Here is a 212,523-nt window from a genome sequence, read left to right as displayed (position 1 = left end):
GGTAGAAGCAACAGAATTTATTTCCTCAAGGTTCACAGAGGTGTGAGACCAAGAGGAGTCAGGGAGACTCCCAGGTTTGGCCCAAGCAGCCAGAGAGGTTGCTGTCCAGGGTGGGGAGACTGTGACGGAAGGGGGTTTGGGGTGGGGGTGACGGGCAGTTCCGTTCTGGCCCAGCTCAAGCTTGAGTTGAGAAAGGGGGCTTTAGAGCAGGCAGGGTGTTCGAGTCTGGTGCTCGGGGAGAGGGTTGGCCCGAGATGGACGCAGGAGCCAGCGGTTGGTGGACGCTGCAGAAAGTGGCCAGGCCCCAAGGGATCAGCAGACAGGAGTACAGACCCCAGAAAAGCGGGCCTGAGGCTGCCTGCCCACGTTCCGGGCGCTGAGAGGAGAGAGTATGTGGTGGGGGAGCCAGGGCTCCTGGAAGCCAGGTGGGAAGTGTGTGAAAGGGGAGGGAGTGTCAGCTGGGACCCATGCTGCCAATGAGGACCGAGAATCACCACTGGCTATGCAACGTGGAGGCCGTTAGTGAGCCTGAGAGAGCAGCTTGGGTTGAGAGGTAGGGCCCTCACCTGACTGGGGCAGGCTGAAGGGAGGGCGGGAGGAGAGGATTTGGGACCAGCAAGCACTGACGACTCCATCAAAGCAGTCTTGCTGGCAAAGGGAGCGGAAAAATAGGATGGTAGGTGGAGGGAACAGGGGCCAAGAGAATTTTCCTTTTTAAAAAAATATTTATTTATTTATTTTTAGAGAGAGGGGAAGGGAGGGAGGAAGAGAGGGAGGGAAACATCAAATGTGTGGTTGCCTCTCACATGCCGCCAACCAGGGTCCTGGCCCACAGCCTAGGCATGGGCCCTCACTGGGAACCGAACCAGCAACCCTTTGGTTCACAGGCCAGCGCTCAATCCACTGAACCACACCAGCCAGGGCTCATTCTTCTTTAAAAGAAGATTTTGTTTATTTTTAGAGAGAGGGGTATGAGAGAAACACTGACCGGTTGTCCCTCACAAATCCGCAGCCGGACACCTGGCACCCTTTTGGTCTTCAGAATGGTGCCCAGCCCGCTGAGCTACACCAGTCAGGGCCATTCCCACCCTTTGTTCATGGCTTTATATTATTCCCATTCTGTGAAATACTGCATGTATTTTTACCCAGTGCCCCAGTGGTGGACAGTCCTGTGAGGTTGGATCTGATAGTATCTCTGTTTTATAGAGAAGCCGCTGAGGTGCTGGCAGTTCATCGGCTTCCCTGGCGGCTCAGCTAGCAGGCTGCAGCGGGAACTCCACGCCCTGCACCGCGCACGGCTCTCTCCTCTGCCTCCTGGATTAGTTTCCAACCCTTACTTCTCCCTCGCTTCTACACTTGTAGCAATTATTTTACCACCCTTTTGTTTGTGCAAATACCACATATTTACAAGCCTTGACCATGTGCCAGGCACAGGGCAAGGCCCAGAGGAGGTGAAGGACACGACAGGGAAGTCCTCTGCTACACAGGAGTGTGCAGACCAAGTCTCTGTGTGTTTTGTAAGCCACCTCCAGTCTTCCGTGAATGACACAGAGAATAAAGAAGCCTGGTCCCTGTTTTTCACTAATGAGGAAACCATCTGTGCCAACGAATGACTGACAGTCCTGTGAGCCGAACACCATTAAAGAAGCCTGGGAACCCAAAACACTGAACTCTGCAATGCTGGCCCCCTTCCCGCCTCCCCCCCCCCAGCTCCCCACCACCGCCTGGCCCTCCTCCAATTTCCCATCTCTGTGAAAGGCCCACCACCCAGCCAGTGGCTAAAACATTCAGGGATTGGCCCCTCCCACTTCCGATCTCAGGTCATCCACCCTGTCCTGAGACACTCCCCCCCACCCAGGCCCCCCACCCCTACTGCCAGGGGTACTAACCACTGCCAGGGGCCTTCTCTTAAAGGAGTCACCGAGTAACTTCCTCCCTGGTCTTGTCTCCACGCCAGCCCCTTCCCATCCGCTGTCCATCTAGCTGATGTGTCACTGTGTCATTTCCTTGTTCTAACCCTCTAAGGCTTCCCTTTGCTGTCCTAGGACTAAGGTCCTGGAGAAAGAGTCCGCTCTGGGGCCTGAATCCCACCTCTGCAACTAATCAGTTGTGAGACCTTGAGGGACCTGCTTAACCTCTCTGATGAGGCAAAATTTGAGATACTGTAATGGCATAAAGAAGAATGATGATAGGCCTGGCTGGTGTGGCTCGGTGGACTGAGCACTGGCTTGGGAATCATCAGGTTGCTGGTTCAGTTCCTGGGCAGGGCACGTGCCTGGGTTGCAGGCCAGGTCCCCAGGGGAGAGCATGCAGGAGGCAGCCACACATTGAGATTTCTCTTCCTCTCTTTCTCCCTTCCTTCCCCTCTAAAAATAAATACATAAATAATCTTTAAAAAAAGAATGATAAATAATAATGAGCTACATTAGATAATGATAGTTACCACCCCTACCTTTTATAGCTGCTGCAAGGATTAAGTTAATGAGGCCCACTCCCCTCCCAGGTGTGCAAACCCTAAACCCTGAGGGTCCCCAGGAGACTTGCAACCAAGGGAGCAACAGGGGGAAAAAGCTTGTTCTGGGCTAACCCCTGAACCTGGCTCCAAGGCCCCCTTTTCTCTGACCTGAACCTGACTCCAAGGCCTTTTCTCCAAGGCCCCCTTTCCAAAGCAGCCCTGCCTAAGCTTGTTTCTTTCCTATAGCATTTCTAGAGTTGAAGAAGCCCCACCTAGGCTCTCTCCTGTTGCTCCTTCTATCCTAGGCCCTTCCTTATTTCACTGCCCCCAGTTTTAATAAACATACTCTCAAAATCAAAAAAGGTCATGAATATTATAATGTGGCCCTGTGCTCTGGATCACGTCTAGGTCTACAACCTCACCAGTTCTCATCTCCTGTATATACTCGCTGAAACACTTTTGATTTTCTGAAAGCATCAAATTCTCTCTCACTCTGTCCTGTCTCCGACCCCTCTGAGTTGAATCCAGGGGCCTAGTTCTATTCCATCATATCTCCAACAGCTAGACACACAAAATGTTGAAAAAAATGAATGAATGAGAAAGGCCCCTTGTATTGTGTTCTAATGGATGTGAATTGCAGTTTTCCAGGTAAAGGAGGGATGGAGGCAGGGCTATGAAAACTCGTTCCACCCTTGGGGCTGGAGGCTCCCAACGCCTGGAGAACAGAAGGAACATCTTAGATGAGAACAGCTGAAGGCTGGAGAGGAGGGCTGAGTTCAATCCAGACTTTTCTGTGTGGACAAAGGATATTCATGAGGGAAGGCTTTTGTGACAGTGGCAGTTGCTTGCAGGAGAGACTGAGGCTGGGAGCTGGTAAGTGGCTAAGCTCCAGGGGAACAGTGAAGAGGTCTGACCCAGGGCAGTAGCTGTAGGACTAGAATGAAGAAGGAAGATTTAAGAGCAAAAATATAATTTCCTGAGCACTTTTCCTGAATGCCTTCTAGGAAAGATGTTAGGGTGTTAAGGGAATAAAGAGCAGAAGTAGCATTTCCCCCTGTTTTCAAGTAGCTCAAATTCTAGGAAACGCAGACAGACCTATAAATAAAAATATGGATGCAAGGAAGGTCAAATTCAGTACCACTGCAGCCAGTCTCATAGAAGGATCTCTGTACGTGTAAAATCAGCAAATTAAAGCATCATCCACTTTTTGAATCCTCTGTCACCTACCCCAAGGCCCTTTTTAAGTTCTCAAATTATTAAAACACACTTCAGTATATTTTCACAACCCACCAACTTTTAGAGGCAGTGTAGACTTAGACTTAGCAGCCCCTGGTCTTGGACAAGTTAGCGAATTCTCTTAGCCTAAGCCCACATTTGCTATCATATCAAGATGAATGAGGTGGGAATGTGGTGGGGGTGAGGGAGGACAGATAATGTGGAGGTGTGGGTCTGGGGCAAGATCCTGCAGGGCCTTGTGAGCTGCCAGAAAAGTTTTGAGCTTTATGCCCTGGCTGGTGCAGCTCGGTGAATTGAATGCCAGCCTGAGAACCAAAGGGTCACAAGTTCGATTCCCAGTCAGGGCACATGCCTAGGTTGCAGGCCAGATCCCCAGTAGGGGGCTTGTGAGAGGCAACCACACATTGTTTCTCTCCCTCTCTTTCTTCCTTCCTTTTCTTCTCTTAAATAAAAAATAAAATCTTTTTAAAAAAGCTTTGGACTTTATTAGTCCTCTGGGAAGCTACTGAGGTGGTTTATTTGTCACAACTTATTACTACTTTCTAACTGAGATGTACTCTGTCCATTATAAATGCAAAGATCCTAAGTGTTGAGTTCCATGAATTTTGAGAATTGTATGCATCTGTGACATTTCTATCACCCCACAAAGGTCCTGCCTGTCCCTTTACAGTCAGTTCTCCCGTGTCGAAAATACTGAAGGGTCTAAGTACAACACTGTGTTTGCGTTTTGAGGGATCACTCTGGCTGAGGCGAGCGCAGAGGACAGCCTGAAAGCGGCAAGGACAGATAGTCCTAGACGAGGTCGCCTAGTAACTAGAAAGCGTCGTCCAAGGGTTGACAGCTCCTCCAATAGGGAAGGCCCTTCAGGCCCCGCCCCGCCCCATCCAGGCCCCGCCTCGCCCCCTTCCGCAAAGGAACCAGTAGGCAGCGTCGACTCGCGTCGTGGGGCAGGCCCAGTCTCCTTATTGGTCAGTTCTCCGGAAGCAATAGGATTCGGAACCTCGCCCTGAGTCTTGAGACCGTCGGCTCCTGTGGGTGCGCGGTGGGTGGTGGCTGTGCATGATGTGGGGGCGGCGGGCGGGTCCGCGTGGCGCGGGCGTGCTCGCCTCACGCTGGACTGAGATACTCTAGCGCTGAGCCTCAGTTTCCTCCGTTTGCAGTAGCGGAACATGTCCCGCACGGGGCACCTCAGGTCCTACCGCGCAGCCACACTGCCGGCCAGAAGGTTGTCTCAGCAATTGGGAGGGGACGAAGGGAGCCCGGGAATCCTCAGAGCTCCAGTCCCCGGTGCCTGACTGACCCTCCCGTTCCCAGAGCCCCCAGCCCAGGCCAGGATGTTCGTCTTGGTGGAGATGGTGGACACTGTGCGGATACCCCCGTGGCAGTTTGAGCGGAAACTCAACGACTCCATTGCCGAGGAGCTGAATAAGAAGTTGGCCAACAAGGTACCCCATGGGTCCAGGGGGTCGCGGGAAAGCCTTGGCACGGTAGGGCCCAGCACTGCCCACCCGCATGGTGCAGCCCTGGCTTGGTCATGCCAAGCCTTGGCCTTGGGCAGGTAGCTTATCTCAGAGCTCGGCTTCCTCACCTGTACGTGGTAACCCTTATCCCACGAGGATGCTGGAGGGAATCAAAAGGGAAACAGGGTTTGAGAAGAGCCCTTGTAATTGTGCAGGGCTAGATTCCACACTTCCAAATTGCTTTGCAGTCTTAGGTGGCCATTTACCGACTCAGCCGCAGTTCCCATTTGTAAAGTAGAAACAGTCATTGCTGTCCAACCAGATGCTGTCTTTGTGAAGACGGACATCCGTTCATTGGAGGCTTACCCACTCATTCCTGCAGGAAAAGTGTATGAGCGCATTCTGTATGCCAGGCCTGTGTGCCTGGTGCCAGATCGCCAGAGGTCTTCCACCGCCTTTTCTGTAGTGACCCTCCCTCCTTGGTTAGTCTGTGTCATATCCCTCTTTCCTTCCCAGCACTTCACTTACCGTTTTGTTTTCTTATTGGTTTCCTGGGTTAGTGTTTTTTTTCTTTCCGTCTCCATAAGGGCAGGGACCTTGCCCATATTCGGCAAAGCCAGGCACAGAGTCGCTGTCCCATGATGGTCTGCTGATTGAATGAGGGACACAGAAGGTTTCTCCCTGGAGTGTGGTGGGAAAAGCAGATATGAATGAGAGGCTCCTGCAGTTGAGTGTGATGACAATTGAGGTAAAGGCTTTGAAGGACAGGAGTTCACAAGCCCGTGGAAGAAAGGAACTTCACCTACAATGAAGGAAACAAGCTGCTTTGTGAGGGCCAGGAGGAGCTAGCTAGGGTATTAGTTTTTTTGTGGTGGGAGAGATTGGGCTGTGCAGGCAGAGGACACAGCATTTGCAAAGGCCCTGTGGCCTTTCGGAGAGAATATTGCACCTTCATGGCCTGGAGTAGGCTGGTATGGCCTCACAGGCCGAAAAGGTGGCGGGGACCAGGCCACCCAGAGCCGTAAGACTTCATGAGGCGTTGGTCTGCATCCTTAGAACAGCAGGAAGTGGTAAGTGGGGCAGAGCCGGCCAGGGGAAGATTGGCTGGCTTTAGACAGGAGGTGAGTCCCTCCCATAGAGGCCAAGCTTGCAGAAGCGGATGTGCAGATCTGGGGAGTCGGTGGCGGTGGAGAGCACTCCTGGAGTCCTTGGTAGAGGGGTTCTGGTTACTTCGTGATGTAGAAAGCCAGCGGGTCTGCGCGGGGGATGAAATGTGATCCTTATGGAGGGAGAACAAGTGCAAAGTCCAAGAAAGGAGTGCAGCCCCTTTGTGGCATGGGTCCTTCAGGGACCTGTCAAGACAAGTCTTTCCGTATTGGAATCGTTGAGTCTTTTGAGAGGAGGCCGCACAGAGAGGTCCACGGTCCGGCAAAGGGCACAGAGCTTATGCCAGACTTTGCCTCACCATCATGAGGTCCGGCCAGGAGGCTGAGTTCTCTGAGCTTCTTGCTAATCCTTGAACAGCCCTACACGGTCCCTAATGGGGAGGTGATGACGCTAGTGGCAGATTAGCAAACACCAAGCAAGCGACCAATTGTTTGGAGCCCCATGGGTAGGGGGTGGGGCATGGGATGTTCTCTGCCCAGTGTTGGGACTTTGGCCATGTGACACCCTGCCAGCCTCAGTCCCTGTGGCCATGTCTGTGCGTTTGAGACTGTGAGCAGAAGGGAGATTATTTATGGTTCTGATGTTCACTGAGCTGTGAGCTCTAGCATGGGCCTGGGGACCTTGGAAAGTGTAGGTTTAACCAGCGGCTCCCCTACCACTGATCCTTACTAGTAATAATAATGATCTTTCCCTGATCATCATCATAATTTCCAGCATGTGAGCCAGGTACTGGGATCACAGCTTCCCATCCATCCATTCTCTCTCTATTTAACAACATTGCGGCCTGGTATGTCTGTTTTGTGGATAGGGAAGCTGAGGCTCAGAGAGGTGACCTTGGAGGTCACACAGCAAATGGCAGAGCTGGCATTGTAACCTGGATTTGCCTTGTCATCAAAGGCCCAGTTCTTTCCAGAGCTCTGCCTCTTCCGAGGTTCTTCACCTGTGGTTCCTTCAGGCCATGCCCCCAACTCATTTCCCACCATGAAGTGGGGTGATCACCCCTGCCCTGAGGTGGTAGGTCTCAAGAGAGACTGCCCGGGAGCTGGGCCTCGGGGTCACCGTGTGTGTGCATGCTGATTCGCACAGGTCGTGTACAACGTGGGACTCTGCATCTGTCTGTTTGACATCACCAGGCTGGAGGACTCCTATGTGTTTCCCGGGGACGGCGCGTCGCACACCAAAGGTGGGTGCCCTCTCCTCCTGGGGCATCAGACTTTTGAGGCTCAGTTTTCAGTGATGAGAACCCTGTTCTGGGGACTGGGAGACCTGGGGCCTAGTCTCAACTCTGCCAGTGACTGACTCGGTGACAAAGGGCAGCATCTTCTCTCTGGGCCTTAGTTTCCTCACCTATACGAGATGGCAGGTGGCCCTGGCCTGGTAGTTCAGTTGGTTAGTACGTGATCCCAGATGCCAAGGTTGCAGGTTCAGTCCCCAGGCAGGGCATATACAAGAATTAACAAGTGAATGCATAAGTAAGTGAAACAAGTCAGTTTCTATCTCTCTTTCCCTCCTTCCCCTCTCTCTCTCTCAAACCAAAAAATAGGTTTTTTAAAAATTTTATTTATTTATCTTTAGAGGGGAAGGGAAGGAGAGAAGGAGAGAAATATCAGTGTATGGTTGCCTCTCATGAGTCCCCTGCTGGGAACTGGCCTGCAACCCAGGCATGTGCCCTGACTGGGAATCGAACCGCGATCATGTGGTTCGCAGGCCTGAGCTCAATCCACTGAGCTACACCAGCCAGGGCCCAATAAATAAAATTTTTTAAAGAAAGAAATGGGAGGTGGACAGGTCCTCTCCAGCCCTGAGATTGCAGCTCTGTGTCCATGGCCCCTTGGTCTCACCTGCCCCTGAGCCCTGCTCTGTGCCTGGCCTTCAGGCTGTTCCGTCAGGGACAGTGGCAGGGCGGAGGGAGGGAGCAGGCGAGACCGCTTAAGACACCTGGAGAGGTCAAAGGTGTGGAGAGCAGAGGGGAGCGCAGCTGCCCCCCCGCCAAGGCTGGCTGGGGACCGGGGATTTTGAGGGGCACTAGGGTATAACGACTAACAGTGTGGCCTCTGGGTTCGAATCCCAACTCTGCCACTTCTTCACTGTATGTCTCCAAGCCTCATTTCCTCACCTGTAAAATGCAGTTAACAGTAGTTTTGCTATTACAGGACTGTTGTGAGGATGACTGTAGTAACGGATGGAAAGCTCTCAGGACAGGACTTGTGTACAGAGTGAACTTCCCCCCCCCAAATCTGTGGGTAAAGATTTTATTTATTCTTAGAGAGAGGGGAAAGGAGGGAGAAAGAGGGAGAGAAACACCGATGTTACAGAGAAACACTGATACCTCTGTTCTACATGGTCTCCCCTTTTAGTAGGCGGGACTTGGCTGAGAGCCCCTGCCTATTATCCCATTGGCCAAAGCAGGTCACATGGCTAAAGATAGCTTCTAGGGATGGAGAAGTAGGCTGCACCTCTCCGTGCTGTCCCATTGCAAAGGGTTATGCACTGGGGATGGGAAGGAGTTGCAGAGGAAGGATCCCCTTGGGAAGCGCTCTCCTGCCTGGGCCCAGCCAAGTCAGAAGCAGAGGGCAAAGGGGGGCGTTTAGGTGGTTCAGGGCTGGCCGGAGTCTGGGCAGGAGACCTGCTGTGTCTGCCCCAGGCCTGTGGAATCACAGTGTCTCGGGGTGGAGCCCGCAGACTGTTCTAACCAGGGACCGGGTGGTTCTCATGTGGGGCCACTTTTGAGGAGCCCTGCCCTCGCCCACGCTGCTAAGCCTCCAGGCTCAGGCAGAGAGATGTGAAGCATTTCAGAGCCAGAGGCTGCCTGGCATCCGTGTCGGAGGATGCGGGAACTTCATTAGCTCTCGTGCATGCCACCATGGTCTGCTGTTTGAAGGGACTTGGGGCAGTTTCGTTAGCAGAAAAACAAGACGGAGCCCCTGTCTACAGAGAAGGGTGCTGTCCTGATGAGCCCGGGCTCTGCCTTTGGGTGGGGCCTTGGTTGTCCAGGGGACAAGTAATAAGAGGCAGCAGAAAAACTGGGAGAAAAAAGTTAAATTTGAAAAAATCCTCTCTGTTCATTTGGTCGTTTCTGCCACTGCCACCAGGTGTGAGATTTCACTTGGTTTTCTCATCGCCCCTCCAGTCACTTGGTCCCACGTTTTCTTGGGAGTGAGGTGTGAGAAGCAGAGCGCTGGGCTGGGCCCCTCATGGGCCTAGATTTGAATTCGGGCTCTGGCCCCCTGGGTGGAGCCCTTGGGCAAGTAACTCCGCCTCTCAGCCTCAGTTTCCTCATCTGTGAAATGGGGCTACACTGGCAGCTGTAAAGCTCCTCATGGCCCCTTGAGTACCGTGCAGGGTGGGTTGTTGATTTGTGGTGGGGATTAATCGCCCTGCTTCTGTGCTGACCCTCCAGCGGGCCCCCTTCCCCTATGGCCCATTCTGTCCCAGGACTGTGGCTGAGAATGTGCTGGGGGCGCCCGGCACCGTGGCTCTGCCTTTGCCTGGAAGGTTCATTTGCCAGTTGTTTCCATTCCTTCCGCTTCTGCCCAGGCCAGGTCGCTTTACCTCTCTAACACTTGGGTTCCACATCTAGAAAAATAATATAATAATAGTAGTAGTAATACTACCCATCTCCTAAAATGAGTGTGAAGAGTAAATGGGAAAAACTGTGTGGCCCTTGGCACAGAGGAAGTACTCACAAGATGCCGGCCATTGTGATTGGTGGCAGTGACCGATTGGCCAGCCTTCCGTCTTGTCACTTAGGGTATTTTCGCTTGGCACTGGCCCGTGTCCCTGGAAGCACCTGGCCGCCCCTGGGAAGCCCCTCCTGACCTGCTCCAACACCCCGCCCAGGCTGGGTCGGGGCCTGTTCAGGGCTCCCCAGCAGCCTGTTGTCTTTGTGCCTGCCGTTTGCTTTGTCCTTTTTTATTTGAAGTTGTGATAAAATATATATAACATGAAACTTATCACTTTAAGCACCATCAAGTGTGCAGTTCGGTGATGGTGAGTACGCATGTGCGGCTGTGCCACCGCCGTCATCCAGCCCCAGGGCTTTTTTGTCACCATGAACAGAAACCACCCACTACACAACTCCTTGACCCCACCCCCGGCCCCAGCAGCCTCCACCCAACTTTCTGTCCGTGCGTTTGGCTCCTGGGAGTGGAGTCATGTGGCACTTGTCCTTTGTAGAAACTTGGTCATCCCGACGCGGCTCTCCTCTCCTGAACAAATTTTACCCAAGCCCACAACTGAGAACAGGTCTTCCTACCCTTAGTGGCACTTCAGACCCATCCTTCTCGACTTTCCACACTTCCCGCCTGCACGCTGTGCACCCCAGAGCCCCACACAGCCCCACACGGCTCTGTCCTCGCCGGCTCTCCAGCTGGTCTGTGGCCTCCTTTTTGTGTTTGAACGAGATACAATTCACGTACCATCAAATTCACCCTTTTAAAGTGAACTTTTTAAAGTTCACCCTCCCAGTGACTTTCAGTGTATTCACAGAGCTGTGCAACCATCTCCGTTAATTCCAGAACATTCTCATTGCTCCCAGAAGAAACCCTGTGTTCATTTAGTTCGCCCAGCCCCTGGAGTCACTAATCTACTTCAGTCCCGGATTTGTCCATCCTGGGCATTCACAGAGGCAGAGTCACACACTCAGTGGCCTTTGTAAGTGGTTTCCATCACATAGCACAGTGTCCTCCACATGGGAGGACTTCTGTCCCTGGAGGCAGAACACTGTCCCGTCGCACGGATAGACTGTCGTGTTCACAGGCCACCCATTGGGCCCTGGGTGGCTCTCCGTGTGCTTCTGGGTGTGCCGTGGCTGCTCCGGACAGGTGCGTCCCGGGCACAGTGCCTGTTGTCCTGCCCCCTCCCCGGAAGTCCAGTGCTGAGGTCCGCCTGGCACAGACTTGGTAGAGGCTCTGTGTGGGTTTGCTACACTGAATTGATGTTGTGTCACGTGGCGGGTAGGGACTTTCTGTCCTGTGGGTGGGTGACCCTTGGCTGCCCTCGTCTGCTTGCTCTCCTTGAGGTCAGACGAGGACCTGCCATCTTCATGATGGCTGAGATGGCTCTCCTCCTCCCTCAACTCCCTGCCCGGTGGGGGCACGAGGCGGCAGCCTGGCAGGGTGCTGGGGGCCATGTGGGCCTGCTGTCCCTTGGCAGACCAGGCGGCTGAGGGTGCTGGTGGCAGAAGCCTGTGTGGGGAGTGAGCCTGTCTGAGGAAGGCAGATTCAGCCCCATGGCCCTGTCTGGTGGTCCAGAAAGACGCGGCACCTCCCCGTGGCAGACCAGTATGACTGTGAGTAGGTGACCCAGTGTCCCTGTGCAGCAGTGGCGTGACAGCTGACATGGTTAGACCGAGATAGTCACTCGGTGTCCAGCAGGGGGCAGCGTCACTCTTTAGCCCTGGCAGTATTCGGGCCAGCGGTGGACCTCCTTCCCCAGCTCAGTGCTTTAAGCAAGGGACAGGAGTGATGAGGAGATGACTTCTAACAGGCCCTGGGGTCAGAGTCTGTGGTGTGGGCAGAGACCTCACCTGATATTTTCTGTGGAGTCCAGCAAATAGGGGCTCCCTAGGGCAAGGCCCAAGAACCCACAGAAGCATTTTTAAAAATATTTTTATTGATTTTTTTTTTAGAGGGGAGAAAGGGAAGGAGACACGGAGAGAGACATCAGTGTGTGGTTGCTGCTCATGTGCCCCCTACTGGGGGCCTGACCTGGCCCAAACCCAGGCATGTGCCCTGACTGGGAATCAAACCAGCAGCCCTTTGGTTCACAGGCCAGCACTCAATCCACTGAGCCACAGCAGCCAGGGCTGCAGAACATTTTGCTAGGTGATCAGCTCTGTCCTCCTTAACGTCAGGGCGTTAAGGGCATTTTTAGCATTGCATTCCAGGTCAGAGCTATGCCTGGGGCAAACTGCACCCAATCGGTGGGAGCCTTTGCCAGGCCCTGCCACCCTTTTTAGAAGGAGAGCCTGGAGGAAGATTGGACGTGACTCTGGGCTCATTGATGGCCCAGAATATGGACTCAGGTGTGACTTCTCTGATGGATTTGGGAGCCAGCCCCCAGTTCTGGGGCATTGCTGCTGGCCTCCCATGAGGGCCAAGCTGTGGCCTTGCAGGGAACAGCGTGAAGGTCCCTCTGGCTCCACTGCTGTGTCCTGGAGCAGCCATGGGCCCTCTGGGTCAGTGTGCTGGCGAGTGAGCGCCGCCCTGGTGGACGCACTCCTTCCTCACATGCTTGCTCATCATTGACGTGCTTTCTCCGTTTCCAGTCCATTTTCGCTACGTGGTGTTCCATCCGTTCCTGGACGAGATTCTGATTGGGAAGATCAAAGGCTGCAGCCCCGAGGGAGTGCACGGTAATGGTGGCGGGACTCCTGAGACGGGACCTGGGAGCACAGTGGTACCAGTGGCTAGGGCCGTGGCCAGGCCAGCCAGCCTCCCTTTAGCTTCTGTGCTGGGCCACATGGTCAGGGGAGCAGTCAGATACAGAAACAGAACGTCACCATGGTGTCAGAAAAGCTTGTTGGTGAGAACACACAGCCCCTTCCTGTGTTCCTGTAACAGGGAGGACCTCGGTGGGCTGTGAGGCTTCGCCATGAGGCCGAACATCAGGGTGGGCCCTGGGGCTGGTCAAGGTGACTCAGGGGCGTTGGCATCCACTGGCCCGTGCTGTGTGCGGTGTCCACCTGAGGTTTTGGGTGGCTGCTCAAGGTGTGTGAGTGGCAGAGGCAGAGGCCCGTGTGGCACTCCAAGGGTGGGGCAGGGCCTAGGTTTCCCTGGTGAAATCTGCCCCCTAGGCAGCACATGGTAAGGGGCTTGCCTCTTCAGTATCCAGACCCCTTGATGTTGAACCGTCCACTGTGAGCCCCGGTCCTATGCTGTCACTGTCTTCAGTCTCTCTAGGGTTCTTCGACGACATTCTCATCCCCCCGGAATCGCTGCAGCAGCCCGCCAAGTTGTATCCTCCCAAGGTTAAAGTGGGTCGCAGTAGGGCCCAGGCCGCTCTGAAGGCTGGTCCTCACCCCCGAGGGTGGCCCTGGATCCTGTGATCTGATGCTGCTGGCCTCTGTGCCCACCCTGCCTGGGCTTCCCTACTGCCTGTGGTGCGCACACGCCTGTTGTCTCTCTGGGCTGTGGGGCCCGGCGGTGTGTAGGTTGTACACTGCAGGCAGGGTGCTGTTTGCGTCCTGCCCCCTTTGCCTCGGTTGTCCCTGCAGGAATCGTCTCAAAGGTGACTTCCCTCGAGAGTTGCCCCAAATGGCTCCCCTCCCCTCCTCTCCTTCCTGGGCTGCAAATGGAAGTAGCATGAAGCATTTGAGGGCTTGGCTGTGAGGGTCCTAGGTGGGGTTGGCGCCAGCTACTCATTTTCCCCACTGTCCTTGTCTCAGCCCTTCACTTGCTGCACTGAAGTTGTCCGTTTCAGTGCTTCCTCACCGAGACTGCTCACTGGGAGGTCCCCCCAACCTGTCATGACTGTACCCACGGTGCCCACTGAAGGACTGGGCACAGGGGAGGCAGGACCCAGGGCTGCCACTAGAGGGCAGCACTGGCTCCTCAGTGTGGGCTCTGTAGGGCAACCAGGGGCTACCCTGCCAGTATGGCACACAGCCCCGGCTGGGCCTGTGCAGGGCCAGGGCCAAGGTCTATGTGAGTCCAGAATTTGTCAGAAAACCTGACCCAGCCCTGCCAGTCCTTCTGCCAGCTGTGGGCCCTCAGGCATGTGACCTTCCATCCCACCGCCGGCCCCTTGAACTCTAGAGTTGAAGTCTTCGTGCTGCCCAGTCAGTGTCACGAGGCGCAGATGGAAAGGGATGTGGAAGTGCACTGTGCACAGAAGCAGCTAGCTTTAGCTAAACTGGGAGGGCCAATCGGGGCGCCTTCCATTTGTCCTCCTCACCATGACCTTGCAAGGGGGACCTTGCCACACAGCCCGTTTTTAGACATGGAGACCCTGAGCCACTGAGAGGTTGGGCCTGACCCCAGGTCACAGCTGGCAGGTTGTGGAGCCGATTCTGCACTTGGCATTTGGCCTCAGAGAGGACCCATGGGCGGAGTCAGACTGGGCAGGGAGGGGACCCCAGGCAGCAACAGGCCTGTCATTCCCATCGTGAAAGGCTAATTTGAGCTCTGCTCTTGAGCCTCCTTCCTGCTTTTGTGACCTGCGGGTGCTTGGCAGGGGCCCCTGTGTTCCCAGTCTGGATCCTGGCCCCCAGCAGCTCTCGCTCCTTTCTGGGGGGCCTGGACCTAGCCCCGCCTCACCCCTGGCACGTGGGTCTGCTTTCCCTGTGACTTCCCAGCCAAAGGGAGGGTTGGGTGCTGGGGGAGGAAGCCCCAACCCTCAGGGGCTCCCCCATGGCTTGATAGTTGCCTTGACCTGGGCCTCACCCAGCGACGAGGCAGAGCAGATGTGGGTGTGGGAGTACGAGACGGAGGAAGGTGCGCACGACCTGTACATGGACATCGGGGAGGAGATCCGCTTCCGGGTGGTGGATGAGAGCTTTGTGGACACGTCCCCCACCGGGCCCAGTTCTGCCGAGGCCACCTCTACCAGTGAGGAGCTGCCAAAGAAGGAGGCCCCGTACACACTCGTGGTGAGATACCCTGATGCGCTGCCGAAACCCTGGGGACCATGTGGTGCTGCAGAGTGGGGGGGGAGCCGCTTCCCTGTGTGGTGACTTGGGTCTCGGTCCTAGAACCCCCTCTCCCAGCAGGTCAGGGTGCAGGTCCTTGTGTGGTCTTGGGCAGTCACTGCGCCCTGGGCAGCCTCAGTTTCGGAGGGCCGGGGCAGCAATCCTCAAGGTGAGGTGATAAAGTGGTCCGGAGCCAAAGCCCCAAGAGGAGGGATGAGGGTGACCCTCAGGGCTGCTCCCCAGCCAGATTTGACTTGGGTTCGGTTTGCCTTTTATTTTCACGAACTCAGACAGTGACACATGGCAAAAGTGGGATTTCGGGGTCCTCCTCATAGGGCTTCTGGTGTAATGTGGACACTGGGTTATTCCTTTTGGTGGCAGCTATCTTTGCCAAGAATCCAGGTAGCCCAGGGCATCCCCTCTCTTATGTATTTGGCGGCGGGGCCTTTCGGGCAGGAAGAACACGGGGCTTGGGAGGGCATGCTCATGACTGGCCTGAGGGTGCCCAGGTTTGGACAGGCCTGAGGACAAAAAAGGGGACCTGACGCCGAGGCCTTGAGGCTTGAGGCCGGGGCCGTGTCTTTAGTAAACCAGTACTTCCCTTAGAGGCCTCAGAAGCTGGGGCAGGAGAGGGGAGGCCAGCTGTGCGCTCACACGCACCAGCTGTGAACGCTGGGCCTGCCCCCTGCCCAGACAAAGGGCCCCTTCTGCCTCCAGTCACAGTTGGCTCAAGCCTTGAAGGTAGATGAAATGCACCTATTCTCTCTCCCCTCTTGGCAGGGATCCATTAGTGAGCCGGGCCTCGGCCTCCTCTCCTGGTGGACTAGCAGCTAGCCCTGGGGCTTGGCCGTGGACCAGCCCATGTCTGAAGACCCCAGCCCTGGGAAGGACCCGAGCACCGAAGCTGCCTCACAGATGCCAAGGAACTGAGTCTGTGCAATGTGGAGACACAGGGCAGGGCAGCCAGCCTGTCCCCTCCTCTGCCACCAGGGTTTGTTCCTCCTTCTGGAAGCCCACCTCTCAGTGACAGCAAAGACATTTAATAAACAGTGGTGACGTCCATTGAAGAGCCACCAGTTTCCCTGGCTGTCGTCATGACCTGAGGTCATCGAGTTGCCACAGCTGGGACAGCATGCCCTTCCTCTCTTGAACTCACTTGTGGAGATGGCCCCACACATAGCAGGAGGTGGGGGCTGGGAGACCCAGGCTGCCTCAGGCCAGGCTTCGGGCTGGTTGAGCTCGGTGGCTCCCTGAGGTGATACAGGGAGCAAAAGGCTGGCCCTGGGTGGCTGCCTGGGCCCATAGAAGAGCCTGGGGGTAAAGGACAAGCACCTTCCTTCCCACCAGCTTGTGGAAGGTGGATGCTGTGGGCTCTGCTGGCCCATGGTAAGGGCAAGTGACCAGCTGTGTCACCCCCTCAGTAGAGCAGGACGCCTGGGGACTGCTGTCACTCTCAGACCACAGCCACATCAGGAACACCCACCCTGTGGGCAGCACCCCGGCACTTCTTCACTGGAATGGCTCTGCCAAGCTCCTCCGGCCCTTCCGCTCAGTTCTGCCAGGACCAGGACACCGATTTTGTAGTTAAGTCTCGTTTCGGAAAAGGGGCCCCCTTGTCCTGGCCTCTTTGGCCCACACTTGGCATGGGAGCATGGGTAGTGCCGGGGAGCAGTGTACACCATGGACTGGCTGTGACCTTGGACAGGGCGGCCTGTGTGGAAGATGGGGGCTGTGCCCACTTGAGTTTGGAGACTGGACGCCCAGGGAAGGGGAGGCGGTGGTACTGGAGTCCTGGCAGAGCGGCATCTGGGCCTGGTTTTAGCCGCACAGGAAGGGAAGGCTCCCCTGGGACCCTCCACCAGGCCCCCCCCCCGGGATGGAGGGAGGGGAGGCTGCCCTACAGACAGAAGTGGGTTAGGGCAGGGAGAGGGGCCAGGAAGTGGGGAGCCTGCCAGCTCCCGTCTCCACTGCAGTGTTGGGTCCAGCTGCGTTGTGGTTACTGGGCCTCCACCAACCCCGGTGAAAAGACCCCCGCAAACCCTGGAGTTGACAATGCCACCACCACTCACACAGGAGCGATCGCTGAGTGTGAATTCTTATTTTCCTTGCAAGACCAAAAGGTTCTTTAAAATCCTTCAGCCACCAGTGAAATGATCAGACAGGAGAAAAACTTTAGATGGGAGTCTTGTCATCAAAAATAAATAGAGTTGGTTCAAGTTCTGAACCAACTGAGAACAGGAAGGCAGATTAAGAACCCTGCAACCACGGGGCACTCCGTGGGCTGAGACGGGAAGGTGGGAGGCCTGGCCACACCACCTCAGTGCAGGAAGCCGCGGCCAGGTCGATCAGGTGTGGTTCTGACGGCGTGCTGAACTGTACCTGCACCACCAAAGCCGAGTCCGAGGAGCAGGGCGGGGCCAGAAAGTGGGGAGCCTGCCAGCTCCCGTCTGGCGGGAGCAGGACGGGACCTTACTGCTGCTGCAGCTCCTTCATTCTGTTGAGTGCACTGCCGGCGCGGAACCACTCGATCTGGGTCTCGTTGAAGGTGTGGTTCAGGAGGATGGTCTCCTGGGTCCCGTTGGGGTGCTTGATGACGCACTTCAGGGGCTGCGAGAGAGGAAGTGGGTGTGGGCGGAACAGCCCTTAGGAACATGGCCCTGGGTTCCACTGGAGGGTCAGGAAGGCAGGGCACCACTCTGGGGCCTTGGGGGCCAGTGAACCAAGTTCTAGGCCAGGTCTGGGCCCAGGTGGCAGTGGTAAGACCTGACTAGCGTAATTCCTGAGGCCATGGGCATCCCTCTGGGTACGAGCTGTTGGCCTCTCAGTGCCAAGCCTGAGCTAACAAGTGCACAGTAGGAGGGCCTGAGGTGGCCCCACCCTCACCTCTGGGAAGGCACTTCCCTCCCCCTCTGGGGGCTGCCTGGAGAGTTGTAAGGGCCCTTCTAGCTGAAACAGAGGCTCATGGGAAGAGGTGCAGGTGGGGCCAGGTGTAGAAGGGGAAGCAAGGTGGCTGCCCCCTGTACTCTCCCCTCAAGAGGGCCCTTGGGGAGATGGCATGGCCAGCCTGCTCTCCTTCCCTGGCCCTGACCTTGCCAGGGGCAAAGTCCTTCAGGCCTTGGATGGTCAGCTTGTCCACGGGATGAATCTTGTTGTAGTCAGCTGGGTCAGAGAAGGTGAGGGGCAGCAGGCCCTGCTTCTTCAGGTTGGTTTCTGGAAGGCAGAGGCACACTCAGTCCATGGTGGGCAGGGCCCCACCACCCCTCTGTGCAGAACCTCACCAGCTGGAGAGCTTCCTTTCCTAGGCTGTTAGGGCTCTGGACACACCCTCGTCCTACCACCGGGACAGATCTGGGGCTAGGGCCCTACACTAGCATGCGGGGGTGCCTGCATCTCTGTGAAGCCTTCCTGACAGACACCAGCAGAAAAAACCCCTTTGACCATGAGCCCTAGATTTCCACTGTTTAGGTCCACAAGTTTGGAAGGAAGATTGGTGCTTGCCAGAGGTGGGAAGCTATGGGCGTCAGACTCACAGAGGTCTGAAGGGGTGGAGGCTGGTGGGTGTGGAAGAAGGAGCTGCGAGAAAGGCCTGGGAGCCAGGCACAAGGCCCAAATAAGCCACTGGCAGCTGGACGACCTTGGGCTGCCAGGGAGCGGGTAGGGTTGGGCTGGGGCTCCGGCTCACCGTGGATCCTAGCGAAGCTCTTGGTGATGATGGCCCGACCCCCGAGGTGGCGGGGCTCCAGTGCTGCATGCTCCCGGCTCGAGCCCTCACCGTAGTTCTCATCTCCGATCACCACCCACTGGATGCCGTGTTTCTATCAGGCGTGGGAGTGATGAGGTATGAGGGAGGAGGGCCTGTGCCCCTGGGCTTCCTGAGGTTCACAGGACAAGGGGCTACAGAGTCCCTTTGTCACCTTCTCCCCAAGGACAGGTGAAGGCAGAGGTGAATCAGGTCCAAACGAGGCCCTGAGCACACAGGTGAGGAGACATGGGCCCTGTCTGTCATGGGCAAGGGAACATGCACTGCCCCCCACCCCCTTCAGAACAGAAGCTGGCTGGGTGGAGGGCCCCAGGGCAGGCATGGAACCTGGAGCAGTGGGTATACAGTGGAGGGGACACATACAGGACTGCTCCATGGCACTGGCCATCGTTCAAGTGCAGAGCTTCAGGTGTGGGCTCCTGGATGGTGAGCACCCCTTCCCTGGTCCACCCACTCTGTCCCACCCAGTTACCAGGAGGTGCCGGAGGACCCCACCCCTTGTCCCTATTAAGTCTGACCCACCTTGTAATAGCGGGCAGTGTCTGGGACAGGACCAAACTCCTGGGTGATGGCATTGCGCACAGAGTTGGCCTTGCCGTTTTCAATGTTGATGGCGCCAATGAGCAGGTTGTTGGAGATGTTGTCCAGGTGGCCTCGGAACTTGAGCCAGGGGCCAGCAGCTGAGATGTGGTCAGTGGTACACTTCCCTTTGACCTTGGATGGGTGGGCAGAGGAGACAGAGGTTGGGGTGTGGACCTTCACTGGTGGCTGAGAGGAGAAGCCCTCCAGAGGCAGGCAGCAGACCAGTCCCCTTCTGGGGACCCAGGAGGGGTGACAAGATAAGCAGGTGCAAGATACAAAGTCTACAGTCCTGGCATTGTCGTCGCTAGCCAAAATGGCCCAGACAAGGCCATCACACCCCTCTCAAAGGCCATGGGAGCGAGAGTGTCAGAAAAGGACACTCAAAGGGGGCAATGGCGAGACAGGCCGGACAGATGCGTCTGCCCACTCAGCCTTCAGGCCTCGGCCCTCGGTAAGAGATGCCCAGGCCAGAGGCCAGGTACAGGCTTCATGATGGACTCAGACAGCGGAGCAAGGGGGTGTGTCTGGGTCCTGGCAGGCCATCCATCAGTTCCGTCTACCCTGTGGGTTTAACACTGGTGGTGCCACTACTTGGAGACCCCTTAGTCAACAGCAGACATTCATGGCCTGCACATTTGGCCTCATCACAAAGGCTGTGTCAGCTCAGGCACCAAACACAGGCCACACCCGCCGACGGCCGACTGCGGGAACGGCAACTGATGACTTCTGGGGCCTGTTCGGTCAAACCCGGGGGGTGGAGATCTGCTGTGCGGGATCGTAGGTGCCTTTCGTGCCCTTCTTGTGTTGCTCTCACTGTCCACGCCCACTGGAGGTGGCACTACCCAGTCACAGCCGGATGGCTGAGAGCCCCAGACAGCAGCTGGCGTGGGCTGCCAAGAAGGGGACTATAGACACCCTAGCCCCTCTACAACCAAACCTCCCTCCCTGCCCCCACCTTAACCAGGCCCCGCTGCTTCCCATGCCTAGGAGGGCACGTGGTCTCGAGGCCGGCCTCCCTGGTGATCTGGGAAGGGGGCCCTGGCAGACGGGGGCTGTGCCCCCTCATCCTCACGTTACTGACCTTGATGAGGATCTGCAGGTCCTCTAGGTCTTTGCCATCCCATTTGTCAAAAGGCTCAAGAAGCTGCAGGCGTTGGCTGGTGGGGCTCACATCCACTCGCTGCCCACTGCGGTCCTTGGGAGGGTGCTGGTAGGTGTCCTGCCCAGGGTCAAACTCCTGTAGGGGAACAGAGACGTGCTGGGTATGGCAGAGTCCTCAGGCCCCTCTCGCACAGAAGACAAGCCTCCGTGCCTGAAGCAAATACAGCTCTCATAAAAGGTGTCACCCATGCCGGCCCAAGACGGGCAGCGGCCTGAGGAACCCAGGCCGAGGCAGGTCTGCCGTGCTAAGAGCAGGGGCACAGAGCTGCTCACCGTGCGGGGTAGCTCATCTGCGTCCGGAGCCTCTAGCTTGAACTTCTTGCCATCCTTGCCTGTCAGGAAGTCAGTCTCTGGGTTAAACTTGAGGGTGCCAGCGATGGCCAGGGCTGTGACAATCTGGAAAGGAGGTGGCCAGTTTGTTGGTCAGCACCAAACACCACTCCCATACCCCAACCCCAGCCAAAGCCGAAATCAGAACAGGGAGTGAAGCCCAGGAAATTTCCAAGTTCTCTGCAGAGGCGGGAGCTGGTCTGCAGACTCATTAACCGAGGGCAATAAGGCCTCGCCCACACCCTGCTGGGGCCTGGACCTCAGCACCCCACAGGGCAGGGCCAGCACGGCTGGGTATACTCCCCTCTCCTACAGGCGTGCCTCCCTGGACTGGGAGAGGCCCGGGCACAGAAACACTACTGGGAGGAGAATGTCCCTACGTGGGTAGCATACTGGAAACATGAAAGACCATCATGTCACTCACTTTTAGCAAACAAGTGTTTCTGAAACACTCATTTAAAAAAACAAGTCAAGCCCTGGCTGGTGTGGCTCAGTGGATTGAGCACTGGCCTACAGACCGAAGGGTTCGATTCCCAGTCTAGGGCACATGCCTAGGTTGTGGGCCAGGTCCCCAGTTGGGGGTGCATGAGGCACAACCACACATTGATGTCTCTCTCTCTCCTTCCCTCCCTTCTCCTCGCTAAAATAAATAAATAAAATCTTAAAACTGAACCCCCAATTTAACCTGGGACTTCCACCAATATGGAGGCATAGGTGGAAACACTGTGCCTCCTTGCACAACCAAGTTTAAAGTCAACAAAGTTTCAGTAACAAAAACACAGCCAAAACACAAAAAATTGAACTATATGGAAGTCCGACAAGAACGAACCATTGAGCCAGATGGGTAAGACGGGTGAAGCCAGCAGCGGAGTGGGGGGTTGGGCAGGAAAGATCTCCCGACCCAGGTGCACAGGCAGCCGTGGGTGGATCCCAGGTGTGGGGTAGCAACAGGCAGACCCAGTGAGGGCGCAAGGCGGCAGGCTGACCGCGGTCACACATTCGTGCGCAGATAAACCAGTGAAGGAACGAGCAGTGAGACAGACCGCACAGGCCCCAGCAGTGGGAAGCAGCAGAGGGGACCGCCATTGCCCCTCTTGGACCCCGTCCCACATACAGGGTCACAACCCAGCCACTGAGTTGCCCCACCCTGGTAAACACCTAGGGCTCTCTGTCCCTCACACGTAACAGGCGGGAACAGACCAAAAGATGGCTCAAGAAGAATTCAAATTCCCTGAGCTGATAACTCTAAGTGACCTAGAAATAGCCAACCTATCAGATGCACAGTTCAAAACACTGGTGATCAGGATGCTCACAGAACTGGTCGATTTTAGTCACAAATTAGAGGAACAAATGAAGGCTAAACTAATTGAAATGAAGGGAAATGCACAGGAAACCAATAGTGATGGAAAGGAAACTGGGACTCAAATCAAGGGAGTGGACCAGAAGGAAGAAAAAAATGACCCAACAGAAAAATATGAAGAAACAAGAATTCAAAAAAATGAGGACAGGCTTAGGAACCTCCAGGACATCTTTAAATGCTCCAACATCCGAATTATAGGGGTATCAGAGGGGGAAGAGAAAGAACAAGTGGAAAAGTTATTTGAACAAATAATAAAGGAGAACTTCCCCAATCTGGCAAAGGAAATAGACTTCCAGGAAGTCCAGGAAGCTCAGAGAGTCCCAAAGAAGTTGGACCCAAGGAGGAATACACCAAGGCACATCATAATTACATTAGCCAAGATTAAAATGAAGGAGAGCATCCTAGAAGCAGCAAGAGATAAGGGGACAGTCACCTACAAAGGAGTTCCCATCAGACTCTCAGCTGATTTCTCAAGAGACCTTACAGGCAAGAAGGGGCTGGAAAGAAGTATTCCAAGTCATGAAATCCAAAGACCTACAGCCAAGATTGCTCCATCCAGCAAAGCTTTCATTTAGAATGGAAGGGCAGATAAAATGCTTCTCAGATAAGATCAAATTCAAGGAGTTCATCATCACCAAGCCCTTATTATACAAAATGCTAAAGGGACTTATCTAAGAAAAAGAAGATGAAAAAATGAACAGTGAAAGGACGGCAAACACACAGTTATTAACAACCACACCTAAAACAAAAGCAAACCAAGAGGACAGCTAGATCAGGAGTGGAACCATAGAAATGAAGATCACATGGAGGGTTAGCAACAGGGGAGTGGGAGGAGAATGGGGGAGAAGTTACAGAAAATAAGTAGCACAGACGGTAGATAGAAAATAGGCGGGGGGGAGGGCAAGAATAGTAGGGGAAATATAGAATCTAAAGAACTTGAGACACGAGGTCATAAACTAAAGGGGGGAATGATGGGGGAGGGGTGTGCAGGGTGGAGGGGAGTGAAGGGGGGAATTAGAGTAACTGTAATGGCATAATCAATAAAATATATATTAAAAAAACTGAACCCCCCTTAAGTGACCGGAGCCCTGGGCTCAGACCTTGCCCATTAAAATGAGGACTCCGAGTGGCTTGGAGACAGTGCCAGGACTTTCTGCACTGGCCACATAATCCCGACAGGGTCCCGAGGCACAGAAAAGAGTGGCGCAGCCAAGCCCTCGGGGCCGCACAGAGGTCGGGCTGGTGTTTGTCTCGGGTGCTAATTCCGAAGCTCCTGTGACCACGGAGTAAACAAGCACCTCCTCCGGCTGGGACTCATTGGGGCCAGGCAGGGGCGTGCAGAGAGCACGACGCTTGATGCTGACTAGGCCAGTGGCTCCTGGTTTCTGTGCCCACAGCCCCTTGCCCCGCAATGGCAACCCTCCCAGAGCAGACTCAGGGGTCAGGTGCCCTGGCCCCAAGGCCCATCTGTCCCTACCGCCCTTGATTGGCTGCGGGCGGGGCCCCCCCCAAGGCAGTCCCAGGCTACGGCATCTCACCTCTGGGGATGTGACAAAGGCATGGGTCTCTGGGTTCGCGTCATTTCGACCCGTGAAGTTCCTGTTGTAGGAGGTGACAATTGTGTTCTTCTCCCCCTTCTTGATGTCCTTTCTGCCAGGTCAGAGGACAGGGTTAGGAATGTCTGGCCTTGTCACCTGGCCCATTCTGCCTACCTCTCTAGAGAAGGGGTAATGGAAAGACCCCAAGATGGGCCTCCACTGTGGGGACTCCCACAGAGAGAATAGGAAGGAACCCTGCAGATCACTGAGGTTCCCCCAAGACCACAGATAAGGCAGAGGCAGAGCCCAGACCAAGGCCTGACTGTGCTGACCTGGGCCACCGCTCCCGACGGCTGTGAGAGCCCCTGCTGTGTCCATTAGGGTGAGGCCTCCTTGCCTTCCTCCCAGCAGCCAGGGTTTTGGCCAGGTGGCTGCTCAGTCCTGCAGGGCTCTCCCGCTTCTCTTCAGCCCAACTTTCCAATCCTGCCTGAAGCCCGAGTCTCTTCAGTCCACCCCCAAAACGTTTCCCTTCAACATCTGGGGTCCCATACTCAAGGGACTGTCCTACCAAAGACGTGCCTCTCACCTGTCCCACTGGCCAATGCAGGGGCCACAGGCATTGGCCAGGACGATGCCGCCTACATCCCTCAGGACCTGTGCCTGCAGGGAGAAAGGGGGACAGAGAACTGTCGGGCAGGGAAGGGTGGTTCTGCTGCTTGGGGGATGAAGAGCTGTATTGGAAGAAGCCTGGGGCAGCTGCCAGGCCCTGCCCAAGCCCTAGCCAACAAGGTTCTGGCGCACCCTGTCCTGAAGCCACATTCCTCAGCACACCAGGGGTGGAGGCACATGGACACTCACGTATCCATCCCGCTCAATGGTGGCACGGATCTGCTCAGAGCCTGGTGTAATGGTGAACTGGGACTTGCACTTGAGTCCATGAGCCAGAGCCTGCTTGGCCACAGCTGCCGAACGTCCCATGTCCTCATAGCTGGAGTTGGTGCAGCTGCCGATCAGACCTGGTGCATTGTGGGGGGAGAGGGCCAGGAGTCAAGAGGAGACAGTGTCCAGAGGTCTCCACCTGACCTCAAACTATCCAGATCTGGTCAAGTGTTCACCCTTTGTGCTGGGCCAGGGGCCATTCTTAACGGAGACAAATCAGAAGCAACCTAACTGTCCAACAGTGAAGAACAGGCTACTAGTGACCCCGCCATTACGGGAAGGCAGTGTGGCCACCAAACACGCCATTGCTCTTACACTCACAGAACCACCGTGTGTGTGCGCACATTAGTGGGCTCACTGAAACATGGACGGACCACCGCTGGGTGAGGGCTTACAAGGGCCACTGATCTTCTTCTTCTTCTTCTTAATTAATTAATTTATTTTTAGAGAGAGGAAAAGGGAAGGAGAAAGAGAGGGAGAGAATCATCAGTGTGTGTTTGCCTCTTGCGCACCACTTACTGGGGACCCAGCCTGCAACCCAGGCACGTGCCCCGATGGGGAATCGAACCAGCGACCCTTTGGTTCATAGGCCAGCACTCAATCTACTGAGCCACACCAGCCAAGACTGATTTTCTTCTTTTAGACTTTCTAAAATTCTCTGCCTTTTTAAAGTTGGCTTATAATGGGGGGAGGGGGGAGTTCTTTTTAAAAAGTCTATCAATTATTAAGAAAGTCAATAAAGATTGGATGATATCGTGCTACCTACAGATATTGAGGTGGATCTTCTTACCGATTCAGCTGTTTATGTTCTGACTGTTAAACCACCCAACACTGTGTGCGCTTCAACTAACAGGGGCAACACGTTACAGCGCACTTGTGCCCTGCACTGTGGAGGCTGTTTTCACAGTTAATCACCATTCCCCCCAAGAACTTCAATGGCGAAGCACGATCATCACCCCCACTTTACAGACAGGGAACCAGGAGGTGAAGTTACTTGCTCACGGTCACCCAACTATGAAGTGGCAAAGGCAGGTTCGGACCCAGGCCACCTGGCTCCAGGTCCATGCTCTTCATAGCCACACTGCACTGTGACAACAGCAGGTGCCAGTGGTACTGACGCGACAGTGTGTCTGTATACATGAAGTGAGACCAGGCACCCCGGGCAGCACGACGAAACGTTTGTCAGACAGACACACACCTCACTGGGTATGTGGGCACAGACACGGCGTACCTCTCGGAGAGCTCCTAGAGCTGGTTTCTGGTCGGGGCTGAGATTAGGGGTGTTTTACAATGATCGTATATCTTTTATATCCAGAAAAAGAAGTTTCTCTAAGAAGCCATAAAGAAAACCAAACCATTTCAGAAGGTGCCTGGTACACTGAGGAAGCGCCCGCAGTAAGCATAGGCAGTTGTCCACAGCCCTGGGCAGACCCGCTGGCCCTGAGGCCCGTGACCCCGACAGAGCGCGAGGTGCTCACCCACTCTGATGTCCACAGGCCATCCTTCCTTCTCTGCCACAGCGCCCACCTCTGCCACAGGGTGCGCCAGGTCGGGGGTGAAAGGCCCATTGATGTGCGGCTTCAGCTGGAGAGAGGAAGCCATGAGAAGCAGAGAGAACAGCCCTCGGAGTGCAGACAGCCCTCTTCTTCAGAGCTTGTCTGGCTCCTGCTCAGCAAGCCCTACAGCGGGCCAGGGAAGCCAACCACTGTTCTTAGGTTCAAAACTCCTCCCAGGCACAGCTCCTGGGATCCTTCCGGCCCAGCCAGGTTCATGGGACCAGTCTCAATGGTGCCTTGCTTAAGGTCACATAACTAGGAGACGGCAGAGGCATGGAATGAATCAAGGCTGGCAGCCTCCTAAGTCCATTATCTCCTATACTACAGTGCTTTGGGGGTCTTATGACAAATGGACTTGAAGCCAGATGCTTTATGAGCGATAATACTCATCAACAAACATGGAGCACTGAGCAAGGTGCCTGGCACTCAGAAAGCACTCAGTACATGTTGGCAATTGATATGACGTGAATGAGCTCATTCATGCCCACGGCCGCCTTAGATTTTACACAGGACAGAGTGAGGTCTGCAGAGGTTGACTGACTTGTCCGGGGTCACAGGCTTAAGTGGCAGGGCCAGGATTTGAACTCCTACAGACTGGCTTCGGGGCCAAAACCCTTGACCACTCTCCTTTGCTGTTTCCGTTCCCGCAGCCCACCCGCCCTCTGGCCTGGTCTGCAGGTCTCAGGGTGCCACACCTGCTCAGGACTAGGGATCTCAGGCCTTGACCTCTGAGCTCTGATAGTGAAGCAAACTCCAGGATGTAATCTTGGCTTTTGCTCAAGCTGAGGTAGGGCAAACTGGACCAGTTTCTGAATCACCGGGCCCAAAGAGCCCTGCTAGAGCATAGGCCAGAGCACCCCCGACCTCCTCAGGGCACACCAAATGGGGCCTGAACTCCCCACCCTCAGAAACCCCTCAGACATAATGCCCTCCCTTACCTCGGTGAGGTTAATTTCAATCAATTGGTCATAATGGCATCCGGGGTCAGGTACCAAGTGCTCCTTGAATTCCTCAGCTAGGTTGGCAATGTCTGAAATCAACAAGGAAGGGAGACCGAAGCATGTGAGACAGAGATCGGTTACAAGACCTCATCCATCCATCCAACCATCTATCCATCCAAGCCAGAGAGACCCAGCACCTGCCAAACACCAGGCCCTGGGCGCTGATGGCAAACAAAGAAACAAGACGAACAGTCCAGGACACTGTCCTCTGCCCTTGAGGAGCTACAGCCTAGTGAAGGAGCTATGAGCGAGCCAGAAGTGACAATACGATATGACAGATGCACAGGAACACGGGGACACACAGAAGCACCGACTGAGGTTCCGAGTCAGGGAAGGCCTCCTGGAGGAGATCAGAAATGCTGAGTTTTGAAGGAGATGCCACTAGGCGGTGGGAAGGAGGGAAGGGCCTTCCAGGAAGGACTCATGTGCCCAGATCCTGGAAGCAAACTGACACACTCCCCCCACAGCCGCCTGGCCCTTGGCTCCGGGCTCAACTCCCTTCAGAGGCTCTGAAGATCCCTCCTGCAAGCCCCGTTTCCAACTCCGAACTTCACAGGGCCAAGCTAGAACCTCAGGGAAGTTGTGAGGGAGGCTGGGAAAGTGGTTCTTGTTCCAAATGTTTTTCCTCCTCCCCTTTCAGGGCAGGAATTACAAACACAGCAGATCCCATGGCAGTTCCACAGCTTCCTGTAGGGGGCACCAGGGACCAGGCCAGAAGACTCGACAGCCACCCTCTCAGGCGAAAACTAAATTCCAGTCCTGAGGCAGGGATATCTCAAACCTCGATGCCAGTCTTTTTGAGAAGCTGGTGAGAACTAAAGACACCCAACTGCTGAACAGTAATACACACATAACTTTCATACTGTTTTAGGGGCTTTCCGGAGCCCCCGAAGCCAGTCTGGAGACACCAGGATTTAGGACCCCTGCCCAGAGGGAAAGGTGCAGCTGACGGCTTTGTTCCCTACCCCCGCTCTGCCCCACTGCCCCTGCCCGCTCACCTGCCCGGCCGGTCTTGCTCAGGTATTTCTTCATCCTGTGGTTGTAAGGAAACACTGAAGTCGTGGCCCCGATTTCTGCGCCCATGTTGCAGATTGTCGCCATGCCTGCAGAGGAACAGAGCCCACAGGCTGGCTGAGCACTGACTCGGGCCCCACACTCCTGCTGGATGTGCTCACCGTCTTCACACCAGGGAGTGGGCATCACTGCCTCCCTCACTCCCACAGCCACCTCGTGGCAGTGGGCAGACTCCTCCCTGTGGCCCAGGTTCAAGCCAGGGCCAGGGAAGGGAGGCCCCAGGGGCCAGAGCGCAGCATTCTGGCTCTCAAGAGTAGCCGCTGAGTGGAGTGAAGAGAACCCAGGATTCGGCCCCTACCAGCTGAGTCCCAGCTCTGGACTGCCTGTCCTGCTCAGCAGGGTAGCCCTCCCTCCTTGGGGGGCCCCAATCCCCGCCTGTTTAATGGGGACCTGGACTAACCATCTTCCCTCTGTCTCTAAGTGTCTGCCCCAAGTCCCCAAACTGGACAGATTCTCAAGGGAAGGCCGGTCACTGCTTCTATAGCTCAACTATCAGGCCCCATGCAGGCTGAGGGCCACGTCGTGTGGCGCCTTCCTCACCAGTGCAGGAGATAGAGTCTACCCCAGGCCCGTGGTACTCCACAATAGCGCCCGTGCCGCCTTTTACTGTGAGAATGCCCGCCACCTTTAGGATCACATCTTTGGGTGAGGTCCAACCGGAGAGTGAGCCTGTCAGCTTCACACCAATCACCTGAGTAGGTGGGACAAGACAGCAGTCATAGGCCACATGTGTCATGTGCCAACCAGGAACCCAGCTATTAGATTCCCCATTTCCCGTTCATCCCCACTGACCCCCCTCCGCAGCCACCCGGGAACGAGCCCTTCCCTACCCCTTACCTTGGGGCATTTCAGCTCCCATGGGATCCCAGCCATGACATCCACTGCATCAGCACCCCCAACTCCAATGCAGATGCCCCCCAGGCCACCGCCATTGGGGGTATGGGAATCAGTGCCAATCAGAAGAACCCCAGGGTATGCATAGTTTTCCAGAATGATCTGGAAAAGAATCCAAGATCTTGAGCTTTAAAAGACTTCAGCAGAGAATGTAGGGCCCAAAAAAGATCTGTGAAACTGCTCTGTGCTGACAATGGGCCACTGGGTGGTTCCCAGGTACCCTCCAGGGGGGGTCACTGCGGGGGTGGGGCCGGAAGAGCCAGAGACTTAGGAGACGGTTGGCCTGGGCTCATGAATGGCTCTGACAGCTCCTGGCTGATTGACCTGGGCTTGGACGTGCCTCCCTGCACCTCGGTTTCCTCATTCGTTGGCACAGTGATTAGAACCCCCATACCCTCAGCCCCAGGATTGTGGGAAGAACCATCTAAATAAAATGGGAGACAAAGACGTATCTGTGACAGGCCTGGGACAAGGTGCTCCTGATGACAGTCACCACCTCATGAGGTGGACATGCAGAGTGTGCCTATCTGGCTTCCCATCAGAGCAGACAATCCTTCTGTGACCTGGCGCCAGCCCCCACGAGGAAGCACTGGGGCTCTAAGGGAGCACCGGCCATGAGCCTCCCCACCACTGCGCTGAAGTGCAGGGAATGTCCTCCCACCCCCGCAGGCTGGCGGCGGCTCTGAGGGTTGAAGTGGCTTGCTCAAGGGAAACGGTGGTCACCTTCCCCAGGGCACAGAGCTCCCTTATCCACACTCCTCCTTGCTGGGAAGGTGCTGGCAGCGAGCGTTTCCCCCACATCCGCCGGTGGCACAGGCCAGCCCTCCCAGTGTGGTCCGGAGGTGGCAGATGCTCTGAGGCTGCAGGACACGACTGGGTGAGCCCAGCCTGAGTTTGAACTCTGGCCCCACCACCCGCAAGGAGTCGTGGGCCCTGAGGCAAGTCACTTCACCTCTCGCAGCCTCGGTTTCCTGAGGCACAGAAGAGTCGGACGGTGGCGCTCACATCACTGGATCACAGTGACGACTCGGGGAGATCATGTACTCGGGGAGAGCTGTAATTGTGCCTGGGAGGTGCGTATTTGTATTTATTATTTTGCAGCAAGATCCGTTAACCAAGTTTCTGCTGCCTCCCTATCGGATGGAGTCATGTCCCCCAACACATGCAGAGGGGTATTGGGGAGGACAAATGAGATCAGAGACGAGAAGGCTCTACAACTTGTCAGGACCCACCGAACGGAGGGCAGGCTCCCTGCCCAGCCGAGTCATCAAGGCACAAGGGGTCTTCTCTTGGGAACGCAGAAAGTTAGAATATCCGGTTCCTTCCCCGGAGGGTGGCAGCTGGCTGGGAGAACAGGCTAACACAGAGGAAATCTCTAACAAAAAGCAACTGTTGGAGCAGACTCTGGTTAACGGTTTTATTTCTCCAGCTCTCCCTGCCTCAGCCGTGAACGAAACTTTAAAACTAGTTAATCTCTGAATCTCCTCAAGGCTGTAAGAGACTGACCCATGAAGACCAGGCACACAGAATCCAGCCTGCGCCTCTGTGGTCTGCGTCTCGAAGGGAGAGGCTAGTGAGGGGCCATGGACTGCAGAAAGTGTCACAGCGAAGCTGGTTGTGACGGTGACCTCAGTGGTCAGCTGGGCATGGCTGAGGGAACGGGGGTAGGGGGTGATGGCGAGAGAAGTGTATTTTGGGCTCAACTAACATCGAAACATAACACTGGAAATTCAGCCATTCATCCACACAACGCATACATACACTGAGGACCTATTCTGTACTGACCTGGCCCCAGGCCCAGGGCTAGAGAGGAAGAATGAGCCACAGTCCCTGTCCCCACAGAGCACACGGCCCAGTGGGGAAAGCACTAGGCACACATNGGGTAGGGGGTGATGGCGAGAGAAGTGTATTTTGGGCTCAACTAACATCGAAACATAACACTGGAAATTCAGCCATTCATCCACACAACGCATACATACACTGAGGACCTATTCTGTACTGACCTGGCCCCAGGCCCAGGGCTAGAGAGAAGAATGAGCCACAGTCCCTGTCCCCACAGAGCACACGGCCCAGTGGGGAAAGCACTAGGCACACATCAGGGTTGCACTGGGGCGGGGGGGGGGGCAGCAGGTCACCGGGAGGTGGGACATGGAGCAGACCTGTCGGGGCGTTCGATGGAGGGAAAGGGGAACCTCTGACTGGGACGTGGTGGATTAAAGCTGCTGATGGCCAGTCACCAAGGGGGAGACAAAAGCAAAGCTGCACAGGATCACATGATCCCTAGAATTTTCTTTTTAAAGGAACAAATACACCAGGCTGTACGCTCAGCTGGCGGCCAGTGGCAGGTGTGAGTTGCCATCACTCACAGCCCCAAACTTTGGCCCGGGAGCTTCCAAATATGCCTGGGCATTTGTGCCGAGGTGGAACTGAGGTGGAAAAGGGGACACCTGGATTGGGACCCTTAGCAACCAAAGGCCAAGGCTGGGCCCCTCCCCTCCCCAGCTGAGAGAGGCTTTCTGGCCCCCCCCCCCCCAGGCTGTGACCTGCTATTCCCAGGCAGCCCCCATTGGGTGACAGGTCCCCTTTCTGCTGGAAAGGGCAGAGCAGTGATCCGTGGGCTATTTCGGAAGGGGCGGTGCTGGGCACCCACAGGGTTGGATTACAGCCTGACTCAGCACTCTTGAAGGAGTCCTGGGAAGTGAGGCCTGGGATGGAGGTTGGGAGAAAGGTCACCTTGGAAAGGTGCAAAGATCAGGTTTCACATGTACGACGGATTGCAAATGAACACACAAACCAGCACACACCCACAAACCAGGCCAGTGGTCCTCTGGAAAGTTAGGCACCTGCTTCCCCAGACACACATATGCACAAACACACTCAAACCTACAGAGACAAAATTGCCAACCAAGAGAAAATTCCTCCTTGGAGAGATCCCGGAAGAACTCCGGGCCAATAGGGCCCCATGGCCTATGGTACCTCCATCCCACAAAATACCATCAAGGGGCCAGAAAGACTCAGAGGACCGCTGCACCCCAAGGGGAGGCACCCCAGAATGGCACGCAGTGGGGAGCACTGGCACCAGGGCCAGACGCCTCCGTGTGAGTCTGGACTCCACAGTAGGCAAGCTGGGTGTCCCTGGGCAAGCAGATTACGGTGACTTCTCAGTGCCTCCATTCCTCATCAGTGAGGCGTGGCTAATGAAACCACCCACCTCAGGGTCCTGAGGAAGCGACTACCTGTAGGATGCTCCCATCTTGTTAGCTAGTCATGTGGCAAGGAGTAACACTTGGAAAAAACCAAAACGAAAAATAATACAATACTATAATGCTTAGAAAAAGGAACACATCAAACATTTTTTTTAAAGCTGGACTCAATTTTTGGTAAGTATTAATAATATATGCCCTGGCTGGTGTGGCTCAGTGAGTTGAGCACAGGTCTGGGAACCAAAGGGTCACAGTGTGATCTGCAGTCAGGGCACGTGCCTGGGTTGCAGGCCAGGTCCCCGGTAGGGGGCACACGAAAGAAGCACATACTTGTGTTTCTCTCCCTCTCTTTCTCCCTCCTTTCCCTGCTCTCTAAAAATAAATAAAATATTTTAAAAAGGATTAATAATATATTCAGATTAAATCACACTATCTCACAAGTAAAAGAAGCCTTAGATTTATTTACATGTTGTACTGGACAATTATCACCTCCTCTTGCTACTTTCCCCAAACCAGCCTCTACAGTCAGTGATTTCTTTTTTTCGGTTTGAGACTATTTTATTAATCGTCCTATTACAGTTGTCCCATTTTTTCTCCCTTTTATCCTCCTCCATCCTGTACCCTCCTCCTACTCACATTCCATGCCCCCCTCAGTCCATTTGCATGCACGGGTCATACATGTGAGTTCTTTGGCTTCTCCATCTCCTAGACTATTCTTAACCTCCCCCCGTCTGTTTTGTACCCATCATTTACGCTTCTTACTCCCAGGGCCTCCCCGCATCCTCCCTCCTACCCTCCCTGATGATAACGCTCCATGGGGTCTCCATTTCTGGGGTTCTGTTCCCATTCTATTGTTTGCTTGGTTTGTTTCTGCTCTGAAACATATGTCAAACTTAAAATGTTGGTTACTGAAGTGGTCAGAAGGGACTATTTTAATTTCTTACATGGAGAGTGAGAATGTGTAACTTGACATAATAAAAATTAATTTAAAAATGGAGAAAGAGCCCTAGGGCTGCCTGAGATGTTGATACAATCCAAACCCCTCTCCCGAGCTGCCTACCCCCACAGGCCTGGAGGTGCTCTCTGGTTCCCTAGGGGCAGCCCATCACCCCCTCAACAAAAGGCAGGCCAAACCCTGCTTTACCTGGTGAATGATTCCAGAGCCAGGCCGCCAGAAGCCCACACCATACTTGGCACCTGCAGTTGCCAGGAAATTATACACTTCTTGGTTTATGTCCTATTGAGACAAATCAATAACCAGAGCATTAGTAACACAGTTTGTGTCTGGAACAACCTTTGCTCATGCCTGCCCCCCTCTACCCGACCACCCGTGACTCTGAAATGCTGGCACTTCGAGGACAGGCCTTCGAGGACAGCCCTCTCCTGCAGGCCTCCTACAAACACCCCAAGGGCTTGGATGCCGGCCCAGTTTCAGCTGGCAGGCCTGGGAGAAAAAACAGGGAGCAGAGAGAAAGCCCCAGTTTTGCGACTCCTGGCCAGGGAGTGGGTCCAGAACAACTTCCTTCCCTGCCCTGGGTCTCAGTTCCTTTAGCTATAGAAGGAATTGGGCTATATGTCCTCCAAGGAGCCCTGCGGCACCCAGTCCTCCGCCAAGGCCACCAGTGAGGGCGTACCGGAACGGCGGGGCTGCTCCACTATCTGAGCCTCGACGCCTCCTCTGTGACCCTGGCTGTCCTTTACTGAATGAACACCCAGCTACAGAAATGGCACCATGCTAACCACCCACACGGCCACCACATGAGGGGAAAGGTGCTGTCATCAAGCCCGTTTTACAAACACAAAAACAGAGAGTTAAAGACGAAAGCCAGGGTTTGAAACCAGGCCTGTTCAACCCCAGGGCCTGAGAGTGACGTTCTGATATAAAATAACGCTGTATCTCAGTACACCCAGATCCGCATTGAGCACGGCGCAGACGGTCTATAGTGTGTAACATGTGCTGATGGTTCCCAAGAGAAAGACTGCCAGATGAACCACGTTCTGACACGTAGGTTTCAACAAAGCACTGGGACGGGCTATACCCATTCTGTCTGTAATTTGAAGGCAGCTTCCTCAGAGGGCAAGGCAAGCTTCCTAGCACACTGACGTGAGACCAGGGTTTAGCTGGCTGGCATGCCTGCCGCTGAACAGGTGAAACGCCAGTGTCAAAAGGGGTGGGACCACCACAGACTGCACAGAGTTCCAAAGGCAACATTAGGAAATGAGACCTGCCGGCCTCTGGGCACGGGACAGTCATGCTCCAAGGCAAAGGAGGGACCCACTGTCAGCTCCCCTGGGCCCTCAACAGAACACCCTCAAGACCGTGTAACCCGCTTCGCCCACACCCCAGACCAGCAACACATCCTTCTCAGGGCCCGTTTGGTTCTCCTAGGTAAAAAAAAGAATGGCAGACAAAGAACTTGAGTCCCCAGAGTGGTCTCTTTTGGGTTAATTATTAACAATACTGGCTTTTTAATTTACAAATCAGTCACTTATAAAACTGGCACCAAGGGCAGGAGGCAGGCAGTCGTATATCTGCACAAGTGGGGGAAGAGGCGGAGGTGGCTTGGCCTGAACTCAGCCTAGATCCCTCTGGTTGCCTGTGTGACCCTGGACAGGTCACTCTGCCTCTCTGGGCTCCAATCATGTAAATCTGACCATACCATTCCCTGCCTAAACCCTTCAATGGCTCCTAGGCTGGTGCCCCTGGCCCCCAAGGCCCTGTCCATACCCGCCCTGGCCCACCTCCCCCCACCCCTCTTCTCCACAGAGCTCCAGCCCCACAGCCCCCTGCTTTCAATTCCACAAGTGCATGGAGTTGCTTCCTGCCTTTGAGTCTCCATACACTTTAGAATGTTCTTCCTCCAGTTAACATCATTTATCTGCTCAGGTAGGTCTCAGCCTACATGTTACATCCTCAAAGAGGTATCCTTCCCCCCAAAAGTATCAATTAGACACCTTCCTTCTTCTCGGAGTCCTGTGCTTTCCCTTCATAACACACACAAATGGCAATTACCTATTCGTGTGACTAGCTCTATTTCCCTACTGGACTCTCAGAACCAGGACGGCAGGACCTGTCGGGTTCACTGCATTCCTAGCACAGTGTATTACATATAATTAGTGTTCACGAAACATTTGTTAAATAAATGAGGGTATGAACTCTGAAATCCTATGACTCTGTGACTCTCATCTCCAGAAGGTATATTCTGAATCCACAAAGTGAGGGGAGGGCCAGACCTGAAGTTGTGGCCCTGCTGTGGGCAGTCACCCCTAAGAGGGGTGACAAGGCTCCAGTTCCTGACCACGTCCAGTTCCTGGCAACACAGGCGCCCCTGTGGCGTCACCACCACCACTGTTGCACTAACATGGGAACCTCCAGCAGCAGGCTGGACTCGTTCAGCTGAGTGGGAAAAGAGCCACTGTGCAACCAGGACACGGACCAGCGCACCGGGGTGGGGAGAAAGGGCTTGAATGGGAAAGCTGTCCTAAGCATTTCCCATGGGCCTCAGGGGCTCTTTAAGCTGTGTTGACCCTGGGAGCCACAGCACTTTCAATAGCATGCCACGCTCTGTGCCCAGCCCGGCCGAGGGCCTGCCAGCATTCAGCTCCTGCCAACAGGCCCCCATGAAGGGCGCCCACTTCCACTGCAGGGGGCGGAGAAGGTAGAGGCCCAGATCTGAGAGAGACCTGCTGTTGCCAAGAGTAAGCACACACAAAGGTACCACAGGCAGAGCCTGGGAAGGAGCCGGGACTTGGTTCATAAGGAAGGGTAGGGGGAAATTCGGCATGACACAGTCCTTTGTACCTCGTCAAGCAAAAGAAAAGAAAAAAGCCCCCAGAGGAGGCCAGTCATATGGCCCCACTCCCAGCCATGAGGCTACAGGACTCAACTGAACAGTGCCTTGGGTGCCTCAAATTTACATCACAGCCATCAGCCTGCCTCCCTGATAGGACCTCTGGGGGTCAAACAGGACCGAGTGAGCACACACGTGATGCTGGCAGAACGGAAAATTTCAACTGCCCTCTGCAGAGAAACCGACAGTGTTTGCCAGAACCTGATGCCTACATCATTTCTCAAATATAATAGAAAAAGGACCAGGAAAACAAAACCTTAACTGTAGTAAGATTAAGGATGATTATGATTTTAGGTTTCCTCTGTATTCTCTAACACCTTTGCAATGAGCAAAAGATATTTTAAGAATTAGAAAAGAACAAAAAAAATTAAAAAAAAAAAAGACTAACCCAAAGAAAGAGCCCGGTAGAATCTGGAAGCATGCCCAGTGCGAGGGCTTTGCCTCTCATCTATGCCACAAAATGCCACACCCCCTGCCCCCCACAAAACCGTCAGCTCACCTTGGCCCGACGCAGGTCTTTCTCACCCCCGACCTGGGCCTCGATCAGATGGTCACAGTGAATGGTGGATGGCACGGCCACCTTGGGCAGCCCACTGCTGATGAACTGCAGCATAGCCATCTGGGCAGTGGCGTCCTGCATGGCCACGCGGTCGGGCCGCAGCCGCAGATATGTCTTGCCCCGCTCGATCTCCTGATTGGCTGGGTCATCCAGGTGTCCATACACAATCTTCTCAGAGAGGGTCAGAGGCCGGTTCAGTCTGGGGGGAAGGGAAGGGGCTGCCTGGTACTGTCGGCACAATCTCCTGCCCACACGGAGCACTCCCCCTGCGCACATGCCACCCTGACAGAGGACAGGGAGGGGACCTTCTGCTCCACAAGGGTGGATGGAATGGTCCTGCTCATGTGGCACCTCCAGCACACGGCACAGAACCTGGCACTTATTAGGTGCTCGAAAGTTACTTGATGGATAAGTGAATGACAACAGCCCAAGAGATGGCAGGGATTTTTTTAAAGGACTGTTTTTTTTCCCCAGCAAATTAATCACTATTATTTGATGAGCATCTTTTATATATATTTTGCACCATTTAATTCTCATTGCATCCATGGCACTTAATAAAACAACCAAGAGGGAGTGGAGGTTCGGCAGAGTGGTGTTAACAGCTCAAGGTCACAGCCAGTGTCATCTTGAACCCTCTATTTCTCTCTGTCCACCCACGACTCCCCCGTGCTGTCGGCCCCACCGAGACAGAGGATCCTAACCAGCAACCCCCTCACCCAACCAGCCCTACTCTTCACCCACAGCCCCCATGTCGGAGGCCTCCTTACCCCACTGTGCTGACACCTTGCCCATGAGCTGCACTAGCACTTGCTGAGACTCCATTCGGAGAGGCATGGCTGTCAGCTCTCGGGAACAGAAACCCGTACCACTGCCTCTAGCCTCTCATTGGTCCCCCTCTGTTCACACCCCATTTCCCTGTCTCACCCTCTCTTCCTCATCAGGGCTAAAATGGCAGTCCAAGCCTGACCCGTGGGGAGATGTAGGCCCTGCCAAGACTCATGTGCCCTGTTTCCTTCTCCCTGGGGCCCCCCCATGCAGACTGAGATCAGTGCAGGTCAGCTCTCAATCACCCACCGTGGGCATCCTGATGATTTCCTGCTGCTGCTCACTCCCCTGGGCGGCCCACACAGCACAGCAGCATGGCTGGACCTCACACTGCCTCCCACCACTCCCAAAGCTTATGCCAAACCTGAGACCTCCAGGGAAGGGGCAGAGTTCCACTTTACACCCAGTAACTCAAGGGAAAAAGAGTATCAGATTGGGAGTCAGTGGCTCTGGGTCTAGACCTGACCCTATTATTTTTTTAATTTTTAAAAAGATTTCATTTACTTCTCAGAGAGGGGGAAAGAGGAAGGGAAAGAGAGGGAAAGATCAATGTGTCAGAGATATATCAGTCAGTTGCCTCTTGCACGTCCCCAACTGGGGACGCAACCCAGGCACGTGCCCCAACAGGGAATTGAACCCACAACCCTTCGGTCGAAGGCTGACAGTCAATCCACTGAGCCACACCAGCGAGGTATGACCTGACCCTATTAATTAAACCCACTGAGTAACCAGATGAGCAATTGTCCTTTACAGGGAGCTTACCAACCCACAAGTCCAGGGATTCGACTGGAATGAGATAACAGATAGCAGTTATAACAAATCAGCTTTATTGAGGTATTAAGTGGAGTGCAATAAACTGCATATACTTAAAGCATACCACTTGTTAAGTTTCTACATATGTACACACCTATAAAATAAACACAATTAAGATAATGAACACCCCCAGCACCACCAAAAGTGCCCTTGTGGCCTCACGCCCACTCCCATCCCTAACAACCACTGGTCTGCTTTCCGTCACTATAGACTGGTTTTATCACAGCACTTACTTTCAGCTCGGCACTGCTAGGCACTTTACTGTATATAACTCATTTTATCCTCACAACACAGACGAGGAAGCTGAAGCACAGGTGAAGTAACCGCAAAGTTAGCAAGTGGCACATGGAGTGAGCAAGCAGTGTGACTCACGGTTTGTGCTCTTTACATGACACTGCGGGCTGGGCCTGTGTTCGGTCACTACTATCACCGTCACTCTGCCGGCCTTTGACTCTTCCACTAGCCTGGGTTCCAGCCCCTCCCTCCCAAGTTTACCTAGTCCCTGGGAGCCAGAGTCCCCTAAGGCCCTGGCTCTGTGGGCAACAGTGGAGCAACTGGCAATTCTGAGAACCCCTATGGCTCTGCTGTCACGGGACCTTGAGTAGAAATAGCACCGGCCCGAGGTACAGCTGCCCCCTTGAGCAGCAGCATCCACGCGGCTGGCAGGCCCACTGTGTGTAGCACAGGCCCTCTTTCGGGGCCCCAGGGGAGACAAAAAATAGCACACAGGCTTAAAACCAAAGACCTTGACAGCAGCCGCCTGCAGTTGTATTAAAAAGCCTGACAGTGACGAGAGCCTAAGGACAGCGCATCACCACATTTCCTTGAGGAGTAACTGAGGACAGCAAATTGGGTCCTCCATGTCCCACCTTCCCTCTGCTTCACCAAGTGACAGAGCCAGTTCCCAGGAACAGAACTGGGTCCCTCCTGTCATGGACACAGGGTGGAAGAAGAGTCCCCCTGTGACTTCCAAAAGTCCCCCCTGGCTTTCCAAAATACCCGTAAGTGTATTTTAATTCACTACCATCTTTTTAGAATAGCCTCACTTGGGCCTTCTTTTCTACCCAAGGGTTCTTGAGCATGGTAGCGCTGACACTGTGGACCCCACAATTCTTTGTTGGGGGGCTATCCTGTTCATTGCAGGACGTTCAGTACTAATTTTGGTCTCCACCTGCTAGATTACACGAAACCCCACCCGGGCCATGACAACCAAAAATGCCTCCAGACACTGTCAAATTCCCCCAGGGGACAGAATCGACACCCCCACCCCCAGGGAGAACCCCTGCCCTATTGCAACAATGAAAACTTAACATCCCGCCCTGGCTGGTGTAGCTCAGTGGATTGAGCGTGGGCCTGCGAAGCAGAGGATCACGGTTCGATTCCCAGTCAGGGCACATGCCTGGGTTGCAGGCCAGTTCCCAGCAGGGGCCAGTTCCCAGCACGGGACGCATGAGAAGCAACCATACATTGATATTTCTCTCCCTTTCTCCTTCCCTTACCTTCCCTTACCTTCCCTTCTGAAGATAAATAAATAAAATATTAGAAAAAAAACAACTTAACATCCCTTATCTGTACTAATTTGGAAAATGCTGAATGTTTATGGCCTTTTCTGGTTAAAGCAGGGTTGGAATAACTAGGCAAAGGAAAAAAATCTTCTTTTGGTTAATTTTATTTATTTTTTAAAATATATTTTATTGATTATACCATTACAGTTGTTCTATTCCCCCCCTTCATTCCCCTCCACCCGCACACTCCCTCCCCCACCATTCTCCCCACCTTAGTTTATAACCACGTGTCTCAACTTCTTTAGATTCTGTATTTCCCCCACTATTCTTGCCGTCCCCCCTATCTATTTTCTACCTACCCTCTGTGCTATTTTCTGTACCTTCTCCCCTCTTCTCCTCCTCCCACTCCCCTGTTGCTAACCCTCCATGTGTTCATTTCTATGGTTCCACTCCTGATCTAGCTGTCCTCTTGGTTTGCTTTTGTTTTAGGTGTGGTTAATAACTGTGAGTTTGCTGTCCTTTCACTGTTAATATTTTTATCTTCTTTTTCTTAGATAAGTCCCTTTAGCATTTCATATAATAAGGGCTTGGTGATGATGAACTCCTTGAACTTGACCTTATCTGAGAAGCACTTTATCTATCCTTCCATTCTAAATGAAAGTTTTGCTGGATAAAGCCATCTTGGCTGTAGGTCTTTGGATTTCATGACTTGGAATACTTCTTTCCAGCCCCTTCTTGCCTGTAAGGTCTCTTTTGAGAAATCCGCTGACAGTCTGATGGGTACTCCTTTGTAGGTGACTGTCCCCTTATCCCTTGCTGCTTCTAGGATTCTCTCCTTCATTTTAGTCTTGGCTAATGTAATTATGATGTGCCTTGGTGTGTTCCTTCTTGGGTCCAACTTCTTTGGGACTCTCTGAGCTTCCTGGATTTCCTGGAAGTCTATTTCCTTTGCCAGACTGGGGAAGTTCTCCTTTATTATTTGTTCAAATAAGTTTTCCACTCGTGGCTGTTTCTTTCCCCCTTCTGGTACCCCTATAATCCGGATGTTGGAACGTTTAAAGATGTCCTGGAGGTTCCTAAGCCTCTCCTCATTTTTTTGAATTCTCATTTCTTCACTCCTTTCTGGTTGGATGTTTCGTTCTTCCTTCTGGTCCATTCCATTGATTTGAGTCCCAGTTTCCTTTCCATCGCTATTGGTTTCCTGGACATCTCCCTTCATTTCAATTAGTTTAGCCTTCATATGTTCCTCTAATTTGTGAGTATAATCAACCAGTTCTGTGAGCATCCTGATAAACAGTGTCTTGAATTGTCCTTCTGAGAGGCTGGCAATTTCTCGGTCGCTGAGAGTTATGGGCTCTGGGACTTTGAGTTCTTCTCGGGGCTGTTCGTGCCTGTTAACTCAGCAGGATTGGAGCCCTAAGGTGTTCACTAGCGCAGGGCAACTAAGTCGCTGGGTTGTGACGCTGTATGTGGGGGCGGGGTCAAAGAGGGACTATGGTGTCCTGTCTGCCGCCTGCTGCCTCGGCCCTCACCGGTGCCGCAGCTGCTGCCGTCACCGGGCCCTCGCGTTTCGTCCCACTGCACACGAGTGTGCCACCGCTGTCAGCCCTCGCCCCCTGGGGCCTGCGTGGTCCGTCTCACTGTGCGCAAATGTGCGACCGCGGTCAATCTGCCCCGCACCCCAGCTGGTTCTTGTCTGCCTGCGCGCCTGGGTCGGGGGCCCTGTCCTGCCCGACCCTGCTCGCTGCTGGCTCCACCCGTCTTACCGTCCCTGTTGAACGGTTAGATGTAGTCGGACTTCCGTATAGTTCAATTTTCTGTCCTTTGGTTGTGTCTTTGTTTCTCCAAACCTTTGTTGTATTCAAACTTGGTTGTGGGAGAAGGCACAGTGTTTCCACCTTTGCCTCCATCTTGGCGGAAGTCCTCTTTGGTTAATTTTACTGATGTAAGTAAAACCAAATATATTCCCAGTGCCTTAAAAGGCAGTTTCTCTGGTTAATTTTTTTAGTGCAAAGACTAGACGTGAATACTACTCTTTGTCACGTTGCCATAAGGCAAACTTCCACGTTAACCCTCCTTCCCAACATAATGAAGATCGAGGTGGAAGTGTTCTTGCAGTTTTCCACTGAGCTATGGTCTGAAAGCTCCAAGAATAAATAAAATATTGTTTCCAGGAGGAAAAAAATATTTGTGCAAGGTTCCATTATCGATGGGGACAGTGGTTCGCAACCCTGACTACATGTCGGAATGAGCTGGGAAACTGGGCAAGGCCCCCTTTGTACCCAAAAGTCCTGATCCTGCTGCCACTGTCGTCAACCATCTTTTACTGAGCACCTCCTCTGTCCCCAAAAGGGGCAGGCAGCAGGAGCAGTACCTGTAGGCCTCTCCACAGCCCCCTCCGCAGACTTACCGTTTGCGGACGGTGCTAATGTTCTTCTCTAGCAGGTCATAGCGGATGTAATCACTGGGCTCGAAGTGGCTCATGGCCACCTTGGCCCGTTGGCACAGGACCGAGGCCACATGGTACTGCCGCACACCCAGGGCTTTCTGCAAGAAGACAGACAACAGCAACTGTCAACGGAGGACTGAGGGGTCAGTGTGATGAGTGAGAGAGGAATGACAACGTCAGGGGTATTCAGTGACCGCAACCCTGTTTCCTCCTCTGAGGTACAGAGATGATGTGGATGAGACAGCAGCCACAAGGAACACTGCTTATGGCAGGAGAAAGAGCAAGGGATTTGTCATCAGAATTGCTGGATCAAGGTCAAGTTCTATCAACCTAAGAAAATCCCCCATCATCTGAGCACCAGAGGAGGCGGGAATGGAGGCCCAACCAGCCCTGGTGATCACAGGGCTACTGGACAAATGAGAACAGAATGTGAAAGTTCTCGCTAAGCTGTGAAGCACTACGCAGGCCATAGCTACTCCACTCTGCATTCTAAGTTCCCTGAGGGTGGGTATCAAGCTTCATTTGTTTTACCTATCTCTGTATCTAGACTGCCTGGCATATACTAGAGAGCCAATAACTAACTGTTGAATAGATGGAAGAATTAATGAGGAAAACCCCAAGCATGGGTTTTGGATATTCTCTCATTCCTTCAACTAGGTCATAAAAAGAATAGCTTCTACCTGGCTTTTATCTTTGATTGCTCTGGGGGAAGACAGTCACCTCGTGTTAAAATAGGTAAGCAGTCCCGCAAGAGGCCCACCTGGGAACTGAGGCTAATAACCAGCACCAGGTTGCCAGGGGTGTGAAACACCACCTGGCAGCCACCTCAACAGCCAGTGCTCCCCCCAGCTCAAACCTTCAGATAAGCACAGCCCTGGAGGACATCCAGATGGCAAATTCTTCAGCAACCCCCATGCTCCCAAGGTCCTGGTCCACAGACTCGAAGCAAGAAGCATTTGTGGTTTTAAGCCTCTAAATTTGAGGACAACAATCTGTTTTGCAATAGTAAACAAATGACTGTTGAGATGGGGTATTAGTTCATTTTAAACCGTGGATGACAACCCTCACAGCGTTCACTGTGACCAGGGCAGAATAAATGAACCCAGAGAAACCAAAGAGGGAAAGAAACAGCTGCTTCCCTTCTCGGAGGTATCTGCAGTCCCAGGGGGAATGCACCCTCAGGCAAGGACAAGGCAACACTCAAGCTACTGCCCCAGGATCCCTTCTTTGTGTCCCCTGGACATTTAAATCCAACCCCTGCCAACCTCAGCATCTGGACCAATACGAGTGCACGGGCACCATGCCCTGTTCAGGTCATCCAGTGGTCGGAGCCCACCCAGGCAGGAGCAGCACCCTCCACCACCACCCACCTCCCCACCACGGCAGGACTGAGCTCCCAGTGAGGCTTCAGAGCCACTGCCCTTCATCTCCAAATCCACCAAGGGGTCCCCATTACCTGCCTCATTGGGCAGGAGTGAAGGACGCGCCAAGAACACATCAAAGGACTTTCGATAGCCTGTGTGCAGAAGGCTGCAGCTGTAGCCACCACCCACTGCTACCCCAGCGGGGACCTGGGCTCAAGTCTGATGGGCCGTGGACTATCTGAGTCATGTGGACAATTTACCACGCTAAACACTCATTTCCACAGAGATACTGTGATGACAGGGGAGATCACATCAAGTACTTGGCACAGTTTCTATTATTACCCCTGTGCATTTATAAGCATACACTCAGGCCCCTCTAGAGTGTTTTTCACACGAATGAGAAACTGACAAGCTGTTCTGCAACTGGCCTTTATCATTTACCAACATACACATCTTTCCAAGGCCTATATACGGAGCTACCGCTTTTTGTAAATTAGCTGCTCGCTCTCTTCTCCACCTGCCCTTTGTCTACATTATTCCCATTGATCCTTCAAGTTCCAAATTAATTTCACTTTCTCAGAGAATCATCCTCAGATGCGCAGCCCAATCAGAGCCCCTTATATATTCCCACTTATTACTTCCTGACATCCACCGTGAGAGCCGTCTGCGGTGGTCTGTAAACTCCCGTAGGGGAGGGATTGTGTCTGTTTATTAGTAACTACGTTCGCCCTGCCTGAACACCAGGCCTCACACATAGGAGGTGCCACGGAAATACCAATGCACCAAACCAATGAATGCTGCCTCTCGTTTCTCAACCAGATCTCTCTCAGTTAGCAGGTTAAATACACGGCTGGTCTGGCTAACCTTGTGAGAGCAAACCGTGACAAGACAAATCAATAATTTGCCAGTCTCAGATGCTTTTGGTTAGACTGTAAATAGGTTCAACATTTTTGAAAGACAATTAATTAGGCACTACCTGTTAAATGTAAAATGTTTGGGCAGTAGGCTCCCCCTTACCCAATTTCACTTTCCATGGTTTCAGTGACCAGAGGTCAATCACGGTCTGAAAATATTAAGTGGGAAAGTCCAGAAACAAACAGATCATTAAGTTCTAAACTGCACACCATTCTGAGTAACATGAGGAAGTCTCTGTAGCACCCGAAGGACAGCAAGTAGAGCTACTCGTTCACGAACATTGACGGCAGTGTTACTCACAGCGGACGAAAGCTTGGAAGCAGCCCGAGTACCCACTGAGGGATGAATGGATACAGAAAATGTGGTCCGCCCTGGCTGGTGTAGCTCAGTGGATTGAGCGCGGGCCTGCGAACCACACGATCGCGGTTCGATTCCCAGTCAGGGCGCATGCCTGGGTTGCAGGCCAGTTCCCAGCGGGGTACTCATGAGAGGCAGCCATACATTGATGTTTCTCTCCTTCTCTCCTTCCCTTCCCCTCTAAAGATAAATAAATAAAATCTTAAAAAAAGAAAGAAAGAAAATGTGGTCCATACATCCAAGGAAATATTAGTCAGCCCTAAAAAAATTTTTAAGGCCTGAAAAATTCTGACACATTCTACAACATGGATGAACCCTGAAGACATGCTAAGTGAAATAAGGCAGTCCCGGCCCTGGCTGGGTAGCTCAGTTGGTTGGAGTGTCATCCCAAAACACCAAAGTTGCAGGTTTGAACCCCAGTCAGGGCACATACAAGAAGCAACCAATGACTGATAGGTGGAACAACAAACCAATGTCTCTCTCCCCCCGCTTCTTCCTCTCCCCCTCTCCCTAAAATCAATAAAAATTAAAAAGAGCCCTGGCTGATGTAGCTCACTGGATTGAGCTCGAGCTTGCAAAAAACCGAGGTTCCGTCCCCAGTCAGGGCACGTGCCTAGGTTGCAGGCCAGTTCCCAGCAGGGGACACAAGAGAGGAAACCATACATTGATATTTTTCTCCTCTCTCCTTCCCTTTCCCTCTAAAGATAAATAAATAAAATCTTTTTAAAAATTAAAAAGAAAAGAAGTAAGAAAATGGACAAATATGATCATGAGGTACCTAGAGTAATCAAGATCAAAGACACAGAGAGTAGAATGGTGGTCTCCAGGGGCTGGGGGAGGGGAAGTGGGGAGTTATTTATTATCTAATGGGCAGAGTTGCAGTTTGAGATGATGAAAAAGTTCTAGAGACAGATGGCGGTGATGGTTGCACAACAATGCAAATGTACTTGATGTGCTAAACTGTAAACTTAACAATGCTTAAGATGGTCTCTTAAAAATATTTTTAGCCCTGCCTAATGTGGCTCAGTGGACTGAGCGTGGCCTATGAACCAAAGGGCCACTAGTTCAATTCCCAGTCAGGGCATATACCTAGGTTGCAGGCCAGGTACCCAGTACGGGGTGTGCCAGAGGCAACCAATCAATGTATCTCTCAAACATCAATGTTTCCCTCTTTTTCTCCCACTCTTCCCCTCTCTAAAAATAAATAAAAGTCTTTTAAAAATTTGTTTAAACATATGGGGATGGGGGGAGGGCAGCAAGGAAGCCATTGTGGCCACAGCAGAATAAACAAAGGGGAGTGAGGTAAGAGATAATATGAAAAGGAAGCAGAAAATCAGTTGTATGGGACTTTGTAGAATATAGTGAGGATTCTGGACTTGACTCTGAGTGAGATGAAAAGCTAAGGGAGAATTCTGAGCAGGAAGTACATGTCCTGCCTTATTTACAAGAACCTCCCTGGCTGCTGTATGTAGAACAGGAGGCAGCAGGGACACCAGCAGGAGCCAACATGATGGCCAGGGAAAGATGATGGTGACTTAGACCAGAGTAGCAGTGACAGAGGTGGTGAGAAAGGGCTGGAGTCTGGGTATATCTAGAAACAATACAATTTGCTGACAAATTTGCCAAAGGGCACGAGGGAAGAGGCAAGAATGTCACTGAGGTTCTGGGCCTGAGTAACTGGAAGACCAGAGGTGCTATATACTGAAATGGGGAAGGCAACAGAACAACAGGCGTGGGGGTGGGATCAGGAGATCGTTAGGAAGCTCTGCCTACCGCACACCCGGGTGGAGATGTTAAGAAGGCAGCAGGATTCTAATCCTGGGACCCACACCTCTACAGCTCTGCTCGTGGAATGGTTCATCTAGAGTCACAGATCATGAGCCCAAGGTGACCAAAGATCACAAAATCTTTTTTCTCCACTTGACAGATGAAAAAATGAATGCTCAAGGTCACATATCTACTTAATAGCAGTTTGGGGCACAACTTGAGCTGATCATTTCTTACATCAATGCTTTCCCCACTGTACTTCCTCCCTAATTTAAACTGAGATGTTACTGATTCATTAAACAAATATTTCTCCAGTCCCAGACTTCGTGCTGTGGCGCCTGGATCAATGAGACAGATGCAGCCGCTGCCCTTGCTGAGCTTACAGTTTGGGGGAGAAAACAGGTACCAAGTACACCCCAAGGACACACAAGGAACTATGTACAAGAAGGGCTATGAAAGAAAAGTTATGCGGCTGTAACAGTATAAAGCTGGGAAAACGAAGCTAGAATAGGGAAAGGGCTTCTTCAAGAAAGTGGTACTTATTCTGAGAACTGAAACATTCCTAGGAGTCAGCCAGGTATCCAGGGAACCTGGCATGTAGAAAGAACAGAGAGCATGTGCAAAGGCCCCATGGCAGGGAAGCACATACAACTGAAGGAAGAAAGAGAAAGCCAGCCTGGCTGGAGCAAAGTGAATGAAATGCAGTGGAAATGGCCTAAATAAGTACATAAATAAATAAAGCTAAGAGGAAAACAGAGCCAGGCATCCTTACTTGAGCAACCTGGAACCGCAGTGGAGCACCGAGGTAGAGGCCTCCAAGGAGCTATGAGGCCACCTCCCACTTGCCCTCTCATAGCCCCAGGGTGGCTGCCTTGAGATGGCTTCTCCTCACTCCCGGGACTTGGTGAGGTTCAGAGCTTTCTGCCCCAGCCCCGAAGGCTAGGGCCACAGCGAGGGCAGCAGCTCCTTTTGTTATCCTGTTACCCCTTTGGTGTGTGGGACCAGGACCCAGGCAGCTGGCACCTCTGGCCTACTCTTCTCACTCTGTATGTAAGTAATGAACTATCTGAATATGGCTCATTCAGTGGCTCACTGTGCCTTTACCAGGCCTTGTCCTGTGTGAGGTTTATAGTAGCTGCTAAATTTTTAACCTGATCCGCAAAGCAACAGGAAGCCAACTGCAGTTAAGTGGGATCATGACAAGATCAGACATGTTTGTGTTTTTTTTTTTCAAATCATGGCTGCTATGTAGACAACGCATTTGAGAGGGGCAGAAGTAGAATAGGCTAATGGCGACTCATGTTGTAACCTCTTTCCTATAAGCACATTTATATTTTGACACTTTGGCATTTTTTCTGTACCAAGTAATATGACACAGATACCAAGAAGAGTAAGATGGTCCCTACGCTAGTATAGATTCTTCTGGCCAAGATAAGCACATAAATGAAATGCAAGATGTTGTGATCCTTGCAAGAAAGAAGCATACAGAGTGGGCAGGAGTGCAGCAAAGGGAGGAATGAACTCTCCTCCAGAAGGCACCCCCCCGCTCCGCTCCCCACACACAAGGCTTCACTGAGCAGGACTGTGGAGGACACAGAGGAGTCTGCAAGGCACTGAGAGAGGACAGTCTGCATGTTTAAAAAAACACTCACAGCCCTGGCTGGTGTAGCTCAGTGGATTGAGCGCGGGCCTGCGAACCACATGATCGTGGTTCCATTCCCAGTCAGAGCACATGCCTGGGTTGCAGGCCAGTTCCCAGCAGGTGACCCACAAGAAGCAACCATACATTGACATTTCTCTCTCCCTCTTTCCTTCCCTTCCCCTCTAAAAATAAATAAATAAAATCTTAAAAAAATAAAATAAAATTAAAAAACACTCACAGTGGCAGAAGGTAAAAGATAAAGCAGGAAATGGAAGGTCAACTGGAAACCAGACAGGGCCAGGAAGGGTATGGCTTACCATCCCAAAACAGCCTGAATTACAACCCGTGTTTACAAGGCGCAAGAGCACAGTGCAGGGAACATTGACCTAGCTCCGAAGTCCAGCTCTACCACTTACCAGCTGTGGGACCTCACCCAGGTTTCACCTTTGAACCCATTTCCTCCTTTAGAAGGGAGTAACAACTACAGTATTACATGAGGCAAGAAATGACATGAATGGGCTCTGAGAACAGCATAATTATATAAAATGCTACAAGCAGAGCTTTTTAAAAATTATCATTTACTGGGGGTTTTCCTCCCACTTTAAAAAGTAGAATATATTTCATGGAAAATATTTAGAAAACACATAAAACACAATTCCTAACTCCCTGAGGCCCACCCCGGGTTACTTACCACCACCACCCCTCCACTGGACTCCCTGGCTTGACGCCAGGTACAAGTGACTCCAAGAAGGGCACCCAGTACTGGTTCTACGATGAACCCAACTTTCCCCACAGTCCCTGGTACCACTGTCGTACCCACAGTATCCACAATACCCACATCAAACAGGTATCCTGGCCGAGGTTTCTAAGCAAAGACAATGATAATAATAATCATTATTAGTAATGTAATACTCTCCACTGAGTGTCAAGTTATAACCCTTTACATGAATGGACAGCCCTGCTGTGTATGATTTAACACACGAGGAAGCTGGAGAAGGGCACTGACCGGTCCAAGATCTCACGGGTGGAACACAACAGCGCCAGCACCCAAACGCAGCCCGGACCCCGGGCCCTGCAGGTATCTCCTGAGAACTCCAAGTCCTGATCAGGACATGAATGAGTCAAAGAAATCGAATGAATCTAACCACTATGCTGTCACCTGAAACAAACATAAAATAATACTGAGTGTCAACTAAAAGGGAAATCAAATCAAATTATAAAAAGGAATGGACAACAGTGGCTATCCCTACAGGGTGAAATTATGGAGAACTTTTAACTTTTTACATTTATGTAATTTTGCACCTTGACTACTGTACATATACTAATTTTAAAATCAGAAAAAAATTTCAAAGAAATATAAACTTCTTTCTATGCACTTCCCACTCTATTTTCTACAATTTGCAATCTACTTTAGATTGTTAAAAAGCAAAAGAATGAAGGCCGAGTTTTCTAAAGAACATGAATATTTACCCCCACTATAGAAAAAGCAACTGGCAAAACTTTTAAAGATTTACAACATAAAATATGAGCAAGGTTCTGGGGGTAAGAGCAACCTAGGATTTCGATATTAAATACCAGGGAAGTCTTCTCAGTGGGAACTGAAATAGCTATCGGAACTGAACGACGACAGCACTCAGTGGGCCCCAGTAACTCCACTTCTCCATCGCTATCCATACCATTCCTGCACAAAGACAGCTAGCTACAAGAATGCTCACTGCACCATTACATGAAATATTTAAAAAATTAGAAGCAACATAAATGTCTGTTTATTTTTTTAAAAGTTACGCTTCATCCACTCTGTGGAATACTGTACAGCACGTTAGGGGAAATCCCCAGGATTCATTAAGTCACAGGTAAAATGCACAACACAGTACTTCCAGACTCTGTACTTCTGCGTGTACATTTACGTGCATAGAGATACACCGAAGAGGACACAACCCAAAGGATCTGCTGAGGATACTCCTGTGGAAAGAGGAAGTTCAAGAAAGGGCTGGGAGAAAAGGAGGATTTTAGCTTTATCGGTACTGCGCAAATATTTATAAGAATGTTCTCATTGCTACCTGTATAAATACATGTATTATTTATTGTACATGTTTTAATTTTAATTGTAAAATTTAAAAATCTTGGAAGAAAATTTACCAAAAATGTTAACAGTAGTTATTTCAGGGTGAGGTGGGATATTATAAATTAATTATAGGTAATTTTTATAATATTCCCTATACCTGTGTATTTTCCAAGTGGCCTACAATGGGTACCTTTATAAACAAAAAAAAGGTAATGAAAAAGGCAAAGACATTAAGGAAAAAAATTCATAGACATAGACAACAGTATGGTGATGACCAGAAGAAAAGGCGGCGGTGAGGGGAGGTAGAAGAGGGTAAAGGGCACGGGGGGGGGGGGGGGGGGAGGNGTGGGGGGGGGCAGGGCTGGGAATACAAGAAAGAAAACTGTACTTGAACAAGAGTTAAATTAAAAAAAAAAAAAGAAGAGGGTAAAGGGGCTAAATGGTGATGGAAGGAGACTTGACGTGAGATGATGTGTTATAGAATTGTACGCCTGAAACCTATATAATCTTATTAACCGACGTCACCCCAAAATTCAATTTTAAAAAATTAAAAAGTCCTGTCTGGTGTGGCTCAGTGGATTGAGCGCCAGCCTGCAAACTGAAAGGTCGCAAGTTCGATTCTCAGTCAGGGGAATGTCCCCTCCATTGCTAGAAGGGTTACAAATCTCCAGGGTCCCCGAGGATTAATGAAGGCTCTGCTGATCCCGCACTTATGGACAAACTCTGAAGGAAGGAACACACTCAAAGTAGATCCTACTGGGGAGCCAGACCAGAAATGAAATGAAAATACGGGAAAAAAAGGGAAAGAGACAAAGTGAAACTATGCCAGGCTCACAAAGGTCACCTAATGTCACCCTCCCAACAACTGTGCCTAGTCGGATTATTACAGGTCGTGTTCTTCGTTTAGATGAGAAAATGGTGACTCAGAGGAGAAAGCAAAGTCCACTAAGAATCTAAGTTCTGACACCTTCTCAGGGCAAAGGCCAGCGGGCCTGGGCCAGTCTGACCGCCTGCCTGTCCACCCTGTGAAGCTCGGTAGGTGCCAGCACTGCCTCACGGCGCGGTCACAAGTGAACTGTCCAAATAAGCTGGGCTCTGAAGGAGGCCTGCTCTCTGAGGTACCTGCTTCAGCAAGAGACAGACAAGTCACCAGCCACATCCGACCTGTTCTATGCCATTTAGAAACACCCCAACCCCAGTGCCAAGTCACAGAAAGGGCATCCACTCGAGAGCTGGATGGATGCTCCCCAAGCTGTGGGACCCGAGACAGCTTTCTTTACCTCACTGAACCTCGGTTTCCTCTTCTGTAAAGTAGAGATAAAAGGGCAGAGATTTTATGAAGCATAAAGAATGTACTGCTTGGGAATGCAGAGAAAACAACATGGAATGATATATACAAAATTCCCATCAGTAGTTGCCTCTACAGACTGGAACGGAGAGAATGTAAGAGAGTTTTATGACTATATTGCATTCTTTAAGGAAAAAAATATATGAAAAGTACAAAGCTTGATAGCGGGGGTTTCTGGCAGGTGTCAATAAATGTAAACTGCTTTTATTCAGTTTTCCTGGGAGAATGAGATACTGCCACTAATACACTGCTTGCCTGTGTACTGGAAAAGAACTGTGGGCTGCTGTTTCCCACTATGCCTTCTACTCGCTTCCCAACCACCCACCGACACCAGGAGCCCCAGAGCAGGTGACAAGCACCAGGACAGCAGAATGGAAATGGGACTGAAAAGGTCCCACTTATCCACTCTTTCTGTCTTTGCATGCCTACCCTGGAGTCATCCAACCTACGACGGGGCCCTTTCCAGTGGTGGGGAAATGCAGTACCTTATGAGGCAGCCCATTTAACCAGTAAGATGCCTTTAAGGTCTTGGGTGGGGTAAGACCCTGGTTCCTTTGACCAGACCCTTCAGGCTCACAGCTCAGAGCAACTCACTGCCTACCTCTTCCCAGCAGGGCAGCCCCAAGTGGGAGCTGTCTGGGTGGACAACACAGGAATGCATGTCAGTCAACATCCTCCAAAAAAAAAAAAAAGCATCTTCCCACACCTTCGCTGCTTCTAACAAATTCTTCCACCCGTGGCAGGCAAAGCCTGGCACCTCTCCTAAAAACCCAAACCTACACAATTCCCTCCTGCCAGGAGGCAATCAGCTAGTCAGGTTGCTATGCAGTGGCAGGCACAAAAGTGATGCAGCCCTTTTCGGAACCTTGGAAAGAGAACAGGGGGTGGTGTCTCTCCAAGTCGCAGACTCCAATGGGCTCCAAGGCAGTATGGGGTTCCTTTAAGGAATCCGTTGATAAATTCACTCATCTGTCTAGTTCTCCTTTCTTGCTGGCGTCAGCAGCAGGGACTCCAGGCACACTGTGAACTGCAGGCAAATCCCCAGCCCCACTCTGACCTCCAGGCAGCAGCTCTGCACCATGACGCACTCCTGAGCTCAGCCTGTGAGGCTGACGCACAGCTTAGCCTCTCTCCCTCAAGCTATGCAGGTATTTTGAGCAGGAGGCATTTACGGTCCAAATAGACATACATCCAAATAGGGCATGGAGCCAACCGAACTGTGTCCCCTCTATTGAGCCTACTCAACAGACATCTAGTTTCTACTCTCTACCCCCAGGAGAGGACTCTGGGAAAACAGTCTGGCTGAGTAGTAAGTAGAAAGCCTGCATTCTGCAGCCAAACAGCTCTGCATTCAAAATCTGGGTGTTACATGCTAGTTGTCTGTGACCTCAGACAACTATTTAACCTCTCTGGGTCTCAGTCCCATCATCCTGAAAACAGGCTAATGATACCTCCTTCTCAGAACGACTGTGAGGGACAAGCAGGCAGTATGCATAAACAAGACCGAGTTCAGTGACTGGCCCAGCAGCCTGACTGACTGTGCCCCTGCCACGTTGGAGGTCTGGGACTGGAGCAGTGTGGAGTTAGCCCACCCTGCACACGGCCTCCCCGTCTTGCTTCAGCCCAGTGTATTACAGTTAGTAAGTGACTTCTTCCTCACCAGCACACAAGATTTTTCACAGGCAGAGTCCTCATCTTCAACCAGCTCCATAGCTCTCTCAATGAACAACAAAAATAACAGTAACAACACAACTACCCAGCAGAAGGTGAAGGAGCCCAGAAGGTGAGTTGATGGGCAAGGGTTACAGGAATTCCTGAGACCCCTTAGACACCACCTCCCAGCACTGGCCAGGAACTGAAGTTCCCAATCAGAAACTGTCTCAATTTCTATAGTGTAAAAGCAGAATACTCCTACTGGGCCTCCAATCCCCAAGGAATTTAACATTTAAAGGTTTTATTTACTTATTTTTAGAGAGAGGGGAAGGGAGGGCAACTACACAGTGATGTTTCTCTCTCTCTCTTTCTCCTCCCTTACCCTCTAAAAATAAATAAATAAAATCTTTAAAAAAATAAATAAAAGAAACCAGTAGATTTATTTCTACCTCTTCTCCCAACTGTCTTAGAGTAGCACCCAAAAGGTTTTCCTGGACAATTACTACATACCCAGTCCCCATGGAGACTACAGAAGGAACAGGCAACTTCCCTGGAGCCAGTCTGTTTTAAACATACGAGCTCCAGGGAAATGCTGCAGCCATGAAGGCGGCAGGCTCTCTCTGGGGCTAGGGACAGAGACTAACATTCACCCGGTGCCCATGCCCTGTGTCAGATTTGCCTCAAGTACTGTGAACACACGGTCCCATTTAATACTCACAACTACCATCTATGGCAGAAGATACTGGGCCCATTTTTCAGATTACAAAACTGAGGCTCTTACAGGGGTGTCCAAACTTTTAGAGTCTCTGGGCCACACTGGAAGAAGAGTTGTCCACACATGAAACATGCAAACACTAATGAAAATTGATGAGCAAAGAAAAGGCTTTAAGGAAATTGATGATTTTGTGTTGGGCCACATTCATAGCCATCCTGAGCCACGGGTTGGACACCCCTACCCAGAATATTAACTATTTTGTCCAGGACCACACAGCAAAGGTAATATTCCAGTCTTGGCTCCAAGTTGGTGCCCTCTCCTTTGGCCTAACCTTTGCAGAATGAATACAAGAAAACCATTCTCCATGCCTTTTAGGACCATCCCCCCCCCCCTGCCCCTGCCGCCAAATAAAAAAGTTTCAACAGGTTCATTCTGTAACAATCTGAGGAAAAAGTCTGTCCTTATTCTCAATGTTAGAAATGGCCTATTCCTAAAGTAACACCAGAAACTATTCACAAATTTTTAGAGTGCATTAGAGCTTAAAGAACTTTCCAAGTATTATTAGGGTTTCAGGACCCCTCTTAATGGGAAAGTAGCTATTAATTGTCCCGTTTTGCAGATGTGTAACCTGAAGGCCACAGGGTTGAGATTGTGTGTGAAGCCACACAGTAAGTCTGTGGGTAGAGGAACTGTCACTTGGGTCCTTGATATTCTACGTGCTGCTTTGTAAAGACTGCCAACAGCCTCCGCACAGTCCCCTTCCTCTTATGCTGAGAGGCCCAGGGCCTACCACCACCTTCAGAACCAGGTGAGTCAAGAAAGCTGGAGCCAATAAAGACAGACTGCTCAAGCATCAACACTGATTTTACACAGTACCCAGATGGCCTCTCAGAGACGCCAAGCACCAGAGTAAGGCCTGAGCCAGAACAAGGCTCACGTCATGCACGATGCTCAAGTGAGAGAGCCTAGGGCAAGGCACTTGACCCCACCCAGCTTCCTTACCTGTGAAATACAGGTGATTTGCAGACAGCTGATGAAAAGATCAAGAATTTATAAACAAGCTTCAGACTACACCCAGGTTTTACAAATACTATGCAAACACATGACAACTGAATTCAAGTAGACCCAACCCCCAATTGCTCTACCGTCAAATCCAGAAGTCATCCTTATTTATACCCTAGCCTTCACGCTCCAAATCCAACCCAGGTGCCTCCAAAATATCTCCATACCAGAACCCTAACCCTAGATACCTTCAACCCTCTGTGATTAATTCCATCAGCCCCACCAGTGCCCCTGCTTCCTCTTTTATCCCTTCTGTGGTTTTTCTCAACCATAAATCAGATCCTGTTGCTCCACAGCTTAAAATCTTCATTACATTTGAAGTAAAATCTAAAATCCCCGTCACAGCCTACATGACCCTGGGTTCTTCCACCCCTTGCTCAGGCTGGCCTCTCTTCTCAACGCCCTAGCCATACGGGCCTTATTTCTTATCTTCAACATAATACCTATCTTGGGTGCTTTGTACATGCTGCTCCTTGTACTTGAAGTCTCCCCTCCCAAAATACTGAAGGGCTACCTTTTTAAAAGAAATATTTTATTTATTGACTTGAGAAAGAGGAGAAGGGGGAGAAAGAGAGGGAAAGAAGCATCGGTGTATGAGAGGTACATCTTCAGTTGCCTCTCGTGCACCCCCAACCGGGGACCTGGCCTGCAAGCCCGACACATGCCCCGACTGGGAATCAAAAGGGCAACTTTCAGTTCTCGGGCCAGAGCACAATCCACAGAGCCACACCAGCCAGCGCTGAAGGGCTACCTTCTTATCACTGAAGTATAAGTTCAAATCTCACCTCTCCTGAGGCCTACCCCAAGCACCCCAGTTAAAGCCAGGCCATATCCCCACCCCTACTCTACCACACCATCCTATTTTATCTTCCTTTTAGCACTTAATAGCTACAACTTTCCTATTCGTCTACTTATTTATCTTCTGTCTCCCCAGAACTGCAATATAAGCTCCGTTATGCTTGTTTCCTATTGAACTCGCAGTGTCTAGAACAGCATTAGGTGCAGAGTAAGCTTTCATATAACATTTGGGAACAGCTGGTCCAAAAGGCAGCAGTGCGCTTCCCTGGTCTTCAAGACAGTACTTCGACTCCCTCTCCCAAATTTGAGATTGGAAGTTTGTTTGCTCATCCAATGAGTCATTCATTCATTCACTCAATTCAAATCAAGTTGACTACAGGTCACCTGAGAAAGTACCACAGTGAACATGCAACCAGAATGAACTGTTTCATAATTTAAAACAAGATTTTTTAAGGCACTTTTAACTTAACTTCTGCCCAAAGTCGGGCTTCTCTGTAATTAACTGCCATCTCAGATTTACATCTGAGGTTACATTATACACATGCACCTGAAAGTCACACGATGAAAACTCAGCACCCCAGTACGTCACGGCAAAACCAAAGACCTAAGAAATGTATTTGCAAATACCTAACTCCTTTTATGTTATGTACCCCCCGTAGCCCTTTTCACAAAAATAGATAATAGAAACCAGAAAGTGAGTGCGGCTTTTCAAAAATTTCACCTCCATTTTCTTCGCTCTTTCAAATCTCACTACCCAGTAGCAGGTACTGCCAAATGATCAAACACTTTCAACTTAAGGAGCACTGTTCTAGACTGACAGCTGTACAAGGGCAGGGGAAGGGGGGACTGGACGAAAAAAGATGAAGGGATCAGCCAAAGAACATATGTGCATGACCCATGAACATGGGCACCTGTGGGGGACTGCCTAAGGGAGTTGGGGCAGGACAGGGGGGAGTAGGGGAAATGGGACAACTGTAATAGCATAAACAATAAATTATAAATTAAAAAAAAATTTAAAGATTTATTTATTTATCTTTAGAGGGGAAGGAAAGGAAAGAAGGAGAGAAATATCAATGTATAGTTGCCTCTCATATGTCCCCTGCTGGGAACTGGCCTGCAACCCAGGCACATGCCCTGACTGAGAACTGAACCGCGATCCTCTGGTTCCCAGGCCCGTGCTCAATCCACTGAGCTACACCAGCTGGGCTTAAAGTAATTTTTTAAAAGAGCACTGTTCTCAGGTTATGGGGCACTAATAGTACCTTGGGCAACAGGTTGAATCATGATGCCAAAGAAAAGCAGTAAAGCACAGGAACTGGGACCTCAGTCTTTGGAACAGAAAGCTGCCGATTCAGCCCTGGCTGGTATGGCTCAGAGGATTGAGCGCTGGCCAGTGAACCAAAGCATCGCTGGTTTGATTCCCAGTCAGGGCACGTACCTGGGTTGCTGGCCAGGTCCTCAGTACGGGGCATGTGAGAAACAACCACACACTGATGTTTCTCTCCCTCTCTTTGTCTTTCCCTTTTCTCTTTCTAAAAATAAATAAACAAAAAACCTTTCAAAAAAAAAAGAAGAAAGATGCTGATTCAAATGACATCTAGCAATAAAGCCCTAGGCAACTTTATTTCATTTCACTTAATAAGTATACAGTACTTACTACATGCAGACAGGTGCTAAATACATTGCGACTATAATATGATTACTAGAGAAGTCTGAAGTATCATTGTTATCTGTATCTTATAGGTGAAAGAACAGGCAGAGAGGTGCAGCAACTTGCCTAAAGTCACAGCTAGTGAGCACCAGTCAGCAAATAAGGTAGTACAAAGCAAGAATTCATGCTCTTGCCCTGGCTGGTGTAGCTCAGTGGATTGAGCACAGGCCTGCGAACCAGAGGATCACGGTTCAATTCCCAGTCAGGACACATGCCTGGGTTGTGGGCCAGTTCCCTGCAGGCCAACTCCCAGAGGGGACGCACAAAAGGCAACCATACATTGATGTTTCTCTCCCTCCCTCCTTCCCCTCTAAAGGTAAATAAATAAATAAAATCTTTAAAAACAAAAACAAAAACAAAAAAAACTTAAAAAAAAAAGAATTCATGCTCTTAACCATTACCTTATGTTTTTGCTCTATTCCTATTTCTTATCTATAAAATAGGGCTAATAGGTTTGCCCCATCTCACAAGGTCGTGTGAGATCACTGGTACACAGGTAAGTGTTAGCAGCTCCTAGCAGTAGTAGTGTCATCATTCTGTCATCTACCTTCACCTTGGGTCCAGCCAAGAGCAGAAGAAAAATATTTTGGCTGAGGAAGATCTCCAAGGCTCTCTGGAGTAGAATACATTAGAATTGAGTGGAAACTCCATGAGAACAGGAATTGCCTGCTTTGCCTATCATTATATCCAAAGTAAGTCATGGGTGCCCGGCAAAAACACGGTGAATGAGGTAGGAAAAAATTTAATGTGTAGACAGGATTCTGCAGACATGACAACCCAAGGGAGTACACCACATCTCAAATGAAGCTAAATACAGAAAAGGTAAATTACAAGGTTTTCAGAGGATAGTGTTAGCTGGCGATTTGGCCACTACTTAACACAGCCTGGCTGTTGGGAGACAGTGAGGTATAATGCTGTTCATTCATCTCAACAACAAAAAAGTCTGAATTTTAATCCTGACCCTTCCTGAAACCCACACAGGCTCTCAAAGTCTAGGATTCTCTCTGTAAAAGAGGAAGCTGGGTCCTGACTGGTGTGGCTCAGTGGACTGAGTGATGTCCTGCAAACCAAAGAGTCACTGGTTCGATTCCCAGTGAAGGCATATGCCTGGATTGCAGGCCAGGTTCCTGGTGGGGGGGCGGGGCATGAGAGAAGCAACCACACATTGACGTTTCTCTCCCTCTCTCCCTCCCTTCCCCTCTCTAAAAATAAAGAGGAAGGTGTACTACATGATGGTCATAAAGAAGTATATTTTACTTTCTCATATTATAACAATCATCATAAGATTCTGAATGGAAGCCAGCCACCAAGCGTTCGATAAACATTTATCAATGAAGGTAATCCCCGAATGACAGATGAAGAAACTAAGATATAGAAGTAACTAGTTCAAGGTCACAGAGTCAAGGTAGAATAAGAACTATAGCCCAGGTCTCCTTCTAGATTGTAACACCCCTACTTTCTAAGATCCTTTTGCAGTTCAAAAATACTATGATATGAGTCCTCTCTTCCAAGCTCAGTAAATCTGCAATCATTTATCTTAAATAATCCTCCCTGGCTTCACTACAGCATGGGAGAGCAGATCAAAAAGAAACGACAGTATTTCCACATCGTAAACCTGGAGATTCAAAAGATCCGAAAAGGGAATTAGGGAAAATCCTTTGTCTTTGCCCAGAATTAAAAGATCAGAAGTATTTTATGATACGTGATTTCACTTTAACCACGTGGTTTAATTTAAACAAAGTGATTTAAAAAAAAAAAACCTAGTAACAATGCTTCCTGAGAGTACAGCATGTGACAATTTCTTTTCAAACCAAAGTTGTGCCACTTGATTCAAAGTAGAGTCACAAAGTCAAAAGACTGTCAGAAAACATAGAAATAATTCTTCATTTTTATTAACAAAATACATACTTGACGCTGAACCTTTGAGTACAGCACCTTTCTGGGGCTGTCATGTTAGGAATGAAAACCCACCTGGCAATCAGTCAGTTTTCTTAGATGCTTTCTTAGAGTCAAGGTCACACTGCTGAGTCTCTACCCTTCCATCTTGTAATTGAAAAGCAACTAATCGTGAGCTCAAAACATTCCAGTACGCTCCAAAATACAAATGTTGACTCAAAAAGCACACTCTGGTTCAGAAAGTTTTGTGAGGACAGGCTGACATGACCAAGTAGAACAGAGGGGCTATAGAACAAGATGCTCAGGCCGCTTCGATGACAGCAGTAACTTTCACCCACTTTCTGGAAGTGTCATTACTTATCAAATGAGAATACCCATCTCACCAGATGTTTACATGACTCAAAATACGATAAGGAACTAAAACTGTCTCTAACCTTGGGCAAAGGTGGAAGATTACTGTTATCGCTATTTACTACATCTAGGGCCGGCAGACCCCCCTTTCATTCTTGCATACGTGTTCCGCAGGATCCTCAAAACATGGAACAGGACACTAGTTTCTTCTCCAGACTCCAGGCCTGGCAACTGTAGATGCACCTGGCTAGCAAGTCTCTGCTTCTTAGAGGTGAACTGAGGCCTTCAGGCTGAGCCTAGCGGGCTCAACAACCACCGTACCCCCCAGTCACCTTGTCCTCACCTTGAGGAACAGAAAGAAACCCTACAGGGAAAGAGAAGCGGTCCTCAAAAAGGAGAAAAAAGTGCCTCCATTCTTCACTCGGCCGTCACTGCTTAGACCCACACTTCCCGCGGGGCGGGGACTGTGCTGGGAGAGATGACAGAGCGGGGACGCCTTGACCTCGGGAGCTGGAGGACCGGGCATGGACGCTGGTCCCGCGGCCGAGACAGGTATACAAAAAGTCACCGCAGGTCGGGCCCGCCTCGACTCGCCCACAGCCGCAGGCGGACTGGGAGGCACCCCGCCCCCATGAACCCAGAGGGCCCTGAGTTCGCTCACCTGCAGCCGGGTCACCAGGAGGCTGTAAGGCGCCATTTTGTGCACTGACAAAGATGAGGTCGCGTAAAAGATGACGTCCCATGCGGCGTACTTAAAACCTTAGGGAAGGGGGCGTGGCCTGGCGAAGAGCGTCACGGTGAAGGCGGGACTTCCACCAGGTTCGGTGCCTAGCGCCCAGTGGGCGGAGCTCCTGTGTGAGCAACCAATACGGAGTAGGAAAACGCTGCATGAAAACGTTTGTGGAGGTAAACACCTCCACAAAGATGACTTATCAAAGTGCAAATTTTACATTTGTACTTCAGCTTGTCTCCTCTATCCTAGTCGGGGGGAGGCATTTTTTTTTATTACTCAGGGACCTGGCTCCTCAGCTACGACGGAAACTGGCCTTTAGAAAGTAAAGGTTTGATCCCGCGAGAGCGAACGAGGCTTGGTGCAAAACCTGTGACCGCCGAGGGAAGCCTGCAGGACCAATGACGGCGACGAGGAGGCAGGGACAATGGAGGTTAAAGGTCGAGCGGAAGTTTCGGAAGCTTCCGGTGACCCGCTTGAGTGGGAGCTATGGCCAAACATCACCCAGACTTGATCTTTTGCCGCAAACAGGCTGGTGTTGGTGAGACAGCTTTCATGTCCCCAGCTCTCTAGGTGGGCTTGGTATTAGGAATTGGGGAATCGGAGATTCCCGTCTCTTCCTAGGGTTTGTCCTCGAAGATGCCACGTTTCCCGCCTCACGGCGGGTAGGGTCGGAGGGCGTAGGTTTGCGGCCTTCAATAATAAGAGGGCGTAGCGCGCGTGCTGGGAGCCGAAGGTGGGTGGCAGGGGTGGGGTCCAGAGAAATTCAGATTGCCCAGGACCTGTGATGGGCTTCAGGAAGCCGTGAGTTAGGCAGGTTTATGAGGATAAAGCGGATGATATCTCAGGGCTCACTGACGCCCCTGCTTCTGTCCCCACTCCAAGCTCGGGGATGTTTCTCCTCTCTTCGTCAAACTCTTAATTCTAACAGTACTCTCCCATCTTTGATCTTGCAGCCATCGGAAGATTGTGTGAAAAATGTGAGTGGAACGCACCCTCCCGAATACCCCACCCTTGTGCTCCGCTTCTGTGCAGACAGCAAACAGGCATTTCCTGTGGGATTGCAAAGAGAGCTTTGAGTAGATGTGCCTGGAAGCACGTGAACACTGAATGCCAGACTGCCACCAAAGGCCTCCTTCACCTCCCTATTCCAGCGTGCCTGTTTTAGACACCATGTTTAGATGTTGAGAAAAATCTGTAGCTTTGGACAGGAAGTAGCATGACCCCGTCTCCAGCACACACAGTTTTTGCCTGTAATGATGTGGACATCATCTGCCAGGTGCTGTGCTAAGCTCTTGTTAGCTGATTGACTTTTTCCTGTGTGTGGTGGAAATTGAGATGGACACTGAGTAACCCAAGTTTTGCAGTGCCAAAGTAGGAGGCTCAAAAGTCACTCTCAAATGGAGACTAGCGTTTTTCCCCAGTACAAGAGGAGGGCAGAGGACTTGAGGTACTTGCAAGTGGGCATAACTCCATTCTCTCTTCCTCACAGGTGATGGCAAGTGTGTGATCTGTGATTCCTATGTGCGCCCCTGCACCCTGGTGCGCATATGTGATGAGTGTAACTACGGCTCCTATCAGGGGCGCTGTGTGATCTGCGGAGGCCCAGGAGTCTCTGATGCCTATTACTGTAAGGAGTGCACCATCCAGGAGAAGGACGTGAGTGTATTGCGAGCTTTGCATCTGACCTTTCTTGAATTTAAAAACACTTTGCTGTCCATGGCAAACTCCTATGGTCTGTGGAGATTGCCATGTTCAGCTAGTCACCTAGGTTATAATTTCTTCAAATTCTGTGAGCCAAAGTGGGTGTAGTCCAATAAAAGGCAGTTATTTTCCATCGAGGGTAAAAATGCAAGAGAAGCAGATCTTTGTCAACACCAGCAATTTGGAGAAGCCTCTGTCTGTTCCTTTGCTGTCTTTCTATTTTTATTCGGAAACAACACCCTACATTTTGTAAGTCCCAGCACAGTACACAGTACTGTGTAGTAGCCATGTTCAGTAATTCTTTTCCCTAGCATTAAGGACTGCTTGGGTGATTATAGTGACATTTGCATTTGGGACAGTTCAAGTTGATGTCAGCTTTGAGTGGGTAAAAGAATGCCTTTGGTTTGATATCGTAGAATTGATTGTGATTCTGTCTCATGACATTTTTGCCTCTTGACATCACGTGGTATCAGTGGCCAGCTGTTCCGCTCCTTAAACCAGATGCAGGGTAGAAGGCTTACAGATCTACAGTAAGGATGAGTTTTACTATATTTCTTTACCAGACTTCTTGGTGGTATTTTCTTCTCATGACACAATAGAAGGAAGTGTGATACAGTACCAGTAGGTGAAGACACAATATCTGGTACCTAATCTAGAATAAGGCAAAAGATGTATACTTCGTAATGTACCCACAAGGAAAGAATAGGTAGTTTATAGATGTTAACTCCCTTATTCTTCACAATGAGTTTGTTAAGTAGGGATTATCATTGTCCCCATTTTACAGTCCCTTACCCAGCTAATAGGTGGCACGCCCAGACTGTCTGACTAAACCTAGTGGTGTCGCATGACCCTGAGTTGTCCTTTCATAAATCCTTTTGTTTGGATGTGCCCATCTTGAGGAGAAACAGCCCAGCCACCTCAGCAACCTGCATTTGGGTTCTCTCTGCCCCCGTAAGTCTGACGCATCAGGCCAGAGAAGATTATTTCTTACACACTTAAGTCTTACATAGGGAGGTGAGAAGGTTCATAGATGAAGTATGAAAAACATAACTTCATTTGGTGACATGAACTTTCTCCTGACCTAAACCCTGATTTGCATTTATTTACATTTGACTGTCAAATCATATTCTGCTTGAATCTGAGCCACCAGCTAAGTTCCACTCCTTTAGAGAAAGGATGTTGGTTTGTGCATTTGAACACCGTTTTTTCCGCTTCTTGGTAAGGTGCCTGACCTGTGTTGTAAGCATGGGACACGTGTCTGGTGCTGCCGCTACAGGTCGTCCACAGGAATTCGCCTCATAGGCTCTCTGGTACCCAGTTGGTGCTTGTTAATTATTTATAGTTCGTAGCAGTGAAACCATGGTAGGACAACAGCAGTGAAGCGCAAAGTACAAATGATCTTAAACTACCTGAAGAGTCCATTAAGGAAATTTTCTTGGACTTTTCTGTGGTTGTAGCTAGAGTTACTATTGGCATAAGCTTGCAGCCAGAGAGTGCTTTTTTTTTTTTTTAAGATTTTATTTATTTATCTTTAGAGGGAAAAGGAAGGAGAGAAGGAGAGAAGCATCAATGTATGGTTGCCTCTCTTAAGTCCCCTGCTGGGAACTGGCTTGCAACCCAGGCATGTGCCCTGACTGGGAATCGAACTGCGATCGTGTGGTTCGCAGGCCCTCGCTGAATCCACTGAGCTACGCCAGCCAGGGCCAGAGAGTGCTTATTATGAATTGCTCTCTGACTCGTCTTCGTGTGGAATGCGCCCCAACCCCTTTGGATCCTCACGCCTCATTCTGTCCCTGAGCATTGTTCCCCACGTCACTTCCCCATTTCACACGGTACAGGAATGTTCTGGGGTATTTGAGATAGCACCCAGCTCACAAACTACTCAGTCATAGTTTCTGAGGAACACAACGCAGTTCAATGGCATGGCCCAGCCTCTCGGTCTTACAGATCAACATGTACATTAAGAGCCTAAGACTTTTTCCTATGCAGAGGTATTTCCGCAGCCAAAGCAACCCTCATTAATGTTCGTTTCCTACAACTTGAATCATTTTTAGGGGAATTAGACCAACAAACTGAGTTGGGTATGCTCTATAGGTTTGGGGGTGGTTTTTTTTTTTAAGATTTTATTTATTTTTTCAGAGGGGAAGGGAGGGAGAAAGAAAAGGAGAAAAACATGAATGTGTGGTTGCTTCTCATGTAGCCCTCACTGGGGACCTGGCCCGCAACCCAGGCATGTGCCCTGACTGGGAATCGAACCGGTGATGCTTTAGTTCGCAGTTCACACTCAATCCACTGAGCTACACAGCAGCCAGGGCTGCTCTATANGTTGGGTGTGCTCTATAGGTTTGGGGGTGGTTTTTTTTAGATTTTATTTATTTTTTCAGAGGGGAAGGGAGGGAGAAAGAAAAGGAGAAAAACATGAATGTGTGGTTGCTTCTCATGTAGCCCTCACTGGGGACCTGGCCCGCAACCCAGGCATGTGCCCTGACTGGGAATCGAACCGGTGATGCTTTAGTTCGCAGTTCACACTCAATCCACTGAGCTACACAGCAGCCAGGGCTGCTCTATAGTTTTTCAAAGCTTCAAGAATACTTAGGAGTTTTCCCAATAGGCCAAGGTTGTGGGTTGGATCCCCGATCAGGGCACATATAATAAGCAATCAATGCATAAATGAGTATAACAACAAATCGATGTTTCTTTCTCTCTCTCTCGTTCTCTGCCCTCCCTCCCTCTCTCTAAAATCAAACTTAAAAAAAATTTAAAAATAGCCCTGGCTGGTGTAGCTCAGAGGATTGAGTGCGGGCTGTGAATCAAAGGGTTGCCAGTTCGTATTCCAGTCAGGGCACACGCCTGGGTCGTGGGCCAGATCCCCACTGGGGGCCATGTGAGAGGCAACCACACATTGATGTTTCTCTCCCTCTCTTTCTCCCTCCCTTCCCCTCTCTAAAAATAAATAAATAAAATATATATTTTTTTTTAATTTTAAAAATATTCAGGAATCAGGGATAATACCTATGGGTATTGTTGCCAGAGGAGTAATTTGTAGTTTTTTCTAATGCAGCATCATCTCAATCCCTTGTGACCCTTAATTCTTTTACTCCTTTTACGTATCATTTTCCTCAGCCATCTGAACCAGAAAACAAAATAGCAGCTAACATCTGTGCAGTTCTTACCATGTGCCAGGCACTGTGCTGAACATTCTTTTCCAAAAATGGTATGGATATAGATGGGGAAATTGAGGCTTAGAAATGTTGCCCTGGCTGGTGTGGCTCAGTGAATTGAGCACCGGCCTGCAAACCAAAGGGTCACCGGTTTGATTCTCAGTCAGGACACATGCCTGAGTTATGAGCCAGGTCCCTGGTGGGGGACACATGAGAGGCAACCACACATTGATGTTTCTGTCCCTCTCTTTCTCCCTCCCTTCCCCTCTGTCTAAAAATAAATACATAAAATCTTGAAAAAAATATTAAGCAACTTAGCTAAAGGTCACGTGGCTAAGAAGTGGCAGATCCAGGACTAGAACTCCTCAGGTCCTTCTAACAGTGTTTTGCAACTTTTTATTTCTTTTTCATTGTTGCCCACGTGTGCCCCCCCCCCAAGGAGAAAAGTTAAAATTTAAATTTTCTCCCTAACAAAAGAAATTAAATACTAAGGTATAAGACTTTGTTGGGTAAGGAGGAGCTTAAATCATAAACCACTATAATGTCAAAGATGTTTTCATCCCCTTTGAGGATGGATGGTCTAACTCAAAGCCCTTAACTCTTACCACCTCATTAATATGTTCTTAGGGTGGTTAAGGGTGTGTGCATCTCTCTCTTGCTCCCACTTTCTCGCTATTTCTACCATTCCCTTCTCCCCATTTCAATGACACATGCCTGGGTTGCGGGCCAGGTCCCCAGTGAGGGCTACATGAGAAACTCACAAATTTAGCATTATCTTGTAACTGCCTAGACCATGTGGAAAGTTTGGTTCTTGTGAAGCCCTGTTACAAAAAAATATCAGATTGGAAGGCAGAAGGCACATGTTCAGGACCTGGCTTTGCTACTAACATACTGTGTGTGACTTTAGGGAAATCTACAAAAGAAGTGATAAGCCCTGTTCATGGATGCATTTACTGAAAGTATGAAGGTCTTTAAAAGTAAACTTTCAGACAGAAAACATAGTGCTACTCTTAGGACCCAAACCAACATATAGTCTAGTTTTCACATCATTGGTGTTCATTTAAACAGTTGCCCGAAGAAAGGCAACATTTAACCTTGAAGTTTGTTAATAAAGCACATCTTGCCTTGGCTGAGTAGCCCAGTTGGTTAGAGCGACATCCCAGTACACCAGGGTCGTGGATTCGATCCTGATTTAGCGCATATATAAGAAGCAACCAATGAATGCATCAATAAGTATAACAACAAATCAGTGTTTCTGTTTCTCTCTGTCTCCCTTCCTCCCTCTCTAAAATTAATAAAAAGCCCTGGCTTGTGTGGCTTAGTGAATTGAGCCCAAGCCCGCACCTGCGAACCAAAGGATTGCCAGTTCGATTCCCAGTCAGGGTATATGCCTGGGTTACAGGCCAGGTCCCCAGTAGGGGGCGTGTGAGATTCAACCACACACTGATGTTTCGCTTGCTCTCTCCTTCCCTTCCCTCTCTCTAAAAATAAATTTAAAAAATGTTTTAGTAAAATCAATTTTAAAATTTTTAATAAAATGGGTTTTGCCATGACACCCATTCATACTTTTTCCTACTATTTATAAGAAATAGAGATGTGGACCCATTGTCAGTGTGTTTTTCAGATCTCAAAATGTTTAAGTTGCCTTTTCCTGCATTTCACTTTCTGTACAGATTTCCCTTTTGGTATAAGATGTTTTGGTACATGATTAGTGTTTTAAAGTTTTACTAGGAAGTCCTGGGTTTTTGACACTGGTACAGGTGTCAAACCTGGTACAGGTTTATAGCTTTCTTTCCTGCCATAGAAATGAACTTGACACATAGCTGTCCTCTGGAAAGAAACCCAGATACATTGTGTTCTCCTTGGTGGTTGCTCCGGAAGCCCAGCTTAGGATTCTCCTGGTGATGTGTTCGTGAGCACGTTTAGTATGAGGGAAACAAGCATTTGGCAGTCCTGTGTCTACTTTTTTTGTGAAATTTTGGTAAAAGTGGTCGTAAAAGGTTTACCTTGGGCATTCAATTCAATACACAGCTGCCTAAAATAATTGTTCCCTGTGCTGGGATGGGGAAATCTGTCAGTTGTCCAGAGGACTGACAGACCACAAAGTTTTCAGTATTCACACACACAGGTGCTAGAAGAGGTCCTGCCATGAGGCAGCTAATTGGCAGGTGTTTTTAAAATATCTTCTAGCTGAATTCACATCCTGTGCCATCCTCCAGGCTTCCTTACCGGCCCTCCCATCTTCCTTCCTGTGCTCTCCATTCACAGGCGTTCCTGTGAAAGCCACCCAGTTCCAATGTCCACACCCTTACCTTCCACAGCGTGGGTAGAAATCAGGGATGACCGTGAGGCCCGTAGGAAGTGTGTCGAAAATACAGCACAGAAGTGTTTAGGCAAGAAAACAGGAAACCTGTTGAGTTAGTGAGAGAAAATGCCATAAACCCCAAAGATTAATCCAATACCTTGGTTTACCAACTTCTTAAAAAACATGTGGAGTCCTGTCTTCACAGAAATATCTTATACTGAACGTGTGTGTGTGTTTGAACCATTATGAAATTGCTGGTATTTGGTTTTGGCTATTTCTTAAACTTACTAAGAGCTGACTCTACGCTAGGCACTGTTCTAAGTATATTTATTGATTTTAACTCTAGGAGGTAGGTTCTGCCAATGTGACTGAAAAGAGACACGGGGAGGTTAATAAACGTATTGAAATCCGGGTGGCCTCGCTTCGAGCCCACCACCTTAACCGAGGCTCCGAATGAGAGCGCAGCTGCACGTGTTGGGCTGGCGCCTCTCAAGACTCTCCAAGGCTAGAAAAATACAAATTTGTGAACATTGGCCAGTGTACTGACTTAACAGTTGAGGGTATGATTCCAAAGAGGACTGGTTTACCTACAGTCACACAAGTCAGTAAAGCACAGTAAGCCGAAACAGGTTGTCATCACACCACAGCATTTCATAGCATCTCTGAAGGGCTTAGAGCACTCTTGTGTTTCAAGTCAGGCTACCTTGAGCGAGGAAGAGGCAACTGTTCCCTCATTTGTACCAGGACTTTCAATACACAGTGGGGACCAGGCCCATAGCCTGGCTCGCTCTCAGCACACCCAACTCCACAGGTGGTAGTTCTCAGTGCAATACATGACACATGTTTTCTAGAAAGTAATGAAATGTTAGTATTGGCTTTCATTGTTTTCAGGGGGGTGGGGTTTGTTGTTGAGTTTGGGGTGTTTTGGGGGGGTTGGAGAGAAATAGAAACATTGATTTTGTTACACTTATTTATGCATTGGTTGTTTGATACTCCTATGTGCCCTGACTGGGGATCAAACCTGCAACCTTGGTCTATCAAGACCACCCTCTAACCAACTGAGCTGCCTAGCCAGAGTTCAGATATTTCTGTAGTGTTGCTATTGGTTCCTGAAAAGCGAAATCAGCTGCATTAGAAATGAGGTGTCCAAGGACTTCATTGGTTCATTCTATAGCCCATTAGTTCATTCTGTAGCCCAAAGGAAGCAACCTCCTTTGACATGGATGTTAAATAAAATCATCAGACCCGTGAAGGTTTTATGCAATGGCAACTTGTAGTTTCCCTCCCATCATTCTAAATCAACGATGGAGTCGTCGCATCTGCAGAGCACAGCTTCTCGGGGGCTTCACTGAAACCACTCAAGCTCAAAGCTCACAAAATGGCCAGGGGAGCGTGTCATCACGAATCAGAGTAGGGACATCAACAGGGCACCGGAACACTCTTCCCCCAAGACTGCCTGTCACACTGAGTGACTTAATAAGGACACATCAAACCCAGTATCCTGTGAGGGTTGGTTTTGTTTGTTTGTTTGTTTAATTTTATTTATTTATTGTAGACACAGGAAGGGAGAGAGAAACATCAATTTGTGAGGTTGCCTCTAGTACTCCCCTACTGGGGACCTGGCCTGCAACCCAGGCATGTGCCCTGACTGGGGATCAAACCAATTAACTTTGGTTCACAGGCCGGCACTCTATCCACTGAGCCACACCAGCCAGGGCCTCCTGTGAGATTTAAAACGTAAGGTACTATTATCTGAAGTCTTTCCGTTGCCTTCCTTGGTGGTAGTCTCTCCTTTCCTGGGATAATGGAAGAGCGCTAGAAAGCTTGATTTGTAGATGATTGTTACTTTTACCTTTCACTAGAAGAAAACGCTTTGGATATTTTAAGAGTTTTAGATCCTGCCTTGACTATGTCATATTAGCAACTTATGTGGGCTAAGAATCCAACATTGTAAGCTCAGGCCACTGGATTGAAGGCAGACGGGCCCTGGGCACATTCCAGTAGCTTGGTAAGTTCTTGATGATTGATTGAATAGGATAACTAAAATGGTAGGTGTATGGCTAGACTGTTAATCCAAGAGTTATTTTCATCTTAATTCCCTCTCCATAGAGGCTTAAAGACTTTAGACAACTTCTCTATTTTTCTGTTTTCCAGAGAGATGGTTGCCCAAAGATTGTCAATTTGGGGAGCTCTAAGACAGATCTCTTCTATGAACGCAAAAAATACGGCTTTAAGAAGAGGTGATTGGTGGGTGGCCTCGCCTCCCTTCATCGGGCTGCCGCAGCTGCCAGAAAAGACGCCCGCTACTGCTGACAGGAAGGGAACGAAGCACAGCACCCCGCCCGAATGCCCCCCAGTACACTGGCTCCCTCCCGCCCTTCTCCTCAAACCCTGATGAGGCCATAGAAACGGAAAAGCGTCGTCACAGAGGATGCTGGTGGACTGTGTCAGGGGAAACCATAGATTAGTTCATGGTTTTCTTGAATTCAAGAAGCAAGACTCTGTTTTCCACATTGATAAGTTCTCTACATCAAGAGCTTTAAAAGAGAAATAACACCATTTCTGCATTTGCGGGGAGTTGGCTGGAGGTGCCTGCACTCACAGAGCTCTGACGCAGTCGTCTTCGCTGGAGCATCCGCAGTGGCGGGGAGCCCGTAGAACGTAGAACCGTAAACGTGGGCATTTACTCCTGATAACACTCACTGGGTAGTGCTGGTTCGTGTTACTGCTTTTTAAGAAAATGGAAAACCCTTTCTGTTGCTATTGTATTAATAAAGGAGGTGTTTATTTTCTGGTAGTTGATCACTGTCCAATTTAAGTTTAACTCTAGGAACTTGTTTTAGTCACCCAGGAACTTGCGATTCACTTTCATAAAGTGCATATACATTCACATTAAGGATTTTTTAAATTAAATTGATAGACTGAGGACATATTCAGACATTTAACCCTAACTCAGCTATCTGTACTTTTGCCCATTAGCGGTGATAAGTATGTTAACTTGAGGCACATTCATAATTTGAGACATCTGGTTAAGTAGGTCTTTGGACACCATTGATTTGAAAAAGGTTACAAGTTTTGAGGATCCAAGGTTTTCCTGCAACTTGGAGGCAAAACCACAGGAAAAGCCCTGGCTGATGTAGCTCGGTGTATTGAGCACAGGCCTGTGAACTAGACGATTGCAGTTTGATTCCCAGTCAGAGCAAATGCCTGGGTTGCAGGCCGGTTCCCAGCAGGGGACACATGAGAGGCAATCATACATTGATATTTCTCTCCCTCTAATCATACATTGATATTTCTCAACAGGAAGAAATGAGAATGTTCTGACTTTGGTTTGGATCAACAAAACCTGATTGTTCATGATGTACTGTCTGCCTTCAGGAATTTAATAAAGGAACCTGCCAGAAACAGCTCCACTATAACCCCAAGGATTCACAAAGGGTTCTTGACTCAGCTTTGGGACACCTCAGGGAACCTAGAGCAAGTTCATGGTCACTGGGGCAGAGATAGTCCTTAAGGCTTCCACATCTTGTCTCCTGCCACCAATTTTCTGCACTCCAGCCACTGAGGTTTCTTTCCGTTCCTGAGACTGCTGCTCTCTGTTAGGTCGGAGCTGCTCAAGAAACCAGCCCAAGCCAGCGAACTAAGGAGAACAGGGTTTCTTAGTGGGGAATAAGAGGGAAAGTGGAGCCAACCGAGGGAGGTTAGGACTCGCTGGATAGTTCTTAGGTCGTTTTTTGTTTTGTTTTTTTTTTAGGGGAGAAGGGGGAGAGGGAGAGGAACATCAATGTGTGGTTGCCTCATGCTCACCCTACTGGGGGCCTGGTCCACGACCCAGGCATGTGCCCTGGCTGGGAATTGAACCAGCAACCCTTTGGTTCACAGGCCATAGCTCAATCCACTGAGCCATACCAGCCAGGGCCTTAGGTCAGTTTTTAAACACAAAAACCTGCGAAAGCTATCAGAGTTTGATTGGCTAGAGCTGGTTGCTGGGTACAGGCTTAAATTAAAGCTGCATGCTGTTACACTGGATAGGCAGACCCCAGACCCTAATCTTTATCTGTTTTTCCTGGGTAGGGTCTGCGGGCAGCTTCCCACGGTGCCATTTTCTAGCTGGTGATTTTCCATTCCTCCTGGGCCTGCCTAGGTCTGTCACTCGCTTGGCCTCAGCGATTTTTACCTGTTAATCCCTCTCTAGGCTCGGGCACTCTTGGTCACCTAACTCCAACTCATCCTTCAGACCTCAGCTAAATCCTTCCTCAGAAACGCCTCTGGACCCCCAGTCTAAGTTCCCCCTTTTACACGTCTCTATAGCACCATGAGGTAATCTGACAGCTGGTAGGCTGTGTTCAGTGGTGGCAGGGACCAAGTCTGTTCTGCCCAGCAGGTAGCAGGTGCTTCGTACCGAATAAATAATGTAAGCCAAGGAAACCAGATAAGTGGGCTTTGAAGCACATGCTGGAACCCATCGGGGCGACGGGAGACCATCTGAACCGCATGGTGTGTTTGGAAGCTAAGCAGTTCCAAAGCATCAGGTAAGGGCTTTGATAGGTCAAAATGTTGCAGAGAACAGATCGTTTTCAGATTGTGTTTAGAACTGTCATTGCTTCCATAGTGATGTTAGAGTGTAATATGAGTCAAAATGTTTCACAAGAAAATTTAAATTTTTAAAATTAGCTTATTCACCACTCTGGTCAATATAACCTTGCATCTACAAATGTTTCCAAAACTTAATTTCAGCAAAACACTCTAAGTGCTCTATCAGCCTCCATGTGAATGCCTCTAAAACATCTTGCAAGGAAACTTAAAAATAATGCCCAGCCCTGGTTGGTGTAGCTCAGTGGATTGAGGGTGGGCCTACGAACCAAAGGATCGCGGTTCGATTCCCAGTCAGGGCAGGTGCCTGGGCTGCAGACCCATTCCCAGCAGGGAATACACGAGAGGCAACCACAGGTTGATGTTTCCCTCTCTCTCTCCCTCGCTCTAAAAATAAATAATTAATTAATTAAAAATTTTAAGAGAATAATGCCCAGTAGGATGTCAGAGGTGGTACCCCCTCCACACCGATAACCAAGGGAGCGAGTTCGACCTCAGCCCAGTAAGTCCCCTTTAATGCCGCTCCTCTTGTCACCTACTTTCGTAATCCCTTTCTTGGTTCATTTCTTTTTTAAAAAAATATTTTTATTTATTTATCTTTAGAGGGGAAGGGAAGGAGAGAGGGAGAGAAGTATCAATGTATGGTTGCCTCTCGTGAGTCCCCTGCTGGGAACTGGCCTGCAACCCAGGCATGTGCCCTGACTGGGAATCGAACCGCGACTGTGTGGTTCACGATCGTCTGGTTCGCGGGCCTGCGCTCAGTCCACTCAGCTACACCAGCCAGGGCTGGTTCATTTCTTTTAAGAGACCAAGGGAACGATAGAATGCAATAAATGAGTTCAAAACTATCTGAAATAAACTAAATGGTTTTGATTTTAATTTTTGTCCACCTTGGACTTTAGAAATTTCTTTTCAATTGTAAAAATTGGCATAATGATAGTACAAATTTTCTGTGAGGAAAACATCACTTACAAGCTGAATTTTCACCTCTGACAGTATACAAGTCTGTGAAGAGACTTAGAATAATGATCCGTGTATTACCACAAAAAATCAGAATGGTCTTCAAAATTACTGTTTTTCTCCAGTGCTGAAATGAGCACTACCTACACAGAGAAAGTGGTTCCCTTTCCTGGATATGATTAATTATTAATCTTTAAACATCGCACTTATTACACTGCTCTTGTTCAAAAAAAAAGTGGAATGAGAAGTGTGTCGGCTTTCTAATGAGACCTTGATTCTTACTCTGCTACTGACCTTTAGTGAGTCATGGAGCCTTTGTGGGCTTCTTTTTTCTTATCTACTAAATAATGGTGTTAGTGACTACCTTTCTGGGACAAAGGATTAAATTTGACCTTGTTAGCCCTGACTGATGCGGCCCAGTTGGGCATCTTTCCTGCACAGAGAAAGGTTGCAGGTCAGGGCACACGCCTGGGTTTCGGGTTCGGTCCCTGATTGGGACACATACAAGAAAGAGGTAGCCGATCGATGTTTTCTCTCACATTGATGTTTCTCCCTCCTTTCTCCTCTCTCTAAAAGTAAGTAAAATAAAATAAAAATTGGACCTTCTAAGTGCCTGACCTTTACTGCGAAAGCTTTACAAAAATGGCGGGCTTTTTCTTTATTAAAGACTGTATTTATTTATTTTCTAGAGAGAGGGGAAGGGAAGGAGAAAGAGAGGGAGAGAAACATCAGTGTGTGGTTGCCCCTCACATGCCCCCAACTGGGGACTTGGCCTGCAAGTCAGGCATGTGCCCTGACTGGGAATCGAACCAGAAACCCTTTAGTTTGCAAGCCCACACTCAATCCACTGAGCTACATCAGCCAGGCAAAAATGGTGGTTCTTTCCCAGTGAGTCTCTACTTCTTCCCAGAGAAACATTTAAGTCCTGGCACTGAAGGTCCTCCAAATGGTTCCCTCTCTCCCCTACGCCCAAGGTTTTTCTCCACTTCTCTCTCTGCTCATCACTAGGCAGTTGAAGGGACATTCCTTACACACGCCTGTGGTCTTGGCTCTGTTTTCCTCTGTTTGAAATACCCTTTCACCCTCACATCAGCCAGCCAACTCAGGACCTCTTCCTTCTCAGCTCCTGACATATCGTGAATGCTCCAGATGCCTCACCACAATCCCAACTGGGCTAGCTTCATGACTAGTATGTGTACACACACACACACACACACACACACACACACACATATGTTTCATAAAACAATACATTTACTGTGTGTATTGCACTCCAATATTTTCATTTTATTCCATTCTTTTCTAAAGATTCTGGCTGAAATACATTAAACCCAGTGATTTCATGAGACTACTAATGGATCACACCCCAGAATTTCAAAACTGAATTAGATCGTCAGGTCCTTGAGCTCCTTTCGGCCTCTCCCACCATCTCAGGGCACACAACAGGCAGCCTCTCAAAAAATACTACATCGAACTGGAAAAGGGGTCACAAACACAGGAGTCAGGGTGAATAATATAAGTGATTGAAAAAGGAGGGGTGTAAGGATGGCCCAAACACGATGATAAATGGTATGTGACCCTTGGCTTTCCAGTCTGGGAGACAATAGGGAGGTGGGGACCTTGGGAGAATCAGAGTGCACAGGCTCTGTTTTAAAGGAGAGGGCTGCCATTCAACTCCAAAGAATTGTCACCCTGAATGCCCAGTATTATCAGATCTTTTGAATTAAGGACAAGTGATAAAATAAGATTTTTGTGCGATCTTCCAACTTTTAAATATTGTTACTTTATGCCTTGGCTGGTGTGGCTCAATTGGTTGGAGCATTTTTTCTTAGTTAAGGGTTGAGTGTTCCATTCCCAGTCCTAGGTTACTGTTTCCATTCCTGGTCAGGACACTTACAAGAGAAAACCAATTGCCCTGGCTGGTGTGGCTCAGTCATTGAGCACTGGCTTGCAAACCAAAGGGTGGCCAGTTCAATTACCCGTCAGGACACATGTCTGGGTTGGGCCAAGTCCTCCATACAGGGTGCACAAGATGCAACCACACATTGATGTCTCTCTCCCTCTCTTTCTCCCTCCCTTCCCCTTTGTCTAAAAATAAATAAATAAAATATTTAAAAGAGAGAGAGAAAGAAAACCAATTGATATTTCTCACTCTCCCTAAAAGCAAATGAAAATATGTCCTTGGGTGAGAAAAAAAAACAAATTTCAGCCTTGGCTGGTATAGCTCAGTGGATTGAGCAAGAGCTGAGAACCAAAAGGTTGCCGGTTCAATTCCCAGTCAGGGCACATGCCTGGGTTGCAGGCCAGGTCCCCAATGGAAGTCACATGAGAGGCAACCACACATTGATGTTTCTCTCTCTTTCTCCTTCCCTTCCCCTCTCTCTAAAAATAAACAAATAACATTTCAGCTCATTAAAAAAGTTTTAATGTGTTAGTCTATGCCAAGACAATACATCCAGCCCTGGCTGGTATAACTCAGTGGATTAAGCGCAGGCCTATGAACCAAAGGATGGCAGTTCGATTCCCAGTCAGGGTATATGCTTGGGTTGCAGGCCAGTTCCCCGCAGGGGACACATGAGGGGCAACCATACATTGATATTTCTCTCCTTTTCTCTTTCCCTTTCCCTCTAAAGATAAATAAATAAATAGTTTAAGGGATTTTATTTTTTTTATTTTTATTTATTTATATTTATTTTTCTTTAGAGGGGAAGGGAAGGAGAGAGGGAGAGAAATATCAATGTATGGTTGCCTCTAGTGTGTCCTCTGATGGGAACTGGCCTGCAACCCAGGCATGTGCCCTGACTGGGAATCGAACTGCGATCCCTTGATTCGCAGGCCCAAGCTCAATCCACTGAGCTACACCAGCCAGGGCAAATAAAAAATTTTTAAAAAGGCAATATATCCAACAGATGTGGACCTTGGCCTGACAATCAGCAGATTATATGTATACAATATAAACATATATATTATACTGTGTGTGTGTGTGTGTGTGTGTGTGTGTGTGTGTATGGAGAGGGAGAAACATCACTTTGTTGTTCTACTTACTTACACATTCATTGGTTGCTTCTTGTATATGTTCTGACCTGAAATCAAACCCACAGCCTTGGAGTATTGGGACAACAATCTAACCAACTGAGCTACCTGGCCAAGGCCCAATTAGCAACTTTTAAATTAAGAAAATTAACTTCCCAAGGAATCAAACTGAAATGACTGAATTTCAGAGGGACTGTCACTGTGTTTTGACCTGTAGCTGCTTAATAGTAGTTTGAAGCAAGGAAGCTAAAGTTGAAAGATCCTTTGCCTTGGTTGGAATTTTTGTGCCTAAAAAAAAGCATTCCATTTGCTTTCCATCTTTTCCCAGTTTTTCAGTTCCTTATCATCTCTATTCACCACCTGGACTAAAATGTTACTCTCAGCAAAAGATACCTTTGTTTACTAGAATTCACTCACATTGCTCTGTACATTCAATCACTCTTTTCCAAAGCCAGTTTCTGCTGTGGCTCTCTTTGTTCCTACCCTTCTGTGGCAATGGATTTGAAGCATCAGAGGGACTTTTTTCTTGGATAACATAAAAGAAACCACAAAATTCGTCACCCTGGCATGTATATATGGGAGGACTCACCCCTGAGAGTTCATTGGCCCTAATTATGAGCAGCCTGACTTGTCAGAGGAACAAAACATCTGGCAGAACTTACTCAGAACTTACTCTCAGGGGCCCTGCCCCCACTTCTCCCTTCTGCACACGCTGACTTTGAAACTCACCATTTCTAAAACATGGCGTGTGCTTCTGAAGGGGTGATTATTCCAAATGGGAAGGGATCATGGAATGCCCGAGTAGGGATTCAGCTCACAAGCCCCGGCAAGATGAAATCATGTTTGGAAGAGAAAAAACGTCTTCCTCACCACATCATAAATGGAGACATCAGCAGTTAAGGAGGGCGATTACCTTTTTCCCTGTGTTTTATCTTTTCCTATTTGTATGCTAACCCTTTACACAGGGCTCCCATTTGAGAAGCCTGGATTTCTCGGGTTTCTTTCTTTCTTTTTTTTTAGCGACGTTGCTCAGGGCTGCTGTTTCCAGCGGGGCAGGAGAAATACGAATAAAAGTATGAACGCACTAATTCAGCCCCTTCCTTCCAGGGGTCAGTCCACCCTTCTCTCAGCCTGTATTGAATGGTAGGAGTCTTCCATCCTGGTATCTGCTTATATCGATTCCATCACTCCCTTCCGGAGGTACTCTAGAATTCCTTTTAGCTCACCCTCACCTTTCTTATCATTCTGTCTTCTGAGGTTGCTTATTGGGGAATGTACATTGAATGAACACAGGTTATATAAAACGTAATTTGCCAGAATGGTTACCTTTAAGAATAGCAACTATTTGTCAGGCTTTGCCTACAGAATCATATTTAATCCATACGATCTTCAGTTTAAGGATGAGAAAACAAGTTTGATGATGTAAAAAGATTTATTGCCATTAAATCAAGATAACATGATTGGTGGCAGAATTAGGATTCAAACCCACATATTTCCATGGCTACCTCTAATAAATAACTACCAATACCAGCAGCCTTTGCAATGCCCCACTGCGCAAACGCTTGCTCTGCCCAAGGACCTGGCTCCTTGGCTCCGGCCCCCAACCCTAGTCCCAGCGGTTGGATGAAAACCCAATCAGATGCCGCCTCTCCCTTGTACTCGACCAATGGGAAGACTGTTGCTAACATACCAGGTATATTTTTAGCTATTCAGTTCTTAGGAACCCTGTGGGTCGGCTGGGACTCTGCCCGGGGAGGGCGTGCTGATTGAAACGAAAACAAAAACGGGGAGAAGAGGGAAGGGATGGGGAGGAGGAAAGCGGGGAAAGGAAGGAAGGGAGGGGAGAAGAGTGAGGAGGAGGGAGAGGGAAAAGGAGAGGGGAGGAATGGGGCATGGCGGAGGGGGCGTGTATGTGACGCTATGCTTGTCGCTGACGCACATTGCAAGTAGTCCCTGGAGGTGCCCCAAGAGCTGAAGTGCTAAGACTGTGGGGGATGGGGCTCTCGTGCTCCAGATCCTTCGCACCTCCCTTCCCCCATGGAGTTTGCCCTGTAATCCGGCATTTATCTGCTGCGGTCAAGGAAAACTAAACCCCCACGCTTTTCTCTGCCCTTGCCAAAAAAGAGTGATCAATGAAAAAATACGCGAACTGTTCGTGGCTGGAAAGTCGGATCTCACCCACCCCATCTGGGCTCAGCGGCTGCTGATGGGCTGGAACCCTCCAGGATGAGAATAAAGGTCAGGGATGGGAGAGACCTGGGGAATGGGTGATTAAAGGAGGAACAGGGTAAAAGACGTAACATTCAAGCTATCTGGAGCCCCGTGCCTCGCCACCTGACAGTCCAGGCATGGGCCTCCTAACTCAGTGTCGCACCCGTCACAAAGTGACCGAGAGCCTGTGTGGCGAAGGCCCGGGAAGAGGCTCGAGCGCGCGCAGGTCTGGAACACCACGTCCAAGGTTCGCCAAGCCAGGATCCACTGTCCGAGGGACCGTGGGGTGTGCGAGTCCAACGTCCCTGGCACTGGCAGGCACCAACACCGAAGGCTGGGCTGTTACTGAAAGAAATGTGGCTTTCTAGTGTCTCTTATGGGGGTCGCCAGCTGGGGAGAGGAGGGGAGTCGGCAGAGGGGTCGTGCCCCGCCACGAGGTAACAGGGCGGTGGAGGCGGTTCCTTTTGCTGGTCGTCCACCCTCTTTCTCACCTCCCCCTTCTCTCGCTCACGGTGCTCGGCCCTGATTTTCCCCTCGCCCTCCCGTAGACGTTACAGGCGTTCCCGGACGAGGTACAAGGCGCTCGAGGCAGGGGGCAGTCAGGCCAACCTGAGTTGATAAAGGTCCAAAACGTTTCCAGAGCTTGTGTCGTGCTCTCAGCTAGCCCCGCCACCGCCTCCTCCCCTGTAATTCGGGTGGTGCTAGTGCCGCGGGCCAGTCTCCCAGAACTGGAAAGACTAGCCAAAGTGGCCTGGAAGCAGGTGTAGGGACGAAGACACAGCACGGACGTTTCCCTTCCCGCAATAACCTTTCATCCAATACACCCAAAGTGAACATCCCGGTCCCAGTCCAAAGATCCTGCCCTAGCGGAACTCTGTCCACTTGCGAAGACACCTTACAAGAAGAGCACGGTTTTATTGGTTTGGGGCGTGGAAAAAAAAACAACTACGCTGCAATGGGGAAGGCAGAAGACTCTGCTGATGTTTGAGTTGGGAGCTGAGACAAGGGGCTTGCCACAGGGGGAGGGGTGGGGACGAAGGAAGAGGGGGTTACTAGGTACCCCCGAGTTCGTAGTGCAAGGGCCTCTCCGCCCCAGGGGTTAAGCTACCCGCTGGTTCGAAAGTAGTCCCGGCACGGTGCCGGCCCCGCCCCTGCAGGGTGGAGGGACGCATCACGCAGGGGTGGGGAAGCTAGATCCATGCGCAGGGTTGCCAAGGGTGAAACTTTTCATTGACTTTGCTCACTTCGGCACGGGGCACTGGAAGGTGCGAGTCCTCTTGGAGAAGAGTGAGTGGCTATGAAGACTCAGGGCTAGAAGGGTAGGACCACCCGCCAGCCACAACCCGGACTGTTCTCCCCACCGTGACACGAGCCATCCTCCGGTCCGCCATCCCAACGCGGTCACCGCCGGCGGGCCCGACCGCCCTCCGTTCCCCGCGGCTCAGCCCGACCTGCAAAAAGCTGAATTATTATTTGAGAGCCATAGCCCATAACCCCCACCAACTCGCCCCCAAACCTCAACGAAGAAAAGGACACATTGGCCCCGGCCCGGCGGTGCCCAGGAAAAGAAGGGCGAGCGACCTCTGTCCCGCGCCCTGGACCACCCTGGAGGGAGAAGCCACCCAGTGGTCTGCAGCCCGCCCCGCCACCGCAGAGACCCGAGTGAGTGAGTGAGTGGGGGGCTTGCGGGAGGTTGCCCCCGATACCCGATAGTCTCGAGAGCTTCTCCCACTTCACTCCCGCTCTTCGTTTTGCTGGAGGCTCCACGTTGCTGTCGCGCCCCCGCCCCACGCCTGGCTAGCATTTTCCTTTCCCCCTGTGCTCCATTTCCCCTCCCCACGCTTCTGCCATCCTGGGGTACCCCAGAGCCCCCTTCTCTCCCTATTGCAAGAGTAGCTCCCTCCTGAGTGGGGTGCATTTCCTCCCTGTCCGCCTCCCTTAGTTCTTCATGTCCTAGAGACTTGCTTGATTTTCACCACCATAAAATAAATCAGAGGAAGGAAGGGGATCCAGGCCTTGTTTTCTGCTCCACCCCCATGTGTAGGGAAGGGGGTGGCAATGATTAATAGGGTCTGTTTCTGGCCCTGTGAAGCCTGAGAGATGAAGGATGGACATCCCCCTCTCACACCACCCTCCACCCCCCCACCCCCCGCTTTTGGACCGGTCACTGGTGACCGTCCTCTGGCCTCTGAGCCAGAATTCACAATTTGGGCTTAAGCTCTTTATCCTCTTTAGTGTTTTCAGTGGAAACTGGGCGGGGAAAAAAAGTACTTTTAGAAGAATACCAGTGAGTGGATCCTGGTGAGGTACCTGGGAGAAACAGCCCCTACTCCTAAGCTCATTCTCTAGTCCAAAGGATGGACTGTGTCCTTGATCACAAAGGGAGGGGAAGGAGGGAGGAGAGAGGAAGGGCAACTGGCAGGCCCTTTTCTATCCCCCAAGAGAAACCAGAACCCCACACAGCAGGCTTCAACCTAGGGGCCAGTGGAAGGGGTTTTAGCGGCCTGCTCTGTATACTAACCTTTGTCTCCTTCCTATCTATCCTACCCTGGGAGTAGGTCCTTCATCTTAGATTTTCCAGCAGAAAAACACCCTATTGCTTTCTTGGGCACCTATCCCCATTCCCCTCTTAAGCAGAGGGGGAGAGAAGCTAGTGTGGGAAGAAAGATTAGGAGGTTTGCTTAACACCCTGTAGGGGAGCTTTGCTTAGGATCTGGTAAATCTGGTCATAGAGCAGGCCTCGCAGTGGGAGGAGACTCACAAACAATTTTAAGTATTGGAAGGTGATGATGTCCAGGTGTCAGATATACAGTTTTTCCTTCCCTGCCTGGGAACCTCTTCCCATTTCCCTCACCGGGTCTGGTTACTGGGACTTGAATTAGAAGAAGTGTGAGGCTTGGGCCCTGCCGGCTTCTGGCCTTCCGATTGTCGGCCCGGCGCCTCTCCGCAGCTTAACTGGGAATTTCTTCGGCTGAAAGGACGGGAAGAACTGGCTTTTAACTACTGCCTTTACTTTCCTGGTTGTTGGGGTGCTAGAGCCGAGCCTGCTGGTCCTTAACTAGAAGGTTCTTTCTTTTTGAATCCACCATCCCTGCAGCAACTCCAGTCGGAGACCACCAAACCCCAGGAATACAGATTAAGTGGCTAGGAGGGGGGTGGGAATGTGACCTTATCTATTCAAGCCCACCGCCTTCAGCCAGGAAACCTCATTTGAAGCAGATCCTTAATTCAGCAGCCATGGAAGGCCGTAAAGAGAAAGGGAGAAAAAGTTTAGCCTCTCAGGAAACCGAGACATGGGTATAGTACCGTGATACAGTACGGCAAGTAGGCCTTATGGGTAGAATTTATATAAAATGAATTAGGCGGTGGGCGGGGGAGGGGGCAGTCCACCACAGCGCGCATGTGCCTCGGAAAGTTTTCCTTGGTTCTCTGAACCTCGGCCAGCTGCCCTTACTGAGCATGCGTGGTTTGTCCGCGGAGCCTTCGCAAAGTACGTAGGGAGGTGTAGTGTGTAAAGAAAGTAGGTCACTTGGTTCAAGCAGAGCTTGTGGTTTCTGAGGACTACAAGTCCCAGAGTGCGGTGCATGACTTCGCCACTGGCCTCCCCACCTATATTAGGGCTCAGTCAAGTCTTCCCGGCTGCGGAAGAACTTGGAGTGCCCTAGAAAAGGCCCTCTTGGGCGGAAGGAGCCTTGCCGGCAGACTTGGGCTGTGCCTGCCAGTGTTTTGGGGAGATGGTGTGAGACTGGGCGGGCTTGGGGAGATGGTGTGAGACTGGGCTGGCTTATGCAGTCAGTCGGGCCAAGTCCTGGAAGCCTTTGAACCACACCTGTCCCGCCGGTGCTCCGGAACAGGTGGGGTGGGTTTGTCCCCCATGGCCCTGGAGCTTAGCTCTTACCCCCTGGCACCCAGTTTGTGACACCTACTGACCTTGTCAAAATTGAGGACCCCTCCTGCCTGACTGCTCTCCCCACACACTCACTTGAATCCACTTGTACTTGATTGTAAAACACTGAAAGTTAAGGTTTTTGATGCTTGAATATTTGTATAGGTTCTCACGGTTTGAGAACCTGGTGGGGTCCCGTGTCATTGTCTTTCCTTTTTTCCTTTATTTATTTATTTTTTTTAAAAGATTTTATTTATTTATTTATCTTTAGAGGGGAAGGAGAGGGAGAGAAACATCAATGTATGGTTGCCTTTCATGTGTCCCCTGCTGGGAGTTGGCCTGCAGGGAATTGGCTTGCAACCCAGGCATGTGCCCTGACTGGGAATCGAACCTCGATCCTCTGGTTCGCAGGCCCGCACTCAATCCACTGAGCTACACCAAGCAGGGCTTTTCCTTTATTTTTTATTCGATTTTTTTAATAGAAAAAAACACATTGATTTGTTGTTCCATGTATCAATACATACATTGTTTGCTTCTTGTCTGTGCCCTGACAGGGGATGGAACCCACAACCTTGTTGCATTGGGGTGACGCTCTAACCAATTCTGCCCGTCCAGGTCCTCCTTTTCTCCTTCAGTATATAACTTTTTCTTATTAAAATTCTTCCTGTGCATTTTTGTTAGGCATTCTCTCTGGACTGTCCATTACCCTGTCATTGACAGGCTACCACCACCTTCATTTTTGTCCTTTTATGCGCTTTTCTTTAAAACGAGGCAGCTGGAGGGATCTGATTAACTTTGTTGCTGGAAGTAGACAAGTGGAGGATAAGATTCTAGATAAGGTTTGACAGAATTTATTCTCACATTTGCAACTTTTTAATATATTGACAAAAGGTAAATTTGCTATTGTTAAACAGTTAGCTTCTTAGAGTCCTCTTCCGCTGGTTAACACAAATCTACTTGTGTCTTTTGTTGAAGAGTAGTTATTTCTAAGCTTTCTAATTTTACACATTCTATAAATATTTTATATATAAACTCTAGAGTTTGTTCATCGCCTAAAAAAAAAATGAGCAAACTCATCGGAGTGGTCACTTCTAACTTTAGTTAAAGACAAGACAGCACTGGTGCTTTAATCCTCAGTTCCATAAGCTTCTTGAAGTCAAAATTAGAGCCTGAGCTGATAGAGCAGAAAATCCCATTCTGGTTGTCCGGCATTTTTGTAAGGTTCCACCCACAGCCATCTGGCCTGGCCTGCTCTCCAATTAAAGAGGCAAAGGTGGCATTATATATACTTCCTCATCTGTGCGGCAGCATCACTGAAGTATAAATTGGTGTGCAGCTTTAGTTGCTTATGCTGCAGAAAATGGGTAGCTAGGCAGGGCTGATGATAGTGCTTCTATTGTATTTCAAGGTGGGAGGCTCATTTCCCAGTGACTTTGACCTGCATTTAAAATGCTCTCAGTTTGAGACGGAACTGTTTAGGGGAGGTTAGCTTGGAAGGCAAATATGCATTAAAGTTGGAGGAGGGCTGGAAATGTGTAGGAGACCCTGCGATGCCTTGAGAAGTATCATGTATTGGATTCAAGTCTGGCCTCCGTTTTTTAAAAGATTTTATTTATTTCTCTACCCTGGTTGGTATAGCTCAGTGGATTGAGCGCGGGCCTGCGAACCAGAAGATCGCGGTTCGATTCCCTGTCAGGGCACATGCCTGGGTTGCAGGCCAGTTCCCAGCAGGGGATGAACCAAAAGCAACCATACATTGATATTTCTCTCCCTCTCTCCTTCCCTTCCCTTCTAAAGATAAATAAAAAAAAATTTTACTTTTTTAAAAAAGATTTTATTTATTTCTCTTTAGAGGGGAAGGGAAGGAGAGAGGGAGAGAAATATCAATGTGTGGTTGCCTCTTGCATGTTCCCTACTGGGCACCTGGCCCACAACCCAGGCATGTGCCCTGACTGGGAATCGAACCAGTTACCCTTTGGTTCGAAGGCCGGCACTCAATCCACTGAGCCACAGTAGCCAGAGCCATACCTCCATTTTTGAGTGGAGGCCCAGGTTCCTGCTGGCTGGCTTTGCATCTGGTGATGAACCCAGTCCTCAAAAACAGAAAGCCCCTTATCTTTACCTTCGTTCTTCTCTTAAAACCAGAAGGCCCCCTGGAGTTGATCTATGGTGACCATGAATAGACATTTGAAGCAACTTGGAGATTCACTGTTTGTTGGAAGCTGTGATAGAGGAAGATAAGGGTGTCCTGAATCCTGAGCATCCCTATGGGGAGCTTGGGGGAGTCTGTGCTCAGAGCAACTCTGTTGGGGACTTCCCGCCATGACCCTCTGTGTGCTCAGACCTGAAATGAGGGCAAGACTCAGGCCAGCCAGTGTGTGTGCTACTCCAGATTGACCTAGTGCATCTTCTCTGAAACCCCCCATCAGAGAGCTTCACTTCAGAATTCAATCCTAAAAATGCCCCTAGGAGACATGGCCCAGGTCTGAGAACTGTAGGGAAGTGAGTTGAGACAGGTGTTCAGAAAATTCAAGATTCTCAAGCCTAGAATTAGTGCCTGAATACTCTGTGCTGGACCAAGAAGGGATTTTAATCAAATTCCAACGCCAGGTCTATCCCAGGACTGAAGATGCCCTTGACGGATCCTGGATCAGTCTTGCTTCTGTGCTGAGCACAGCAGCACAGTCTCACCCCAAGGTCTGGCTAGGAACGTGTTCTGGCCTTGTCGGCCTTGCAAGGCAGGTGGCCTTTTCAGTTCAGTTCTCCTGTAGCATGAGCCTGGAGCTGTCGTTTTGGAGAAAGCAAAGAGATGAGGATCACTGGCTCTTAAGGCCTCACAGATCATCTTCCTGGGACATAAGGCGGGCCCAGAAGTTGGGAATAAACCTCTTTGACCTCTGTGCGATCTGGCTGTGAGACAGTCCCAAAATAACAATCCAAGTGTTTATCTTGGGCTGCCTCCTCTCCAGGGATCTCCAAACACTTGATAAATCTGATCTGGTGCCAAGGACAGGTGGCCAGACGGTCCCTGGGAGACTGAATGATGATGGATCCCCAGCTGGAAGCTACAGGGTGATGGAAAATTTCTTCTCTCTGCCCTCCTCCCTCCTTCCCTACAGACCCTCCTTCCCTCCCCTTTCCTCTGCAGCCCTGGGCAGTCCTTGTCAGCAGTGCCAGCGTTGGCCCAGGCCTCTTGACTTTTTCCTGGGAATTGTGCGCTCATCTCTATTCTTGGAGGCCGCGGTTCTGGATGGCAGTGCTTGCCTTGGTCACACTGCGCCATTCTTACATGAGTTCTGCAAACCCAGAGTGAGCCAGAGCATATACATACCCAGGAGCCCGGGATGACAAATTGGATGTGACTAGAGTCCAAACCTTCCGTGAAACATTGGCAGTGCTTCTTCTTGTTCGGTGACCTGTATCCCTTTCCATTTAAGGAGGAAAATTAAAGATTTTAGACTTATATCTTGGCCTGTGGCAACTTGGGAGCACAGTTTCACCGAGATATTACAGACTAATGAGTTAGCAGAAGCCTTCCCTTCTCCAGCTGAATTAAGGATTCAGTTTTTTCGTGTTAGTTGGGCAATGGTCTGAATTCTCAAAATATTGGAAACCACAACATCTCAGTTTCTTTAGAATTACTTAAAAAATAGCTAGTTTTATCAAGTACGTACTGAACACCAGGTAGAGCCTGAGGTGGTTTACGTCCTTGAACTAACCTAGTCTTCATGGTAACTTCATGTGGCTGATGAAGCTAAAGCTCAGAAAAAGTGATTTGCCCTCAGTCCTACAACAGAGGCAGTCACTAGTAGAGCAGAAATGGGACCCTGGGTCTGTGTGATCCAAAGTCGGGGCCGGTATGTCCTTTGCCATCGATCACCTGAGGCTCTCTGCTCATCTACTCATGATGCCCTCTCTCGTTTCCCAGAGCCATCTGGAGCCCGAGGCTGCCTGCCTTCTGTCTTCCGCCTTTGGCTTGTACACGTGCCCTGAGCTGATTATCTGCCCAGGAAAGGACCATGCAGCTGGAGATCAAAGTGGCCCTGAACTTCATCATCTCCTACTTATACAACAAGCTGCCCCGGCGGCGGGCAGACCTGTTTGGGGAGGAGCTAGAGCGGCTCTTGAAAAAGAAATATGAAGGCCACTGGTACCCTGACAAGCCACTGAAGGGCTCTGGCTTTCGCTGTGTCCACATCGGGGAGATAGTGGACCCTGTGGTAGAGCTGGCCGCCAAGCGGAGTGGCCTGGCAGTAGAGGATGTGCGGGCCAACGTGCCTGAGGAGCTGAGCGTCTGGATTGACCCTTTCGAGGTGTCCTACCAGATCGGTGAGAAAGGGGCTGTGAAAGTGCTGTACCTGGATGACAGCGAGGGCTGTGTTGCCCCAGAGCTAGACAAGGAGATCAAGAGCAGCTTCAACCCTGATGCACAGGTATTCGTGCCCATTGGCAGCCAGGACAGCTCCCTGTCCAACTCCCCATCACCATCCTTTGGCCAGTCTCCCAGCCCCACCTTTATCCCGCGCTCCACCCAGCCCATCACTTTCACCACCGCCTCCTTCGCTGCCACCAAGTTTGGCTCCACTAAGATGAAGAAGGGTGGTGGGGCTGCAAATGGTGGGGGTGTAGCCAGTGGTGGGGCAGGCGGCCCGCAGCCCCCACAGCAGCAGCCTCACATGGCCCGCTCTCCCACCAACAACCTGCTGAAGCACAAGAGCCTCTCTTTGTCTATGCATTCACTGAACTTCATCACACCCAACCCAGCCCCTCAATCCCAGCTCTCGCCCAATGCCAAGGAGTTCGTGTACAATGGTGGTGGCTCTCCCAGCCTCTTCTTTGACGGGGCCGATGGCCAGGGCAGTGGCACCCCGGCCCCCTATGGGGGCAGTGGGGCCACCACCTGCAACAGCAGCAGCTTTGACATGGCCCAGGTATTTGGAGGTGGCACCAACAGCATCTTCCTGGAGAAGACGCCCTTCGTGGAAGGCCTCAGCTACAACCTGAACACCATGCAGTATCCCAGCCAGCCTTTCCAGCCCGTAGTGCTAGCCAACTGACCACCCACCTGTTTGTGGGGCCAGGAGAATGCAAGACCACAGAAAAGAGAAAGGAAAGGAAAGGCCAAAAAAAGAGAAAAAGAAAAATATACAAAAAGATTTCCAATCTTCTCACTCTCACTTCTAGAAAAACGCAGCCGAGGCATGGAGCGGGAGGGGCTCCCGAAGCACCTGAATCGTGTTTAATTCAACCTCCCTGCTCTTTTCCTGCCTGCCTCTGATTTATTTGGTTGGTTTGGGTTTTTATATTTTTTTCTTTTTTTACATGTAGTTTTCTATATAACATCTTTGATTAATGGCTTCCTGTGCTAAGAATGGTCCAGATGTGAATTGCTGCTCCCTCTTGTCCTGCCTCCCTCCCTCCCTCCTTCACACACCTGGTTTAGGATTGGTGTGTCCAAGCTCACAGGGAAGGGAGAGCCGCAGCTGGGGCCTGGCCTTCCTCAGAACAGGGAGAGGCTGTCCCATGTCACTGCATCAGTCACCCAGCTGTCCTCTCACTCAAAGCCATCCAACCTCAGCAGGCCTTCTTGTGTCCTGCCGCCCAAATAGGTCTGACACCGGCCCCACTCCCTCTCAGGCATGGGTCACAGGGAGATTAGTGCTCTGTCTGTTGGAGTTCCTTTCATCTCTGTCCTGTGGCCTCCACGCCACCATCCCCATCTGGAGTACCAGACTGTCACTGTGGCCCTGGAGACCCAGCTGCTAACTTGTGTGGCATCTCATGCAGCCCCTTCTTCCCTGGGCCTGAGGTGGTGGGTGGGGAGATGGGGCCAGCCGGGGTGGGGGGTGTATGCATGTGTGTGCTTGGTTTGCTGTCCTATTGTAAAGGGTTCCCGGCCATGTGAAACTTCCCCTCTGGGTGTGATTCTGAGTTGCCGCAAGTGCTTATTTACATTTGAGGTCGGGGGATGGGCCAGGGCAGGTTGTCAGTCCTTTTACAGGGTGGGTCGAGTGGTTTGGTGAGGCCGACTTAACCTCAGACACTCCCAGAGGAGAATACTGCCGAAGGAACTGGTTTCCAAAGTCTGGAGGGATCTGCACTTTTGTTTTTGACCAAAAAAATTTTAAATGGTTCGCTGTGAGGGACTGAGGGAATACCCCGCCTCTGACCCCTAAGAGGAGTCCCTGGACTTGGGCCCTCCTGTTGTTGTGTGACAGTCGCCCAGTGCAGGAGCTGAGACCCTGGCGGGTGAGCGTTTGGGGCCGTGCCTGTAACGGGCAGTCCTGAGCCTCAAACCGAGACTTCTTGGTCCTTCGGTTGTATAGATGTTTTACTACACTTCTGCCCCTGCCTGCTTGAAAACTTTCTGGTGCCTCTTGCCATCCACCCTCACTGCCCGGCCCAGTCCCACTGGGCCTCGATGCTGTGAGGGGTGTTCTGGGCGGGCCGGGCCTAGCCAGCGCAGCAGGGTGTTTGGACTGTAGAAGAGCATTCACTCCCCCTCTGCTAGAAGAGAAGTCATTTCTCCCAACCAGCCCCCGTGGGCCAGCTTCCATACCACGAGTCTTTGGCAAGTGGGGCACATGGCATCAGGGTCCCCATCACCAAAAAGTACCAAAGCCTTTGGCACCCCACCCTCCCCAGTGACCCCAAGTGAGCAACTGCTGTGGCAGTGGATCCAGCCCAGACAGACACTGCCAGCCTCTCCCTGCGCTGGGCACCAGCTCTACCTCCCCCAGCGGGGCAGCGCCCTGGCTCCTCAGCCCAGCACCATCTGTCCCCCTAGACTTCTCAGGGGTCAGCCCAGTCCGGGCCACTCTCTCTCCTTAGCCATTGGCTCTCTCACAGGTGACAGGCTCAGACAGACTGCTGCTCTCCGGGAAGGTTGGATGCCGCCTTACGCCCTCTCCCAGCTCCCTCCTCCCACACTCACGCACACAGGTACTCCCACACCTGGTCAGCTTGTTATCTTACCACATGCAGGGAGAGGGGAGACCTACCCCTTAGTGTCTTGAAATACGAAGAAAAATGTATGTCCAGGAGCATGGCTCCAGCACTGGGCCCTGGGCCCAGTTCAGTCTGTCTTGTCTCAAATCTAGGCATTTTGCTTCAATTTTATTTTTTTTAAGAAAACAAAAACAAAAATCTGCACTAATTTACCTGGTTTCGTAGAAAAAGTTTTTTTTTTATTTTTTACATTTTTTGGTGTCCGTTTGTATCGAATAATTTGCTACATTTGTAAAATGTAAGAGGTATATATAATATATGTATATTTCTAACGTAAAACGTAATTTTTTTCTTTTCAAGATTTTTTCTTAAGAGAGAAACAAAGATATTTTTTCAGGAAAAACAAACTTTAAAAAAGAGAATAAAACTTTCTCCCCTTCCCCCATCCTTTATTTACCCCTCTTTCCAGGAATGAATCAAGAGGTGGATTGTCTTGTAAAGAATGTAAACTTTTAGTCCAGAATGATGTCTTTTTCTCAATGCAGTGCGCTGTAGATTCTCCAGTTGGACCCCTAGGGACGGGGAAGGGGGCACTGAGGTGATGTGGAGAGGGGTGTGGGGGAGCAGGGCGGTGAACTTGTTTTCTTTAGTGAAGGAGGAATACAATCAGGCATTTTGTATTCAGATCGTTGTGCAATATTTTGGAATGGGACATTGGTGTGTTTAGAGATTTAGTTTAAAAACAAAACAATTGATCAAATCTGTACAGTTTATATTGTTCCAGATTTTTTTAAGTTTGTATTAAAAGCATGATATATAATAGCCTTCTGCGTGCTCCTGGCTGGTTTTGTTTCCGGGCTCCAATTTGGGATGCAGAGAGGGAGTGACCTGGCCCCTGTTGGTTTCGAGAAACAATCACTCATTCTCACCTGACCACTGCATGAGCACAGGGGTCTCAGGCTCCTTTCTGATGACCTGTCCTGTCAACACAGGACACCTCAGGGTGCCCACTCCCCTGGGGCCTGCTCCATGTGGGAGACAGGGTCCGGGGGGTTGTACAGGGCCCCGGCTCCCTGCACTCAGCAGTGGTGGAGCCTGGGTTGGAAGCAGAGCCTTGAGAACAAGATGATGCCCCTGGGTCCTTTAGGAACAGCCTCCAGCAAGCTCTAGAACCAGCATTTGCCAACTCCATTAGACTTTTAGGAGTGGGCAGGGGCGAGAGAGCCCCCTTCATACTGAGGCTGGGGAGGAGCCAGCCTCCTACCCGATTCCCCTAGGAGTTCAGCCACCCCCTCTCCTAGGCCCATGAGGCTGAGAGAAGGGAGGAGACACAGACACCCCCCTTCGGTGCCTTCCCAGCAGTGATTCACATCGCCCCGAAAGGCCCCTGGGTGGAAGCAGGCAGCCAGATGCTTGTTGACTCTTACCTCACCCTCACGGTGACCTGGTGGTGCAAGTGTTACCGCCTCGGGGCCACTGAGAAGTGGGCTCCAAGTTAGGTTACCTGCTAGGTAACCTAACAAAGCTAGGAAGTAGGGAAGCTGAGGTTTTGACCTGTGTATGGTGTTTTGTTTTGTTTTGTTACATTTTTTAAAAATATACTTATTTTTAGAGAGAGGGAGAAAAACATCAATGTGCGGATGCCTCTTGTGTGCCCCCAACAGGGACCTGGCCTGCAACCCAGGCATATGCTGTGACTGGGAACTGAACCCATGACCCCTTGGCTGGCAGGCCAGCACTCAATCCACAGAGCCACACCAGTCAGAGCTGTGTATTGCGTTTTTCACGCATAAAACTGGTAATAGCTTTGGAAGGGTGACATGAGACAGGCAGGGAGGGCCTGACCACTAGGCCCTCCCTGGGCAATAGGCAAGCAGCTCTTCTGCGCATGGGCAAGATAAGGGTCTCCTCAGGCCCCTCCCCAAACAGGCCAAAACTGATAGCCCACCCCCACCCCCTTGCAAGCATGTGACCTGGGCCTAGGACCTCAAGTCAAACAACCTCTGCTTAAGGGTCCTAGGAGTCCTGGTGTCATTCCCCTCCACTGGCCACTTCCTCCCACAGCATTTGGCCATTGTGTCCAGGCCCCAGGGCCCTTGCACTCATTCCTATTTATGTTAATATAAATAAAGTACCTAGTATCGGTGATTATCTGCCCTGGAAGCACAGGTGGAACAGCAGTTACAGGGCAGGTGTGCACAAGGCCCCCAGGGTCAGGAGGTGAAGAGGAAGAGTTAGCCAGAGAGGAGAAAAGCTTGGCCACAGCCCCTCCGCAGGGACCCTGTCAGGTGGACACCTGTCAGGGAAGATTCTGGACTCGCCCCCTTGTTTGGAAGACTCAGGTTCCAGCCCTACCTCTGCCACCTCCTTAGCTGGGTGGCCTCAAGCAAACCACCTCACCTGCACCTCATTTCTCTCACCTCTAAAATGTACCTACCTACTCGTGAAACTAAATAAAATAATGAGTGGGAAATGCCTAGCGCAGTGGCTGGCCCAGGGTGAATGATAAGTATCATTTTCACCATCAGGGCCATTATTGTCCATCCTCAAATGCCACGGGCCAGCCCAGTCCACAATGTGTCCTCAAATGGGCAGACAGGCTGAAACCCAGCTCTGTCAGCAGCAAGACCAGGAAAAGGAAACTCCACTCTCCGAGCCACTCTGCCCCGTGCCAAGGTGGGAGGCCGCCTGTACCCCAGGAGGACAGCTCCTGTAAAGTGTGCCGGTGGCCACGCCTCTTCTCCAGGACCCAGCCTTTGGCCTCAGAATGGGATGGACCCTCCACGTGTGTCCGGAAACCTCCTGGGAGTCTCTCCCAGGAGAGGCAGGTGGGCAGGTGGGAGTGAGTGGCGGGGGCAGGAGAACCTTGCTCTGTTCCTCACTGTCTGCCTGCACCAGTGACTGCCCTTAAGCCAAGTGGGTGCCACTGTACCCCCTACTCCCTCAGAATTCAGCGGGTAGAGAGGTACACTCTCACCCTCCCCACTCCTTTCCACGGGCAGGGCCAGTTGTGCCAAGTCCTGCCTGGGCAGGACGTAAGGACAGGCTGGGACCAGCCAGGAAGTCTCCAAGCCCCTGGGCAATAGGAACCCACTGAACTGCTGGTTTTTAATTTAGAGAATTTTACTGTCAGCAAAACAAGTGTGCTCTCAGTCCTCACAGCTGTGGACTCTGTGTAACCTCAAACATGTCTCTCACCTCTTAACATCTGTCCCATTTGTATGACGGAAAGTGGGGCTAGACCCCTGCCCAACTAGGCACCTGTCCAGCTAGGCCATCGGCCTGGTCCCCAGACCAGCACCTCTTCCTGCCCCACTGGCTCCCCAAATCTGGGGAGGACCCTGGGGGAGTCTGTGCCGTGCCACCTTCCCCAGGGAGGGGAGCCCTGAGCAGGGCTGCAGGGTACTGACAGAGACCTGCCTAGACACGAGGACCTGATCAGAACCCTGCTGAGCTGTGGCAGAGCTGGGTAAGGCCAGGCAGGAGAAGAGGCCTGGCCCAGCCACGGGACATCTGGGTCCTTCAGCTAGCTCTGTCCTGATTTACTATATTCCACATTCAACATGGAGCCTCCAAAAACACCGGACACTTCTAGACATGAGGACAATAGGGCAGACAGCAGGCAAAATCCCTGTCACCCTGAAGATGACCTTCTATCAATCACAGACAAGTGAGAAAATGTCAGACGGTAAGGATGTGCCGTTGAGACCATCACAACTGGTGATGGCAGTTAGAGACCAAGCAGTCCCTGTACACTGGGTGGTTGGGGGAAGTGGGGACCTTCTCAAGGATGCGGCTTTCAACCTGCAACCTGAATTAGAAGAGAATTGCAGAGACAGGAGCCAAGGGCTCAGCCCCTTCCACAGGCAGGCAAGGCAGGAACCAGCATGGTGCACTCAGGGAATGGAAAGGCCAGCAGGCGACGGGAGGCAAGTGGCCCAGAACAAGGTCCAGGAAGTCCTCAGGGCCATATCACAGGCCCCATAGCCCAGGGGGCTAGATAAAGTCCATTGGGACTTTATCTTAAATGTGAGAGTTAAGTTTCTCACGCCCAGGTTGCCTTATCTGTTGCCAGGGGCAGAGTGAGTGAGAGAGTGTTCTCTCCCACAGTCAATCCACAAACACTCCTGAGGCCCCTCCTGTGGCCCAAGGCCCTGAGCTGAGTCCTGGGCACGAGCCTGTTGGAGGAGTGGAGGTGTTTCTAGTGGCAGAGGACAGACCTGAGTCGTCGTGATCAGGTCCATGGCAGAAGCAAGCCCAGGGACGCGGACGTGACCAGAGGAGGCGCCTACCCATCCCAGGAAGGCTCCTCAGAGGGTTGATAGCAGTCCGAGTGCCAGGGGTTGTGGCCCAGCACACAGGCTGAGTTCTTCAAGGTGAGGCAGCGATATGAAACCCACACTCAGCATTGAGGGGCTCCAGCGGGGACGGGGCAGAGAAGCTGGACCCAGAGGAGTGAGGTGGGAAAGCCTTGGGCCCCCCAAGTGCACGTGACCCCTCCAAGGTAACCAGAAGTGTAAAAATAAACTATAAAACCTCTAAAAGAGGGGGTGGGGTCCAAAAAAACCATAAAACACCTCTAAAAGAAAAGAGGAAATCTTTGTGTTCTTGCATAAGGAAAAGATTTCTTAGCTATGACTCCAAAAGAATGTTCAAAAAGAAAAAAAATGATAAATTGGGATTTTATCAAAATAAAAAAACTTCCCTTGGACACTATTAAGAAGTGAAGACCAGCTCTGGCTGGTGTAGCTCAGTGGATTGAGCGCAGGCCTGTGACTCAGACGATCGCAGTTCGATTCTCAGTCAGCGCACATGCCTGGGTTGCAGGCCGGCTCCCTGCAGGCCAACTCCCAGCAGGGGATGCGCGAAAGGCAAACATACATTGATGTTTCTCTCCCTCTCTCCTTCCCTTCCCCTCTAAAGATAAATGAATAAAATCTTTTTAAAAAATTAAAAAAAAAGAAGTGAAGACCAAGATAGGGAGAAAACATGTGCGAACTATATATCTGATGGAAGGGCTTGTGTCTGGGATCTATAAAGAACTTCAAAATTCAATTATAAGAAATAAACCCAATACAAAAGTGAGAAAAGGACTTGAGTGGACACTTCACAGAGAATATATATGAATAGCAAACAAGCACACGAAAAGACGCTCAACATCATCAGTCATTAGAAAAATGCAAACTAAAGTCACAATGAGCGCACCTATAAAAAAGTTGAAATTAAGAAGAATTAAGAAGACTGACCATGCCATGTTAGTAAAAATGTAGAAGAATGAACTCTGGCTGGGCTGCTCGGTTGGAGTGTCGTCCCACACACCAAAAGGTCGTGGGTCCTATCTCCAGTCAGGGTACACACCTCCGCTGCAGGTTGGATCCCTGGTCAGGGTGCGTGCGGGAGGCAACCAGTGGGTGTTCCTCTCTCACACTGACGTTCCTCTGTCTCTCTCCCTCTCTCTCTCTCTCTCTCCCCTCACCCTCTACACTGTCTCTCTCTCCAAAAATCAATGAACATATCTCCAGGTGAGAACTTAAAACAACAAAAAACAAGATATAGAGGAATGAGTCACTTGCATGCACTGCTGATGGGAATGTAAATGATCCAACCACTTCGGAAAATAATTTGAAAGCTTTTTTAAAAGTTAGACATACAACTACAACGTCGTCCAGCCATTCTGTTCGTAAGAATTTCCTCATTGGGAACTATATGTCCATACAAAGACCTGCACACAAATGTTCACAGCTGCTTTATTTGTTAGCCCCAAACTGGAAACAAACCAAATGTCTTTCATGGCCTAAATGGTTGAACCAACTCCAATACAATCAGACTATGGAATATTACTCAGCCATAAAAAGAAATGAACAAGTGATACCTGCAACAACATGGAGGACTCTCAAAACAATAATGCTGAAGGCTGGACCGCCCCCCGAATAAAACCATACTGTTTGGATCCATTTATAGAAGATTATAGAAAATGCAGACTAACCAGGTAGCAACAGAAAGCAGTTTAGCAGTTAGTTGCCTGGGGACAGGAGAGGGAGAGAGGAAGGGACAGGAGGGAAGAATTAGGAAAGGGAACAAGGAAACTTTCCAGAGTGATAGATACATTCATCACCTTGACTGTGTTGTGATGGTCATGGGTATGTATACTAAAATATATCAGATTATAATCTTTAACTATGTGCAGTTTACTGTATGTCAATTATTCCTCAATAAAGCTATTTCAAAAAAAAAAAAAAAGCAGCAGCCCTGGCCAGTGTGGTTCAGTGGATTGAACGCTGGCTTGTGAATCAAAGGGTCACTGGTTTGATTCCCAGTTGGGGCACGTGCCTGGGTTGCCAGCCAGGTCCTCAGTACGGGGCATGTGAGAGACAACCACACACTGGTGTTTCTCTCCCTCTCTTTTGAAAAAGAAAAAAGAAAAGAAGAAGAAACAAGAAGGCGAGATGTGTCCAAAATACTGAAAGGCACAACCAAAATTCAATTGTTTATTTGATAAATACATATTGACCTCCTATTCTGTGCGAGACCCTGTTTTTGGTGCGGGAAATAAAGCAGGGACAAAATGAAGTCCTGTCCTCACCGGGCTCGTGCTCTAGAAGCAGGCTAAACAAGAAATCTAAAAAACAAGAAAAGCTGTGCAGAGAAATACCCTCCGGGAAACGAAATATGAGTGCCAGAGCCCTCCCCTACCTGAGGGGGAAAGGTGGGGTGGGACGGAAGGAAGGTGTCTCCGGGCAGGAGGCAGTTAGACCAGCAGGGTCTCCTGTACCCCTGCCACTCTGAGACTGCCCCCTCCCCACTGTCACTGTCCCTTAGCCCCATGCTTTGTGGCTTTGCACAAAGGCTGGCCTCAGCTTTCTTCAGCAGAAACGAGGCTGTGCCCCGCTCATGGGGGCGCACACGGCTGGCTCTCTGCCGCAGCGGGCCTCTCACCTGGGCTCAGCAGGGTTCAGAGACAGGCAGAGCAACACTACGGAGGGCAGGCGAACAGGCATCTCAGGAGCCCGGCTGCCTTCTCCCGAGAGGCACCCTGGGGAGCCAGTCTCTCAGGATTGGGTTGTCTTGTGGGGACAGGCATAGGCTGGAGCACGGGGTGCTGTCCTGGCCTCTTGGGAAGACAGCTCTGGTGTTCTGTTCATGCCAGGCCCAGGGCCAAGCCAGGTTGGCCTGACGCCCGAAGGGGTGGGGAGGGAGGTCAGGGGCTGGCCATGGTGGTGGGGCCACTTGGCCCTCTCTCTGGACACAATGTCCTGGACTGCTCCACGACTTGGCTGGCTGACAGGGAACAGTGGCTGGCAGAGGGTATGGGCAGCCAGCCGAGTAGGGGGGAGAGCAGCCTGGTCCCAGCAAAGGCCTTTTTCCTGTACCATGTCCTGCCCCACCTTGAGCAAGGAGGGGACCAGCTTGTCTGGGAGGCAGACAGAGGGCCTGGCACCACCCTGTGGGCATCTCGACAATATCTCCCTTCCCTGTGCCTTAGTTTCCCCATACCTCCACCAACTGCCATCAATTGAGGTAAGTTCTGCAAGAACATAGAACCCTGCCAATGCTGGCCCTGGCCCTGACTGCTGTGACCTTGGGCAAGTCATCACCTCTCTGAAACTCAGATCTTCACCTGAAAAATGTCATCTGCTTCTTTAGCCGTGAATGTGTGGGAAACATTTATTGAATGGTACAGTTACCTCCACGGAGGAAGCCTTAATGGAGTAGTTTGCTATACTTACCACATTAATAAACAACAATAACAATGATTATGTATGGAGAGCAGGTTTTACCTACATTGTTTTATAAGTGAGGAAAACTGGGCTCTAAGAAGCAAAGTGACACAGCTGATATTAGGAGACAAGTGGCTCCCCTGGTGGGAGTCCAGCCTCCCCTGTGGGCAGAAGGATATGGGGCTGACGCGTGAACCCTAGGGTTTCCCTCAGGCTGACCTGAATCAGGAGGGGCCCTGCGGTGGGGGGTCTTAGGAACTCAGTAGCCAAACCCAGAGACCTCTCTTGCTTCCCACTGGACACTCCTGGCAGAGTCCAAACTAGATTCAGACACATGAGCTGGGGCGGCCAGCAAGCTCTGGAGGCAAGTGGGAGAGGGATGCACTCAGTCACTCGGAAAATACTGATTGAGGGCAATACAGTTCGGTGCTGCTGAGTATGGTGTCTGGGCCCGAATGCCAGACTTTGGACTTGGACACTGTCACTTATAAGATGTGTGGCCTAGAGGTAGAACGACTCTCAGTTTTTCCACTGAAGGTACTGCCTTGCAAGAAACCCCTCAGCCCCAGGGAACCAAGGAAGCTGGTCACCCTACTTGTTGGAGTCACTCAGTCTCTGGTTTCCCCAACTGTAAAAGGACACCTATCACCTCGGATTGATGCGTGAAGGTAAACTCAGCATAAAGCCAGCAGGGGCTCCCAGTTCAGGCTCCATCAGTGGGATAAGTGGGGGCAGGGATAGAAGCACTGACTTCCTCCTGGCAGAGGGGAGGGAGAGAGGTGGGATTATCCCCGCTTTGCAGATGCAGAGACTGGGACTCCCTTGGTTTTTCAGCAGAGCAGAGAAGGCCTGGGCAGGTGCTTCCCTCTCTCTGAATCTGCTCCTAGGAGCTGCTCAAAACTGGTGTTGGGTGGGCTACCTCAGGGAGTGAGACCATGTATGGGTGGTACGGCAGGGGACCCCCTAGGTGCTCCTAGGGACCTTGTGCAGAGGGCAGCTGGGCAGGTCCCCCTGTGCTACATAGACCTGCAAGACCAGCTGCACCCACCACAGGGCCACAGGGCAGGATGGCACCATGTGCTTCCTGGGCAAAGGCCAAGGCCCACAGGGAGCTGACTGGCCTGAAGGGGCACCACCTACCAGTGAGCCAGGCCCAGGTCCTGCAGTTCCAGGTCCTGGGACGGTAAACGGAGGGTTAGGACACTTCAACTTCTTTGCTAAGTACTCAGCAAGTGCTGACACACCTGGTTCTTCCCTACACTAAAAAGAGTACCCATCTTAGCCCCATTTAATAGGTGGAGACTGTGAAGCTAAGAGAGGCCAAGTTTGCCCTGGCTGGTGTAGCTCAGTGGATTGAGCTCGGGCCTGTGAACCACACGATCGCGGTTCGATTCCCAGTCAGGGCACATACCTGAGTTGCAGGCCAGTTCCCAGTAGGGGACTCACGAGAGGCAACCATGCATTGATATTTCTCTCCTTCTCTCCTTCCCTTCCCCTCTAAAGATAAATAAATAAAATCTTTAAAAAAAAGAGGCCAAGTTTACCCAAGGTCACCCAGAGAGTACCTGAAGGAAATCAGTCACCACTGAGCTTCAATGCTTGACTTTAGAATTCAAGAAACTTAATGGCCCTGCACAATGGGGAGGGAGGAGCAACAATGGGGAGGGAGGAGCAGCTGTGTAGGCTTTCCCAAAAGGGCACCTCCAGAGCCCCCAAGTGGGAGCCAGGGAAGGAACCTTAGTTCTGAAAAGGAAGCCACGGCCTCAGGCAGAGCTGGGGCTCCTACCGCAGTCTGGATTACCCCATAGACCCAAGGATCCAATCCAGGGATGTAACCCCCATTCCCGCAGCAGCCGCCCCCTCGCTGGAGAGAGGCCTGTTTTCCCTCCGGCGTTAAGCAGATTTTGGGTGCCAGGCCTGGGAACATTGCACCAAGGGAGGGGCCGGCCTCTCCTTTCCCCAACCCCCTCAGCAGCTGGGGCGCGAGAGGGCGGAGGAAGAGTTACGTAAGGGCCGGCTGGGGGCGGGGCTTTAGCGCTGGAGGCCGAGGGAGCCAATGGGGTCGCTTCCTAGGTCGAGCCGGCTGTTCTCCTGCGGGGACTCAGAACTGTCCCCTTCGCGCGGGCGGAGTCGGAGGGAACTGGAGGGGCTGGCGGACTCGCGGGAAGGGTGGGACTCGGGGGGCGCGGTCATCAACGGGCGGGTGGCCTCACAGTTCTCAGCGCCTCTCCGACTCCCACGCCGGCGCTCCTAAGTCGCTTTGCCCGGCGTTGTCACATTCCCGCTTGGGTTCTCCAGGTGGAAGCAGCTCAGCCTGCTGCCTGACCCCTAGGCCCGGAGGCCCCGACTCCTCATTGAAGGTCACTGGGAACCCGAGGGAGCTCCGGGCCCGGGCTCCCTTCCCACCGAAGCGCCTTTGCAGATCCTGCTCCCCAGCGGCGGTTCCTGCCTCTCAGCTGGCACTTACTTCCTGCGGCCTGGCTTCGTGGTTATTTATATCCAGGTCTGCCTCCCAGCAGACAGCCCTGAGGCCTGCTCGCGCACCTTGTGCAGCAGATGCTGGGGCTGTGGGGCCTGCCTTTGGCCCGTGGACCGAGGCCAAGGAACCTCTTACATAGGCCTGGCTAACCTTAGTGTTGGGAAATTAAGGAAGGATGCAGACAATTACCGATTGAGGTCATGCCCAGCCCCCAGTCCCACTGTGACTGCACCGGCTCTCCTTCCCTACCCCTTCCTGGTCTGGGCATTATTTGGGGCTTGTATGTTGTCCCCGCTCCAGGAGGTACCCAAAGCAGAATTGTGGTCACCGGGAGGCTGCTTAATAATGCTGATTCTAGGGTCCCACACCAGGCTACCTCTACGTGGGTCTCCTAAGGATGAGGCCTGGACTCCTCACTTGAAATACGCTCCCTAAACTGGGCTTTTTAAGGTTTGGGAGCTTGTGGCTGCTTTTGGGGGAGGGAGCAAGCAAACACCAAGAGGGAGGCAGGTTAGGACTGCTGCTTCTTTGATTTGATGGGGTGGGATGGAAACACGGCAGAGGGGCTCAGAGGTTTGGGCTGAGCAAGTGAGGGTTTGAAAGGAGGGTTGACAAGGGACTTGGCCAGAGCAACACTCCTGCAGCAAAGCTGGTTCATGCCTACTCAGGGATATGGTAGATCCCCCCAGTCAGTAGCAACCCTGCACAGTGGGCCTTGTCCCCACCTCACAAGGCTCACGGAGGGTATGTGATTGGACAAAATCCCTGGTGAGTAAGGAGCAAGATTAGGCCCAATTTTACTCCTTCATCCATTAGCTAGACACTGGGCATGGAGAGAGGTGTACAATATGGTTCTTGCCGCCCCCGCAAAGACTTGGATCCAGGAAGAGAGCTGGGCAGCAGACAGCTGCTGCATTCAGGAGCGTGATGGTGGTCTGAGTAGCCACAATGGCTCCTAGCTGGATTATGAGGATGATTAGGGGTTCCCCAGGAGGATACAGGAGGGGCATTCCAGCCAGCGGAACAGCTTGTTCAACTACTCAGAGGCCTGAAATAGCAGTTGCTGCAGGGATCTGTGAGCAGTTTGGTGAGGCTGAGGCTTAGAGTGTGGCACATATGAGATGAGAGATGAGGCTGGATGTACAGGGAAAGCCTCTGCCAGGACAGGGGGCTGGACTTTGTCCTGAGTGCAGCGGGGCACCTAGCCCTTGGAGGAGGAGGAGAGATGGCAGGGAGGCCAGAGCCCAGAGCCTAGTGGAGGAGAGGTGAGAAAGAGGAGGGATGGGAGGGAGGTCTAATGAACAGGGGCACCCCAACAGCAGAGGCAGCAGGGACTCCTTTCCTCTTTCCCCACCTGCCTACACCCACCTTGACTCCACCTTAGGTCTCTATCAGCAGCGCACATTGGAGTCTGCCAGCGGGGACTGGACCCCATCCCAGCTGGGCATGATGTGCTGGCTGTGTGGCCCAGAGTAGGTGATTTTGTCTTCCTAGGTCTCAGTTTCCTTATCTATAAAATGGGGACAGCATTAACTCCTGCCAGTCCCTCCTTGGTTGGGGACAGAGTGAGGAGCAGAAGTGATGGATGGGCAGGAGGAGCTTGTTTGCCGTGACCAGTGTTGAGGACAGTGCTAGCCATGGCTCATTTGATGCCTCCCCCAGCCCCATCCTCTGTCCCGATGAGCCTTCTCCCCAAATGGTTCCCACCCCATGCTCACCAAGCTTCAAGGATCAATACCCGAGTCTTACAGCAAGTTTCCACAGTCTACCTTAAAAAAGTACTGATGCTTTTTGCTTAACCTATCTTTTTCTTGCCATCAGGGGCAGGACCAAAATTCAGAATTAAAGTCCAACACCCACTTGCTTATTCTCAGGTCCAGTTCTGCAAATTCAGGCTGGAAATTAATATGTAAGGAAGGGACTTCATGTGACAGCTTTGGTTCTCTCATGGCCAAAATGTAATCATTCATGCCAATTAGCAACTGGTAGTACTTTTCTTTCACTCAATTCTTGGAAAATAAAGTTTTATGATGCACTTGGGGTTCTCCAAGGTCATTATCAGCTGAGTAAACAATATTGTCTTCCTTCATTTCAGTTGTTTGGTCAAGCCACTAAGGAACATTTGAAATAGTTTTCATAAAACAGTTGTTTCCTTATGTCACCCACAGCCTATGCTGGCATTGTAACACCGATGGAAGAAATTTATACTCTCCTTGAAAGCTTTATCTAGAAGGGTGTTCAACCTTTTGGTGTCTCTGGGCCACACTGGAAGAAAAAGAGTTGTCTCGGACTACACATTAAACATACATACACTAATGAAAACTGATGAGCAGCCCTGGCTGGTGTAGCTCAGTGGATAGAGCACAGGCTGTAAACCAAAGGGTCGCAGGTTCGATTCCCAGTCATGGCACAAGCCTGGGTTGTGGGTCAGGTCCCCAGTGGTGGCCACATGAGAGGCAACCACACATTGATGTTTCTCTCTCTTTCTCCCTCCCCTCTCTAAAAATAAACAAATGAAAATCTTTTTAAAAAACTGATGAGCAAGCCCTGAATGGTGTAGTTCAGTGGACTGAGCGCGGGCCTGCAAACCACACGGCTGTAGTTCAATTCCCAGTCAGGGCACATGCCTGGGTTGTGGGCCAGTTCCCAGCAGGGGACTCACGAGAGGCAACCATGCATTGATAGTTCTCTCCTTCTCTCCTTCCCTTCCCCTCTAAAATAAAGAAATAAATTTTTTTAAAAAACTGATGAGCAAAAAGAAAGATTTTAAGTAAATTTACAATTTTGTGTTAGGCCACATTCACAGCCATCCTGGGCCACATGTGGCCTGTGAAACGTGGGTTGGACACCCCTGCAAAGACGATGAATATCTGAATTTCTGAGGTCTGCTTGGCAGAGTAATTTGACCCACCCCCATTCTCCAAAATAAATAACAATTGCTAACAGACTGCTACTAACAGTTCATACACAGAGTTATGGTATGAGCTAGAAAATGGTCAACAAGCTATCCAAATACAATAAAAAAAGAGTCAACGCGTGAGAGGCACAGATGGCTTTGAGTCAGGGAGCTGCCACGTCTCTCAGAGCAAGTGGCCTCGAGCGACCCCCAACCTCCCTGGCCTCAGTTTTCTCAGATGTGAAATGGAATATGTTGGGGAAGGAGGGGACTGGGCAGCCCCTCTGACCCAGGACAACCCAGGCTGGCTGTCCCCAAACACAAATAGCTCCCAGGTGCAGAAAGAGCAGATGGGACCCCTCCACCCTCCCCCTTGCCATGTCCCCTCTGCCACCCCCAGCACCTGCCAGGGACATCCTGTGCTCTGATGTCACCAGGCCCTGGGAGCTGTGGCTGGCTGTGGCTGACAGCCCTGAGGCTGGATTTATTTTTAAACTCTCAGGGCACGGCCAGCCCCCTGCTCCCCCTCACCCCCACCTCATTCTGTTTACCCTGTTTCCCACACCTCAGCTGAGCCCCCAGAGAAGGTTCTCTCCATACATCCCTGTTGCCTAACTCACGACAACCAGGCTTCGGAGGGGCCGCGAGGAGCCAGGCCGTTGGCCAAGCATCTCCCACCCAGACCTGCTGAGGTAAACAGATGGGCCCCTGGAGGGGGACTCCAGCCTCCTGTGCCTCCTGAAGCCCAAAGGGTAACAGACTTGCCCAAGGCCCCAGAGCCAGGGCTCGGGTCATCAGATGGGCTCTGCGGGCACCTAGAATGCCTGGCTGAGCTGTCACCAGAGCTTGATTTGAATTCATTTTTAAAAAACAGCTTTTTGCCTGTGAGCCTGAAGATTTTTTGATACCATCCAACTCAGGTAATCTGCAGAAAAGACTGGGTGCTGGGGTAGCTTCCAGCGGCACCTGGCCCTCACCCACACCCTGGGCAGGGCATGTTCCATCACAGTTGTCATACACCCTCTCAAGTGACTTTAGGCTAAGGACCTGTCAGCACCCTGAGCTTGGGAATTTATGCTGATGAAACATGTCTTTTATCAGTTTCCTATGTTGGCCCTCTAGGCTGAAAATAAGATTCTTCTGGAAAAATCCACTTGAAAATGGCAGCCTTGACTTCTCCGTCCTCGCAACTGCCCCGTGAGGCTAGGCTAGGGCCAGAACCCTCTCTCAGCAAATGGAGAAATGAAGGCTTGAAGAGGAAGCATGACTTGTGCGGTGGCTGGAATCCAGGGTGCTCCGGCCTCCAGCCCTGTGAGAGGTGAGATGGACCTGCCGTGCCCGGCCCAGCCTAGAACTGCTGGTCCAAGACACCCCATAGGCTACAGCACTCAGTGAGGACACCCCCTTAGAATCTCCATTTCTTTCTTTATTTTTAGAGGGGGGAAGGGAGAAGAGACAAGGAGAGAAACATCAATGTACGGTTGCCTCTTGAGTGCCCCCTACTGGGGACCTGGGCTGCAACCTAGTGAGTAGATGCCTTGACTGGGAATCAAACCTGTGACTATTTGGTTCAAAGGCTGGCACTCAGTCCACTGAGCCACACCAGCCAGGGCAGAATCTCCATTTCTTGACAGTTCACTTCAGTGCAATACAGACTCTGGACCCAGATAAACTCAGTTTGAAACCTTTTGTGGCATCTCTTGGCTGTGTGATCTTAGGTAAATCACTTCACCTCACTATGCCTCCGTTTCCTTGCCTGTAAAAGGAGGATAATAACAGGAAGCCTTTCACATGCAGGGCTGTGGGAAAGACTGCTTGAAAAGCTGCCTGCCGAGCACTCAATGGCTGGACACAGCGCTCAGCTGAGACTACATTTTATCACCACTAGTATTATCCCTGAACCAGCAGTCGTTGGATCTTTACCCTGGTAACTCTGCCCTGGGCCCTGGGAGGTAGACATGGCCTCTTCCCCCAGGTGGCTTAGAAGTCCAGAGAGACAAGGGGCAATGCTGAGGGAGAGGCCACATCTGATGAGGCATCCGGGAAAACCTTTGGGAAGAAGTGGCCTTGAAGCTGGGCCTGGAAGGATGGCCACTTTGGGCAGTGTCTGGGCAGGGCCACTGCGGGTTGGAGGGGTAGCTGGCTCAGTTGTTCCGGGAGGAAGAGCTGTAGGGAGAACGTCCCGGCTGGCCTGGGGTGGTTGTGGGCAGAGGATGAATTGGCTCCGGAACCCCCACACTTCAGCAGAACCCTGCTTTTGCCACCTCTACTACCCTCATCTCCCCAGGGGGTCACTTGAGCCAAAAGAGCGGGCACCAGGTGGCTGGACAGATGGCGAGTTACCAGGAGGGTAGGAGTCAGGAAAGAGGGAGCCTGGGCCCCTCACCAGAGCAGGCTCCAACCCCACTTCCTGTGCGGTCTCTGCACTCCATCTCTCTGAACCTGTTTTCTCCTCTGCAAAATGAGTGTAAAGATGCCTTAAAGGGCTGTTGTGAAGACATAATGAACAGGCGTGTAAAACTTTTGGCACACAGTGAGTGTTGACTAGTTATATCTCTCGAGAAGGGTTAGAGCCAGGCTGACTCTCCATGGGCAGAAGAGAGGATGCTGGAGACTGGACCCTTCAAGTTAGTCCCTGGCCCCCTGACCCTTGGGAAGTCCACAGCCTCCAAGACTGGGCTGGCAGGAGTGAGACGGAGGGAGCGCCCAGGGGGCCTGAGAGCAAATGGATGCAAATCAGGAAGCACAGGGTGGTGTGGAGGGGGCGGTGCAGGGGGAGGGAGATGAAGAGAGACATCCAGACCCAGCTACCAGGTGCTGGGCAGCCAAAACAAGCCAATGCCCCTCTGTCCTGGAATCCCCGGTCCCCCGCTGCAGCTTGTCCTCACCCATAGACACCCAGGTGTGGACAGACAGACACATGTGCACAGACACACTCTTATTCAAACACACACACACACACACACACACACCCAGGGAGACGCAGACATTCACCTCAGGTCACAGGCCTCAGGACAGGGGAGGCCTAGGGAAGCCAGTTTGATGGAGCAGGAGGCTGAGGCCCTGGGGACTGCTGATTTCTTGCCCATTTGCCTCTTCCCCAAACGCACCCACTGCATACACCACTCACACCACTGGGGAGCCCCCCTCCAAGGCCCCTCATTCTCATTCCAACAGAGCAGTCACACAGGGTTTCAGTTCTTGTCCACATTTTTGTCCCTTTGTGGATAGATGAGGAAATGGAGGCTCAAAGCCAGGACCAGGTTTGTCAAAGGCATGAGGAGGACATGAGGGGGTGGGAGGCCAACCCAGGCTCAGTGCACAGACTCCTAAGTCCGAAGCCTCCCCAGAGCTCCTGATCCCAGTTCCCCCTACAGTACCTCCTCAGGCCCACGCACCCACTTCCTCCCCAGAAAGAGCCTAGAAGTACAGGCCATGTGAGGCAGCCAGCCTTTCCTTCCTGCCAGGCCTCTGTGGATACCCCGGACCCACGTGTTCCCATAGCCAACGGGGAACAGGCAGAGTGGGGCTGAATCAGCTGGTGCCCCACAGCATGGCCTGGAACAGCCCTGGGAGGCTTTGCTGAAAGGGCAAATCTGAAGGCTGGATCCTAAGTCACCTCTCAGGAAGGTGTCTGCAGCACCACCTGGTGGTGATGTTGTACTGCTGCCACAAACGGCCTGATGCTGTGAGTTCTCTAGGTGTTTAGTGGACAGTTACCATGTGCCAACCACTGGGCTGGCTGGTCACTGAGAGGACTAGGCTGAGAAGATCTGGGGGCATCAGCCTAGGCAGACGGAACAGCAAGTGCGGCAGCTCAGAGACAGGAAGGAATGGGGCATGACACAAGTGGTCACCGAGGCCAGACCTGGGTGCCGGGGTGGAGAGGGAGGGGAAGAGAACCAGTCAGTGGCCCGGTCTCACAGGGCCTTTTAGGCTACAGTGAAGAGTTTGGGTTTTTTTCCAAGTGTGAGGGGAGCCACAGGACATGATGGATGGTTTAAAGGCTGCTGTGAGGAGGACAGACGGGGAACTGATGCTGGAGCAAGGAACCTCTCAGCGAGTCCTTGGTGGGCTGGGCGTGGGCTCCTGGCTCAGGACTCCCCAGCTTTGGGCACCTCCCCTTGCTTGGGTCACATCCCTGAGGCTCACACTAGGGGCCTCAGTGAGGCGTTGGAATTAGATTTCAGGGTGATTTGAGCAAAGTCCAGCAGCTTCTCAGATGGAGTTCTGAGGTCAGGGGCATGGCCCAGCCCTGCCACGGACAGGGGTCAAAGCGGTCCTGGACTCAGACCCAGGAAAACAGTCATGATCTTCAGCCCTGAGTGGCCGCTCCTGCTGACTTCTGGCACCATCTCCTGCCTGGACTTCCCTCACTTTAGCCTCCAGCCAGCTTTTCTGATAAAGTCGCAGGCACTGGCAAGTCTGTGGGGAAGGTGCGGCGAGGCGCCTTTCATCGCCTTTTGGATCCCAGATGTGCTGGGCTGGGACATTGTCCCATGTCTCATCCCTTGCAGTTTACATGGGGCTTCTATTCAGCATCTCCTTTAAACTTCGCAGCAACCCGGATGCTTGGGCAGGACAGGGATCCTGATCTCCATGGCACTGATGAAGAATAAGGGCTCCGACAGGAATGTGGCTTGCAGAAAGTCACACAGCAAGTTGGAAATGAGGCCTGATTTCTGCTTCCACGTGAGCCCAGGTTTCCGTGAACCACTCATGGTCCAGGAGGCCTAGGAGCCACCGGTACTGTCCCTGAGTGAAGGGTCAGCCAATTTCAGTGTGATTCCAGGGAGACGGGAAGTGTGGAGGTGCAGGCTCCTTTAGCCCAAGTCTTCCTTTGCTGTGTGAGCTTGGGTAGCTCCTTTTCCTCTCTGGGTCTCTTTCCCATCCATTCAGGGAAGACATGGATGTGATAATTCTAGTGTCCTTGTTGTCCAAAGCCTCTGACCCTGGCACCCAAGAAGAGAGGATATGACATGAGGGAGGGAGAGAGAGAGATGGGTCCATGGGTGGGTGGAGGGTCCTTGGAAGTAGGGTGGAGTGGAGAAGCAGTGTGACCTTGGGGAAGATACTTCCCTTCTGAACCTTTGTTTCCACACTTGTCAACTGCAGTTACTGCAGAGGTCCTAGCCCAGCATGTGGGACAAATGTCAGTCTTTTTTTTTTTAATTTTTAAAATATTTTAATTTTTTTTCTTTAGAGGGAAAGGGAAGGAGAGAGGGAGAGAAATATCAGTGTATGGTTGCCTCTCATACATCCCTTGCTGGGAACTGGCCTGCAACCCAGGCATGTGCCCTGACTGGGAATCGAACCTAGATCTTTTTGTTCGCAGGCCCGCGCTCAATTCACTGAGCTACACCAGTCAGGGCAAATGTCAGTCTTTTTTTTTCCACCAGTTGCTGGGCCTGGGTCTTGTTGCTGCTGGCCGTACTCGGTTGGGGAGCCAAGGAAAATGTCAGGCCAGTCTGTGGTCTGGCTGCTAGGCTGGCTGACCTCTGCTGGCCCAAGGAAAGTGGAGGGTGGGGTGTCCTTCCAGCAGGACAGGCCTAGGCAGCACCAGCACCTTGGTCAGGCAATCACTGAGATGGCAGAAGGGGCTGGGGCTTAGGGGCCACCAGGGCTGGGTTTGAGTATCAGCTCTGACACTTAGCAGCTGTGAGACCTTGGGCAAGTCACCTAAGACCTTACTGAGCCATAATTTCCTCTGTAAAATGGGAGTGCCTATCCTCAGGTGCTGTGGGGCTGGACAGCAGAGGAGCAGTGGGGAGCAGTGCACCCAGCCCAGGCTGAGAGGACCAGCTGACGTCCATTCTCCTTCTGCTTTTCCTGCAGCCCTAGTCTGGACTAGGAATCAGCCTGGAACCCAGGCGCCAGAGGATGCCTCACCTAGCTTGGAGACACAGGCAGCCTCAGAGTGGGTGGAGACTGAGCATGGTACCCTGTGCAGCCCAGCTCCTCCCGCCAGAGACACAGCTCCCAATAATCCACTCCACGTTTCCAGGTATCAGTCTGCACGGGTTCGCTGGTGAGAAGCAGATGAGAGCGCAGGAGGGGTTGCCTGAGGGTAACCACCCCAAAACCTGATTTCCTTTGCTGCTCACCCCTCTCTGGCTGGCAGCCTTCCTAGATTAGCTGCTGACGTCAGGAGCTGCCAGCTGGGCGGCCTGGCACAGCCACAGGAGGTGGCTGAGAGCTGTCTGGTTGATGGGAACACTCAAGGAAGGGGGCCTGTGTCGAGCTTTGGAAAATGTGTCCTTCAGGGAGCTGGGAGGTGGGGTAGAGAGCTGAATTATTTCAGGCACTCACCTATCCTCTGAGTAGCACATTCACATTGCAGAGAGAAAGAGCTCAGGGCGAGGGAGTAACTTGCCCAAGGCCGCACGTCTAGTCTGACCCTGGCTGCATCCCATGCCATCCAGTGGACCCACGGCTGCTAGGCCAGGGGTCTCCTCGCCATGTAGGTCAGTACCCCTACATCAGCGCCACAGCAGCAGCTGCCATGTGCTAAGAACTGTGAGGCTGCTGTCCCATTGTGTACACAGGGATGTGGTAGGTGCTCAAGGCACCAGGGCTAACAGGAGGGGAGGCTGAGCTGGAGGCTCTGAAGCTTCAAGGAGGTAGAACAGGAGACACTGCCCAGCTCCCAGTCCACGAACAGTCTGTCTGCCGTTACTGTTCTGGGAATTTCTATTTGAAAATGTGAAACCCACTCTGGGTGTGCATTTTGGCCCTGCTATGACTGGGGGCATATCACTTTGCTTTTCTGAGCCTCAATGTTTATTTGTAAAATGGTCATTTTAAAAAGTCCACCTTGCCAGCTGGTCTCCAAACTCCAAATGTATGTTTTTCTCCTTAGAAACAAATGGTTCCTGCCCCTCAAGCAACAGGGAGCCTGAGTGCTAACACCACGCAGCGTCGGGGGCAGGACACAGCAATCTTGGTCGTGGGAAGGCGGCCCTTCCAGGCCTCGCTGAAGAAGCAGGCACCTCGGCTCCACTGAGGCAGCAGAGCAAGAGGGATGAACAGAGGGGGCAGGGAGAGGCGGACTTACAGGGGCACTGCCAAGGGTGATGCACCCTGTCCCGCTCCGCCCCACCCCACCCCGGGCTGAAAGCCAGTGGGGGGCCGGGGCCAGCCCCCCGAGGATGCCGATGCTGCATCAGGAATGACAGTGCGGGTGCCCTGCACGTGGCTACATCTTGTTTTTTTCATTGTGAAGCTCTCAGGGCCAGACAGAAATCTGGCAAAGGGAGAACAAGAAAACCCCCCAGAATCCCACCCAACCCTTCCAGTCTTTTTTTTTTTTAATGTAGTTGCTAGCAAGGGTTCCCCATTGGGAAAACTTCCCAAGACCAGTTTCCTGTCTTCCTACTACACTTTTATGTGTTCAAACTGCCTTTGGTCTGTCTGATAGTGTTTTTCCTTGGTAAGCTGTGAGGACAGCAGGCAGGAATAACTTCCAGCTGACAAATGAGGAAACTGAGGCACAGAGCGGTTGGGCTACTTAGCCAAGGGTGCCGGGCTAGTGATACAGAGGTGCCAGGGATAACCCTCAGGCTCCTAGGCCAACGTGGACACAGAGAAAACACGGGATGAGACAGGGGAGGGAAGAGGACAGAAAAGACAGCCCCACAACTCTCGTCTCAAAATATTTAATTTCGTTTTGAAAAGGTTACATTCCCAGCTTCCCTCCCCATCACATCACTCCGGCCCACCAGCAGTGACACACTCGCACGCACACACGCACATAAGGCCAATGGGCTGCAGTCTGCTTCTGCCCTCACCAGCTGGGAAGAAGCAATTTTCTCCTTGCCTCCTTCCCCCGCAAAGGTAAGAAAGAGGGGCTCACTGGAATGCCAGCTCCCAGGGGAAGACAGGGAAGCCCCCACACACTCTGTCACGTCACATGCACTTAGAAAAATAAAACCAAGTGGTGTTCTGGCATCCCCAACACCCTAAGATAGCAATATCCACCTGGAAATCATCTTTACCATTTTCTAGAAAAATTTATTGCACTTAATTAACAGATGTTAAAGGAGCTCTGGGGCGGGGCTTTGCCATGAAAACCAGGGCTCCCAGGGCCCTGGGTGGTGAGCTGCCCAGCACAAAGGGGCCCTCCTCTGCTGGCTCCCATGCCTGCCACCCCGCTTCAGGCTGGAGGGCCACAGGAACTGCCCACCCAGGGCCACAGCAGGGCAACGTCGCTAAGTGCCTTCTCCAACCTCAGCCTCAGACAGGCAACCCCCTTCCTTTGGCCAAGGGTAAGAGTTACCCAGGCCCTCCACAAGGCTGCTGGCCATTGTGAATGCTCTAAGTACCTATCAATAGCTAAATATACATTTACTGTATGTATATTCTTGCAACATTCTAGCTCACTCACAAGCTGTCTGTCCAGAGGCTGTAGCAAGGCTGCCATGAAACTGAACACAGGGTGCTTAGGAAGGGATGGCACCTCCCAGCCCATCACAAACCCATGTAAAGCCACTGACATTGGCTTCTCTGGCCTCCAGTGCTTTTTAAGGAGATGTCAAAGATTTGAGCAGAGGAGTCTCAGTCTTTGGCTGCCAGCCCCAAGATGGAGAGGGGCCAGGAGGGAGTCTCCTTGATGGAAATCACAGGCACTAACCCCCTCCTGCGAGGACTCCATTCTTGGGCCTGAGAAGGAGGTACACTTCCCTGGGCTCCTGTTCCCCAACACGTCACCCCCCGTGGACATTTCCTTCCTGTGTCTGCTAGGCTCCTGACTCAAAGGGGCTTTTCTAAAAGAGGCCAGAAGCCACACTCTTTCCACGTAAGCACTTTGGGAAGGAACCAGATACCTACTGCCTGGGGGAAGGAAGGGGAGGGCACTGAACAGGCAGAAGGTGCAGAGGGTGGGACAAAAAGGGGAGACTTCAGGCCATCGTCCCACCCACAGGGGTCAGAACGAGGATGCCACCCAGAAATGAAGTCTTCATCCTTTAAAAAAATGAAACAAAACCCACAAGCCATACACTTTCTGGCCAAAGAAAACGAAGAGCTTTTAAGCTGGAGGCTCTTCTACCATTAACAAAATGAGAACTGCCCTCTTGGTGGGTAGCCAGACCAGAGGGAGAGTGCCCGGGCGGGCGAGCTGCCCAGGGCAGGACACTGACATGCCGGATGCAACTGCCCTGTTGTGGTTACAATAGAATGAAAAGTGTGAACATGGGTTTTATAGAACCACAAAGTGAAAGTCAGGGGCCTGGAGGGAGGTGGTGACCTCCGTTGGCCTCAGGCACCCTTGTCAAGTCCCCTGGAGAGGCGGGTGTGCAGGTCCCGGGAGGGCTGTGGCATTCCTCTGGGGTGCGGTCCACGGTCAGTGGATGGCTTCCCCGGGTCTTATTATGTTATAAAGTCTTTGGGGGTCAGAGTCGGGTCTTGGAGTTACCACTTAAAATAAAGTCAGTGGTAAGCATGACAAAGTGTGCCCGTCACCTCCTACCCATTAACCACAGGCTGCCTGCCCCTGAGCCAATAAATACACCCATCTTCAGATGCCCCAGCTGACCACAATGAGCAAAGGGTTCCACGGATTTCTTCGATGAATCTCCCAGGCAGAGCAAAAAGACAAGTCCAGCTGGACACAAGAAAGAGCAGCTGTGAGGTAGCGAAGCCACAGCTGCAAGGACCCCTCCACATACCACAGCCACGTTTGCGTGGGTGGCCCAAGTCTCTAGGGACCAGACTGAGGGGACTCTTGCATGTGTATGTCCAGAGAACCTGCTATTCCACGAGTTACGCTGCGACCCTGGCCGGGTGTCCTGCCCGGCAGGTCCCCTCTTGGCAGCTTGCACAGGGGAGGGATCCTGAAGCAGGAACTGGGAAGCCCTCTTCTGCCTTCCTCTGACCTGGCCCACATCGGAGAGCAGAGCAAGATGACACGGAGACACACACCCCAGTTCCCTCTCCACAGCTGGGCCGGTTTCCTGACCACCGTGCAGAAGGCCTCTCCTGCCTTTAGGAAGGTAAGCTTCCTAAACAAGGGCGTTGTCCTTTTAAATTCAAGATTTGAGATTGGTCACTGGGTGGAAAGAAACAGTCTAGTGGGACAAGTGAGATTCAGGTGGCCTCCACAAGTGACCTGGAGAAGAGGAGATGTCAGTGCAGCCCTCTGCACTATGACCAGACTCAGAGACTGGCTGGCCTGGGGACCTCCCCTTCACAACAGACGAAACGAAGAGCGAACCGACTGCCAGAGCCTCCTGGCTTCCAGGCCCCAGAGTCGCGAGAGTAAAGGGGTGTGGTAGCTGTGAATGGTTTGTGCACTTTTACTGCAGGCCCCAGGCCCCAACCCTGCGCAGGCCAGCGGAGCCCCACTCAGGTGGCCTGGCATCCATGCAGACACGACGGAGGAGCCAGTGTGTCTTCTGCCTCTGAGGGAGATGGAAACGGACGTTTCTCTCAGACGTTCTGGGTAAGGTGAGGTGGCCCACCAACACAGCCTGCCTAGGAACGCACCCTGCTCCCTGAGAAGACATACAGGCGACAACCATGGACTCATTCTGCAGAGACAGGCCTCCACAGCCCGGGGTAGAGACTGAGGGAGAGCAGGGCAGCCTGAGCGCCCTGGGAAAGGAGATCTGTACTCCAGAGGTCCCCTTCCAATCCAACTGGGACATCCAAGAACAGAAACTAAGGCAGATGCACCCATCTACGTTGATTCTCATGTCCCTGCCAGTGAGCAGGCTGGCTCCCCAGGGAAGTCGCCACGTGCGCTGGCCATGGGATAATGAAGCTTGAACATGACAGCTCCCGGAGCAGGTGCGTCGCCATTTGCCCATGACGAGTCATAAGTCTCCACACACGTGTGGGTTTCAGGGAGCCCCTAGGTAGAGGGCTGAGATGTAGGCAGCGCAGCCAGGGTTGGGGGCACGGGTTACAAGGGCCCGTACTTGGTCTCGTACTTGGATACAATGGTCTTGCACTTGCCCACCTCCTTGCGTAGCTCAGCCACCTCCGTCCGCAGAGCCATGTTCTCCTTCTCCAGGAAGGCCGCCCGGATGGTGATCTGGTTTTCCTTTAGGCGCCGAGCGTCCCGGGACCGTTTGGCTGCCACGTTGTTCTTTTTGCGTCTCGTCCAGTACTTTTCATCCTGTGGGGAAGTGTCCTCTGTTGGTCTCTCCTCTTTCCCAACAAGGAAACCCAACCTTTCTCCTCCTTCCAGCACTCCACACCCCAGGTTCCTTTTATCATTCATTCGGTGCAGAAGGAATGAGAGCTGGAACCCAGGGAAGGAGATGCATGTGCCAAGGGCAGCAGGGGCCCCTGCTCTTTTGCCAGGATGAGAAACAAAGCCCTTTGTAGGAAGTGGTGGAGGGAGGGGGACTCCATGTACTGGGAGCCTGCTCTGCGATGCTCCAACATAAAGAAAGCACTGTCGCGCTGGTTATGGCTAAGGTCCAGTCCCCTGAGTTCAAATCTTGCCTCAGCCCCTTACTAGCAGAGGAACTGTGCAACTTCCTTAACTTCTCAATGTCTCAGGTCCCTCATCTTTACAATGAGGAATAGCAGTAACTACCTCAAGTTGTTCGAGGAGGAAATGAATTGGTATATACAGGTGCTCGTTACAGTAAGGACCACATAAAAGTTTACCATTTTCACTGCATTATAAAAGCCTCAGAAACCTCCTGATAGGCAGGTACAGTTATTCCCATTTTTACAAACGAGGAACCTGAGGCCCAGCTAGTTCTAGGTGGCAAAGTGGGGCGTGGATGGAGCTCTGCCTAACTCCAAAGCTTGTACGGAAAGTCCTTCCTGTGACTTTTCCACAGATGAGGATGAAAAAACTGCAAAATCCTCCTCTTCCTTCCCATCCCAACTCCTATAAAACCATCAGCTTGAAAGCCGTTTGCAACATAAAACTATCTTTTGCCCTTCAAAGTGAGGACTTGTTCAGCTCAGTTCCTGTGACCTAGTGAGCGCTTGCCCCATGGCTGGGCTAAAGCCAGGAAAGCAAGAACATCAACACAGCCGCCGGCCAATAAGGAAACAGAAACGACAGGGAGTCACGCAGGGGCCAACCACCACCTGACTCCCTTTCTTTCTACCAGCTGGTGCAGAGCGTGGGTCTACGCTCTAACTCATGCCTTGCTAAACGGTGTCTATAAAGAGGGAGGGCCCTCCAGATAAAATCAAATGTGAAGCAGCACAGCCCTCCAGCTCCCGAAGCAGTGCTGCACCGTCACTTACATGGACACAAGATTACCTTCTGCTCATCGGGGACAAAGACCTTCTTGGCCTTTTTGATCATGGGCTGGGGCTTCAGGTCCTCCTCTGCGAACTTGTGCTTCCGAGGATTGAAGAGCTCCCCGCCTGGCACACTGGAGAGGACCAGGTCTGCAGGGTCGGGATTGAAGTTCACATCGACTTCCACACAGCTGGGGTCGATGGGACTGGGCGTTTCCCTCTCTTTTTCAAGTGAGGATTCTGAAATACACAGAGGCAGGTGGTCTCAGAGCAGCCCACTGAACAGCAGACTCATGCCATCCACTCAGATACCTGCCTGAATCTCAGCATCACACAGCCACTGCCACCTGGAGGGAAGAAAACACACAGCACCAACCCCCAAGCCAGACTGGCATATGTGATTCAAATCCACAACACAAACATAGAAAGAATCCTTCCCTTTAGGAACAAAATGCTGAAAAGGAAACAGAGGCCCTTGAAAAAGACAGGATTTTCTGATTGTTTCTTCCCCCAAGAAATATTAAGCAAAACATGAAATCACTATCCTCCTTAAACTTCCTGTGATTTCAAGCTCTCAAGTAATGAGAAACAGCTGAATCTCTGTGTGAACTGTAATGAGTGAGCGACACAGTCTGAGTAATGAAATGGCACCCACTTTGGAGCCCTTAGAGCTGTACCAGTCACAGTGCTCGGTTAGTCTTATAGCCACTCTGAAAGCAAGATGAGTGTTAGCTTTATTTTACAGATGAGGAAACTAAGGCTCAGAGAAAGGACATGGTTTTCCCAGGGTCACTCAGAAGGTGAGTGACTGAACTAAAATTTAAGTCTGGGTCTGGCTGACTCTGAATCCTTTTTCTCGCTGCCCTACTTGGCTGCCACTTTATAGTGAACATCAGATAAAAGGGACTTTCAGAATGCAAAGATTTTAGAGATAAGTTATTTTAAAAACCCACACCTTTGGCCTACTCATTCCATGTTACTGACAGGAGTACACAAAACATGTAATTACTCAGTCAATAGCTGTTTATCGAACACCTACTACATGCCTGCTACTGTCCTGGTGAAGACAAAGCAGTGAACAAAACAAGTAAAAGTCTTGCCTTTGTGGATGTTATTTAGTGGGGAAGGCTGACATTATACAAGCTGAACTTTAGATATCTACAGATATCTAAAATAGAAGCATTAGATGGCACGCGAATACCTGTGAAAAAACATTTCAGGAACTGTCACCATCAAGTGCACTGCTATGTGCACAGCCAAGCACCGGTATGTCCAGGACCAGCCACTGAGGCTGACAGTGCTGGAGTGAATGAATGAGAGGGAAGAGTGATAAAACCGGTGAAGAACGGGGGACAATTTTGTCCTATAGGGGGCATTTGTCCATGTAAGAATTATGCAGAGTGGGGGAAGCCCTGGCAGGGTAGCTTAGTTGATTAGAGCATTGTCCCAATACAAGAAAGTTGGAGGTTCGATCTTTGATCAGGGCTTATATAAGAATCAACCAGTGAATGCATAACTGAGTAGAACAACAAACTGATGTTTCTCTCTCTCTCTCTCTCTAAAGGTGATGAGTGAAAATTAAAAAAAGAATTGTGGCGGGGAAGGGAGTATTACTGGCATCTAGTGGATAGAAGCCAAGGATGCTGCTAGATACCTTATAATAAGAGCACAGTCCTTTCCCTGACCCAAACAACAAAATGATCTAGTCCCAATGTCAACAGTGTCACCGATTCTGACTTTTACCCTGATATGAGAAAAACCTCTGGAGGGCTCTGAGCAGAGGTATAACATGATCAGTTAACTTTCAACTGGACAATGCACATAAACTCACTGCATCCTATTAGAGGGGATTACTTACAAAGAGGGCTGAGCATCAGAGGAATGAATAACCAGGGACCAATGTGGTCACTGAGGAATACTGGGGCTGCCAAACTCTATACCTACAGAACAAACAGTCAAGGCACGAAGGCTGACAACTAGAGCTCCCATACCCCGGCTGCTGGGGGTATCCACAGCTACGGCCATGTCGTACACCGGTAGTATCTATAAAAGCTGACTATATGGTCCTGGCTGGGTGGTTCAGCTGGTTGGAGTGTTATCCCATATACCAAAAAAGGTGCAGGTTGGATTCCCAGTCAGGACACACACCTGGGTTGTGGATCCTCAGTTGAGACATGCAGGAGGCAACTGATCTACGTCTCTCTCTCTCTCTCTCTCACGAGCACGCGCGCGCACACACACACACACACACACACAAATCAGTGAAAATATCCCTGGATAAGGATTTTTAAAAAGCAGAATGTATGCATGTCCAAGGACCCAGCCATTATACTCCTAGGTAAATAACCAATCGGAAAGTACACACGTGTTTGCCAACTGACATGCACAGAAATGTTCATGGCATTGCTGTGCATAAACCCAAACTAGAAGCACCTCAAATGTCCATCATCTATAGAGCAGATACGTACTATGGTCAGACAGTGGAACACTATTCAGCGATGAAAATGGACAAGCTATGCTATAGGCAACAATATGGGTGATCCTCATAAACAAAGTTGAGGAAGAAAGCGAGACACAAAAGAATGCATACTACTTATGTCTTTCCTACAGAAGAAACTAAAAAATTAAGAGAGAAAATTCTACCTTCATCTCTACCATGTGTACAATTCTTTATGCAGATCTTTCTTCATCTGTATTGTGGTTTTTCTGTCACAGGAGTATTCCTTAGGCATGTTCTGTAAATCTATGCTGTTAGTGTAAAGAGATACTGATGTCCACATAATTTATGTGTATACTACAAAGCTAGCTACAGAAAGCTATAAATGTGAGTATAATCAACACAGTAGTTAAAAAAAAAGAGGACATAGTATACAATTCCATTTACAGAATGTTCAGTTACAAGCAAAAGGAGTCTCTGACAATGGAAATCAAGAGAGTGGTCACTCCCCATTACTGGGGAGTAATGGCTGAATGGGGTCCCAAGGCACTTTGGGGACACCAATAATGCTGTATCTCCTGATGTGGGTGAGAGTCACACGGGTAGGTACACTTTGTGAACATTCACTGCACGGTATACTTACGGTATGGCACTGTTGTGTGCCGTACTAAGTAATAAGGTTCTTAAAAACACAGTCAAAGGCAAATGTCGTCCAGGCGACCTAAGGTACAAGACGGGCTCGTTCCCTACTCTGCCGTTGCCCACACAGGAAACCAGCCTTCCAGGACAGCCTAACCAGCATAAAAACGAGCTGCCTTTGAATAAGAATTTGGCTGGACTCAGCTGAATCCTCTAGCGCTAACCCATTTACGAGGAAACACACGGGGCAGAGGAGCAGGGTAAATGGCACGACAGGGACACAGTCAGAAAAGCCCAGCACACACCGAACTCTACAAGACAAATGATTCCATTTCTTCAACAAATAAATTGCAAAGAAAAAAAAAGAGTGGACCCTATAGATTACAAGAGACTTAAGAGATTTGAGAGACAGAACTGAATGTAATGTGTGGGTCTTGTTTGGATCCTGATTCAAACAAACCATAAAACAGCAGCATTTATGAGATAACTTTTCAGAAATTTGAATGCTGAAGAATCTATTATTAAGTTCAGATGTAAAATTGCTATTTTGTTATTATTTATTTATTTATTTAAAAAAGATTTTATTTATTTATCTTTAGAGGGGAAGGGAAGGAGAGAGAGAGAGCAATATCAATGTATGGTTGCCTCTCATACATCCCTTGCTGGGAACTGGCCCACTACCCAGGCATGTGCCCTGACTGGGAATCGAACCGCGATCCTTTGGTTTGCAGGCCTGCACTCAATCTACTGAGCTACACCAGCCAGGGCTATTTTTGTTATTTTAAAAAATAACTCATATTTTATATATGTATTGAAATATTTATGGATGAAATATAATATCTAGGATTTTACTGAAAATAATCAGGTGAGGGGGATGGGAGAGATTAAAGAAAACAAGACTGGTTAAGAATTATGGAAGCTGAGTGATGATTGCATGGAGGTTCATTATGGTAGTTTATCTTCTGTATTCAAAAATTTGCCCATAATGAAAAGTAAAATTAAAAAAAACACAGCATGGGAATTCTCTGGGTGTGGGTTCCCCGGGGGGCCCTCCAGGAGCCATCAGCCTGTGCGCCTCTAACTGCACCTGCAGAAAGCTTTGCGGAGACCCCTGAAACAGTGATCATGCCTCCTCCGAAGGGTTCGTGTCCAAAGGGCATGAAAACCAACCAAACAAGTGACTGACCCAACCCCCAGGGGTAAAACAGAAAAAGGACAAGAGGATGGAGGAGGAGTCCCAAAGGTGCCTTCTTTGTGCCAGTGCCTAAGCAGGACCTGGCTATGGTGTCAGACAGCCTGGGCTCAAGTGCTGCACCCACTACCTACCAGCTGTGTGACCTTGGGTAAGTTACTCAACTTCTGTTTCCTCACCTCTAACACACAGATAAGAGTATCGATCTGATAAGGTTCTGTGAGGATTACATGTTAATGCCTGGCACAGAGTAAATGCTAAATAAATGTTATCGGGCATTATTATTATCATCGCCTGAGCTTCCCAATAATCTGTGGCAAAGTGCATGCTGGGCAAGGAGCCATGCTGAGAAAACGCAGAATGGGATTTCTATCTTGGAAAGCCTTAGACTGGAAGATCTCACTCCACTGTCCCGACCAGCAGCCGCATGCCAGCCAATAGAAAGGCTCTAACACTGCTGACGTGACTGCTGTTTTTGTCTTCAGCCTCGGGGACTACGCTGGAGGGCGGAGAGCAGAGGGTTTCTCCACACTGCAGGCCCACTGGGACCTCCCCTGAGAGAAGAGGCTCACTGGGTGTGTGGACATTAAGAAGCCTTCAGGGCAAAGTGGACTTCCTTAAATGGGACAGGTGGCCCTGCCCTAAGGCTCATCACCAACCTGTGCTGGACACGGTTTCAGAGGGCTGAAAGACGGCAGTGGAAGAGGATGGTGGGGACGCTGTGGAAGAGCTGGCCGACTCCTTTCCTTCTAGCTCAGCCACAGGCAGCAGTAGGTTCTGGGCCAGGTGAGTGGGGCTGGCGGGGATGCCATTCTCCAGCAGGAACTCGTCCAGGTCCATGTACTCCAGGTGGAAAGACTCGCCATCATATGGGATGGTTTTGTCCCAGATGGGTGGCATGAGGGAAGCTGAAACCGCCATGGTACTGGCTGCTGAGGCCTCGTCTTCCTCCAGCTTTTCCTTCCCCTTTTCCTTATCTGCAGACACAAAATCTGTGATGAGAGGCCACATAAGAGGATAATTCAATCCTAGGAGGGGAGTACTGAGCTTCACAGAACTAGCCCATCTCTCCAAGTCCTGATCTATCCCATGCATTTCAAGAGCTCACTGTGTTCTCCATTTGTAACCTGGTGCTTGACTAAAGCCCACTGGTCTTTAGAGATGGCAGCACATCCTCATCCACGCTTGGGCTTCCCAGAATGCTCAGCACAAGCTTTAATGTGGTTAATTCAGAATGGGCTGTGGAATTAACACCTGGAGGAGAGAGGCTACAGGGAGGAAATGAAACTTCTGAGCTTTCCTGATGATCTATCTTTTCCCTGTGATAGAAAAGGGGTGATTCCTCAGGTCGAGAACTTTTGTGTTCTCCTGTCCTGTCCCCCCAGCTATGCTTCACCACAGCAGCTTAGCCTAGGGCTTGAATTCCAGTTCTGCCACCCAGTTGCTGTGAGGTTTGACCTTAGCCATGATATCTAACCCCTCCCAGGCTCAGTGTCATCCACTGTAAATTAGAATAAAGCTTCCTCTTTGGTGTAAAGATAACATTTGAAAGTGTCTTACAGAGTTCTGGGCAAATAGCAGGCACTCATTACTACCACGAGTTCATGGAAGGCAGGGGCTGTGTTCACTGCTGGATCTCAGCACTGACAGAGGAGCGAGATGATCCTGGACCGTGGGAAAATGTGTATACTGAATGAAGGGCACTAGGTTGGCACACAGATTCCCTTTAAGTTCATTAGATACAGAGGGTATGGAGCTGTCTTTTCAGGACCTTTTTTAGAGAGATAATTTCAAGAGAAGTCTATCCCTGAATAAGCTGAGAGGACTGCAAGGCAAGTTTTCGGGGAAGAAGGAGAGGGTGGAGCTGAAGAAGAAATCTTGCTCCCATTCGAAGCAAAACTAATTAGCAGGGACGAGGTCTCACCTAACTGTACTTGAACAAGAATTTAAAAAATAAAAATTTAATAAATAAGTAAACAAATAAAAGTAAAAGTTATATGCATGGATATCAAAGAAAGGGCAAATTAGGAAAAACAGACAAGAGAGAAACAGACAAGTTTGAAGGAAATCAAAGTGACAGGGAGGCTAATCGGGGAAGTAGGAGATAAAATCATGACAAGTTCATAATGGGTTTTCAAAATGAGGGAGACGACTTTGAACTCTGAAGTGGAAAAGATAAATCAAATATGATTATGTTGGAAATAAACCAGTCATGCACGGACTCCCACACCACAGCCAGCCAAAAAGAAGCCCGTTGATCCAATAAAAATAGGTTAAGAAGGTGGAGGTTTTAACAAACAGAATTTCGTCATGGCTTCTAATACGAATTAGCCTGAATTCTTGCAACTGCCTTCTGTACCAGGCTTTGGTTGAAGTAAGAAAGCAAGACAAATGGGAACTAAGAAAGCCAAGCTTTGGTGGGCTGCATGGGCCAGATGGCCTCACTCTTCTCCCCCCAGATCTTTTAATTTTTATTTATTGATTTTATAGAGAGAAGGTAGAAGGGGAAGAGAATGAAAAACACCAATTTGTTGTTCCACTTATTTATGCATTCATTGGTTGATTCTTGTATGTGCCCTGACTGGGTGTCGAACCTGCAACCTTGGTATGTCAGGACAACATTCTAACTGAGAACACTGCCAGGGAGGGGTCTCCTCCCCCAGATCTTGACTCCACATTCTGTCCAGGGTCCATGTTGGGTGAGGTCATGGGGATCAAAGGAGAGAGGAGGAGACATAAAAACAGCCACACTAAAGGACAAATAAAAATTAGTTTCAGGTTTTGCTTGACCTAAGCAGTTAAGAGTATTTTTTTAAATATTTATTTTTTGCCCTGGCTGGTATAGCTCAGTGGATTGAGCACAGGCCTGCGAACCACACAATCGTGGTTTGATTCCCAGTCAAGGCACAGGCCTGGGTTGCAGGCCAGTTCCCAGCAGGGGACTCTCGAGAGGCAACCATACATTGATATTTCTCTCCTTCTCTCCTTCCTTTCCCCTCTAAAGATAAATAAATAAAATCTTTAAAAAATTATTTATTTTTTTAAGAGAGGGGATGGGGAGGAGAAAGAGAGGGAGAGAGACATTAATGTATGGTTGCCTTTCATGCGTCCCCCTGCTGGAGACCTGGCCTGAAACCCAGGCATGTGCCCTAGACTGGGAATTGAACTGGCAGCCTTTTGGTCCAAAGGCTCGCACTCAACCACTGAGACACACCAGCCTGGGCTAACTATGGATATTTTTAATAAATGTTTTAATTGTAAGAGATAATAAAGAACTAGGTCCATCACTCAGGTCACAGGGATTAACTTTAGTAGTTCCCAGATGGTAAAGCACCAAACCGAGTTACAAGGCCTCGCAATGTGACCTTGAGGGAGCATCCTCCCCTCTCTGAGCCTCAACTTTCTTCATCTGTGAAGTGGGGATAACACCCTCTACAGGACTTCTGTGGAAGACTAAATAAAACCAGGTTCTGTCAAAGTGCTTTGTGAGAACTCTGCTAATGTAAAGGAAAATCATTGTTATGGATAGCTTTTATTGGGCAATCTTGAACAAGAAGCTGACAGATGTGTACACCTGTCCCAGCAGCTTGTCTCAGGCCCAGATTTGGAACAAAGCATCACCTTAAAAACAAACAAAAGGGTCTGAGCACAGGAGGTCCTGGAGCAAGAGGAGAAAGCCTGGCTTCACCTGATATACTGAGGCTATTTATAATCCAACCATGACAAGACATAGAAATGGAAGCCTCGAAACACTCCCAGGAAAGAAAAAGATGGCATTTTTAAAAAGAAAATTAATTCCTCAAGACAGGTAATTCACAGAAAGCCTATTCCATCCCAAACCCCTGAACTACACCAATGGTTCTTGGAAATTCAAAGGTCTCAGATTGAAAACATATCTCCGTGCACTGAAAACCACAATAGGTGGCACTCTACTGCTCTCTGAACTTCATGTTGCCGGGCCAAAAAAACAAGGCCAAACCTGCTTTCCACATGGACCCTTGGGACCTTTGTGGCCTAGGAAACAAGATGAGGGCCAGCTCTGCCACTGTGGCCCTCAAAGTCTAGGGTCAGCCCCCAAACCAGGTGAAGGGCCGGCTTCATTGGCACTGTTCTGATCTCCATCCCTCTACCTGCCTTGCCCCACTCTCCATCTCTTCTGACACCCCCTCCCCTAGCTCAGCAGCAACCTTGAGACACAATTCCAAAAAATCTCCAGTGTGTACCTAATGGTGGGGGTGAAGACAAGGTCCTTCTCCGAAGAGGAGGCAAGACCAAAAACAATGACAATCTACCATGTAAATCAGCGCTTCTCAAACTTTAGTGGACTAAGGAATCACGGAGGTGTGATGCTCCTTAAAATGAAGGCTCCTGTCCCACGGGCTACAGATTCGGTAGGTGAAGTGTGGGGCCCAGGAACCAGCATTCAAAACAAGCAACTCAAGTGATTCGGATGACGCTGTCCCGTGAGAAGGCTCCCAGGAGCGTCATTTAAGTGGCTGTACGACCCCCTTCGGCCTGCTCAATAACCCCCACACTTCGCGCGTGCTCGGGCGGCCCCATGAAACCTCCTCACCACGACCCCACCCCATCCTCTCCCTCCAAACCCTTCCCCGCCAACGACCTTCTGACCCAACCTCTCTCAACTGGCCCCTGACCTTCCCCCAACCTTCTTGCCTCGCCAACAGGCCCTTCGTCATCTCGGGTCTCATGCCCCTTCCGAGGAACCACTTCACCCAGACCTCCGACCTCCCCAGCCCCGCCCTCAGAAGGCCACGCCCCTGAAAACCCCGCCCCCCCGGCGCGCGCGGAACCCCCCGCTCCTCACCGAGGCGCGCCTCCCGCGGGGGGTTCTCCATCAGCTTCTTTAGGACCAGTGGGAAAGACCCCGGCAGACCCCTTTCCCCAGCTGCGCGCCCAGGACCCGGGCCTGGCCCCGTCTGCGGCTCCACAGGCGGCTTCTTTCCACCGCCTGTGTCGGACATCGCGCCCCCCCCGCCCCGATTTGCTCCCGCGCCTCGCCTGCCCCGCCCGCCCCCTAAGAAGGGCCGGAGCGGTGCGACCCGCCGCAGCTGCCGACACTGGTGGCTACTGCGCAAGCGCCCAACAGCTCCCCCGCCTCCCTCCATCCCTACCCCGCCTGCGGACTTGCTCTGTTATATTAATTATTCATGAGGCCAGGACAGCTTTCCCAGACCGCGGCCTTGGATTGGCCCACCCTGTGAGGAAGGCAGGAGCAGCGTTCCGGGCCGTGATTGGTTAGGCTGCAGTGATAAGTGAGACACGTGCAGGGCCAGGTGAGGAGCAATGTCGGAGGCCCCGCCCCATCCGCCGGAGTCACCTGATTGGTGCCTGCTGGAGTCTGTGTCATAGGCCCTCTTCTGCGGTAGCTCCTTCCCCGCTACCAGAGATTTCACCTTCGCCTTCCTCTTCATAACTCTCGCTCTCATCCCAGACCACTGCGACCGCTCTCCTTTCCGTCTCATCCCAATCTCTCCACCTACGGGACAGGCCACTGAAGGGAGGTGCACTGGGAGCCGCCGGGAGAGCCTATCAGAGAGCCCATTCGGGGTGCAGGGCCCACCCTCCGCAGGTCACATGGAGCCCCAGCCGAGTCTATTCCCGCGGGGAGGGGAGAGAAGAGGAGGAAGGCGAGGAGCAGCCAATAGAGGGCGGGGGCGGGGCCCGGGTCGGTGCACGAGGCTCAGCACGTGCGGGCTGGCGGCGGGCGGGGAGGAAGGGAGGGGAGGAAGAAGGGGCGGGCCTTTTTGTACCCGGGGCTCTGTCCGGGGTTGTGGTCCCCGGACGCTGATCGAGCCGGCACACCCCTCCCCAGAGGTTGCCTGAGGGCAGGGCGGCGGACAGCGACCTGCTGTTCCCGTAGGTATGGCCCGAACGGGAGCAGGCTTGGCGGCTGCTGAAGGGGGTGTCAGGTTCCTCACTGATCCCGGGTTTCTGGTGCGGGCGTGGTGGCCAGATAAACACTAGCGTCGAGAGAAGCATTCTTGAGGCCGGGGCGGGGCGGGTGTGTGGGGTGGAGTGGAGAGAAAGGGCCCAGCCCCAAGCCAGGACCGGGGTACACGCTTTTGTCCTCCCAATGACTGGCTGTGACCTTGGGAAAGTCCAGTTGCTTCACTGGAGCCTATTTCCTCGTATATAAAATTAAGGGATTGGACTAGATAATCTCTAAAGCCCTAAACAGCTCTGAAATTCTGTTCTTTAGGACCTTTCCATCCTTTTCCTAGGAACAACCCCCCCCCCCCAGAAAACCAAACTCCTTTACACGGGGTACCGATTACACATTTTGTGGGAGAACCACCTCCTCTCTTAAAATATAAACACTTCCTGGGAGTTCACTGGGAAACGTAAGAACGTCAAATATGAGGGGTACACAAATGTGGAGACGTTAGAGCAAGCTGCTCCTAAACAGCGCCCAGAAACTCGTCCCTCTCCATAGAACAAACTATACTCTGCTTTGAACCCGAACCGTGCAAGACTCTGCCTGCCTAAACTCCCAGAGGGCAGGGACTTTGGCTTGTTTGTCCTGTGTCCTACCAAACGCTGGGGAGTTGGGAATGGCAGGACGGACGCAGCCGGGGTTCACCTGGCAGGGGCATCACAGCGACACCCAGCTAGCTGAGAGTTGTCGGGCTGAGGCCATTAGAATTTTGCCGGGAGCTGAGAAGGAGCGAGAAATTGGGTTCCGGCCCAGGCCCGAAAAGGTGGTGGGGTGGGGCAGGGCGATAGCATCTGACTCCAAAACTCAAGTCTACTGCCACATGCATCAGACTTCAGTCACTTTCTGACTTGATACCTCCAGCCAATTGCTTCCCCTCTCCAAGCCTCCTTTCCTTGTATGTCGAATGGGGACATATGTCAAGGATCTACCTTGTGGGGTGTCTGGAGGCCAATGTACGTAAATGTGCAATTGCAAACCTGCCACAAGTGGTATTTTCCATAATTTTCTAAAACTAAAAAAAAATAATAAAACTCATGTGTATAAAACCACTGGCTGGTGTATCCATTATCCTGGAGACTGGTACAGTGCCCATGTCACCTCCGTTAGTGGAAATACGAGATTGCGTACGCAAAATCTGTTGTGTTGCAGAGTTGTTAGTGGGAATTCTGTATGTGGCTAAGATATCTTTAGGTGAAACTGACGTAGAGGTTTTTAAAAACAAATTTTAGCAGACTTAGCAAGGGAGATTGATTAAAACAGTATATGAAGCTTTTTTTTTTTTAAAGGCTAGTTTGGCGGTGGAGAGACTGAGTGGACTAGAGTCAAGTGCATATTTTAATGGCTAATATGACATTGATGAAGCGGAAAAAGTCTCCAAGTGTTAGAGAAGGATTTATGATAACATAACAGTGGAAGATTATAGTATTTGTTTACAACAAAGATGGGATATAGTAACAGGGAGTGAATATCTAGATACTTTTAAAGCTACAATTATCCAGATGGAAAATGCTTATTCTACTCATCACCGAGCCTGGAGCAACTAATGCACAAGGTAAGCGACAATGGTGAGAAGTGAGGCAAGCAGATCGGGGCTCCAGCAGTTAGTTTGGATTTGGTTCTCTGTTCTGGAGCTGGCACTCCCCAGAGAGGGCTTTCTCCCCAGATAACCATGGGGTGAATGGTGCATCACAAACACCGAGGAACATTACAAGCATGTTCTCTCTCGTGCCTACTAGCAAGCTGGGAGTTTCGCTACAGTGCCGGCCGGCAGCCTTCAACAGCACCATCCAGGAGGTGGGAGCCGTGAGGTTCTGGTCTTCATTCTCCAGCTGACCTGAGAGGAGGCGTCGCTGTCTTACTCTGCCTCCAGCTCCTGTCAGTGAAGTGGGAATAGCAGTGTGGCCTGGCCCCTTCTCTTAGTGGAGAAATAAATGTAGCGAGGAGTAATTAGCTCATTTCCACAGTGTTTTGTGAGCCCTACGAAGAAATAAACTCCATAGGAAGAACATGCTATTATGTGGTTAAGGCTTTAAAGGTATGGAGTGGTGCTGTAGTGTTCTTTAGTAACGGGGTTTCCATGCAGACACTTCTGGAGAAAAGTGTGGTCCTGGAGACAGCTTTGTGGGCTGGGGAGGCAGGCCTGGGTAGAATCCCCCTCAGATACTAACCAGCCATGTGGCCTAGGCAAGTGACTTTCCTTGCCTGAGCCTTCATTATTTTCCTCTTGGAAACAGAGATGGATGTGTTTACCTCTCAGAGAGGGTATGAGGATTATGTGTGAGAAGCAGTGTCAGGGGCCGCCTGGAACAGTGTGGCATGGTGTGGCCTCTACCCTTCTACTTCCCCTCAGGTTGTGTTGGGTTAGGAGTAGAATTATTTGGGGTGTGGGGACAGGTGTGTAGTTGCAGGGGGTTGGAGGGCTCGGGCCTTCTCCAGAGCTGGGCTGGCTTTGAATTCTTTCCTGTTCCAGAAACCTGCTAACCAATCCACGTTAAAAACTTAATTCAATTCAAGTGAGCATATGTAGAACAAGGACCTTTAAGCCATTAGCTACCATCTAAACTTCATGTTTAGAAGAGCTAAAACTCCAGCCTGGGGGCCTGTGGCCAGATATCCCATAATGATCTCTTTGGCCACACATGCAGTGTCCGGTAGGACAGGACCATCCCATCTTTCTGCTTACTGAAACATGTGCTGCAAGGCCGGTGTGAGTAAGACTGGGGCAAGGCTGAGGCTTCCATTGAGCTCTAACAAAGCCCAGTCATCTGTGTGCTTTGCCAATACCAGTTGCAGGAGAGTATACAAAGCTTTGTTCAGGGTAGTAACTCGGTAAGTATTTGCTGGCTCCTTTGTTGTTGGTGCTGGTAGGAGGGTTAACAAAACCTTTCAGAGCCAAGTCATACACATTTGGAACATGCTAACATTAAATAGCCGTCACTGTGTTTCACAGTCAAACCTAGAACAACAAACATGGCAGGTGCCCCGGCACTAGCCCTACCGACAGCTGCCTGCTTTCGGGCCCACATGCCTGTGGGCTGGGCTGTGTACCTTGGTCTCAGTGTGTTCTAGGGTAGAAGTGATGGGTGGAGACTCTTCGCAACCTCTCGCCTGTCTCTTCAATATTCTCAAGAATACTGGTTTCTTCTTCTGCTTGCGTTTTGCCTACTCTCAGGATCCCGATTGATTATATACAGACAGCTGCCCCAAGAGGGCCATTTCCAGAGAGAAGCCCTCAGCTCCAGTCTCTGCCATCTCAACTGCCACTGACTGGTGGCCAGGGACTCTTCTGTGCAAGCCCTGTTGGTGGTGCAGTGGTAGGGTGTGGGCTCTGGAGCCGGACCATTTGGGTCTGATTCCTGCTTCAAGTACTTCCTAACTGTGCAGCTTCAGGCAAGTTACTTAACCTCTCTGTGCCTGAGTGTCAGAAGTAAAAGAGTCCATTCAGGTACACCACTGAGAACAGCACTTGGTGCATAGCAAGTGCTCGATTGAAATTAACTCTTACTGTAATTCCATCCTGAATTGTTCTGGGACTACCTCATTCCTCCTCACCTGCCACCTTCATGAGAATATTGGGGGTGGGTAGGGCCTTGCAGGCAAGGAGATGACATGTTCACGCCCTTCAAGGCCCTCCCTGGTCCATGTCTCTCCAACTTCACCTCTTCCTCCCCCTCCAGGCCTCAGTTTGAATGCTTACCCCTTGGAAAGGTTGGCCTTGTCTCCTGATTGCTGATTGTCTCATTTCCCGTGGAGTGCAGATGCCAGGCCATGCATGCATGTGTCATTCACTCCAAGCCACCAGGATAGTGTAGCAAATATTCAGTGAGCAAATGATGACAAAGCAAAGGATGACTGAAGAGGTCCTGCCCTGGGTCTGGGTTTCGGAGACCCTGGGGTTCTGGGGGCAGAGTCGAGCCTGGAAGCAGGCAAAGCCGGACTGGAACCCCTGACAACTCAGAGCCTCAGTCTGCTCATCTGTAGAAAGGATAATTCCACTGCCCTTACAAAGCCATGTCACAAGCAGTGCTGTCAAAGCTCCTAGCGCAGCCCCCAGTGCAAACCCCAGAACAGTGGCCTTCCAACTCAGTACGCATTCCTTAAGCCTTGGGTCAGGGCCTATCAAGATGCAAAGCCATCTGGAAGGGGCACTCCTGGACACTGCCATCAGTTTGTGGCACCTGGTGAGAATGAATTTCTCACGTTTCTCTGATTGGTGACGGGACAGATAGAGAAGGCAGCTGAGCCCCTAAGGTGGAGAGAGGAGAGAGGTTGGCCCATGTGGTGGCCCTGAGGGTAGCCAGTCATCATTTAGAAGGTGGTAGTGAGGAGCCAAAGCTTCTAGCACATCAAAGCCCTCTTCCACCTCTCTTCCCTGAAAGGATACTTCAAGATTGCTTGGTTTTGCCTGGCTCCCCCAGGCTGGGAGTGGAGGCGACCCTGTGGACCATCCTGAGACTAACCTCAGGACAGCCCGGGCTGTACCGAGTCCACCCTCTGGGGACATTTAGTTCAATCCCCCAAGAGAAGGCTACCCAGGCCCCTCATCGGCACCACTGCCTCTGTCCCAGAAAGTCCCCTTGACGTCCAGCCTGTTACCATTCTGCTCTTTCCCTGGCCAGGCCAGCTGGGCTGTCCAGCCTGATGCAGGGCTGAAGGCCCCCAAGAGCACAGCATGCATTTCCAAGGAGACAGCACAAACTTGCAACATTCAGTTGTTTTAGAGAACATCCACGGGAAGGAGGGTAGAAAGAAGGGAATGCGGATCAGATTGCGAATGTGATGTTGGTGGAAGGAGCATAATGCCAGGCCCAGCCGCTCTTTGCCTTCACAGAGAACGTGGCACTTCACAGTTTGCACACGCTTTCATATGGGATAGCTCCTTCAATCCTGCCAACAAGCCTGTGAAGCAGGTATTCTTTTTCTCATTTTTTACAAATTAGTGATGGAGAGAGAGAGAGCTATATCTAGCGTACCCTGCTGGGTGACCCACTAATGATTCTAGTTAGGAGCTTCCTGAAGTGGGGCCTACCTGGCCAGCTCAAAGTGAAGGCCATGTTCAAACTTTGAGTGTGTTTCATGCTATATGGCTGCTTGGAAGGCCTGAGTGACCAAAGCTGTCAGAAAGATGGGGGACCGGCCTCTGAGCACAACCAGGCCCCTATAGGGTGAGGGAAGGAAGAGGTATAAAGAGCTAATAGTATGGTTCAGAGAAGAGGTCTGTCCAGAAGCTGGAGAAGAAAGTAGCAGAGAGCGAGCAGTCTGAAACAGAATCGTCTTTTGGGAGACAGTCCTAGGGAGAAAGGGCGGGAGTGGTCCTTAGGGACCAGGGCTCAGAGATTGTGGGGAAATCGAGCCAGACCACCCTTTTGCTGGACGTGAATTTCTCTGCCTCACAGGAAAGTCGGCCAAACTGGTGGCCCAGAGCGAGGGGCTGCCAGTCGGCTGTTGTAATCCAAAGCCATGGGAGGCTGGAGCCTGGTCAGCTCTGCTAGACAAAATCTGCTTAACTAGGGACAGGCAAGAGGTGGAGGTCTCTCTGTGCAGGCCGGGGTGGGAGGCAAGAGGGAGAGGGAGAAACCCCAAGGTCAAGATGCTCGGGACATCTTTGAACTAGAAAATGGAATAAGAGTTCTGCAGGGAGAACAATCTCATGAGAGCACGCCTAGAATTTCTCACACTCTACATGATCTCCTCTGAAACTCCCTCATGCTGGACCCAAGATATGCTCTGCATGTGACCCAAATGTCTGCGGAAGCAGCCAGTGGGCTGGAGAAAATGGGGAGTCTCTGGTGAGAAACCTGCTCTTACTACATCAAAGCAAAGGGTAAAAGACCCCGAGGGCAACTGTTTCTGGGGCAGTTGGCACCTCAGCTGCCTTCCTCCCACTGAGGTCCAGGCCAGAGTGGGGAACCCAGGGAGAGAAGCTCCTTCAAGAACTTAGGGTACTTGCTGCATGACTGCCAGGAATTCTAGTTCTGTAGGGTGTGTGTACTCTCTCTTCACTGAGATACATGGCTTTTCAGGTAGATACTTTTATTTGTGAAAGACTTGGAGACTCTGGGAGCTTTGGAAGTGGTGGTTGCAGGCTGGGACAGTGATGTGAATGAGGTCTTTGTGGGTGCTCTGGCCTGTCGATTTATCTACCCATTGGCATCTGTCAGTCCCACGGGGCCTTGTGCTTCTGACCCTCAGTGAGATACCACGTGGAGAGGTGATGGGAGGCGGCCTGAGATGCTGGTCCATAGCCCTTGACCAACCCAGTTGTAGCAGACTGACTGATTCTAGGTCAGAGCTTGCCGAGAGTTGGCAAGCTCTGTCCAAGACCTTCAGCCAGTCCTCACAGCGCGGGCCCCAACTGTGCCCATCCGTAGTGAGCGATGGGGACTTTCCGCTGTCACAAGGCTCTGTGGACCAGCTGGGAACCAGCGACCAGCAGCTGCTGCCACACTTCAAGGGCCTTGTTATCCTCATGGGTGGAGGAGCAGCGCCCTCAGTTGCCCCCGAGAACCCTCCCTGCCCAGCAGGGAGCTGTCCCTGCAAGCTGCCAGCATCCCAGCCACTCCCTGTGCATGCACTGGGCCATCCTGCACACCCGGCCTTCCCTGGGCGCCTGGACCAAGAAGGGAGCCCCTACCTCTAGCTGCTGGAAGGACTTGAGTCACCTACCCACACGGCTGTTCAGAGATGGCAAGAAAAAGTCAGCTGTGACTCATCCGCCAGGCTGAGTTGAGGGTGTCCCGAGGAGATGCGCTTCTCCTGGTGAGCAGCTGGGGTCCTGAGTGCGAGGAGGGCACAGGAGCTCATTGGTGCCAGCCTCCAGGGGGTGGCCCGGCTGCCCCAGCAGGAACCTCAGGGTGCCGTGTGAGGAGCCTGGGCCTGGAGCTCTGTGAGACTCCAGGACCCACCTTTCCCTCCCAGCAGGGTCTCCATGGAGCAGAGCCGGCCGCCCCTCTTTTCTTGAGCCTGGTTCCCCAAGGGGTGAGAGGGAGAGAGGGCACGGGCTGTGGTGTCTGTCCTCCGCTCCAGGGTTTAGGAGTAAGCTGAGAGTACTGTGGGACAAAGTCCTGTGGCGACAACCAGGGCTACCTGGTGATGAGTTATCAGTTGCCAGCACAGTAGGATAAGGGAGAGGCCTGAGAAAGGTGTCCCGAGGGGACGCACCGGGTGTCTAAGTCAGACTCAGGCAGCAGAGGACAGCAGGGCTCCTTTAAGATGCCTGGGGAGTTTGAGCAGTGAGGACCTGGTGTGAGTTGCTGACATCTTTGAAGAGAGGAGATGGGGAGAACCCTGAGCAGGGGGGCTCCCAAAGCTAGCCATGGGCTTGGGTTGCTCAGGCAGGAGTTGGGAGACACCTGGTGCTGGCGGCTGGCTCTGCCCCTTGGTCCACACCCTCCTCTACAGGCTCCCTCGCCCCGTGTTTGCCTGTAGTATCCTAGGAACCCGGGCTTCGAGCCTGTGGTCCTATTACATAACAGCTTCCCTCCCATCCATGGGTTCAGCCCTCCAGCAAGCAGGAGCTGAAGCGGGCACACGGAAGAAAGCCTGTTCTACAGACGGGAGGCTGCCCAAATCCACAGTCTGCCTGTCCTCTGCCACCGTGCCGAGGGAGGAGACTTAATCAGCAGTATGCATCCGGGACATCTCTCGGCAGGGCCCTCTGGTCCTGCCCTTGTTCCACGTGAGCACAGCACCTGTCAGTGGCCACACGCTGGCCATGGCCCCCCAAGCCAGCAGGCTGAGGGGGCAGTCCCAGAGTTGCAGTGGCACTCCCTGCCTTGTCTCTCTCTGCACCCCAGCCCTTCCTCCTCCTCATGAAGGGACCAAGGGCAGACCCCTGCTGGGGACCCTCTCTAGCTCGGGGATGCCTGTCCTGCCACTGTGCCTGTGGCTGCCCCCAAACCCCTGGGCACCTGGGCAGCCAGCCAATGCAGGCCACCTCCGTTCCTACCTGTCCTCTTCTCTGGCCAAGGCAGAGAGTGCTCCAGCAGGGATTTGAGAACCTCAGGCATGTCCATGGCAGGGGCTACTCCGATCCGGTCGCAGCTCGACATGGCCTGGCAGGAGGAGCTTGCTCTGGGAGTTTAGAAGCAGCTGGAGAGGCAGGAGCTGGCCGGGGAGCCACAGGCTCTGGAGGCGGGCGGGGCAGGAGCCGGAGGCAGCCAATGGGCAGCATGGACCCCGGCCCGCCCGTCCACCCCCAGCTCGGCCACCTGCCAGCTCAGGCTGCAGCCAGGCCTTCCCTTCCCCGCCGCCTGGCAGGGCAGGCCTGGCCCTGTGCCAGCTGCAACACGTGGAGCCACTGCACCAATCATCTGATGGAAAGCCTGTGCTGTTATCTAACTTTGCAAAGGGAAGTTCTCCCCCAGGCTGGGAGCCATGGCCAGGGCCTGCCAGGTGAGAACAGGGAGCCGGCTGGCTCCATGCCCACACCGAGTGTGCACTGCACAATCAGCCACACTCAACAGAGGACCTCTGGCGCAGTTGAGAGCAGGGCCTGCTGTGGAAACCAGCTGGGGCTGGGACTTGAGACCCTGGCATTGCAGGCAGCTCAGCACAAAGAATAAACTCTGAGTTCGTACATACAGGCACATGAAGGCACCTCACAGTCACCTGTGGGCTCCAAGGGCTGTGTGTGTTTTCATGCTGGTGCCTTGCAAGGTACATGGATGTGCATGGGGCATGCATCATTAGAGCTTTCTACCATCTGCAGAGCCTGAAGTCTGTTCTCTCTCTCTCTCTTTAAAGGTTTTATTTATTTATTTTTAGAGAGGGGAAGGGAGAAAGAGAGGCAGAGAAACATCAATGTGTGGTTGTCTCTCACACACCCCACACTGGGGACCTGGCCTGTAGCCCAGGCATGCACCTCAGCTGGGAATCGAACCGGCGATTCCCCGGGTTCACAGACCTGTGCTCAATTCACTGAGACACACCAGCCAGGGCTGAAGTCTGTTCTCTTAAAGGAACTGACAAAACCTGCAGCCTGGGGTCCCTCTGGTCTTCCTGAGAGGGAAGATGTGGGGCCTGCCAGCAGGTGGGTGCCAGCAGGCGGGTGCTGGGAGGCCAGGCGGGGCAGGCACTACTGAAAGGGGCCAGCTCTGTGACCTGCCTCAGGTTTGCCTTAGATGATGTCCTGCTTCCCAGGCCATCCTAGGGACCTTGGTGAACACTGGCCTCTGTGGTTCCCAGGCCACCTGAAAGTATGGTTGAAGCCAAAGTTCTGTATGTTATCTTCCACTGAAGACCAGCATCAGACTCGGTCAGCAGGTTGTCAGTTCTCAATCATGCCACACACTGATGTGGGATCTTGGAGCAGCTGTGCAGATCTTCTGGGTCTCTGGGCCAAAACTACTGAATGTAGTGACAGCCTTCAGGGCTGCTTCTGTGTCTCTGACACTCCTGATTGGATGCAGTAAGCAGTTGCTTCCTTTGCTGTAGCAGATTTCTACGCAGTCCTTCCCTGCTCTCCAAAATCCCATTTTTGCATAGAATCAAACATACTCCAGGAACCTCTCTGGCATCTTCTCAACAGCTCTCACCTTGTCTTCTAATTACCCTCCTTCCCTCCCTAGTGGCCCTCCCTCCCCAAAACCATGTTCTTTTCCCAAATTAAAATTAATTTCAATTTTTGAATACAGAAAAACAATATATGGCTCAAAGATCAACATTTTTAAATGTTGAGCTTTTTAAATGTTTAAAGAAGGCATCCTGCCCTGGCTGGTGTAGCTCAGTGGATTGAGCGCGGGCCTGTGAACCAGAGGATTGCAGTTCGATTCCCAGTCAGGGCACATGCCTGGGTTGCAGGCCGGTTCCTTGCAGGCCAACTACCAGCAGGGGATGCATGAAAGGCAACCATACATTGATGTTTCTCTCCCTCTCTCCTTCCCCTCTAAATATAAATAAATAAATAAAATCTTTAAAAAATGTTTTAAAAAAAATAAAGAAGGCATCCTTTAGAAATGTCATTTCTAAGCCCTGGCTGGGTAGCTCTTGAGCAGTTGGTTGGAGCATCATCCCAATACACCAAGTTTGTGGGTTTGATCCCCCGGTCAGGGCACATGCAAGAATCAACCAATGAATGCATAAATAAGTGGAACAATAAATCAATGTTTTTTCTCCTTTCCTCTTTCTCTAAAATCAATAAAAAACAATTTTAAAAGGAAGTACATATGTAATGAAACCTCATTTTTTAAAAATGAGATTCTGTATTTCTCCTTCCAGCACCCTTTGCCTGTGATCCCGGGCAAATGAGGATATGGTGGGCCTGGTCTGCAGGCTGCCTGGGTTTGCAGGCTGGGGTGACTGAGGCTGAGCTGGTACCTTAACCATTGCTTGGCCCAAGAACCCTGTCACGTGCAAGGTCGGCTTACCGCAAAGGTGGAATGGGTAGGTGTCCACAGGTTTCAGAGGCAATAGGAAGTACCCTACATGACTCAAAAAAACGCCCACCAGCTGCATGACATTAGTCCTTGGAGCTTTGTTCCTGTGGCCCTCTGCAGGCCCCTATCAGTGTGCGAGTATATGAAGCCTCTAGGACCTGGAACGAGTGCTTAAGGCGTGCCTGGCACCGCTTAGATCTTGTGAGGAATTCAAAGTTAAATAACAGACGCAGCCAGGCAAGTCCCCACCTTTAAGGAATTTTCATGCCAGAGTCAGCCCACCTGGCACCCCTACTCTGCACCCAGGAGGTCCAGACAGCAGCATCACCCATGGTCACAGAGTGGCCACCTCAGCAGGTTTCTGGGTCAAGATATTAGGGAGGGAAGTGAGAGAGGGGAGGCCATGTAAAAGCCTGGGGACATTCAGAGGACCCACCTAGCAGGCATGTGGGGATCGTCTGCACCTCTTGGGTTTCCTGGCTTAGAGGTCTCGCTGTAGAGGGCTCCTCTGGTTGGTTGCTTATTATACTCTTTATTTTTTGAGTTCAAGGGAGGTCCTGATGTAGGTTCACAATTTCTCCAGCCCGAGGATTGGGTCTGGAAGCAGTACTTGTGATGCCACTTTGTTTTATTCGGTGTGCGGCTGGGGATGCTGAGAAACCAGACGTCAGCGCTGAAGGGACCTTTGCCCATCAGCCAAGTGGTTCTTTTTCTGCCTCCTTTCTGGGGGTCCTTGGAACCCTCACTGAATGTGCAGGGTTATTGTGGAGAACAGACACGCTGCATCCAGTGCCTGGCACACAGAAGGTCCTCAATCAAGTCAGCAGCTGCTTACTTATCTGGTCATTTATTAAGCATCTTAGCCCTTACTGTATACCGGAGCCCAAATGACTCCCTGTCCTGGAAGCTACAGGTCTTAGACCTCTCTTCCTGGGGGCCACTGTGCTGTAGTGTAAAGCTGTCTGGAGAGCTTGCTCATGAACATGTGCATCTCCTCCATTACCTGTAACCACACACAATGCGAGATTTGAAAAAGTACCTCCAGCCCTGGCTGGTGCAGCACAGGGGATTGAGTGCCAGCCTGCAAACCAAAAGGCTGCCAGTTCAATTCCTAGTCAGGGCACGTGCCTGGGTTGTGGGGCCAGGTCCCCGGTTGGGGCATGTGAGAGGCAACCAGTCAATGATTCTCTCATAAACTGATGTTTCTCTCCTTCTCTTTCTCCCTCCCTCCCTCTAAAAGTAAACAAAATCTTTTAAAAACAGAAAAATTACCTCCAGCAGATACAGATGTCCCTCATTAAGGGTTCCTGAACTAATACATACTTTTCTGTCAAGGATGGGGAAGCCCATGTGACTTGGATCTTCCTGGGCCCAGAAGAATCTGGGTTGCAGTCAAGATCATATTTCAAAGCATGACATGGCCCCTCACCTTCCTGGAAAAGCCACACACAGTGCACAGAGCCAGCCCTTCAGGACATGCACATGGTAGGAGCAGGGAGGAGTGGGTGCTGCTGCACAGCCCACGTGGAGGGCTGAGAGCAGGCAGGCTGCAGAAGAGCCAGCAGAGGGCGGTACTGGGGTCACTTGGGCAGAGCACAGCTTGTCCCTGTCAGCCGAGGCGCTGCCTGAGCCAGGGTCAGCTGTTGCCCTGTTTACATAGGGAACCAGACCTGCCCCTCACCCCTCGGAATGTCTGCTTTGAGGCATTCCCAGCACCAGCCAGCTCTGCCGCATGAGTATAGAGTAGCCCAGACCCTGGGCACAAGTGCCAGGCAGGGAGGAACAGGAGCGACACCTTGGGGACAGAGGTCAAAATGCACATTTATTTTCTAGAACAAAGGCTAAGAGAAGCGAGTTTCTTTCATTTTATTTTAAGAAGGACAAAAATTGTTATTAAAACATCTACATTATTATCATGATACTAGACCTTATGAATATTTAATATTAAAGTGTGGTATTCTTAAATTTTTATACACAGACATTTTAAAAGGACCACTAAATTGATTCCTGCCCAGCTGAGAAATGCAGCATCCCTCTTTGCCTGACCCAAAGGGACACTCACATCAAGGGTGCCCGTTCCTCATCACCATGTTCGTAATGACGTCTCGACCCTGCCTGGTGGTGGTGGGCACAGGCCCCTGGGTCAACTCTCCCAGCCTTCCAGTCAGGGTCACAACTGAAATAGTCCCCTCACCACTCAGAGCCTACTCCCGTCTCCCTCCCCACACCTCCCCTCCTGCTGCCTGCTCAGGCATGCAGCTCTGGCCGGGCCAGGAAGGCCCAGATCCCAAGGGCCCCTGGAAGGGTAGCAGGTAGAAGATGAAAAATCTGGACTCCAATCCTATTCCCTTGGGTGGGAGACAAATACCAATCATTTTCTGTTCTTGAGCACGCTTAGTCTCTCCTCACCAGCGGTAGTCTGGAAGCTGCCACGCAGAGCTAGGCCCAGGCAGGGCCACTTCTGCCCCAGTCACCTCTGACCACGGCTCTAGTCCCTGAATCCTCAAAAATGGCCTGATGACCCTGAAAACCTTTCCCAATTACATCAGGATGGCTGCATTTTCTGACCAAATTCTTTACCTTTAGCCCTCGTTAGAAGTGATTCGTTGGATACCACACACATATATAATATTATATAGAGCGATATATTTAATACCCGTGTATATATGTATCACAGGAGCGACATATATACACACTAAAAACAAGGCTGGTGACAACAGACTGCAACACCACTAATCAGGGAAAACAAAGGTCATTGACATTCATGGCCACGCCCCCACCTTGGGTGTGGTCTCTCCTCCCCTCCAGCTCCACCAGCACCCACACTCCGCAGTGCTGGCCTGCTGGGGGAAGGGGCGGGGAGGAAGGGATGCATGCCACGTTACTGGGGAAGGCTGGGCAGCGGCGGCAAGAGGAACAGGGTTCTCTGCGGCCTGGGATGCCCGTCATCATATCCGCACACTATCAATCCTTGCTTGAGGAGAAATACAGGGTACTCTATACTCTCCATCTCACCCCCAACTCCAGCCTTGGTCCTGGTTCCTTTTGGGGGGCCCCACTTCTTGTGCCAATGGTGTGGGGCATTCTGGAATGTCTAGGGAACCATGGGAGGCTGGAATGCCCACAGGGGGTGGGATGGAGAGGAAGGGGTGCACACAGACATTAGACGAGGGGGACAAGAAAGGGGCTTGGTAGGGGGCAGGGGCTGGGGGGGTCAGTTGGGGTCCTAGGCAGCTGGCAGGGCTGGGGAGCAGGAGGGAGGGGCTGGGACAGATGGTCATAATTGATTTCTGGGTCTGGGGAGAGGACCATGCTGGAGTGGTCCCCCCAGAGAGAGGGGTTATGTCTGGTCCTGGAGTGGCCCATGGCACCTAGAGTCTCTGGGCCCACATCTTCCTTCTCTCCACCTCTCCCTCACCCCAATACCTGATGCAGAACCTGAGCCCATGGGTGTCCTGCCCACTCCCACCTGTCCTTACTACCTGTCCCTGAGCGGTGTGGGGAAGTAATCTTTGCTGCTACACTCCCCGCAACCGTCCTCGGGAGGGCACTTCCCCTCCACACTGCTGACGAGACTAGCCCTCTGAGCACCCTTCCCCAGCCCCTGGGCGGTTGGCCTGGGACCTCAGCTGCACATGGAGTCAGAGGCTGTCTGTCACACTCCTACTGAGAGCCTGGAAGCTCCAGCTCATGACAAGCCCTGAGTCTTCTGACTAGTTTGCACCCCAGCTCTACCTCATGCCATGGGAGGGAGACCCTGGGCAGATAACTAACTCCTCTCTTTCAGGCCTCAGTTTTCCTGTCTGCAAAACGGGTTCGAGCTGGGCCATCGCCGAAGGCTCTGAGGATCTACAATTTACATTCAATGGCTCAGGAGCGAGAGGGGCTGGGATGGTAGCCTCCCTGGGGAGCCAGACTCCAGAGATCACTAGCCCAGCCCCTCCCATTCTTTCAGCCAGAGGGAACACTGAGGCCTCAGAAGGTAAGTGGCCAGTACAGTGTCTCAGCCCCATCCTGGGGCTGCATGTTAAAGCTAAGTGGGGCTTCCTGCCCTCTGTTGTATCCTGATCTGCCCCCAGAGAGGTGAGGGTGGAATGAAGGTAGGGTCGGGAGAAGGACCCTCCTGTTGCAGATTCAAGTGGGGACCCCAGGCTCTTCAGCCCTGAGCTTTGGGCCCCCTTCAGGAGCAGACAGAGGTTAAAGCTGTAGCTGAAGCTGGAGGGGTCGGCCAGACTCCTCTTTACCCAGCCCGGAGGGCTGGGAGTGGGAGAGGCCCTGCCCAGGGTTTCAGCGGGATGAGGAGCCCTGGGACGGCTGGTGGCTGCAGCACGTGCACTGGGCTTGTGCACTGGGTAGTAGGGGCAGATGGCAGGGGTGAGGCGTCCGGGGCCAGGGGCTGCCTGGTGAGGGCAGCCCCCACCCCCAGCCCTGGCCTGCTCTGGCCTTTCTACCAGGCCCTCTGTTCCCACCCTGACCCCTGACCCTAGGACTTCACCCACGACCAAGATGGGGTCCTACTCCCCAGTGACAGTGGCAGCAGCAGGAGCTTCTGGGGCGGCAGCAGCAGTGTTGCCATCCTCTTGCAGCAGGAAGTTGTATTTGCCAAAGTCATCATCCCGGGGGCACAGAAGCATGTCCTTGCGAGCCTTGGCCAGCTTCTGCTTCAGCACCTCGCGCCGGTCCAGCCACTCGTTGAGCTCCTCCTGCCCATGAGCGCAGCGGCACTTGTCCCCGTCGGGGCAGGCCTTTCCCTTCTGGAGCCTGTGGGTGGCAAGGGGCTCAATGCCCAAGCCCTGTGCCCTTTCTACCACGGACTGCTGGACCTGGGGCCAGCAGCTGGATCTCCCCAAGACAAGCCTCTCCCCGAGCCTCTCCTCTCCTCTCCTCTTCAGCCACGCTGCAAGCTGGCACGTCCCGGCCTTCTCTGGGATCTGATCCAGAGCTGCGAGCAGGGGTCTGGCCAGGCTCCACCCCCGCCTCCAACCCAGTCCTGCTGGCCAGGGCTTCCACCTCCCCAGGCCCACGGCTGTCCACCCACGGCGCTGCCCTCCCTGCAAGCACCTGTCACACAGCCGGAACTCGCCCATGGGGAAGCGGTAGGCCCAGCCACTGGCGTCGCTGTCGGATGTGAAGACCTTCTCCTTGTGCTTCTCCGACTGGATGTGCTGCTGCCACTGCTTCTTGCTGTTGCTGTTCTTGCCGCAGAGCCAGCAATGGTAGCCCATCTGGGGACACAGCCTCCGTGGGTGCCGGCTCCTCACACCTCTGCCCAGAGGCTGAGCCCCTCCCCACTGCCTGCACCGAGTCGGGCTCAGAGCAAGGCCCCAGGCACACGTGAGGCATTACCATGATGTCGGCGTAGTCTGTGGGCATCTGGATCTGCTTCTCCCCTTCCCGGGAACTGATTGGGGTCCCTTCCCCCGGCTTCCCTGGGTTGTGTTTCTTCAGCCACATGTCATAGGTCTGCTGCATGTCCAGGACTGGTGGGGAATGGGCAATAGGGGGAGAGTGCATGGTGAACAGATGCTCTGGCCACTCTGCCCCATGATCCCTGCTGGGACAGAGAACTGGGGGGCTCAGGCCCCACCACTGGGCTGCCAGTCAATCCCAGAAGACCAGAGGGTGTGGCTGGGTATGCCTGGAGAAGGGACTGGTGGCAAAGGTGCTCTTGGGCCTGCGGAAGAACTGGGGTATCCAGCATTGAGGGGACACAGGGCCCACTCACTCTTGTTCTCCTTCATGAACGTCCACATGTCCCTCTCCTCTGGGCTGTGTGCAAAGGAGCAGTTCCCCACATACTGGCACTTGCGACCGTTCTGCGCGTGGATGCAGAGCTGTAGGGCAGGCAAGGGAGAGCATGCTGAGTCCCCCTGGATCACGTCACCATCCCAGCTGGAGGGTAAGCACTCCGGGGGCCCCATGGTTCCCCGACCTGAGCTCTGACCGCCACCCTTCCACGCCTCTCCCCTGGCACTCACATCATATTGCTGTGGGAAGTTGCGAATGGATGGCAGTGGCCTCACTGATACCCACTTTCTCTTGGCCTTGGACANTGCAGAGCTGTAGGGCAGGCAAGGGAGAGCATGCTGAGTCTCCCTGGATCATGTCACCATCCCAGCTGGAGGGTAAGCACTCCGGGGGCCCCATGGTTCCCCGACCTGAGCTCTGACCGCCACCCTTCCACGCCTCTCCCCTGGCACTCACATCATATTGCTGTGGGAAGTTGCGAATGGATGGCAGTGGCCTCACTGATACCCACTTTCTCTTGGCCTTGGACATCACAAGAAGTACCCGTCGCTCCTTGGTCCAGCTACAGGGCAGAGCAGGGGGGCCAGTTGGGGCGGGCTTGGGCGGAATCTCAGGCTGAGTGACCTCCACAGAGAGCCACCGCCCCCTGCCCCCTGGCCCACACCCCACTTACCAGTGCTGGGCCTTGGCACTGCAGTACTTGAGGTCTTTGTCAGGCTCCACCACCTGCCCATTCCTCCAGCACTGGCCACACACAAACTTCATCTGCAGGTCAAAGGTGCTGGGCCCGTGTGTCCGTGGGGCACCCTGTGGACAGAACGGCAGGTTACGTCACAAGCACTGGGGCTGAGGCCCTGGGGTCCATCATGAAGGTGGCCCCCAGGAGCAGTAGGGCTGCTCAGAGCCTTGGAATGGGCCACTCCATCACCCCTTTCTGGTGGGATGTGACCCCTCCCCATTGCCAGGAATGAGGCCTGGGATGGGGCTCCCGACTCCCAATCCAGTGGACCTCAGCTGGCCAGTCCACGCAGGCCTGCTCTGCGGAGGTGCTGGCATTTCTCTGGGCACAGCGGATGACCTCACACCTCCCTGCCTTTGCACATGCTGTTCCCTCTTCCTGGAATGCCCTTTCTCCACTCTTCACCAGAAATCTTTTGTTCTACAAATCTCCAAAACTCAGCTTGGGCACCTCCTTCAGGAAGCCTTCCTAGAGCTCTCCTACTGGCAGCTGCCCATCCTCTGGGCTCCCGCAGTATCTAAACTTGGTTGACGCATCTCATTATGAGGGCCAGACCTGGTAGAGAGCACAGCCCAGAGTATGGGAAGCCACCTGCGGCAAGTGGGGACGGAGGGGCCTGCGATGGGCAGCGGGGCAGACTTTGGGGCAGCCCTGGACTCTCTTTGGGGCAGCCCTGGACTCTCAGCCGTGTTCATTCCCCATCCTCTGCCCCAGCCTCTCCTCTGCAGGCGGGAGGCCCTGCTCTTCCTGCACCCCCGTGTCAGGGTGGGGGGCAAGAGGTGAGAAAAGTGCCTACCCAGGGTTTCCTGCAACGTAGCTGTCCCTCCTGGGAGCCGGAGCCTCCCCATGCTCCCTGGAGGCTCACATAGGGGTCACCCCTGCAGGCAGCTCTGTCTCCTCCAGGCTGGCCGGTGCTTGTCCCCTGCCATGGGTGCACCCATGTCCCCAGCACTGCCAGCCTACCCTTTTATCATGGGGACTCGGCCTGTGCTAGAGCACTCCTCCATGCAGCCCTGGGGAGTAGGTGGGGGCCCTCGGCTCTGGGAGGTTACTAACCTACCCTTGGGTAAATGGCTTGAGGCCAGTGACCTGGCATGAGGCAGGTGCTCATGCTTCTTTAAGGAATGGCACAGATGGTTTACTTTGGTATCTCATACTTGGCTCCACCCTGTGATGGCAAGCAAGCAAGACGCCCACGCCCGGGCCATGGCCAGACCTGGCACAGCTCTGCTCTGGAGCCAGGTCTAAAGGTAGCATCTTGGTGGGGAGGGTGGGGCCTGGCAGCAGCCCTGGGCAGGATGAAGGGAGTCAGAGGGGTAGGAGGTGGCAAGGGCTCTCTTCTCTCTTTAAAAGATGAGGCTGCAGGTCTAGCCTTTGCCCTCACTGGTGCCCAGCTAGGATCCCAGCCAGGAGCAAAAGTAAGCCACATGTAAAAGGGAGGGAGGGAGGAAGCAACCAGCAAGATGGGAGAGAAAGAAAAAGGACCAGAAACAGGGGGGCTACGGAGAGAGGGGGAGGACCTGAGGGTGCCGGGCAGCCCAGCTGACTGGCCAGCTGCATACTCCCTGGCTCAGTGCCCACCCAGGCTGGTCTCAGGGTGGGCCAAGGGTCTAGCCTTCTCCCAAGTTGATCAGTGGGTTTTCCCTCCTGTGTGGATGGCATAGAGGCATCACATCACAGTCACCATCTTCTGATCTCTGAGGCCACCCCTGCTGCCCCAATGTCATCTAAATTACAGAGAGCCCTACCTGCTGGGGCAGGTATGAGGGTCAGGGTGGCACAGGGCCAGTGCAGAGCAGGGACTCAGCACGTTGCATTGTGGGCAGCTCCCGTGAGCCTCACACCGACCTTGGGAGAAGGCAGGCAAGACCAGGGTTCCATTTTATGGACGAGGAACCCTCAGAGGTGAAGGGCATGGGATAGGTCGGGAGGGGGCAGAGCGCGGTGTCAGAGAACCTGGGATTTACTTCACCGAGCGTGAGTCAGTGAGTCAGGGGGGCCCTGCCCCCCACAATCGCCAGATGAAAGTTTGAGGACTACCGGGATATTTACATGATCTCAAGTATCTCCCCGGAAGGTGTTTATTAATCACAAAGGGGAAACATAACTTCACAGTGGAGGTGCATTATATCAAGTTGTTCCGTATCATCAGTAAAGGCCAGTCGGATGATGTGCCTCCCAGTGAGTGACCCAGGAAGGGCCCTGCATCATCCTGAGGTTGGAGGAACCACTGGGCAATGCCAGATGGACGGGCCTTTTGCAAAGCAAGCGGCTCTTCACCAACGCCAAGGTCATGAAAGACACAAAAAGACTAAGGAACGGCTCTGGATCAAAGGAGACTAAAGAGACACAAGGGGCAAGTGCAGTGGGCTACCCGGGGTTTGGGAATGATTTGTGAAAGCTGAGCGACAGTGCACTGGAATCTGAAACATCACACCAACGTTCATTTTGTGATGTTGATAAGGTCCTGTGCTTACTATGTAAGGGAGTGTTTTGATTTTTAGGAAACACACATGGAAGTATTTAGGGGTGATGGGGCATTGTGCCTGCAACTTATTCTCAAATGTGTTCATTTCCATATATAAGTATGTGTTATGTACACACAGGACTAAATGAGTGTGGAATGTGGTAAAATGTTAACATCTGGGGAATCCAAAAAGGGGTATACACAAACTGTTTGTACCATTGTTAAAATTTTCTGGTGAATCTGGAATTATGTCCAAGTAAAGGGACAAGGCCTTATCCCACCCCCAAAACCAACCCAGGCCTTACCAAGCTGCTGCTGGCCTTCCCTGCATGGGCCTCCATCTGCTGCCAGTATTTCTTAGACTCCTGGACGATGTCTTCGTGGGTCATGCCTGGGGGAGGGGAGGAAACAGACATGGGGGTCCCTGAAGGAGCTCATCCAGGAGAGGCGGGGGTCTGAGCAGGGTGGTGGACCCCAGGCCCAGGCAGAAGAGCCCCTCCCAGTTGGGCCTGGCACGGAAAGAGGCGGGTGCGGGAGAAGTGCTCGTTGTCTGGGCCTATTTGTTCATCTGTGACTGGGACAGCAGCCTCCTCCGAGAGTGGGAAAATGCAGGAGGAAAATCCCAGCTCCCCGGCACGGCATGGTGGCTCCATGACCCTATGCCACTGTCCCTGCCTCTTGGGCCAGCTGCTTAGTGCCCCTCCTCGACCCCCCGTCTCACTCAGCGGGGCCTCAAGCCTGACCCCGTGGGGTGGCCTCTAGCCCACTAGTTCTTAGGGCTCCATGCCTGGCCTGGCCTGGTTCGCTAGCTCACTGAAGGGCAACGTCTCTTTACTGCCTGCCAGCTCAGGGTACGAGCCCAAGCCTGGGACCCAGACCCACCTACTCTCACTGCTGACACTGAGCCTGCCTGCAGGGCTACAGCTTGGACCCTTTTCCATGAAGCTGTGCCCGAGCCTACCCACCTCCAGCCTTCTAGTCCCTTTCCCAGAACTGATTTCATCTTTGACCTTGTCCTATGGACACTGCTCCATGGTGGCCACTTGTCATCAGCCATTAACTCTGGGCCAGCCACTGCACCTGATATCCATTTCCTTGCTAACGACTCTCAAACATGTATGTCCCGCCCAGGCCTCTTCTATGAACTTCCAGGTGCCCACATCCCACACCGGGCCCAGATGAGACCCCCACACCAGCTCCTCCTACAGCCTCCCCTCTACAGAACATGGCAATGCCGTCCTTCCAGCTGCTCTGGTCAAACCCTTGGCGTGGGGAGAAGAGACAGAATGCCCACTTGTCACATTGCCTGCCCTGCCCTCACTCACACATGCCAGTCTCCACACAGCAAGGGCCTCCCTGGCTCCTGCTCAGTCCCTGACACGGAGCAGGGGCTCAGTGAGTCCAGGTTAGATGAGTGAGTGAGTGAGTGAGTGAGTGAATCACTTTTGATCTTCTCAGCTCTGACACAGAGACGATGATGGCCATTTCAGACAAGCAAATGGCAGCTCAGTGAGGGGGTGTGACCTGCTGGTGACCATCCGGGGAGCCGAGGGAGCAGGAGCCTGACTCTACCGGCCTCCGCCTACCGCCCCGGCAGTGCCTGGAGAGGGAGAAGCCCAGCATCCTGAGAGCAGAGCCTTCATAGTGTTCAGGAGGCACTGGCTCCTCCAGAGGCGGCCCCTCCGTGACTGCCCCACTCTGCACCAAAGTCCCCCCCCGCCCGCCACTGGGCAGTCCCTACCTGAGTACTGCTGCAGCAGCCAGACTTTGAGCTCGATGAAGCTGTGGGCAAAGTGGCAGCTGTCTTCCCGCAGGCAGCCGTAGCGTACCTCGTGGCGGCACACATCGAACTGGAAGTGCTCCTGGAACTGGCGGATCTTGGAGTACTTGAGGGAGGTGGAGCGGATGATGTGCACCAGGCACCTGGAGGGCAGGGGAAGGGCACAATGCAGTCCGCAGTCCCCATTCCTGGTGGGGCCACTTCCCGCAGTGCCGGCAAGCCTAGTGAGTGTCCTGCACTCAGACCACCCTGGGCCACAGTCCCGGTTGTGTTCCCCTCTCTCCCGGCCTCGACCTGGAGCAAGCTCAAAGTCGGAGCTGCCTGCAGGAGCAGGGCACCAGCTCCCGTGTGCTACTCAAGGCTGGGAGGAGGGAGCACCTATGAGTGCGAGATGAGGCGTTTCCCTCAGGATCCCCAGCCCGATGCTCCAGAGCGGCTCCTGCACCGAGGGACGGTAATGGAGTGGCTCCTTTGGGCCAGGAATTTTAATTACCCTCTCAGCAACCTTAGGGGACCTGGGATCACCGTCAACTGTACAGATGAGGAAATCAAGGGTCACAGTGGCCAGAGGACAGAGTAGGCCACTGAGCAGGCTGGCACTTGGACCCAGGTCTTTCTGACTCCAGAGCCTGGTCTCTATCATCTCCACTGGGGCAGAGCCAAGGGCATCAGTGGGAGCACAGGTGGGCGGCTGACTCACCCAGCCCCTCCCACTCACTGTCCAATACTGATGTCAAGAGAGTGGAGGGTACCAGACAGGGGTCAGAGATGTGGCCTCCTGCTTGCCCGATGAGTACGCTACTTACTTCCAAGCCTCAGCGCTCTCATCCCTACAACAGACAGTAACTCTGCCCTCACAGGACCACAGGGACCACTAAGATACCCAAGAGGATGCTTGGAACACAGATGCTCAAAAAAGGTGGTTATGTCTGTCCTTTCCAGGTGGATGCTGGATCTGAGTCCCAAATTCTGCCCCTTGCCTTGACACCCTCCGTCCACCCTCCAGCCTCAGCTGCCCCCCCGGCACCCGAGATGCCCCAGGGGCCCTCTCCATGTGCCCCCACCCCTGGGCCGGGCTGCAGGTCCCACTCACTTGTTGTTATAGAAGCTGTGCTTGGCAGCCAGGTTGGAGCAGACCGACGGAGAGTCCTTTGTGCCTTTGCTGATGATCCGGGGTTTACTGTCAAAGCAGATCTGCCCAGGGAAGGGGTGGACAGATGGGTCCCTACAAGCCCTGCCCCGAATACCTGCGTCTGGGGAGTGAGGAAGGGAGTCCCAGGGTCTCTGGCCCTTGACTCTCTGGCTCTGGCAGGTAACCAGGGCCTTGGCTGTCTTCACTCCCACCCCTCATTGGGTTGGAGAGTCACCAGGTCATGCCTAGGGCGGGGGTTACTCCATGCCTCTGAGCTTCAGTTTCCATCTCCACACAGTGAGGGGGCTAGAGACGGTCAGGGCTTCGGCATGATAGCAGCCTCTGAGCCTAACTTTCTAATAGTCCAAGGACCTACTGACTCCAGCCTTGGGCCTCCAAAGCCCTCAGGTTCCAAGGCTGACATCCCACAATGATGCAGTATTCCAGGGAGCCCCCTCCCCAGCCCTGTCTGTGCCATGGAGGTGGCAGGTAGGTGGGATGGGCAGGCAGGTACCTCGCAGAGGAAAGTGAAGATGCCCTGGTGCTCCTTAAGGAGCTTGGCAATGGTGAGGCTGCCACGCTTGATGCCCCCCAGCGGGTCAAAGAGCAGGTCGCGGTTAAGGGTGCCCTTCCGCTCCTCGGTCCACACGTCGATCTCCTCCTGATGGTAGGCGAAGGTGCAGTTATCCCCGTACTTACAGTCCTGCTTGTTAATCATGTCTGCAAAGAGGCAACAGGACACACGTTCTGCCAGGCGGGACGGCAGTCCTCAGCACCCCCACAACCACCGCCACCGTGGCCCGGGGGGACCAGCAACCCCCTTGCAGGGCCTGTGCTCATCTCCGACACCTAGTGTGCTGGACATCTGGGAGGGGTGGCACGGCAGAGCTCAGGGACAGCCCTCCCCAGGCCAGGCCCCCTCTCTGCTCTATACCTGGGCGGGTGGGGGGTGGGGATTTGCATCCTCATCTGCAAAGCACAGCTATCGTCGTGCTCCACCACCCCGAGTTGGGAGGACGCACGGCAGTGAGTCCAAAGGGGCGACAATATAAAGTCACAATGAACAATATTGTGACTGCCATGTACTGCTCTGTAGGCTGCACCGAGATGCTTGTTTGAAGAATGGGAAGAAAGCGTGTAAACTGTCCATTAAACTTCAAACCACCCTGACATGAGGTGGAAATGAGGGCAATAATAACAGAATAATTTTTAAAAGCCAAGCCCTTACTATGTGCCCGTCCTAAATGCCTTGGTAGTTCTCCTTAAGCCGTCCGACCCTCCTATTCGAGAGCACAGGCCACCAGCTCAACCGTAACATCCTGAACATGCCCACCTGTCTGCAGAGCTGGCCAGAGGGAAAGGCTTGCTCTGATGTGGGATTCGCCCTCCATGGGCCACACCTGCTCTACCTCTACCTGAGATGAGGAGCAGAGCAGCAGCCTGGCATAAGAGGAGGCGCCCCTGCCGCAGGCCACCCACCTTTGCACAGGTAGTAGGAGCCCACGAAGCTGGTCTTGGTGGGTCGAGGCCGGATCCGCTTCCAGGTCTGGTCCTCAGAGCTCCGGAGCCGACCGAGCAGGGTGTCCCGCTTGCACTTATGCTCCAGGCCCTCTCGGTAGGTGTAGTCGCCTGCCCTGGGGCCTGTGGGTGCAGGTGGGTAGGTGCTTTCATTCTGGAAGCAGCACTGACAGGTGATGGCTGATGGGCCTCAGCAGTGGCAAGTGGCCCCCCTGCCCAAAAACCGCCCTCCTTCACCCGGGCCTCCAGCCACACCCTCCCCTGCCCTACGCTCTCTGGGGCCTGGCTGAGGGAGCCTGAGCACGTCAGGGTTTCCTAGAACAAGTCAGAAGACAGAGCCTGGCAGACAGCAGACTTCCACAACGCCCTCCCTTATTTTCCTGCCCCCAAGGGCATCACCCAGATATATCCACCCTCCCTTCCTCCTTTTTCTCTTCTCAATCCTCTCAAATCTTCTGACCAAGGGCCTCCCTTCCCCAGACAATGGAGTGGGCCGGTCTCCTTAAAGAGACCAAGAGGAAATGGCTCTTGGGGGACCCCATGTGATCTGGCCGCCAGCGCCAGGTGTGCACAGGCTCCTGGGGCCTTAGCCGGCTTCCTGGGTGCTGGGAGCAGCGGCCATGTGGACCAGGAAGGCGGTCAAGGGAGAACTTCCTCGTGGGCATAGCCATCCAACAAAACAGCATTCTGCTCTCCGTCCCCACAGGTCCACGGGCACTCTGGTGGGATGACTCTCAGGGGTGACATGTATGTGGGGGGGCAAATGGGTGTGTCATGCAGAGGGCGGAGGACAGCAACTGGATGGTCTCTAAGGCCATGTGAACTCCAATATGCTTGAGATGGAGAATTCTAGACTGCTGGGATTTTTAACCCCAGTCTCCCAAGAGAGTATCAATCTAAACCTTCAGGGTAGTAGAATGCTGACAAATGAAACACTGAGTCTTAAGAGTCTAGAGTTCTGAGATTCTAGGCATGTGAAAATTATCTACCACCCTTGGACATCTATTCTGAACTGCTTCTACCATCTCCCTTGGATTTGGGGGGCTGGGAGCTGAGGAAATACCTTTCTCACACTCCTTCGCCACCTGGGTGCAGGGCAAGGTTTGAATCCCCCCGGGGAGACGCACTAGGGGTGGAGCATGGAGGGGCAGGCTGCTGCACTTCCTCCGGCGGAGGTGTGTCGCAGCACCCACTGGCCTCTGCATTCCGCAGCCAGGTACCAGCCTCCGGGCTACAGGGCGGCCGTGACACTCACCACCAGGGGCCCTCCCTTCCAGCCCTTCTGAAAGGCCCACTCCCATAGCATATCCCCGTCTGCTGGAACTCCCGAGGGGCTCCTGTCCCGCGCTCATCTCTGACCAGTGCACAAGAATTCTGTCATCCCGGGAGCATGCACTCCTGAAATTCCCAGCAGCTCTGGGCAGAGGGGCAGAGTACAAAGGTTACCTGTTTTGGGGTAGCAGAGCTGGCAGGCCTGCTTGAACTCGTGGGTGGCAGCCAACGGGTTTTTGATGAGCAGGGCGGTGTTGGGCATGGAGGGCTCTGGCTGTGGCAAGGGAAAGGTGGCCATCTTGGGTGCTAGGTGACAGCTGGAGCCACCAGGGCCATCCTGGACGCCTCAGGTGGGGGCTCTATGACCCTCCCATCCCACCCAAGAGCAGAACTGTAGTCCAGGACCCTCTTTCTTCCTCTGCCCTCCTAGCTGGGGAGCTCCCTATAACATGACCCCAGAGTCCAGAACTGAACCAGCCTAGTGGGGTCCACGGGTTAGTGACTTTGGCTCAGAACCTTCACTCGAGTAAAAGCCCAACATGAAAGTGGAGAAGCAGGAGAGGCCCCAAATGCACACGTTGTCCTGCAGCCCCTGTTTCCCAAGTCCCCACAGCACCAGCAGATGGGGAAGAAGGCAGATGAGGAGAGGTTAGGTGACTTTGCTGGGGCCACCCAGCTAGTGTCCAGGCTGAGACACGAGTTCAGGCTTCGTAAACCCTGGTCAAGGGCTCTCCTACACCCAGAACCTGGCTGAGTCCCGAAACCAGGGATGTTTACTAATCCTGGGGAAGTTACAGTTACTTAGCCTTTCTGAGCCTCGATGTCCTTGTCTGTCACACCCTAGTGCCCTCTGCCCTTTGCTCACCCCCCCAGCACACAGCTCGGTTGAGAAGTCTGGGAGAGACCATCTCTGGCCCATGGGCTCTGAGGGGCCCCTCCCTGAGAGCGGGATGCAGCCCTTTGTCCCAGGCAGAGGGCTCACCCCGACTCTGGACCCAGACCACTTGCCCTCTACCCCCGGGGCGACCTGGGATGCCTGGTCAGCAATCCTCACCAAGTCACTCACCGAAGGGGCTGGTTTCTGAGAGCCGCTTGGGGGACGATGGTCCTGTGAATTGGTGTCCTCTGGGCAAGGAGAAGACACAGGGGTCACCGCCTTGATCTGGAGGGTGTGAAGGGTCCTCCGAGGACCTGTCCTCCGTATTTCTAACCAGAGAACCCTCCCAGGTACCAGCCCTCTCCTACTCATGCTGACTCCCTAACTTTACCCCCCTGGGACGGGGAAGCGTCCCAGCCTAAGTGTGTCCCCCTGTGTTTACACCTTTGGCACGCCCACTGCCCCCACGAGAAAGCCGAAGCGCCCCAGCTTGGCTCTCAGGTCCTCCAAGACCAGCTCAGGTCTTGCTGGCCCCCAGACCACCCTCCCTCCTACCCCACTCATCTGCCTTGGGAGATGTCCCACTGTCATGCAGACCTGCTGAGATGACCTCCTTCAAGAGGCGCTGTCACCCCTTCCTGGAAGCCTCCCTGGGCCCCGAGGCGAGTGAAGTCCCTCTGTGCCCCGTGAATCCCCCTCGGCGGCAAGCTCTCTGAGCCAGGTCTGACCGTGGAACGCCAGGCCCATAAGGGCCCAGGTGGATCTGTCTCCTCTCCGGGTCCCTGGCACCCAGCTCAGAGTAGTGCTGAAGGTGCCCATGGCCTTGCACCCCTCCCCTAGCCTCAGGGTCATCCCCGTGGGATCCTACCCATCTAGTGACCCCAGGGCCCTGGGAGGCTGGGCAGAGAGCACCAGACTGCGAGTCCGGGTCTTGGACTACCGCAGCTCTGCTGCCTGAGACTAGGCGAGATGCCGTGCTGAGAGCTGCAGGAGACACAGCATCTCAGAAGATGTGGCCCCGAACAGCGATGGGGTGAGAGGACCTGGGCTTTCTAAAGACAACTGTAACCCCTGCTCTGCTCTCCAGAGACAAGCTGCGATGGCACTTTGCAAACTGTCAAGGGGTGCGGGGTGACTATGTCCACCCAGGACTCACCCATGAAGGAGCTGGTCTTGTCCAGGGAGCCCCGGGTCGACCCAAAGCTGTCCAAGGCGTCCAGCCGGGTCTCTGAGTACGGCAGCAGGTCCAGGGAGTCCAATGTGGAGCCTGGGGGGTCGAGGGCGTCCAGCACAGAGGCAGCCAGCTTCTTGGAGGGATCCATGACGAGGCCAAAGGAGGCAGGAGGCAGTGGGCTGGAGACGGGGATGGACCCACCCACCACGGGTGGCAGCAGTGGGGTCCCGCCCGGGAACACGGGTATCAGCTGGGGCAGCTCACTGGGCACAGCGCTGCCAGGAAGGCCACCCTGGACCAGAGACTGTAAGGTGAACAGAGGGGTCAGGAGAGAACGCGAGTGCCTGGGTCTGGGCACATCGGGCACTGGGCACAGCCAACCCTCTGCACCCCAGCCCCAGCCTGCTCCACGGGGTGCACCAGAAATCTTTACTGCCTCTTTTGGCTGCACATTCTGCAGCCTTTCATTTCTTCCAAGCTGGTACCCACCCAAGGCCTCAGTTTTACCACCTGTGACACAGAGACGAGGGCTTCCCTCCAACCGCTGTGGGTTGTGAGGACGAATGTGACAGGGTCCCAGGTCGGAGAGGGAGTCAGGAGAGCAGGCGGGCGGCGGCAGGGCTCACCAGGGAGTCCAGAAGGGAGTCCAGCTCAGGACCGAGCACGTCCCCGTCGGAGAAGTCGTCCAGGCCCTCGGTGCCGGGGAGGGCCCTGCTGCTGCTGTCCAGGGGAGCCAGCAGATCCAGAACGTGAGGGAACAGGGGCATCGTAGGGGTGGAGGGGAGGGGCGCCGGGGAGCCTCGAAGGTCCACGTAGCAGTCTGTGGAGGGGGAGGGGGCCTCAGCAGCTGCAGGGGCTGCTGCTTGGTGGGAAAGGGGAGTTGTCCCAGGGCCCTGGGGTCCTCGTCCTCCTTCCCCAGCTCCTGCTCAGAACCTGGTCCTCCCCACTGGCCTGACCCCATGGGCAGGGGCTCAGTGATAGGGAAGGAAGGCCACCGTGGAGTGGGAGAGGGTCCTTCAGTCCCACACACGTCCTGACGGGCCCGGCTCAAGGCCTGAATATTCTGCCTCTGGGGTAAGCAGTGCCCTCTCTAAGGGACACTTTTAAAGTGGTCTTTCTTGGAAGCCAGTGAGAAAAAAACGGGGAGACGACTTTGAGAGGTGAAGCTACGACTTCCCCCGGTTGTAGGGCGGGGGAGCTGGGGCGGCGGACACGGGACCAGCACTGCCCCCGCCTGCCCTCCCAGGCCTGGGTGGTGCTCTCCCTTCCCTGTGGGGAGTCTTCCCAGACCCACTCTATTTGCCTGCACGCTTCACACAGTCCCCAGGAAAGGGAGCCCTCAGGAGCTCGTGTCTGCAGGTCTGCGGCTGGGGCCGAGCCCCTCCCGGGGCCCCATCTCCACCCTCACATGAGGGACACTACCTGTTTCGATGTCATCTATGGACCCCCATCCATTGGAAGTTCCCTGTGGAGAGGAAGGACACGGTGGGTCAGGCAGACACGGGCTGGGAAGGCCACGGTGCCCAGCACCCAGGGGGTCACCTGGGCCCATGGGACTGGACAGCACAGCCGAGAAGGCACCAATGTGCCACTCCCTGCATCACCACAGTCCCCTCCTCCAGTTACAGCCCCGGGTGGAATCGGTCCAGGTGGGATCCACTGCTGAGGGAAGGCCGGGCAGAGCTTGCTCTTGGCCTTGCCAACTTCCTCACCCATCGGGCCTGCATCCTTATACATAAAGTGAGGATGATACAGGCACCCACCTCCTAGTACCATTACAAGGATGGAATAATCTGACATCTGTACAGGGATTAGAGCACCACCTTACATACCAGAACTGCTTTATGTGTTCATAAACAAGTAACAAAATTTTAAACCCAAGCTTTCAGGAACTGAGCTGGGTGACCTGGGTGCTCTCGGTCCCCAGCCTCCGTACTCCATCCCTGTGGACATACGTGTATGGCTCATCTCCACCTCCAGGCTGCGGCCCATTATTCTGCGAGCCTGGCCCGTCCTCCCCTTCTGTGAGTCCCACACACTCCAGCTGAAGTCCTCTTTCCCTGGCAAGGCCCTGGAGAGGTCCTGGGGGACCCCATGTCCTCTGTGCTCCGGGGGGGGACAGGGGGGCACCAGACCCCCTCCCCCTGCTGACCATGCCATCAGCTGACCATGGCTCAGCAGCAGTGAAAATAGCAACAAGATCAACCAGGTGCTGCCTCACACCGGGGCCAGGCCTGCACTTCACACCCAGTCGAGTCCAGCCCTTGGCCCAGTGCCCTGCCAGGTGTCCCCCAGCACAGAGATGTCAGACCTGAGAAGCTGCCACTCCCAAGTCAGAAGGGCTATCTGACTTGGGAGCCTGTCCTGACCCTACCCCTGGGCCTTGCTCTCCCAATCCTGTGTGCAGAGACCCCCCACAGTTCAGGCTCCCAGGGCATGCTTGGCCCTCACAGAGAAGCCACATGCCCGAGGCTGCCACACTGCATCGGAGAGCTGCTGTGCTCACGGTGAGTGCATGAAGTATTTGCTCAGTGCTGCCACGGCTCCCCAGGCCCCACAGGACAGTCACCTTCACAGCCCCTGCCCACTACCTCACTCCAGCCCACCTCTCTAAGAGCATCTCTCCCTGCCTGTTTCCAGCTAATGACACTTAGAACAGAGGTCTCTGGAGCCCCTCCTCGCCATCGGGCACTGTGCTGGGACAGTTCCCGTGTGACCCACTGGAATCCTACAGCCACAAGATGACAGGAAGCAGCACCTCTCCGAGAAGTGGAGGGGCCACCTCACATAAAGGGGTGCATTCAAGACTTGAACCCAAACACACCAAGCTGCAGGGCCCAGATTCTTCTGAACCCCAGGGGGAGAACTTAGATTTCCTTCTGCCTCTTGGCCTTTGCTCCAGCTGTTCCCCTATTGCCTCCTCTCTGCCTGCCTGAATCCTGCCAACCTGACTCCATCACAGCCTCTCGACCCTCTGTGCCGCGGACTCACAGCCCTCCTCGAATCTCACTCCCCACACTGCCAAGGGACACAGCTCTGGCACAGAGACTGTGCCTGCAGGGCCTGCCTGACTCCAGGGTCCTAAGAAGCCTCCTGTGGGCACAGTCGTGCCATCTCCAGGACTAGGCACACATGTGGAATGACTGGCTGAATGAATGGGATGCCTGGGCCAGAGATCCATCCCAGCAGCCCAGGCTCACACCCAGCGCATGCATATAGCTTCCAGAAGGTCAGGGGGTCTGGCTGTGTGTGTGTGTGTGTGTGTGTGCACGCAGCACCACTCTGGTGCACTGAGGCAGGATCTGACCTCATCTTCTCCACCGTGGAATACACTCAGCTTGGCCTTCTCACAGATGCCCAACCCCGTGACCAGCCCTGGCCTGTGTGCATGTGATGGGGCCCCAGCAAAGCTGCATGGATGGGTGAGTGATTTGGCAGGGACTAGGTACCCAGTGCCATGCATGGCACCATCTGTGGTCTCCTAGCTCCAGACTCAGTGGACATGGAAGGCTGGCCCTCTGGTGGCTGGGCATTCCACCCACATTTGCTGTGGCCCTTTGGCCACGGCCATTCAGTCATTCACTAAACAACTTTTGAGCATCAGTTGTGCCTGCCCAGCGCAACACTGCTTGCTGTGACCAGGTGCCACTATACTGCACACTAGCTTACTGGCCTTTGAGGACCTGGAGACAGACCCTTCATCCCAGGCTCCCAGAAGAGACCTGCGAGTAAGCTGGGCTGGAACGGGTCGGGAGTGAACACCAACCCTGCCCAGGCACCAAGAGCTGGCTTTCCAGCCTTGCTCTCATTTCATCCATGAACCACCCTGGGGACTGAGCACGACTGTCTCCATTTTACAGAGGGCTCCCAAAGCTCAGAGAGATGACATAATTGCCTCTTGGTCATGCCACCAGTAAGCAAAGGCCAGGCCTCCCTGACTCCAAAGTGGAGCCATGCAGAGGCACAGAACAGAGGAGCCCAGAGTCCCTGCTCTCAAGTGAGCTCCCTGCAAAGCAGACACAATACACGCACACACGCCATCCAGTACGTCCACGGGAGGGTGCAGAGGGAGGCTGGAACCAGACGGCCGAGGGGCCTGAACGCGAGGTGGTAGTACCCGGATGTTGATTAATCACATTACTTTAAAACAGACACTTCACTAACCACTGAGGGTTTCTAAGTGAGGAGAGACCCGTGAGGCCTGGCTGCTGGGGGAACAAGTTTGGGGCGGGGGGGGGGGTGGGTCTGGGCAGTGTTGAGGTGACAAGAAAGGAAGTCCAGACAGGACTTGGAAAAGTGGGATGTGGTCTGAACTGGGGCAGTCACTGCAGGAAGAAGAGAAGGAACAGGGACAGCCCATCACATACCAGCTAAGGTTATCCAAGAGTTGCCCACTAATGCACAATCACACCACTACCCACAGAAAACGAAAGGGCTCCAGTCTCGCGGGCTCTGGGGATGAGGAAGGAGCCCGAGACCCAGGAACCCTGGATAAGATCTGTCTGAATGACCCCCTGCCGCTCCACCACCTCTGGTAGGACGAAAGAGGAGCCTTGCACAGTCCCCTCCAGCCCCTCTGGCCTCCTGGCTGTTCTCACACACTCCTGCCTCAGGGCGTTGGCACTAGCTGCTCCCCTTGCCTCATCCCCCAGACTCCCTTAGGGTTTATCTCTCATCTCCTTTAGGACTTTGCTCAAGTGTTTCCTTCTTTTTTAAAAAATATTTTTTTTTATTTTCAGAGAAAGGGGAAGGGGAGGAAAAAGAGTGGGAGAGAAACATCAATGTGTGGTTGCCTCTCACGTGTCCCCTACGGGGGACCTGGTCTGCAACCCAGGCATGTGCCCTGATTGGGAATCGAACCGGCGACCCTTTGCTTCACAGGCCCGTGCCCCATCCACTGAGCGACACCAGCCAGGGCAAGTGTTTCCTTCTCACTGAGGCCTTCCCTGCTCCTTGTTTAAATCTGCAGCCCCCTAGCACTCCTCAGCCCCCTTCTCCATAACACGCATCACCTTTTCTTTACCTTCCTCAATTAATCTGCAAGTTCTGTGAGGGTGGGGCTCTTTGGCTGTTTCTCTGCTTTACCCCAAGTTCCTAGATCAATTATATGTTGGGCATATAGCACTCAATAATTATCTTCTGAATGGAGAGAATCAATACCTTCCCAATTTTCTTATGATGAGGATGCAGCTCCTCACCAGCGACAAGGTGGTCTGGCCTCTAGCTACTGTTCCAGCTCCACTGGAATGCTGTCTCCCCTCCACTCGATCCCTCCCACACGCTGAGCTCTCCCCAGCCTTGGGGCCTGTGCGCACGTCTGCCTCCTGTCTGGAATGCTATTTTCCCTGCATATCCTGCCCTGCCTATTCCTTAACCTTCAGGTCTCAATTTAAAGGTCACTGATGCCAGTCTAAATCAGGCCTTCCATGTCCAGTGGCCCATGGCTCCCCATGCTCTGCCTTTATAGGTCTCATCATAGTTTGTAACCAGAAACGATCGGGCTAATGTCCATCTGCCCTGGCCGGGGAGCGCTTTGCGGGTAGGGACCATACTCACTTGGTTTGCCATGGACACACGACAGTGCCTGCCACATACTGGATGAACTCAGACAAGTCATCTAACTTCTCTGTGCCTGTTTCCCTTTGTCACAGGGAAGACGCAGTACCTCCCTTGAGGCACTGTTGCAAAATTACTTGGGACTGTTCATTCCTCACTGATTCACTGCTAGGGTGTAATGGTTTATCGCCCCCAAATTGATATGTTGGAATCTAACCCCCAAAGCCATGACAGTAGCAGAAGAGGCCGTCGGGAGGTGATTCGAGAATGAGCGTGAGTGGGGTCCTCACGAACGGTGTTGGAGACCCCACCGAGATCCCCAGGCCCTTCTGCCCTCCAAGGTTACAACTAGAAGGTGCCAACTGTAGACCCAGAAGTGGATCTTCACGAGACATAGAATCTGCCAGCACCTTGTTCTTGCCCAGCCCAGTCTCCAGAACCGAGAGACAGTTGTCTGCTGTCCATAAATCACCTGTCCTATGGCATTTTGTTGCAGGAGCCCAAACAGACTAAGACATTCCCTTATTATTTTTTGAACACTCAGTACATGTACAGCTAATAATTTCTGGTTATAAACCATGATGAGTGAGGGGTAGAAACCAGATGAGATTCCATCTGCCTCCCTCGCAGCCTGAGCGGTCCCCAAGGGCAAAGACGCGCCTAACTAAGCTCTGGCCCAGCAGCCGGCCCAGGGCCTAGAAGGGATTCCCTGAGATGTGGTGAGTGAATGAATGAAAGAGCTGCAACACCCTGGAGGGCGGCGGGCCTGCTGCTGCTCTGCTGTGTGACACTGGCCAAGTCCCTTGCCCACTCTGTGCCCGACTCTCCCCTTATGCGAAATGAGGAGGCAGGACATAGGCTCCATCTGTACTCTTAGAGCCCGTTCCTCATCTTCCAAGAAGGCTTGAAGTACATGCAGCATTTCCCGTGTGGTGAGTGGCAGGGCAGTCATGCGTGTGCTGAGCCCTGCCGCCGCCCACAGGGAAAGGCCTGGGTGGTCTGGCCCTCGTCACCCTCCTTTCTAGTTCCTTATCCCCATCCTTCCTGCTGCCATTGTTTCCCCTCTCAGGGGTTCACAGGCTGCCCCTGCAGCCACCATTCCCGCCACCAGCAGCCACAGCCTGTCCCCACACTTTGCCTGTGGTCACAGGAGGCACCTCTTGGGAGGTGGAGAGTTGTGTGTCCCAGAGCTGTCCTCACGAGCCTGACAGGCTCAGGCTGTCAGCCACCCCCTCTTCCTAGAGCAGGTGCCTGGCTCATGGCAGTGGGAAGGAGGGTAGATGGAGGCCAAGCCTTCAGTCTGATGCCCCTGCACCCGCTGCCTGTGGTCATTTATACCCCAGAGTGAATTCAAAGCTCTCACGATGGATGAACCACACAGGTTACTCCTTGAGGTGGGGAGGAGGGAGGCTGGGGGTCCTGGCCCCATCCTACCTGATCTGCCACACCAGCTGCAGTGCCGTTACTGAGCAGAGAAAAGGTTTCCAATTCCTGCCAGAGATTGGAGAGAGGTGGGGAGAGATGAAGATCCTGGAAAGATGCTCAGGGTCCCATCAGCCAGGGCAGCAGAGGAGGCCCGCCAGGCGGCCGGGGTCCGTGGTGCCCTCCAAGGCTCCCCGCCCCAGGCCGCCAGGGGTCACCTGCACTCTCTGGGCCACCTGAGGGGGGTTTCTTCCTGCAGCCCTGACCTGAACAGAGGGGTCCAAGCACACACTGCCACTGTGTGCAGGCACTGCCGTGTCACTCGCGCCCCGTGATGCTCCCGGGGACCCTCCGAGGTGGGCGTGATTACCCCACGTCCCAGGTGCAGAACTGAAGGCACAGAGAGAACTGACTTGCTCAAGGTCACAGCAGAGACTCCAGAACGAGGCCCTTTCTACGTGCAGCTCCCTGGCACACAGTAGGTGCCATAGAACATACATAGATTTGAACGAACCGAACAGATACCAACATTTCAAATATGCGCCGCCACACAGGGGTTATGTGAGGACACGGGGCTGAAGGACACCACTGTCACTGAGGCCATCTCATGGGTGCTGAAGTCATCCAGGGCAGGGGAGGGAATGGGTTCTAACAGCTGGTGTTTAAGGGGAGCTGGAAGCTTTGGCTGTTCTTTCCTTTCCCTAAAGGTTCTGAAAGTCATTCCAGGGCTTTCGGCCAAAAAGAGGGACAATCACCTGCTGTCACTCCCTTCTGTCCTGGCCTGGCTCCAGCCACCCTCACCTACTTCTCCCAAAGGCGCCTAGACCCCCTCGTCAGATCTCTCCGTCTCCACCCCACCGACCCCCAGCACCCAGAGCCCACCTACCTGGGGCCTCTTGTACGCCTTCCGAACTCGCAGCCCAAGCTTCTGAGCCAGCTCCTGACCAAGCTGAGTTACACTTTCATCCTGGGAAGACAAGACACGAGTGGAGCAGGCCAGTCCGCCCAGCTCGCCAAGCTGGACTGCGGGCACCAGTGCGGTCTCGCACGGGGGGCTGCTCTCCCCCCGCGTCACTACGGACAAGGAAGCAAGCTCCTGGAAGGGGACACTAAGGTGGCTGGCTGTCCAAGTCACACAGCTAGATTGTGGTGGGGCTGGGACCAGAACCCCTTGCTTCTGTTTTTCTTTTAATGGGGGAGGAAAAGGAAAATTTTTATTTATTCTGACACTGTCTTTTTTATTTTCATAATTTGATCAGTAACAGTATCACGGTGGAGGCTGAAATCTGAGAGCAAGTGGGCCCCCGGGTCACCCCCGGGCCCCTCCCGAGGGAGCACGGCTAGTCGGTCTGACGCGCTCGTTCCCTGCGCAGCTTTCCTACGGCTTTACAGACGCGCGCGTAGACCTGGAAAGAAGGCTTACTTTTGCTCTTTGGGGATTTCCTCTTGTTTTACAGAAGTGGGATCACATCAGACCAACTGTTCTACAACCTGCTTCTTTCATCAAACAACATCTTGGAACTTTTTGCCATCCTGTGTGGTGCGCAGGTCCAGAGCGGCGAGGACGCACGAAGTTCAGAGTGCGCCCAGCCCTGGGTCAGTGCTCGGTCACAGCACCCTGCACCCCTTCCTCCCTCCAAGTCTATATCACTGTATGCCTACCAGGTGCCAGGCACACAGGCCACAGGGCAGATGGGGCCCAGGATGCGTGGGGAGTCTGGTCTGGCCCAGGAGACCCATCGGTAGCAACAGAATCAGTGACTGATCTGGGCAAGGGCAGGGCGAGGGGAACTGCGACATCCCACCCCACTGAGGAGCTCCTGGAGCCCCAAGGTCAGGCTCTGGGGTCATCTCTAGTCATGGTGCCAACATAAGGCACAGTTCTATTAGTATTTGTCCATGAAGACTGGAAACAGGGGAGCTCTTCCCTCATCTGGGTACTTCCCTCAGGGCAGTTACCGCCCTGGCTGGGCTGTACGGTGGGGTAAAAGCCAGATGGCCCTCGCAGGAGGGGGTCGCCACCATGGCTGGATGTGGACCTGCTGTGAGTACTGGAAAAAGCTGTACGGACAGGGAACAACTGTCATAAGAAAGGTTTTCACTGTGAACGAACTGAATCAGGGGAGCAAGAATAATAAACAAATCCCAGAGTAACAGTGAATGTTTTCTGAACACTCACTGTGTCTGCTATCGTGCAAACCGGCCCGTGCGATTTTCCGGTTCCATCCTCAGCACAGTCCTGCGATGCCTGGTTTGCCATCACCCTGTTTACAGGGTGTAAACCAAGGCCAGACAGGCTAAGCCGTGTGTGTAAGGTCACACAGCCAGAGCGTGGCAGGCTCAATATCAGGACCCAAACCCAGGCCAGAGCTGGGGCACTGATGTCCTTGACCATCATGCATGTAACTTCCTCTCTGCTCTGCTGACCCAAATCCTTCTTGCCTCTTCCAGGCCCACGCATGACCCACCTCCTCCAGGGAGTCCCCTCCAGGATCTTGACTACTCCTGAGTCCTCTCAACCCTTGCTGGGGAGCACTTACCTACCCCCAAACGCCTTCACGCCCATTATTTCAGGGATAAAGTAGAAAAGACCTTTTATAGGCATGGAGGTGACACGCGGAAAGAGGGAGTACTTTGTCCAAGTCCATGCCAGGGGTGAGTGGTGGAGCCCAGCCTTGTCTCCTTGTAGTCTGGGGGTCCTCGAGAGGCACCGCCCTGGGCACTGTGTGGGCACTCGGTAAACACTCGTTAAGCGGGTGAAGAAATGGGGAGAGCATGCAGATGCCCAGCCGCACGCTGGCTGAGGCACGCAAGGCTCTCTCTAGGTCATTCCCATTGTCTCCTCCCCAGCTAAGGACGGCGTGGACATCAGGACTCCGTGCGTGTGGCATCCCTTTCATTCTCACTGCGACCCTGTGCTCAGCAGTCTTCCTGGTTAGGAGTACCAACTCTAGAGTCAGACTGCCTAAGTTCAAACCTCCGCTCTGCCTCGGAGATGCTGGGAAAGTTCCTTTCCCTCTGTCATCTTTAAAATGGGGATAATTGTATCTACCACAGAGGGTTGTTTGTTGCAAGTGAGCCAATATAATGTATCTTTAGCAATGCCCGGCACACAGTCAGAGGTCACTGTTAGTAACAGTATTTGCAACTCTATGTAACAGAAAACTTAGGCTCAGAAAGACGGGGGTGGTTTGATCCGAGCGGATGCAGAGCCACACTCACATGGGGCAGGGCGAGTGAGCAACGGCTGCTGCACTCATAGGCCTCCTTGTGGCGTCCCAGCTCGTTGAGGGCCCGCGCCTTGCGGAACAGTGCCCGGATGTTCTCGCTGTCCAGACCCAATGCCTTCTCGCTGTCCTCCAGCGCCTTCTCGTACAGGCCCTGCCGGAAAGGAGCAGGTGCTCTGTGTCAGTGCCGGTTACCCTCCCCCCCAGGCCTCCTGCTCCCCTCGACGGAAGACCGACCTCCCCTCCCTGCAGAGATGGAGGCTGCCGGAGGACTCGGCTCAGGGAGGAGGCTCCAGAGCTCCAGGAAACAGCTCTGGTGCTCACACTCTGGTCAAGGGCAGCCACGTGTCCGGCTGAGGGGACTGCCGACGGGCACTGTCAGGACACAGGAGGGAGGGGCCTTCATGTGCTACGGTGGTGAGCCCGGCCACTCAGACATGTCTATTCCGTATCTCCCTTTGGTTCAGAACACCACGGATGGAGAGTAAGAGAGGCACCTCTGAGAGGAAATCACAAACGTGGCCCACGTTCGAAACAGACTGTGAGCAGGCACCTGGTAGACCCGTTTGTCCAGAGCGGCCCACCAGTCACTAGTCCACTGTGGACACAGAGGTGCCTCCGGAGACTCCGCAGAGCCCACCGCACAGCCTCCCACAGGGCCTAGTGACTGAGGGGCAGGGCAGGCACGAGGCTGGGGCTGGAGCCCTCAGAAGGAGAGGAGACCGGAGGCGTGGAGAAAGAAGTGAGGCTGTGATGGGAGGTGAAGAGCCCAGGAGGGAGGAGTGGGAGAGGCCAGAGGTTTGCAGAAAGAGGCGGCATGACGGCAAGAGAGGTTTTCAGCCCTGATTGCCCACAGACTCTGACAGCGCTCAGGCCACCCTGAGATGCTAACTGAATCCATCTGGGGTAGGGCTTAGGCACCAGCGTCATCTTTATAAATCTTCTCATGTATCGGTATTAGTACTTCACGAGCTCTCCAGGTAAATCTGCTGTGCACCAGGGTTGAGAGTCAAGGCAGTAGATGGTGAGGTTCAGACGGGAGGCTGGGGAGAAGCCGGCCTTGCAGAGGCTCCCCGGGGTATGGCCTGGCTCGGCTGGGCATCCGGGGAAGTGGTGGGCAGGGCAGGGGGTTGGGGAGGGTGGGAGGGCGCCAGGCTCACCATGGTGAAGTAGCAGGCGGCCCTGTTGACATGCAGTTTGCACAGCAGCTCCCGGGGCAGGGCCACCTGGTCGGAAGCGGCGTAGTCGGCCACATTCAGCCCTTCCATGTACTGCACCAGGGCCTGCTTATAGTCCTTCTCCCGGAACAGGTCATTGCCCTCCGCAAACAGGTTCTGCACCAGCTTGAGCAGAAAGGCCTGCCAGGGTACAGGATACAGAGGGCGCTCAGGGGGCTTTTTCCATCTAGCCCCAGCCCTAGCTTCTGGACCCATACCCGCCTCATTGGACACCCCAGCTCTTGGCCTTCCCCCAGACCAGCAGCTGACACTCACCTCATATTCTTCTTGCTTTAGGGGTAGTGTCGACCTAACAGGAAAAGGAAAGGAAAACAAGGTCTGGCTGAGCCCGAGAGCCCCAGCTACATGGAGGTCCAGGAGCCAGAGCCACAGGCCAGGGATCACGCATGGAGTGCCCTCCTCCAGCTCGGACCTCTGATGTCACCTCACGGACTGGCATGAGTGGACAGCAGTTTTCTCTCCCTAAACCATCACCATGCTGGCCTTCCACTCGCCCCAGGGCCTGACACCCTGGCTTTCCCAGGTGCAGAGGCTGAGAGAGAGCAGGCCAGCTCGGCTGAGCCAGCTGTCCTGAGAAGCAGTCCCCTCCCTCTGAGTGGCTGCACCCTCCATGCCAGCCCCGCAGCTGTGGGCCCCCGGCACCATCAGCAGCCCACCTGAGGTCCCCTCCTCCCGTCCCTTCCCACAAAAGTCACATTAACACCAGCCAATGCCAGGTACACTCTGAGCCCGTCACCCCTTCATGTCAGACTCAACAATGTAGATGGGTTCCTGAGTGCCCTCTGCTCTCCCATGGCCAGAAAAACGCCACTCGGGATGGTAGCAAGTGTCAGCCCAGGAGAGCAGAGGCACGCCTGTCACGCTGAAGGGCTGAACCGGATGGGAAACTGGGGTTCACCTCCTGGCCCCTCATGTCACAGAGGGGAAAACAGACAACCCGAGGGGCAGCGATTTGCCCACGTTCACACAGCAGGTCAGCGCCAGGGCCAGAGGGCTGGGCCCCTGCCATTGCCTGGAGCTGTCGCCAACGGCTGGGTGAGAAGGAGCTGCCTAAGCGAGCGACAGAGAAGCAGTGAGAGATGCCGGAGGTCTCCAGGGGGTGACAGGGTGTCCCTGATGGTGACAGCAGGGCTCCCACCCCGATCTTCTCACTCACCTCCCCACCGTCAGGGGCCAGGGCTTGTCCCTCCTTCCCCACACCATCCCAGCCCAGGCCACTGCCAGTCACCCTCCTAACTGGTCTCCACTTTCAGCCTCTCCCCTTCCAGCACCGGCTTCCTCTTCAACAAGTCACACCCTGTCCTAAAAATCATCACATCCTGGTGCTTAAGGCCTCCACAAGCCAGCACCAACCCACCTGTCCTGATCACTCTGTGTCTCCTCCAATGCTCTGTGCCCAGAGCTGTCAGCTAAATGTTGGCTAAGCACGTGCAGTCTATATGTGAAAACCCAGTAATTTTACAAAGAGCAAGTCCCACTGTGTTATCCTGCAAAGTGGCCCCTGGGGAGAGCAACATACAGTTCCTGGAGGTAGTCCTATTGCTAAACCTCTTGCGACCCCCTTGGGAAAGGAGAACCAGGCCACAAAGCGAATGTCTCCTGCAGGCGCAATGACCCCGTGAAGGACGTGGCACTGCTCTCTCCATTTCACGAGAATGGAGCCCACCCGGGAAGCAGAACCCCGGTGTGGCCTCGGAGCTGCAGCTCCATGGAAACCCGTGACTTCAGTTCAAGATGAATTCTTACAAAACACAATATTCTCCAGGTTAACCTTCTTCACCAGACTGACCTCAGCTCTGTCATCTACAAAATGGTGGACAAGACCACCTACTTTCCAGGGCTGTTGTGAAGATTAGAACAATGATGGATGTGAAGGGCCTGGTGCGGAGCTTGAAAGATGTGCTCATTAAGTGGGAACCATCGATTTCTTACAAGACGTGCACAGGCAAGCAAGAGAACTGATGAGCGCGTGTGGACAGTGAGGGTAAAAAGTACACTGCACAAGGCCGAAGGGCTGCCAGGGCTGGGGAGTGCACACGCGTGTGTAGGGTTCATGGCTCGTGTGTGGGGTTCACAGATCCATCCCCTCGCCCCTGCCATGCCAGTACTAGGTACTTCCTAGTACCTCCTACCTCCCCACTCCCCGATACATGGGGCGACCTGAACAGCAAAGGATCAGCAAGCAAGAAAAGGAGAGCTGGAGAGAGCCTGCGTGCTTCGGGCTGCGTTCGGAGGACCCACCCTACCCCGCCGCCCCAGCACACACTCACTGAATGAACTGCAGCCCCTTCTCGATGTCCGCCTTCCGTCTCTGCCTCTCCATCAGTCTCTAGGGGAGAGAACAGTTTATCAGTCAGGCACAGGGGCCATCTGCCCCCAACACACTGTGTACTCACCCTCTCAGGGTCTCCAAAGATGTCTGAACCAGGCACGCAGCCCCTGCCCTCCACACCCATGTCCCACCGGACTCAGAGTTTGTACGGTGCCCTCCACGGCCAAGGAGCTGCACGGAGGCCACCTACCCATTCCCACAAATAGCTTGGGCTGCAACACTGCATAGGACTCCCTCAAATTCAAGGAAAAAACCTTGTTTAATCATCAAACAGTCTGAGGAGAAAAGGCAAAATAATGCCATTGATTACAGCTACGATGTAGCACCACGCACTGGACCAGGCACTCGGTATATGTGTCTTGATCAATCTTTCAACAGCAAGGTGCGGCAGGTGTCCTCCTGTCCCATTTTACTGAGGAGGAGCGGAGGCTCAGAGGGCCCTTGCCTGGAGCTGCCGCACGGCTGAGGCGGTCTGAGCCCAGGCCACCCCGCTTTATGCCCCTCCCCCCAGTAGTCCCTCCACTCGGCTCTATGTGCACCATCTTCCTGAATAACAGTAAGGAAAAGAGACGAATGAGTATCAACTTGTCCTACTCAGACTTTTTATAGATAAGGATAAGTGTGTATTTATTTATGTGTTTACTTTTAAGATTTTTATTTTACTTTTAGAGGGGGGAAGGGAAAGAGAAAGAGAGGGAGAGAAACATCAATGTGCGGTTGCCTCTTGAACGCCCTTTACTGGGGACCTGGCCCGAAACCCAGGCCTGTGCCCTGATGGGGAGTCGAACGGGCGACCCCTCAGTTCGCAGGTTCACAGGTTGGCACCGAATCCACTGTGCCACACCAGCCAGGGCAGAATAAGTGTCGAATAAGTAAATGAGAAATAATGAGTGATATGTGCAGTTGCCGAGTGGTAACCACGGGCCTGCGCAGGGGCTGTCGTGATCCCTTTAGAGGCCCGGGGACACCCGTTCTGTCGCCCACTCAGCACTCAGGCCCAGCCCCAGGACGCCTAGCCTGTCCTCAGCTCAAAGCAATCAAAACTGCCTCCCTGACGCAAATTCCCCCTCTGGCTGTCGCACAACCTCTCCTCCCTTTCTTGGTCACATTTCCCGAAAGAGACGTCCATACCGTGTCCAGATCCTCACGTCCTCCATGCCCCAGCTCACGGCAACCCCACTCCCACTACCCCGCTCATGCTCACCAAGCGACCTCCTTGTTGCCGGGTCCACAGAGGGACAGTTTTCCACCTGCCTGTTCTGGCACTTTCGGCCGCACCTGCCAGGTCCCCTCACACCTGTCTCTCTGACTGACCGCGCCTGCTCCATCGCCCAGGTCTGAAGACCAAAGCGCCCGGCTTCCGTTGAAGGGACAGCACTCCCGCTCACCTCAACGTGCCTACTCTCCCCAGACGAGCGCTCACATGTCGTGCGTGATCTCATGAGTCATACTGATGATTCACAAACCTGCCCCCCCAGGCTTGCCCCCTCCCCGATATTTCAGATCCCTACCTTACCCTCTGAGCTGCCGCCTGGATGTCCAACACCCAGGTTGCTCACGACTTCGAAGCCTTTCCCAGCCCAAGGCTCTCTACCTGGAGCGCGCCCCTGACACACTCCCCCAGCCAGATGCCTTTGGGTCTGGAAAGTCCTCCCGATGCCCACGGCAGTCTAGCTCGCCTCTCCAGTTCAGTCAGTCCCCAGCTCCCTCCACCTTTACCTGGGAAACCTTTCTCCCCTCGGCGGCTGCTCCCTCCTTCTCCACAACCACAGCCCAGGCCCTGTGCATCTCTTGCCAACAGCCTCCAGTGGGCCCCATCCAGTCTGCTGCCATTCGGTGGCCAAGGATATCTGTCAACCCACACGTCGGTGTCACTCCCCCACTCAAAACTCTTGCGGGTGTGCGTGCACACTCACATGTGAACGCAGATTTCTTAAAGAGGTGAAAGCCACACACGCTCTGTAGTCTGGTAACATATGGATGCCAATGCTCTGGTTTTGACAAGCTACAACGATATGTTTCCATCAGGGGAAGCTGGATGGAGGGAACTTGGTGCTATTTATACAATTCCCCGTGAATAAAAAGTTACACGAGTAAAACCATCCATGACTCCCACTAGCAAGAGGGCAAACGTGAAGCTGCCCATCGCAGATGCAGGCAGGGCACCGTGAGGCCCAGCCTGTGCTGTGAGCACCCTGGTAACGCCAGATCATCGGCTGCCCGTTCAGGCTGCCCTCTGTGTGCGGTGTCTGGAACTCCTGCACACCGGCCTCCTCCCCACTGGCTGGTGCCCAGGGCTTCCTCCCCCGCCCACCCCCACCCCAGCACCGCCACCACTGCACTCCACCGGGCTTGTGCTCACGTTCCCATCTCTTCCCAAACTGTGAGCTCCCTGGAGGCAGAAGCTGCATCTGCTCCATCTCTGGGAGCCCTAAGAAACAGGACTCAGCAACCTGTTCTGAGAAAGGGGAGACTCACGAATCCCAGCATCAAGGGTAGAAACTGACTTCAGCCCTCAGGTGTTAAGTACATTCTCCTACCAGACATTATTCTAGGAGTGTTAATTATAATAATGAATCCTCACAACCCCCCCAGAAGTAAGTGCTATTATCATTCCCATTCTACAGATAAGAAAACTAAGGCACAAGGAGTTAGTACCTGCTAGTTAGTAAGTGTCAGAGCTGGGATTTGAACCTGGGCAATTGGACTCTGGGGGTCATCCTGTCATCACCTCCCAACCCTACGGTGCTCTTCCCCGTCCCCACAGGATGTCATCTCACATGCTGCCGCCGGGCACTCGTCTGTCCCCGACTCTTGAAGGAGCAGCAGTCAGGGCAACCGCAGACTTGCCACAGGCACAGCGCCACCTGAGGCCACGTCATCAGCAAAGATCCCTGGCACTTCTCACTCACCAGTCCTCAGTGGCTTACTCAGACCATCAACGGTTTAATCTCGCCAACCCAACCTCACCAGTCAGCACCCCAGGTCTGCCTCGGCCCCCTCCCTGCAGCCCCTATGGGCCCTGCCTCCTCCCCCGAGGACCCTCTGTTCCAAGGAGGGTAGGGAGGGGTCTCCGCCCATCCTTTGGAGATTACCCGCTGGGTGTCAAGCACCTTCTATGGCAGGGGTTTTGAACCTGGAGCCCATGGAGAGAATTCAGGAGCCCATGAACGCGGGTGGGAAAACACTGGCAAGTTTTTTCCCTAACCCCTACCTGGTATTTAGCATCCCCTTCAATTACGGATGTGACGCCACACCGCAGCAGCGTTGGGCTAGAAATCGCTGCTCCTGCTGCTGCGTCTCAGCTACTGCAGACACAACAAAGTGCAGGTCACGCTGGTGACCGCCTCGAAACCACTGTAGTTGTGTTACTGACTGCGAGGTCTTGTTTCTCAGTGCGCTGATTAGAAAAGAAAGCACAGCCACGGTCCCACAGAATCGCCTTCCTCTGTAACCCTGCACAGGTCATGCTTATTGCACTTAAAAAGCAGCATTCCGAGAGGGCTTGCCCCGCCTCCTGAGGGTCTGCACCACACGGTGGTTTGAAGCTCTGTTCTAAGGAATCACGTTTTCACCCCTACAAAAATCTCAGAAGTAGGTGTTATTATCCCCACTTTCCACAGAAAAGTGAGGCTTGAAAAAATAGTCTTTAGAAAAACAGTGAGGCCTGGCACTCGAGACTTGCAGGGGGGGCGGGGCGGGAAGCTGAAGGCACCGCACTGCCCACCCCCTCCACCAGGATTTGCACTTTGTTTACTTCCAACTGGTCACCTCAGCAGAAACCAAAGTTCAGGAAACCGTCCCCAAGCCTCCTCCACTGCCCCAGCAGGAACCACACCAAGAGTCCGAAGCACGGCACACTCCTCCTCCTGGCCCAGTGCTCTGGCCACAGAGAGCTTTAACTTCCAAAACCACGTTTTAGGCCCTGAACCATCTGGGGGCCAGCCCGCCCAGGAGGGGCCGGAACCCACATCTCTGTCCCCCGGGGCCCAGGCTGGCGCTCCATCGCCGTCCGCCAGCTGTGCTGCTCAAGTGAAAAGATTAAACAAGAGCTTTTTTTTTTAATAGAAAAGTAACAGAAGCTCATTGTACAACCCTTGGGAATTATGGACAAGTATAACAAAGCAAAAGAGAAAACACCCAGAGTGCCCACCCAACACTGGGAAGCGCTCCTTTCCTCTGAGTGACGGTAAAGTCACTGCTCCAGCCCCGGGGGGTCAGAAATCCTTGGGGCTGGGCACCCCATGGCCATTGGCCATCCTGGGCTACTCCTCCCTGAGGGCAGGGAGGCAGGCCACCGGACCTGGGTTCCAACCCCAGCACTGTTCCACACCAGTTTCCGGGGCACCTCTCCGAGTCTGCGTTTGTCATTTGCAACATAGGGCCAAGGACAGGCGCCTTGTAAGGCAGTTCCCAGATTTACACAGTGGGCCTGGCCCCCCGTGGAGGAGGCCGTAAGTTTGTGTTCCTGGGCAACCTACAAAATTAGCCTAAAAGTACTTCTCAATCAGTCCACGCTGATTTCTTTGCAGTTTCTGTCTGGCCCACTCTTGCTCAGCCTGGGCTGTTCAGGAACACCCTGCTACTGGTGCCCTCTTACTCCACGAGTATCCACAGAAGACCTTCGTGGGCAAGGGGCTCTGCCAGGTGCCGGGGCTCAAGGCTAACAAAGACCCTGGCCCCATGGGATTTGTGTTCCAGGAACAAGAAGACCAAGCAACAGGTCAGGGCTAACCGCACAAGACAAGTAAAGGCAAAGGTAACAGTTACAAGGAAACTAAAAGAGGAAACACAGCAGTGGAGTGAGGAGGGTGGGCTGGGAAGACTCTTCTGAGGATGTGGCATTTAAGAGTCACAAGAAGGAAACCCTGGCTGAAGCACCAGCCTGTGGACCAAAGGGTTGATGGTTCGATTCCTGGTCAGGGCACAAGCCTGGGTTGAGGGCCAGGTCCCCAGTTGGGGGCATGAGGGGCAGCTGGTCAATGTTTCTCTTGCAGGTCGATGTCTCCCTTCCTTCCCCTGTCTCTAAAATACAAATGAATAAAATCTTAAAAAAAAAAAAACACACAGGAGACCAAAGAAGGGGCCAGCCATGGGAACCTGGGAGGGGGGTAAGAGTGCACCCGGGAGAGGGCACTGCAAAGGCAACCGCCCTGAGGTGGATGAGCTTAGGGTACTCCAAGGAAAAGGCAGAAGGCCGGTGAGACAGCGTGGGCAGCAGGGTGCAAGTGGCAGGCCAAGGCCGGCCCCAGAGCCCCACGCACACCAGTGTGTGCGGGAGAGGCAGCACTGTGTCCTGCACAAGTCAGGAAACCACTGGGCGGTGCTCAGCAGAGTGACGGGGTCACACTTAAATCTTTTGTTTTTAAGATTTTATGTATTTATCTTTAGAGGGGGAGGGAAGGAGAGAAGGAGAGAAATATCAATGCATGGTTGCCTCTCGTGAGTCCCCTGCTGGGAACTGGCCTGCAACCCGGGTATGTGCCCTGACTGGGAATCGAACCGCTATCGTGTGGTTCACAGGCCCGTGCTCAATCCACTGAGCTACACCAGCCAGGGCCACATTTAAATCTTGAGAAGATCCCTTTGGCTGCTGCATTAAGGACGGGTGACAAGAGGGGAAGCTGGGAAACTGGCTGGGAGGAGGTGACTTGCTCCAGGCCTGGATAGCGAGGGCAGTGGAGATGACTCGGGATGTTCTGGAGGTTATTAAGTGCCCATGGCAACCACAACCATCCACTACAAAGACACCGGTGGTCTCTACATCTTTCCAAGTTCCATCATTTGAGACTCACAGCAAACCCAAGGCAGACAGGATGGATCAGCAAGGCCGTTTCACAGATCGGGAGACAGGCGGAGATGGCTGAGAGCACCCCCAGATCACGCAGCTGGCCTGTGCTGGAGCTGGGTGTGCATCTCCGGACTTTGGACTCCCTGCCCTGTGTTCTGCCTGCAGAGGGGCAGGGCAGGACACAGAGTGCTGTGGGGAAGAAGAGCAAACGAGCACCCGAAAACTCCGGAAGGGTCATGGCCTCCACCTCCCCTGCAGCTCTCACAGAAAGTACTCAGTGGCTGCTCGCTGGCTGACCCTGGCACTTGGTCACAGGGCACCTAACATGTGTCCCCTTCCTGAGTCACCGTGTAGATAGGGCAGGAAGAGCTGGAGAATGAGTGACCCTTAGTTTTCTTTTTCTAAAAAAAAAAAAGAGGGACCTCACTGACCTTGAAGGATTGTCAAGAGGATTAATGAGAGACCCTGGGCAAAAGTGTGATGCGAATGCTGGATAATTAGGGTTTCCAGACAGATAAGAACAGAGCGCCACAGAGACCAAAACAACACGAAGGAGTCACTCCTGCCTGACAGATAAGACCTGGACGTGGGAGTCGGGGCTGCCCGCCCCCTCTGGCCCCGGTCCACCACAGCGCGTGATCTTGGAGCCTCAGTCTCTTCTGCCAAGTGGGGCTGCTAACCATCGTTCCTGCCTCAGTGAGTTCTTAAGAAGATTCCGAAAGAGAAGACACAGAGAGTGCCAAGCACAGTGCTGGCTCACAGCAGCGACAGATAGGTGGTGGCGGCTGTCGCTACGGCCACCGTTACCATCAAGCCAGTGTCTCAGCCTCTGACACGGGGCTCAGGAGCTGCTGCTGACCAGGGTCAGCTGCAGACGAGCTCTGAGTCAGAAATGCTTGGCTGCCCCTTCCTCCGGGCCTCCACAGCAGGAGGGAGCGGCGGCGCAAGCGCACCCGCAGAAGCCATCAGGGTGCTAGCAAAGAAGCAGGCCAACAAGGGGAAATAAATAAGGTGGGAGGCAGCCCCGTTGCTGGCGATGAGGGAGAAAGGAAAATGAGCCTCTGGGCCATTAAATGTGATAAGAAAGAACTGGCTTCAGTGGAGGCTCCTGGGAGCTGACTCAGCGCCAACACTTCATGAGCCCAGGCTGGGGGTCCAGCTCCGTCAGCAGTTCCCTGCACCTCCCACCAGCCCATCAGCCCTGGCCCTGTTGGGCCCCTCCTCCCTCCCAGCAACCCCTAGGCCCACACAAGACTCACTCAAGAGCCAGACTCCCTGAGTTTGTTCTCTAGCTCTGCCTCTTACACAATGTCACTTACCTCTTTGTGCCAGTTTCTTCATCTGTAAAGTGGGGATAATTATAGTGGCTACCTATAGGGCTGTTGCAAAGATTAAATAAGCTAATCTAGAAAAAAGCACTCACACAGGGCCTGACCACATGATAATTGCTGGATCAGTGTTTTGAAATTATGAAGAATTTATAGTCCTGGCCCTGGCTGGTGTAGCTCAGTGGATTGATCACGATTCGATTCCCAGTCAGGGCACATGCCTGGGTTGCAGGCCAGTTCCCAGCAGGGGACCCATGAGAGGCAACCATACATTGATATTTCTCTCCCTCTCTCCTTCCCTTCCCCTCTAAAGATAAATAAATAAAATCTTTAAAAGAAAAAAGAATTTACAAACCCCTCTGGTTCCTCTCATCTGGGTCCCCTGTCCCAGGCCCCAGACGAGGGCCTCTCCCACAGGTCGCTATCAAACATCATCAAACTGCAGGGCTTGTTTTCAGAAAGGAAAACTCGGGCCCGGAGAACCCAGGGGAGCTCCGTGGCAAATACTTGAACCTGAACTCACACACACACCGCCTCTATTGTGGCTGCACCAGATCATCTGCCCGTTTCTCCCCCACATGTCCCTGCCTTTGTCCATCTCAGCGTGTCCCCTTAGGAGGCCCTTTCTATGGCCTTTCTCAAGCCATCTTTCAAATATTCAAATGGCATGTCTTCTAGGAAGAACTTCCAACCCCAGACAAAACACACCTTCCTCCCTCCTAGTGGGGCATAATTCACTTTGACAACACAATGGCTGAACGTGTCCTCCATCCAGCCCCTCCACTGCAGCCTGGGGCACAGGGGGCGAGGCAGACCCAGCTGCTGTGCTGGAGCAGCTCAGGTTAATCATCCACATCTTCCTCCCGCGCAAGCTACAAGCTCCTCCAAGGCATCCAGCCAGACTCTGCAGGCACTAGGGCACCGAACGCAAATCTCCACGCTCAGTGCCCCCCCATCCTCCTTCCACGGCCATTCTGCTTTCTCCAGTCTCCCTTCCAGAAATCTCTGACAGTATGTTTACTGGGCCAGCCCCACGAGGCCCTGGGACAGAGGGCTATTTTAGTAAAGCTCCTGGCCTCAGAAAGCCTGCTGACCTTTTAGCTTCAGCCCCCACCCCTATTACAATTGCCAGTTCAGACTGTCCTGGTCTCTGTTCTTGTCTACATATCTAAGATGGAGGTGGTCCAATTAGATGATGTCACCAGCTAGAGGTGACACCAATTCCAATGTGGCACACTGAACAATCACAGAGAGGTCTGGGTTCAAATCCAGCTGTGTGACCTGGGGTCAGCCACATAAATCCTGTGTTTCTCAGTTTCCTCAGCTGTGGAATGAAGACTAACAACACCCACCCCTCTAGGAGCACTGTAGGCACCAGAATGCCTGCCAACCTCCCGATGACTGTGGTGAGCCTGGGAATGACTTCCTCTTCTCATTGGGCCAGGCCTTCCCATTCTTAGGTTCTCGAGCTCCACTTCCTGCAGGGAGCCTTCTCGGACTTTCCCAGCTTACCCCAGGAGCTCTATCTCCTCTCCTCTCCCACTGCACTGACCCCGGTGTCCAGCATGTCCCTGTTCTCTCCTTGATTCGCTAGACTTCATTCTCCTTCCTGGAAGCCTGGAAGGCACAAACTCCACCCCCAGCCTGCCCCAGAGCACCTCACCCGGCTCACAAGAGGCACTTGAAAAGTTACTGCTACGGTAGCCCAGGACTCTGGGAAAGGGTGAAGATTTGGAGTCAGAAAACCAGGCGGGAATCCTATCTCTGGTATGTGACCTTCCAGCAAGATATTCTATTCTCGAAGCCTTGGGTTTCTTATCTGGAACATGAGGATTGAAAAATGTCCACCTGACATGGTTACTGTGGAGGACAGACGAGCCAGCACATGTGAAAGCCCTTTTGTTATGAACTAAAAAGTGCTACTTAAGGGAATATTATTTTCAGGCTCTCACATCCAAACCTGCTGATGCCTCAGCCTTCCTATACCTGACACACTCCAGACTAGCTCACCCCACCAAACTCCTTAGCTGCCAAAACCCACATTCTTAAATGTCCATCAGAAACAAAAGCCAACAGCCTAGAACTCACAGCATCCAGGGAACATAGACCCCATCCCCGCTCAGGGACCACAAAATCGTGCTCCTGTCCTCAGACCTGGTCCTACCCGGACACAGCTTAAGGCGCACAGCACCTCAAAGCTGCTCCACCCGAGCTCTGGGCCACTGTCATTTCCGTGGGAAGTGAAAATGGAGAAAGACAGCCTGGGGATGGGGTTGCATGTGGGGAGTGACGTGGGGGAGTCTCCGTAGTGAAACTGAAGATTCTGCTGTAAGTTTGCTTCCAACAGTTGCTCAATGTACTGTAATTATCACATTCTTGTGAAAACTCAACTGCATTCTGCTATTTTCATGAGACTTGATGGATTACAGGAACTGAGAAAAATGGTAAGAAGTCGGGGTTCACAGTCTGATACCTGGTAAGCAAAGTCCCAGTGAGCAACCCAGAGGAATGAAATCCCTGAGGAAGCTGCAGTGGGACCCCAGGCCCCAACTCGCACCCTAGACCCTACTGCACCCCGCTCCTGGGCCCAAACCCTGCTCCTGCCCTCTAGTGCCATGTTGTCACCACCGCCATCAGGATCTGCCAGTAAAGCGTCCCTACATGATTTTCCCCCTGGGAAAACTGCTTTGTCTCTGTGAAAGACCCCCAAACCAGGCACCTTATAAACACCAAGCCAGGCAGATTTTACGGGGAATTGGTAAAAGGAGGGAGGAGGCCCAGAGGAGTCTCTGCGGCCTCGGAGGAAGGGAGTGGGGTCCGAGGCTGGGATCGGCAGCTCCCGGGCACCCATCTCCCGGGGCGCCCCTCAGACGCTGGAGCTGCGCCCCGAAGTCCCCTCGGCCCCGCTCTGCCCACCCAGCCACAGGCCCCTCTCAGGCCTCGGAGCCCAGGGACCCATCCCACGAACGGAAATGCCCCCAGCCCAGACCGCGCCCCCTTTCTTGCCACCCCCCCTCCAGGCCCGGCCGCAGGCCCAGAATCCCCGGGCTCGCGTGGCCGCCGCAGCCGGCAGGGGCGGCCTGTCGGGCGGCCGGGGTCCCTGGCCCTCGCTGCGGTCCCTCCAACTCCCGCCGCTGTGGGGCCCAAGAGCACACAAAAGGCACCTGTGTGCCTTTTTCGCGGGGGGCCGCAAAGCATTCACGCACCCCAAAGCTCCGATCGCGGAGGCGAGAGCACCCCCGGAAGAAAATTCCCAGGCACCCCCTCCCCCTCGGCAGCTGCAGGGGCGGCCGAATCACCAGGCGGCAGGTGCCCCCGGCTGCACAATAATTTTGAAACTTTGGGGCAGGGAACAGGGACCGAGAGGTGCCCCCCAAAGAGGAAATGGGAGTGGGGGGGCACCGCATTAGTTCTACCAAATGCACTTTTCAGGTGGCCCCACGCAGCTCCGGCCTGGCCCAGGATCACCCACCCGCTCCGGTCCGCGCGGCCCAGGTCCCCGCGCCCTCCCGCCGGCCGGACCGGGACGCGGTCCGGCCCCGGCCTCGGCCACACAGGGCGCGGGTCGCGCGCTGCACTCACCTCGGCCGGGCTGCGCTCCCCGCGGGCCTGCGCCGAGCCCGATAAATGGTATGCTATGACTAGAGGTATGATTACGTTATTATTATTAGTAATAATAAGAGTAAATGCTATTTAATTACGGGCGGCCGCATCCTGCTCCCGGCGCCGCCGCCCCGGCAGCTCCGTCCATGTGGCTCCGGAGCGCTGCACTTTCATTTCCAGCCGCTCGGCCGGCCGCTCGCGGCAGCACCCGCCGCAGGCCGCGTCCGGTTCCCTGCGGCGCTTCCTCCTCGGGTCCTAGCGCGGCTCCCCTGCTCCGCGCCGGTGGGCGGCGCGGAGTGCACCTGGGGGCCCAGGGGGGCGGGGAAGTATCCGCTGCCCCCTGGAAAACTCATGCCTGGAATTCACCTTTACTTTCTTTGCGTCCTTCCCTTTTAGGACTTTTTTTCCCCGGCAATTCTGCATTTCTGGGCGCATGCCGGTCCGACTCAGCGCCTCCGCCCTTCTCCATGTGAGAAGGAGGGGGAAAAAAGCTCGTGTTTCCAGGAGCTTTCGTTGAAGGCTCCCCCAAACCCTAGCTGCTGTTGTGTCCTTTCCACGGATGAGAACCAGAGGCTCAGAGAGGCATCAGGACCTCGATTGGCTGGTGTTTTATACACGGGAGCTTTCCCGAAAGGATTTGAGGCTGCTTAGAAGACCCATAATGTAAGGGGAGATCACCAAAGGAGAGAGACCAGCTGTATGAGCGTCCAGGCCCTGCATTCGAGCTGGCCAGAGCCGGCCGCATGTGAACCAGAGCTTCAGATTCCAAATACAATGTTACCCTACCTTTCCACTCCTGGCACCACTGATTCCTGAGAGTTCTCTCAAATTTTCCCCTCTTCATTTTACATACACACGTATGTATGTATACATATGTGTGTGTACATACATAAAAATCAGCTGTGAGCCTGGCTGACTTTATCTTTACAAATGTTATCTCTTCCACAAACATATGTGCCAGACACAATGTTAGGAACTGGAGATACATTGCTGAGACAAATTTGAAACACACTGTGGTAAATGCTGGGAGGGAAGAGCAACTGGTGCTGTTTGCTTATTTAACTCTCATGGTGACCGTGGAAGATTGATTTTAGCACGTCCATTTTACAGATGGAAAACTGGGGTTTGGGATTAAGTGGCTTGTCCGAGGTTGCAATTCTGACTCCTGAGCTGTGTGTTTTGCATGGCCTCTGGCACTTTTCCTTGTGTGCTTTAGGGGGGAGTACTTACATGGGGAAAGATGTATCTGCACCGACAGAAATTCTCAAACTCTCCCTCTGTGGGGGCTCTCTCTCTCCTTGCTACTCCAAGATTAGTAAACAGAAAAGTGGCCTCTGGCCCTGGCTGGTGTAGCTCAGTGGATTGAGCGCAGACCTGTGAACCAGAGGATTGCGGTGATTCCCAGTCAGGACACATGCCTGGGTTGCAGGCCAGTTCCCAGCAGGGGACCCACGAGAGGCAACCATACATTGTTATTCTCTCCCTTTCTCCTTCCCTTCCCCTCTAAAGATAAATAAATAAAATCTTCAAAAAAAGATTTTTTTAAAAAAGAAAGAAAAGTGGCCTCTGGCATGAAGAGGATGACTTTTTCATATCCTCAAATGCAAAGCAGAGTCGAATGGCCCTCAGATTCGTCATGGGGTGGGGGCTTGTTTAAAGTAAAGACCTTTGATCCCACCTCTCACCCAGGAGATTCTGCCTCAGTATTTCTGACAAGCACAGCCTTGGGGATTCTGATGTTTAATGGGAGGTGGACCCCTGAATCACCTACAACAGATCCAAGATCATGGGCTAAAAGCAGCCACAGGCCAAGCCTGGTGATTCAGGGAGGCTGAGTGGTAGGGTGGAGGTGTCACCCAGGCAGGATTAGAAAGACGGAGGTTTGCTGGAGTCCCAGCTCTGCCGCTTGCTAGTGTGAGCCACAGAAATCTCACAGTTTCTTCATTCGTAAAATAAAGGTAAGGATGCCTAATCCACATAAAGTTTGTTTTAGGGATTACAGTGAAATTGCACCTGTAGCATGTAGCACAGTGCCTCGCTCTTGTAGGGGATGAATAAGTGGTAGTTCCCATTCCACTGTGCGCTTTCCGGTGAAACACTCGGGGACAAATTGTCAGATTAGGCACCCTTGTTATTATGTTCCCATTTTATGGGTGAAGATGCTGAGCCCAGTTGAATGACCGCATCTTGCAGCAAATCAACTAGGATGGTGATTCCACCATCCCAGGGCCGGTGGAATAACACAGATCCTCAATAGGACTCAGCATTCAAGGCGGAATTCAACTGGACATCTGCCCCACTGTGTCTTCAGTTTGGTACCAACTAGTTAAACTACCTGAGGTAGTAAATGAGCCTTTACAAGACCCTGGGTAGGTGGTTCAGTTGATTGATGAGTCATCCTGTACACCAAAAGATTACAGGTTCAATCCCCAATCAGGGCACATATATAGGAGGGTTCAATTCCCAGTAGGGGCACGTGTGGGAGGCAGCTGATCAATGCTTCTCTCTCACATCAGTGTTTCTCTCTAAAGTCAATAGCATATCCTTGGATGAGGAATTAAAAACAGAACACATCACACACACACGAGGTCTGTCTGGAAAAAATCCAGCCATTGTTAATAGAATGAGAACCATTTGCGTGACATCGAAGTAACCTGGCAGCCAAGGAGAGTGGACTGGAGTGTGCACGCGTCAACCATGACAACTCCACTGTACTGGTCAGTGGGGGCAGTAGATGCCGTTGAGTGAGCTTGTGTGCTCTGTGGTAGTCGCACTCAAAATGACTGAGTGAGTAGGGCAATGAATCTACATCTAATCTCGTGTTAAGCTGGAACATTCCTCTGCGGATACCATTTGGATGGTTCAGAAGGCCGCAGCTGTGGGCAACTGGTGACTGGCAGCTTCAGCACAACAACACACCTGCTCATGCATCACGTCCAATGCAGAGTTTTTGGTGAAACATCAAATCACACTGGTGAATCAGTCCCACTACAGCCCAGATTTGGGGCCCTGTGACTTCTGGCTTTTCCCCAAACTAAAATCACTTTTGAAAGGTAAGAGGTTTTAGACCGTTGATGAGATTCGGGAAAATATGACAAGGCAGCTGATGTCAATTAGAACTGTATGAGGTCCCGAGGTACCCACTTTGAAGGGAACGGAGGCATCATTGTCCTATATACAATGTTTCTTGTATCGTGTATCTTCTTTGATAAATGTCTCTGATTTTTCATAATACATGTCTGGATACCTTCTGGACATACATCTAGAAGACCCCAGCAAGAAGCACAAGAGGTGGTAGTGCTTTGGGGAGAAAGTTCTCCAGGCTGGCACTAGTAAGTTGTCTTCCAGGAAACCCCAATGCCCCAGTGTCCTCGGGCCGCAGTGTTCCGCCCCCATGTTAAAGCTGCCGTGGCGGTGACAGCCACCACTTCCTTATTCTCCAGGAACCAAGCCCTCTGCACATGTTGATCCTTTACCCTCCCCCAAGCCCTGTAAGACAGGGATTGATTTTGCACGTTTTTAGGTGAACAAACAGACACAAAGTAGGAAGTGACTTGGTTGAGGTCACACAGCTAAGAAAGAGGCAGAGAGACAGAATTCAGTTCCAGGCCTGCCCACTGCACTGTGACGTGGCCATCTGACATCTGAATGTGTCATGAGGGCTTGTCACCTGAGCAGGTTCCTGGAGAATGAGAGCCAGATGCTTATTCTCTGACCTCAGAGAAACCAACAGGAACATTTGGTTGTTCCTGCTCCCGCAAGCACCTCCTGCCCCAGGCCTAGCTCTGCCCCGGGCCAGCCTCCACAGATGCCTTGTTGCGTCGGGGCGGGGTCTGAGCACACGGCAACCTTAGCTGTGTGGAGAGGAAACTCTCCACGCATGTGCAGTTTCCTCACTCATTCAACATCCATTTCCACACTGGATCCTGGGACTGCAGAGAAACCCCGTGTCCCTACAGCTCCAGCAAAGGCCCAGGCCCCAGCCTCCAGGACCTTACCTTGCGGCGTAGTGAGGGCTCCTGAGCATGAATGCACAGTTTTAGGGTAGGGTTGGGCATAGGAGAGTACCTTCCCCATAGGGTCACTGTGAGGATTAAGCATGCAAAGCACTGATAAATGTGTGGTTAACTAGAAAATAAATAAATAAATATATATTCTTCTGGGAAACAGTCCATAGAATTCATATTCTCAAAGGTGACTTAAAAAAGGAGAGGAAGCCCTAGCTGGTGTAGCTCAGTGGATTGGGTGTGGCCCTGCAATCCAAAAAGTTGCAGGTTCGATTCCCAGTCAGGACACATGCCTGGGTTGCAGGCCATGTCCCTGGTGGGGGGGCTCATGAGAGGCAACCACACACTGATGTTTCTGTCCCTCTCTTTCTCCTTCCCTCTCCTCTCTCTAAAAAGTAAATAAATAAAAAAAAAGAGGTGGGGGAGGACCCATGAGCCTGGAGGCTGAGATGGGTCAGCCTGTCACTCAGTGGACGAAATGCAGGCAGTAAAACATGGTCATATTGGCTCCATGGTTATTACGAAAATGTTCAAGCATCCAGGAAGTTGAGAGAGCTGTGTATTTGCATGCCCTAGAGTATGCTACTATTGTTAACATTTTGTTGTATTTGCTTTATCACGTGTTCATCTTTCTATCCATCCATCCAGCAGTCCACACAACATTTTTTAAAGATTTTATTTAAGATAACTCTAGCTGCTTGCAGAATCCCAGGAATCTTAGCTGCTCTGGGAAACCAGCTTTTCAGGGGCAACAAGAGCTTCTGAGAAGCTAGAATAAAAGGCTTAGTCTTAGAGAGAGGGGAAGGGAGGAAGACAGGGAGAGAAACACCAATATGTGAGAGAAATATCAATCAGTTGCCTCCTGCACGTGACAACCCAGGCACGTGCCCCAATTGAACCAGCGACCTTTTGCTTTGTGGGACAGTACCCAACCCACTGAGCCACACCAGGGCCACATAACATTATTGTTAAAAATAAAGCAAGTATTTTTTAACTTTCTTCTTTATGATTTTTTGCATTTATACTAATTTTGAAAAATTAGCATCAGTTTTCTTTTTTTTTAAATTATTGCCATTTTAAAACACAATAGTTACTGAAAAAGAAAACAATCTACCCAGAGCATCCGGCAGTAGGGAACCCTTCACAAAGTTGGTCGAGAATGTAGGCTCCTCTGTAGACACCACCCTCTTCTCCCTCATTTATCACTGGATTCTCAGGTGCTGGGAGAGCGCCTGGTACAGAATAGAGGCTCAATAACTGTTTATAGAGTTCGTGAAATATTTTAACTGCGGTTATTTGTAGAGGTTAAAAAAAAGAGTATGTTCTGAGGAGAGCCCTAGCTTGAACCTGTTGGGAACAAGAAAAATAGTCTCAGCCCCAAGGAACCTGTGTCCCTAGCAAACATCCTGTAAGTTGATTGCCATCTGTTTAGTTTCAAAATTTTCCTTTCAGTTGAGTCAGACCCCACCCTGTTCCCACACGCGGGTTCTGTAAGCCAATAGCTAACCACCACATCTGCTTCTGTGCAACGCTTGCTTGCTTGCCTCTATATAAGGACTTAGCTATAAGCGCTGCGCGTGACTCTGGTTTGCAGCCCTTGCGGGCACTGTGTCGATGAACACTTTGAGAGTTCACCCGTGCGCAGGTTAAACGTGGCCAATAAAGTAACATCTTTGGAACCCTGAAAGTCTCCGACATTTGTTCTCGCGGTTGGTGGATGCAACAAACCTGAGAGGGACAATGTGGTTTGAGCTGTCTTTTATAAACAGGTGGGGCAACTCCCGCCAAGATGGAGGCGAAGGTGGAAACACTGTGCCTTCTCCCACAACCAAGTTTGAATACAACAAAGGTTTAGGAAAAAAAGACGCAGCCAAAGAACAGAAAACTGAACTATACGGAAGGCTGACAACAACGAACCCTTCAACCAGGACCAGTAAGAGGGGCAGAGCCAGTAGCAGAGCAGGGTCTGGCAGAAAAGATCCCCCCCGATCCAGGTGACCCAGGCATGCAGGCAGCTGGGGTAGCATCTCAGACCCAGTGAGGGTGCGGGGCAGGCTGAGCACGGTTGCACTTTTGCACACACAGATAAATCAGCAAAGGAGCGAGGAGTGAGACAGACCTCAGCCCCGGGGGCGGGAGGAAGCAGATGGGACCGCCATTGATTTCCTTTGACCCCGCCCCCACATACAGCATCACAACCCAGCGACTGAGTTGCCCCACCCTGGTGAACACCTACAGCTCCGGAGGCTCCTCATACACAACAGGCACAAACAGGCCAAAATATGGCTCAAGAAGAACTCAAAGCCCCAGAGCCGATAACTCTAAGCAAAAAAGAAATAGCGAACCTCTCAGATGCACAGTTCAAAATATTGGTGATCAGGATGCTCACAGAACTGGTTGATTATAGCCACAAATTAGAGGAACATATGAAGGCTAAACTAATTGAAATGAAGAGAAATGCACAGGAAACCAATAGTGATGGAAAGGAAACTGGGACTCAAATCAAGGGAGTGGACCAGAAGGAAGAACGAAACATCCAACCAGAAAAGAATAAAGAAATGAGAATTCAAAAAAATGAGGAGAGGCTTAGGAACCTCCAGGACATCTTTAAACGTTCCAACATCCGAATTATAGGGGTACCAGAAGGGGGAAAAAACCAGCCATGAGTGGAAAACCTATTGGAACAAATAATAAAGGAGAACTTCCCCAGTCTGGCAAAGGAAATAGACTTCCAGGAAATCCAGGAAGCTCAGAGAGTCCCAAAGAAGTTGGACCCAAGAAGGAACACACAAAGGCACATCATAATTACATTAGCCAAGATGAAAATGAAGGAGAGAATCCTAGAAGCAGCAAGAGATAAGGGGACAGTCACCTACAAAGGAGTTCCCATCAGACTGTCAGCAGATTTCTCAAAAGAGACCTTACAGGCAAGAAGGAGCCAGAAAGAAGTATTCCAAGTCATGAAATCCAAAGACCTATATCCAAGACTGCTCTATCCAGCAAAGCTCTCATTTAGAATGGAAGGACAGATAAAGTGCTTCTCAGATAAGGTCAAATTCAAGGAGTTCATCATCACCAAGCCCTTATTATATGAAATGTTAAAGGGACTTATCTTAGAAAAAGAAGATAAAAAATATGAACAGTGAAAGGACAGCAAACTCACAGTTATTAACCACACCTAAAACCAAAGCAAACCAAGAGGACAGCTAGATCAGGAGCAGAACCATAGAAATGGAGATCACATGGAGGGTTAGCAACAGGGGAGTGGGAGGAGGAGAAGGGGGGAGAAGGTATAGAAAATAGCATAGATGGTAGGTAGAAAATAGATAGGGGAGGGCAAGAATAGTGGGGGAAATATAGAATCTAAAGAACTTGAGACACGTGGTAATAAACTAAAGGGGGGAATGGTGGGGGAGGGGTGTACAGGGTGGAGGGGAATGAAGGGGGAGAACAGAACAACAGCTGTAATGGTATAATCAATAAAATATATTTAAAAAAAGAAAGTTTGAAAACAATAAAGGAAAGTAAGAAATTAGAAAAATAAAAAGAATAAACGAGGTAGGGACTCCTCTCCCTCCAGGTGGTGACCCCCTGCGGGGCAGACTGCCCAGCAGTGTGCCAGGCCCGCCCGTGCATCTCTCTCCGGGACCAAGGGCAGCACTCACTTGGATCTTGGGAATCACTCTCCACACTCCTCACTGTCTGGCACACTCGAGGCGTTTGTTTTTGATATGACTACATGGCAAGTCTGCAGCCTGTAGAAAAGTGGTGTAAACATTATTTATACCGTTTGCAATGGGCAATTAAGTCTGTTTTCAGGCACCAGAAAGGAATTTAAAATGCTCAGTTAAAGTAAACCAAACTAATCAGAGGCAGCCTGCTTTCCTCTTCAAGACATGAAAAAAACAAAACAGAACAAAATGCACTGCACCACGGATAGAGAAAGGTCTGGAATGTTCCCCATCCCAGTATTCCTGCCTCCCACTCAAAAAGAGACTTGGGGTGTGTGTGTGTGTGTGTGAGAGAGAGAAGAAAAGAAGCCTAGAGATGTAGCCTCTATTATGTCTTCTCTAAATTTCTGTGCAATTTGGACAGCTTATTTGACCTCTTTGAACTGAAGTTCTTCATCTGTTGAGAAGAGGAAAGGTGTGGCTGGAGACGGCTTTATCTGCCTGTCAGAGGCTGAGTCCACTTCCAGGCCAGGCAAACAGACCCGCTCTCATGTGATAACAGAGAGACAGTGGAGAAAGGGAAGGACAGAGAGAAGATGACAAATGGGTTGCTCGGAAACACTGACAGTTCTGGACTCTTCTGACTCACTGTGCACCCTTGGGCAAACCTCCTTCCTTTGTTTTTAAACCCCAGTCTCCATTTTAAAGGGCTTTGACCCCCAGCTGGTGTGGCTCAGTGGATTCAGCATGGGCCTGCAAACCTAAGGGTCACCAGTTCCATTCCAAATTAGGTCACATGCCTGGGTCGTGGGCCAGGTCCTCAGTCGGGGGCTCGGGAGAGGCAACCACACATGGATGTTTCTCTCCCTCTCTTTCTCTTTCTCTTCCCCTCTCTCTAAAAAGAAATAAAGGGCAGTGAGATAGAATCTAGAGTTGGGAGCAACAGGCAGAATCTAGATGGCTAAGGGGTGCTGTCAGGCTGGGTTGTGATTTTTTGCTTAGAGTGTGAACACTTTCAAACAGAACACCTACTCTAGAGTGCTCCATTAGCCCCCATGACCTCCTATTGCCTCCCTGGTCTTCAAAGGCCACTGAGTGTCTGCTAAGAATTCCCTTCCAGTTCTTTCTTCCTTTTTTCCCCCTCTCTCTTTCTTTAATTAATTGATTTTAGAGAAGGGGGGAGAAACATCAGTTTGTTGTTCCACTTACTTATACATTCATTGGTTGGTTCTTTTATGTACCCTGGCTGGGGATCAAACTCGAAACCTTGTCATATAGGGATGATGCTAAGTGAGCTACTCAGCCAGGGCCCCTTCCNCTTCAAAGGCCACTGAGTGTCTGCTAAGAATTCCTTCCAGTTCTTTCTTCCTTTTTTTCCCCTCTCTCTTTCTTTAATTAATTGATTTTAGAGAAGGGGGGAGAAACATCAGTTTGTTGTTCCACTTACTTATACATTCATTGGTTGGTTCTTTTATGTACCCTGGCTGGGGATCAAACTCGAAACCTTGTCATATAGGGATGATGCTAAGTGAGCTACTCAGCCAGGGCCCCTTCCAGTTCTGAAACCTCTGATCCAACAAGTAGATGAAAAAAGAGAAGATTGTCTTAAGATGTTCCACCTCCCACCTTCTCGTTTCTGGGGTGTCTGTCTCAGGGGGCCAGCGAAGTCCTAGGAAGTGAACTGGAAAAGGGAGCCTGAGGATCATCCCAAGAGACCCCCAGACTGATCTGATTGACCCTACCCGGAATCAGAACAGGAAGCTCAGCAGGCCTAATTGGGGCCACCTCAGCCTTCTCAGATGACATTCATTTTAAGCAAACTCCGGTGACTCTGGCTGGAAACCAGTTCAAATGGGGAAACCTGAAGCACTTGCCATGGCCCCAGAGGATGCTGAGTACCTACCCCCGAGGTGCTCCCAGGTTGCGGAGGAAGCGGCCCGAACACTGTTGACTCTGACTGGGAAGGAACCCACAGACCAACCGTTGTGGGGGCCTTCGTCGCACTGTGGGGCCAGGAGGAAAGTGTCCTGGCTGGAGTGGCATAGGAATGCCACGCAAGGGAGGTGGCATTTGATATGGGCCTTGTAGGCACAGAACGAGGAAGAAGATGCGAAGATGACCCCTATCTGAGTAGTTGTGTGAACCGGGCTGGAACTCTGGTTTTCTCATCTCTGCACTGGGAAGGGTGGTAACAATGCCCACCTCCTTTGTGGCTGTAGAGATTCAACCAGCTGTGTGGTAAGGGGTCTGGTTCATAATACATAGGGGCAAAAGGAGGTTTACAGTTGTGGTACGAATAAATAATACAAGAAGTCGTGAATAATAATACAAGAATAAACTCTGTGTTTTGCATACTCACAACTATAAACCTACTTTTACCCCAGCCTGTATGTAACTGTGAATCACAGGTAGAGCAAAAGCATGTGCGTGGGCCGAGTTGTGAGAAGAGGCTTTAGAAAAGACAGCTGCGCGTGTTGACAGTGATTATCTCTGGATGCTGCAGTTTCTGGGGTAATGTTTACTTTTCTCTCTATCCTGTTCTAAATTGGTTGAAGTGTTTATGATGAACATGTTTTATTTAGATAATGGCTAAAAGGTTTTTTTTTTTTTTAAGAAAAAAGGAGCCCCAGCTGGTGTGGCTCAGTGGATTGAGTGCCGCCGTGCAAACCAAAAGGTCTCAGATTTGATTCCCAGTTAGGGCCCTTGCCTGGGTTACCGGCCTGGTCAGGCTCCCAATAGGGGGTGAACAGGAAGCAACCACCCATGGATGTTTCCCTTTCGCTCTTTCTCCCTCCCTTCCCCTCTCTAAAAATAAATAAATAAAATATTAAAGAAAAAAGCAAAAGCTACTTGTGTTCTGATACTTTAGAAATCCCAAACCTACAGAAAAGTGGCCAAAATGTTCAAAGAACTCCCATATTCACTTTCTGTTAATATTTTGTACTCTACATGTGTATAGATATCCCCCCACTTTTTGAAAGTTTGCTACACCACTTTTTAAAAAAGATTTTATTTATTTATCTTTAGAAGGGAAGGGAAGGAGACAGGGAGAAATACCAATGTATGGTTGCCTCTGGTGCGTCTCCTGCTGGGAACTGGCCTGCAACCCAGGCATGTGCCCTGACTGGGAATCGAACCTCGATCCTCTGGTTCCCAGGCCCGTGCTCAATCCACTGAGCTACACCAGCCAGGGCCTTTTTTTTTTTTTTTTTAACAAAAGGCATACATTTGTAGAGTCAGCTCTCTGCACGTTCTGCATCCTCAGATTCAATCAACAGAGATGAATAAGGGCAATCTTATTCATAGCCCAGTACAGTAACAAAAATCAATAGATTTACTGTTGATACAATACTATTATATAATATACAGTCAAGTTTCACTAATTGTCTCAATATTGCCCTTTTGGGTAATCCCCCCGCCACACATACACACACTGCAAAATTCAATCCAAGATCAGCTGCTGCATTTCCTTGCACTGTCTTTTTAGCCTCCCTTTATCTGAAACAGTCCCTCGGCTTTTGTCTTTCATGAGAGACGTGTTTGGAAGAGTACAGACCAGTTATTCTGTAACATGTTTGGGTTTGTCTGATGTTTCCTCGTTATTAGATTAATTGCATTGCTCACCGGATGGTGATGCTGTGTCCTCAGTGCATCACGTATAGAGGTGTGAGGCGGATGTCAGTTATTACTGATATTCATAAGGGTCGATTGGGTTAATGTGCTGTCATAGAGTTTCTCTCTCATGGGGTTACTATTTCCCCTTTTTAATTATCAAGTAATTTGTGGCTGTTAACATGGAAAGCTTCCAATGTTCTTCCAATTTCATGAGACAAAAGAGAAGGCGAGACTTTCAGGAAATACCCATTTCTTGCTGAACAGATCCACCAGGATGCGTCGGGCTATACCAGCTCTAGCCAATAAAGTTACGTGCAAGCGCACCTTTCCAGAAGGGCGGGGATGGTAGGCCGCAAGGCATTAAGGGAATTGTAGTCTTTCTGGGAGCTCACCACAAAATGCCGCCCCGCCGTCTCCCAGAGAAAGAGCCAGAAGTTGAAAAGGGAGGGCGAGAGGGCCGCCCGCCCACTCTGGGCGCGTTGAATCTCGGGAAGGTAGTTCGCTGCGGCGCTCCGCCGCGCCCCTCGCGGGGCACTGGACTACCATACCCGAGAGGCCGCGCGCGGGGGGGCCGGGGAGGCCGTCTGGGCCTGGAACAAATCAAATCGAGGGAAAGAAACTGCCGGCTTTCAAAATCCTCCTCCTCCGCCATCATCCTTAGTCGTGCGGGGAGCAGGTGGTGTCTCGGGTGGGGAGGACAGACGGACGGGCAGGCTGAGCATCGGGACCGCTGGACTCGGAGGCGGCGACTCCGACCGGACCTGACACGGACCCTAAGTCAGCCCCCATCCCGGAGGGAGTAGGCGCCTGCTAGGGTCTCCCCGCGCGGCGGCGCCATCTGTTTACGGTAGGGTCGGGGTCCCTTTCCTTTCCCTGTCACCTGCCTGGGATGGGGGCGGGGCGGCTCTGGAACTGGATGTGGAAGGTCTGGCGCCCCTTGAGCATCTTCTCCCCTGCGCCTTCTACGGCCAGGGACGGAGAGGGTGGAGTGGGGTGCTGGACCCCTTCGCATGTGGGGAAACTGAGGCTTAGAGAAGGTGTCTGGCTCTCCTGGTCGCCGCTGCCAACAGTGGCGTCTCCTGTTAGTGTCGGTGTCAACTAGGGGCAGTGCGCGTCGCCCAGGGATCCCGGGTGCGGCTCTCGCGCTGCCCGCCTGTCACTGGCGGCTGGCACTGGCTCGTATCTCCCTTGGCGGCCGCCTCCCACGAGGCCCACACTCGCCGAGCGCCTGGGCAGGCGCCGCAGCTCTCGGGAGGGAATCGGCGTGACTCACTGCAAACGCTTCACCTGAGCTGAGCGATGGATGTGCATCTAAGAAAGTGACGCCGGGCAGAGAAGGGAGAGGACCGTTTGTGTGTTTACCGTTTGTCTTTGCTCTGCCACTGCTCCCTTGCAGACTTTGGACAAATGAATTCGCCTCTTTGCTTAGTCTAGTGGATCGCGTGTGTACACTAGACTGAAGGGTGGGCCCTCCGCCAGCTGATAAGTTTGTGTGCCTGTTTCGTTTGGGGCCCCCACCCCCACCCTAACACACACACCATTTTCATAGCCTCAAATTGTTCCCTCCCAGAACTGCAAGAGGTGGTGGAGTTTCAGGCTAATTTTTATTCTGCCTCATCCTGCCATCGAAGCATCTTTTAAAAGGCCCTACGCGGCAGATGTATTGATCCCGTTGAAACGTGTGTATCACCCCTCTTCTCTGCTGGAAACATTCCAGTGGCTCTCCTTGTCACTCAGGATAAAAGCCACAGTTCTTAAAATGACCTTTGGGCCTTTTGTTAATTCTCTTTTCTCATTTCTTACCTCTTTTCTCCCTTCCTCTTCTGTGCCCCAGCCCCTCTGGCCTCCTTGAAGTTCCTCTCCCCAACAAGAGCAGTTAGTTGAGTTTGCAAGAATGTTCTTCCTCCAGGTATCTGCATGGCTCGATCTCTGATATCCTTCAAGTCTTTGTTTTTCCCCCTAATACCACCTCTAACCGTTCTACTTGTAATTGCAGCCTCCAAAAAAACTCCTTACCTTGCTCCCTCCCTGTTTGTTTTTCGTATCAGATACTGAGTATCTTACTTAGGATACTAAATATCTTGTTTAGAACATGTTTCAAGTCGGCAGGGTTTTTGCTTTATCATTACAATGTCTGGCACATAGTAGTACTCATAAATGTTGAATGAATGCTTGGATGCCTCCTTACCCGGAAGAATAACTCATGCCTGTTGATACAGACAGACACACTAGGGTGATAAGGTTAAGACAAGAAAAGGAGGGTGGGAAGCTGGCTGCTTGGGCCAGTGGGAGCTTGGGGAGCTATCACACCATATCTTTGAGGCTGAGTTGATTCGGGGAGTAAGTGGTCTGGATGGAAGGAGTCCCTGTGTGTATCTCCTGGTTCTCTCTGCCAAATTAGTCTTCTTGGTCTCGCCTGATGACCTGCCATTTCCTCTTTGGAGAATTGAGTGGTCCTTTCTGAGTCTACTGAGCTCCAGGCTGGAAGCTGTTTTTTTCCCGGAGGTCTGCCCCTGCTCCATTGTGAGGGTGGCTGTTGTGATGTAGAGACCTCTAGTCTCCTAGGAATCCCTGAGGTCTGACCACCATGGGCTACCTACTCTCCTGGCCAGGGTTGAAACCAGATGTGTGGTGGGCTGGCTCCTGTGCCCCACCCCCAGGATCATGCCAGGGTGGGTGGTGGGGCATTCTCTGGGACGGATGACCTGGATCCTGTAGCCATCTATGTCCTGTTTGAAGGATGGGACCCTCAAACAGGGACTAGCCAAGATGATCCAGCAGGTGTGTGCTTGAGGCAAACTCTTGGCGTCCATGGCCCTGGCACGTAACTGTCACTCTCTGAGAGCCCAGGAACTGGGCAGCTCACATGGCTTTGCTAGGTGTCCCAGCTGGGGCAGTTGGGTAAGAATGCCTTATAGTGGGAAGGTAGTTCTTCAGGGGTAAAACATGATTTTTCTGTTTTCTTGCCATCTCATCCACCTTTCTAGAATCATTCCTAGTTTGCAGTTTTCATTTTTCTCAGTGGTGTAGTTTTTGGGTAGGTGGGCGTAGGCCCCTGATTGGTCTACTACCCTGTCTCCCCAACTGGGGACCCCAGGAGCCTCCTCCCTCCCTCTGTCTCTCTTTTAAAATTTATTTACTCACTGAATTTTAGAGAGAAAGAGAACATCAATTTGTTGTTCCACCTGTTTATGCATTCATTGGTTGATTTTTGTGTGTGCCCTGACGGGGATTGAACCTGCAGCCTTGGTGTATAACCAGCAGAGCCTTCTCTCTCTTCATGAAACTCTGGCCACTTCAGTTTGCAGATTTCCAGGAGAGCCTACCAACGAGTCCAGTATGGCCTCTGAAGACATTGCCAAGTTGGCAGAGACGCTAGCCAAAACCCAGGTGGCCGGCGGACAGCTGAGTTTCAAGGGCAAGAGCCTCAAACTCAACACAGCAGACGATGGTGAGTCTCTGCATGAGCTGACCCGGGGGAGGACAGGGAGTGTGGGAACGAGCCCTTCCTCTTACTGCTGATGGGCTCATTTGGCTACATTATCGTATTCTGTCCTTGCAGCTCTGGGAGGTATCACTGGGCCCATGTAACGGTTCAGGCTCAACAGTGGTTTGCCCTTGAGCACACGCAGGCTTCCCTACCAGTCTTCATGTTTGCAGTGGGCATTTCTTTCTTTTTTTTAAAAAAAAGATTTTAGTTTATTTTTAGAGAGAGGGGAAAGGAGGAAGAAAGAGGAGAGAAACGTGATTGCCTCTCACACACCCCCCAACTAGGTGCCTGCCCAACAACCCAGGCATGTGCCCTGGCTGGGAATCGAACCGAGATCCTTTGCTTCACAGGCCTGTGCTCAATCCACTGAGCTACACCAGCCAGGGCGCAATGTACATTCTTAACCTCTCTTATGGGGTCTGAAAGTGGACCATGTTCCTCCCTGCACTTTGATTACTTTTGATTCTTGCATCATCCCTGAGGTACAAATGTTGCTATTTTATACATAAGGAAAAAGACTTGTGAAACTTAAATAACCTGCTGCAGGTCGTACAGCCCGTCAGTCGCCGAGCCCAGGTTTGAGCAGAGGCCCAGCTGCACCCCTGGCCCATCCTTCTCAGCAGACGTTCGGGTCCCAGCAGTAAATGTGGATTTGTGATCAAATGCCCTTCATTGAACACTGTGTCAGGCAGAGCCTTAAGTGTCACCCAAGTAATATCTCAGTTTGTCTTCACAAAAGCCCTTGAGGTGGGCTTTATCTCCGTTTTGCAGGTTGGAAAGTGAAGGCTGAGAAAGGACTCTGTCTTGGCTGGGGCGAGCCAGTGTGGCCAGGGGTGGGCAGGGGCCTGAGTGAGGAGGCCCGAGGCTGGTGATAAGAACAAGGCCCTCTTCTCTCCAGGAGGTCACTTAAGGAGCAAAGAAAGGCCATTCTGCTTTACATGGCCAAGTGACCGACACCTGGAACTTGTTACTGTGTGAGGTGGCACAGTGCCAAAAGAGAAACCCCTGCCACGCAGCCCTGTGGCATCTGGGTATTCAGGAGTGGCTGGGGCCCGTGTCTGACCTGTTTTTAAGTTAGGTACAACTTCATCTGGGTTGAAACTACGTGAGAGAGGCAGCTCATCTCTGAGCCCCACCCTCTCCTTTTCTGCTCTTCCCGGTTTGGTGCATTTCCTTCCAAGGGCGGTCTGTGCTTATGGGTTGTCCCAGGGCTGAACTTGTAGACAGCACAGCACCTATGTTGTCCTGTACTTAAGTCGCTTATACAGCAAGGGTTGTCTTCCCCTGGGGCCCTGGCATGTCTGTTGCCTTGCTTTTAAGGACCTCATAAAGGCCTTTAAGGCCTTCAGCAGCCTTCCTCTCCTCGTGGTGACCAGTGACTGGACAGTCCCTGAACGACAAGGGGCCTCCTTTTTGGAACAGGTCTTCTAATAGCTGTGAGGTTATTCAGCCTTTGCACCGTATGCCAGCTCCCCAGCAGTCACCCAGGAGGGGTGGCAGGGCAGGGAGGGGTTAAGGGGCTTCTCTGCTGGGGGGCTGCATGAAGGTCATGGTTGAGTTCAGAAGCAAGGTTTGGGGGAGGAGCTCAGGGGTTCGATTTGGGAAAAGCAGCCTGCGGTTTTCCCTGAACTGCTGTGCAGAGTTGCTTCATTCCTTAAAACCTCAGCTTCCTCTTCTATAACATGAGAGGCTCCTGCCTGTCCAGCCTTCCTCGTTGTGAAATGAGAAATGGAAGATGAATGCTGCTTACCACTTTCTAGCTGTGCGACCTCGGGAGGCATCTGCATCCCCTCTGTGTCTCCATACACTGACCCACACCATAGATAAAACAGTAGCCCCTCATCAGATGGTGTGGGGAGCGTGTGGGTCCGTGGTGTGAGCCGCACACATCAGCGCAGTAAGTGCTTATCCGTACGTGGTAGTGAGCAGAAGCGGCGGAGCTCCTTTCGTTGTGGAGCTCACGGCCCAGTGGACGGACAGTGTTAACAAAGTCACCACGTGATGGTCAAGCAGGCGTGTAGGCCGGTGTAAGACCAGCAGGCTCCACAGGAGCGATCAGGGCTGCACCGCCTGTGAGGGGCTGGCCTGTTGGGAGCTTGGCAAGGGCCCCTGAGGAGGTGCGGTGGTGGGCAGGTGGAGGGAGGCAGGGGTGTGCAGAGGCCCCCAGCTCAGTTGGCTTCTTTGGGAGCCCCTTCGGTTGCAAGTCACAGCCTTTCTCAAGACCCTCTGTGGGCTTTGTAACCTAGAAGGTCAAGTTCAACTTCTGTCTCCCATGTACATATATCTGCATCTCTGCTCTACATGTCACCCCAGCCCACTCCATCCTGTGCCAGCCAGACTAAATTGTTTTGATTCATGCAACTGGTGTGTTTTGTTCAGATTATAAGGTTAATTCATGCATGTTGTAGAATACAGAAACATGGAAAAACTTGCAACTTTATTATCCCACAGCCCAGAGATACTACTGTTAATTTTGGTGCACTTCCTAGTCTTTTTTCCCCCTAAACATCGCTGAGTTCTTTTTTCTTTTTCTTTTTTTAAAAACATAATTAAGATCATGTTACAGGTACTTTAAAGATTTTATTTATTTATTTTTAGACAGAAGGGAAGGGAGGGAGAAAGAGAGGGAGAGAAACATCAGTATGTTGTTGCCTCTCATGTGGCCCCAGGTCTGGGGACCTGGCCTGCAACCCAGACATGTGCCCTGATGGGAAATCTAACCGGCGACCCTTTGGTTCACAGCCTGTGCTCTGTCCACTGAGCCACACCAGCCAGGGCTATTACAGGTACTTTAGAAAGTGCTTTTTAGCCTGAATCACTCATACTCCCACCACCTGGAGATAACGGCTTTAACAGTTGGCTTCTGTCTCTCTGCCTTCCAGACTGCATCCGTGTGTGCGCCTGTGTGTGTGCTCACACACGGACGTGAGGGGGTAGGGAGAGGACACGTGACATATTTTGAAGTGTCATCACGCCAAATGCCACAGAATAACCTCATGTTTTACTCACCGCTGTAACATGAGTATTTTCTAAGTGAAACATGCGTGTCACTGTTCATAATGACGTAAGTGTTACTCTGCTCCAGGGAGTTGGCATGTCAGCCTCTCTGCTGCTGATGGACATTTAGGTTGTTTGGAATTTTTCATCATCATAAAACAATACAGTAATGAACACCCCAAACATGAATAACTGAACCCTTAGAAGCCTCTGTGCCATTGCACCTGCCGGCCCTTTGACTTGGGGGCTGTTTCCCCACTTGGCCTGGTGCCGCCCCTGTCCTGGGAGGCTCCATGCACACTGCCCGTGAGGCGGCCCAAGCAGTTTAATTGCCCCAGGCAGCCAGGTTGCCTTTCCCACAGCTCCCAAGTCAGAGGGAGCTGACTAGGCCTTCTACCCATGCCTGGTTTTAATGCTTGTTACAGGAAAATCGTCTGTGTGGCTGTATCCCTGCTAGACTGTGAGCCTGTCTGGTTCTCCTCTGTCAGCCAGGGCCTAGCACATAGTAGGCACATCAGAGCCCTTGTGAGCGATAGGATAGAGGCCGGGCCCTCCTGCCTCAGCTGTTTGCAAGTCTAAGGTTCTCTTCTTTGGTTCTGGGCAGCCAAGGATGTGATTAAAGAGATTGAAGACTTTGATGGCTTAGAGGCTCTGCGCCTGGAAGGCAACACGGTGGGCGTGGCAGCGGCCAAGGTCATTGCCAAGGCCTTGGAGAAGAAGTCGGAGTTGAAGGTGAGATGTCCCAGGGTGGGCAGGCCTAGACTGGTTGGGGACAAGCTTCTGCTCAAAGAGCCAGAGAACTTTCTGGGCTCCTGTCTTGTTGGCGGTCACCATGACCAACTCCTTTCCCTCTGGCTTCCCCAGAGCACTCAGCAGTGGCACAGCCCCTCTCCTTGTGTGACGTGTCCATTTGGGTCCTCCAGTAGCAGATACTGAGATTGCATTCCAAGTATAACAGACCTTATTGGGCAACACGTGTGAGAGATAAAGGAGAAAGGAGCAGAACTGGACAGGGAGAGCCTCAGCCTGTGATGTGGAGCTGGCCCCTCTGAGGAGGGAAGGGCACAGAATCGGCCGAGGGCCTCCCTCTTCTCATGCGCTCTCAGCCTGCCTTCGCGCCAGAGCACGGGTGGCCCCACAGAGGAGCCTCGTGTTGGGCAGAGTGGCCAGGCCTCAGCTCAGACGCCCAGGCAGATTGGCAGTGCCCTGCGGCCTGAGGCGGCCAAGCTAACTGCCACCTCACAGCCGAACAGGGCAGGCTCTCGGGCCCTCCTGTGCTTCCCCGAGTGGGTTCCACTGAACGCCAGGACTTCAGGATGCTCTTTGACAAGAGTAGGTTACTGTGGTCCAAACGTTGGGCAGATGCCACTACATGCTACCGCTTGCCGGGGTCCCCACGTGCATGAGTGCAGTGGAGCCTCCGAGGTGTTGTGAGGGAAAGATAGGGCCCCGCTTTGTAGACCAGAAGTGGCTGTCTTAGTTGACACAAGGCTCACCTTTGCCGTGGGATGCTCAGAGTGACCCAGGTATAAAGACTCTTCGTTTTGTGAGTCACGGAAGCCGAGGCTCCGAGGGCCTGAGGAAGTAGCCAGCCCAGGCTCCCACAGCTGCCAAGGGCCGAGCCACAGCTCACAGGCCTGAGTCCAATGTTCCTTCTGCGGCACCACGGTGCTTTCCGAAGAGGGAGGAATACAGATGAGGGCCACAGAGAGAAAACGGGGTTTGCCCAGTGAGGGCTGGGGCTGGTTTAGGGAGGGGCCCTTGGTGGCTGGCTCTCGGGGAACACCAGCCAGGTTAACAGCCCAGGAAGTGGCTATTTCCACTCTCCTGCCTGGGGAGGTCTTTCCTGGAGCAGAAGCTGGGGCGTTTTTGTAACCTCTACAAAAGAGGTCACCATACATTGATGTTTCCTTCCTCTCACCTTCCCTTCCCCTCTAAAGATAAATAAATAAAATATTTAAAAAAAGAAGAAAAGATGAAAAAAAAAAAGAGGTTAGCCCTTCCTGGTGACCGGTGACCTGTGCAGGGCAGGAACAGAGAAGATGGGGTCTGGTCCTGGAGTCTGCAGCAGCTGAGCTTTGGAATCCAGGGGCCTGGGTTCAAGTTCTGGCACCACCACCTCATCTGCGTGGCATGGCCTTGCCCTGAACTCTGCTGAGTCTGGGCTCCGTCATGAAAAGATTCTCCTCTGAGAGGTTGCTGTGTTATGAGAGCTCGGTCTGTGCATCTTGTCGCTGCGTAGACCCAGTGCCTTAGGCCATCCACCCCAGCATCTCAGGCCTGCTTCTATGGGATAGGGAGCCCGGGGTGCGGGCGGGGCAGATGGGATCGGCTTGTGCCCATCATGCTCTGGGCACCTGCCGATGGCAGATAGTATCTCCTTCCACATGTGCACAAATTCGATCTGACGTATGAGAAAAGTGCGGCCCACAGTCACTCAACTCAGGCGCGGGCTGAAATTGGAGCCTAGGTATCAGTCCAACTCCTCACTGCTCTGCTGCCCTCTTGTTGGTGGTGAGGCCTGAAGCCCACGTCAAAGACAGGGTGCCAGGGGTAGAGGTGGGGATCATTGGCCCTCAGCCCACCAGAGCTGGCTTTGGAAAGCTTCGGGGCAAGAGGCCAGGAGTGAGGGGCCCAGGTGCACCGGCCACGGCTGGCTGGCTGGGCCCTCAGCACCTGTTGCCGGGCGACCCACTGAGCACATCCGTGCAGAGTGTCCCCGGAGGCCCAGGTGTGTCGGGGTGCTTTAGCTCTCCCACCAACCCGTTTCCCTAGGACTTGGGGTTGCGTTTACTTCGTGCTCTTTGAGGACTGGGTTTTCAGGGGAAAGGTGCTTCCCCATTTCCTGTCATCTCTGGTTTGGCCAAGGAAAAGCCAGAGCTGCAGGGAGTTGGTCCTTTGTGTGGACAGCGGCTGAGTTGGAGGGTAGGACAGTGTGCGCCCACGGTGACTGAACCGTGCTGGTCAATGTGACACAACCCAGTACTGCGGCCTCCACTTCTGTGGCATTTACCTGGTATTCCCTTTAGGTCAGCTCACTTCGAAGTAATGGAAAGCGAACCCAACCCCTTCTATTTAATGTAGTAGGAGGCTTCACGCGCACAATCCACAGGGTGTTCCAACCTGTAAGGCCGCCCAAAGGCCCTGTGCCCGAGGGCTGCTCTTTTGCTCAGTGGGAAGCAGGGAGGTGGGTGAGACCCGCCCGCCTCAGAGCGAGGTCAGCCCTGGAGGTGGGCAGGCCAGTGGGACAGAGAGGTGAGAGAGCAGCTTCCTTGCTGCTGGAGCCCATGTCCTTTACTTCTCCATTCCTCTGCCACCCAAAATCGTGTTGTGTGTCGCTGCCCCCCACACCGTGCGGGAAGCTGGTGTTGGAAAGCAGCACAGGCTGCTGTGGGGCCCAGACTGTCTCATCCTGACTCCCCCTCCCAGAAAACCAGAGGTTGCATGGATGGGGCTCTTCCTGACACTTCTGAGCTTCTGGGCCCCACCAGCTTTGGCCAGAGCTGGTCTGGCTTTTCTGTGACAAAGCCCAAATTAAGAAGTCTTTTTTTTAAAGACTTTATTTATTTATTTTTATTGTATTCTTAAAAAAATATTTTATTTATTTATCTTTAGAGAGGAAGAGAAGGAGAGAAGGAGAGAAATATCAATGTATGGTTGCCTCTCATGAGTCCTCTGCTGGGAACTGGCCTGCAACCCAGGCATGTGCCCTGACTGGGAATCGAACCACGATCGTGTGGTTCGCAGGCCCGCGCTCAATCCACTGAGCTACACCAGCCAGGGCTTTATTTATTTATTTTTAGAGGGGGGGGGGAGAAAAGAGAAAGAGAGGGAAAGAAACATCAATGTATGGTTGCCTCTCACATGCCCTGCAGCTGAGAATCTGGCCTACAACCCAGGCATGTGCCCTGACTGGGAATCAAACCAACAACCCTGTGGTTCACAGGCCCACACTCAGTCCACTGAGCCACACGAGCCAGGGCCCAAATTAAGAAGTCTTGTAGTGCTCCGTAGTCCGAGTCCATGAGGCGAGGTCCTGCTGACTGACTCCCTCCCAGGGTCTCAGCTAACTCTCCCCTCTTCCTTTCAAAGCGATGCCACTGGAGCGACATGTTCACAGGGCGGCTGCGGTCGGAGATCCCGCCGGCCCTGGTAAGTGAACACAGTGGCTGCTTCCCTCCCCACTGGGCACAGGGACCCCTTTGGCCAGGTGGGGTAGTGCCTCCCCTCCTCTACCCCCCAGCTCCTGATCTAAGCCCCGCCTCATTTCCGACCCCAGTCTCTGGCAGAGCCTCCTCTCCTCACCCATTTCTCCTGGGGCACTGCAGTATCCCCAGCCCAGGGGGGTCCTGGGGTTGCTCAGCACCTTCTTGCCATGCCTGCCTCTCTAGGCCCACGCATGCTGCTTTATGCTTGGGTCTCTGCTCGTGTTTCTCCTGCTGTCTGGAATCTCATGTTTAATCAGCTGATTCTCATCCAGACTGAGCTCCAATGTCACCTCCTATAGGAAGCCTTCCCTGAACACACCACATACACCAAGCCCACCCCCCAGCAGAATTAGGAGCCCCTGCAAGGTTTCCAGCCCTGGGGATATAAGTTAGCAGCCCTGTACTAAAGTGGTATGTGTCTCCGCCACCATTCCCCCCCAGCCCGAGTGCCCCAGGCACAGAAGCAGCACCTGTCAGGTGGCTGTGGCACTGACATGAACTTCATCTGCACCCAGATCTCACTAGGGGAGGGACTCATCACAGCCGGAGCCCAGCTGGTGGAGCTAGACCTAAGCGACAATGCGTTCGGGCCTGACGGCGTGCGGGGCTTTGAGGCCCTGCTGAAGAGCCCCACCTGCTTCACCTTGCACGAACTCAAGCTCAACAACTGTGGCATGGGCATCGGGGGTGGCAAGGTGGGTGCGGCAGCCCCTCCTTCGCATCCCTACTGCCCTTCACCCTCCCTCCCCACCAAGCCCCCTACGGCATTTGCCTCCATCTGAAGTATGTGCCCTGGCCACCTACCATCTGGGTTGGTTGGCCTGTTGTTTTTTCTCTTCAAAAGAGAAAGGTCTCAAAGGTGGCAGCCTGTAGCCAGTGGGGAGAGGAGATGGAATTCATTAGGGTGGAGTTGCCAAGCAACCATCTGGATTCTGGTGTTGCCAAGGCAACACAGAGGCAGTATTGCACTGACCTGCTGGCTCTGCAAAATGCAGACTTTGGGTGTCCCTAGACCTGCTGGCCTCCCTAGGCCTGGGTACAGCTGGCAGAGCCACTTAAGGTCTGGCTGTGCATGTGGGGAGGGAGCCCAGAGAGAGATGGCACAACTCACCTTTGTCCCTGCCTCCGACATCCTGTTATCAGCCAGGCTGGTCATTGTGGGCTCCTTCCGAGGGAAGGAGACTGTTTCTTCTCTTCCTGCACCTGTCTGGCTCCGTTAGGCTTGGATTCCTAAAAGACCGAACTCTAGTCTGATTCCCATCTCCCCTCCCCTTGACGTTCCAACAAAAAGTAGAAAAGGCCTGGGACACAGGAATTGACAGTGGTTGGGACATCTCTTTAAAGGTGTGTTAGGTGCACAACCTTAAATCCCCCACCCACACTGACAGGTGGGTGATGCTGTTGCCATTTTTTCAGATAAGTGGGCTTAGGCTCAGAGATCTTGGGGTGAATGCCCCAGTGACAGAACTACCATGGGACTGATGCGGGATTTGAACCTGTATCCATGTGGCCCTGTTGGAGCAGCAAGAGGAGCCTGTGTGATGCTTACAGTGCCCCAGGCTGAGGAGCCAGAGTGGTCTCCCTGCGGAGGTGCCTGTCGCTCCTTGTCCCAAGCAAGGGCTGAACTCCAATGCCTGTCTCCGCCAGCCCTCCCCTCAGCCTAACTGGGCAGTGGGCTCTCTGTGTGTTACAAACCACCTAAGTTTGGATCGGCACAGAAAACAGGTCCAGCCCCACCTAGGGTGTGGCGCACCAGGGAGCCAGAGATATCCTTGTAAAAGGCTTCTGTTTTCTACTCCCTGCCCCCCCTCTGCCCAGGAACTGAGGCTTTGGGGCTGCTTCCAGGCAGCACCCCAAGGACAGGGAAACCTGGGTGTTAAGGTCTTGCTCCCAGTAGCTGAGACCCTGCTTTGTATGGTTGGCCTGGACACCAGCATGTCAGATGGGTTCAGTGGGCCCCTGGCCCCTTTGGCCAGCTTCCCTTACGTACTGGGGAGCATGGAAGACACTGGAAGATGTGGGTTCTGGTCCAGAGTCTTCTACTTGCTTAGCAACCATAGGAAAGTGTCTGTTTGTCCCTGAGCCTGAGTTATTTCAGCTGGAAAGGGACCCATGAGGGTCCCCACCTGCTAGGGGGCTTATGACAATAAGTGGACTAGTCGTGCCACCCCTTCCCTGGACCTGGCTTAAAGTTGGCCACTCAGTGTCGGTCTGCCCCTTCCCGCTGGGCATTGGTCACCCGTCTCTAACATGAGCTTAAACTCCAGGGTGGTGGGACCCACACACGAAGCAATAGACAAAAGAGCTCTCTGTAAACTGGGCGTGTGTGAGAGGTGACCTCTGAGCTTTTGAGCAGTTCCTTGTCCCCATACCCACTACCAGGGGATGGCTTGGGGTGTTGAAGACCGGTTTAGCCTTGTGGCTGCCCTGCTGGGGGAAGGGCTTCCTGGCTAGGCCTGGGCCCTTTGCCTCTTCCCCCACAGATCCTGGCGGCCGCTCTGACTGAGTGTTACCGGAAGTCCAGTGCCCAGGGCAAGCCGCTGGCCCTGAGGGTCTTCGTAGCCGGCAGAAACCGTCTGGAGAACGACGGAGCCACTGCCTTGGCAGAAGCTTTTGGGGTGAGTGGTTTCTGCCCATCCTCCCCCCCCCCCCCAGAGTCCTGGGAGTCCACCCCAGCTCTGCAGCTTAGCTGGGAGACCTAGGTAGGGCAAGCCTCTTCCCCGGGCAGAGCCTCAGGAGCTCAGGGACTGGTGGGGTGCAGACAAGAAGGAGACTTTGACATTCCAGCGTGGTGGACGCCATGCTAGAGGAAGGGTGGGAGGCTCTGGGGGTCCAGAGGAAGACATTTGACGGTGCTTGGGGCGACCCAGGAAGCCCTCATAAGGGAGGAGGCATCCAAAATAAGAGCTATACAATGCATAGTAGTCGGCCTACCAGGAAAATGCCAACAAGTAAGGAGATGGAGTGTTCCAGGCGGGGAGAAGGAGGTGTCAAAAAAGGCTGGGGTACAAAAGGGCCAGGTGGATTAGGGATGACCCTCCTCACCCCCAAAACAGGCCATGGTGTGTGGGATGTCAGTCATAAAAGGGGCAGGGGAGCCCCAAATAAGCAAGCGCAGCTGCGTTATGCAGAGAAGGGCCATAGCTGACCACCACACCAGAGCCCAGGGTCCCCACAGTGTGGCGGACACCTGACTGAGAGACTTATGTTAGAGCTGTGTGACCCTAGGCAAGTCTCTTGGCCTCTCTGATCCCTCACCTTCTGTGTGCGGTGGAGAGGCTCAGCCATGCTGAGCAGCACACTTTGAGACCTGATCTGCCCAGAACGTTCATAGACGAGCCCCTACCTATACGGACAGCAGCCCCTCCCCATGTCTGCGTCCACTTCGGCCCTCCTGCCTGCTGGGTGTCACGGATGTGGGCCCACATCTGGCGCTCAGGACCCACTCCTCTGCCCTCTCCCTCCTGCCCTCACAGATCATCGGGACCCTGGAGGAGGTCCACATGCCCCAGAATGGGATTAATCATCCTGGCATCACTGCCCTGGCCCAGGCTTTCGCCATCAACCCCCTGCTGCGGGTCATCAACCTGAATGACAACACCTTCACTGAGAAGGGTGCTGTGGCCATGGCCAAGGTAAGGCGGGTTCCACAGGGCCAGGTTGGGCCCTGGTGGCAGGGTCTGGCTGTTGCCTTTGCAGGGAACCCATCAGCAGGTGGCCGTTCTGCCCCACTCCCTGCCCACCGGGTGTGTACCCCAGGGTCCAGCCGTGTAAACATGCCCAGAATAGGGTGCGTGTCAGGAGCTGGCCTGCACCCGCCTCAGGCGGTTCGCAGTGTCCGCACTGCCTTCCTCCCGAGCTGCTCCAGGGAACCCCGAAGGTTTCCTCATTGGTTCTGTTTATGGAGCCCCTGTCTAGCGCCTGGCCCCATGCCGCTCACGGGCTCACGGAGCTGAGTCAGAGACACAGCCTTCAGAAAGCCTCTGCGTCAAGGAGGGAAGGGAACAGCTGCTCGGTGACAGCGCAGGGCTGTAGACATGGTGCCTGGCTGGGCGTCAGGGCCTCTGTGTGTGAGGGCTCCGAGAGCCCCCAGAGACTAGTCCCACCACTGCGTGGGGTCAGCAGGGGTGCCCGTGAGAGTTGTGGCTCACCCTGGAAGTTCCAGTTAGACTCGAGGCAGGCTTCCTGGAGGAGGCCACGTTTCGGCCAGTGGACTTTTTCTGGACAGAGATGGTGGAAGGGAGGGTTCAGACACGGGTCTGCAGGAGGTAGGAAGGCCCAGGAACAGGAGGAAGCCTTGCTCTGTGGTCCTGGTGTGAAACGACTGGGGTTCAGAGTGCGTGTAAGGGCTTGTGGCCCTGCTGAGCCCTTGAGACCTCCCCCTGGAAGTAGTAGGGAGCCATGGAGGCTTTTAGGCAGAGGTGAATGCTGCCAGGCTTGTGCTTCAGGAAGAGGGTTCTGGCTGTAGCGGGGAAACGGAGGAGGAGGTTTGCCAGCGGCCAGGAGGCCAGCATGGGGGTGACGTGAAGAGCTGAGGAAGCTGGACTAGATGCAGAAGAGGATGGGGTGTGGCCTCGGCCCCCGGGGCCCGGGGTGAGCTCACCTCCGCACTCTGGCCTCCACTTCCTCCCTGCAGACGCTGAAGACCTTGCGACAGGTGGAGGTGATCAACTTCGGGGACTGCCTGGTGCGCTCCAAGGGCGCCATTGCCATCGCGGATGCTGTCCGTGGGGGCCTGCCCAAGCTGAAGGTGCCCTTGGGGTGGAGCTCTCCCCAGCATTGGGGGGGGGTGGGGAGCGGGGGATAGCAGAGGGTGGTCTTCAAAGGCCCACGGGCCTGGGCTCTTCCAAACCCTCCCTGGGGCCGTGGTCCGGCCCCTTCCGCTCTCTGAGCCTCCGCGTCCCCGTTTCCAAGACGGGGGTGAGGGACAGAGGTAGGTCACCACAGTGAGTGCAGGTGAACATACTGAGTACCCAGCTCATTGCTGGTGTCCTTCTGTCCATCTGCAGGACAGACCCTACCTTACCCTTCCTTGGGACCCGGAGGCTTCAGACTAGGACCTGGTCTACAGGCCCGTGTTCCTGCCTGCCACGTCCCCTTCCTCTTATTGTTAGGAGCTGAACTTGTCATTCTGTGAAATCAAGAGAGATGCTGCGCTGGCTGTGGCTGAGGCCGTGGCAGACAAGGCCGAGCTGGAGAAACTGGACCTCAACGGTAAGGAGGGGTGGCCCCGGCCCCGGCCGGCTGGGTGGGCCCAACGCCTGTCCTGACCCGCTGCCTTCCCTGTGACCAGGCAACACCCTGGGAGAAGAAGGTTGTGAGCAGCTCCAGGAGGTGCTGGATGGCTTCAACATGGCCCAGGCGCTGGCGTCCCTCAGGTAGGGAGCCGTGGGCGGTTAGTGACATGTCCGTCTTGTTCATTTAAAGGTCGTGGGTAGAGTCCCCGCTATGTGCCCAGTGCTGTGCTGGGTGTGAGGGATGTGAGATTAAGGCGATGAAGGTTGCTGGCCCATGGAACTTTATTCTGTCGGGACCAGGGGTCAAGAATAATCCAATTGAGGGGGGCAGGGCTGGGAATATAGGACAGAAAACTGTACTTGAACAAGAATTAAATTAAAATTAAAATTAAAAAAGAAAAAAATAAATAAAAGAATAATCCAATTATTGCATGTTCAGCAGAGGCACAAAGGAGGGCTGGGGGGAGTGGTCCCCTGGAGAGCGGGTGAGTCAGGGAGGGGCATGAGGGCTGAGCTGATGCTGACAGGCAAGGCAGGGTGGCCAGCAGCGAGGCCAGGGCAGTGACGTGACAGGGAGGGCCCAGAGTTCTCAACATGGGTCTCAGAGACTGACTCTGGGAAGGAAGGGACTGGTGCAGGAGGGTGGGGTTCCTGGGTTTGCAGGGCCCCCTGGAGGCAGGGGTGAGCTGCCTCCTCCAGTAGAGAGCACCCGTCCCCACCTGCCCCTTTCACCTCCAAGCTGGCTTCATTTGCTGGTCAGCGCTGTGGGCCCTCACTGTTGGAGCCTGTGCTGCCGCTTGGAACTGGGGACCCGAGAAGGCTGAGGGGCCAGCCCTTTTCAGGGGCAGGGAAACCCCCACCTCTCCCCTGCCCCAGGTGTGGCTTTCTATAGTCGCAAGAGTTGGGGGGCATGGTCCTGGACATCTCTACCTGGGCAGTATTCCTGCCAGACCCTGGGCAGTCCCCCTCTTATTTGGGTACCCCCAGTGGGTCTGGGGCCTTCTCATGACAGGGACGAGGTCTGGTTCTCAGCATGGGCTTTTCTAGGTGATGAGATGTGAGTGATGGGCTCCCTCGTGACTCACTTGTCCCCACCCTGGGAACAGCTGCCCAGCTGGGTTCACAGAGCCAGGCCTCAGAGCCAACATGGGCCACTGGGCAGGGAGGGTCTGCTTTAGCCAGCTCCCCTCTGCAGTGATGATGAGGGTGAGGATGAGGACGAGGAGGGTGAGGAGGAGGAAGGAGCAGAAGAGGAGGAAGAGGAGGAGGAAGATGAAGAGGAAGAAGAGGAAGAGGAAGAGGAGGAAGAAGAGCCACAGCAAGGAGGGCGAGAAGAGGAGCCAGCCACACCATCAAGAAATATTCTGGACCCTAATAGTGGGGTAAGTTCCTGGTTTGCAAGGGTTGGAACCCGGTTCCCCAACCACGTGTCCCCAATGTCTTCATGGGGCCGTGTGATAGGGGTGGAATTTAGACACAGCGGCCACAAACTGTTTTTTGCTCTATTTGTGTTGAACTTGGTATAGACATATTCCCTTGGAAATAATAACACGTGTAACACTGCTGCGTTATATGTAAGGCATACATAAGTACTTGTAAAAGAATAGAGTGAAAGAATAAGCATAAATAGCCCTGGCTGGTGAAGCTCGTGGATTGAGCACAGGCCTGTGAAGCAAAGGGTCTCTGGTTCGATTCCCAGTCAGAGCACATGCCTGGGTTGCAGGCCAGGTCCCCAGTAGGGGACACACGAGAGGCAACCACATATTGATGTTTCTGTCCCACTCTTTTTCTTCCCCTCTCTCTAAAAATAAATAAATATTTTTTAAAAAAAGAATAGGCATAAATAGAAATTCTTTTTCCACCTATCAGTGGATTATCTTGATGGCCTCCCTGAAGGGACAGCCGCCTGTCCCACAGACTGGCTGGGACCATGGCCCAGCTTGGGCACTTGCTGCCTCTTTTCCTGGCCAGGAGGCTGGTGGAGTCGGGCCTGCCATGTCCTAATTCAGAGGTTCCTGTTCCTGCCTCGGTTCCCAGATGAAGCTTTTGGAGAACTTTGGGTTGGACAAACTCCACCCCTGACTCTTGTTGAATTTGGCTTTTCCAGTTTTATGGAAGCATTTCAACAAATAGCTAGTGTTTCTCAGTGTTCTGTTTTTCCCTGGGCACCTCTGGGGCTCACTGGCAGTGCTTATTTCGGCTAGATTCCAGTTCCTGGTGGGTCCACATTAGTCCCCGTGTGCCTTTTGAGCCATTTCTGGGGTATCCCATGTCATGGCGTAGGCCCATGTGGTCTCGCCAGGCTGTTGAGGTCCTAGGGAGGTGGCTTGTGCGCTGGGAGCCACTGTCTGGGGAACTGCACCTGTGTGAGAGGAAGAATTCTAGACTCTGAGCAGTGACTAGCAAGGGTCTAGGTTCGGACCTCTATAGTGCCACCTGTGTCACCTGTCCCTCAGGAACCAGCTCCCGCACTGTCCTCCCCACCTCCCGCAGACATCTCCACCTTCCTGGCTTTCCCCTCTCCGGAGAAGCTGCTGCGCCTGGGGCCCAAGAGTTCTGTGCTGATAGCCCAACAGGTACGAGCACCGCGCCCTCGCACCTGCATGCGCTGTGCCTGCCGGGTTGTTGGGGAAAAGGGACTGGGAGGGGGAGGCTGTCGTGGAGGTGGGGGTGCGGGCGCTGCCACGCATTCCTCTTTATTCGCAGACAGGTAACCGAGTGTGGCGATGCTCGCACACTTGGCTTACAGCGGGTCCCCAACTTCCAGGCCACAGCACCGGTCTGGACCTGTTAGGAACCGGGCCACACAGCAGGAGATGAGCTAGAGTACGATGAGCTTGAATCACCCCTAAACCATCTCCCTCGGCCCCTGACCCCTGTCTGTGGGAAAATTGTCTTCCACGAACCAGTCCCCGGTGCCAAAAAGCTTGGGGACCTCTGGCTTACAGCGTGCGCAGGCCTGCCGCACCTCAGAGGACTGGAATTTCTTAAACACACACCCCTAGACTTCCTTCGGCATGTTCTGTAGGACCAGCTGCTTCCAGAACAATCTGCTGCCCAGGACTCCTGCAGCTGGCTCAGGTGTATTGCAGGGAGGCGGCCCTTGCTCCAGCCTCACTTGTCTATTGGATAGGCAGTTCGGTCCTTCCCTCCTTCCTTCGTTCATTTTTTCTGAGATGATTATCAAGCACCTGCTGTCTGCTGGGCACTCTTCTGAGTACTTGCGCATGGTTTTATTTAACGCCCTTGGCAACTGGAAATGGAGACCCTAGTGCTCTTACTGTCCAGATGAGAACTCGAGGCCCCAGAGGCCGAGTGAAAAACAGAAAGGCCGCGGTCCTGCCCTCGGCGGTTGGCCGGTTCCCTTACGTTTGAGCTGTGCTTTCTTTTCCATGGTGCGTGAGGTTAAGCGATAGAGCCCCTCCCGTGGCCTGCCTTTTTGCGCACGGGTTTGTTGTTTTCTGGCTCAGTAGAGCTCGTGCCCCACCTCATTTCCGGACACTGATGGAGCCCCCACCTCTCTGTGATCGGGACCGTTGGGGTGAGCTCCATGGCATGCTGGGCGTCCAGGTCAAGTTACCAGGGCGGGTCCCTGAGGCACAGGGCAAACCGCTGCGCAGCCACTCGCTCCATACGTGTTGCACGCCTGCGTGGGCCAGGGCCAGGCCAGGCTCCAAGGGGACAGCGTGGGACGAGGCCCTTGCCCAACAGAGGCCCGTGTCCTGCCAGGGCTCCTTCGAGGCAGCAGCGGAGCCCAGAGACGTCTGCTCTGTGGGCTGGGGCCCTGGGGCCCTGGGGCCCTGGCCCCGCTGACCAGCCGTTGTCTCCTGTGTCTTCAGACTGACACATCTGACCCGGAGAAGGTGGTCTCCACCTTCCTGAAGGTGTCCTCTGTGTTCAAGGACGACGCCTCAGTGAAGACGGCAGTACAGGACGCAGTAGGTAACGTGGGCTGTGGGTCTGGGATGGCTCCCTTCTCTTCAGGCTCCAGGGCCTGGTGACATTCCTAGCGACGGGCATGCCTCTGCTCCAGCGCTTCCTACCTGTTCCTCGGTGGGTTCTCACCGGGGGCTCTCATTTCTGGTGTTTGTTTTTTTTTTTTTAATTTTATTTATCTTTAGAGGGGAAGAACAGGAGAGAAGGAGAGAAATATCAATGTATGGTTGCCTCTCGTGTGTTCCCTGCTGGGAACTGGCCCACAACCCAGGCATGTGCCCTGACTGGGAATCGAACCGCGGTTGTTTGGTTCGCAGGTCCGCACTCAATCCACTGAGCTAGACCAGCCAGGGCTCATTTCTGTTTTTTGTAAATGGGGAACCTGAGGTCTTTCCCAGAGCCACACAGCTATGTGCAGTCAGAACACAGGCCAGGTGGCGTCCACCACAGGAGGACCAGCTGGTCACAGCCCCAAGGCCCCTTTGGAGGCCATCCTCTCAGAGGAGGGCTGAGGGGACCTGAGCATTTGTCCCTACCTCTGAGCCTCTGCAAGTGGGGTCCGCTCCACCTGGAGGCCCCTTGCTTTTCTCATACCTTCCATCTGGCTTTCTGGGATCTCTGGTCCCCTATTTCCACTCCAGGCCCCGCCTGACTTCCTGTCCCCACCTCGTTACCTCCATCAGCCTTTCACCTTGTCGTCGTGTGTCTGAGCCTCCAAGGGTAGCCAGGTCCTACTAGGCAGAGGAGAGGAGGGGCCTGTGGGTGAGCAGCACGGCACGGGGAAGAGGGTAGAAGCTAGAGCTGCGTGCGATGCTTGCTCCAGGGTGGGTGCTGAGGCAGGAGGGTCCGTGGGAAGTGAGGCTGGGCAGGCAGGTGAGAGCCAGGTGGGAGTCTCTGGCTCTGCTCCCTGAGGTCCCAGCCCCACGGGCATTGGTGAGAACCAGTTACCCGAACTGTCTCCCAGAACAGCCTGGCACCTAAGTGAATGCCGCAGGGGTCTCTTCAGACCCCCAGCTGCTCTGTGCCCTCTCTCCCCTGTCCATGCTCCCCCACCCTCACGGGCAGCTGAAACCTCCTGCCGGGGAGACCTGCGTCACCTAATCTCCGCCCCAGCTGTGCCAGGTCCCCAAGCCCATTTTACTTAAGAGGCCAGGACAGGGAAAGGCCAAGGTGTCACAGCTGGTAGATTGATCCCTTCCCCTGGTGTTAGCTGTCCCCTCAGCCTGGTACCTGTGTGCACGTCTCACTGCCTGTGTTCACATCCTGAATAGCGCAGGAGGCAGGACCCAGCACCCAGCTTGGGTGGGTGCCGGGTGCTGCAGGCCCTTCGGCCTGTGACCAGCCCTTTGGTGCAGTAAGCACCCGGCCCCTGCCACCTCTGCCCTGCAGATGCCTTGATGAAGAAGGCCTTCAGCTCGTCATCCTTCAACTCCAACGCCTTCCTTACCAGGCTCCTCATCCACATGGGTCTGCTCAAGGTGCACTGGGAGGAGTGGCAGCCGGGCGGGGGTGGGCAGCGCCCTGCGGGTATGCCGGCCATGTCCACCTGCCCCTCCCACATGAGTCCTGCCGGGTACTGTCACCCACACTGTCCTGGGCCTGGCTCTGCTGAAACAGCCTTGGTCTTCATGATGGGACTCAGCTTGACCTTGGCCATGGGGCTCTCTGAGCAGGGGCTGTGGTTGGTGGAGACCTGCGATCATCCCCCAAGGGACCTTGAAGCTCACCTTCCACTTGTTGCTTTTCTCTTGCAGAGTGAAGACAAGGTCAAGGCCATTGCCAACCTGTACGGCCCCCTGATGACACTGAACCACATGGTGCAGCAGGACTACTTCCCCAAGGCCCTCGCACCCCTGCTGCTGGCATTCGTGACCAAGTGAGTGTGCCCGTGTCTGCTCCTGTGGTCAGCAGAGGCTCCCCTGGCCTGGTCACTCAGGCTTGTGAGAGGCCCCTCGTGTCTCCCAGGCTCTTGGCATCTGTGATTGGTTGTCACTACTCCTGTGTGGCCACCACCCCTGCCCTGTGAGGCCTTCTTCCCTGTGCCCACCTGAGGACACAGGACTCAGAGCGTTTCTCTGTGAGAGACAGAGGACGTGTCACACCCACATTTTCCAGATGAGGAAACCGAGGTCAGTTAGGAGTGTCCCCGTCACAGGCTGATCGAGGGCCTGTGCTCAGCTGCGTCCCTGAGTGCGGTTCTGTGCCCTGCCCTGGGGACCAGAGATGCGGAAGGCTTGTCGTTGTCCTGGAGGGCCCTGGGGCCTGGTGGGGCACGGGCCACAGCCAACTAATGAGGATCCTCCAGGCCCTGCTTGGACCCCTCAAGGGTGGGTGGGGAGGCTTGTCCCCTGCCCTCCTAGAGGCCCTGTGTGGCCCCAGCTGACCTGGCCTTCCTCAGGCCCCAGTCTCCCCATTTGCCTAACCAAGAGGTTGGGCAGAGTTGTCTCCAGGGGCTCTGACCAGCTTCACTCGGCGTGAATCCAGCGCTGTGGGAGAAGGCCGGGGTGGGGGGTGACGGGGGCAGAGGAGAAGGGAAGTGCCACCCCCTCCAGCGTGTGCATCTCCGTTGAAAAGTCATTGTGAAAATTAGAAAAACAAACTCTGGAACGTTTGTAGCCTCAAAAGTGGCCCCCAACCCCTCTGCTGCCCACCAAGCTGCGGGCCCCCCAGGGTGCCGCCCTGGCCACTGACCCTTCTTTCCCCACAGGCCCAACGGTGCCCTGGAGTCCTGCTCCTTCGCCCGCCACAACCTGCTGCAGACGCTGCACAAGGTCTAGACCCAGGCGCGAAGCAGCCTCTCCCCAACCCTCAGCCGGGGCCAGTGACCTGGGAAGGGACTCGGAGGAAGGACTCTGGCCAGAGCAGGGAGGGTCTTTGTCACATGTGTCGTGCTGGTCCCTGAGTATGCGTGTCGGTGTGGTGTGCGTGCCGCTATGTGCTTCCTGCCGGGGTTGGGGGTTATTAACGTCTCCATGCTGGGCCAGCCCTGGTTCTCTAGAGGGGAGCTGGCCGCGGGCGGGCTGCGGGCTGCGGGCTGCGGGCTGCGGGCTGCGGGCTGCGGGCTGCGGGCTGCTCTGCCATTACATTCACGGCCATCTGAGGGCGCTGTGCTGATCTGGGCCTCAGGCTCCCCGCTGTGGCTGTTCCACCCACTGCGCCTTCCTTGCCCTCCTAGGCTGGACCAAAGCCTGGGGCATTGCTGTCTGTGCACGTGGTCCCCCCCANGCTGGGCCAGCCCTGGTTCTCTAGAGGGGAGCTGGCCGCGGGCGGGCTGCGGGCTGTGGGCTGCGGGCTGCGGGCTGTGGGCTGCGGGCTGTGGGCTGCGGGCTGCGGGCTGCGGGCTGTGGGCTGCTCTGCCATTACATTCACGGCCATCTGAGGGCGCTGTGCTGATCTGGGCCTCAGGCTCCCCGCTGTGGCTGTTCCACCCACTGCGCCTTCCTTGCCCTCCTAGGCTGGACCAAAGCCTGGGGCATTGCTGTCTGTGCACGTGGTCCCCCCCACCCCAACTTCCCGTTGAGGTTGGGCTGCACCCTAACCTGCTGGGGCTGCTGTCAGCTGCTACCTCTGCTTCCTGCGAACAAGTCCTGGTCCTGTAGCCACCATGGTCCCTGCCGTGCATCCCCTGCTGCGCCGATCCCTCAGCAGGGGAGGCAGAGACAGCCACGGTGGTCAGCAGAGGGCAAGACCCTGGTTCCCATACCATGTGGACAGGACAAGAAGCCAGTGGGCAGACACAGGGGGGTCCTTTAGCAGGAGGTGCCTAGTGGCGCTGGCTGTGGACCCAGCGGACCGGCCCTTCCCTGGCAGCTGAGGAGGTGTCTGTGACTGGCCTGGGGCCACACTGGAAGGGCATCTGGAGAGTCCCCAACCTGTTCTCCAGCCCTGGGGGGCAGGGGCAGGGCCCCCTGCTGCCTGAGCTTCACCTAAGGAGCTCTCAAAGGACCTGGGCAGGAGCAGCGTGGGGATGGATGGGCTCACAATGCCCGCCACCCCCCTAGTTGTCCTGCGATGCCCTGTGCTTTCCCCCTTGTGCTGTGTGTCTGGGCTGTGCCCAAGGCTTCTTGAATAAAGTCGTGTGTGGCAACAGTGGAGACTGAGAAACGTCATCTGAAGTGGGTCAGTCTCAGGGCCTCGGTCTGTTAGGCCCGGTCCATCTCACCAAGAAATCCCCAACCTTGTGTCACCACTTGGGGCAGTTTCCTCTGTGTGGGCATGCCAACTCCCCTCTACCGGGTGAGCGGGGCTGGGGGTACCGGGATTGGCCCCAGCCATGTGGGGGTAGGGGGGCTCCCTCTCCAGGCAGTGGAGGTCCCAAGTGGGGTCCCTTTCCCCTGTGTGGCCCCATCTCACCGCTCCACCCTGTCTTTGGGCCCCGCACTGCTCCAAGTGCGGACCTGGCTGGACTGGACCCTGTAGGTTGCGCCACAGGCCCTGCTCTCGGCACAGTCTGGGTGCCCTGGATCTGGCCTGCAAGGTCGCCTCACGGGGGTGGAGGTAGGGGTCCTGGCTGGGAAGCCCCTGACAGGTGTTTGGCCCCGGGACCTGGAGTGGGGGACGCACCGTGACAGTCTCTCCCGCAGCTGCTGAACCTGGTGGGAGGGCAGGCCGGCCTAACCTCCTGGCCACGTGCCCTGGGGTCTCCACAGGAGTGAAGAGGCCCCTCCCACGTTTCCTTAGGGGCAGCATTTTCCTACTGGCTATGGCCACTCACGTGACTCCTTTCTTGGCCA

General features: G+C 52.6%; 7 protein-coding genes and 4 long non-coding RNA genes across 22 annotated transcripts; 7 read left to right on the top strand and 4 right to left on the bottom strand.

The window, feature by feature from the left end:
- Nucleotides 1-4,675: 4,675 nt before the first annotated feature.
- On the top strand, nt 4,676-16,023 carry POLR3H (RNA polymerase III subunit H). Of its 2 annotated transcripts, XM_037067986.1 has the most exons (8): nt 4,715-4,733; nt 4,852-4,916; nt 5,006-5,136; nt 7,405-7,501; nt 12,587-12,673; nt 13,212-13,275; nt 14,707-14,908; nt 15,728-16,023. In XM_037067986.1, the coding sequence occupies exons 3-8, from the start codon at nt 5,026-5,028 to the stop codon at nt 15,779-15,781; spliced, it is 615 nt and encodes a 204-aa protein (XP_036923881.1). In that variant the 5' UTR covers nt 4,715-4,733; nt 4,852-4,916; nt 5,006-5,025; the 3' UTR covers nt 15,782-16,023. The 2 variants fall into 2 exon arrangements, with proteins under 2 accessions (XP_036923883.1, XP_036923881.1); XM_037067988.1 differs by lacking the exon at nt 4,852-4,916 and having other exon boundaries at nt 4,676-4,733.
- Nucleotides 14,917-15,448, top strand: LOC119002226 (uncharacterized). The gene is made up of 2 exons (XR_005069710.1): nt 14,917-15,034; nt 15,117-15,448. It is a non-coding gene; the product is annotated as an uncharacterized LOC119002226 (long non-coding RNA).
- A 1,075-nt stretch (nt 16,024-17,098) lies between the features above and the next one.
- On the bottom strand, nt 17,099-60,761 carry ACO2 (aconitase 2). 2 transcript variants are annotated; one of them, XM_037067985.1, is made up of 19 exons: nt 60,653-60,761; nt 42,309-42,445; nt 36,696-36,954; nt 33,490-33,582; nt 29,086-29,244; nt 28,789-28,939; nt 28,173-28,277; nt 27,112-27,203; nt 26,096-26,201; nt 24,537-24,694; nt 24,265-24,338; nt 23,679-23,790; nt 20,724-20,846; nt 20,371-20,526; nt 19,230-19,421; nt 18,630-18,762; nt 18,036-18,157; nt 17,409-17,554; nt 17,099-17,358 (listed from the first exon to the last, which is right to left on the bottom strand). In XM_037067985.1, the coding sequence occupies exons 1-18, from the start codon at nt 60,686-60,688 to the stop codon at nt 17,417-17,419; spliced, it is 2,346 nt and encodes a 781-aa protein (XP_036923880.1). In that variant the 5' UTR covers nt 60,689-60,761; the 3' UTR covers nt 17,099-17,358; nt 17,409-17,416. The 2 variants fall into 2 exon arrangements, with proteins under 2 accessions (XP_036923880.1, XP_036923879.1); XM_037067984.1 differs by lacking the exon at nt 60,653-60,761 and adding an exon at nt 44,347-44,481.
- On the bottom strand, nt 47,983-48,744 carry LOC119002228 (uncharacterized). Its single transcript, XR_005069712.1, has 2 exons — nt 48,625-48,744; nt 47,983-48,406 (listed from the first exon to the last, which is right to left on the bottom strand). It is a non-coding gene; the product is annotated as an uncharacterized LOC119002228 (long non-coding RNA).
- Nucleotides 60,762-60,846: 85 nt separating the features above from the next.
- PHF5A (PHD finger protein 5A) lies at nt 60,847-70,688 on the top strand. The gene is made up of 4 exons (XM_037067991.1): nt 60,847-61,262; nt 61,678-61,701; nt 62,214-62,380; nt 70,046-70,688. Exons 1-4 carry the CDS (start codon nt 61,211-61,213, stop codon nt 70,133-70,135), a joined length of 333 nt encoding a protein of 110 aa, XP_036923886.1. The 5' UTR covers nt 60,847-61,210; the 3' UTR covers nt 70,136-70,688.
- A 9,182-nt stretch (nt 70,689-79,870) lies between these two features.
- TOB2 (transducer of ERBB2, 2) lies at nt 79,871-90,345 on the top strand. 2 transcript variants are annotated; one of them, XM_037067880.1, is made up of 2 exons: nt 79,871-80,350; nt 86,503-90,345. In XM_037067880.1, the coding sequence occupies exon 2, from the start codon at nt 86,594-86,596 to the stop codon at nt 87,629-87,631; it is 1,038 nt and encodes a 345-aa protein (XP_036923775.1). In that variant the 5' UTR covers nt 79,871-80,350; nt 86,503-86,593; the 3' UTR covers nt 87,632-90,345. The 2 variants fall into 2 exon arrangements, with proteins under 2 accessions (XP_036923775.1, XP_036923776.1); XM_037067881.1 differs by having other exon boundaries at nt 79,871-80,354.
- Nucleotides 90,346-105,089: 14,744 nt separating this feature from the next.
- LOC119002551 (uncharacterized) lies at nt 105,090-109,648 on the top strand. Its single transcript, XR_005069761.1, has 3 exons — nt 105,090-105,148; nt 108,451-108,619; nt 109,475-109,648. It is a non-coding gene; the product is annotated as an uncharacterized LOC119002551 (long non-coding RNA).
- A 606-nt stretch (nt 109,649-110,254) lies between these two features.
- Nucleotides 110,255-133,203, bottom strand: TEF (TEF transcription factor, PAR bZIP family member). Of its 5 annotated transcripts, none has more exons than XM_037068545.1 (4): nt 132,998-133,203; nt 119,753-120,085; nt 114,845-115,065; nt 110,255-113,731 (listed from the first exon to the last, which is right to left on the bottom strand). In XM_037068545.1, the coding sequence occupies exons 1-4, from the start codon at nt 133,098-133,100 to the stop codon at nt 113,516-113,518; spliced, it is 873 nt and encodes a 290-aa protein (XP_036924440.1). In that variant the 5' UTR covers nt 133,101-133,203; the 3' UTR covers nt 110,255-113,515. The 5 variants fall into 5 exon arrangements, with proteins under 5 accessions (XP_036924440.1, XP_036924441.1, XP_036924439.1 ...); XM_037068546.1 differs by having other exon boundaries at nt 119,753-120,070; nt 132,998-133,198; XM_037068544.1 differs by lacking the exon at nt 132,998-133,203 and adding an exon at nt 124,432-124,646 and having other exon boundaries at nt 119,753-120,070.
- Nucleotides 133,204-137,275: 4,072 nt separating this feature from the next.
- Nucleotides 137,276-177,030, bottom strand: ZC3H7B (zinc finger CCCH-type containing 7B). Of its 5 annotated transcripts, none has more exons than XM_037068466.1 (24): nt 176,609-177,030; nt 168,711-168,753; nt 165,846-165,906; nt 163,831-163,864; nt 163,498-163,695; nt 162,333-162,491; nt 159,997-160,077; nt 159,123-159,179; nt 153,555-153,597; nt 152,759-152,952; nt 152,115-152,436; nt 151,148-151,206; nt 150,256-150,355; nt 148,771-148,932; nt 147,806-148,011; nt 147,253-147,353; nt 146,121-146,302; nt 144,685-144,770; nt 141,847-141,980; nt 141,630-141,735; nt 141,151-141,259; nt 140,772-140,905; nt 140,487-140,650; nt 137,276-140,186 (listed from the first exon to the last, which is right to left on the bottom strand). In XM_037068466.1, exons 3-24 carry the CDS (start codon nt 165,896-165,898, stop codon nt 139,940-139,942), a joined length of 2,931 nt encoding a protein of 976 aa, XP_036924361.1. In that variant the 5' UTR covers nt 165,899-165,906; nt 168,711-168,753; nt 176,609-177,030; the 3' UTR covers nt 137,276-139,939. The 5 variants fall into 5 exon arrangements, with proteins under 5 accessions (XP_036924361.1, XP_036924359.1, XP_036924360.1 ...); XM_037068464.1 differs by lacking the exon at nt 168,711-168,753 and adding an exon at nt 141,404-141,469 and having other exon boundaries at nt 141,696-141,735; nt 165,846-165,904; nt 176,728-177,030; XM_037068465.1 differs by lacking the exon at nt 168,711-168,753 and having other exon boundaries at nt 165,846-165,904.
- Nucleotides 175,379-177,105, top strand: LOC119002519 (uncharacterized). Its single transcript, XR_005069757.1, has 2 exons — nt 175,379-175,470; nt 177,026-177,105. It is a non-coding gene; the product is annotated as an uncharacterized LOC119002519 (long non-coding RNA).
- Nucleotides 177,106-188,540: 11,435 nt separating this feature from the next.
- Nucleotides 188,541-210,834, top strand: RANGAP1 (Ran GTPase activating protein 1). Its single transcript, XM_037067970.1, has 16 exons — nt 188,541-188,769; nt 191,224-191,373; nt 195,014-195,141; nt 198,502-198,561; nt 199,133-199,312; nt 201,101-201,235; nt 202,094-202,252; nt 203,254-203,367; nt 203,732-203,831; nt 203,911-203,995; nt 205,050-205,236; nt 206,311-206,430; nt 207,694-207,796; nt 209,180-209,268; nt 209,545-209,666; nt 210,498-210,834. The coding sequence occupies exons 2-16, from the start codon at nt 191,262-191,264 to the stop codon at nt 210,565-210,567; spliced, it is 1,764 nt and encodes a 587-aa protein (XP_036923865.1). The 5' UTR covers nt 188,541-188,769; nt 191,224-191,261; the 3' UTR covers nt 210,568-210,834.
- Nucleotides 210,835-212,523: the final 1,689 nt, after the last annotated feature.

The sequence above is a fragment of the Sturnira hondurensis genome, unplaced genomic scaffold (assembly GCF_014824575.4).
Source record: "Sturnira hondurensis isolate 20B ecotype Veracruz unplaced genomic scaffold, ASM1482457v3 Scaffold0017436, whole genome shotgun sequence".
NCBI lineage: Eukaryota > Metazoa > Chordata > Mammalia > Chiroptera > Phyllostomidae > Sturnira > Sturnira hondurensis.
This window is presented reverse-complemented; position numbering and strand designations above follow the sequence as displayed.

Coding starts and splice junctions, on each gene's coding strand:
- POLR3H (XM_037067988.1), top strand. CDS start 5,026: ATGTTCGTCTTGGTGGAGATGGTGGACACTGTGCGGATACCCCCGTGG. Junction 13,276..14,706: donor CTGCAGCAGCCCGCCAAGTT/GTATCCTCCCAA, acceptor GGCCTCACCCAG/CGACGAGGCAGAGCAGATGT. Junction 14,909..15,727: donor AGGCCCCGTACACACTCGTG/GTGAGATACCCT, acceptor CCCTCTTGGCAG/GGATCCATTAGTGAGCCGGG.
- ACO2 (XM_037067984.1), bottom strand. CDS start 44,466: ATGTGTGAGGCCTGGTGTTCAGGCAGGGCGAACGTAGTTACTAATAAA. Junction 33,583..36,695: donor AAGACCTGCGTCGGGCCAAG/GTGAGCTGACGG, acceptor TTGTCTCAATAG/GACATAAACCAAGAAGTGTA. Junction 28,278..28,788: donor AGACTCTATCTCCTGCACTG/GTGAGGAAGGCG, acceptor GTTCCTCTGCAG/GCATGGCGACAATCTGCAAC.
- PHF5A (XM_037067991.1), top strand. CDS start 61,211: ATGGCCAAACATCACCCAGACTTGATCTTTTGCCGCAAACAGGCTGGT. Junction 61,263..61,677: donor CCGCAAACAGGCTGGTGTTG/GTGAGACAGCTT, acceptor TTGATCTTGCAG/CCATCGGAAGATTGTGTGAA. Junction 62,381..70,045: donor GCACCATCCAGGAGAAGGAC/GTGAGTGTATTG, acceptor TCTGTTTTCCAG/AGAGATGGTTGCCCAAAGAT.
- TOB2 (XM_037067880.1), top strand. CDS start 86,594: ATGCAGCTGGAGATCAAAGTGGCCCTGAACTTCATCATCTCCTACTTA.
- TEF (XM_037068542.1), bottom strand. CDS start 124,075: ATGTCCGACACAGGCGGTGGAAAGAAGCCGCCTGTGGAGCCGCAGACG. Junction 115,066..119,752: donor TGAAACCGTGTCCAGCACAG/GTTGGTGATGAG, acceptor TGTGTATTTCAG/AATCCTCACTTGAAAAAGAG. Junction 113,732..114,844: donor TTGTCCCCGATGAGCAGAAG/GTAATCTTGTGT, acceptor ACTTCCCCACAG/GATGAAAAGTACTGGACGAG.
- ZC3H7B (XM_037068463.1), bottom strand. Junction 151,207..152,114: donor CAAGACCAGCTCCTTCATGG/GTGAGTCCTGGG, acceptor CTCCTTGCCCAG/AGGACACCAATTCACAGGAC. Junction 140,906..141,150: donor GTTCATGAAGGAGAACAAGA/GTGAGTGGGCCC, acceptor ATTCCCCACCAG/TCCTGGACATGCAGCAGACC.
- RANGAP1 (XM_037067970.1), top strand. CDS start 191,262: ATGGCCTCTGAAGACATTGCCAAGTTGGCAGAGACGCTAGCCAAAACC. Junction 203,832..203,910: donor GGAGAAACTGGACCTCAACG/GTAAGGAGGGGT, acceptor CCCTGTGACCAG/GCAACACCCTGGGAGAAGAA. Junction 209,269..209,544: donor TCCACATGGGTCTGCTCAAG/GTGCACTGGGAG, acceptor TTTCTCTTGCAG/AGTGAAGACAAGGTCAAGGC.